At 37.1% G+C, this 288,358-nt stretch overlaps 4 protein-coding genes and 1 pseudogene across 5 annotated transcripts; all 5 read right to left on the reverse strand.

Annotated features, from left to right (window-relative positions):
- Positions 1 to 32,758: 32,758 nt before the first annotated feature.
- TMPRSS11A (transmembrane serine protease 11A) lies at positions 32,759 to 86,670 on the reverse strand. Of its 2 annotated transcripts, XM_060188606.1 has the most exons (10): positions 86,536 to 86,670; positions 69,891 to 70,012; positions 67,943 to 68,061; positions 51,293 to 51,360; positions 48,318 to 48,478; positions 44,878 to 44,916; positions 41,956 to 42,127; positions 38,930 to 39,189; positions 36,476 to 36,618; positions 32,759 to 33,266 (listed from the first exon to the last, which is right to left on the reverse strand). In XM_060188606.1, exons 1-10 carry the CDS (start codon positions 86,544 to 86,546, stop codon positions 33,105 to 33,107), a joined length of 1,257 nt encoding a protein of 418 aa, XP_060044589.1. In that variant the 5' UTR covers positions 86,547 to 86,670; the 3' UTR covers positions 32,759 to 33,104. The 2 variants fall into 2 exon arrangements, with proteins under 2 accessions (XP_060044589.1, XP_060044590.1); XM_060188607.1 differs by lacking the exon at positions 44,878 to 44,916.
- A 2,227-nt stretch (positions 86,671 to 88,897) lies between these two features.
- On the reverse strand, positions 88,898 to 92,996 carry LOC103119996 (ubiquitin-like-conjugating enzyme ATG3; annotated as a pseudogene).
- Positions 92,997 to 94,551: 1,555 nt separating this feature from the next.
- On the reverse strand, positions 94,552 to 129,823 carry LOC103119995 (transmembrane protease serine 11G-like). Its single transcript, XM_060188608.1, has 10 exons — positions 129,649 to 129,823; positions 114,653 to 114,771; positions 113,883 to 114,001; positions 112,373 to 112,440; positions 111,314 to 111,474; positions 106,031 to 106,069; positions 104,326 to 104,497; positions 102,849 to 103,108; positions 98,768 to 98,910; positions 94,552 to 96,042 (listed from the first exon to the last, which is right to left on the reverse strand). Exons 1-10 carry the CDS (start codon positions 129,654 to 129,656, stop codon positions 95,881 to 95,883), a joined length of 1,251 nt encoding a protein of 416 aa, XP_060044591.1. The 5' UTR covers positions 129,657 to 129,823; the 3' UTR covers positions 94,552 to 95,880.
- A 12,499-nt stretch (positions 129,824 to 142,322) lies between these two features.
- LOC103119994 (transmembrane serine protease 11F) lies at positions 142,323 to 230,732 on the reverse strand. The gene is made up of 11 exons (XM_060188609.1): positions 230,570 to 230,732; positions 207,225 to 207,305; positions 167,030 to 167,181; positions 162,466 to 162,584; positions 158,637 to 158,707; positions 157,681 to 157,850; positions 156,712 to 156,750; positions 150,339 to 150,540; positions 145,687 to 145,946; positions 144,378 to 144,520; positions 142,323 to 143,185 (listed from the first exon to the last, which is right to left on the reverse strand). The coding sequence occupies exons 2-11, from the start codon at positions 207,233 to 207,235 to the stop codon at positions 143,027 to 143,029; spliced, it is 1,326 nt and encodes a 441-aa protein (XP_060044592.1). The 5' UTR covers positions 207,236 to 207,305; positions 230,570 to 230,732; the 3' UTR covers positions 142,323 to 143,026.
- Positions 230,733 to 257,880: 27,148 nt separating this feature from the next.
- On the reverse strand, positions 257,881 to 278,458 carry LOC103119993 (transmembrane protease serine 11B-like protein). The gene is made up of 10 exons (XM_060188610.1): positions 278,393 to 278,458; positions 271,474 to 271,589; positions 270,595 to 270,713; positions 270,431 to 270,498; positions 266,888 to 267,048; positions 265,429 to 265,467; positions 263,816 to 263,990; positions 261,391 to 261,650; positions 260,475 to 260,617; positions 257,881 to 259,567 (listed from the first exon to the last, which is right to left on the reverse strand). The coding sequence occupies exons 1-10, from the start codon at positions 278,398 to 278,400 to the stop codon at positions 259,406 to 259,408; spliced, it is 1,251 nt and encodes a 416-aa protein (XP_060044593.1). The 5' UTR covers positions 278,401 to 278,458; the 3' UTR covers positions 257,881 to 259,405.
- Positions 278,459 to 288,358: the final 9,900 nt, after the last annotated feature.

Below are 288,358 nucleotides of genomic sequence, written 5' to 3' on the forward strand. Positions count from 1 at the left end.
TCCACCCAAGAAACTGCTGAAGAAATACTGTTCTGTTGTTAATAATGCAACTCGTCGTGCTGTAAGCAGTTGGTTATAGAACTATGCCAATACAAACTAAACTGTGAGCAACATTTCCCCTGTAAACTATTAGAGAAAATATGTTTGTAAATAATGTTTACATTTTGATTCATAATTCAGTGGAAATCTATGCAAGAAAATATACACAATGGGATGCCAATCATTGAGGTTTTAGTGATTACACTTAAAGAGCAAATCCAGTATTCATTTGTGACATGTTTAATCAGTTTCTCCTCCTTTTCATTGACAGGTAAAAATTACATAGCTGTTGGAAAAAAAATTCTGTACTTTGATTCTGAAAGTCCTAGCGTCAGGTATTCTGTGTGTATATTATTTATTTTTACACTATTATTGTAAAGTATGGCATCTGTTCTGAAGATAGGGAAACTGAAGTTCAGAGAAGACTGCTCATAGAGACTAGGCACAGATTGGGCTGAACCAAAGAGGGAAGGAAAACTTTAGGACTCTTGTCTCTCCTGATCCCACGTGAGAGAAGTGAAGGTGACATTTGATGAGTGCTTATCTGATCTATATAAAACTTTGTTTTACCCATGGTAAGCATGCAATAAAATAATAGTTAATTTAACTTTAATTTGAAATCACACATTACAAATATAGATTTATTTTGGAATACTAATTCTTAATCTCTACCATTGACACATAATTACATCTCTGGGTTAATAGAGCTATTTGGCAATCTTTCCACTTTCCACAATAATGGGGGAAAACGGACAGAGTAATGCCAATCCACATACACATGATTCTAAACAGGACTTGCAGGTACTCTTGTGTCCATTTAGATAACATTTCAGGTATAATAGTAACAGATTCAGGGGAGAATACAGGTCCAAAAAGGATGACAGAGGACCTAGTAGGATTTGTATTGTTATATAGGAAACTGGGAAATGTTGTGCATGTACAAACTATTGTATTTACTGTAGAATGTAAAACATTAATTCTCCAATAAATAAATTTAAACAAAAATAGTAACAGATTTATTCAATATTAGTCCCCTTTCAATGTGCATTCTTCCTTAATGATACTACTCTATGGTATGATTGTTAGCAAGGCAATCTTACTTCCCAGATGACCTCCACATTAGCCTTTCTAGCCCCTCTATACACAGCAATTCAGTTAATTTAAAAAAAAATTTAATATTTATTTTATTTATTCCCTTTTGTTGCCCTTGTTGTTTTATTGTTGTAGTTATTATTGTTGTTGTCGTTGTTGTATAGGACAGAGAGAAATGGAGAGAGGAGGGGAAGACAGAGAGGAGGAGAGAAAGATAGACACCTGCAGACCTGCTTCACCGCCTGTGAAGCGACTCCCCTGCAGGTGGGGAGCCGGGTTCGAACCGGGATCCTTATGCCGGTCCTTGTGCTTTGCGCCACCTGCGCTTAACCCGCTGCGCTACAGCCCGACTCCCTCAGTTAATATTTTTAATTGATTTATTTTTCTTTGCCATCATGCCCACTATTTCAAATATTGGTAACTGTCATTACATCTTGATGCCTTAGAAGTTAAATGCAGAAATCAGTTGTACCTTGCTCTCTTGTGGTCATTTCTTACACTTTAGAGGTAACTAAACTGCTTACATTAACATTCAAATGCTTCTCTGTGTTCCCTTTATGATTTAGGTTCTTTATTATCTTTATTTATTTATTGGATAGAAAGCAGCCAGAAATTGAGGGGGAAGGGGTGATAGAGACAAAAAGAGACAGACATCTGCAACACTGCTTCACCACTAGCAAAGCTGCCCCCACGCAGGTGGGAACAAGGAGCTCAAACCCAGGTCCTTGTGCATTGTGACATGTGTGCTCAACCAGGAGCACTACCAACTGGCCGCCCCATTATTTACTTTTGCCTTCCTTCCTTCCTTTCTTTTCCTTCCTTCCTTCCTTCCTTCCTTCCTTCCTTCCTTCCTTCCTTCCTTCCTTCCTTTCTTTCTTTCTTTCTTTTTTCTCTTTCTTTCTTCCTTTCTTTCTTTTTTTCTTTCTTTCTTTCTTTCTTTCTTTCTTTCTTTTCTTTCTTCCTTTCTTTCTATCTTTCTCATCAGAGTACTGTTCAGCTCTAGTTTATGGTGGTGCAGGGGAATGAACCTGGGACTTTAGAGCTTTAGGCATGAAAGCCTCTTTGCATAACCATTATGCTCTCTATCCCTGCCCTATTATTTCATCTTAATGATGACTGTTATCAATTTACTTGCATTATTTAAAATTCTATTTAACTTTCTTCCTTCTTCCCATTAACTAACTAGTAATCTTGGGCAATAATCTAGATGCTAGGTATGAACAAAATAATCTAGATGCTAGGTACAATGAACAAAACCAGACTAGTCATTATCAGTCATAATGGTAGGAGAGACAGAAATGAGGAAGGTGAGTAAAGGAAACTTCTTAGATATGGAGTGCTGAAGGTTCAGGCCAGGAAAGACCTTGTTGAGAGGGTGGCATTTAAATACGAATATGAAGCAGGTGAGTGGGTAAGGCATAAAGATATCAGGAGGAAAATGATCTAGGCAGAGGGGCTAGCAGATTGAAGGCCTCCAAACTAAGGACTCATGTGGCAAATTTGAGGCATAGCAACAGGGAAACTGGAGTGGGATGAGAAAGTTGGGTATGATATAGTAAGAGTCAGTGGATGGTGGCAGATATCTTAAAGTTTTGCATATAAGAGATTTAGTCTTTATTCTGAGTGATATAGACATCTTTCAGTGTTTGGAGCAATTAAATCAATTTCTTTTATAGGGTCCTTCTGGACACTGCCAGGGTATTAATTGGAATATTAGTGGCCTTGGCATAGAGCAAAAGACCACTTACAATGCTATTCAGTCACCAAGGTGAGAGATGATGATATCTTGCATAGGAGTGATAGCAATAAAAATGGTGAGAAGCCAGATTCTATACAAATTCTGAAGTAGAGCCTAGAAACTTGCATAAGATTCATTTATGAGATATGAGAAAATAGCTCAAATAAAAGATTTTTTGCTTCTTTCCTGTCAACCATTTAACATCCTTCCAATTTTTAATTCTATTTATTCTTAAAATATTTTATTTTTTATTTATTATTGGATACAGACACAGAAAAATTGGGAGAAGAAGGAGAGGGAGAGGGGGAGAGAGTCAGAGAGACACCTGCAGCCCTGCTTCACCACTTGTGAAGCTTTCCCCCTGCAGGTGAGGATCAGGGGCTCAAAGTTGAGTTCTTGCATACTCTAATATGAGTGTTTAACCAGGTGAGCCAGCCCCGGCCCTCCTTCTAATTTTAAAAAAAATATGAATTGTAGGTTTTAAGACACTCCTTTCCCCTCCCCCACCTCAACTGAAATTTGCTTATAGGTCTGAGATCCGAAGATGGTGTTTTAACCCTACATATGCTATATAGACCCATCACAATCACCTCTGCAGCTTAGTTTTGTACTGTATTTTCACCTTCTTCTACCAAATCTCAGCCAGATCAAATGCCATAACCACCTCTGGGTAAGATGTCCTTTTGCTTTCAAAACTTCATATCTCAGCTGCCTGACTCCCATTTTATCCTTAAGACAATTCAAAGATTGTTCTTATCTCTTCAAATAATTACCTTATTCTATTCGATCCCAACTGCCCCTCATCTGATCTCATAATGCCCAGTGAATTTCTTGTTACAGTCCTCATCCTTTCATGAGGTATATAAAACAATGATTCGTTCTTTATTCCTGTAGGATGCAACTCAAAAAAGGTAGACAGACATCTTGTGGGTCAGGTTATATACATCTTTAGCCCACTACCGAGTCTATATCAGTCATGTTTATGTAAACATTCATGAACGGTTCTACAAGTATTTTAAAATAATCTTACCATAACTTGAAGGACTTTTATATAGGACTGCAGGCTGTACCTTTTTGCATTCTCTGTTTCCACTGAGAAATAAATATGTAGAGTGAAGAATAGACTCTACTTCCACAGAGTGCTTACTGTATACTCAGCACTGTGCTGTTTTTCCACATTTCTTAATCCTTTTAAAAACCCTAGTTTACAGATGATGAAATAGAGGCTTAGTTACTCAAGCTAGTAAATGACAGAGCTGGAATGTAAATCTAGGTCTGTCAAGCTCAAACTTAAGATGTCCTCATCAAATGGGAGGAGATTTTCTATTAATTATCACATTGCTTTTATTAATTTCTTTCACACTTGTTACCTTAGTGTTATTATTAGGAAGTCGAAAGTTCTGAACTATTTCTATTGTTCTTACATCATGGGATATGTAAGCATGCACATATTTGAATATATATGTATGTGTTTACATATTGAAGTTATGAAGAATATGAGAAATGGTTCCGAAGTAAAGGAACTACTCTAATAGTTTCATTAACTCTACGTGGCTACTACCAGAAAGCAGTAGAAACAATCTAATTATTTAATTTTCACTTTAGGAATACTATTCAAATAAGGTTTTATCTGGAACTGAATTATGCAAAACAGATGGAAGTGGAATAGCTATTCTTGTGTGAGTTTGAGATCAAAGAAAAAAGATCACCTCTTGTTTCTAGAGAGTCATTGGTCTTTATGCTCCATCGTTGGGGAGCCAGAGACGACCTGAACTGCCCCTGCAGCTACAGACAGACTATGACCCACATAGTCAACCACTGCCACCTCTCCAGATTCAAAGGAGGTCTCGAAACTTTACATCAGGCTCAACCTGACGCTGTTGACTGGCTACGGAAGAAGGGCAAATGCCAGAAGAAGAAGTCATTGGTCTAGTTCCAACCATTTAATTTATTTTTAAGTTTTTGCATGTTTAATAAACTTGGGGGCACTGGAGATAAAAGAAAGAGCCCCTCCACAATAAATTTTTTTAAAAAGAATACATACAGAGATGATTGCAGAGTCAGCCTTATGGTTTTAACATTACTTACCATATTTGTTTTTGAACTGTGCTGCACTCTGAAAGCTCTGGGTTTATAGAGGATACGCCTTATCCTTGAATCAGAAAGTCACATATTGCATGTGTATCTATGGAGTGTAATGCATGACTTTATTTTAATTCAATAATTCATATTTAAACTTACTAGTATCCTGGATAATATTTAAATATGCTTAATTACTTTATAACTCTGAAGGGTACATTGGCTGTGCAAATGTTGAGGGATCTGAGTCAATGTATACAATGTTTTTGTGAAAGTTAAGGAAAAGCAACTTCCTGGGATAAAGAAAACAGTGAAGGGGCAGATATTTTGGCAAGAATCAGTTTTCTCCTGAACCACACAGTTTTGTGCATTACACAAACTGTATAAGTGTATACAGAACACCTGAAATGATGTTTCAAAGTTCTAGAATCTGATACATAGAGGGAAAGCCAATCTAGGATTCAAATTCTTCTCAGAAAGTTTCAAATTGATATGGACAAATGACTAATACATATGCATTCATGCATATATGTATATATGCATGTATGTATTTGTTAATGGATGAGCATGAGATGGTGTGCCACTGCCTGGCCCCTTGAAAGTTCTTTTGCATAATAATTATGCTGTCTCTCCTTCCCAGGGACTTAATTTTCTTTCTTTCTGGTGGGGAGGGAACTTAATTTTCTAATGCTAGATTTTCTCTTTTCTTTTCCTTTCCTTTCCTTTGTTTTTCTTTATTTTTTCACTAAGCATGATATCTAACCTTTTTTAAAAATCTCTTTCTTAATTATTGGATAGAGACAGAGAGAAATTGAGAGGGGAGGAGGAGACAGAAAGAAACAGAGAGGCACCTGCAATCGTGTTCACCACTTGTGGGGTGGGGACCAGGAGCTTAAGCCTGGGTCCTTACGCACTCCAATGTGTGCATTTAAGCAGGTGCACCACCACCTAGCTACAATATCTAATCTTTATTGGCACCAACATTATTTTTCCAGATTTCTGCATATCAACAACAAATGTTTAGAACAGTATTAATACGTGATATTTTATCATCAAAATGTTCTTTGTGAGTCCTTGATATTTAATTTCTTTTAAAGCAAATGTAGTTTAATCAGTGGATTTCCTCTGCTCTGTCCATTCTGCTCCCATATCATTTGCTCACCATGTTATCTACCTTACCCAGCAAATTAATTGAATGTAATTTTGGGGATAATGAAATTGTTATAAAGTTGGATTTTGGAGATGATTGCGTAACTTTATATATACTAGAAACCACTGAGCTATATGTACTTACATATATAAGCCTTACAATACAGAATTACACACCAATAAAACCTGTTACAGTTAGATTTTATTAATTGTTAACTTGCGGTAATAAAAAATTGTCAAATTTTCATGAAGAATTAACATTGGAGTAGGCTCAAGCTCAGAGAAATAATCAATGAACTCAGTTCAAATTTCAGTGTGTTTTCTTAGAAAGAAACATAAGTACTTGAATATAATGGCATGTTACTGCTGATGGCAATCCATTTATCACAAAAGATAGTTGCAGCATTAGAGTTTTTGAAATGATTGATTTCTTACATAATTTAGAGCACATGATTCTAACATAACATTCATCCATTTGCCTTTTCTAAAGTTTTTGGGAGAATTTACAGAATTTACAGTTAGGAAATTAGGATTTGTATGCTAAGACTGGTTACTTATATGCACCACATATATCACTGTTACATGTTATGTGCTGGGGTGGAAAAAATACTGAGAAAGTCTCCAGAAAAAGTCACATTTAAATGCAAGTTGTCAAATGGAAAAAATCCACTCTTAGTACTTTCCCCATTTCTGTTTCTTCCTTCCACTATGCAACCTAATTAGATATTAGTGTTTTCTAATCTTATTTAAGCACAGAAACATTTATTTCTGAAGCATCTAACATTTTGAGGGATATGTTTCCCAAACTCAGTTACGAAAGTGCAGCTGCTCAAGTGAACTTGTGGGTGCATATACTGGGCAGACGAGTAATGTACTAAGTGTGCAGTTTATGGCCTGTAATCTCCTTCTAGTGACAGGAATTACTCAAGAAAATCAGGAACATTAATTTTTTTATCTTTATTTTAATGAGGTGGTAAAGGCCTCCAGATTGAAAATCTGACAACCTGAGATAGAATCACTGTCAGACTGAAAAACTCCCCACTTCTCCTGTGCAAACACCCTGAGCACATCATCCCTTCACTGTCTCTCAAATGCCAAAGGACTCGGGAGTAGGAAAGGTGGTGATATATGGACATGAGATCAAGAATTAAGATATACCGGGGGTCGGGCGGTGGCGCAGTGGGTTAAGCGCATGTGGCGCAAAGCGCAGGGACGGGCGTAAGGATCCCGGTTCGAGCCCCCGGCTCCCCACCCGCAGGGGAGTCGTTTCACAGGCGGTGAAGCAGGTCTGCAGGTGTCTATCTTTCTCTCCCCTTCTTCCCCTCCTCTCTCCATTTCTCTCTGTCCTATCCAACAACGAATTGCGTCAACAAGGGCAATAATAATAACCACAACGAAGCTACAACAAGGGCAACACAAGGGGGAAAAAATGGCCTCCAGGAGCGGTGGATTCATGGTGCAAGCACCGAGCCCAGCAATAACCCTGGAGGAGGAAAAAAAAAAAAATTAAAAAAAAAAAAAAAAGAATTAAGATGTACCGAAGGTCAGATTGCAAGTTCTTACAAAGATCACACTCTGTCCTCATGGGAGCATCTTTATGCTTCTGACTCATTTTGCCATTTGTAAAACCAAGATGCTACTTACCTTGCCTGGCACTGCTTTTGGTTTGAGGATGACTGCAGAGCATTCTCTCACAAGAAGCAGTGCTACGGGGTCATGTGTTATCAATTGCTTAAGTGGAAGGGAAACTTTGGTGTAGGTATCTGAGGATGGGAACTAGGAGAGGGGGTGGGGATAGTCCTGGAAAAATCTTTCCTTTCCTGTAATTAAAAATCCAGGATTTTGTTGTTATTATAATTATTAATATTGTTATTGAGAAGAGGAGACCTAGCACTGGCAGAGGTCTATGCCTTCTCTGCTCTCATCTTTCAGGTTTGACTCCTGGCACTGGCTATGATACTTGGAATTTTGAGGTTCAGGGAATTAAGAGAATCTGGTAGCACAGTGTATTGGGAGAAAGGAAAAATTTCTGGATGTCAAATTGATTGCTAAGGCTGACATTGTGTTTCTATATGTGGATGGGTGGATTTGATTAAGAAAGTATTGGGCTCTTGCAGCGATGGTGGGAATGAAAGATTCTTTACATGGCTACATTTCTGTTAACAGTTTTCTCTCCTGAGCAGCAAATAGTGAAGAAAATTTAAATGACAGAAGTAATATGTCACAAGATAGAATTAGAAAATACTGAATTTCCAAATGATAATTTATTCAGAGGTGTGGCTTTTTCAATATATTTTTCTTCGGATATCACCCACTCTCACCTCCTGCATCACAATAGCAGTTTAATGAACACTTTGTGAAATAAATGTTAAGAACATATAAAAAAAGCGTATACAACTATGCTTTGAGGATAAAGCAAGTTCTAATTTGTGCAAAAGGATTAAATATTTCTGTTTTCTGAAAAGAGTTATTTTGTATTTTGTTTTCTATTAAAATGTATTTAGTTTCCAAAAAAGCGAAAAAAAAAATGTTGGCATCTCATTTAAACTGTGAGGAAAGGCAGGTCAGGTGTATTGTATGGTCTACCTGGGTGACAAGCAGCTCACTCATCTTCAGAATAATACCTACTTAGAAAGACCAGACTTGCCCCAGCAGAGGAGTATTTTTTATCTATTCTTCTATTCAGTTTGCTTTCGAATCATGATTCTTCTCAGTACTCATGTGAATGGTTGATAGCACTTAATACAGTTTATACAGCTGAGATCACCAACTGCCAACTCAAGACAATATATACTTTGCCATCTAGAGTTATTTGATAGCATCTTACTTCCAGTTTCTTTCAAGATCCCACCAAAGGGACATAGGAACTGTGTCATTAATCAATTCAAACTATTTATTGAACAATTCCATTAAGGACTCAGAGTAAGTGATGCCAAGTTTTTAAGACTGTACTTTGAAATGTAATTTCTCTGGCACACACAACAAGATCAGGAAATAAAATAGAAAGATTCTGTGATTCAGTGCCAAAAATAATTTTTCTACTTGAACCTAGGATATTAATAGGAAATGTTTCCTATTAATAAAATTCCATAAAATTGAGACATTAAGAAAGCTCCTTTGATGACATAGCCAGACAGCTAAGTCATCCATGTCACCTCCAAGTAAAGCTATTATTCAAATGCATTTTTATCTGTAATACAGTAACTGTCGAGTTAGATGGTATGGTAATATTGCTAGAGAGAGTGAAATTCCTCAGTTGGGCTGAATAACTCTCAGACATGAAAATGTCACTAATTTAGGATAATTTGGAAATATTTTGTGGTTTTTTTTGTTTGTTTTTTAAGAAGAGTGTCTCTGACTAAACATAAAAATGTTTTAGGTGATCATTATTCACGTTACCAATTATGTATATACTTTTGTTTCTAGTTCAAGCTCCTAATGATCAGCATAGCTATCTTTTTCTTTTGTAAACTAATTTTAATGGGTAGTTTAACTTTATAAATTGCTTCACAGAATTTCCCCAGAATATTAGGAATATTAAAAGCATGTGTTTGTATGTTTAAGAGTGCATGAAGACATTTTTTATATCCTTAAAAAAAAAGAAAGTGCAGTTGTGTGAGTTCTAACTTGCTCAAGGCATAAAATATTTCTACTGGAGAAATTTGAGAAATGTATTACACATGCAGCCAAGGGGGCATATTTATTTACATTCAAATACGTGGTGTATTTCTAGTGGTGATCCCTCTCCATTTAAGAGAATTGATTAATTATCTTTAACTGTTTAGTTTGGTGATTGTTTAGTAGATATTTCTTAGAAGTTAACATACACAAATTGCCTATTAACATGCAAATTTAAATTTGGGGTTAGTTCTAGAATCTTCATTTGCAACAAATTTCCTGGGCCTGTGGATACTATTTGTTTAAGAATTGCATTTTGCATAACTAGGGCTTTAGATTCCATTAGATCATAATAGCTCTTAGACAAAACAGGTTGACTTTATTCAAGACATACTAGTTCCTTCTGTGTTTCCTAGCTGTCCTTTTCCACTATATGATCATTATAAAATGCACAAAATATTCAGTATTGCTTTGTCAATACATGCTGACTCTCATATAGAATTAGATGCATGTTGGATATATATATATATACATATATATATATATATATATATATATTACTGGATAGAGACAGAGAGAAATTGAGAGTGAATGGGGAGATAGAGGAGGATAGAAAGAGAGACACCTGCAGAACTGCTTCACCTTTAGTTAAGTTTCCCCCTTTCAGATGGGGATGCATGCTGGCTTTCTATAGTAAATAAGCAGATGAAGGATTTAGGGACTCTTACTCCCAGGTCAATGTGAACCAACTGGTAAAAGCATATAAAGTTGAAAGTACAGAATACTTGCTACCCTTTGTTCTCTCTCTCTCTCTCTCTCTCTCAATGTATTAGTGGTTTAATATCGATTTATAAAATTAAAATATCACAGGGTTATAATTCCACACCATACCCACAACCAAAGTTCTGTATCCCCAGTCCCTCCATTAGAAGCTACAACAATTCTCCCAAGGTTGCAGATATGAATCAACTATTATGTCTACATCTATCTGTTTTTATTTGTATATATTTGCCCTTTTTTTGCCACCCTTTTATTCTCTCTATAGCATCTGCCCAAATGACGTAGGGAGTTTAGCATATCATACATCTGAGAAGTACAAGGTAGCATTTTTTCTTTCTTTTTTTTCTCTATGTACTTACCTTTCAGTGTTTGGTTTTATTATTAAATATAGACCCCAAATATAAAATGGTTTTAACACTTTCAGAGTAGACCTATTTAGTTTGTATGGCAGGATTTACAGCAAATTTTTGAAACATTATTCATTTAGGAAAGTAGGGAGATAAGAAAGCAGGCACTATGAATTATGAGACAGAACACAAAAAGAAGCATCACTGGATGCCAAGTTAGTGCTGGAATAGTGCTGCTGGTACTGCAGCAGATTTTCATGCTTGAGAGGTCACCAGTGTCCCAAGTTGACTCCTTGGCACCACCATGACCCAAAAACTGAGCAGTGCTCTGATTCAAACAAACAAACAAACAAAAAAAACCCCACACAAACAACAAAATAAATAAATATAAGTAAATATAAATAAATACATTTAAGTTTTAAGGAATGCTGGGCTCCTGGAGGCAGAAAAATGCAGGGTGCTTTGTGAGGCAGGGAGTCTGATAAGACAAGGCAAACCTTGGGGGTTGTGTCCCTCCTGGTCCAACCTCTCAGTAGAGAGAGAGAGACTGCCTTGAGTTGAGGGTGGATGTCCCCTCAAGTTAAGCCCTGCCAAGCTCAACCACATCCTCACAATTTCCCTACATTAACCACAAAGTAGCAGCAACTGTCACACTATGCTAAGGCCTTCTGGGAATCAAGGCGGGGGGGGGGTGGGGTGGGGTGGGGTGGGGGGGTGTCCTGTGTACTTAGCAGCTTAAGGGTTGAATATGTGGGGAAGAGTTGGGAAAAAAAATGTCTAGCAACCTCAGCTTCTGTAATCTTACTTCTGCTTTGCTGAAGGGGTGTATAATCCAGACTTGAACTCAAAAAAGTTTCCAGAATGATTTGGGCTTTCTGGCCTGAGCAATAAATTCCTTTCTCCTTCATGTAATTCTGGCTCCAGTCTCCTCGATTTTCTAGTGGGATTCCTAGGTTGGATTCCATAACACCATCTATACACTAAGGGATAGATGATAGATAGGTAGGTAGGCAGATAGATAGATAGGTAGATAGATAGATAGACAGACAGACAGACAGACAGACAGACAGACAGACAGATAGATAGATGATAGAACTAATTTCATTCTGGCACATTGTTATGCCAGGGATCAAACTTGGGACCTCATGCTTGTAAGTCAAATGCTGTTTCAGCTGTGCTACTCTCCAGGGCACATAAAAGCAGTTGTCTGAATATGGGCCCCAGACCAAATCAAATCTATGGGGTTTACAGTCAACAATATTTATACCCCTTTCCCATAATAGGGAGCTACTCTCTTCCCTGATCCAGGTTTCTGGTCCTTTTCCAGCCATGACATCACCTCCCCAGACAATAACTTGGATCCACCTGCATATCAGATTTCAGGCTCAGAGGAAAAAAAAAAAAAAACTAGTATAGCTACAGGCCCTTTGAAATATAACTAAAATATGTCTACTAGGTATCTACAAAATGGAGGACTCCCCAACTCTTCATCTGCACTATTCCAGCCTTTAGGTCCATGATTGTTCAACAATTTGTTTGGCTTTGTATGTTAACTCTCTTTTCAACCACCAGGTTCCAGATGCTAGCATGAAGCTGACCAGACTTCCTTGGACAGACGACACCACCAATGTGTCCTAGAGCTCTGCTTCCCTAGAGCTCTGCTTCCCCAGAGCCCTGCCTCACTAGGGAAAGAGAGAGGCAGGCTGGGAGTATGGATCGACCTGTCAAAGCCCATGTTCAGCGGGGAAGCAATTACAGAAGCCAGACCTTCCACCTTCTGCATCCCACAATGACCCTGGGTCCATACCTCCAGAGGGTTAAGAATAGGAAAGCTATCAGAGGAGGGGATGGGATATGGAGATCTGGTGGTGGGAATTGTGTGGAGTTGTACTCCTCTTATCCTATGGTTTTGTTAATGTCTCATTTTTGAAACAAATAAAAAAATTTAAAAAGCAGTTGTGTTCTGCTTTTATTAATAAAAGAAATTTAATATCAGAATGCAATGAGTTGAAATGTAGTTTTCTTCTCTGCTGGCATATTCCCATCAACAGTAACAGAGAATTTGTTAGAACACATATGATCCTGCATAACAGACTGTAGCTAATCCTTTTATGTAGTTCTACGCTGTTGCCAATTCCTTAGCCCATATTATCATGAGAAAAACATTCTGGCATAAAGAACATCTTTTTAGCTTGTAGCCCAGGGTTTTTGGTGAAGAACTCTTTTAGAAAGGCACTACTTTCAGCTCCTTGAGACTTCAAAGATAAGTTGGCACCCACCTGGTTAAGTGCTATTAAGTTATCTTTGCCACTGTAAGTTACTATTTAAAACTCATCGTTGAAAATTGAAGCATCAGCTCATAAACCAGAATTAAAACAACATGCAGAATTTAGAGTACATTTTGACAGTTATGATCTTCTTCCCCCTCTGTCTCATGTTTTGGTCTGTTGAGAGGTTTCAACATGTCTCTGACGATCCTTCCTAGCAGACTGAATCCACATCGATCCTAGTCACTTTCAAAGCCAGCAACAAGCAGCTCCTGACAGCTTTCAAGCTGTTGGTCCTGCTACGCTGTTAACTGGCTACGGAAGAAGGGCAAACGCTAGAAGAAGAAGATGTCTCTCTAGTCAGTTAATCATGTCAGGACCACATACAAGAGGGAAGGAAATGGAAATAAAATTTGTTATGGGGGAGGACTTTTTGCAAATACTTGTCTGTTACTGAGCTGAGATACCATAAATCTCAGAGATACTATTAAATTCCATTCTGAATTCCAGCTTTGTTTTTTTTTTTTTTTTCCAAACCTCATCTCATACTTTATAATGCAATTTGGTGAACACATGCACTCTCTTAGTAGACCTGGAAACCTCTGACATAACCAAGAATTTGAGTGGAATGATTGTATGCTAGTGATTGTATCCTGCCCAGTCCCCTGGGTCTGGTAGAAGAGTTCCTTCTTTATAGAGGGGAAGAATAAGGTAGATTAAAAAAAGGATATAAGTCTTTGGTCTTTGCAGTTTTCAGGAGAAGGTAATCCTGAAGAGATCTGAATGTTTACATATAAAAGTAATCAAACTGTTCCAGAGATGCTACTCCCAACAAAAGTAAGAAAAAATTCCTGGGCATGTACCTAGAAAAAAAATCCCTAAAAGTACATTATACCCCTCTATTTTCCTTCTCCTACCCAATCTGGGTACCCTAGTTCATTAGTACATGGAATAAGAACAGAAAAATAGTGAATTAAAAAAAAATTAACCAGAAATATTTGAATATACTTCTCCTTTTGGTACTGAAAACCCACAGGAGTAGATAGCATAAGTTATGCAATGAGATTCTCATGCCTGAGTCTCTGAAGACCCAGGATCAATCCTCCACACCATTCTAAGTACTCTGGTTTAAAAAAAAAAAAAGCAAAACAAACAAAGAAACAACAACAACAAAAATATCTGAAACTTCTGTGTTTTTTTTTTTTCAGGGTGACAGAAGGTATTTCAACGATGTGATGGGTGTGCAACATTGATCAATGCCATTTTTAAATTTTTTTATCAGTATACATCTTATGCTAGAACTGAGTAGCATTCTATTCTCCCTCTCCTCTTCCTCTCTCTCATGGTACATAAATTTAAAATGGGCCAGATTAGCCAGTTAGAGCATGGTGTAAGTGTGTCTGTAGCTCCTGAGGTTACAGGTTCAATCCCAGTACCAGCTTACTCCAGAGCTGGCCCTCTCTCTCTCTCTTCTAATAATTTTAAAAAGGTAGTAATTAGTAAAACAAGCAAATAAATGTCCACATTTTATCTGTTAAAGGCAAATGGTAACTCTGATGATTTCACTGGAGTAAAGTCCAGCCCATCCACCCACCCACCTATCCATCAACCAATGAACACAATTAATCAAAAGTTACATATGCTTTGGATTAATGAAAAAAAAAAACAAGTCATCATTACTAGATTACTCAATTTTAAAAATAAATATTCCAAAAGTATTCTGTAGAAAACAAATTTCCAAAGAAGAATTTTGTTTTAATTCAAAAGTTTTGTACTGTGGTCTGGGAGGTGGCCTAGTGGTAAAGCTTTGGACTCTCAAACATGAGGTCGAGAGTTCAATCCCCAGCAGCACATGTACCAGAGTGATGCCTGGTTCTTTCTCTCTCCTCCTATCTTTCTCATAAATAAAAAATCTTTAAGAAAAAAAAGAGTTTTGTTCTAACTGTGTGTCCTATAAGGGTAAGTGAACTTAGAAATTAGACTGATTCAAGGGAGTCTAAAATCGCACATCGCTCTCATTGTTTACATGCATTCCTTTATTTTCTCTAGAGTAACATTTTGTCTGTATTGAGCAGTTTAAAAGAGCCAAAATTTTTAAATCAGCAAAATTACTCTGCAAAATTGAACATATCTCAACAAAAATATTATCAAGCACTAAGCCTCTGGTTGAATGCTGAGACCACTAAGACCACATGGGAGCGCCATAATACTAAGGGAAACTGTAGATGGTGAAGCAGTGCTGTGATGCCACTCCTTTCCTCTCTGTCTCTTTGACTCTCTTTATCTAAAAATAAAGAAGAAAAAAAATCGGTCTAGAATCTGTAGAATCACACATGTGCAAGACTCTAGTGCAGCACAGTAAGTAAATAAATGGGGGCTGGGTGGTGGCGCACCCTAAGCGCACATTGTACAAAGTGCAAGGACTATGCAAGAATCCCGGTTAGAGCTCCTGTGCCCCACCTGCAGGGGGGTCACTTCACAGGTGAAGCAGGTCAGCAGATGTCTATCTTTCTCTCCCCGTCTCTATCTTCCCTTCTCCTGTCAATTTCTCCCTGTCCTATCCAGTGGGGGAAGGAATGGCCACCAGGAACAGTGGATATGCAATGCTGACACTGAGCTCAGCAATAACCCTGGAGGCAAACACACACACACACAGACACACACAGACACACAGACACACACAGACACACAGACACACACATGCACACGCACACACACACACACACACACACACTTACTTATAAGGACCAAGTGATTCAGTGGTAAATGAAAGCCTTGCATGTGTGAGGTCCTAGTGTAATTCCCAACACCTTGTTAAAACAAACAAAAACAAAGAGAATGCCGCCATAAATGGACGAGTGGTGCTTTGGTCTCTCACACATATACAGTTAAAAAATAATTTCTCAGTATTATATACATATTTTCTCATGGAAAAACAAAAAGAACAATATGTCTATACCCACAGATGCACACACAAAAACACTAAATTATATATTGATTATAAGTTTGTACTATGAAACTCTATGCTATGCCATAATTTCTTGCTTTTTATGTGAAATAAGTACATATTAACTAGACAAAACACTAAACAAAGATAATAAGAATTTCCTTGAAGATAATGGTACCAAAACTTAATAAAAGATAAACAAAAACTTTTAATTCAATTTTTTTCAGGATTCACTATATATTTAATAGCTGATAATGGTACTGTGATATGAATGGAAGTACAACATTCTTAAAAATTTCTTAAAAGAGCACAGCTGTTTTATTTATCACATTTTAAGTTGACATTTCAAAAAAGTTAAGTATGAAGAACAAAAATACTTCCTTGTTTAGGAATATTTGTCATAATGAGACTTTAGATTTATTAATTTCATAATAGGTTTAAAGTGATGGCTCACATTCTGTCCTTAGTCAGCTAAAGACAGCATTTAAACAAGGTCACCGTTTTATTCAAATGATACTTAAATGTTTCAGTGATGTTTTCCCCAAATTAACTATGAAGTTATTAGAAATAGGCAAACTTTTGTAGACATATGAATATATATCTATGCTCTAAGACAATATAAAACAGCTCCATGGAAGCAAAGCAAGACTTACCTATACATTTTAATCCCAAACAGTGAAGAAGTCTTTTTTTACTTCTGCCTATACAACTGCTCTGAGATTTCTGCTCAAATGAATGATACTCATACACTACGTATGACCCATGAAGTAGCTGAAGACAAAGGAGGAAATCCCATGTAATTAAGATATAACTTGTTAAACAAGTCTGAGGAATCAACTTTAACCAATAGTATGACTTGTAGAGTGGAATTAAAAAAACAGATAGAGACTTTCACATATTGTTATGAATTTCTTTATTCTAGTGTACTGTGATTAAATATAATAACAGGCAACAGATACCATATGAGAAATTGTACCAACCTCACATGCTATAGAGTCATTATTTTTTAATTTAAAAAGGTCATGGCATTCTCACCCATGCTTTCATATTACTGTGCACTTTATCTTCACCCCCCCTCAAGTCAGTGAGTATTAAAATATACTATCCATACATTATGAATAGGTCTACCTTTGAATTTTCCCTTTTCTATAATAAAATACTATTCTCATCGTCTAGTGAAAAGAGATTCAGGGAAGTCATTATGTGAATGTACAGAATTGTTGGTAAATAAACACTTTCAACTAGTTGGGACTAAAATCTACTTTTTCTTTTACCAATTATATCTTTTTTTTTATTGTTGTTGTAGTTATTATCGATGTCGTCATTGTTGGACAGGACAGAGAGAAATGGAGAGAAGAGGGGAAGACAGAGAGGGGGAGAGAAAGACAGACACCTGCAGACCTGCTTCACAGCCTGTGAAGCGACTCTCCTGCAGGTGGGGAGCCGGGGGCTCGAACCGGGATCCTTGTGCGGGTCCTTGCGCTTTGCGCCACCCGACCAATTATATCTTTTAACAGTCTTCTCACTACTACTAGAAACTGTAATATGTAAGTGTGTGTATGTGTATGTGGTGGGGGAGGGTTAGAGGAAGGACAGAGAATGTTAGGCAAGAACAACATGCTCATGTTTGAAAGCAGCCCCACTACACTAGGAGAAGCTATGGTGCTGTCTTGTCTTCTCCCCCCTCTTTCATATGAGTTACCTCAGTATGGGGAAACCCTGAGCAACAACAAAAGCAAAACAAAACAAAAAACCATGGAAGTGAGACAGGACACTTCTGTCTAATGTGTTGCAAAAGAGTGTGTGAGAAATTATGTAATGTAAGAGATTTTGTAAGAAATTATGAATGCTAGAGATCTGGAGTGTGAAATAGAATTTAAGTGGGCGTTAAGATTTGAATTCTAGTCTTAGTATTTTTGCCAACTAATTGTGCTGCCATGGGAAAAAAAGCAAAAACAAAAACTTTTCTTTTCAAGTCTCATTTACCGATGGAAAAAAACTGAACAAGGATTTGTAGCTCTCAAATCCTATTACTTTTTCTTATAAAGCACTGATAGTGGCAAATTAATTCTCTCCAGGACTGTCACTGTAGTGTGCTCCCTTTCTTATACTTTTTTGTTTATTTTTACATAACATGCAAACTATAGATAACAGGGACAAAAATGAATAGTTTTCTTACTGTCTTTTCTATATGCAGTTTCTCCAGATCTCATCTCTTATGATTACTATTTTGCAATTTTTATTGAAAAATAGCGTTTAAAAACTATGAAAAGCTAACCAATACTTAATTTTTTATTTGTTATCAATAGTTTGTTATATGATTGTATAATTACATATTGTTTCACACCATACCCACCACCAAAGTTTTGTATTCCCACCCTCACACCTCCCAAAGATAACCACCATAGCTCTCCCAAGTCTTACAGTTTACTTCGTTCTGTTTTGTTTATATATTTTTGACAAGTTCATATAAATCAGATCTCTAGATTCTAAATATGAGTGAAACAATTGGTAGTTGTTGTTCATCTCTTCTTTTGCGTCCAGTTTCATCCATTTTGTCCCAAAGGACACAATATCATCTATTTTGATTTCAGGGTAAAATTCCATTATATATATATATGTGTATATTCCATAACCTCTTTAGCCGGTCATCTGTTGATGGGCATTTAGGCTGCTCCCACTCTTTTGCTATCGTGAATAATGCAGATATAAACATAGGGTGCACATATCTCTTCTAATTAGTGCTTGAGTGTCCACTGGATAAATGCCCAAGAGCGGTATTGCTGGATCATAAGGTAATTTCATTTTTCCCAATAAACTTTTATTTTACATGTTGATCATTAAGTACTTTTCACACATATAGGTCTTTATAAAGTCACATCATAGTTTATAATCTTGTTTTTTTTACATAGTTTATAACTTTGTAATATGCTCTTTATAGTTAGTGTTATCTGATAAGCATATTCTAATTTTTATTTTTAACAGCTCTCTATACTATTTTAAATAACTGTGTATAAATCTGAGAAATGTATAGTTGTGTATTATAATTTATGGAAGGTTTGTAAATGTAAAACCTAGATTCATCAGTCACTATGTTAATGGTTGTATCTGAAAAGATGACTCACATTATGCTGAATGGATTCACCACAGAACAGTGAAACCATTTCATAATGTGAAGTGCTGAGACATTCTGCATTTTCTTAATGTAGATGACTTAACTATTACCATTATAAGCATCATTTTGTTTTTATTCCTTACTGTATTTTTTTTTCTCATGGGATAAGTGATACAATCTTATTGGATCAATTATTTAAATATTTTATTGATTTAAAAAATTAACTTCTATTTAATAAACTTCTCAAGACTTGAAAAATTGTTTTCGGTGGCTGGGTAGTGGCGCACCTGGTTAAATGAACATAGTACTAAGTGCAAGGACCTGCTCAAGGATCCAGCTTTGAGTCAATCATTACAATACTCAAAGACCTGGATTTGAGCCCCCTGTCCCCACCTGCAGGGGGAAAGCTTAGTGAGTGGTGAAGCTGTATTGTAGGTGTCTTCCATTGTCTCTTCTCTCTATCACCCCCACCCCTCTCAATTTCTGGCTGTCTCTATTCAATAAATAAATTAATCATTTAAAAAAAGAGAGAAAAAGAAAAAAAAAAAAAGACAGGTTTGAGTCAATTGCTCCCTGCAGGGGGCTTGCTTCACAAGCAGTGAAGCAGGTTTGCAGGTATCTTATTTTCCTCTCTCCTTCTCTATTTCCATCTCCTCTCCTCCTCTCTCAGTTTCTCTCTGTCCTATCCAAAATAAATAAATAAATAAATAAAATCTTTTTTTTAACAGCACTTTCTTGAAACTATTTATGTGCTTTCTCCTCCATCTTTGTATTTCTTGAAATACTAAACAAAGGACATTTGAATGAGTAGGTTCTTACTCAACATGTTTTACAAATGACCAATAACAGAAAGTATTAAGGCAGATCATGGTGTTCCATCACTATTTACCACAGAACTTGGGAATGAATCAAGGGACTGGCATGGAGAAAACTGCATTTAGTTTGAAAGACACTTCCTGTTTCTCTGTGATGACTTCAGCACAGAGGGAGAGGTGGGGCATGAAATTATGGTTTGCAAAGCAAAGGAATTGTGCTAAGGAAGGCCATTTTCAAAAGATGGTGACTTTTCATCTTCAGATCCTCAAGGAGTGGCAGAATAGGCTTTGACCTTTTTCTATTCTTGAAGGGTTTCCATTTCAAGAATAAGGAATACAGAATCACGTTATGCAAAAATATCAGGATCCTCTTCCTCTCTGTCAGTCTTGATTTTATTACTTCAGCTGTGTATTTACAAAACAAAACAAAACAAAACAAAACAAAACAAAACAAACCTTATCCAGGACTGATAGGAAACAGGCTTCAGGGAAACAGGAAAATTTTGATGGAGGATAAAGCCTTCATTATAGGAGATACTGGTATTTTTATTATTTATTTATTTATTTTTACTGGTATTTTACCAGCCTAGACTGAGAAGGATCATATTAAAGAAACTACCTCCAAATATATAAATGTATGTAAATACAAGTAGCTTTGAAAGAAGTGTGAATCTTTCAGTGGAGTCAAGTCACAATAAGCAGAAACAAACAAACAAACAAAAAATAGATGATCTAAGAAGGTGTTGGCCAGTAGTGTTTTCTTTGGAACTTGTTTAGTCATCGAGTCCAGGTCACATGTCTATGGTAATGGATTTGTCATAATCTACCTCACAGATTTATTATAAGGAAAGAACACAAAGATAATCAATATGCCCATCACTTGAAAGTTAAGCAGTGTTATTTAAATACAACTTTTGCACTTACTATCAATGTTAATTTAAAAATTGGATAATAATGGACTTATAGTGCTGTGGCCCAGTTTAGTTTAGTGGGTTATGACTTGTAAGTAGTTAAAGGATTTAAAAAGTACACTCCACTATGTTTCAAATGTTTTTGTCTATTTGGAAGGCATATTGTGGTGGAAACAGCATGCTCTTTGGAGCTAGAATACCTCTAGAATAGATCTTGTTTCTTGTGTTTATGGCTTAGCAGGGTTCAGAAACATTATCTCTATAAGTTTTAATTTTCTAATATGTGTAAATAGAAATTAAGAAGACAGGATAATAAGGGAAAACGTAAAGTGAAACTTGGACTGGGTGTGATGTATTGCACCAAAATAAAGAATTCACCTGTCCCAAACTGCCTTTTATTTAAATATCAATATATGGGGAGAGGAAGAGACACCACAGTATCAGAACTATACAAAAGTATTTATGCCTTACCTTTTCTTTTCCTTAGTTTTATGACTTTCTTTTTATAATGATGACCTCTTAGAGGATTATTATTATTAAACGATCACACACACACAATCTATTAACTAGACTACTAAAATAGCCAGAATTCCAGCCACTCAATTTGATTAAGTAGAGTGAATAACTTAATCAAAGTAATGGATACATCCCAAGTAGCAATCTTGATAAATTATTTTATTACATATTTCTAATATCTTTGGTAATGACTCATTTTATCCATTCTATCATGTTCTGTTATTCTGGTAGGCAATGAAGTAACAATATCTATTTGGGGAACAGGAGCCTCCAGATTCCAAAACATATCTGTAGAAATTCTACACCAAAGCTTTATGTCAATAAATGACAATTTTTCAGTGCCTGAGGATGTCTAATTTATGTATAAAGGTCAGTTGTCAAGATACTAGCTAGGGTGACTTTAGTTTCCATATTCATTTTGAATTTTCTGCCAAACTCATCTACTTACCTGTCAGGGGAATATCACGGGAATGAAAATAATCATTTGCTCTTCTTTCTTTCTTTCTTTCTTTCTTTCTTTCTTTCTTTCTTCCTTCCTTCCTTCCTTCCTTCCTTTCTCCCTTTCTTCCTTTCTTTCTTCCTTTCTTTCTTTCTTTCTTCCTTCCTTCCTTCCTTCCTTCCTTTCTTTCTTTCTTTCTTTCTTTCTTTCTTTCTTTCTTTCTTTCTTTCTTTCTTTCTTTCTTTCTTTCCCCCAGTCGTGGCTCTGGAAAGCTCAGTACTTCACAATATAGCTCACAAGGGCAGTGCAGAGCAAGGCAGAGCAGGGCAGGGAGAGACAGTCATACCTTAACACTTGCCAGCTTGCATTGAGCTTTTTATTTGACGAATTTCAGATGTTCCAGCACTCAGTGCATTCTCAGCACTTGACCCAGGATACCTCCATCCAGGGCTCCTGGTTACTGCACCATGTGGGCTGGTACCAAGGGGTCATCTACAGGTCACTGGAACACTGGCGGCCACTTGTGGGTGCTGGGGAGGCAGCACTGATAGGAGAGCCTGGCAGAGCTGAGCAGGACACAGATATTCTGAGCTGACAGTATCCTGCTCCCTGGTCCACATCCACTGTTTGCAGGGCCACATGAGGGTATCAGACTCCCCAGGGTGGAGCTGTCACCGCCCAGGCCGAGACACAGTCTGAGGGAATTGGGAGCCTCCTACCAAACCCCCAGGCTACCAGCATGAGGAGCAGGAGGGGCAGCAGGCCATGAACTGCTCGACATGAGTCCAGACTTGGAACACCACTATCCACGTGTGCTCAGTTCACCCACCACCCATGTGGGCTGTGCCTTCTGTCAGGGTAGGGTCCCTGACCAAACAGGGACTCTGACCTGATGTAACAGCCTTGCAGTCAGTGGACTCTTGATTCTCTGATTCTCAAGAGCTCGTTCTGTAATCAGGAAAAGAAAAGAAAAAAAATAATAATTCGCCAGATCTCGCGAGAAAGTGCCCAAGGCGGAGTTTAGTTTCCAGACTTCCCGCCTTACATTTCCTTCAGAGTGTGTGAAACAGGGGGAAAGGCCAGGCCATGTCTTCTGTCACCGCATGGGGTGGTGGGCAGCAGTGAGCGCCCCCAGCAGGGTGGCTATGCACGGGGTTCCAGCAGCGACGCCCCCCACCCCAGCAACCCCTTCAGCAGAACAGCCTGGAGGACCAGGACCAGCTTCTGCATTCCCCACCCCCACCCCCAGGACATGACAAACTGTGTGCTAATAGGCAGGCGAGCAGGTGATGGGGTGGCTGTGCTGTTCCCCCAGGCACATGGCCCCAGGGCGGCTGCTCAGGACCCTTATGCTGGCCACCAAGTCTCAGGAGCTGACCTTCTCCTGGGAGCCAGTCCTCCTCTTCCTCCTCCACCTTCTCACCATCCCATTAGACCAGCAACTCCCATCAGCACAGGTAAAATTAAACTTTATCTTTTAAGGTTTTGAAGCAGAAAATGATCACATCAGTGTACAGATTGCCATACAAAATATGAGAATTCTGGGGTTCAGAAATAGATTGCTTTGATTTTCATTACTCCTTAGGTGGAGAAATAAAATCTATCCCAGTGGACACATAAAATTTAACCATTACGGCTTAATCATTAAATTAAAACACATTTCGAAATTTGTAATGCTTTCTTATGGAACTTGAATTCCTCATCAATTGATAAACTCGCTAAAATTTTGTGTAGCTATAATTTTGATGCTAAAGCTCTGTGTTGGTACTAATGTTCTCCCCACCAGTAAAAGAAACATTCTGAATGGGTACTTGTTGTTTTCACTACTCCTCGTTTTCACCACTCAGTCGTGTCTTAGGGAACCAGTTACTGATGAGAACCAGGATACCATCATGTATAGAGAGTAAGCATTGGCTCACATCCAGCCAGAGTCTGGCATGAGTGTGGGTCAGTGGTCTCAGACTGAGTCCATGGGGTCCAGAGGACATCCGGGTAGTGAAAATGAAATGATTGACAGCCCCATTCAGAGAGAATATTGTAAACAGATGACCCAATGGTTTCATAGAGGACAAGCAGGCTACCCACTAGACTTGGTCCTGGTGGCATCATTGAAATGATGTGATATTTCTTGAAGTGGTAAGTCTTTGATTTTCTCTCTTGCTGTACACATGTTGTCATTTTGCCATGAAGAAATGAATGATGTGTAGATATTTTTTTTTTGTTCTCACATAGAAAATGCATGGATAGCAACACATAAATATCTGTAGTTATTTCTGCAGGTCTAGCATTCTTCTTTCTTTCTTTCTTCCTTTCTTTTCTCTTTCTTTCTTAATTGCCACCAGGGCTATCACTGGGGATTGGTGGTTTCAAGATAAATTCACCATTCCCAGCAACCATTTCTTTTCTTTTCTCTTATTTACTTTTCTTCTCCCCCACTCCTGAATAGGTAGTGAGATAAATTGAAAGGGAAAGGGGAATAGAGAGAGGGTGAGAAGAAGAGAGATACTTGCAACATTGCTTCCTCATTCATGAAACTCCCCCAACACAACCCCAAAGATGCAAAGATGGGGACCCAGGACTTGAGTACAGGTTCTAGCACATGGTGATGTGTGTGCTCTACCAGGTGCACCACTGCCCAACCCCAGATGTAGTTCAGTCCTAAGTACTGAAGCAATGGCATCTCCTGGGAGTTATTATTACTAACTGCTTAGATATAGATTCTTCCTAGATAAACTATAGAATCTGAGTTAATACATGTCTTATGTTATATTTGGCAGCATTTTGGAGGAGGTGGAAAATTTTTAAAAAATATTTTGCTTTGAATATTGGACAACCCCACCGATATGTCCTGGAGGTCAGCTTCCCCAGAGCCCCACACAACTAGGGAAAGAAAGGTAGGCTGGGAGTATGGACCTACTGACCTGTCAACGCCCATGTTCAGCAGGGAAGCAATTACAGAAGCCAGACCTTCCACCTTCTGCATCCCACAATGACCTTGGGTCCATACTCCCAGAGGGAATAAAGAATAGAAAAGCTATCAGGGGAGGGGATGGGATATGGAGATCTGGTGGTGGGAATTGTGTGGAGTTGTACCCCTCTTATCCTGTGGTTTTGTTAATGTCTCCTTTTTAAAATTAAAAACAAACAAACAAACAAAAAAAAAAAACCCTTCCAGTTTACCCCAAGGCAGACTCACAAGCTCCCTCTGGCTGGGCTTTCCTGCTCTCCTGGCTGAGCTCACACTCCTGGCTGCTCCTCTTAATCTGCCTGACTAATGCTTTCCTTTGTCTGCTCACCTGACTCATCTATATCTCATTTTGTTTCTCACATTTCTAATAGTTTTCCCTTGCTGACCTGTCTAGTGCTGCATGGGTTGCTTGTCCACCCCAGGAAACTCCAGAGGGTTGGGGAATTTCCCTGACTCTCTGGCACTTGTTTTGAAATAACTTCATTATTCTGTTTCCCATTTCTAAACACGTCTCAATTTGTTCAGCTGCTTAAATTTTATCTGGAAGAAAATAGAAATTTAAGAACATAATAATGACTCAAGCGTAGCTCTCAAAATCAATACAAAAGTACAGAGAGATTTTGAACAGGGTGTGTTTAACTTGACTACTCACATGCCTTATTCCAGCACCTACATTTTCGTTGGTAAATGACTAATGTTCCTGATTCAATAAATATTTCAAAAAGGGTTTAAGAAATTATTTTTCTTAATGCTTAAGTTAAAACCTTGGACAGGGGCTGAGTGGTGGCGTACCTAATTGAGCACACATGTTACAATGCATTTGGCCCAGGTTTGAGCCCCTGGTCCCCACTTGCAGGGGAAAATCTTTGCAGTGGTGAAGCAGTGTTACAGGCATCTCTTTGTCTCTCTCCCTCCCTATCACCCCCTTCCCTCTTTACTTCTGGCTGTCTCTATCCAATAAAATTAAATAAAAGATTAAAAAAATTAAAAAAAAAAACAAAAAACACCAAACCTTGGACATATCAGGACTAGTTAAATCAGTGTCCTGGCTTATGGTGGTACTGGGAGTTAAACCTGGGACCTTTGTCACCTCAGGCATAAAAGTCTTTTTGCATAACCATTATGCTATCTCCCCAGCCCTGGGGCCATATTCTCGGTGGTTGTGATTGAGTTCTAAGAAAAAGTGAGCATCTGCTCTGCTCTGAGTTATATAAAGGAACGTGCAGCCCAGGAGGTGGTATAGTGGCAAGAACATTGTATTCATAATTGTAAGGTCATGAGTTTGATCCCTGGCATTGTCTGTGCCAATGTTGTGATCTGGTTCTTAGAAAAAAACTTTTTTAAAAAAGAAAAACTCAAGTCAGCTTTTTTCCACTGTTTTTTTTTGGGGGGTGGGGGTTGGGGTGAGGGTAATGGGAGTTCTGAGGGTGGGGTTTAGATTGGAATGGTCCTATGAGCCATTCTTTCAGTTTTGATTCCACAAGGTCCATCATCCTCTTCACCAGGAAACAGCATTTATGATATATCCACAATAATGATTAAAGTGACTTCATGGAACACAACCATTATGTAGTTCTTTCCTAAGGTGACATGAAGTAATTAAAGCGAGGAGGCAATTTTTTCCAGGGTCTCTTGGTTTCTGCAGATGTTTTGAGTTAAGTACAGACTGCCTGTAGACAATGTGTTCCAGGATGCTCATATTAATGAATGAACAGGTTTGGAAGACAGAGTCTTGGTCTCTAGACATCAAATACTCTTTAAAAATTTGGAAAATAGAGATAATGTCTCCCTCTAGAGCAAAGACTGTGCTCAATGTCCAGTATAAAATATTAGAATTTCCTGATCTTAGAGTGTAATACCTCTACCCTATATGCATGTATCATCTAGACTTCCTTATCTTGCTTTGAGGGAACTGGAGGTCAGAGAACTCCTAAAAATTGCTAATACCCCAGCACTGCTAATGCTGTGGTTAACATGAACCCTTTGTGCCTAATCTGGGAAAGTTGTGCCTATAGCATTCACAGAAATGTAGAAGGCTAGCTTGGTGACTTACAGAGTAAATTTTATATATCTAATTAATTCCACTTTATACATCTAATTTGCTTTTTTTCTTTAGAAGACATTTTTTAAATCCTCTTTTTTAACTGGGAGGCTAATCATTTGCAGTACAGTTGTTGTCTTCAAGAAACGATGTCAGCAGATAAAAAGAACTTAGCAGATTGCCTGGGATATGGACCATAATTATCAAGGAGGAGCTGAGTTGCTGCTGTGTGGTGGACAGAGGGGACTGTTTGGAACCCCAGAGAAATCAAAGTGGGGGTAAATGTATCTGATAACTGACCTATTATCACCTTAAAAAAATAGTAGATACTAACTGAAATTTCTTTCTTTTTTTTTTTTTTTTTTGCCATTTTTTGCCATTATCAGCCCTATGAATACACCACTCCTCTTGGTGGCCAGCTTTTTTTTCCTTTTTATTGTATTTTTTATTTGATAGGACAGAGTGAAAATGAGAGGGGAAGGGGTGATAGACAGAAAAAGAGAGACACCTGCAATCCTACTTCACAGCTCATGAAGCTTCCCCCTGCATGTAGGGGCTCAAACTCCAGTGACATGTACTCTCAGTCAGGTGCACCATCACCCAACCCCCCACTAACTAGAATTTTTTAGACAATGATTTTTTAAATCTGTTCTGGCTCCACTACACATACATACATACTTATATAGCCTTATGTTTGCTTTGCTTTTTGCTATCTGTCTGTCTGTCTGCATCATTCCAATAATAGATACAAATCAATTTAAGCTTTATATATATATTTTTTCCCTCCAGGGTTATTGCTGGGCTCGGTGCCTGCACCATGAATCCACCGCTCCTGGAGGCCATTTTTCCCCCCTTTTGTTGCCCCTGTTGCTGTAGCCTTGCTGTGGTCATCATTATTACCATTGTTGATGCTGTTTGTTGCTGGATAGGACCGAGAGAAATGGAGAGAGAAGGGGAAGACAGAGGGGGAGAGAAAGATAGACAGACACCTGCAGACCTGCTTTACCACCTGTGAAGCGACTACCCTGCAAGTGGGGAGCTGGGGGCTCGAACTGGGATCCTTATGCCGTCCTTGAGCTTTGCGCCACGTGCACTTGACCCACTGCGCCACCGCCCAACTCCCAAGCTTTATCTTAAATAATAACTTGGAGTTACAATGTTTTCCGAGCAGATTAAATTTACAGATTTACCAACAAAACCTGAGTCATTTTAAATAGGTGATTTTACATCTTCCAGCTCTTGTCTATTTTGACTCTGTTTCTTGAAATTTATAGATAAGAAATATCTTGTGTATGTGTGCTATAAAGCTGACTTTTGTGAACAGTAATGACCAAATACACTAGAGGAATATTCATGTTGGGTTTTGGAACTTGCAAAAACTCTGTAGTCTGTTTTCTTGAGAATCAATTTGAAGGACTTTTTTTTTTTTACAACAAAATGTAAATTCCTGAAGATCCATGGTGCTGGACTGGTTCTCTGGCTTCTGTTTTTCTGACCTCTGTGCAACTGTACGACTATCTTCTTGGTAACAAATTCCCCAGCTGTTCTATTATTATTAATAATATTTATTCCCTTTTGTTGCCCTTGTTTTATTGTTGTAGTTATTATTGTTGTTGTTATTGATGTCATCATTGTTGGACAGAACAAAGAGAAATGGGGAGAGGAGGGGAAGACAGAGAGGGGGAGAGAAAGATAGACACCTGCAGACCTGCCTCACTGCTTGTGAAGTGACTCCCCTGTAGGTGGGGAGACGGGAGCTGGAACCAGGATCCTCACACAGATCCTTGCGCTTTGCGCCACGTGCTTGTAACCTGCTGAGCTACTGTCAGCTACTGTAACCTGCTGAGCTACTGTCAGCTACTGTAACCTGCTGAGCTACTGTCAGCTACTCCCAGCTGTTCTATTATTTTTAAATGAAGTGATATTCTATGAATATCTAAAGACTACATTTGGAGTTTACTGTGTGTCCACAAGGTGGCAGAAGAACACCACATGTCTAGGTTGTTCCTAAGCATTTTGTGGAATCTGGAAGCTTCATAGTGGATTTTAATGCGAGTTCTATAGCAAATTACAAGGAGGGAGAAAAAGGGAGCAAGACACACAATTCAAAGGGAAAAAAAAAGCATATTTATTTGAAAATCCTGAGAGGTCACCACATGAGTGACTCAGAACAGTGCTTCTGCTTACAAGCTGAGGGCTCTTAGGAGCCAAGAACAGTGGGAGACACAGTTCTACATATGGGAAAGCTATAGGAAGATGAAGTTTGTGGAAAGACCTGGGAAGAAGTTGTGTCAGGAGAGGCATTAGGGGAAACAGATTGTGGGAAGGACATAAAGCTGATGGAAATTTGTCTTGAAAAGCAGATACATCCGGGTTGATACAGAAATGAATCTCTCAAGTCCCATAAGTTATTCAGACAACAGTCAGTTTTCTTAGTATGCAATGAATTTACTGGTTTTGAAAAGCTTTTGCTTATTTACTTCTTCTTCTTCTAGCGTTTGCCCTTCTTCCGTAGCCAGTCAACAGCGTCAGGTTGAGCCTGATGTAAAGTTTCGAGACCTCCTTTGAATCTGGAGAAGTGGCAGTCGTTGACTATGTGGGTCATTGTCTGTAGCCGCAGGGGCAGTTCGGGTCGTCTCTGGCTCCCCAGCACTGGAACATAGCGGCGCACCAGCCATGGCCTGTTCCATAGCGATTGAGGAGGGCCCAATCATAACGTGCTAGGTCAAAGCCGGGTTGACGCTTGCAGGGGTCTGTGATGAGGTGTTTGTTCTTTACCTCAGCTGACTGCCAACTCTGTTTCCAAGAGTCTGGAACAGAGAAGTTCAGTGTAGGCGTAGGGGACCAGATTGGGTGACGAGATGTCTAGCGTTGGACAGGGTGGGTGAAGATATCCACGTATATTGGCAGGTCCGGTCGACCGTAGACATGGGAAATGAACTTAGATGATGCCGCATCCCGACGAATATCTGGCGGGGCGATGTTGCTAAGAACTGGCAGCCATGGGACTGGGGTGGAATGAATGGTTCCAGAAATGATCCTCATGGAGGAATATAATTTGGAATCGACCAAGTGAACATGGGGGCTACGGAACCATACTGGGGCACAGTATTCTGCAGTGGAATAGCATAATGCCAGAGATGATGATCGTAGTGTGGAAGTGCTCGCTTATTTACTTATTACTGTTATTATTATTTAGTATTTATTTTGCTACTAGTCTCTGGGGTTATGTTCCTGCAGGATTTCACAGGTCCTAGTACACTTATTTTGCCTTTTAACTTGCAGATTTTGACCAAAGAGGGAGAGAGGGGATAGTGACAGAGGCATGTAGCAGGAGACAGAAGGACATCCAGAAAAGGAGAGATTCTACAGCATGACTCCACCTCTAGTGAATCTTCCTTTGTGCAGTTGCTCTTAAGTGGTGATAGGGTGCTTGACCTTGGAACCTCACACAGTCAACACCTGCTCTCCATCACTGTGTGCCACTGTGTTTACTCTGTTGCTTTAAATGGAGTTACCTGTGTATGAATATTTAAAGTTGACACCGGAGTGTATGATTTGCTCTCTATTCAGGTGCTCTCTATTCAGTGTGTCCACAAGGAGGCAGCCAAACACCAGAATCTAGGTTTCTTGACTTTTTTTTTTTTTTGGTTGTTGTTCATTTCTGAGAGCACAGATTTTGGGCACCGCACTTTAACATGTAGATTTCACAAAAGATCTAATAAATAGTTCTTTTCCCTAGGATGCACTGAATGAATAAACTCTACAGATCTGTTACTGACAGCCTGGGCAGTGGCACACTGATATAGCATGAAGTCCTGAGTTTGATCCTCAGTGCTGAATATTCCAGAGTGCTGCTGTGGCCTTTCTCTCTTCCTCTGTCAATCTCCCTATTATTACTGGAATAGAGTAAAATAAATATGTTTTTAAATAACTATATGTGAAATGCACCAAGTTGAGAAACTCTACTTTAAATAGACTAAGTTAAATATTTAAAAGAAATTAATAGCATTTGAAAGAAAAATTTATGCTCCTGAGCTAACAGAGAATAGATGAAATTATTTATAGAATGCTCTGATCACTAACTTTATTACAGATTAAAGTGATACATCAACATTTGTTAACTTGTGACTCATTATGAAATATTGCAAAAAATCAGTCTAGAAACACAAAGATTTTAACACTTCTGAAATCTTAATACAGGATATCTAGTCAGAATTATATCTTATCACTATAATATAGGATAGCATTTGCCTTTGTTGCTTTTTATATGAAGAAAAACTGTATCTTGCAGTGAGAGAACTGGCAGCCAGCTGCTTACGTAAATCACATCTTTAAGAATTCTATCTTAAGAGATTCCTCATATAAAACAGATTCAATAGCAATTTGGTAACATTTTTATAGATTTAATGATTTGATAAATATAGGTGATCATAAAGATACTTTGTCTGGAAAATAACATGTGAAACTGATACTTGGGTTCTGGAATCACTGAGGATTTAGTCTTCAAGTCACTGACATTTCTTGGCTTCAGTTCTCTTCACCACGAGGTATGTTGATTTTCATGCCTTGCATATAAGATTCTAGAAGTCTAAACTATGGGTTCATTTTTTTTCTTGGTGAAAATACTATAAATATCACTTATAGTAGAGTTATTTCATGCCTTCTCACTAGCATAGGGGAAAATTATAATTTTCCAGTTATTTTTCACCAGAACACTGCTGAACTCTGGTTCATAGTCACACTGGGCATTGAATCTAGGAACTTCAGGGCTTCAGGCAAGAAAATGCTTTTTTTGTATAAACATTATGTTATCACTCAGGCTCTGTTTTCTAATGTTTTGACTTGATTTGGACAGCTTAAGTAAATGACTCCTCTGACAGAAAGCCTGGTAGCTAACTGGCTCTGCCCTGCAGGCTAACAGCTTCAACAGAATCTTCACTCACTTGTGTAAAGACTGGCTCTCCTCATGCTTCCATAAGACTTGTATATATGTTCACTTGTTCTGATTTCCTTAATCACATCTATGGTTAGCATTTGAATTTGTATTTCCTTCAAATTCATATTTTTTTAAAAAAATTAAGTTTCACATGAAGTTTACCACTGCCAAGAGCCTTAAAGTAATACAAAACAGACCTTTTTCTTTTTATGTAATATCTGTTGACTCATCCATACATTAATATTTTTCTCTTGGATTTAAATTTTACAGTAATAATATACAAAGTCACATCCTCCTGGTGGTCCAAACGGCTCAACACATCTATAAAATGTCAAAATTTTGTGTCATTGATTTGTTACTGTTCATGAAGTTTTCATCACTTTCCCTCCAAGTTTGTGTAGCAAAAATATGTCTTTGCTTAGCTAATGAGTATACATACCCATTCATTGATCAGACTTTCTCTGGGTGTATGGAGTGATTTGTGTGTGTGTGTGTGTGTGTGTGTGTGTGTGTTATGAAAGGAAAAATCAGATACCAAATTTTCAAAAAAGAAAAATACTGGGATATCTGTGGTCTGATTTGTCAGCACATTGCTTCTTGAATATACCCTTCTTTTATAAGACCCCTGTAATGGCTTTATAAGTAGATCATTTATTTTATATGTTGGAAAATCTGGACAAATAAAAAATGTATTTGTAAGTTTTGGAAAATGATAAAGCTATATAGCTGATGCTTCTGAATTCTTGAGAATTTAATAAGATTCTCATTTAAGGAGATATTGCTGACAAAGACAGTCTCAAAATCTCATTACTATCTTCAAAAATTGCATTACTCCCCATTTATGCTCTAGCTAGCATAATTTAAAGAGATGATTATTTCACCTTTATTTTTCCATTTTAAAGCATGTATTTATTCATTAACACGAGAGAGAGAGAGAATGAGAGAGAGAGAAAGAGAGAGAGAGAGAGAGAAAGAGAGAGAGAGAGAGATGGGGGTGGGAGGGTGGGAAAGGGAACTAGATCATTCTGGCATATACAACCCTGGGGATCAAATTCAGGACCTCATGCTTGACAGTTCAGGTTAGCTGTTTTTTAATCCAGGCTAAACTGACCTATTATTTTATAAATTTAAATTTCTTAGAAATTAGCTCTAGGCTCTTGATAAATTAAAGTATTTCTAAAATAAAACATGCTGTAGTATTGTGTTGCGAGATTCAGTAATTTCATTGTAATGCATCCACTGACTATTCAGATTCTTATACATGTACGCCTGCATACAGCCCAGTGTTGAACTCATATAGGGAATTAAAGGCCTGTCTTTGAAGCAATCCATTTTCGGTAGTAAGTCACTTTTGTATAGACTCCAGGTTTGTTCTTCTGACCACAGTTGTCTCCCCAGCTCACAATGCCAATGAGATACCAGGTATTTTTAAGATCCTTTACAACCAAAGGTCCCCCAGAATCACCCTGAAAATAGAAAAGGGAAATAATACTAAATGTAAAGCTTATTACTTAAGATATTCAAATAAACTGCACATGCATTATTAGATATCTGTATAGTAATGACTGAACAGTTGAAACTGGTTCCCAAAGCAATATAGTCCTTAGATATTCACATTTTAATTTTTTTTTACTTTAAAAGCTCTAATTGGCAGACAAAATTGTAACTATTTAATGTATGCATATGTATACTTTTTGAAGTGACTACTAAGGCTAATTAAGATATTGATATATCTTACTTTTTCTTCTGTGAGAGATGCTTAAAGACCACTTTTTAGCAAATTTCAAGTACACAATACAGTATAACTTACTGTAGTTACTGTTCCATACATTAGATTCCCAGAACTTGTTCATATCATAAATGAATACTTGTACCTTTTTTTTTTTTTTACCAGCTTTTTAACTTTTAATTATATTTTTGTTAAGGTAAATAATATATAACTAAAAAGAAAAATATGAAGTGATTATAAAATAATTTCATGTCCCACATTCTCTCTTCTAGTCTTTTCTTGCTTGTTTAATGGAACAATATAATATTTAGCTCCATATTCAGAAACTACAAGTTGCTAATTCTGGGTCTCTGCAGGTAGTCTATAATAACTATTTACTACATAGGGAGGAATTTAGATATTTGACAGTCTGTTCTGAAGTTATCGCCTTGTGACATTATAATCTCCATTTTTTTCCCATTAAATTTACAGTGTTTCTATAATGTCACATATCCCACTACAGTTTATTCCACTACTTTTCTTTGGCAAACTTTGATTTCTTAAAATTAGTAGTTTTGAAGTTTTGTCTGGTTTTCTTTCTACTGTCATTCAAAACATCACTGAAGAATAAGTTTTGCTAGTTCTCAGGTTTATCAGATTACATGTAAGTTGTTTTCATCCACATGAATGTGTCTGTCCACTCCAGTACACACATTCATACATGTTCACATGCCTTCCCTTTGTTTACTCTGATTTGTACTGTTTGTATTTAGTACAGAACTGTAATTCTAATACTATACTTTCTTCATTCTTTTGTGTTTGCTTTATAATAGTTTGGGTCCTCTAGCTTCTACTTCCTTCTTACTTTCATTTTATTGATGATTTCTTAAGAAAAAGAGTGTGGGATGTACACGTCTCATGTCACTATATGTCTAAAACCTTTTATTTTGCCCTCCCCTTACAAATTAACTTGAAAGTCAGAAATCTACATTGGAGTAATCTTCCCTTTGAAATACAAAAAATTTCTCAAGAGTTTTCTACCTTTTCTTGTTGCTATTGAGAAATTTTATGAGTCTGATGTTTCCTCCTTTGAAACTTTAAGTTTACTCTCCTAGTCTCTAGAGTTTTAACGTTTTTATGATGGTGTGCCTTGGGAAAAAAAATCATCTCATATATGGTGCCCAGCACTAATTAGATTTTCTTCTTCAAAGGGAAGCACATGTGCTTTAACACTATTTCTATTTTCTGTATACAGAGCTCTATTTGATGTTTGTTATCTTGAACATAACATCTAATTATCTTCAGTTTTGTTACTTTCCTTCTCACAGCTTAGATTCTTATATTCTGCTGCTTCCTAACCCCTTCCTATCACCAACTTCCAAATGTTTGTCATTTTATGTACCCCTCTTCTGAGTCCCTGAATTCCAAGTAAATACCTCCCTACTCTTGGCAATTGAGGTTATAATGTATCAGATTCTACTCCTGTTCTGCCTATCTGCTTTAAAAACTCCCTGATCCTTTTCAGAGAGAAGTTACCCAAACTATATATTGGTAATTTGTAGGGTTCTGGTAGGGCTTCTTGCCAACTGATATCAGTGCTGTTCTTATAATCTCACCATGTAAAATCAATCAATTTTTGGATTTTTTTTTTCCCTTCAGGGTTATTGCTGGGACTTGGTGCCAGCACTATGAATCCACTGCTCCTGGCGGCCATTTATTTTCCATTTTTTGTTGTTGTTGGTTAGGACAAAGAGAAATTGAGAGAGGAGGGGAAGATAGAGAGAGGGAAAGAAGGATAGACACCTGCAGATCTGCTTCACCACTTGCAGGTGGGGAGCTGGGGGCTCAAACTGGGATCCTTGTGCTTTGCACTGTGTGTACTTAACCTGGTGCACTACCACCTGACGCCTGCCCCTTTGGGAAGTGTTAAGACTCTCATGTCATGAAGCATGCGCCTCTAAGCAGGAATATACTTCATACCTCTATCAGGGAAAAAATACAGAATAAATATTGGATGATAGAAGAGGACACTGGTAAGTTCACCAGTCATTTACAGCATGACACAGTCCACTCACTATTAAGTACTTTTCACCTCATTGTCTTTATATTGAGACTCAACAGATGACTTGAGGCCCCCCTCAAAATAACAACTGTATTTTTACACCTTTATATTTTAGTTATTATTTTTTCTTTCCTATAATTTTCTTTTAAATTCTGTAATTGCATAAGTACTATTTATCTTTCAGGTCTTATTTGCATATCATCTCTCTGACACATATTGCAAAAATATTTCTCCAAGTTGAGAACATGTGTTCTTCCTAATATAATAATGATTTTATTTCCTAATATAAGCTACAGCATATAGTTTGTTGCTCATGATAGTTTCCACTATAAATGTGAACCCTTTGGGAAAAGGCCCTCTCATTTACTAACCTTTTATTTCTGGTTAGTTCCAAGTCATCCAAGATGCTCATTGCTTATTTTATTTTACTTAATAAAATATTTAAAAACGCATTTGCATTTGAAGTTTACATTTAGAAATATTTGAATCAACAAGACATATATGCTTTCTACCATTGTATTAAGAACATAGAATATATTTTTATACATTTTATATTTATTTATTTTCTCTTTTGTTGCCCTTGTTGTTTTTGTTGTTGTAGTTATAATTGTTGTTGCTATAGATGTTGTCATTGTTAGATAGGGTAGAGAGAAATGTAGAGAAGAGGGGAAGACAGAGAGGGGGAGAGAAAGATAGACACCTGCAGACCTGCTTCACCACCTGTGAAGTGACCCCCCTGCATGTGGGGAGCCAGGGGCTCGAACCGGGATCCTTACGCAGGTCCTTGAGCTTCACGCCACCTGTGCTTAGCCCGCTGTGCTACTGCCCGACTCCTCAGAACATAGAATATTTTTTGAAACAAAGAAAAAGTTTGAGTTAATGATATAAAAATGATCTTTACCCACCCTGCAGGCATCATAAATTCCTTCTAGATATCCAGCACAAAACATTCCAAATTTTATATCATTACCATACACATATGGTTGCTTGCAGACATCATCACTTATGAGTTTCACTTTGGCTTCTCGAAGATCATTTTGTGATTCCCCTTAAGGAAAATAAAAGGCTTTTAGTGTTTACAGTCTGCATCATTAGCTAAATTAAGTGTATGAGCTTTATCTAACCTTTTTCACACTGAAATGAAGTTAATGACAATAATCCCTAGAGATAAAACTTCTGTTTTAAATTTGGCACACAGAAATGATAATTATTATCCATAACACATTTTACAAGTACTTCTAACCTCCAGAAAAAAATAGTATTTCTTTTCTTTAAACTTTAACTTAAAATTTAATAGATTCATGTCTTTAGGAAGTCAAGAGTATTACTAGAGATTTTTCAGATATAAATGTCTTGCTCCTTTGACTGATAAAACTACAGTAATGTGTACATTTATTTTTCCCTCTATACTTTTACAAGCATGGAACTTAAAAGTAATGATTTCATTTCCTATGTATTCCAAATTTGGGGCTCCAGATGATAAATCTGAGCATCAGTTGTAGAAACTATGTTATGTCAGGAAGATATCTGCATGTCATTCATCGAAAGGTTATCATAAGCCTTCTGGGATTCTTTCTATCAAACCACATAGATGGTACGGAAACTGACTCTGTAGTAAATAGAACTTTAGGACAATTTCCAAGCTTCCTGTGTGATCGCCTTTCCCTTGAGTGTGGGTGGTATCTGTGAACATGACAGATGTCATTCTCAAGATTAGAGATACGCTACAAGGCACAAATGAAGGAATTCTGCAGATGTACTAAGATACCTTAATCAGTGAGACACTGAATTCATTGAAAGGGAAATTATTCAAAATGAACCTGCCTTGAGGCCAACTAAACTATGTGTGAACCTTAGATCCTCAAAAACTGTGAGCTAATGGGGGCTGTTTGGAAATTTGAGGAAATTTGTTACGTGGATATAGAAACGTAACAGAGAAAACAGCATCTTCAGAATACCAGTTGAGGATTTATTTCAGGAGGCATGCTTGCTAAAATTAAAATGTTTGTTATTCTGTTCTATGAATAATATTATTGTAATTTTTGTCTACTACAATATCAATTAAAAAATTGTATTTTAGGGGGCCAGGCGGTAGAGCACGGGGTTAATCTCACATAGTGCAAAGCTCAAGAGCCTGTGCAACAATCCCGGCTGGAGCCCCCAGCTCCCCACATGCAGGGGGGTCGCTTCGCAAGTGGTGAAGCAGGTCTGCAGGTGTCTTTCTCTCCCCCTCTCTGTCTTCCCCTCCTCCCTCAATTTCCTTCTGTCCTATTCAACAACAGCAGCAGCAACAACAATAATAACAGCAACAACAACAATGGGAAAAAAGAAAGAAGAGTGATAGAAGAAAGCTAAGTGAAAGAGGAATAGAAAGGACAGAGAGATTGAACTCACAGAGATGAGACTCATGGTGAGACCTTGGAGCATAGGTGGGCAAGAGGGTTACAACATACCTGTTGGATGTATAGGTCAGTTGTTGCAGAAGCTAATACTCTGAAATAGATCTTAGTGTTGTTTTATGTCTTCCGTGTCAGTTTTTTTTTAAATATTTATTTATTCCCTTTTGTTGCCCTTGTTGTTTTATTCTTGTAGTTATTATTGTTGTTGCTACTGATGTCTTTGTTGTTGGATAGGACAGAGAGAAATGGAAAAGAGGAGAGGAAGACAGAGAGGAGAAAGACGGACACCTGCAGACCTGCTTCACCGCCTGTGAAGCGACATGCCTGCAGGTGGGGAGCCGGGGGCTCGAACCGGGATTCTTAACGCTGGTCCTTGCGCTTTGCGCCACGTTCACTTAACCCACTGTGCTAACCACCTGACTCCCTGGAATTGTCAGTTTTTCATGTATTGTGATTCTGAAAAAACTACCAATAATACACCTGCATCTTGGTATAGGCATAGGACTATTTCACTTAGTCTGAGTGCTCCTGTTCACGACTGGTCTGAGAGATCTTTTCAGGCATTAACGTGGATTCTGTCACAGAGAAACGGGTTTTACTGAGTGTAGATGATGTAAAACCTGAGCTGCTATTGGTCACCTTGGCCACTATGTGGTGCTAGAATCTCTCCATATGAAGATGCTGTAGGGCAAAAACTGGGAAGCAGGAAATGAAAGTGATTCAGTCTGATTATTATCAAAGGAGATCCTAGATTTAGCTGTATTTGAAGTCAGTTTCTGACTTTACGCACATTACAAAACCCAACTTTGTTACTTGATTTTTGAATGTGTTAGTTAAGTTGCTAAACAGGAGCCCCAACTAAGGCAATCACGTGGGAAGCCTGGCAGGATAATATTGAGGAAGATTAAACCTACCCTAAACAGACCTTTATGTTTTATGATTCTTTTTTGAGAGACCCACCGCCATAGAAGAGTGCTCCAAATCCTGTGATATATGCAGTTACATTGGGCTGGAAGGACGCAGAGGCTTCTGGCAAACAAACTCGTCGGATGTCCTCAGTAAAGGTGACTTGGGGAGAGAATTGTACCACAGCAATATCGTACTCTCTCGCCGGGGAGCGGTACCTCTCATGGACAATAATTCTTTTAATATTTCTTTTCATTAATGGAGGCTTGATTGTTATCCCAAAGCTAACAGTCCATTGTTGTGGATATGCACTACTGAAATGGTTAAAAACAAGTGAGTAGCATGCAGATTAACACAAAGCATCATCCCAAAAATACTTGGCTGTTTTCTTTGATCATTTAAATCTATTCTTTTGCTTGATGAAAATTGGTACTTATGAAAGGAAATAGGGAAGCGGGCAGAAGGTGTAGGTAAAGGTGTCTTTTTGGTGGGAGGACACCAGAACTTTGGTAGTGAGTCCAATGAGTCTTATACACAACAAAGTGTGAAACTATAACCCTTAAAATATTTTTTTCTGTAGTACTGCATACCAAGTTTAAATCAATAAAAACAATGTCTAGTCTCTATATTTTGAGAGATAAATATATGCAAATAGTATCTTAGAATTGAAGTTCAGTAAAATATTTATTGAACTTTATAGCTTTAAAACACACAAAGTATTTTTCAGCAAATATTCATTAGACATCTCTGTGTTGAGTTTTATTTAAAATGTGGAGGATAAAGTAGTGAGCAAGACAATAACAATCCTTAACACATGGGAGTATTAGATCCCAGAGAGTGAGAAAGTATAAAACCAGTTAATAAGTGAAAGACTAAATAATTATAGGGTTATACGTAGAATAAAATAGGGCAGTGGAAAAACAAAATGCAAAGAGGTTTGTAGGGAAAACTTTCAACAAAACATCATTTGAGCTGAGACATAATTGACAAGGAGTCACTAAGGGCAAGATGGCTGTTTCTAGTTAAACGTCTTAGAACTTCAGACCAAATTGGCTTCAGTCTGGGGCACAAGGAAAAGATACTGGTCATATAGTTTAAACTCATATAGTTTAAACTATCGCCTGTTAGCATTTCTATCTGCCACTCTTTCTCTCTTTTTTTTTTTCTTTATAGCACATGATGTACCACCAAAGACACTTTACTAATAAAAGATCAGTACTTCTCAACTAATTAACTGAATTAGCACCATTCATAAGGGATAAGCAAGATGATAGATACTGCCTGGATATATACTTTTTCTCAACTTAATTATTTCTTAGTAGGTAATATCAGTCCTAACAAGAAGTATATAAATATCAGTGGAGTTTAACTCCATTGATTAGAGTGGTGAAGTTCTGGTGATGACAAAACTAAATAGAATACAGGTCTCTAGAAATCTAGATCACTATCGTATCTTTTGATACTAGCTAATTTAGGTTCACATGGAACCAATATAGTTTAACTCCATGACTTGTACCAGTGGTGTTTGGTGACAACAAAAGTAAAATAAATACATAAATGCCTCTATAGAAATTTAGATCACTCTGGCGTCAAAAGTCAGAATTTTAGAGCTCCAAAGAAACTTGAGAAGATGTAGTTCATCTATTTCCTAATGTCCTGTGGTTTAATAACTTGCCCAAGGTCAGAGTTCGAATTCCATGATAAGTCCTGTTTTTATGAGCATTAAAGAGATGTACAGGAAGTTCTTGCTCTTTCTACGACAATTGAAATAGTTAAATACCATAAAGTGAATCTACTAACAAAGAAGTGTAACATTTTATTGTATTAGTAATAAGATCCAACAGGCTATTGAAAAACAACACTGAAATAATGGAAAATGATTTTTTTATCTTATATGTATTTATTTATTAAATATATAAATTTTTATGAGAGAGAGGGAGGGGGTAGAGAGAGTGAGAGCACTTTGTCAAATGCAGTGCCAGGTATTGAACTGGGGTTTTCGCACCATGTGCACTTAACCCGCTGCACTACCTCCTGGTCCCCTGAACTGGGGTTTTCAAGGCATGTACTCTACTTACTGAGCAATATCCGTGATACATCCTATGTTTAATAAAATTTAAGTTGTGTTTTTTCTCAGAATGAAGAGTTAAAGAAGTATTAACTGTTCATTTGAACTAGTATGATCATTATCTTCACTTGCAATTTACATTTTTGTAGCACCACTGTCAAGAGGAGTTATATGAAGGTCTCTTTGGGGAGGTCTAAGTGCTTCTTTTGATCTTTTGCCACTCAGAGCTTTTTTTTTTTTTTTTTTTTCTCCAGGGTTATCACTGGGGCTCAGTGCCTGCACCATAAATCCACTGCTCCTGGAGGCTATTTTTTCCCTTTTGTTGTCCTTGTTGTTTTCATCATAGTTGTTGTTGTTGTTATTGTTGTCGCTGTTAGATAGGACAGAGAGAAATGGAGAGAGGAGGGGAAGACAGAGAGCGGGAGAGAAAGACACCTGCAGACCTGCTTCACCGCTTGTGAAGTGACTCCCCTGAAGGTGGGGAGCCAGGGCTCCAACTGGATGCTTACTCGCGCTTTGCACCACGTGCACTTAACCCGCTGGGCTACCGCCTGGCCCTCCTCCACTCAGCTTTTGAAGTGCTTGTCCTCATCATCCTGCTATGCTCTACTTTGGATTATGAACTGCTATAATTCTGTCAGATCTTTACACGCTAGTACTTAACTTTGCCTACCAGTTTCCCATTGTCCTAGTTATCAACTTGCTAGTCCATTGAAAGATAACGATTACACTTCACAGCTAGTATGTATATCTATGTTCAGGACGTGCTTGGCAGAGATTTAAGATGATTGAAAAAGGGTTGATTTTTATGTTATTAGTAAATATTTTATAGTAGAACATATACCTTTCCAATAAGTATATAGATTTAGCATCCTTTTATAAAAGAGCCTGAAGAAGTTGTTCTTGTTTTACCTCCATAATATTTGGTGAACTATTTTGTAGAGCACATTAAAACTCAGAGTGTGTGTATGTGTGTGTGGTAATGATGTCTCAGTTAAGGTAAATAACTTACTTCTTAAAACAGTGGGCTGCGGTGACCAGCCATGTGTTACTTATCAAGGTGGCCCCACACTGATGTACATTGTTTCGCTGAAGGGATGCTTGCCATGGCCAGGCAGCCTTGGCTGCAATGTCTCCGGACATTATTCTGTTGACTATTAATGGGGCAACTCGTTTACCGCAACCTAAAAGAGAAGAGTTCATTAATCTCTAAGACATGTCTCTATAGTCTTTGAATGGGAGAAATCAAGAGTACTGCAGTGTGATGTTTGCATGTGTTACATAATTGTTCACAATATCTGTATAGATATCCATCCTCTGTGTTTTTTTGAGGTGTCACTTTTCTTTCTTTTCTTTTTCTGCCTCTAGGATTATCTCTGGGGCTCAGTGCTCAGCACTAAATATCTGCTGCTCCTCACAGACATTTTTTCCATTTTTTTTTTTTTTTACTGGATAGGACAGAGAGAAACAGAGAGGAGAAGGGGATAAAGAGGGAACAAGATAGACACCTGCAGACATGCTTTGCAGCTCATGAACTGTCCCCACTGCAGGTGGGGAACAGGGGCTTGAACCTGGATCCTTGCATGGGTCCTTGCACTTCATATTTTGTTTGCTTAACCAGCTGCACCACTGCCCAGCCTAGTTTTTCTAAGTCCTTAACATTGGTAGATGTGAATATATATTGCCTACTGAAAGCTATGTTATGTCACAAAGCATTGAAATTCTCCAAAGTTTCAAATAAATCTTTAAGACTTGCAGTGTCAATTATCTAGATATACTAGAAATTCCTACTAAGATGGTTATTCCCCAGGTTTTTTTTTAACATAAAGTAGTCACTAGAAAAAAAAAAAGATAACCCTCTAGCCAGATAGGTAATGGTCCATTTGCTGGAACTCCTCTTATGTTTTTCTTTTCTTTCATTAATCAGGATCAACTGATTCTTTAATTAAAAATTTTTTTTTACTTATTTATTTTGTGGCTTATGGTGGTGTAGGGGACTGAACCTAGGATCTCAGAGTCTCAAGCATGAGAGTCTGTTTGGATAAATATTATACTATCCCCCCTGCCCCAGGAGCAATTAATTCCTAAAATTCACATAGATAAATACATCTTGACCAATCTCCCGCCCCCCCTTCCCAGGATTAAGCATTTCACGTTCTCAAGTTCAGGGCCCAGAAAGACATCATAGCTATTTATGTGAAAGGGTTTCATGTCTGAGTCTATGAGGGTGTCCCAGTCTCTGTCTCTCATTCTCTCCCTAAATAAAAATAAATGAAATATTAAATTAAAAGAAAAGAAATCACATTAAATATTGTTGGGAGTAAGTATGTGCTTTGTCACCTTCACTAGGTAAGAGATTATTTTACTACTTGGGGTCCTTACTAAGAAGCTAATTTACAGCATATCGACGGTAAAGGAAATATGATAAGTTTAACTGTGGCTAATTAGGCATCAAAAAGGAATATTAATTTTACTAGTATTGTTCATACCCCAACTATGACCAGTCCTTTTAGAATTCTCCACCACTCTATTACCCTAGTTTAGATTACCACATTTATTTTTCTCATCTATAAGACTGTAATAGCCAAGTGTATCATCTTATATCCAATCTTGTACCTCTAAACCATTCTCCACACTGCAGCCTGAGTGAGCATTCTGAAATGTGGAAAACACTCCAGTGATTCTTCATTACTGTCCAAGTAAAGTTAAAAAAAATCATCATGGTTCTGGTTCTTCATCAGAGCACAATCCCCTATCCCCTATCTTCAACCTCGATTCTATGTTCTACACACTGACATTTTAAATTACAAGAAGTAGCCGTATCCTTGATATTCTAAGAGGGTTTTTTTTTTTTGTTACATATTACCCTGCCCAGAATATTCACTTCACCTGCTATTTGATTCATGGCCTCTCTTTTCTCAGGGATCATTTTCTGATTCCCCAAGACCAGAGTAGCTGATGCTGATTGCCTCTCATAGCATCAAGAGTGTTATCTATCATAACATTATTATGCTACTTTAGTGCTTCCTAATTTACATATGCCTTTTATTTATCTATCTATTTATTTATTTATTATTGGCTAGAGACAGAGAAACTGAGAAAGGAAAAGGAGATAGAGAGGGAAAGAGACACAGACTGTAGACTTTCTTCACCAGTCATGAACCTTTCCCCCTGTAGGTGCGGACCAGGGGTTTGACACTGGGCCCTTGCGCTCTATAATGTATGCGCTTAACCAAGTACATCACACTGGCCCCTATTTATTGCCTTTCTCTGTCTTCACATTTTTAATTCTAGAAGAGGCATCAGATCTTATTCATAATGGTGTTGCTAATTCTTGGTATACTTTGTGGCTTCGGAAAGTGTTAACAAATACTTGTTAAATAAATAGATAACAATATTTAGTGTACTTTAAAGGCACAGAGGCAAATTCATGAAGATTTTTTGCTCAAATTCATTACCACTTTAATAAAGTCTTCAAATTTCAGACCACAGTGATATAAATAAACAGTTGTACTCACTGACAACCATGAAGAGGAGGAGTATATTAAGCATGTTAGAGGTCAATGACAGACAATGGGTTATCTCCCCAACTTACTCAGCACTTTCTCATTATTTTATTTCTCATCAGAAAGCACATTTTATAGTTTTTATTTAAAAATCTAGAAAAGCAAGCCCATTTATTCCAAGCCAGAAATACATAATTTCTACATACCACTTCAAAATTTTAACTGTGTAATCTGGTTTTTGACCATGAAGGAAAGATCAGGTTCAGAGTTAGATAAAAAGCATAGTTAAAAAGTATTTTTTATCTAACTGCACAACTGTTACTTCCTGCCAAAGAAAATCTGAGATATGAATGGGAAATTATGAGCTAATATTTGAAGATCTTTCTGATGTGGAAAATGAACTTGTTTTATAAGCTAACTAGACTTACATGCTTGAACAGTTAGTTCTCCTGTTGATGAACTCATTGCTGAAAAACAAAACAGAACAAAGAGTGGTGATTTGGTATTCTTTTATATGGTCTCAGTGACCAGAGACTATTAGAGGATGTTGACTATATATGTATTCTAGACATAATAGTTGAGCATGTGGGATAGTCAGGAGAATGCTGAAAGTGAATGCATGGATAATGTCTGTAGATATTTGTAGATTATCTCTAATTTGGTAGAAACATTTAAAAAAAAAAACCTTTTCAGCCTATTCTGAGTAGGATGCATGTCACCTTTATTCAGAAATAAGACCTAAGTGTAGTGGCTATGAGTTGACTGGATTTTTAAGGATTGCATGTTATGGAAAAATGATTATACCTGGAGATAATTTATCCATATTCAGTAACTTGATACTGAAATTTCTAATTTTGGCCAAATATTTTTGCTTTCCATGTCTAAGAATTAAATCTTAAAAGTGATGAGATCATCTTTACAATATTTTGGTCAGAACTTGAAGCTATCAAGCTTAGCTATGTTGAGTGAGCTAAGCCAGAAAGAGAAGAACCATTACCAAATGATCTTACTCATAAGTGGAACTCAGGACACAAGGAAAGTTATGAAAAAAATAACATGAAACTTGGACTGGGCGTGGCGTATTAAACCAAGCAAAGGACTCTGGGGAAGGAGGAGAAGGGCTGGAATAAAGGGACATTGAGAACAGTCGTATGATGGGGGAGGGTGCCCTAGTTTGGAAGTGTATGTGTCTCACAGACACCTAGATATCTGTTAAGGGGAAATGAGTGATAGTGCCTTGTGTTAAATTTTGTACTGTAAACCATTACCCCCATGCTCCTACCCCATAAAAATAAAATAAAAAGCAAACCTCTAAGTTGATTAAGCTTAGCTAAATAAGAGGGGCAAGACTACTGGATGGTTTCACTCATATATGAAATCTACAGAATTGAAACACATGAACTTGTAAAAAAAAAAAAAAGAAAGAAAGAAAGAAAAGAAAAAGAGAAAAAGCCAAAAGTACAGAAACTGTCTCTGGGGTTTAGTAGAAAGTATAGTGGTTATTATTGGGAATGGGGGTGGGGGCACAAAACTTTGGAGACGTGTACAACATGGAACTATCTATACCCTGTAATCTTACAATCTTGTACACCATCATTAACCACAGTTTTTTTAAAAAGGCTTGTAAAAGAGAAAAAGTGAATCTCTAAGAAATTTTTGAGTTGCAAGTAATTTAGTTAGTATTCAAGGCTTTCTACATGCAACATGGTTGGGGAATGGAGCACATGCCAACTGACAATCAGGAATGAGCCTCCTTCCCATAACTATGTTGCTCACAGTGCAAAAGTGTCCACTGACTTTGCTTCGATACTGCATCACATGAATACTATACTGTTATTTGTCAAAAAAAAAAAGACTCAGATTCTGGACAAATTATGGATAGAGATCTTGGGCTGCCATGTTATTTCTAGACTTGGTCTAAAGTTTTGGCAGTTTTTCATTCATTGCAAATCCTCAAAATAAATTGTTCCTGAAGAATAGTGTTCTAGCCTGCAAAAAAATGACTTGAGGACTCTCCTAAAACCAAGTAGGTCTTGCCTAAGTGATAAAATATAGTAGTCTTTACATTAATGCTTTCAGGCTTCCAATGCATGTGGATGACTTGTTAGCTTTTAAATAGAGGTCGCTTATAGACACACATTACCTTGTGTATCCTCATGGTATTTCTATAATTTCAAGGAGAACAAACATTATCATTGTAATTTTACAGATGAGGAAATGGAAACCAAGGCATAGCTCAGTTACTTGGGTGGTCTTGTGACTCAGTGGAGTTAGTATAGTTAACTCTCAGGCTAGGTTCTCCATCAGCACATCCTGCTCTTTAATCTCGATTAATCATTAGAATAAACTGCAGTCCACAAACTGAGCTTGTAAAACACACAGGCACACACACACGCACACGCACATGCACACACATAAAGCCAATAGCAGATGACCACTTCATGCTTCATTTCTGGTTAGATAACTCAGGCTTTCAAATTCTTGGCAAGTTAATTGGTTATTGGAAATGACATCACATCATTTATCACAATTGCTACTATTTCACAAGCTTGATTAATTTGCTTCCCTGTCTAACAAAGGAGGTGGATTAAGCTCTTGACAGGTTGGGAGAGGTTCCATCTTGATTCCTGGAGTGGCTCTTTGTCACATCAGTAAACTCCTGCCCATCCCATTCCCTCAGTTTTTCACTTCCTGGTTAGATTTCCTCTTTAAGAGTCACTGACCCTAGTAAAGGCAAGACGTCCTGTTTCACACCTAATATTAATCATTTATTCCCCCCCCCCCCGCCCTCAAACACACACCTTTCCCCCCTGTGGTTCTCAAGTCTAATGGCCATTAGAGATTTAGGAAAAATCTGTGTCTGTCAGAAAGATGTGCTATTGGAAACAGATAATGTACAAAGAACAGGTTTCTGCCTAACTAAACTCCTTAGAGCCTTCAATATACTAATAGAAGTGGATTTCTAAGTCATAAAATCTTATAGGCAGGATTTCTAAAATGTGATCACACACTTTTTAAATAAAGCCTCTCGATAAATATGCCATCTAAATATAAACCATAGTTTCTTTGAACAATTAATCCTTAACTTTTTTGCTCCTTTTTCATATTTACAAAGCTGCATTTGTCTACTTCACAGGAGTGTAAAAATTCAGTTGAGCAAAAGAAGGGAAAAATGGAACAAAATATAAATGGTTTTAATAAGTTGTTTCTAGTCTAATGATATTTAAAGCTTTAGTTATAAAATGACATCAGTTACTCTAAAGTTAGCCATTTTTTCCCAAGTGCCCAAGGGAAAAAAATTCAACAAAAGTCTACAATTTTATAATACACAGTAAGTTTGTAATTTTATAATACACAGAAACCACTAATATTTTTAAAAGGTGAAAAATGAGTTTATGTTTTTGGGAATATGCTTGTTGCCAAACACATGGCATTTTCACATGGTTAGTTTTGGAGGCCATGACTGGGTCATATTAACTTTCTGTTATTAGTAAAGGTTTGCCTTTATTTTGGGATGAGTGCCTGTCACTACAGGAAAAATCTTTTGACAACTAACTTCATACCATATATACTATGTAGAATATAGTATATTGAAATATATAAGGAATTATACCTGTATTTACTATCAACTATAAAACATTAATCCCACATAAAGAAATTAAAATAAATTATACATTATCATAACTTATAATTGATGACTTATATATAGTATATATTAGAGAATAATAAAACCTTTAGGTGCCACTTTTTTAACTTGAAAATTTCCACATTAATTCTATTACTTATAGTAGAAAAATAGTAAGTGTAAAAGTAGATACAAAATTGACCTATCAGAGAAGTACACATCACATGAAAAGTACCTACTTACCATTAACTTGAAGCGAAGAGGGATTTATTGGCAAGGCTCGTGTGTTCCTTATCTTCTGATTTAAAATGCTCTGGATTTTCTTCTTTCTTAATGCCCTTTGCTCACCAGAGGGGAACTGGAACACCATAACAATATCTGCTTTCACACCACCTTCCTCTGGACTATGACACACAGGAAAAAAATGCATTAGATATTTTAGCCTTTTTCTTCTCCAGAATTTTGTCACAGGTGTTGCAAGTGTCAAGTACTAGTCCTCTTATAGTGGTACTCTTTCACATGTCACTCTCAAGGTTATTTCATATGTTCCATATAAAGTTTTCATTGTTTTGAGCTTATTTTCTTTAAAGTTTGAAGAGTTTTTTTTTAAAAAAAACTGTATTGAAGTAGCATTGGTTTGTGATATTATATAGTTTTCATTAATACAGTGTAAATCAATATATGTACATATTACATTAAGAATAAAACTTAAAGTCTGCTTTAGTGCAGTTGTGTTCTATAATCTGATTTTCCCACCCCTTCCCCTATTCCTTTTCAATAATTACTAATTTGGCCCTTATTATCTTCAAGTTTTTCTTTTAGTTAGTTATGCATGCGGAAGTCTTATGTTGCCTATGAGTTAAATCATATGGTGTCTTTCTTCCATCTGGTTTATTTCATAAAGTATAATATCTACTATGCCAATATGCATTATTACAAATGTTAGGGCTTAATGTTACTTACAGTTAAGAATTACAACTATAGGGGCCGGGCAGTAGGGCAGCGGGTTAAGTGCAAGGGCCCAGCACAAGGATCCCGGTTAGAGCCCCCGGCCCCCACCTGCATGGGGGTCGCTTCGAAAGTGGTGAAGCACGTCTACAGGTGTCTGTCTTTCTCTCCCCCTCTCTGTCTTCCCCTCCTCTCTTGATTTCTCTCTGTCCTATCCAACAACAACGACAGCAATAACAACAATAATAATAACAACAATGATAAGGGCAGCAAGATGGAGAAAATGTCCTCCAGGAGCAGTATATTTGTAGTGCTGGCACTGAGCCCCAGCAATAACCCTTGAGGCACAAAAAGAAAAAGGAAGAAAGAAAAAGAAAAAAAGAAAGACAACTATATCTCTTTCTCTACCTCTATATATCATCTGTTTGGTAGTGGCTCCATGAATTTTTAATGGTGGAGGGGTAAGATTTAGTTGTTAAAAACTGCTATCTAAATAATAAATAGTGAGTATAGGAATACCTTGGTGGTCTCTTTGGCTAATCATTTTGGTATCACTCATGTATCTGGTATGTGAATCACCTTTACAACATCTATAATAAGTGAAAATTAAATGATAGGAAATTTACTGTCCTAAAGAGATTTGTTTCTCTTTGGCTTGCAGATTCTAATAGCATTTGTCATTTTAAGTCTAAATATGTCTCCCGATATCCAACGTTCCATTAGGCTTAAGTCTACCGTTTGGGACATATACAAAATATTAGTTCTCTCTTCCATACAAAATATTTGATGGCAGTGATATCATGGTCTCTGAAAAATCCTCTGTATTAACTATGTCCAGTTCTTTGATTTTTTTTTTCCATTCAAGCAGGTTCAAGTGCCTTCACTTGTGGGACTGAATTTTTCCATACACATGAACTAGAAAAACCAACAATTAAAAAACCTGACACCTATGTATTAATCTGCCATATTTCTTATTTTTTACATTTCAAAAGATTCAAGTTGTAAAGTGCTTTAGAGGCCTGTTTTCCTGAAACCTAGAAAAACAAAAAGGAAATAAAGTAAATTTAAAGGCTTCTTATATATTTGTAGCTTATTTAGGCTCTGCGATGGAAATTACAAATTATAAATTTGCAAACATATGGTCAAATACTTTGTTCTTTTATACCATAGGGAAGCCATTATCAGGTAGAATTTCTTTGGGCCCACACAGAAACTTACACAGCAGTAACCCAAAATGACCTTGGGTCCATACTCCCAAAGAGTTAAAGAATAGGAAAGCTATCAGGGGAGAATACAGGGGAGGATACAGAATTCTGGTGGTGGGAATTGTGTGGAGTTGTACCCCTCTTATCCTATGGTTTTGTCAATGTTTCCTTTTATAAATAAATAAAATAATAAAAAATGATAGTATTCTTAGAGTATTATGGCAAATTAAAATTTGAAAGTACTGGTGTAAAATCTAGAAAGATTCAACAAATGCATGCCTTTTTACCTCACAAAAATAATAGAATTATCCAATCAGTATTACATAATCTGTCTGGGGTCCACTAGCTACTCAGTAAAGGTATAAAGAAGATCCAGAAAGTCTTCCAATCATGTAGTGGTGACAAGAATAATTAACTTTTTTCAAGTAAATGTAAATATGAATATTTCATTCAGAAGACAAGTCATACAGGCTTGTAAGCTTGTGCTTCTTACATATATGTACTGCTCTGTGTCTTCCAATTAACAAACTTCTGAGCAGTTTATGGAACTGATAACCAGCCTTCCCGCTCCATCAGAACAAAAAGAAAATCTATTAAAACAGGAACGTCTTTTAGTTTAGGCATGCTTACTGTCATGAGGACTTCAGTACAAATAAGACTTGTTGCTGCATGATGTGTGACCTTTGCCTTTTTACAATTTTTTGAGATGACTTAATCTGTCAGAAGAGCACAAGTTAGGGCGTGCAATGACTTGCTGAGATCATGTTTCTGGTAGTCTCAGGCCTGATAATTGGTTGATAAAGTTTAATCTTGCTCCGTCTTCCAGAGAAAACTCTCACTTGGGAAATGGTGAAAATATGACTGAACTTGCCCAAGTGTTAAGTTTTTTCATTTACCAAAAAAAAAAAAAAAAAGTGGTAAGTTCTGTCTCTTTCTGTCTTTTCTGGAGATAGTATTCATGAGAATCTTAGCCAAGAGCCCAGCTCACAGCTCATGAGGGGTCTTGTCTCCTTTGCTCACAGTCCCTCCAGACTCGTGACTCCACTTTTGCCTCAGCATACGTACGTCAGTCTTACTACCCGGTTCTCGATGTAATATTTGTTCAAGGCAGAGTCTATAAATATCTCATCCACCTATTGTTGCAACAAGAGAGAAAAGATATGTTAATAAGACGTTTTTAATGAGTGTACCCCTGATTAAATGTTAAAATAATGGAAAGTTTTTAAATGGGTAATATCATTATTTAAACAGGTGGTTCACAACTTCTCACAATGCAGCAGAATCATCTATAGGGTTGAAAAAATAATTACAGATGCTAGGACTCCTCTTTGAAAAATTCAGTTAAAATTGGCATGGAGGGTACATAGGCATTCATACTTGTAAAAATCTCCAGAGATGAGTCTAACAGGTTTCTGTTCTGGGAAATATCTTCCTAAAATTATAGAAGATGAAGCAGAAAGACATAGCATTGGTGGACTTAGAAGTAAGCCTTGACAGGTGGTAGAAGAACTTTGCCTTTGACCTGTGTTTAAGCCTGTCATGCTGATCATAAACTGGATAGTCTTGGAAAAGTCACTGATCCAATTTGAGTCTCATTTCCCTAGCCTGTAATGCAGAAGTATTAATTAAAAAAACCTTAATAAAGACTAAGCACACTGAAATGTTAAGTCTATTTTGTGAATTGCTAGTGATCCCTGGCCCTTATCTTACATCTTAGTGCTCAGATTTCCCTGCTGGGTTTTGACTACAAGTACAGGGGATATGTATTAGGAAGTTGGGATATTCTCCACTGGCAAAGAAGCAGTTACAGAAGCCAGAACTCCCACCTTCTGCACCCCAAAAACAATTCTGATCCATACTCCCAGTGGGGGAGAAATGGTAAGGAGAAGATGATCCCAGGGCTCTGAACTCCATCCAACTCCATTAGGACCTGGAGAGAGAGGAGGTAAAAAGGAGGGACATTTGGATGTTATAATAGGTATATGTGTGACTTGGAAAGGAAGAGAAGAAGGGACCTTAACAAACGGGAGGGTTATATACAAATATAGACAGATAGTTGTAGAAATGATAGTTAACCTGTATCTGCAACTTTGGGAGAACTGCTGTAGCTCACAATGGAGGGATTGAGGATCTAGAACTCTGGTGGTGGGAAGGATGCAGAGTTGTACCAGTTACCTTGTAATTTTTTAAATCAATATTAAATCACTAAAATTTATAAAAGGAATTTGGGAGAGAACTAAGAATCTTTTAATTACTGTTGAATGTGGTGAATTCACTCTAGGCTGAGTCAGAGTGAAGGACAGAGGAAACAAATATTGGAGGCTTAGGGCAAAGATGTAATACTTAGCTTCTATCAGTAAAGAAAGAGGAAAAAAAAGCTATTGTTTTGGATTCACAGTTTTTATCATCCATTGCAGGTTCATGATACTGTGATCTATCCTATTTACATTTGAGCTTTCAGTAGTGACCACTTGGTGGCAAACAGTGGACTCTCTTCACTTTTGATAAATGAGCAAAATATGCAGAAGGCATGATCTAAATCCTTTAGGAAGAAAAAAAAGCAACTATTTTGACAAATACAAATATGGGAACAAACTCTATTTCAGAAATTGATTTAAGACTTCTATAACATTATCAGGTTCTGAGTGTTTTCTTTTCTCCTCCTCTTCCTCCTCCTTTTTCTTCTTCTTTTTTCCTTCCCTACCAGAGTACAGTTGAGCTCTAGCTTATTGTCATTCTGGGGACTGAACCTGGATCTCAAAGCTTAAGACAGGAATTTCCTTTACATAACTATTATGCTATCTCTCCAGATTCCTTTGAGAATGCTTTAATTAGGAACCAAAATAGTCATGATTTCTTTTAAGCATTATATTTATTCTATGAAAAAGGAATTATTCTTTATCCCTCTGGGAGTATGGACCCAAGGTCATTATGGGATGCAGAGGTGGAGGGTCTGGCTTCTGTAATTGCTTCCCTGCTGAACATGGGCATTGACAGGTTGATCCATACTCCCAGCCTGCCTCTCTCTTCCTCTAGTAGTGAGGGGCTCTGGGGCAGCAGAGCTCCAGGACACATAGGTGGGTTTGTCTGTGCAGGGAAGTCTGGTTGCAATCATGGAACCTGGAATCGTCTGGAACCTGGTGGCTGAAAAGAGAGTTAACATACAAAGCCAAACAAATTGTTGAACAATCATGGACCTAAAGGCTGGAATAGTGCAGATGAAGAGTTGGGGGATCCTCCATTTTGTAGCTAGCTAGAAGGTATATTTTAATTATATTTCAAAGGGCCTGTAGCTATACTAGTGTTTTTTTTTTTTTTCCCCTCTGAGCCTGAAATCTGATATGCAGGTGGATCCAAGTTATTGTCTGGGGAGGTGATGTCATGACTGGAAAAGGGATAGAAAGCTGGATCAGGGAAGAGAGTAGCTCTTTAATATGGGGAAAGGATACAAATATTGTTGACTGTAAACCCCACTGATTTGATTTTGTCTGGGGCCCATATTCAGCTTAGGAGCCTATGTGACCTCTGCATCCCTGGAGATCTGAGCTCACATTCTGTGGTCATGAGTAGGAACGTTCCAAGCTGCCCCAATTTCAGGACCCATTTTCCTCAGGTTTAGCATAGAGTATGTTGTCCAGCCTCCCTTCGGAGGATGGAACATTCTCTACCATTGTTGATCCAAGTTGAAGGCAAGGTCCTATGGGGGTAGGGGGATAAAGAATAGGAAAGCTATCAGGGATGGGATGGGATACGGAGATCTGGTGGTGGGAATTGTGTGGAGTTGTACCCCTCTTATCCTATGGTTTTGAATGTCTCCTTTTTTAAATAAATAAAAAAGTTAAAAAAAAAACAAAAAAAGAAAGAAAAAGGAATTATTTTGATTTTTTTTTTTTTATTGCCACCAGGGTCATCACTGGGGCTTGGTGCTGGCACTACAAATCTACCACTACTGGCTGCCATTTTTCTTTTTTCTTTCTAATTTTTTTTTATTAGGTACGAAAGAGAAATAGAGAAAGATAAAGGGAGAGAGAGAAAAACAGACACCTGCTTCACTGCTTCACTGCTCTCACTGCTTGTAAAGTGGACCCTCTGCAGGTGGGGAGTAGGAGCTCAAACCCAGGTCCTTGATCTTGGTAATATGTGTGCTTAACCAGGTGCACCACTGTCCAGGCCCTATTTTGACTCTTTATTTGAAGAGAATACTGAGATCTGGAGATATGTGATGCTACCTGTTATCATATGTATGCTAAATTTGTACTTAAACTTTGGTCTTCAAGACCTAGTGCTATCCTGTCTCTTCTCAATAAACATACAGCTTCCCTAATATGATACACTTTTTTTTTACTTTAATATCTTTAAAAGAGAATATAAGTTCTTAAATGGCTGACTTAAAAAGCTAAGATATAAAACTTACTATATATGTGTACTTACATATATTTGGGAATGGCTATAAATTTTGAGTCAAAGAGTGTGCTTAAAAACTAGATTATGGGATCAGGTGGTAGTTCACCTGGTTGGGTGAACTTGTTACAATGCACAAGGACCCAGGTTCGAGCCCCTGGTCCCCACCTGCTGAGGGAAAGCTTTGTGGTGAAGCAGTGCTGCAGGTGTCTCTCTGTCTCTCTCTCTCTCCTTCTCTATCATCCCCTTCCCTCTCAATTTCTGGCTGTCTCTATCCATAAGTAAATAAAGATAATTAAAAAAAACTAGATTGTGGGAGTTGGGTGGTACTGCAGCGGGTTAAGTGCACATGATGCAAAGCACAAGGACCTGCATAAGGACCCCGGTTCAAGCCCCCAGCTCCCCACCTGCAGGGGAGTTGCTTCACAGGCGGTGAAGCAGGTGTGCAGGTGTCTATCTTTCTCTCCCCCTCTCTGTCTTCCCCTCCACTCTCCATTTCTCTCTGCTCTATCCAACAATGATGACATCAGTAACAACAACAACAATAATAACTACAACAATTAAAAAAAAAAACTAGATTGTGAGGGGGAGGTGTGACTTATGGAATAGCCTCAATCAGATCAGTGCTCTCCCCAAAACAACAATAAATACAAGAGACTGAATTGAACACAAAATCTACAGCTGAAAGATTTGCAGCCTCAGGTGGATGCTTCTGCATGGTTGGGGCTCTATAGGACACAGGTTGAAAGACCAATATAGTCAAGCCAGAGCTCCCAGTGGCACGCCACCCAGCTGCGCCATTTTGAACAGTGAATGCAGTTCTCAGACCCAGAAGAAAAGAAAAGGGAGCTTAAAACCTCTCAATATTTGACTTGATTTTTTTTCTCTTCTTCTGAATTTAAGGCAAAAACACAACAAAAAATAGATAGCTTTCTCCACCACAAGACAGTCCAAAACACACATCCCCACCACCATCGCCAGGGATTATACTAATCACAACACCACCATCTGGTGGCCAACAATGACCAGCACCATAAGCATAAACAAAGAAATTAACTGCCAAATATGCTACAACAAGCAGGTAAAAGAGAAACAGAGGAAATCCAAGAAATTCCAGATGCAGAGAGACTATCAGAGATAGACTATAGAAAGCTTATTATGAGAACTCTGTTGGAGAGTTCTCTAAGCAAGAATTGAAAGTGCATTTTACTTTGGGAATTGAGACACACAAAAGAGGGACTCAGAACAGAATTTGATAAATTGGCATTCTGTGAAACTGCAGACTCCATCAAAAGGTTGAATGTAAGAGTGATAGGAATATCTGCAGATGAAGACCAGGTCAAAGGACCAGAGGTAATTTTCAGAGAAATTTTAGCTGAGAATTTTCCTCACCTAGGCAATCCTCAGATCATACTTATTCAAGAAGAAGACCAGTCACCCAGGTTTGGAAATCTAAATCAACCAACAGCAAGTAACATTATTATAAAATTATAAAAACTCAATGACAAGGAAAAACATTTGCAGACTGCTAGGGAAAGGAGAGAAGTTACATACAAAGGCAGAGCTATCCGAATTCATCAGATTTTTCTTCAAAAACCATAGAGGCAAGGAGAAAGTGGAATGACATATTCAAGGTACTAAAGGAGAGGGAATTCCAGCCACAAATTTTGTAATCCTGCAAAATTATCCTTCAAATCTGAGGAAGAAATAAAGGTTTTCTCAAATATTCAAAACCTAAAGGAATTTGTCAGTCAATCCCACCTTATAAGAAATACCGAATGGAGTCCTACAAGAAGAAGAAGAAGAAAAGGAATAAACACATGTTCTAAGTGGGATACCAAGTTGCAGGTGCTACCATGATTCCATCCTGACTTCTCTGGACAGGTGACCTCACCAGTGTGTCCTGGAACCTCACCTCTCCAGAGCTCTGGTCCATTAGGGAAAGATAGAAACAGGCTGGGAGTATGGATCTGGATTGATCTGTCAGTGCCCACATCCAGCAGAGAAGCAATTAAAGAAGCCAGAACTCCTACTTTCTGCACCCAAAAGCATCCCTGATCCGTACTCCAGGTGGGGGGAAGTGCTAGAAGGAAGAAGATAAGAGGGCTCTGAACTCCAGCTCCATCAGCACAGAGAGAGGAGGGAAAAGAGAGAGACAAATGGAGGTAGTCATTTTGTCATGAGTGGCTTGGAGGGTAAGAAAGGATTGGATCAGGGAAAAAAAGGGGGCATTTATGTATAAATGTGGACAGATAGTTGTAGAGATGGTGACTGGCCCATGTGTACAATTTAGGGAAACTGTGGTGGATTGCAGTGGGGTGACTAAAAGATTCAGAACTCTGGTGGTGAGAATGGAGTGGATTCATACCGCTGTTGACAAGTAATTTTGTAAATAAATTTTAAACCACTGATAAAAAAAAAAGAATTCTAACAGACCAGATGTGAAGCCCTATGCAGCTGGCTCTGGCCTGCCTCCCCATCTCCCTTCCTCTGGTTCCTCATCATCTTTGGTCACTTGTCAAACTGCTGGCCACCAAGAGCTGGAAGTGTGGTTTGGTGAGAGGTGAGGGATCAGGAAGGAGAGGAGACCCTGTGCATCACGCTGTGAGTACCACCAGCTCCAGGACTCACTCTCCAGACTGCTTAGTCCAGTTAGTGGGTGTGGGAGGGAGGCAGATAGACACACTGGGTTGTCCTTCTCAAGGTATCAGCTGTGTTTGAATGAATTCTCCATCCTGACTCTCATCCAAGTGCTGTTTGCCATATGTCAGGAGTTTCTGAGGTTTGACACTAAGATAATGAATGGCGTGTGCATGTCTCTCTCTCTCTCTCTTTTTTTAACCAGAGCACTAATCAGCTCTGGCTTTTTGGTGGTGCGGGGGATTGAACCTGGGACTTCAGAGCCTCAGGCAGGAGAGACTCTTTGCATAACCATTATGCTATTTACCCCTGCCTGTGTGTGCATTTCTCTATGCTTAAAAAACAAACAAACAAACAAACACCCCTTCATTTCATTTTCATGAGGTGTTCAATTTGTCTGTAAAATTGGAGAATGGTTATAAAGATTGTAATGTTACTGATTCAGGCTATTTGAAAGCATTTATTATTGTATTATTCCTGACAATGCTATTTGAGTGTTTTTAATAAAATTTATATATATTTAATGCAAAACACTAGATTGCTAGTATCTAAAAATTACCTTTATCTGCATTTAAATGAGGAAAACTTAAACATACTGAAGAGGTATGGTGTATATATGTTAGAAATGAAACTTTTTGAGAGAGATCTGTTTTCATAATAGTGGTATTGTTATTGTCACTTATCACTCACAGTCTTATTAGTATCTGGAAGAACTCCAAAAGAAAAGACAAAAAGTAAGACTTATACAAGTGACATGTATTGAAAGGAAGAAAATCAAGCAGTTGTTGAAAACTTAAAGCAGTTTGGGCTGTAATTATCCTCTAAAATTCTACCCATAATTGATCCCTTTACCACATGGAGCTTGTTGGTGAAGGTATTAGATTGAGTTTTTGACTCTATGACATCATTCACTTGGCAACATGCATACTGAGAAAAATATCTAAACACAGCATCAAGTCTAGTTTTGAGTAGTTGAGTTGTCTGGAAAGATAGGAGCTAAATTTACCTTTGTAATACCTTATTGATTAGGACTCTTGTGAGACATATGCATTCTCAAGTTGTGCAGGTGTCTGGGGACAACCATTTAAGAAGTGCTGGCGCACAAGGACCAACTTACTAAAAGAGTTCCAGTAATGAAATGTACTACAAGGGAAATATCAGAGAAAAAATGAACGTAACTTTGTCACTGAATGGAGTTTATATCTGAATTTACCCTAGAGACCCTGGAATCAAGTTTCCTGGCAGGTTAAGGTTTATCTTACTAGAAATATTCTGCCAATATTTGGAAAGTATAGCATTCCAGAAGTTTTGGAGAACACTTTTTTTGTTAAGTTTTATAATGGCTTATTATAAATTTGTTAGTATTATCTAAAATCTAATAGAAGTAATAATTTGTAAATATCTTTTTCTTTCCTTTGGAGTAATTTATAGAGTTTTGCAATTGAAGTTGGTCTTTAAACTTTGAACAAAAGACCCCCTTTTTAGTAGTACATTTTTTCGTGTTTGATGATTATGAAATGCTAGAAATCGCACTGAGGTTAAGTTAGTTATAAGAGGGCAACTGAAGGTTAGTTGGGTGTTTAATGAAAGAGTTAGTTAGGGAGAGGTTGTCAACTTAAACAAATAGACGCACCCAGACATTCGGCTCACATTCCCAAACTGTCTACACATGCTCCCTGCCTTTCACTGTCAAATACTTTCCAACTGATTCCTCTCTTGCATTCTGCGTTCACATAGGGGGTGTTTGGGGTCTGAAACTACACATCTGAGAAAAAGAAGCCACTGAGGATTGTTTTCTAACATTACACCAAATGAACCCATTTCTTTTTCTTATTTTGCATAGAGACATAAATTGAGAAAGAAGGGAAAATAGAATAGAGAGGGGAGGAGTAGGAGAGGGCAAGAGATAGAAGGGAAGAGAGGTACTTGCAACACTGCTTCATTGCCTGTGAGGTTTCCCCTTACAGGTAGGGGTCCAGGGCTTGAACCCAGGCCTTTGCACATGTTAATAAATGCACTCATCTGGGTGTGACACCACTTAGCCCATTAAATAAAGCTTATTTGAAGTTGTCTTTTGCTATAAGGACTGACCTTAAGATAGAAACAGAACATAGATTACAACTCACTTAACCTGAGTCACAAAGTCAAAGTTGCCCCAACCCCATGTCCTGTTACCTCTCCTCTCCCAATACTGTTCAAGAATGGTCCTTATTTTCCAGTGTATTTGATTTTCTCAGGTTATATTTTAATATGTACATGCTTCCCATTCTGATGGTTCTGGTTTTTCAGAATTATGATTTTTCCTTCAAGTTCTTCTCCTTCTCCTTCTTCTCCTTCTTTTACTAAAGCACTGCTCAACTGGGTCCATTGGTGCCTCAGGCCTGAAATTCTTTTTTTATTATTACTTTTTATTATATTTACTTATTTAAAGGATAGAAACCGCCAGAAATTGATAGGGAAGGGAGTGATAAAGAGGAAGAGAGACACAGAGATACCTGCAGCACTGCTCTACTGCTTGTGAAGCTTCTTCCTGGCATATACGGACCATGGGCTTGAACCCAGGTCCTTGTGCACTGTAGTGTGTGTGCTTAACCAGGTGCACCACCACCAGAGTTCTATTTTAGATAATAATAATAGTACTTTTTATTTTGCCTCCAAAGTTATCTGTGCCTCAGTTCCTGCACTACGAATCCACTGCTTCTGGAGACCATTTTCCCCATTTCTGTTACGCTTGTTATTGTTATTATTGCTGTCCCCAAGTTCTATTTTGGATAATACACAATACTTTTTTTTTGCCTCCAGGGTTATCACTGGGACTCAGTGCCTGCACTATGAATCCACTGCTCCTGGAGGCTCTTCTTTCCCTTCTGTTGCCCTTATTGTTTATCATTGTTGTTATTGTTATTATTGCTGTTATTGTTGTTGTTTTTGTTGGATAGGACAGAGAGGAATCGAGAGACGAGGGGAAGACAGAGAGAGGGAGAGAACAATGATACCGGCAGACCTGATTCATTGTTTGTGAAATGATCCCCCTGCAGGTGGGGAGCCAAGGGCTGGAACCGGGATCCTTACACTGGTCTTTGTGCTTTGCACCATGTGCACTTAACCTGCTGCACTACTGCCCGGCTCCCATATTTACAAGTATTTTTATTGAGCACTACACTCAATTACTGTTGCTGGATTAAAATAAAACTGCCTCTACGTTGTCTTTAGGGAATTATTTCCTGCAAACAGTTTCAGAAAATTTGATTTCATGTGTAAGTTCCTTTATGGAAATGTTGCAAAAATTATAATAGTAGGAAAATCTATCACTGTTGTCTACCACTTGTACACCAAGTAAATTTCACTATATTTGTGAGTTCATTACTTTGTAAAATAGCGTTGTTAGGTAAATACTATTATCTACACCAGATAGATAAGAAAATGACTTACCCCTGGTGATACAGAACCAGGTTTCAAAGCAGGATGGTCCATCTGTCATCATAGTGCTGACTTCCAGGTGAATCATTTTTTTTATCTTTATTTATTTATTGGCTAGAGACAGTGAGAAATCGAGAGAAAGGGGGAGACAGAGAAGGAAAGAGGCAGAAAGACACCTGCAATTCTGCTTCACCACTTGCAAGGCTTTCCCCCTGAATATGGGGACCGGGGCTCAAACCTGGGTCCTTGCGCATTGCAACATGTGTGTTCAACCAGATGTGAAACCACCCAGCCCCCACACATGTGAATTCTAACTAAGAGCTGCTTCTCACTGCAGTCCAATGAGAGACATATAAAGGAAACAGGAATTGCTGTATCCCTTTCCAATGAAAACCTCTCTCCCCATTCCCTCTTGATTTCTGGCTGTCTCTATCCAATAAATAAAGAAAGAAAATTAAAAAATTAAAATAAATAAGTCACATATGAACCCCAAGTCTTTATTAAGTATAGCCTACCTGAGCACTGATGATACTCAGAGATTTTGAAGGCTGATTGACCTTCAGGGAATCAGGTCACTTTATTTTCACAAAGCCATCTCATCTCTATAACTCCCATGACTTTGAGCCTAGAATGATGTCTGTTGAGGAGGGCTGTTGGATCTAAAGTCATATGGGTCTGTAGGTCTGGGTATGTCTATGGAGTGTCACTGAAGCATAACTTATTTATCATCTCTTTATTTACTATTGATACTAGGGTTATCACTGGGACTTGGTGCCTTCACTATGAATCTATGGACAGAAAATTTTTGAGAAGGAAGGGATAAGAGGGAAAGAGTAAAAGAGATACCTGCAGAATTGCTCCACAATTTGTGAGGTTTCTTCTCTGCAGGTGGAACTAGAATCCAGGTCCTTGTACATGGCAGTATGTGTGTGCTTAGCAAGGTGTGCCACTGCCTAGCCCCCGAAATATAACTTTATGATTATCCTAAAGAAGCAGGGTAAGGATGTTCCCAAGTGACTTGTGACATTATGTAATGTTATCAGAGTTGTTTCTTTAATTGCTAGTCATTCCTCATTGTTTCTTTGGGTAAAATTAGAATGACAAAGACATCTGCAGGTAACTAGTCACAAATAGCAAGTAGGAATATAATGATCTTATCCCAACTTAATGGAATGGCAATTTATTTAAAAGAATTGGAATATTTGCAGTTATAATTACAAACAATACATATTTTTTCACTTGAGTACTGTTAAATTATGAGTTCTGGTGGTGCTGTGGATTGTATCTGGAACCTTTGTTGCTTCAGTCATGAAAGTCTTTTTGCATAATCATTATGTTATCTCTCCAGTGTGCTAAATAATCAATTATTAACTTCCATTAAAATACAAAAACCTAGATTATATTTTAAAGAGGAAATGCATAATTTTTATTCATCTAAAGTTATGCTGAAGATATTGAAACCACAGTGATTAAAGCTAAGGATGTTCATTATTTGGAAGGTCTTGTCCTTTCCAAGTATACAATCATTGGAATGTCTAAACTTGACTATTTTGAGAAATAGGACCATTTCTCTTAGGCTTGTTTCTATTTCCTGAAAGGCATGATAGGGTTAGAGATAGTTAATATTCATTCCTTTCCCAATCAGTCAATTAATCAATCAATCAATTCTCTTAGAATGTGGTCATTTACATTTTTCTTTCAATCACAGATCATTTATATTAGATATACACATGCAACTATATCCTCAACCACATCCCTCTGTTTCTTCTATTAATTTTTTCTTCATCTAAAAGATATAGCAAAAGAGACTATAAACAAAAACGGTTAGCAAGACATCAAAAAAGATGAGTGAATAATACATTGTTTACCTTGCTTAATAAACAATTTAGCAAAAATATAGCAATTATAAACATATCTTGGTATGTTGTTTCATTTTAATTTATTTCAAGATGTATTTTGATTTTCCTTTTGCTTTTTCCTTTAATTCATTGCTTGTTAAGGAGTGTGCTCCTTAATTCACATATACATGTTAATTTTCTATCTTTCTTCCATTTATATTTCTTGGTTCATAGTTGTTAGGAAAGAATTGATATGATTTCAATCTTCTTAAATATTTAAGACTTGATTTGTGATCTGTGACATGATCTATTCTGAAAAATAGTTCATTGTGCTCAAATAGAATGAGTATTATATTACTCTTGGATAGAAAGTTCTATATGTCTGTTAGTTCCATTTGAACTAAGTATGTTTTAAGTCCAACATTTACTAAGGTCAGGTGATGTCAAATTCTAAAGTCATTCACTAATGATAAGGTCTTGAGTAAATTTCCTTTCCTGTACTGTGATTTTTTTCATCTTTAAAGTTATGATAGTAGTACCTATCTCACAAACTTAATTTTTCAGAATTAACTAAATTATATATAGTCCTTAGTGTGGTATTTTGCTTTCATGTTAGCTTTTTTACTCTTATAGTTTTACAAGTTGTAACTTTTTATAACTTTTACATTTGTAATGATTCTGTACTTGAAAATACTTTTTTATGTTTGTAACATGTTTCTTCAATGAAATGACCATACTTAAATTTATAATAATAATAAAAATAATAACAACTATAATAATAATGACCTGCCTAGTTGGTAGCATTACTAGTTACTGGAATCTTCTCAGAAAGATTGTATGGAATATGAACTATGTCTGTACTATTGTCTCAGGGAAATGAGCTGTGTTTTAGCAGCATCTAAACATGAACTCATTTTACTTTTGCATCCCCATTTGCATTCAAATCAGTAAATCCCAAATTATGAGGAAGAACAGGACCTGCAACCTGTCTTTCCCGGCTGTCTAATTAGTGCCCATGCAGGGCAGAGAGAAGAATCTGGCTTTATTCATTGGGATTTATCAACAATAAAAAGGAGTGTCTCAGGATGAGACATGAGCCTTTCCTGTAATTCATCTAAAGTGATCTTGGTAGGGAGTAGAGAGAAAGAGATACTTGTCTCTTTTAAACAAAGAAAAAAGAAATCCTTTCCTGACCATGGGAACTCTACTTGACCTTTCTTTTTCTTGAAGTTCTTCTGTTCTTATTGTCTTCAACATACAATTCAATTCTTAACTATATTATGCCTTATTGTTCAATTTCACGTGTTCTGTTTTCATTCTTTCAAAGAGGTTGGGGACAGTGTAAGAACACAGATGGAGATTCTTTCTGCAAGACTAAGGTGCCAAAAATTCAAAGAGCTGAATAAAAACCACATATTATAAAAACAGATTGCTTAGTGACATTGAAGATACTGAAGGATATGTATGGAAAAAAAAAAAACACATGCATGGATCGCTGTGTAGCATCATACCCCAGATATGAATTCCAGATACATTCAATGCAATATATAAACTATGAAGTTAGCAGAACGAATACAGTTAAATATTATATGACAAAGAAGATGTGAGTTTTAAAATATTTTATATATTTATTTAAATGAGAGAGATACAGAGAGAAAGATACAAAACAGAGAGAAGAAAGACACAGAAATGGACCAGAGAGAGCACTGCTCAGTTCTGCTTACGGTGATGAATATAGAACCTGAGACCTCAGAGCCTCAGGCATGAAACTCTTGCATAAGCATTATGTTATCTCCCCAACCCTGTGACCTCTTAATAAAATAGTTGTGCTACTCATATATATACAGTTTGGGGGTGGGGGCAGGCTGTCTCCTGCAGAGCTTCTGTTTCTTAGGGCAGATTCAATTTTAGTAGATATTGCCAACATATTTTTCAAAGTGGTTGAACTCTTTCCATCAACATCATAAGAAAAGTCCAAATGATCCACTTTCTCAACATTATTTTTCTGTGCTAATCATTTAATTTAGTTATTTTTGGCTGTGTATACTGCTTCCTCATATTTGTATTTGCATTTCCCTGGTGACCAAAAAATTGGGAAACTTTTTATTTACAATATAATAATCTATTTTGAGTTATAACATCCATACTAGAATTATTAGCAATATTTAAAGACATAGAACCCCTAAGTGTCCATCAATAATAGGCATATCGTTAAATATTGATGTGTTTATAAAATTGAATGCTATTGAGTTTTGGAAAGAAATAAACTGTTGCTAGACTAAACAACAAATATTATCAAGCGAATACTGAATTAAAAATTTTAAAGTGGCCCAGGACTTGATCCAGTAAGAAGAGGACTGAACCCACAAGCATGCAGTCCCAAGTTCCGTTCCTGGCATTGCATTTGTCAGAGTGATGCTCTGGTTTTCTTACCCTCTTTCTCTTATATATAAATAAGTACATCTGTATAAAACATAGATACAATAACATATACAACATATATCATTTTCTGGTAAAGATAGCACTAGTCACTGGTAAAAGTAAAATAGTAGATACCTTTGGCAGAAGATTTGGAATAAAAAGTAGTTTCTGAAATATGAACATTTTCTATTTTTACCTAGTTAGTGTACACGTGTCTCCATGATGAAATTAAAGTCTTAGCAATACTACATAAGTCTTATTTTTGGCATTTCAATATTTTATCATATTTAATATTTTAAACTATTTAATGCTATTACATAATTTATATTTTATTTTATTCTTCAAAAAATTTTATTTGAGAATGAAGAAGACAACTGTGAGACAAACATTTTAATTAACAATACTGCTTTAAAATGATGAATTTCTGTTTCATGAAGGACAGTGTAGTTCAACTTATCAGAACACCAAGTAAATAATATATTGTTTACAACCAACAAACTATATTATAGAAGATAAGGAACTCCTGAAAAGCAATACTGATGAAACAAAACAATAATAGAAAGATGGGTGAAGACAATGTGATTTGCAAAAGGAAAATCCAGGAAAACTAACCATCTGTTTATGAACAGACTAATTAGAAAAATGGAAAATAAATCATGAGGAAGGCACACATTAGTGCCTATGTGTGTGAAATCAGAAAGCCAATGGTATCGACTGTGGCAAAGATACAGGGAATTAGGAAGTCTCATATACAGCAGATAGGAGCGCGTACTGATTCAACCCTTCTGAAGAGCAATTCAACACAAATTAGTTGAACTAAAAGTACGAACACTCAATGATCCAATAATTTTGCTTCCATGAGTAGTTGCACAGGCTCACAAGGAGTTAGTAGGTTTAGTGTAGTATTTCTTGAGATAATGGACAGGAGGTAAAATGAGATCCTCACAGTCAGCACTAATCACGATAGCCCTACATATGTTTATGTAAATCTTCTAGGTATCTATCCAAAGAACAGAAACATCCATATTCAAAAAATATATGTGCATGGCTGTGTTCATCGCAGTTCTCAAATGGATAAAAAATGGTGGAATATATACACAATGGGGGTGCCAGGTGGTGGCACACCTGCTAAAGTACACATATTACAGTGTGCAAGGATCCAGGTTCAAGTCCCTAGTTCCCACCTGCAGGGGGAAAAGCTTCATAAGTGGTAAAGCAGGGTTGCAGGTGTCTCTCTATCTCTCCCTCTCCTCTTAATTTCTCTATGTCTCTATCCAATAATAAAAATATAATTATATATATGCATACACAATGGTATTACTCAGCTGTAAAAAAAAAAACCTTGGATGGAACTGGAAGGGATCATGTTATATGAAATAACCCAGAAGAATAAAAGACATTCAATCATCTCATTCATGAGTAGAATTTAAGAAACAAAATTAGGGAAAAGTCAGGGTAAAACATTAATAAACTGTTAATCTAAACCTGCAGACTTAGGGTTGTTAAGGGCAGATGGGCTGGGGGAAGGGATCAAATGGGAGGAGGGTGCATAATGGCTCACAGTGGAGTTAAGGTGACACTTGGGTGGAAGGCAAGATGTATTAACACCTACTTTGGGGAGACATAAAATGTACCCCTGAAGCAATACAATCTTATAAAACAGAATTTCTTTAGTTAAAGCAAAACAAAAAATAAAAGGAGGCTCTCTGATGAAAACAAACTAACATGGCACTGGTGATGGCATATCTGGCTGAGCACACACGTTACCATGCACAGGGACCTGGGTTCAAGCCCCTGGTCCCCCATTGTAGAGGGAAAGCTTCACAAGTTATAAAGCAGTGCTCTCTTTCTCTCTCCCTCTCTATCTACCCCTTTCATCCCAGGTTTTCCCTTCCATCTCAGTTTTTTTCCCTGACTCTGTCCAATAAATAAATACAATATTTAAAAAATATATAAATAAATAGATTTAAAAAAAATAAAACAAACCAATATAGCTGTCTTTTTCACCCTTTCAAAAGAACCCTGCACATCTGGACTTCCATGTTGGGAAAATTAACTTGATGACAGTTTTATGTGAGTGTTCATCTTGAATAGAACCAAATATACAATTGAATTTGCTTTCATCCTTTGGGGAGATAGTCCTGTATTTTAATGTTAATAAAATTATTAGCATTTCATTTGAATATTCCATATTATTCAATAGTATGTTTTTTGAGATAAATGAAGATTTTGTTGTCTTTCTCCCATATATTTAAATAATACTTCAATTGTTGTCTTACAAAATTAATATGCGGTCTTGCAAATAATTTCTGATGTGCTTAAGGTTTTATTTGTTTAATGTTGCTGTGAAATTAAAGAAGCAATGGACAAGGTAGGATGCCTCAGTTCCCTCACTCTGGATGAGAAGTTTGAGTTAGAGAGTGGTTTATCACCAGTCATTTGTTAGATTTTCTAACTTCCTATTTTCTATCTCTCTCTGTCTCTCTGTCTTGCTATCTCTCTCTCCCTCCCCCCCCCCTTTTTTTTCCTCTAGGGTTACCACTGTGGCTCTGCCTATACTACGAATCCACTGCTCCTGATGGCCTTTTTTTTTTTTCTCCCTTGGATAGGACAGAGAGAAATTGAGAGAGGAAAAGAAGATAGAGAGGGAAAGTGAAGGGCAGACACCTGCAGTCCTGCTTCACCCTCTTGTGAAGCAGCCCCCCTGCAGGCTCACCCCCCTGCAGGTGCTCTAACCGGGATCCTTGCGTGGGTCCTTGCGCTTTGTATTATGTGCGCTTAACTCGACATGCCACCACCCGGCCCCCCTCCCTATTCTGTCTCCACCAACCTATCCTATCAGATACTGAGGTTGACACTGGGTCCAGGAATCTGCAAGATGATTCTAACCAGGTGGTTTGAAAAATCATGTTTTGAGAAATATTACACTAAGGGAAATGATACACCAAATTGCTTGCACCTATTTATTCAGTGATAGGAATTTCATCTGACTTACCAAGTTTTCACTTTTTTCTCGTAAATCCTTAAGTTGGTATGTGCTGTTTTGTCTAGAATTACTACTAGTTTGGAGATTTGAAATTTCAAAGGTGCCATGATAGTACTCCATTTTTGGGCCTGTGATTAAAACAAAGAGAAGAAAATTCAGTGGCTTGAGAATAGGTTTCAAGATCTGAAGACCAATTATAATGGGGCAAATATGAAGTTCTGAAGATATCATTGAGATTATTTCTAATTTAGTTTCATAGTAAGCACAATAAAATAATTATTAATAATGTATTAATAATAGTAAAATAATAATACATTAATGATGATAACTAACTTATTGACTATGAGATGACTATGAGACAAACACTGTTCTGGACATTTTATTGTATATTAATTCATCTGATCCTCATGCCAGCTCTCTAAAATTAACATTATTTACTTTTCACTGATGTGGTAAGGAACTAGTGACAGAAATGTAGCTGTACAACTAGACAAAGGCCCAAGCTTTATACTCTGTCTGGTGGTAAGGCAGTGATATTTAACTTCTACATTGACTTTTGTTGAGAGGAAATGTATTCCACCTTTTACTTTATTGGAAGTAAAAGTAAGTGAAAATTCTTAGAAATTTTGTTTTGTTACTAAGAAAGGCAAGTACTCCAAGAAGTGTGTGGAAAAAAAAAGTGAGAGGAAATTCCATGTGAGGAGAGAATGGTGTGTAGTAGAGATGAATCAATTCTGACTCTCAAGAAAGAAATAAACATAAATTAGTACAATTCTTTGAAGAATTTGACAATTTTCTTCTTCTTTCTTTCTTTCTTTCTTTCTTTCTCGCTCTTTCTTTCTTTCTTTCTTTTTTTCTTTCTTTTTTGGTTGCTTCAGCAACTTCCTTGCTCAGAACTGAATTGACTTTTTCAAACAGAGCAAGACAAAAAATATTCAATGCAGTGGAGGTTGGACTTAAACCTGGGTGGTACACATAGCAAAGTAGTGTACTATACAAGTGAGCCATTTTGCTGGCTTGAGAGGAAAGAGTTATAAAAATGCATTATTTATATATATATATATATATATATATATATATAATCATAAACACATCTGACTGTTAAAAACAAATTTCTGAATATTACTTTGAAGAGAGCATTTTCTCTAAAAATAAGTAATGATAATCAGATCTATAGTTTACCAATTACTTCAATATTTTATATTGTTAGACATTTGATTTTTCCCTTGCTCTAGAGTGCTATTGATGGTCATCAGTAAAAGAGTCCATTTTAATGACTGATTTGTCATAGTTCTCTTGAATGTATAATAAATGATTGGCTGTATATTTATTTATGAATTTTGATGAAATTACTGTTTTTTATCTTTTGTGCAGAATCTCAAAAGAACACTAGATTGTGAATTTCAGTATTATAAGACATTTTCTTCTTTGTTTAATGCTGCACAGAAGGGTAATTGTATACAATTGATATTCTGTCATTATTTTTGATTAAATGACTGATTTAATTTAAAAATTCTGGTAGTGGGTATTTATTTATTTATTTATTTATTTATTTGTTTGTTTTACCTCCAGAGGCTGTAAATCTGGGGCTTGGTGCCTGCTCTACAAACTCACTGCTCCTGGAGGCCATTTCCCCCCATTTTGTTGCCCTGGTTGTGATTATTATTGGATAGGACAGAGAGAAATTGAGAGAGGAGGGGAAAACAGAGAGGAGGAGAGAAAGACACCTGCAGAACTGCTTGTGAAGCAACCTCTCTGCAGGTGGGGAGCTCGAACTGGGATCCTTACGCTAGTTCTTGGGCTTACTGCCATGTGCGCTTAACCCACTGCCCGGGCTCTGGTAATGGGAATTTACATGTAAAAGTTTAGATATGTTTAGATGAAATTACATTTGTGTTTATATAAATGAAACTTTTCAGAAAGGTGAGATCAAACTGAATTCCATATTTTTACCTACCAGAGACTAAGAAGAGAGTCACAAGAGCAATGGCTATGACCATGACTGTCATTAATGACGCAATGAGAAGAGCAAGCATCCATGGTTTCAAATCTCTGCCTCTGCTGCCAATTCCTACTGCTCTGCAGAAAGGGAAATGCACAAGTTACCTCCACATCACAGTATCTACAGACTTTCTAGTTGGATAAGTTTATTTTGCTTTAACATAACTCTTCCCAACACAAAAGATATTTGTCTTCAATTTGGGTTAAGGTTATCTGAACATGAGGGGAGGTCTTATAAAGACCAGGATCTAGGAATTAATCAAATTGTTCTTTTCTACTTCTAGCAGCATTTGCTTGTGTTTCCATGATGGCTAATCTTGACTTCTCTTAGCAGTGTGATAAAATCCTTTTATCTGTCTATTCTGCTAGAATGTACTAAGGTTTCAAACCTGTCATCTCATTTACTTTCATTTTTTCTTTATTTATTATGATGAATTTCAGACATATAGAAATTTAGAAAGCATAGGGAAATTTGTCAGGAGTCACACAGCACATGAGCTTGTTGTATGTTTCAAGTCTCTTTTAATTTAAGAAAGAACTTTGCATGCCTAACATCCTAGAGGCCTCAAATTCAATTCTTGGCAATACCATATCTTTCACTTTCTTGTCTAAATTCTTTCTTTTGGTGTCATTTAATTTATTCTCCCATCACCCTAATTATCTGTAAGTTCAAATTTAAATTGTTTTTTGGTAAAATTCATTTGTCAAGAAGACATAAAAGTATAAATTTAATGTTGTGTGTTTTATTTTGTATTTCATTAGGAATATGGAAAATTTCTGCAATTTTGGATGAAAAATATCTGTGCTTCAGTTATACAAGTCACATCTTATCAACATATTTTTACACATGTTAACCTATACTTAACTGTCAACACCTCGGGATGACCTAGGTGTGTTAATCTTTTTTGCCATTATATCCCAACATGGTTACAAAGTAGAAATGCTATATATTCATCACAGCCAGTCAGATGTGCTATTTTGATGGCTCAACTTCCAACTATCTTGTAATAAGTTTAATATAACATCATTACTATGTTTTGTTATGCTCCACTTAAAAAAAAAATGTTTCTCCTTTAAAAAACACTTCTAGGGAGTATAACAAGTACAAAAAAAATCTTTAAGAACCATATGTTTAAACTCCTTAATCCTATATAAATACCCTTTTAGCTTACTGTCAACTTTTATGAATATGAACAGTGCATAGGAAACAATGTGCATCTGTTTCCCATTCTGGAGGGATTGTGCTAGTGATTTGCATAATACCCCATCGCATTTGAAAAAAAAAAGTATCTCTAGTAAGGTCTTTTGAAATCTAGCCTGTTTCTAAGTGCAGAAACACCATTTTACTCATGCATTTTCCCTCATTTTATTTACACCCACAAAACAAACACTATGCTAATTTTCTACTGCTATATAACAAACTATTATAAATTTAGAAGCTTAAAACATCCAATTATTAGCACACAGTTCTGTCTGTATATGGTGTGACTGAGTTCTCCTCCTAGAATCTCACATACTTGTAATCAAGGAGTTGGTTGTAGCTCCTTCATCTAGTCTTTGAGGTTGTGTTTTGTGACCCAGGAGGTGGTGCAGTGGATAGACATGAGCTCTCTTTTTTATTTTTTAACATTATATCTATTTATTACTGGATAGAGACAGAGAGAAATTGGGAGGGGTTACTGAGATGGAGAGGGAAAGAGACAGAGAGACACCTGGAGCCCTACTTCACTTGTAGAGCTTTCCTCCTGCAGGTGAGGACCAGGGGCTTGAACCTGGGTCATTGTGTGCTGTCATGTGAGCACTTAACCAGGTGCACCACCACCTGGACCCCCAGAGTTGAACTCTCAAGCATGAGGTTCTGAATTTAATTCCCACTGGTATCACATGTGATCAAATGACGCTCTGGTTCTCTCCCTCTCTTTTTTCATTAATAAATAAAAAATAAATTTTCTTTAAAGATCTCCTTTTTTACATTTACTTAGATTTTAGGCAGAAGTTAGTTTCTCGATGTTGAACTGAACTGTTTTCTTTTTTAAAATTTATTTATTTATTTATTCATGAGAAAGATAGGAGGAGAGAAAGAACCAGCCATCACTCTGGTACATGTGCTGCCGGGGATCAAACTCGGGACCTCATGCTTGAGAGTCTAGTGCCTTAGTCACTGCACCACCTCCCGGACCACTGAACTGTTTTCTTGTTGGTGATCAGCTATCAGAGTCATCTCTGAACTAAATGTCACCCATTCTTAGTCACGTGGCCTTCTCCATAGTCAAAGCCAGCAATGGAAGTTCTCCTTTCCATCAGATTTTTCTACTTTTTCATTCTCTCTCTTCAGGTGGATGCTAGTCCTTCTAAGTTATATTCACTGAAGATAATCTCCCCATTTGAAAGTCAACTCATTTGAGACCTGAATTATATCTGCAAAATTTCCTCACAGCAAGTAGATAGTGTTTAAGGGACTGTGGAATATATGTATGCTGGGAGGTGAGATCTTGGGACTATCAAATATTATGTCATAATTGGAAATATTCTTTTCATAAAAATGGACAGATATTTGTGGCATTCAAACAAAGCATATGAGACTTTAAAAATCTCAAAATGTTTGTGGGAATGGTAATGAACTATTTCATGAAAAGGAAATTCTATGTTGAGTATAAAATTGCCAGATTGGGGAATCGGGTGGTAGCCCAGCAGGTTAAATGCACGTGGCGTGAAGTGCAAGGACCTTTGTAAGGATCCCAGTCAAACCCCTGGATCCCCACCTGCAGGGAAGTCACTTCACAGACAGTGAAGGAGGTGTGCAGGTGTCTGTCTTTCCCCCTCTTTGTCTCCCCTCTCCTCTCTCCATTTCTCTCTGTCCTATCTAACAACGATGACATCAATAACAACAACAGTAATAACTACAATAACAATAAAAAACAAGGGCAATAAAAGGGAAAATAAATTAAAAAATAAAATAAAATTGCAAGACTAAAAGATATTTTATTCAAGTAATAATCTGAGGAACTGTATAGTCACTTTTTAAAAAACTACAATAGGAAGAAAGCTAAGAGTACTCCTTGATTATGGCCTAATTGTCACTCTGCATTCTTTTAGGGAAAGGGTAAGTACATCTGATACTTATTCAGAGTAATGCAACCTGTAATCTGTGTGAAATCCAATTAATCATATCCATTACACCTTCATTAAGTTTGATTATTCACTGCTTAGAAGGGTGTATTTGTAGTATGACTTTTCCAAAGATGTTGGTAATGAAAACACGGTGATAATTTGAACAACTTTGCTTTCTGCAAGCTTGCATACTGAAAGATACACACCTTAAATAATAGAGAGAGTCATATGAATTACTAATGGTCAGATTTCCTTAGTAACAAAGTTCTAAGCAGATGGCTTCTTTTTGTTTACTTATTAGTCACCAGGGCTTTACCACTGTGGGTGGACATTCAGAGAAAGAGACACAGAGAAAAAGACACCAATTCACTGAAGATTTCTTCAGTGCAATGGGAGCGGGGCTTGAACCTGAATTGTGCACATGGCAAAGCAACTGCACTATCCAGGTTGAGCTCTCTCATTGGCCTGACAAAGCAACTGCACTATCCAGGTTGAGCTCTCTCATTGGCCTGGCAAAGCAACTGCACTATCCAGGTTGAGCTCTCTCATTGGCCTGGCAAAGCAACTGCACTATCCAGGTTGAGCTCTCTCATTGGCCTGGCAAAGCAACTGCACTATCCAGGTTGAGCTCTCTCATTGGCCTCGCAAAGCAACTGCACTATCCAGGTTGAGCTCTCTCATTGGCCTGGCAAAGCAACTGCACTATCCAGGTTGAGCTCTCTCATTGGCCCTAAGCAGATGCTTCTATATATGCAAGTTTAGAAAAGACCAAGTTGGGGCCAGGTGGTGGCAGACCTGGTTGAGTGCACACATTAGAAAGACCAAGTGAAAAGGAGAAGAAAGAGCAACAGGAGGGGGGGAGGGGGAGGGGAGGAGAAGGGGAAGAGGAGGAAGAGGGGGGAGGGGAGGGAGAGGAGGAGGAGGAAGAAAAGAAGAAGGGGCAGCAGGAGGAGGCAAATTGTAAGACTGTGAGAACTATGGGGGTTCTAATTGGAAGAGTGGGGCACACAACTTTGGTGGAGTCTGGAACTTGTAATCTTACAATCTTATTTCATTATTAAGTCACTAATAAAAATAGAAAAAAAAAAAAGACCAAGTTAAGCAGAAAATATTATGACCACTCTACTCTATTTACGTGTTTCTGTTTCTACCACCTTGCCAAGTGGTAATGACTTTGTCTTTCTCCAGAGTCAATTACATTATCTACAAGCACCAAAACTTTCTTTTTTCAGGATTATTTTTCTACTTCCTTATAGACTGATGTTATCATTATACACATGTAGATACATGTGGCTATTGTAAAAGGACTGGTTTACAGAAGGTTATATTCCTATCAGTTTTCATAAAGACAGTTCTTGAATTATAGAGGTTACTATCTGATTTAAAAAGAATTATTGCTAGTTATATAGATTAAATGACAACACTTCCCAATAAATAATGTAATATTACAAAGGAAGTAAAAGTGTTAAATTCCTGGGCACAATTCAGTGTAAAAATTTTGCTCCTCTTTCCCTAGAGCAGCAAACATAAATCAAAGTGCCAAACTCTCCTTCCATCTATGAAAATTATCATTCCTTCTGAACAGCTAAATTTAGTCATTTGGTACAAACACAGTATTCTGTGGTGACACAAATGACAATACATCTAGGTATCTGGGTACCCTATGACCATCTTAGGAAGACCATTTTAATTTGACCCCTCACATTTATGGGCAACTAATTTTTGACAAGGAGGCCCAGACCATTAAATGAACAAAGAGTCTCTACAAATGGTGTTGGGAAAGTTGTGTTCTCACATGCCAACTACAGATTGATCAAGGATATCAACATTAGACCAGAAACCATAAAATACACACACACACACACACACACACACACACACACACACACACACACACACACACACACACACAATTGTCAGAACACTTTAAAACCCTATTTGGGAATGTCTTAGAAAACTTGGGTGCAATAGCAAAGAAAACAAAAACAAAATAAACCAATGATACATCAAACTAAAATTCTTTTGCATAGCAAAGGGAACCATCAACCAAAACAGAGAGACTCCCTATCAGATAGATCTTTTTATACCATATATCAAAGAAAGGCTAATAATCAAAATATATAAAGAGTTCACTAAAATCAGCAACAAAAATTAATCCTGTTAAAAAATGGGAAGAGGGCATGGACAGAATATTCACCAGAGGAAAGATCTAGAGGATCAACAAACTTGAAAAAAAAATGTTCAAAGTCACAGATTATCAGAGAAATGAAAATAAATACAATGAGATACAACTTTACACCCGTGAGAATATCATACTTTAGAAAGGACTGAAATGATAAGTGTTGGAGAGGATGTGGGAGAAAAGGAACCCATCTACACTGCTGGAAGAAATGTAAATTGCTAGTACCCTTGTGGAAAACAGTTTGGAGGTTCCTCAGAACACTAGAAAAGATATACCCTATGACCCAGAGATTTCTGGCCTGGGAATCTCTCCAAAGAAAGCAAACACACCTATCTGAAGAGATCTAGGTACACCTTTGTCCATAGCAGCCTAAACTTGGAAGCAGCCCAGATGCCTAAAGAAGGATAAATAGCTAAAAAAAAATTGTGGTGTGCATGCAAAATGGAGGACTAGTCAGCTTGTTACAAATGATGAAGTCATCTCTTTTACTTAACCTTAGATGGAATTTGAGTCAATCATGTTAAGTGATAAGCTAAAAACAAAAGGACAAATACCAGATTTCAGTTATAGGTGAAACTTGAGAAACAAGTACAGAAAGGAAAAACATAAAGTGAAACTGTGACCGGATGTGGTGGACTGCAGCAAAGCAAATGATTCTGGGGAAAGGGGAGGAGGGGAGAGGTGGAGAAGGTATTGCAGTCCAGGTGCATAATGGTGGAAATGGATCTAATTTGGAGGTGAGAGTGTTTTGCATACAACTTTTTGGGGAGATGAGAAATTGTATTTGTGTGTCAACAGCTGTACATAAAACTGTTAAATACCCAATAAAATTATTTTTTAAAAGGAAACACCATTTAACACCAGAAGTGATGAGAATTATTTTTTAATAATTACTACTTCAATTTTTTTCATTTTTTTTACTTAAGATTAATAGCAGGTTACAAGGTTGTAAGATTACATACCACACTCACTATAGTAGTATTTATTGATATATTGTCACATTTCATCCTAAAAATATTCTCCTCAGTACAGTTATTTTTTTCACTCACAGATGCAAAACTTGTTTGATTCACAAGCCAATATGTGAAAGTAAGTAGAACCCAGTTGAGTACTATAATATTGAAATTTTTATTTATTTATTTTGTGTGTGTGTGTGATGTCAAACTTTTTTAAAAAATATTTTTATTTTATTTTAATGAGAGAGAGAAAGATACACAGAGAAAAACTAGAGCACTTCTCAGCTGTGGCTTATGGCAATGCTGGGGATTGAATTTGTGACCTCAGAGACTCAGGCATGAAAGCCTTTTTTTGCATAACTATTATGCTGTGTTCCCAGCCCTCAAACTTTCTTTTTAGAGTATTATCCCCCTTTGTTCAGAATACTTCTATTAAATTCAATAGACATTGTAGAGTTTCAGACAGCAATAAAGGCAAGTGAAGAGTTTTATGAAGTGAGGGTAGAGTGTTCACTAATCAGGGAAGTCAGCAAACTTCACTGTGGCTAAGTTTGATTTCATTCTGGTTTTAATTCTCAAGAGTTCTCAAAATGTGAGGACTATTTTCTCCCCTCCCCATAGAGGTTTCCATAATAGTGGCAAGCTTTCCTGCATGGAGGGAGGGAGAGGAGGAAGGGAGACTGTGGAGCAGGTTTTCAAGGGACTCTGTAAATTTTGGAGGTTTTTTTTTTTAGTTTATTTTTTTGAGGTTTTTATTTGATAGTTTTAACTACATTGTGACATGTTTACTATATGTTTTCATTTTTGATATGTGTATACATAATCTCTGATTCAAGTGCAAGCTTTTGAAGAGAGTCACTCATAGCTTTCTAAAGGCAGTTCTCAGGAAATGCGATCCTATTGGGGGTGAGGTGGCAGGGTTTAGGAAAAATATGTCTTAAAACTAAATAGGATCCTTGTTTCCAGAAATCCTAGAGTTTCTAATGATTTAAAATGAGATAAAGAAGAGCAGTATCTACAATTTTCTTTTTAAGATTTTATTTATTTATTGAATGAGGAAAACGACCAGAACACCATGCTCTACCCACTAACTCACCTCCCTGGCTATTTTAATTTTTGTATATATTCTCTTCACTGTTGCAAGCCTGGTGCTATATATGCTGACTTTTTGTAGCCACTTGAATACTATTTGTTTCATTGGATTAAAACAAAATTTGTCATCTATATATTGATATTTTTAGATATAGACAGGGAGGGAGGGAAAGAGAGAGAGAGAGAGTGAGAGAGAGAGAGAGAGAGAGAAAGAGGTCGTAGCACCAAAATTTCCAAATTTCCTTGAATACAGTTGGGGACTGGGCTCAAATCTGGGTCACACACATGGGAAAGAAGCAGTCACCAGGAACTATTTCAAAGCTCCTCCCCTAAGTTTATATTTAATAACCACTGATATTTTATGAAATTCTGCTGATCCATAAGATACAGTTTTGGGGAGCAGGGTAGTGGTGCACCTGGTTGAGTGTGCACGCCACAGTACACAAGAAAATGTGCCGCAACCCTTGATCAAACCTTCAATGTCCATCTGCAGGGAGAAAGCTTTGCAAACAGTTCTCTTCCTCTCTTTCTTTCTCCCTATCTCTCCCTTCCTTTCCCCTTTTTTCTGTCTCCATTCAATAAATAAATAAATACATAAAGAAATCATATTTTTTAAAGAAGGGTAAAAAAGCGAGTTTTGGAAACTTGGCTCTAGAAACATCGTCAGTGCTATGATGTTTCATAAAACATTTCATTATCAGGAGCTCAAAAAAGTGAGTCTAACAAGAAAAAAATAAGTAAATATCTGATATTCTTTATTTAACTCCTAGATATTCATGAAGGTGGAAGTGGAGCAAAGATGACTATATAAGTCAAAATCACATACCAATGTGAGAGTATAATATAAAGCACTGGACTGAACTTATGGGACTCAGAAGGAAAATCAGGGACCAGAAAGGACAAAAATCTACTTCTTGACCTGTGAAAATACCTTTACCATCAGTTCTAATGATGGAGATATGATAAACTGATAAGAAGTGAGCCCAACTGAGAATGTTGAGGCTGGAATAAGGATCCCCCAATGAAGGGATCTCCTGTCACTTCCTCACAGGGACTCACTTCTTGTCATGTTTGGCCTGCCAGACTGGATCTGCTTCACATTCTCCCAGCCTTGTCTCTTCTAGCATCTACCCACCCTTGATGAATGCAATTAGCTTCATACTCTCATTCATTCTAGATCTCCCTGTCACTTTAGCTGTAGTCAGAAATGATCATCTTTGCTTCTCTCTGTCTCTCTCTCTTTCTCTCTCTTTCCCTCCTTCACATTCATATCAGCAAAACATGGAGTTTCATCATGCTAGCTTGCAACTTTGAAGCCCTTCTCAGATAGTATTGAACTTACACTTTGAATTAGGATTTGAACACAGTTAGCTACTACACACATTAGCTCCAGTTTTTGACCACAAATAAATAACAGCCAGCTATTTCACCAGCCAAAAAAAAAAAAAAAAAAGAAAGAAAAAAAGATGAGTTTATTTGGAAGGGACATCAAAAAGCAGTTGAGGAGGACAGGTATTCATTCTCATGATAAATTACAAGCACACTTCCCCAAAACATAAGAAACTTTTATTTTCTAAAGATTAGAGGGGTTGCTATAAACATGGAGTCCAGAGTCTGGAGGAACTGTGCTGTTAGGAGTAGTGATAGGGACATCTCTGTTGGGTGAAGACAACATGTCTCATTGGCTGAGCAGTTACTGTGCAAACAGGAGCCTCTACCCTCCTCCAGGTGGGACAGCAATGGAGCATCACTTCTAGTTAGAGATGGTTAATTGTCTCTTCTGGGTAGATTCTATAGTGGGTGCTGAGTGTACACATGTAAGGATTCTTTCCTAACTTCCACTCTTCATTTAAACAAAGTGTCTGTATATTATTTTCACAAATAGGTGAAATTTAGTGAAAGTGACTTCCAATAGGAAGTGATATAGCACTTATGCTAACAGCCTGATTTCCTGAGCCAGTTACCAGAGATCATTTCCTAGTCCTGTCACTTTCAAGCTCTATAGTGTGTGGCAAGATGTTTGCTGCTTTTGTGGTTTAGTATCCTCATTTATAAAATGGAAATAAAGTTAGTATCTGAATTATAATCTATTCAAGTATGAAGTACACTAATTCATGCAAAGTTACCACTATACAGTAAATTCTCTATAAAGGTGAGTTATTGCTATTTTTGTCTAACCGTTATTGTTAACACGTTGTTATTGTTATCATACATTGCCTGAAACCAGTTATACTAATAAAATTGTTGTTTATTACGTGATTATTTAAGCTAAGCAATTTTGGTGCAACCAGTAAGTACTCTGGATTTTAGGATAATCTTAGAATTGCCCCATCAGAGGGAGGCTAACTAGACAAGTATTAGGAAATACCCAAAATATTTTAATGCAACACTGATCAACAAAATGATGTGTTTCATAGTGACCCAGAATGACACAATAAAATGGAGATGCTGTTTTACAGGTATAATATTCATGGAATAGAGGATTGAGCAATAAAGCATAAACTCATTCCAGAATGTTCTACTTTATTAGAAAAGCTAAGTGACATGAAGTAACGTGATGTGATGTGTGTGCCCACACATGATTTAGCCTTGGTTTGTTTTTGGCACAAAGTACAGTGTTTCCTACTAAAGATTGTAAAATATCAGATTGTAGGTAAAAGCTAGGATGGCATGTACTTATGCAGAATTATTTGTTTGTATTCAAGTCTTTTCCACTGTAAATGTGAGTTAGACTGTAAAACATTAAATTATATATTTTGATCTGTATCTCTGTTTATGACACAGAATTCCCAAAATTCCTGCCCTTCCCTAAGTGATGAGAGTGTTTTGGAACATCTTTTGTTCTGTTTGTCTTTTAGTCCTGATTTCTGATAGAATATCAATATCTCTTGTAATCTTATTAAGGTGACTTTTGCTTCAATATTTTGTAGTAGGTGTCAGAAGGACTGTGAGTGTTGTAGGAGAGTGAGGTGACTTCTTGGGTGCACTCCTGAACAGTTTCAGGATAGGACACAATCACCAGAAATACTAAGTTAGAAGTCTGAAGTTTTCAATATCACCAGTCCTCCTCTCTCCATCTTCTGGAAAGTGAAGGACTGCCAGCGATTGAGTAAATAATCAACTATTCCTGTTAAACAGAGCATCCATAAAGATTCCTAATAGCATGAAATTTAGGGATAATACCTTAATAGAATAGACCTTGCTTGGGTACACATCTTTATACAAGGAGGGTGTTACCCCCAACAACTTAAGAACAGAATCTCTTGCCTTTGGGGGATCCTTCTGGACTTTGTCATATATGTATCTTTAACGGTTGATTCACATCTTCTAATAGCCTTTGTAGTAAACTGTTTGCCTTTCTTGCTTAGTTCCTTCAGCTACTCTGTCAAAGTAATAAAGCCCCAGCAGGGGAATGTGGAAACCTCTGATTTGTAGCCAGATGTGCAAGTGACAACTTGGATTTGCAATTGATGTTCGATCTAGAGGCAGGGATGCACTTATGGTACTAAGTGTTGGGTCTGTAGTAACTCTGGTTATTGATATTGAATTGAGTTGTCAGATACCCAGGTAGTGTTGGAGAATTATTTGGGGGTGAACCCCCTACATACATGATAAGAAGTATTTTGAGTTTGGCAGAAGAGCTAGAGTGAAAGAAAACATAAAAAGTTTATTCTATATAAAAATTCTCGAAACTTTACATCAGGCTCAACCTGACGCTGTTAACTGGCTACGGAAGAAGGGCAAACGCTAGAAGAAGAAGAATACTTTACATGCCGAGATATGTCTAAAGGTAACCTGGTATTGCAGATACCAGTTTACTTCCTGAAGGCAAGAGGATTTTCATTTCTCACTCTTTGAAACCTCTCTAATTTTACTTTTCTCACCTGTGAATGGTGATAATAACACTACTCAGAGATATAAGGTAGTGAAGTCAATAAATGAAGGACTCTACCAAATATCCAATTCATGTGGATTATTTCATGCATCTCACAGCTCATTGCTGTAATTATTATTACCATTTCACTAATAAGGAAGCTGGGAATTAGAAAGGAAATGCCACAAAAAATCTAGACCTAATAGAAAGGGGTCTTTTTTCTTTTTTCTTTTTCTTTTTGACTTCTAAACTATCTGTCCCTTTTGTAGCCAGATAACTCCTGTCATGAATGGGAATTATTTTAGCACTATTCTACTCAAATGTTGCTTATATTATTTTGTGTTCCCAGTGAGTTAATTTCTTTTGGTTGCCCAAGATATTTCAGAGGCACAAATGTAAATGTGTTGGAGATGGGATGATGTATTTAATTTGAGTTTAAATCTCAATAACTGTATGACGTGGGGAAACTTTCTTTTTCTATAAAATGGGGTACTGGAAAACTCTCCTGTGAACTGTAAAAAAGAGATATAATTGGTGGAAAGTGATCTATACTTTACTATGCACACTTAACCTGGTGCACCACCACCTGGCACCCCAAAAATGATGTATACTTTAAAGAGATAATAAATGTTAGGTGCTATTATAATGATTACAAATAAATTACCACCTACTTATCTGACCATAAATGCCTATCACTTGTTTTCCATGTGTGTATGTGTGTCGGTCTCTTTATGTAAATCTGTATAATATACAGCCATTCAAATATAGATACAACATATGCAACACACCATGTAAATGTATTAATTTTAAATAAGAAGTGATAGCATAGCACTGAAACTTCTCCAGTGCCATAACACTTACATCTGGCATATAGGGACATGTACCTGTCTTGTGTTCATGGCAATACAAGTGCCCTCCTAGGTGGACTGTGTACATTTATGTAATACTTCCTATTATATTTTAACAAGTAAATTACTCTGTGTAAGGAGAGAAAAACAAAAAAGAGTCTCTAGTAAATGTCTTTTTTTTTTAACCTCGATGATATTAATACATTTACTGGCTATAGCTAAAGCCCAGGTACAATCTGAGTGTCTAACTACTAATTAAGCCCAATTTCTGAGTGACTTGCATTCTGAATATTTTACTTAAATTTTAAATTAAAAAGTTAATTTTAATCTTGATAACTAAAAGAGAGGCAAAACAGAATACTTGAGTAGTTAGACTGAATTCAACCATCCCAACTCCTAATTTGCCTACAAAGTAAATTTTTCATCCACAAAGTGTACTAATTCTAGTTTCTAATCATAGGATTGTTGTGAGAATTAAATGAACTAATAATGTATTTATATTACATCATAAACACCAGGAAATTTTTAAAAACAAAATTAATGTTTAATTGATAATTTCTACAAAGTTTAGGCATCAGTACCTAACATGAAGGTTTTACTTTACTATTTTGTTTTGAATCTTGGAGATGCAATTTTTAAAGTTTGTGATATAATTTTCTTTTTTTTTCTTTTTAAATTTATTTTATTTATTTTGGATAGAGACAGAAATTGAGAGCAAATAGGGACACTGACAGGAAAAGGGGAATAGAAATACCTGCAATACTGCTTCACCACTCATGAATCTTCCCCAGTGAGAGTATGGATTTAAACAAGGGTCCATGGCCACTGTAATATGGGCCATCACCCAGCCCCAATATATTTTTCTTTCTTTATGTAGCTCTAGAGGATATAATTTTCAAATAACATTCTATTAGTTAAGGCATGTAACATAATGATTCATTATTTATATACTGCAGAACTGCTAACCACTGTAACTCTATTAATAGTCATCCTCAGACATAATTATCATGTTTTATTCTCATGATGAGGACTTTTAATTTCTTTTATATATACTTATTTACTCCCTTTTGTTCCCCATGTTGTTTTGTTGTTGTAGTTATTATTATTGTTGTTTCTGAAGTCGTTGTCGGATAGGACAGAGAGAAATGGAGAGAGGAGGGGAAGACAGAGAGGAGGAGAGAAAGATAGACACCTGCAGACCTACTTCAATGCTTGTTAAGCGGCTCCCCTGTAGCTGGGGAGCTGGGGGCTCAAACCAGTATCCTTATGCGGGTCCTTGCGCTTCCAGCCACGTTTGCTTAACCCGCTGCGCTACTGTCCGACTCCCAAGTTTTAATTTCTATTCTTGAAAATAAATATTTTTATTAAGGACTATATGGCAAATTAAAATTTATTGAAGCAAATATTTAAAAGAAAACTAAAATGCAAAATATTAATCTGCACAAAGAAATTTCCCAGATCTATCTTTTTTCTCTACAGGATAATAATAAAGAGGGGATCTTTATTTATATTTTTCCTCATGTATTGAACAATGTCAAAACTAAATTAGCTATAAAATTTCAGATGATGAACCAATTTCTGTAAGTTGACATGTGTCTCCTTGCCACAAATGGACACTCTTATAGGTAATCCATAAGGAGGGAGACTTTATACCCTAAATTTAAGAGTTTAATAGAGGCAGCAAATGATGCTTTTTTGAGATATTGCTATACCTTCTGGATGAACTGAAGCTGGATGACCTCAGCAATATATCTGAGAAGAGCCATTTTGGAGTAAGGACAGGCTTACTTACTGCTTATGATTGCAGCTTTTGAATACAAGATTATTTTCTTCTCTCTCAGGATATATATACTTTGAGAATATTTGTCATCCTGGTTAGTGCATGGTTAGTTTAATCCCCCAGCATTACATGTGCCAAAGAAATGCTCTGGCTTTCTCTTTGTCCTTCTCTTTTAATTTTTTTAATTAGTTAATTAATTAATTAATTTTCCCTTTTGTTGCCCTTGCCTTTTTATTGTTGTAATTATTATCATTGTTGTTCTTGATGTCGTTGTTGGATAGGACAGAGAGAAATGGAGAGAGGAGGGGAAGACAGAGAGGGGGAGAGAAAGATAGACACCTGCAGACCTGCTTCAGCTCTTGTGAAGCGACCCTCCCCCACTGCAGGTGGGGAGCCAGGGGCTCAAAACAGGATCCTTATGCTGGTCCTTGCGCTTTATGCCACGTGCGCTTAACCCACTGAACTACCGCCTGACTCCCTTCTTTTAACTTTTAAAAGAAAAAAAAATCAAATAAAGAAACCATTTAGTATTTTTTATCAGAGAGGTAATTGAAATTTTTAAGTATATCCTCCAACTAATGGATATTGCTCAAGGTAAACATAAACTGATATTGACAGCAACATCAGAGTCCTAATTTCAACTTCAATGCTTTAACCAGCACATTTTCTTGGAATGTCAAGAAAAGGGTCACGAAATCCATGAAGAAGTGTTCTAAGGTCCTTATAGCAGAAGTGGCAAAAACATAATCAAGTGTATTGTGATGAGTCTTCCAAGGTTTGTTTCTTCTTAAGAGAGAAATAAGAGTGGTGTAGAACTAGTGAAGGTAAGACAGAGAGTATCTTAGTAATTACTAGTCTTTTTTACTCTGAATCAGTCTTTAAGTATGCCTCTTACTGTGATCTGACGTCTCCTTCAAATCCTCTAAATCCTGGATTGATGTTCATGAATTTAACTTAAAACATTATATATATATATATATATATATTTGATATTTCTCACTGCCCCTTTTCCTTACATGTGTCATGAATGTTCTGATCAATAGTTTTGAAGGCTTATACCATCTTTTCAATTTACTTCCCTTACACTAAAAGCATTCCTGTAAATAAATATTCATTATAAGAGAGGAATTTTGGCATCTATCATCATGAGACTTAATATATTTAAAAGAATAATCTTGAGAATGTGAAATGTAGCTTTTGAAACTACTGTTATACTTATTCCTGAGTTTTTATAAATAAACTAGACAGTAACAAAAGATTTTTACATATGTTTTCTCATTCATTTGTCCAGCAAATATTATGGATTCTACACACTAATTGTTTGTAGACTCTTTCTCAAGATCTCAGAGATTCTTCTACAATTGCTCTGCTCTCCCCAAATAACACACAAGTTACTAACACATAATTGGATTTTATTAATGTGGAAAATACCCTGTGGGATTCACTGATTTTGGTTCACCTAGTATCAGATTATCAACTCTGAAATTCTGCTGCTAGGATCCTTGTCATACAAAGAGACTGTGACAGTTAATAAAGATGAAATATAAGAAATGTGGATTGTGATTTTGATTCTGGCATGATAGCTCTGTGAATTTGGAGAAGTACCTTAATTTCTGTTGTCTTTATATTTTTCACTATGAAATGGAGGTTAGTGAAATCTGTTCAACTGATTTCATAAAGGTATCTTGGATTATCAAATGAATTAAGTACATAAAAATGTTTTTGAAAATGGCATAAAGTATAAGTTATAGTTAATTATATTGATGTTTAAAAATCACTATTTTGATTGTGTATGAAATGATGCAAAAAAAACCCTTATTATTCCTTCTCTTTGCATGTAGAAAACCTAATTTTTTGGGGAAAAAAAGACACCTTGATATGACTTAGTGTCCCTTTAAATATTTAAAAGGTAAATATGCTTTCTTTGATCTACATTTTTTTCTTTTTAAAATTTCTTTATCAGGGAATTAATGTTTTACATTCGACAGTAAATATAATAGTTTGTACATGCATAACATTTCCCAGTTTTCCGTATAACAATACAACTCCCACTAGGTCCTCTGTCATCCTTTTTGGACCTGAATTCTCCCCACCACCCACCCCAGAGTCTTTTACTTTGGTGCGATACGGCAATTCCAGTTCAGGTTCTACTTGTGTTTTCTCTTCTGATCTTGTTTTTCAACTTCTGCCTGAGAGTGAGATTATCCCACTGATCTACATTTTATACAGTTCTATCCCCAAGAAGTCCTGGGGACTTCTGCAGTGGCAGCAGGTGTTTCAACTTCTGCAGCGGCAGCAGGTGTTTCAACTTCTCTGACCTCCCAATCTGTACTAAAATAATTAAATAACTAAAAGCAAAGTGCTAGTGAACCTAGATTTAGTCAGATTGCTGAAAGAATGTCATTTTTCTGTTTGAAGAAAAACAGAAAAATGAACAACCTCGCCTCCCCCCCCAGCAGAATTAATCAGAACACAATATAATATTCATTTTCATTAAATTTCCCCAAAATTTCAATTACTAAAGTTGGCAGCATGAAGTAAAGTTGAGTTGATTTTTTTTAAAGACAAGAACATTGACTTCAAGCATGGAGATTAATTAATCGAGTTCTTATAATATTTCCAGAAATCCCACAAGATCCAATGTAGATAGACATCCACTGAGGCCACCTCACAGGCAGTCAGTCCTCTGGAATGCCAGCAGTCTGGTCACTGACAGGCAGTAGAGCAACAATCATTTACAAAACAAAACTGAACTTACCTATAATGCATCGTCTACGGGAGGAAAAGGAGGGATATGATCTTGTAGGGATGCACCCACTGGACTCGACTTTCTAACCAACTATATGGCATCTCTAGATATGTTGGAGGTCTATGACTGGAAGAAAGAAGGAAACAAATTACAAGTAGTTGAAATGAAACTAGTTTGACAAGTCTGAACAGAGAAGCCTCAACCTATTAGAACAGCTTTAACAAAACAGCCAGAGACAATATAGTACCAATAAGAAAGTACTTTTTTTTTTTGGTTATTGACTAATTTTGCTAAAGGAAATGAAACTGGTTGCAAAGATTTGAGTGATAAATGCCTTAGGAATGCACTTGGATTAAGAATTTAAAGAAGCTTATAGGTAGGTAGGTATACAAATACTTTAAAGAACCCTTCACCTCAGAAAGTTCGTGGGAAAAACAATCTAAAACCTGGATATATAGCCTAGCTCAAGAAGCACACATTAAATTCTTGTTGAACATCAAATTATCTCCATGTCTCATATGAGTATAATAAAATTACTATGTAGTTATTTTTTTCTTTTAAAAAATAGCTACTTCCTATGGCATATGCAAATAAATTCATGTCAAATCAAAATAACCTCACAGGCGAAATGTAAGATTTAATTTATATTTATGTAATATGTGTATATAGAGAGATTTGTCAGAATAAAGAAAACAAAAGAGGTGGGAAACATACACTTTCTTTTATTGATTTATATCATAAATTTTAAATTGTTATTTATTTATTATGAAAGTGAATTGGCAGTGTGGGTGTGAAGAAAGAGAAGGAGAGAGAGGGGATGAGAGCTCAGCTCAGACATATGGTAGTGCAAGGGGTTGAATTTGGGGCCTGTGGAGGCTCAAACATGTACATCAGTGCTCCCCTGGCCTGGGAAATTGTTTCAGTTAAATAAGTATATAAATATTGTTTTCTGTTGTTGTTATTATGGCTTCACCATGTCAGGCTGACTGCTTTTGTCATTGTTGTTGTTGTTGTTGTTTTTGTTCATAATTCTACTAGGGAAATAATAATTTTTAACTTATTATCTTGAGTTATTTATTGGATAGAGATAGTCAGAAATTGAGAGGAAGGGGGAGACAGGGGGAAAGAAACAGAGAGACACCTGCAGGGCTACTACTTCACCACTCACAAATCTTCCCCCCTGCAGGTGGGGACCTGGGGACTAGAACCTATGTCCTTGAGCACTGTAACCTGTGCGCTTAACCAGGTGCACCACCACCTGTCCCCAGGGAAGTAATAATTTGCAAATGGACTTTTTCAGCTATGGAGAAAGAGAAAAACAACATAGCATCAAATCTTTCCCCCAGTGCTGTAATACCCTTATGCACTATAATGGAGGCTTCAACCTTTGTCAAGCTCATGTCAGGGGAGACATTTTATTTTTTTAAAACATTTTATTACCTATTTTCCAGAGGGGAGAAGGCAAAGCATTACTCAGGTCTGACATATGTGCCAGAAAATGAAGCTGTTTCTGACTTTTCTGAGGGAACTCTGGGACCTAGGACATGAAAGTCTGCTGTACTACCATTATGTTATCTCCCTGGTCCTATGGAAAACTTGTCTTTTGAATAATGAAACACTGAAACTCAAACTATTTGTTTGTTCACATCCTAGTTTTAGAACTTTTCCTTTTTAAAATGAACTGTTCATTTGGGTGATCTGAGAGATAACTCATAGGGTAGGACATACCTTACAGCACAGATTTGAGTCCTGGCACCATATGAGAAGTACAGTGGAGTTATAGAAAGCTCCAATGTTGTGAACTCTTTCTTCTTCTCTGTGTCCCTTTCTTTCTGTCTCTCACTTTGACGGAAAAAAACAGCCAAGAGTTGTAAAATTGCCTATGAGTGAAATTCTGATCCATACATGTGTAATAGTAACAATAATATCGTTGGGCTTCATCTCTTTTTTCTTTTTATACTTATTTATTTTTAATTTTTTATATTTATTTTCCCTTTTGTTGCCCTTTTTTTTAATTGTTGTTGTTATTGATGTCATCGTCATTAGGTAGGACAGAGAGAAATGGAGAGAGGAGGGGAAGACAGAGGGGGAGAGAAAGACACCCGCAGACCTGCTTCACTGCCTGTTATCCTTACACTGGTCCTTGAGCTTAGTGCTACATGCACTTAACCCGCTGCTATACCACCCGACTCCCTCTTTATACTTATTTTTATTAAACGAATAAGGCTGATAATGGAACTTTTTGTTTAATGCATAATAAGTCCCTTTATTAGAGAAATTATGCAATATTGGTGAACATGATGAATAGTCTCATCTAGAGGTTAATTCTTTAAAAATCAGAAACAATAATTAAGATGTTTTTTCTGCTTGCTTCATTACATTGTGAAATGTCTTGTGTAGTCATATTCTATTGCTGGAATGACAGCTTCTATAAATTTCAAGAAAATTAGAAGACACATATGAACGAACACCAATTTCTCCCCCACCTTCTACAACAGTCTCGATAATTTTTTTCATCACCTCAGCATGCCTGCATGGGTGAATTGAACACATAGGAGATGGTGGGAGATGAGGGTGATTTTCAGTGGTCTCTGTTTTCTTCACATGATCTTGACTGATAATATCTTCATACAACAGTTGTGCTCAACTGTTAAGGCTGCCATTGCTCATCATAGCCAAACAACCATAGTCGTGGTGTCTGGTCATATTTATCAGAAGTGACATAAAGGTCATAAATTCTGGTTTGTAAAATAGCATCTTCACCTCCAGTATCAGCTTTGGCTTTACAAGATTCTACTATTTTCCTTGTGTCAAGGGTAGCCTCATCTGTTTCCAACAGTCCGCTTTCTTAATATTCTTCCATATTTGCAGCTTCTCCTACCTTCATCTTGCTCTTCCTCCTCCTCACATGATGCTGAATGATTTTGGAGTTTTTTGTTTAAAAATATTTATTTATTCCCTTTTGTTGCCCTAGTTGTTTTATTATTGTAGTTATTGTTGTCGTCGTTGTTTGATAGGGCAGAGAGAAATGGAGAGAGGAGAGGAAGACAGAGAGGAGGAGAGAAAGGAACCTGAGACCTGCTTTACCACATGTGAAAGACTCCCCTGTAGGTGGAGAACCGGGGGCTCAAACCGAGATCCTTATCCTTTCCCTTCACTTTCCGCCAAGTGTGCTACCGCCCGACTCCGGATCTTGGAGTTTTATACTGTCCTTGCTTTCCAGTGTAATCTCCTTTACTGCTTCAGTTACTCCTGCAATATCTATGATATAACAAGTATCTACCTATCCCTCCATCACCATCATCTTCTTCAATGATAGCTTCCAATTAATCTGAATATTCCATCTGTTTGCATCGCTTGTAACATGGCACATTTTTTCGTGACCAGAAATTGTTTGCCAGGTGGTAAATATGGCTTCACCTTTAATTCTTCCCCTGCAGTCCACTGAACAGTGGTGGACTAAGTGATCTCCAGCTTCCACAAACTCTTCTGGAGTGATAACACCTGTTTCCTTAAACTTCAATTCCTTGAGGACAGGGGTCAGGTTCTCAGCCACTTCCCTTCACCATGTTAATCACATTCTGCGTCCTGGGGCCAGACTAACCACCTGCCCAGGTCTGGTGGGATGGGAAGGGCGCTTTCCGACTTCCCCTTCGTTTCCTCACTCTCTCCCCATAGACCAGGCCAGGATTCATACTTTTATAGAACATACTAAGAATTTACTCAAACCCGGTGCGCCACTGCCCAACTCCCTAATGTTATTTCCTTTTGGTGTATTATGTGCTTTGATTTGCTTGTTTGTTTGTCTGACAATAGATGCATTGTCTCTACCATTTGACTGTTGAAACCAGTGCTGTTAGTCTCTAGTCAGACCACCCTGAATACCCAATCTCATCTGATCTCAGAGCTAAGCAGGGTTGGGCCTGGGTATTACTTGAATTAAAGATTAATGCTGCTATGAATAAAGGTGAAAAAAATATCAGTCTAAGGCTGGGAGTATGGAGAGACCTGCCAACATGCATGTCCACTGGAGAAGCAATTATAGAAGCCAGACCTTCCACCTTCTGCACCCCCATTAAGAATTTTAGTCCATATCCCAGAGAGGAATAGAGAGTAGGGAAGTTTCCAGTGGAGTGGATGGACATGAAACTCTGGTGGTCGGAACGATATGGAATTGTAGTCCTGTTACCTTACAATCTTTTAATCATTATTAAATCACTAATAAAAGTTAAATATATATGACCATATTTTCAATTCTTTTCAACATATACCCAGAATTAGAATTTCCATTTTATTTCATAATGATATTTATTCTTTAGGAAATCAACTATTATGATCTAAAAACTTATATGCCTTCAAAATTCCTATGTTGGTACCCTATCTCCCAGTTGATGGGATGTGGTCCCCACCTACAGGGGGAAAGCTTTGCGAGTGGTGAAGCAGTGTTGTCTCTCTCCCTATTTCTCCTTCCCTTCTCGATTTCTAACTATCTCTATCCAACACATAAATAAAGTTTTAAACTACCCAGTCCATGGTAATTTTATTAGAACAAATAGAGTAAAGCAATACTGTATATTTTCACAGAAGTTGTACCATTTTAGATTCCCACAAGAAATGCACAAGGGTTCCAGTTTCCTCACGTCTTTTTCAACACTTTTCTACTTTGTTTTTTTTCCACTTTGTTTCTTGTTCTCCTTCTTTCTCTTCCTTCCTCTTCCTCCTCTCCCCCTCCTCTTTTTGTTATTGTTATTATTATTATTATTATTTATCCACCAAGCTTATTGCTGGGGCTCAGTGTAGGCTTTATGAATCCACTGCTTCTGGTGGTCATTTTTTCCTTCCTTTCTCTTTTCTTTCCTTTTATTTAGATAGGACAGGTAGAAATTGAGAGGGGGAGGGGAGGCTTGGAGGAGGGGACAAAGAGACACCTGCAGACCTGCTTCACTGCTCATGTAGTGCCTCCCTGAAGGTGGGGAGCAGAGGTTCTAATCCAGTCCCTTGTGCATAGTAACATGTGTGCTTAACTATGTGTGCCACCACCTTGCCCCTTCCCCACGTCTTTGTTCTAACTACTCTCATGCAGAAGCTAAATATATGGACTGAACTACAATGAAGGCATTCTGGTTGAAGTGAGCAGAGAGTACCTGAAGTCTCACTTACTTAGCATCTCCTGAAAGATGATCCCAGTAAAAGGTATTGCCCTAGAGAGTTCAGGAAAAAACTATCTATTTGACTGTTCCTTCTCTTTATGCAAAAAAAAGGATATTACTTAATGACCCTGGGTAATATACACATAGCTCTCACACCACCCATACAGCAAATCAAGATACAGGATATATATATGCATTTATATAAAATGACCTGATTTATAATAAAGAGTAGACACAGATTTTTTTTTCTTTATTGGGGTGATTAATGGTTTACAGCCAACAGTAAAATACAGTTGTTGGTACATGTGTAACATTTCTCAGTTTTCGGTATAATATTCTAACCCCCACCTAGAACCTCATCCACCATCATGTTCCAGGCTCTGAACACTTTCCCCTGGCCCAGAGTTCTTTACTTTGATGCAGTATACCAACTCCAGTCTAACTTCTGCTTTGGACACACATTTTTAAGTGAGTATATGTTTTTTTTTTGTTTTGTTTTGTTTAGACAGAGCAATGTTAAATTATACGCAACACTTAAGTTTTGATTATCATAAGAGAAAATTGAGAATGTTGCTTTTTTTTTTTTTTTTTTCTTTTACTGCTTGTTAGGAAATAGCTGAAAAGAAATTAGTGATTTATCCTGAATATAAGATGGACCAATAGATGGCAGCACAGTAGCACATTCGGTCTTGTTTCTAAGTTCAGTTTCTTGCAGTGCTCAGTAAAGTTAAGTGTGGGTTCAGTAAGTGGCTGTTTTTTTGCTTTCTGGACTCTTCTGTAGTAAAAAGGAGTCACCATATTGTACAGTGCTATCCTTGTTTTATTTGGGTTGGTTTCTTAGAGTATTTTATTTAAAAAAAGAAAATCTTTGTAACTAAGTCACAATAATGTGCCTCTATTACTTTTTTCCTCTTTTCTTTCTGGATAGTAATAAATGACCTATTGATTTTAAAAGCAACACTTTAATATAGTACCGATTAGAGCAGTTCTTTGAATCAGGGAGTTTTAAGAACCCACTTCTGAGCAGTTCAGTCTTCCTGTGAGTCTCTGGTGGTTCTACGATCGCCCACACACTTTTCTCTCTGCTGGTGAGTCAGTGTCTAGAGGAAGGATTCTAGTATGAATATGTTAGGTTTGCCATTCCCAGAGGGTCTGCTACTTTCAGGAGAAGTTTTAAGAAGTAATTTTACCATTTCATGTGGTCTTGTATAGATAATTTTCTGCAATACTTGAGCAATGGTAGATGAATAATTAGGTAAGTTGCTTAGAATGTTACCGTTTAGTAATAAAACTTTGTGATGATGACAATTCGGTAACCATTTAACCACATGTGACAAGTTTGTGTTTAAAGTGTGATTAATATGACTGAAGAAATAAAATTTTAATTATATTTCATATAAATCTAAATGGCCCTGTATGATTAGTGGGCATCATATTGAATAATGCATCTTTCAGTGTTTAATGCTGTGTAGTTTTCTGTTCTCCATTCTGCAGTGTTAATGTTGATAGGATGAGCCTTTCTGCCTTAAATGAATGTATAATGCTCCTTTAAGTAGTACATATTTATGCTTTCTGGGAATACCAGAGTATCTGTAGTACAGAATGCAATTATGCAGGATTTGGGTTACTGAACAAGTCTCTCTGGACTGGAAAAATAGCTCACTTGGGTAGTGTGCTGCTTTGGCATGTGTGTGAATCAAGTTCAATCTCTGCCCCAACTGCATTAGAGGAATTTTCAGTACTGTGGAGTTTTTCTCTCCCCTTTTGCCTCTCCCCCCTCCAACCTATTTCTATCTGGAAAATAAAAATAAATAATTAAAAAAATCTCTCTAGATAGACCTATAGATCACAATAGATTAACTCATACTTATCTAAGCTATTATTTATCATTTTTTTAAAATTTATAGGATTGAAACAAAAATCCAGAGGAAAGGAGAGATAGACAGGGACAGAGACAGAGAGACATCAGTAACACTGTTTTCCTGCTTGTGAAACTGTCCCCTTGTAGTGGGGGTAAGGGGCTTGAACCCAGGTCCTTGAGCCCTTGAAATGTGTGCACTCAACCGGGTGCAACACCACCTGGCCCCCATCTACCATCTTTCTAGAGAGATTAACTGATTACTTTCAGGCTTCAAAGCAGACTCCGTTTAGAATTGATCTTCTCCACCTGCAAGGGGAAGGCTGCATGAGTGGTAAAGCAGGGCTGTAGGTGTCTTGTTTCTTTCCTTCCCTGTCTTCCCCTCCCCTCTCAATTTTTCTCTGGCTCTATCCAATAATGAATAAAATAGATTAGAAATAATCCTCATTTGGATAGGATTGTCTGGATATGATTTGGTTATGATATTCTTCTTGTATCATTCTCAATGCATCAGCACTACAAAGACAAGGAGAAGAAATGTATTTTTAAAATTCATTTAAAGACATTGTGAGTGTAAGGTTTTGAACAGTGGGTTATTCTTTCTTTCCTTAGTTGGTTCCACAGCTGTGATTTGCAACTGGGCTGACTTGAACCCTAGGGGACATTTGGCATTGTCTAGGTACATCTCTGGTTGTTAGCTCCATGGGATTACTCTTGGCACCTACTACATAGATGGAAGAAAACTGGTAGCTGTTGCCCCTCCACTTTCCCCCCAAAAGATCACTCTCTTAATAAATGTCAAGAGTGTCTAAGTTGAGAGATTCTTCCATATAATGATGATTCAAAGAGCAAGTGTTTGAATTTATTATAAATATAATTTAATATATATAATATAATATGTGGGGCAGGAGAGACTCATTTCATATAAAACTCATAAGAAATCTTAACACAATAGTTATTTCACTGACTGTAAAAGGAAGGAAAAGTAAAGGTTTCAGTAACATAAAAAGTCTGAGATTTGTTAAATACTAATCATGGTAATGTACAAAGTCATAAAATACATATTTGGATACATATGATAACAGCTATTTTTACCATAGCAATTGAATCTTTTCTAAGATTCTTTTTTGCTTACTTGGATATTCTTTGTAAATGCCATTCTTCAAAGAAAGATGATATTTTAACAATAAATTTAACAATTACTAAAGAATTTGTATCTTAACAATAAATTTTAGTGTTAAAAAAGAACATGTGTCACAAAATTTTGTAGCAGATTGTTGATAAACATCTAATTTTTCTATTTGATTATGTGTTAGTTATGAATGTCTAATTTATAGTGTCTTAATTTATATGTCTATAGTACATAATAACTGAAATCTCATTCTTCAGGTCCCTTAATTGTTCTGAAGTCTTGACTCTTCTCATTTCTACTTGGCAAAAAGGTCAAAAAGTTGTACTTTTGCATTTTAAATATAAATAGTCTTTTACATAATTAGAACAGAATTCTGTGTAATGTTTCTACTTTTCCAACAGTCTGATTCAAGGATTTATTTAAAGTAAACATTATCATAGCTAAAGAGGTCAAAATCTTCACTATTGGGTACAAACATATGTGTTCACTTCAAAAAAATTTCAGAGAGGTTAAATGCATATCTAAGGGAAAGGAAGAAAAGACAGTAGCACCGCTTCTTAAGTTCAAGTTTCATGTGCCCTGTCACTCCATCAGTTGTGCTAGTAATGTTTTGACCCAAACACACAGATTTAATTTGTCTAATATTGTACCCTTACGGGTTCACAACAGGGATTATTTGAGGAGGAAGATAAAAACTGTGGAGTCTTTCAGGTCCTGGAACATGATGATAGCAAAGGACCTAAGGTGGGGGTGAGATGGGAAACTGTACTCATGCCAATAACTGTACTGTAAACCATTGAGCTCCCAATTAAAAAAAAAAAAAACTCTACTAAATAACATCAAAACCATGGAGTCAGGAAAGGGCAGAATACTTTGTCAGGGATAAAAATAGACAATGCTGAGCTAGTTAGTATCTGCTTAGTTGTTCTAAAATGAAACCTGTTCAGTAGGAACAGGGAAATGTTCAAGGAGGTAATGATAGACACTTAGCTGCAATGGCAGATCTTTGTGGAACTGACAGTATCTTGTATGTATGTGGTTAGCAAAACCATTCATATGAGGTGAGTGTTTTCCTTGTGTTTTCCAGTAGAGTTTTCAGATTGTGCTTATTGACATCTTTAACTTAATGGCAATGTACATGACAATACACACTAGACACTCTTCATGAGAAGTCACACAGGAACTTTTTGGATGTGTAGATTTGGATTGTTGAATCAGATATTAGTCTTAGATTTAATCCAGTCCCTATAACGTGTCACTTTGGTATAAATTCCAGGCTTGTTTTCTTTTCCACAGTCTATTCCCCAGCTTACTATTCCTATAACATACCAGATATGTCCATCACGTGGTATAACCAGAGGCCCCCCAGAGTCACCCTGCAGAATAAGAAAAAAATCACTAATAAATAACAAAAAGGGTCATAAATGTGAGTTAATCAGTATCTGATTGTCTAATAAATTTTTCAATGAAATATGTAAAACTAAACAATGTGTAGACTCAAGTTTTACTATTAGTACTAATATATTAAAACATGTTATTATTATTGCTATTATCTTATCACTGTAAATGTCTTTATCTAAAAGGTAGTGCAAATAAAGTTAAGATTTCGGTTTTGTCCAAGTAAATTTTTTGGTTCTTTGTTTGGATAGCAAAAGTGAACCTATGGAACAATGAGATGCCACTTCACTCCTGTGAGAATGTCATACATCAGAAAATGTAGCAGCAACAAATGCTGGAGAGGTTGTGGGGTCAAAGGAACCCTCCTGCACTGCTGATAGAAATGTAAATTGGTCCAACTCCTGTGGAGAGCATTCTGGAGAACTCTCAGAAGGCTAGAAATGGACCTACACTTTGACCCTGCAATTCCTCTCCTGGGGATATATCCTGAGGAACCAAAAATACTCATCTAAAAAGATTTGTGTATACAAATGTTCATAGTAGCACATTTGCAATTGCCAAAACCTACAAGCAACACAAGTGTTCCAACAACAGATAAGTGGCTGAGCAAGTTGTGGTATATATACACAATGGAATACTATTCAGCTATTAAAAAATGGTGATTTCACTGTTTTCAGCCCATCTTGGATGGAGATTGAAGATATTATGTTAAGTGAGATAAGTCAGAAAGAGAAGGATGAATATGGATGATCTCACTCACAAGCAGAAGCTGACAAACAAGATCAGAAGAGAAAACACAATTAGAACCTGAATTGGAGTTGGCATATTGCACCAAAATAGAAGACTCTGGGGTGGGGGGGAGAGTACAGGTCCTGGAAAAGAATGACAGAGGACCTAGTGGAGGTTGTACTGTATGTAGGAAACTGGGAAATGTTATGTATGTACAAACTATTGTATTTACTGCCAACTGTAAAACAGTAATCCCCCAATAAAGGAATTTAAAAAATTGTGAACCTATGTCCAGCATCTAATTCTTACATTAAAAAAATGATGTTAAGGCTTAACTAAATATTGCCTCCTTCATGAATCCTCACCTACCTATCATGTAGAAATAATCTCTTGATTTCAGTTTCACTTGAACTTTGTTCTACCCACTTCAGTTGATAGAAAGGTGTCTGGCATTATACTGCAGTGCAACATGGTTTGGGAGGAGGATGATATGCAAAAGCATATGAAAGAAATTTATATTCCACTTTTTCCATGAATGAGTTTTCTTTAAAACTGATGTAAAATCCCTAGTCATGATTAATGGTTTTGGGGTGTGTGAATCATGAAGCCTTCCCATTATCTTTAACTTAGGACTTAGACTAGGAATTCTTAATATTGTATGTTAGCAATGAATCTGTTCATTCAAAAGTCATGCTATGTAGAAGTGCACTGTAGATATATATACATATGTGTAATATGAGGAGTGATAGAGTTGGAGCAGACATGGAGTCTCAGAGTTCTTTACCTTCCATACTCAGTAGACAGAATATGTAGACTTGGACTTACAAATAGCTATTAGCCTTACCCTCCCATGCTTTCATACCCCAATTTAAATCTAAATGTGCTATATGATGATGGAAACAAGGAAGACTGGATTTAAAGAAAGAGAATTTATTTGAACACAACTACCTATCTGTGTTTGTGGCTTTAAGTCAATTTCTATATTTTTCCTTTTGTTACCCTTTTTATTGTTGTTGTAGTTATTAATGTTGTTATTGATGTCATCGTTGTTAGATAAGACAGAGAGAAATGGAGAGAGGAGGAAAAGACAGAGGGGGGAGATAAAGATAGACACCTGCAGACCTGCTTCACCGCCTGAAGGGACTCCCCTGCAGGTGGGGAGCCAGGGGCTCGAACTGGGATCCTTAGGACTGTCCTTACACTTTGTGCCACATGCACTTAACCCACTGCGCTACCGCCCGACTCCTGATTTAAGTCTATTTAAAAAACATATGTAGACTATTTAAGTATAAACTAGAAAAACACAAAAATGCCCTGGAAATTCAACAAAATACGATTTACGATTTCTTCAGAAACTCACTAAGCCATAGCCACCAAGTTGTGGATGCTACTACGATTTCATCCTGAACTCCCTGGACAGAGGACATGATCAGTATGTCCCAGAACTTCACCTCTCCAGAGCCCTACCCCACTAGGGAAAGATAGAAATAGGCTGGGAGTGTGGATCCTGCCAATGTCCATCTACATAAGTATATGGACATTAATAAGCTCCTTATCAAAGACTATTTCCTTTCTTAAATATTTATTTATATATCCCGTTTTGTTGCCCTTATTTTATTGTTGTAGTTATTATTGTTGTAGTTATTGTTGTTGTCGTTGTTAGATAGGACAGAGAGAAATGGAGAAAGGAGGAGAAGATAGAGATGGGGAGAGAAAGATACCTGCAGACCTGCTTCACCACTTGTGAAGCGACTCCCCTACAGGTGGGGAGCCAGGGCTCTAACGGATTCCCATTCTTGAGCTTTGCACCACGTGCGCTTAACCCGCTGCGCTACCGCCCGACTCCCTCAAAGACTATTTCTTACAGCTCTTACTTTCTACTCTCCACAAGCTTTGTGAAGTGACACTAGTTTATGGTCAGTAAGGTAATGTCTATTCAACATGTATGGTTTTATGATATGAGTCTCTTCTTACCTCACAGGCGTCTAGTTTTCCCGTCAAGAATCCAGCACATAGCATTCCTGATGACACAGCACCACCATATGCATTAACTTTATTACATATGTCATTACTTATGACCTTTATTTCAACTTCTCTCAGATTATTGGGGAAGGGACCTAAAGAAGGAAAATAAAAAAATGAAGTGGTCTACATTGTTGTGTAAGATAGCATGTTCTGTCTTGCAAAGGGAAGTTCAGTGGTAATACATGTCTTAAAGTTGTAGGAATCTGTACTTGATGACAGGTATAAAAGTTGTATTTCTTGGGTGCCTTCCAGGTTCTATGAGTCATGTTTGCACATTTCCTCACTTGTTGTTATTGACAGTACTGCCACTCTTCATCCTCTCAATTATCAATGAACTTGTTAGAAACAGAGCATCTGTCCTTACATTAAAGATTCTTAGTCTCTACGAATAAGAGGCTGTTAAGGCAGAATGAGGAGAATACAATGACTATTGAATCCTCACAATAATCATTAAAGATAGATCCAAATATTCTTTTGTTTCAGCTGAGGAACCCAAAACCCCTGGTTATGCTTCTTGCCATCATCATATAGGTAAATGTGGTATGGGAGGCGGTGCAGTGGATAAAGTGCTGGGCTTAGAGTTTGATCCCAAGTATCATGTATACCACAGTCACGCCCTGATTCTCTTTCTCTCCCACTCTCCCTCAATAAATAAAACAATTCTCTAAAAATTATCATTAAAATTACACACATGGGTGGATGGAAGATAATTACACCCAAACTATGCCTCACTATCAAGTTAACCTGTAATATTTACCCTCCTTTATCTGAAAAAACAAACAAACAAACAAACAAAAAACGGTACATCACTTCACAAAGTGAAAAATTCTGTTAAGAATGGAAATGGAGAATAAGGTAAATAGTTCTGTTAATAATGGAGAATTATTTGGTATGAATTGAGAGAAGCATGCAGGAAAGTGAGGCCCACCCTAGAGGTTCCAGGACTGGGGGAAATATAGGCTCTATAGAGGACGTGGGAGGTTTCCACTGTCTTAGAGTTTAAGAAGGCAATAGATAGTTATTGCTACAATTACATTATTTGGCAATTGGGTTAATTTTGAACTATCCCTTTGTTAGGATTTGCTGTATCATACATCACCATAATTTATGTCCTTTGACATTATTTGTATATATAACTGTACCACCGGTTGTTTCTGTTCTCCCTTCTAAGCTTTTAAGAAAGTCAACATATCAAAGACTCAGCCTATGTATTAAGAAGATTCAGTCTGTGCTTTAAAAAGTTTGAGACAGGGAGTCAGGCTGTAGTGCAGCGGGTTAAGCACACATGGTGCAAAGCGCAAGGACTGGCATAAGGATCCGGGTTCAGGCCTCTGGCTCCCTCCTCCTGTCTGTTTTCCCCTCCTCTCTCCATTTTGATGTCCTACCCAACAACGATGACATCAATAACAAACAACAACAATAAAACAACAAGAGCAACAAAAGGAAATAAATATTTTTTAAAAGTTTGAGACATTCAATTTTCCCTCTCATATTAATTAGTGATTTATATGACTACAAATTAATAGGAGTGTACATAAACACCATTCCCACCACCAATAGACACTCCCCTCCCCAGTGAAGCCAGACATCCACCCTCACCCTCAACCTAGGGTTTTTACTTAGAGGAGACCAGTATAGAGCAAAGCTGGAATACTAAGAATTAACTTTCTCCTCCTCCTCCTCCTCCTCCTCCTCCTCCTCCTCCTCCTCCTCCTCCTCCTCCTTCTCCTCCTCCTCCTCCTCCCCCTTCTTTTAATCAGAGCACTTCTCGGCTCTAGCTTATAATTGTTTTGGCAATTCTAGGTCTTTTCTGGTTCCAGATAAACATTTGTTCTATTCTCCTAAAAATGTGTTTTGGGGTCTTGATGAGGATAGCATTAAATCTGTACATGGCTCTGGGTAGTATATTCATTTTGATGATGTTAATTCTTCCAACCCATGAACATGGAATATCTTGCCACTTCTTGTGTCTTCTTCAATTTCCTTGAGTAGTGACTCATAATTTTCAGCATACAAGTCTTTTACTTCTTTTCTTAGGTTTATTCCTAGATATTTTATTGTTTTTTGCTGCTATAGTAAAAGGAATTGATTTCTGGGCTTCATCTTCTTCTAACAGTGTTTGCATAGAGGAATGCCACTGACTTTTGAATGTTAATTTTGTGGTCTGACACCTTACTGTATTGCCATCATTTTATCATGTCAATCATAGGGAGAGTTTAACTTCTCTTCTAATCAGTATCCCTTTAATTCCTGGCTGCTGCCTGATTGCTATGGCAAGAACTTCCAACTCTATGTTGAATAATAATGGTGATAGTGGGCAACCCTGTCTAGTACCTGACCTGAGGGGAAGTGATTCCAGTTTTTCACCATTGAGTATGATGTTGGCTGTAGGTTTGCTATATATAGACACCACTGTCTTGAGGAATTTTCCATCTATTCCCATTTTTTGTATTGTTTTTGATCATAAGGGGGCATTGGATTTTGTCAATGGCTTTCTCTGCATCTATTGATATGACCATGTGGTTTTTGGTCTTCCTTTTATTGATGTGGTGGATCTCATTGATTGATTTACATATATTAAACCAACCTTGCATTCCTGGGATAAAGCCCACTTGGTCATGATGAACAATCTTTTGAATAGACTGCAGTATCTGGTTGGCTAGAATTTTGTTCAATGTTTCAGCATCTATGTTCATCAGAGATATTGGTCTGTAGTTTTCTTTTTTAGTTGTGTCCCTGTCTGCTTTTGGTATCAAAGTGATGTTGGCTTCATAGAAGCTGGAAGGGAGTATTCCGGTGTCTTCAATCTTCTGGAAGAGTTTTAAAAGTAGAGGTATTAACTCATCCTTGAAGGTTTTATAGAATTCATTTATAAAACCATCAGGACTTTTATTCTTGGGAAGGTTTTTGATAACTGTTTCAATTTCATTGGTTGTGATGGGCCTGTTCATGTTATCTAGTTCCTCTTTACTTAATTTTGGAAGTTTGTAGGTATCTAGGAAATCGTCCATTTCTTCCAGGTTCTCTAGGTTGATGGCATATAGTTGTTCATTGAAGTCTCCCATGATATGCTGAATTTCTGCGGTGTCTGTTGTGACATCTTCTCTTTCATTTATGATCCAATTTATTTGGGTCTTCTGCCTTTTTTGCTTTGTTACTGTGGCTAAAGGCTTGTTGATTTTGTTCACTCTTTTGAAGAACCAACATTTACTTTTTTTGATCTTTTGTATGGTTTTCTTATTTTCTTCCACATTTTGGGACTATTACGAATCTTTTGTTGATTGTTAAGTGTTAATTCCACTATGGTCTGAGAAGATGCTTGGGATGATTCATATTTTTCCTTATTAAGTACAAAAACCAATTTTGACTCTTTTTTTGTGACCTACTAATATTTAAGTAAATATGATTTTTCTTTTTGGGGGAAGTTTAAGGGTTTACAGTGCAGGTAGTGGCACAAGACTGTATCTAGGTTTGTATATTAGGAAGAAAGAAAACTGATAATGTTAAATTATGTGTTTACATAATTTATAACTTGTTTACATAATTTACAACTTGTTTAGGTTACTTCTAAATTTTTAAGGCTGTTAGACAAAACTCTGATGAAGCTACTACCTATATCCTCTTTGTAGAAGTATGTAAAATATGTTTTTTTCCTCTCCAGAACTCAGCTCTGGCTTATGTTGGTGCTGGGGGGATAGAAATTAAATTTGGGATTTCATAGCCTTAGGCATGAAAGGCTTTTTGCATAATCACTATGCTATCTCCCCTGCCCACAGCTTTTTAATTTAAGGGTACATTCAGTCAATGAAATAGCAGATGTCATAAACAAGATCATAAAAAAGAAAAAGAATCTGAAAATGTTTGAGTAAGAAAGCAAATGCCAGGGATGAGACAGAGCACACAGGTATAATACACTCCTTACCATGTAGGAGAACTGGGAGCTGAGCCCTAGCATCAGATGGGAGCACAAGGCTGGGGAGACTTGCTTATTTTGGGGGAGTGGAAGAGATATTTTATCTGAAAGACTCACCATTTGCTTTTAATGCTCCCCATCCAGTGACAAACACATGACTGTTAGGCAAGGCTTCAAAAGATGCATCTGGGAGACAGACTCTGCTCACATCTTTGGAAAACACAACCGGGGTGGACAGTCTCACTACAGCAATGTCATCATCGTGCTTGTGGGCCGAATAACCTTCGTGGGTGATAATTGACTGCACCGGTCGTCTCATCAGTGCAGGGCTTAGAGTAATTCCAAAACTAGCCGTCCATAGTTTGGGGTTTTTATAACTGGAAGAGATTTAAAAGATTAAAAGTCGGCTCATTTCTGATCTAAAGTTGTCCAGTACTTAGAATGGACATAGAGCCTAGAATGGGAAAGGGACATGATCATTGATTGTGATCCTCTCACAGTTTTATTTGAGGACTGATTTGTATCCATTTAGCAGATAACAATCCCTCTTACCCTTTATAACTTTATTTTCTATAAGGTGAAGCTTGTATATATGTATTTTTTGGATAACATAATATATCATTGCCATTTTTGATTGTGAAGGTAATACATATTAGTTGAAGCCGTAAATAAAAAGTATACATATGTACCCACACATACTCATTGTTATGTACACATATGCACTCATATCCATAGCTAAAGGCATTGATGGATATGGAGAGGAGAAAGATATAAAATTGAAGCCACACTTTACATATTGTTTTCTTGTCCTTTTTAAATTATATTTAATTTTTATATTTAATTTAATTTTAATTATATTTAACTTAATTATATTTAATTTTTAAAATATTTTTTCACTTATTTTATTTTTAATGAGAGAGTGAGAGCAAGCAAGAGAGAGATACAGAAAGAAAGGCACAGAGAGAAAGACCAAAGCACTTCTCAGCTCTGGCTTATGGTGGTGCTGAGGATTGAACCTGGAACATTGTGCAACCTTGGACCCTCAGGCATGAATCTTTTGCAGAACCATTATGCTGTCTCCCCAGCCCTCTCATCCTTTCTTTTCAGTTAACATGTTATTCAGAAGGTTTTCCCATTTTATATGAAACTCTTAAGAGATACTGTATATTTTTTATTATATCAAATAGAACTAGATCTTCAAAAACATATGAATAATAAAAGCATACTACCAAATATATTCATGTGAATTAGCTGATGTAAATTTTCAGGGTCAGATTTTATTGTCCTAGTTAAGAAAAATTCCACAAAGTATCTCAGGAAGATTGGTGAATGTTTAGCTTTTCATTGTGTTGGCTTCTTTAGTCTTAGTTAAAATTGAGAGAACTGGAAAATATTTTCATTTGGAGTTAAGATATTTTATTTATTTATTGTTCTAATTCTCAGAAATCATTATTTCTTCTATGCCTGATGGGCAATCATGAGTATCTTTGGGGTTCCTAAGATGGTCAATGAAAAAAGGTTAAGAAATATAGTAAGTAAAGGTGATAAAAAGAGATAAAACAGGTAACTCTGTTGGTGTAGACTGAGGACTTACGTGTCAAAGCAATGAGCGGCAGTCAGGAGCCATTCCTCACTGATCAAAGATGCTCCACAGAAATGGGTGCCATCTATTTGGAGGCTGGCTTGCCATGGCCAAGCACTTTTCCTTGAAATTCTACCATCTGCAATTCTATCCAAAGATGGAGGCTCCCTTCCTAAGCCACAACCTGTTAGAAGAAATAAACGTCTTACTTTCAAAATTAAAAATGTGTTTTGGGATATTCAACATGTAGTTAATTATATATATTTATTTATATACATAATTAATATATAGTTACATACACATCTATATACATAGTTAATTACATATAATTATAGTTTTTCCTTGCTTTAAAAATTAATTGAAATTATGTAAGATAATTAATTTCTACATTTTAAAGAATTAACTAAAAATGATAAACCACTTAACCCTTTTTTTTTCTTTTTTTCTTTTATTTATTTTTTATTCTTGAGAGAGATGCAGAGAGAGAGAGAGAGAGAGAGAGACTAGAGCACTGCTCAGCTCTGACTTATGGTGGTGTGGGGGATTGAACCTAGGACTTTGGAGCCTCAGGCATGAGAGTCTGTTTGCTTAACCATTATGCTATCTCCCTTGCCTTACTTAACCCTTTCTTGATGGGTTTAAAACATTTTAACTTTATATATGTGGGATTTTACAATATTTTACTGGAATATATTCTTTTTTTAAAGCATGTCACTATTTTTTTTAATATTTATTTATTTTCCCTTTTATTGCTATTGTTTTTTTATTGTTGTTGTAGTTACTGCTGTTGTTGTTGATGTCGTCGTTAGATAGGGCAGAGAGAAATGGAGAGAGGAAGGGGAAGACAGAGAGGGGGAGAGAAAGATAGACACCTGCAGACCTGCTTCACCGCCTGTGAAGCGACCCCCCTGCAGGTGGGGAGACAGGGGCTCGAACCGGGATCCTTATGCTGGTCCTTGTGCTTTGCGCCACCTGCGCTTAACCCGCTGTGCTACCGCCCGACTCCCTGGAATATATTCTTATGAGAAGGTTTTTCTCAGTGATATCTGATAATTAAAAATATGGAATTTTACACTAATCACAGAGAAAACATTTGTGTAGTAAAACTGTCAAAGTTCTTGTATTAAACCTAATGGATATCATTTAATTCTAAGCAAATTTTTCTTTTTTTAATAATATAAGTCAAATAAGAAAAGAGAGATTAAAGATTTGCTAACATAATGAAATTCTGAAGAACAAGTACGTCCATACAAATATTCCCAGTTACTATCAGTATTTTCTTCCCTTGAAAAAAGTTAAATCGGGGCTGGGTGGTGGCACACCTGGTTGAGTACACATGTTACAATGTATAAGGGCCCAGGTTTGAGCCCACAGTCCCCACCTGCAAAGGGAAAACTTTGTGAGTGGTGAAGCAGGACTACAGGTATCTTTGTATCTCTCCTCTCTACCTCTCCCCTCCCCTCAATTTCTGGCTGTCTCTATTCTATAAATAAAGATAATTTTTAAAAAATTTAATGGAGAACTAAGAGTATTTAAAAAAAAAAAAAAAGAAAGAAAGAAAAGGGAAAAAAAAGAAAAGAGATAAATCATGTCATGTATCCATTGGAGAAAGCATATGTGTTGAGAAAGTACCAACAGTAAGCATAGGCATAGAAGAACTCCAGAGTTTAAGTTTTGTTACTTGATTTTTATATCTTGAGGGTATTCTTGAACTTACGGCTATTCAGAATGTGCTCTGCTTGTAATTCTTTCATATCTGAAAAAAAAAAAAAGATAAATGCTTAGCAGTGAATGAGTATTGTTTAAAATACTCTGTTTACATGACATGAATCATTCTGGTTGGGAGAAACTCAGTCAGCAAATTCTTACTCAAAGGAGATAGGATAAAATCTTACAAGAGTCTTAGATGTAGGTTGAACTCTTCTGACTGTAGGTGGAGTCTAGAAAAATTCTGATTCATAAGTATACAATAATTAGCATAAATAAGGATATGATTTGCCATGAAAAAGGGCCACACTTAGTTAGTTATGCCAGACCCACTTATTAAAATATAAGTTTAGTGTGGACCAGGTATTGGTGTAAGGTGCCCAAGGACCTGGGTCCAGTCCCCTGCTCCCTACCTGTAGGGAGAAAGCTTCATGAGTAATGAAGCAGTGCTGTGGAGTGTTGTTAGTATTTGCCTTACCAAGTATTTGCCTTATCTCTCTTTCCCTCCTTATCTCCCTATTCACTCTCAATCTCTTTCTGTCTCTAATCTATAAATAATAATAATAGTAATAATAATAATGACAATATTAATAATAATAATAATAATGACAAATCTTTAAAAATATAAGTTCAACAGATGATGATGTAGGATTACAGTTCATTCTTATTATCATGTGTCTGGATACCATTTCCACCTATCCTTGTTGGCATAGTAGTGTTATGGTGACACCAGACAATTTCAAGGCATCTAGATTTCTAATATCTCTGTAGACACAACCTATGGAACGAAAGTTCACCCATAAAAAAATCCTCAAAACTATTAGTCATTTTTTAATATAGTAAACGGGAAGAAAGAATTACTAGTGAGTGATCTTAAAAGTTATATAAATTATGGTCTAGGAGGTGGCACAATGGATAAAGCATTGGATTCTCAAGCATGAGGTCCTGAGTTCAATCCCCAGCAGCACTTGTACCAGAGTGGTATCTGGTTCTATCTCTCTCTCTCTCTCCTCCTATCTTTCTCATTAATAAATAAATAAATAAATACATTTTTATATTTATTTTATTTATTTTCCCCTTTGTTGCCCTTGTTGTTTAACATTGTTGTGGTTATTGATGTTGTTGTTGGATAGGACAAAGAGAAATGGAGAGAGGAGAAGAAGACAGAGAGGGGGAGAGAAAGACAGACACCTCAGACCTGCTTCACTGCTTGTGAAGCGACTCCCCTGAGGTGGGGAGCCGGGGGCTCGAACCAGAATCCTTAAGCCAGTCCTTGTGCTTTACACCATGTGTGCTTAACCGCTGCACCACCGCCCGACTCCCAATAAATACATTTTTAAAGAAGTTATATGAATTATTTCTTGTGCCAGCCAGTATAATGAATAATTAATATCCATGTTTTGGTAAGGCAAATACTAACAAACATGTCATACCAGCATTCACAGAAGGCATGGAATTTTGGTGAGCCTGCAAATTAATGAATCTGTAATTAAGGTTACACTCTAAACAGAAACACTGAATTTATAATTAAGTGCAATGCTTAGAGAGTTTATGAAAATTATATTTTGCCAGTGATAACAATCCTCTAAAGACTTTTCTGGCCTCTAAAAGTACAAACTTCCATCTTAATGGTTCCTAATAATATCTCTGGTGTAGTGGTGAATTGTTCTTGCTCTTAGTCACTTCTCAATGATAATGATCACCTTGGTCTTCCTGATTCTTTATGACAAGGTGTTTCTGCTTACAGTCTTTGTTCTATTTGCTATTTCTGCCAGGAACAATCTCCCCTAGATGCTTTTGTGGTTGTTTCCTCATTGTGAGTCACATCTCAACTTAAAAATCCTCTCCTCAGAGAGAACTTTTGTAGCAAACAAATCTGAAGTAGTCTCTCACTGTCTAGTCTCTGTTAAGAATCCCGTGTTATTTGATGTTACATTGCTCACTTGGGTTTGCCAGGATATTATCTTTTTTATTTCATTAAAAATTTTATTTATTTACTATTGCAAGACAGAAGAGGATAGAGAAAGAACCAGAGCATTGTTCTAGCACATGGTTTTCTGGGGATCAAACTCAAGACTTCATGCTTCCATGTAGGAAGCTCACAGGGGCTGCTTCCCCCCCACCCCCACCCACCTCTTTGGGGTCTAGAGTGACTCCTCCATGGAGTCACTCTAGACAGAGACAGTATCAGATTCAGCTTCAGCATCCTACTCACTAGGTATCTTGGTTAAAATCCTAGTTCTGTGAAGAAAATGTAATTCCTGTGGCCACTGGAATGCAGTAGATAAAGTGTTCAACTCTAAAGCATGGGGTTCTACTTTTAATCCCAGCATCACGTGTGCTAGAATGATGCTCTGGTGTTCTTCCTTCCACTCTACCTCTTATAAATGAATGAACGAATGAAAATGAAAGAAATAATGAATGAATTAAATTACTTCTGACACAAATATGTAGTCAATACAACTTGTTGAATAAAACAAACTTGCTGAATTAATAGTAACTAATTTACTGAATCCTATGTGTCAGGGCCTGTGACATTTTACATTACATTACTCTTCGCCCACCCTGTCCAACGCTTGACGTCTCGTCACCCAATCTGGTCCCCTACGCCTACACTGAACTTCTCTGTTCCAGACTCTTGGAAACAGAGTTGGCAGTCAGCTGAGGTAAAGGACAAACACCTCATCACAGACCCCTGTAAGCGTCAACCCGGCTTTGACCTAGCACATTATGATTGGGCCCTCCTCAATCGCTATCGAACAGGCCATGGCCGGTGTACTGCTATGTTCCATCGCTGGGGAGCCAGAGACGACCCGAACTGCCCCTGCGGCTACAGACAGACTATGACCCACATAGTCAATGACTGCCACCTCTCCAGATTCAAAGGAGGTCTCGAAACTTTCCTAAAAATATTTAAATTAACATTGCACTGTGCCATATGTTTCATGTGTGCATCATTCTAAATTAATGTAGGTATATTTGAAAACTATTCATGAATATCTATAATGATGTTAAATTTCACATGTGAATACTGTCCAGTTGAATCATTTCATATGCAGGATAACTAGTTGAATGACTTCAAATTCAGGACAATATTGTGTATACTAATTTCTATCTAATCTTCTATAAATACAGCTAAACACTCTGAAATCCATCATCTTACCCATCCTATCCATCATCTAATAGTAAAAGAACTCTGAAAGCTGGAATAATTAAGGAAAAATAGCTACAGACTTCAGAATTTGAGGAATGGTCTTGTGGTGAATTTCTTGAGTTTTCTCTTTATTTCATGTATATCCCTTACTAAGAGCCAACAAAGTCCTAAAATATGAAATCATTAATAAGCATAGACAGAAAATCACGAGTAGAGTCTGTTTGTTCCATTCAATCCTGGGAAAGTGGAAGCACAAGAGACTGCTTAATAGGTAGGTGGCTCAAACCCTCTTCTTACCCCAGATATGGTAATCCATTTTGGCAGCAGCAGTGATAGCAGTGACCCTACAATCCCCTTGACCATCATAAATTCACTTCTTAACTAGGGTTAAGAAACATCCCCAGTGATAACATCAATCTGTGTCCAAGTGACATAATAGTACCAGATTATCTGCACCCCTCCACAAAGGGTGTTCCAGAAATATCCAGAAATATAAGCAGCCCAGGAAGTTTATTGGAAACACGTATTAATCTCATTTCACAGTTTCAAATTCATAGAAGCCGAAGAACAGTCTTTTTTATGTGTTTATTTATTTATTCTCTTCTGTTGCCCTTGTTGTTTTATTGTTGTAGTTAGTATTGTTGTTATTATTGTCGTTGTTGTTGGATAGGACAGAGAGAAGTGGAGAGAGGAGGGGAAGACAGAGAAAGGGAGAGAAAGGTAGACACCTGCAGACCTGCTTCACTGCCTGTGAAGCAATGCCCAGGCAGGTGGGGAGCTGGAGGCTCCAACTGGGATTCTTCCGCTGGTTCTTGCTCTTTGCGCCACATGCACTTAACTCTCTGTGCTACCGCCCAACTCCCTGAAGAGTCTTAGAATTATACTGAACTTTGTTTCTTTAAACAAAGCACTACTCACCTCTGGCTTTTTGGTAGTGTTGGGGATAGAACCTGAGACCTTCAAACTGCAGGCAGGGGAGTCTTTAGTATAACCACTGTGTTATCTTCCTGATCAGAACTTTGTTTGATCTTATACTCAAAATATTTATCAACCAACCCTTTATAACTGTGTGACAAATGGCATACCTGAAGCTAATGTTATAGTCTGGCATCTTCCTTCCCCTTCTGTCTCCTCTATGTCCTAGGTCAATTCTTTCATGACACTGAAGAAAGGTAGTTTGGTAGAATAATTTAAAATACCAAATCTCCTTCCACTGGAATATAAATCATCCATGTGTTTCACATATTGTGGTCCCTCTGTCCACACTCTAACCTTCTAGGTTCAGAAAGGACAGAGTATTGCAACAGTGAGTCAGACATTATGGATCACTGTTCCTGTAGCAGAGAGTCACATGCATGCTTTCTTAATTAAAAAATTCCAAATGAACTGAAACTGAGATCTGTGTATTTCTATGCACAATTTGTAATAGCCCAAACTTGGAAGCAACCTAGGTGTCCAACAACAGATGAGTGACTAAGAAAGTTGATATATATATATATATATATATATATATATATATATATATATGTATGTTACATATTACATTACTCTGCTATTAAAAATGATGAAGTCACCTTCTTCACTTAGTCTTGGATGAAATTCAAAAGAATAATGTTAAGTGAAATAAGCCAGAAAGAGAAAAATGAATATGGGATGACCTCACTCCTGAAAAGAAGTTGGGAAATAGGAACAGAAGAAAAACCCAAAGCAGAACTTGGACTGGATTTGATGTTTTGCACCAAAGTAAAGGACGTGGGAGTGGGGGCTTTCCAGGTCTTGGGGGTCAGAGTGTTATACAGAAAATTGAGAAATTTTACCCATATATCAACAACTGTATTTACTGTAAACCATTAATCTCCCTATAGAAAGGTAAATTAAAAAAAATCCACAAGTTATAATTAAACAAAGGAATAAGTATAATTTGGATTATCACACAATTACTTTTCACATAATTGTCCCATGGCTATTTTCCCCAAAATCGAAAGAAGATAATTTTTGATATGGGTTGTGTGGAGATGTAATATTATCAAATAAATGAGATATTAAAATGAAAAGTGTTTTCATTTTATAGTGAAGTAATGATTTCTCTGTAAATGAAGAGATGGTTAAAATGATATAAAAGGGAAAAATATTTCTTGCCTTTAAGATAAGGCATTGAAGCATCTATCTTCAAGAAGCTTTCATTTGATTTCAGTCTCTGTTGCAAAATGTTATCAGCTTGCCTTTTCATTGTATTTGCATTGCTAGTGACAAACTGAAATTTAAGCAACACATCTGTTTTCAAACCATCATTACTTGACCTAAAAAATACAGCAGAATAAAAAAGTTAGGTCACAGTCATACTAATCATTGTCTTGTATCTTATTACTTAAATACTAAGTATATTTAATATCAGCTATCTCTTCAGAGAAATACTAAACAGATACTTTATACATTTTACTGTCATGATATTTCCCCTTTATGTAGTGTATCACAGTTAATACCTAAATTACTTCTTGATCATAAAGGAAGACTATTTGTTAGTTCTAGAATTTATTTTTTTCTGGAGCAAGTAAAAAAAAAAAAAGAAAGAAAAAAGCACCTGCTAATTCTACCAGATTTGTATATACATAAGTATATATACATATTTGTTTGTAAATATATATGTAGATCTATATTCATATGTAGAATATAGATATATAAATCCTAGATTTAAAATTTTTATATCTGATAACTGCTTCACTCTGCATCAACTTCTCCAGATAGAAATAGAGACAGAGACAGAGTGAGAGAGAGAGACAGTACAGCATTTAAGCTTCATTCCCCCACTGCTATAGTCCTCCACTGTGGTGTGCCAGAGTCTGGAAAGTGGATCATACACATGACAAAGCAGGCCCCCTCCCAGGTGAGTTATCTCCTCAGTCCCTAGTCGCTATTTTAAAAGGCATGCACGATTTAAAGTAGACACTGATTGTAAGAATCTTTAAATAAGACATAGTAGTAGTCTTTTGAGAGAATAGCCAGTGGAGGCTATGCCATCACTACACAACTTGGTAGTGAAGAAACCCCCTATTCGCACACTGCAGAGGAGGAATAATAATTAAGCATAATACTATTGTTACTGTTCTGCTTTTGACAAGATCCTGTCCACAAAGCAAACAACTAAATAATACTATGTTGCCTTTTCACTGTATAAATTAATTAGTTGGTTGGAATTACCTAAAGTTGACAGCATGAGAGTTGATATACTGATGATTTAAACTGGAGCTTTGAAATATGTTATCTATCTGGAAAAAAAGGGGAAGAAGTCCCTTTAAAAATATGAATTTCAAACATTTCAATATCACAAACACTCACACACAAACACAAACTTTTTAGTGTTTCAAATAGTACATACTTTAAGCTTGTTTTTAGCTATCCCTCACAACCTAGAACAGTAGGATTATATCAAAGTGAGTTTGTGGGGGATAGCTAAAAACAAACTTATAAGGGTTTTTTTTTTTTTGTAAAATATAATCTTCAGATTTTTTAATTGTTGAAAAAATAAAAAGAATACTTCTTTATGATATCTACTATTTCAAATGACTAGTGAATGACTATACTATAGAGTACAAATGCTAGTGAATTGACAGTCCATTTACTGATGATCTCCTTGAAATGAATTATATGGACCTACCATGTGACAGAAACCAAAAGAAGCATCAGAAATACAAGAATAAATCCCAAACTAATTGAATAAGTCCCATAATAAGTGAATTCACAAGTCCAGGGGAATAGAGTTGGGTAAAATCATGTAGTGGCAAGTGCTCTAGTAGAGGTATGTGAAAATTTCTGTGAAAGCACGGGAAACTGATGCTAACTCTCATTCAGACATTACTTTTTACACATTCAATTAACTATATAAATTAATGTTCAGAATGATTCAGACAGGTGGGTGGCATTATTTCTACATTATAATTTTTCAAAATTGTTAAGCTCACAAATGCTTAGGTTAAGATATGAATCTCAATGTCCTGAGTTCAAAGACTAGCCTAATTCAACATCCTATCACAAAATATTCTGTACCTTACCCTGGTCACAGTAAAAATTGTTTTAGGCTGTATATTTTTTAAAAGATATGTCAATCCCATTCAGTTGCATTCTTCAGTTCTTTTATTTTACATTTGATTTGGCTGAAGAAATAGCTAAAGAAATATTTCTGAACCTGACAAGAGTGATCTGACATCTTTGATCAAGGCTATACTCTGTAAAGCCGTGCTTACAATCAAAGTCTTTTATTTAATAGGACAGTGAAACTGAGAGGGAGAGGGGGGAGTTAGAGAGGGAGAAAGAGAGACACCTGCGGGAATGCTTCATCACTTTGAGAAGCTTACCCTCTACAGATGGGGACCAGAGCTCAAACCTGGGTCTTTGCACACAGTAACATATGTGCTCAACCAACTACACTACCACCTGACCTCTAGAGTAAAACTTTAATTTCAGTAAAGCCATGAATGACTTTATAGTACTGGAATATAAAAATATTGCTTCAAGTATATGTTCAGAAGAATATAGTACAGGGGCTATAGTACTTGAGTTTAACTAGACATCCTATATTACATTTTACAGCCCTAAACAGATATATTTGAGGTGTCTTTGGTGTGTTTTCAGTCCATCACTTAATTTAGTTTAATCCATTTTTACAATTGTATGGTTAGGGAGGGATGATTGCAGTATAATTCAGACTCACCTCACTAGTGATTTTTTTCTCTAAATCATTTCTCATTTTTGAATGTTCTGTTGAAAATTCTGGATTATAGACAATGCTAGGTACCCGGAAAGAAGTTTGGTAATAGTAAGATGTTTGGTCTGGAAGGGAGAACAAAATGATGAGTTTCTGTTTAGTTCATCTAAACAGTTTAGTTCATCTAAGTTTAGTTCATCTAAGTATGTAAGTATTAGTACTAGAGAGATATTCATATAATTAAATTCTTGGAAATTAAATATCCAATGGCTGTAGTTAATTCCTCTCTACAATTTTTTTTAAAGCCACATGTTCTTATGGTTACATTGCTACCAGTTGTATCCTTACACAGTTATTGTCTTGTTAGTGATAGTTCATAAATTTAAAGTGTTAAGTAGACGATCATTGAATGTAAGTTGTTGTTATAAATTTACCTCATAGAATAGTCATTTTACTCTCAGGATGCTAAGTATTATTAAATCATAAAGTTATTTAGAAAATGAATCTCTTGTGCTGTCCAAGAGGTAGAAATCTCTCAAAAATTTAACTCAAGTCAAATTTTAAATAGTTAATATGCATAAATGCATAATATTTATGCATAATAGTTAATATGCATAAATGGCTATTATTTTTCAGACAGATAAATTTATGCACATTATCACTGTCTAATACAAATTACATATGAAATTACATTTGCAGTGGAAATTACATTCTAAAATGTTACAAACCATTAACATTTTGAAATCGAATGGATTTTTGGAAAAATAGTTACTTACCAAATGATAAAAAGTATACAAGGAGAACAATAATTATTGCCAGAACCACCACAACAGCTGTAACAATAAGACCAATCATCCATGGTTTCAACAAACTTGTTCTACCCTGTCTTGCCGGCCTTTTGAGAAAGAGTCACATATTACAAAAACAAACAGAAATTAGACCCCAGGATCTTCATTTCATATAAATTTAGTATAGAATGTTCTTTTTATGAAATTCACTGTTAGGACATACTGTAGTCAGCAATTTTGTAAAAATTACTTAAAGTTCAAAGGGCCTGTAGCTATACTAATGTTTTGTTGTTGTTGTTGTTGTTTGCCTGAGCCTGAAATCTGATATGCAGGTGGATCCAAGTTATTGTCTGAGGAGATGATGTCATGGCTGGGAAAAGGATCAGAAAACTGGATCAGGGAAGAGAGTAGCTCCCTCATATGGGAAAGGGGTATAAATATTGTTGACTGTAAACCCCATCAATTTGATGTGATCTGGGGCCCATAATTAGCTTGGAAGCCTGGGAGCCTGTGTGACCTCTGCATCCCTCTAGGGAAAGAGAGAGACAGGCTGGGAGTATGGATTGACCTATCAATGCCCATGTTCAGCGGGGAAGCAATTACAGAAGCCAGATCTTCAACCTTCTGCATCCCACAATGATCTTGGGTCCATGCTCCAAGAGGGTTAAATAATAGGAAAGCTATCAGGGGAGGGGATGGGATACAGAGTTCTGGTGGTGGGAATTGTGCGAAGTTGTACCCCTATTATCCTGTGGTTTTGTCAATGTTTCCTTTTTATAAATAAAAAAATTTTAATTACATAAAGTTCTATCAATAACATCTAACACCCCCTAAATCATGCCTAAAGATGGAAAATTACATCTTACCATTTATGAATCTTCTTGGCACACAGAAAATGACTCAGAAACATTAACTGAATATATTGATGTTTGCCCTTGATTAATAATCCCAGCTCTTCTAGAAGTACCTCAGATGACAGTCGTTTTACTTTACCACCAGCCAAAGTATGGAAGATGATAGTACCATAGTGACATGTACCATAGGCAGATAGAATAGCATAAACAAAGACAAGGGGACATGAGAAAAGGACAAAGACTTCTTAAGAATATACTAGAGAAAATAGAGTTTATGAGTGATAGTAGAGCTAAACTTAATGAGTGTATTCATAACCTTAATTTGCATGATTTTTACTGAGCATTATTCTGTATGAAACGAGAGTATAAAGAATCGCTGGCAGGTCTTCCTCACAAGGAGCTTGTAGTCTGGAAGAAGTGGAGCACATGGAACACATATCGCTACCTAAATTTCTGAGAATTTCTAAGTGCATTTTGGAGAAGGACTAATGATTTCTTCTTGGAGAGAATGTAGGCTGAGAAGTAACCCTTTCCTTTCCTTTCCTTTCCTTTCCTTTCCTCCTTTCCTTTCCTTTCCTTTCCTTTCCTTTCCTTTCCTTTCCTTTCCTTTCCTTTCCTTTCCTTTCCTTTCCTTTCCACTTCTTTTCCCTTCCCTTCCCTCCCCTCCCCTCCCCTCCCCTTCCCCTCCCCTCCCCTCCCCTCCCCTTCCCCTCCCCTCCTCTCCCCTCCCCTCCCCTCCCCTTCCTTCTTTCTTTTTTGCCTCCAGGGTTATCGCAGGGGCTGTCAATGAGGCTCCATGCCTACACTACAAATCCACAACTCTAAACAGATATATTATCCTGTGGTCATTTTTTTATTATTTATTTGGAGAGGACAGAGAGAAATTGGGAGAGGAGGGGAAGATAGAGGGAAAAAAAGGGGAGGTCTTCTTACGCAAAAAAATTCTTATCAAAAGTATGTAGTTTCCCATTGAACTCCTCTAACTCTACAGAAATATCAGAAATATCTACTGTATAGGTCACAGGTGAAAAATGGAGTTCATTTTCTCAGCCAAGCAGATAATATGTATTCCTAAATTAAAAATAAAATACTACCTGATTTATTGTACCATTAACATAAATTTAACTTATATATTAATTAGTTTCAACAGCTAAGTTCAGGGGCTGTTGAAAATTGGTGAAGTTTGCACTTCATAGTTACTTTATATGTAAATGTTGTGTCATAACATAGTAGGAAGTCTTAAACTATTTGCAGTACAAACACTATCTTTACCAGAAAGTTTTTCTACAGATGAATTGATTCAAATATAGCAGGAGGATATGAGATTAAACATTTACCTGGAATAAAGGTACAATTAAAAATTATGTACAAATTTCTAAAAGGTAAGTCTCCTCTCCTTCTTTGGTGGCTTTCATTCTTTCTAGTTGAAAGAATATAGTTTTGGTCAAGCTATCCTAACATGATGTCTAAAGATCTTCTCTGTACTACAAGAGAATCCAGTCTTCTACCTTTAGCATTCAATCAAAATAGAAACATAAATAACCTCATTTCTGATTTATTCATGCCAAAGTTATGAGAAGTGATTAGAAATTTCCACTTAAAATTTTAGCCCATCTTGGATGGAGCTTGAAGAAATCATGTTAAGTGAAATAAGTCAGAAACAGAAGGATGAGTATAGGATGATTTCATTTACAGGCAGAAGTTGAAAAAAACAATACCAGAAGAGAAAATACTAAGCAGAACCTCCACTGGACTTGGTGTATTGAACCAAGTAAAAGACTCTGGGTTGGAAGTGAGGGGTGGGGGGAAGAGTACAGGTCCTAGAAAAGGATGACAGAGGACCTAGTGGGGGTTCTGCTGTTACGTGGAAAACTGAGAAATGTTATTCATGCACAAACTATTCTATTTACTGTCAAGTGTAAAACATTAATCCCCCAGTAATGGAAAAAATAAATTAAAAAAAGTTTCCACTTATCAGAGCAGTATAGAAAATCTTCCAAAATGAGCCAAAATATTTCTGAAAATTATTTTCCTTTCTTCCCTCTCTCTGCCATCATTTAAATTCCAAATAATTAATTATCTAGACTGGACCATAGGAAGGTATAGAACAAAACCCAACAGAATGGAAAGAGCTTGTCTTGCTTTTTTCAGTCAATCACTTTCTGTCACCAAGATACATCTTAAAACTCCTTCCCCCCAGCTTTACTAGCATTTGTTGCTTTTCCTAGAAGTTTTTCAAAAGCTTTATTTAAAATATCACTCAGTGATTCAAGAATGAGACATTTCTTTCCTCCATAGTAATAACCACTAGATTTGAGGGGCTCATGATCTAAATGAAGTTGGTTAAAACAGTGGTAGAGAGTGTTGGTTTGGCATCTCAGTCATTTCTAAGTTTGGGCTATTACAAACTGTGCTGCTATGAACATAGGAGTACATAGACCTATTCAGATGTGTGTATTTACTTCCTGTGGAGATTATGGAAGATGAGTGGTTGAGAAAGTTGAGGTAGATATACACAACAGGATACTTGCAGCTGTTGGAAAAGATGAACTTATCTCCTTTGTCTCATTTTGAATGAAGATTAAAGGAATCATGTTAAGTGAGATAAGCCAATATGAGAAGGATGAGTACCAAATAATTTCACGTACAGGTGGAACTTAAGAAACAAGGATAGAACGAGAAAACACAAAATAAAACTTGTACTGAGTTGGGAGTTCTCGGGAAGGAGAGGGAGGGAAGGGATGAAGAGGTAGGGGGGGATGGGGCCCTCGTACATGATGGTGGACCCAAATTAGAGGTGAAATTGTTTTGCTGACATCTATCACAGGGAGATGAGAAATTATATCCACATGTCAATATCTAAATTGTAATCCATTAACCCTCCAATAAAGTGAAAAAAGCATAGGCTTGGCAACTAGCATACTTATTGGCAGCTACTCAACCTCTTTGTGCCTCAGCTTCCTTATAGGTTAAGTAGAAGTAATTTTCTCACCTTGTTGCATTATTGCAAAAGTTAAATCGATTTATATATATGAGAACGCTTAGAACAGCTACTGAGACAGTGAGAATTCAGGAATTTGGTTGATCTTCTTACTTTAATTACCCAAAGCAGCTGAGAATACATACCAAGGAACTTGTTGTGAAAGAAAATGAAGTGAGTTGGGGGGTCGGGCGGTGGCGCAGTGGGTTAAGAGCATGTCGCACAAAGCGCAAGGACCAGCGTAAGGGTTAGAGCCCCCCCCCCCCACTCGCCTCCCCAGCTGCAGGGGAGTCGCTTCACAGGCAGTGAAGCAGGTCTGCAGGTGTCTAGTTTTCTCTCCCGCTCTCTGTCTTCCCCTCCTCTCTCCATTTCTCTCTGTCCTATCCAACAACGAACAACATTAACAATGGTAATAATAATAACCACAACGAGGCTACAACAACAAGGGCAACAAAAGGTGGGGAAAATGGCCTCCAGGAGCGGTGGATTCATGGTGCAGGCACCCAGCCCCGCAATAACCCTGGAGGGGGAAAAAAATGAAGTGAATTGATGGAAGCAGCTAATGGATGGTGAATGTGCTATTAATAATAGATAGAGGCAAAACTGGTATCCAGGACCTTGGAGTCTAAGTCTGAACCCTGAGTACAAAGTACACACAGATTGGAAAGCATCTTGGGAACCTAGCAAAGTTTCCTTTGTTCCCATGGAAATTTCCAACAGATAAATGATATTGCAGGTAAGTACTAGAGCTTTTAAATATAATCACAGGGTTCAGGAGTAGGCATTATGCGACGAGCACATTTCAGAGCATCTATGAGGAAAGCATTGCTGAACAAAAATAATGAGTATGGGAAAATTTAAGGTAGACAAGATGGTGAATCATCTAGCTGGGGCTTTAACCCACTGCCTCAGGAAAATAGATTAGCTGGAAGAAAGTTGTTACAAAAATATCTGAGGTAGTAGTGTAATTATTTATAATAACAGTGGTTTAGTAGTGATGATGGTCATCATTTTAACTGTACCTTCAGATATGAGGCTCTCATGAATTTCTGTTATGTGAGTAGAATTAAAAGTTGTATAGAAGATCAAATGAAGATTTGTTATTCTGCTTTTGTTTCATGCTCCAACAGTCTGCACAGATTTTTGTTCATAACATCACATTACGCAGATAAAAAGATGTTTCATAAATGGATGTTTCATTAATGACATGATTAAAACAATTAAAATAATGGGTGTTTTGTTAATGAGTGTTCAAAAAGATATAGTAAAGGTCACAAAAGGCTACTCTTCAAAGCTCTGCTCTTTAATGCAAATTTAATGGTAAAGTTACGTGAGAACCTGTTTACTAAAGAATAGTATTGAGATAATTAAAACTTGATAAAGACAAATATATATGTGTGTGTGTGTGTGTGTGTATACCATTGACCTGGGTTGTTGAAGATTAAGGTGATTGGTTAGAACAATACATCCCACCTATTTCTACCAATACTACTTCAGTTCTGTTGGTGCATATTCATATTCCTGCTCTTTCTCACTAACCTTTCTCATTTCTTCCCTCCTTCTCTCTTCTCCTCTCTCTCCCTCTCCTCTCCTCTCCTCTCTTTTCTTTTTCTCTTCTCCCCTCCCTTTGCTTTGCTTTTCTATTCTTTTATTTTATTTTCTCTCCAGAGTGCTGCTTATGATGGAAGTGGGGATTGAACGTGGAACCTTGAAGCCTTGGGCATGAAAATCTTTTTGCATAATTATTGCACTATTTCCCCAATCCCTAACTGATCTTTTCATTTAAGCATTATACAGCTATAGTAATCTCTTCTTTTATTTAGTAATAGATAAGTTTGATCTTCATAAGAAAGGACAACCTGTTTTGAACATTGAAACATACACCAATGCACTCACTATGAAGCTTTCTTCTAGTAAACAAATCCTGATACCACTGTGTCTGACCATTGAAAATAGTTCTTACTTTAAAAAATATGTATATATAGTGAGGTCGAGTACGATAGCTCACTGGGGAAGGTGGCTTGTTTGCCATGCCTCTCTCCTCTGTCTCTATCTTGTTCCACCAGAAAACATTGATCTGGAGAAGTAAAACTTTAGAAACAGCAAAAAAAAAAAAAAAAAAAGGAAAAATTTAAATTTAAATGAAAAAAATTTTTTAATAAGTACTAATTGATATTGCTGGAGAAGTCACATTCCAAAAGGGAAGGTTCATAACAGGTAGTGGATTTCGGCATCTTTCGCAGCAGTAACATCAGGAGCATTTACATTTAATGCAGGCATACTTTTGAGTAGCCAAAGTCTTTTGGAAGGAAGGATTTTCCCTTCCTTCCCAACCCCTTCCTTTTTTTTTTTTCCTTCATTCCTTCCTGCCTTAGTTGCTTTAGTTACTTTATAAGACAAAGTTCTCATATCATGCAATTCACTCATTTAAGTGTAAAATTCAGTGTTTTTCAGTACATTCACAAAGTTGTGCAGCCTTTATCACGATCCTCCCAAACAGAAATCAGTATTTATTATTATTATTATTATTACTATTATTGTTATTATTGTTATTATTACCTCCAGGGTTATTGCTGGGGCTTGGTGCCTGCACTATGAATCCACTGCTCCTGGAGGCCATTTTCCCCCCATTTTGTTGCCCCTTGCTATTATTGTTGCTGTTGTTGGATAGGACAGAAAGAAATCGAAAGGAGGGGAAGACAGAGAGGGGAAGAGAAAGATAGAAACCTTCAGATCTGCTTCACCACTTGTGAAGTGACGCCCCTGCAGGTGGGGAGCCAGGGGTTCCAACGGGGATTCTTAGGCTGGTCTTTGTGCTTCATGCCATGTGCGCTTACCCTGCTGCATTACTGCCCTGATCCCTCTATTATTTTTCATTTTCCCCTAATCTTAGACAACCACAACTAACCTACTCCAGCAAACAGCAACTTGAGGCTTTTTATTTCTTTACTATTTATTTATTTGTTATTTATTTATTTTATTTCCAGAATACTGTTCAGTATATGGTGGTACCAGGGGTTGAATCTGGGATGTCAGAGGCTCACGCATGAAAATAATTTTTATAACTATTATGCCGTCTCCCCTGCTCTATCTTGAGGTTTTGAAAATCTTCTGTTTCTGCCTTTTGTTCTCTTGGCCATGAGCTACCTTCTATTTTGATTATTTGCACTAGTCCTCCAAGCTCTAATTTTCCCTAATTTAAATTCTCACCATTCATCTCTCCAAAGAACATAATTCATCTTTCCTGCTCATTCTTAGTAGCTGGACTTCAATATAATTAGTGCCATTAATCCACTGATCAGACCACCCTTCACTGTCTTCCACCATCCTCGTGCTACCATTGCTGTGTTACCTGGCATCAACCCCAAAGTCCCTCATTATACTCGTCCCCTAGCAATCCCCTCTCAGTTCTGAAATCCTTATTGGCCATAATCATCTAACACGCCTCCAGCTCAGGTCAAACACAACTTTTACCTATTGTATGCTTATTATACAAGTGTGGCTGATGGCCTGGGTAGACAGCACAGTGGTTCTGCAAAAAGACTCCTGCAGGAGGCACCAAAGGTCCCAGGTTTAAGCCCAGCACCACTATAAGCCAGAGGTGAGTAGTGCTCTGGTAAAAATAAACAAACAAATAAATAATATATATGTGATAAAGGCTGATAAACCTCATTTTATTATTTATTTATTTATTTATTTAATATATCTTACAAGACTTTATATTTTAGGAGTACACTTCCACAATTCTCTAATATATGTATTGCCACACCACACCTTACCCCAAGAAGCCAACATTCCTCCCTGGATCTAATGTGCTCCTTTTCCCTTTTGTAGCCTCAGTTCTACAGCAGAGGTGAAGGGGTTACTTTTGTTGGCTCACATATGTTTCCTTTATAGCCCACATATGAGTGAGAAAATCTTTTATTTGTCATTCTTCTGACTTACTTAGTATCAAATGAAAGCTCTATCCATGTTGTAATAAAAGGTAAAATTTCACTTTTTCTTCTTCACCTCACCATCTCGTCTCTAACCTCTAATACCTTCTGCTTCATCTTCATTAACAGATGAGGATCTTGATTTCATTTTGCCAAAAAAACAGAAACAATCAAAAGAGTATCCGCAACTTCCCACTAATCTGTCACCCTCATTGTGTCTTTTTAATGTTTCATTTATTTTTAATTTTTATTTCTTAATAAAATTTTATTTCTTAATACCATGTTACAAGATTGTAAGATTACAGTGTATAGGTCCATACCACACCCACCACCTGTGTTCTGTATCCCCATACTCCCACCTCCCACTATGTAACCACCATAGTTCCCACAAGTCTTAGAAACAGTTTGCCTGCTTCTGGTATTATTACTATTATCACTACTGCCATTATTGTTAATTGGGAAGTTCATGTGAATCAGACCCGTAAATTTCACATATGAGTGAAACCATCTGGTATTTTTCATCTCTTTGCTTATTTTGCTAGACATAATCACCTCCAAGTTCATCTATTTTGTCCCGAAGAACAAGTCATTGAATTGAATTGCTCTGTTTTCTGCAGAGATTGATATATGAGATGAAATGTTTGGTTCTAGTATTATTTTACTGCAACTGGTCAGAATCAAGTTGAAAAGGGGAAGTCAAGTATTAAGATAATAGATGAGTGGCTGAGTGTATGGATTGGACACTCAGGCTGTTTGAAGACAATATACTGTATTTTATGAATTTTACATGTCATGACATCTCTTCTAGCCAACCTGCATATTTTAAATAGTCTTGACCAGAAAATGAATAATATTTCTTTTAGAATGCATTTTTCTCAAGAAGTCATTCTGGTCACTGAAACCTCATCAGCTCTTTGAAGATTGACTCTATGTATGGTAGAGTACTGTCTAAACGATCTGGCTTTTTCATTAAGTTGAGTTTATTTCTTTATTTTTATGGAAGTGGGTTTCTTGGAATTGCAAAATTTATTTATGTATTTATTTTTTACTTGTTTGCTTTTTACAAGAGACAGAATGAGAACATGACCTGCTCAGCTCTGGCATAAGATAATGACAAGGATTGGATCTTTGGCCTCTGGGGCTTCAGGCATATAGCTTCTGTGCCCTGCAAGTTAAGCTATCTCCCCAACCCTGGAGTTTGAGTTTATTAATCTGTGCATTTCTGTTGATCCCCAAAGAGGCATTTTGAGAATAATAATAATAATAAAAGATGGAAAGTTCCACTCATTGTTAGCTACTATTATTGGACTTGACTAAGAAAATGACTAGTACTGACTGATGAATACAATTAGATGATTTGAAAGTGTTAACAGTTGATAATTTTCTCTGTAGCAGTTATACTCACTTTGGAATTTACTGTCTACAACATAAACAAAAAATCTCTGCTTTCTTTGTTCCATTCACACCTCAGTCAGTAACAACATACGCATCAGAAAGTGACTGTATTCTATCAGTTAAAGACGAATGCCATTTTTATCTCTTGGATTAGCTATCTTTATTGCTGGGAGTGCTTCCTGTCTCTGTTGAATAATTTTGTCCATTAGTATCTGTGCCTCAGGAGTTGGTTCTGTAAAGTCTCAGGGCACTTGAAAAGGCAGGGAGTGGTCCTTTACTCAAGGTTGCCCCACCTTCTTCATAACAGGTTTGTGAGGGCAAGACATGAGGTGGAAGGGTGTGAAGGTGAAACACAGGTCAACCTAACAATAGTGCAATAACAGCTTTCATTTCTACAGCTCTTCATGGTTTTTAAAGAGCTGTAGCATATTCCCTAACACCCAATACAAACAGCATCCATGTAAGACTCATATAATCAATACTGTGTTCATTTTTCAATTAAAGATGAGAGGCTTTGCTTACCAACACAAAAGAATATTAATTAGTTGTCCCCAGCTAGTTCCTTGTCTTCTATAAGAACATTTTCCTTCTACAAAATCACTACAGCAATTACTAATAGGAACTATTAGTAAAATCAGAAGCTTGGAAACAGAAAGATAAAGTTTTCTGAGCATAATTGTACCAAGAAATAATTTGAAGGTGGCAAAATAAGCTCACTTGTATAGTGTGCTGCTTTGCCATGTGCATGACTAAGGTTTGAACCACATTGAAGTCTCTTATATTTTTTCTCTACAAATAAATAGATAGATAAATAATTTTTTTAAAGGAACAAACAACAAACAGAAATGACTTCATTATTTTAAGACAGAATCTGAGAGTCTGGACGAGAACATTTAAGAGTCATGCCTAGCAGTAAGTACAAGGTGCTGATTCCTTGTGGACTAGTTGTCATGTTTAAAGCCTTCTAGGGGGCTGACCATATACCAAGTGGGAGAAATGTGTCTGGGTCTCCAAGTTTGAGTTTCAAGTTGGTAAGGCCAGAGGCTGTCTGAATTGTGACCTTCGGGGCACCCTAAAAAGAGGAGAGAAGTGGAGGACAGGAAATGGTTATTTGTGTTCAAAACACCTAAATCATTGGTGAGCAGGAGAGTTAGCTTGAAAATGGCACATAGTAGGGGCAAGGATAGATAGCATAATGGTGGGAGTCGGGCTATAGTGCAGCGGGTTAAGTGCAGGTGGCGCTAAGCACAAGGACCCGCATAAGGATCCTGGTTCAAGCCCTGGCTCCCCACCTGCAGGGGTGTCGCTTCACAAGCGGTGAAACAGGTCTGCAGGTGTCTATCTTTCTCTCCCTCTCTCTGTCTTCCCCCTCCCCTCTCCATTTCTCTCTGTCCTATCCAACAACAATGACAACAATAATAACTACAACAATAAAACAACAAGGGCAACAAAAGGGAATAAATAAATAAAAATAAATATATTAAAAAAAAGATAGCATAATGGTTATGCAAAGAGACTTTCATGCCTGAGTCCCAGGTTCAATCCCCTACACCACTATAAGCCAGAGCTGTGCAGTACTCTGGTATTTCTATGTCTTTCTTTCTCTGCATCTCTCTCAAAAATAAAATACTTTTTTAAAAAGTGATAAAATAAAATAAAAATGGCACATAGTAAACCAATTTTTGTGGCTTTCTAGTATTGCAGAAATCTAGGTAGTAACTATAACATTAAGGAGAAAAATAAGCTCCTCAAAAGTCACCTGCCATTTGTTATACAGGTGCCTCTGGCAAAAGAGAATATATGATCAACAGTTATTTTAGTGTAATAAACTCTCAGTGGTTGATGGTTCTTCTATTCAGTCCTTTGGCAATGACAGGGTTTTTTGTAGTCTTCTTAGAAGTTATTTACTTGTTTATTATTAATGTTTTTTTAGAGAGAGGCAAAAGGGCAGGAAGAGAGGGAGAGAAAGAAATTACAGCACTTACGTTCCTTCAATGTGGTGGAGGCCAGGTTTGAACCTGGCTCTTATACATGATAAAGTAGCACACTATTTAAGTAAGATATTTTGCTGGCCCTGTAGTCATTTTTTTTTTAATTGCCACCAGGGTTATCACTGGGTCTTGTTCCCTGTATAATGAGTACATTGCTACTGGAAGCATATTTTTTAATTGAAAAAGAGAAATTGAGAGGGAAAGGAGAGAGAGAAAAAGAGAGAGAAAGAGAGAGAGGGAGAGAGAGATATTTTCAGACTCCCAAAGCACTGCTGCACCTGTTGTAAATCTCCCTCCTGGAGGCCAGGTAGTGGCACACCTGGTTGGGTACACATGTTACAATGTACAAGGACCTGGGTTTGAGCCCCTAGTCCCTACCTGCAGGGGGAAAGCTTTATGAGTGGTGAAACAGTGCTGCAGGTGCCTCTCTGTTTCAGTGTCTCTGTCTCTCTCTCTCTCTCTCTCTCTCTCTCCCCTTCCCTCTCAGTTTCTGGCTTCTTCTATCCAATAAATAAATAAAGATAACAAAAATAATTAAAGAATATGCCCCCCCCTGCTGGTGGGTACCAAGAGCTGAATCTGGATCCCTATAAATAGTATCATATTCCCTCTACCAGAACAGGAACACCACTGCCCTGCTCCTTTGTAGTTCTGTTTTAATACAATTATTTTTGTTATTAGTGAATTAACAGTGGTTTACAAATTATAGGATTTCAGTGGGTTATAGATTCATACCCATATAGGTTTATTTATAATTCACCACAGAATCACTTCCAGTGCTATCTACTTTATCCTGAATAATATGATCTCTTTTTTTTTTTTTTACCAGAGCATTGCTCAGCTCTGGCTTATGGTGGTATAAAGGATTGACCTGGAATTTGTAAATTTAGGCATGAGGGTCTCTTTGCATAACTATTATGCTATCTATCCCCTTTTAAGTGCAGAGTAGTATTCCACTGAATACATATCCCATAACCCATTTACCCATTCACTTGTCATAGAGTATTTAGGTTGCTTTCATATTTCGATTCTATAGTACAGCTGTGAATATAGGGGTGCATATGCCATTTGAATTACTGTTTCCATACATTTTTTTTATATAACATAGGTGTTACTGGACAATAAGTTATTCCCATTTCTATGTTTTTTGACTTCCCATATTTTTTTCATAGGGATGGCACCCATCTGTGTTCCCACCAACAGTGTAGTAGCATTCCTTTACCTCTATATCTTGCCAACACTTATGACTTTTTTTTTACATAATTGCAGCCCTTTGTTTCCATAATGTCTTTGTCAAATGACACAACAGAGACAGGAATAGTCCTTGGGTCTGGTCTAATTACGGATGACTTGTTCTGAACTCATAACCCAGTCTTCTGTGCTGTTTGCTCTAAATTGATGCTTATTTTATTATAGGTATTTCAGTAATTTGGATTCTAATTCATTTATTTTTATTGGATGGAGATGTAACTAAGTGGTAACATGCTTGCTTTGTATGTATGAGACCCTGAGTTCTATGCTGGCATTTGTGCGTACCTACACACACACACACACACACACACACACACACCAAAGAATGCTCCATTGACATGACTGGATAAAGAAAATGTTATATGTAGCATATACAATAATGGGATGCTATCAATATGCAGCTGCAAAGAATGATACAGTTCTGCCATGTACAAGAATATGAGTGGATCTAGAGAGTATTATTCTAAGTGAAAATGAATCAGAAAATAAGAAAACCACATACTAAAGGAGAAACTAACAGATGAAATAAATAGAATAATAACATTTTTGTAAAAGTATCACACCTAGTAGATCATGCATGTCACCAGACATGAGGGCCCAAATCCAAACCCTGTTCTTCACCTGTGTGGTAGAAACTTCACAAGTGGTAGAGCCTTTTTCCCTTCCATTTCCACCCATATCCACCTACCTGAAGGTGGGTATTGTATGGAATTGTACCTCTCTTATCCCACAGTCTTGTAGATAATTATTAAACCAATAATAATAATAATAATAATAATAATAGTAAAGTTCAGTGTACCCTAACCATGGAACCAACTTTGTCTCTTGCCTCTAGCCCTCTTGTCCCTTTGAAAAGTATATATGTTCTTTCTATACATCATTTGCCTCCATGTATATCTTGATTGCAAGCCCTACCTATCAGTACCCTACTAGATGGTGCAAAACCCTATCAGCCAGCTTCTCCTTTAGAGAAAATAAATTACTTGAACAGACATGAGTACATGCACTACAACACTAAGGAAGGCAAGATTTACCAAATCAAAAAGTTTGCATCTTTCTTTCTTTTCTTTTCCTTTTTTTTAAATAGGAAAATTCAATGTCAGAGAAAAAATTAAAAGGGAGATGAGGGAATGAATGTCAACTACACAATGAAGAACTCTGGTCTATCTCTCACATAAAATAAACACACATTTTTAAAAGCAAAAAAAAATTAATTAGATTGTATTTATTTGTATGGTATTTTTTCTGAAAGAATGGAGTTAGTTTAAAGCAAAAGATCACATTACTATCATCTATTTTCTGTAACATTTTGTTTAAAAAGTAGATTGTAGTATGTGGTAATTTTAGAGAATCAATTAAATCATTTTGCTGACTTTATTCTGACTTTTTTCACCTAAACTTTATAGCTCTAAGGTAAGCAAGTAGAAAGAACACTTTGAGTGAGTGTAAAGAATTTTTTTTTTTTCCTGTAGTGATAGGTGTGATGTGGTAACATACCACTCCTTTGAGGAAGTATGAAACTTATCTTCTAAAACATATACGATGCTATGAAACCTGAGAGAGACAGAGAGAGAGAGAGAGAGAGAGAGAGGTATGAAAACTCTCCTTAGGAATCAGATGATTCTGAGACACAGTGTGTGTGTGTGTGTGTGTGTGTGTGTGTGTGTGTGTGTGTGTGTGTGTGTGTGTAAAGTGTAACCAGAAATTTTGAAAAACTAATTAAATCTGTTTGGGGTTGTAGCCCAGAAATCTGAGTTTTATACAGAGTATCCCATTATTACCAGTGAAGGAAACATGCAATTCTGGTTAAGCATCACCAGAAAAGTCATTTGTAATCTTTCCATTAGCCTGAGTGATTTGTATTAGTTGACATATTTGTACATAAAAATTAACATTCCAAATGTACAAAAATAAAAACAGATCAGATAATGGGGCTCAAAACTTTTAAAGATTTTATTTCTTAAATAATTTCAAATCTATTAAAATGCAAAAACTTTAAGATTCATTTGTTCCTGATCTTTTTTTATTAGTTTTTACAAATTGTTTTTATTATTTAAATTTTAATTTAAAAGTAAATAACTTCTCAAAGAGCATGAACAATTTCATTCATTTTTAGAGTTTAACTTTAGTGATAAATTTCAGATTGAAGATTAAAATACAACACTTCCTACACCATTTCTTCTATTTATGTCTATTAAATGTCCCATTTAGAAAGATCATGATTAGTTTCATGAGTTCTTAAGTATAGATTGAAGGGGGATGAAAATAATTTCTTACTTGGTACTGCATGTGTTCTTACAGATTTACACAATTCTACCTGTTTTTTAGTCTGTTTTCCTCTCTCTGCCTTTGATAATCTCATTTTGAATTCCCCAGTTACAATCCAACATGCTAAACTTTTCAATTACTCAGTATCAAAGTGTTAGTATGATTTCCTAAGATAAAAAAGGTATTAGTATTCTTGTGTCATTATTTTCTACATAAAACAGTAGAGAAAAAAACTATTAAATTACCAATTTAGAGCTGGAAAACAGGCATCTGAAACAAATATTTCAACATTAAATAAAATTAAACTTACTGATACATGTTATACTTGACAATGCAGGCTTCTCCACCTCCACACTGCTTTGTGATTTCTTGTCAAATGAGTAGCATCCTGGGCATTCTTTCAGGCTTGTAACCTGACTTAAGGAGGAATGCACAAGGATTTAAAATAAACTAGTTTAACAAGTTAGGATGGGTAAACTTTAGCCAATAGTATAGTTTGATTGAAGAATCACTCTTTAGATCTGTTGCAGGAAGTAAAAATTTCCTGGTTCTGGCTAATTAAAATTAAATGAGAACAATATTGTGTTCGGATCCTATGCAACATCCTTGAATCCCTTGAGTTTTGTATTTGTCTTTTCAAGAGGTGGCACCCTTACATCTGAATCAGTACAAGTCTGCTATTCCACTTTGGCAGTATTTCTCAGAAACAAGTGCAAGACCAAAGGTTTTCATCATTGTTTGTGTATTTTCCATTTATTTGTTTGAGTGGAAGAACTCTATTTTGATTCTACACTTTTACAAAGACACAGTGAAAAGAATCACTAAATGTCTTTCTGTATGTTTTTGAAATTACCACAAATACCCTTTACCTGTCTATCCTCATTTTCTAGAATTGTGAGGTAACATAGAGATAATTTATTCTAGTACATCAATAATCTAAATTCTTTTTTTATTAGTGGTTTAATAATGATTAACAAGAGTATAGGATAAGAGGTGTACAGTTCCACGTAGTTCCCATCACCAGAGTTCTGTATCCCATCTCCTCCATTGGAAGCTTCCTATTCTTTTTCCCTCTGAGAGTATGGACCAAAATTCTTTATAGGGTGCAGAAGGTAGAAGGTCTGGCTTCTGTAATTGCTAATCTGCTGAGCATGGGCATAGGCCAGTCGATCTATATACTCAACCTCTTTTTTAAAAAATTTTTTTCTATGAAAAAAATTGCCTCATTTTTTTCTATAAAAGCCCAAAGAAACCCACATTTAAACAAAATACAAAGGAGGGATAAATGAAAGATAGTATTATTATAATACATACATAATACAGTATTATTAGGTTGATAACTATATGTTTCATTGCAATTTGAACTTTTTTTTGCTACAGAAGAGCCAATAGTTCAAAAGAATGTAAAATTTTATAGGGGAATAAGTATAAGAACTAAACATTATGAATAGGACTTTACATATGTATGCTGAAAATATACAATGAAATAATGTCAGAAGTAAACCCCTCTGAAACTTTTATTTTTTAATAACCGGAGCATTGCTCAGCTCTGGGGTATGATGATGTGGGGATTGAACAAGGGACTTTGGAGCCACAAGCAAGAGAGTCTTTTTTCGTAACCATTATGCTATCTACCTCCTCCTACTCCCATCCAAGTCTAATTCCTTATGAGCTTAGTGAGGGACTTGACCTTTTTGTATACTCCATGGAAATCAGAAACAACTGAAAAATTAAGTACCTGAGAGCTGGTAGAATTCCGAGTGGGTAGGTCAAGTCCACTCTCCATAGCCATTAGACTTATATTCATAATACTTTATCAATGTACAAAAATCAGTGGCATTTTTCATACAAACACTAAGTCTAAAGAAGAGGATATCCAGAAATCACTTCCATTCACTGTTGAAGCAAAATCAATAAAATATCTAGGAATAAGCCTAACAAAGAAGTGGAAGACTTGTATACTGAAAACTATGCATCATTATTCATAGAAATAGAAAATGATACAAAGAAATGGAAAGATGTCCCATGTTCATGGGTAGGAAGAATTAATATGATCAAAATGAATATTCTGCCCAGAGCCATATACAAATTTAATGCGATGTCTATCAAAGCCCCACCAAGTTTCTTTAATAGAATAGAACAAAAATTATAATCACTTATCTGGAACCAGAAAACACCTAGAATCACAAAACAATCTTGAGGAAAAGAAACAGAAATGGAGGCATCACACTTCCAGATCTCAAACTATATTATAAGGCCATCATCATCAAAACAGCCTGGTACTGGAAAAAATAGGCACACAAACCAGTGGAACAGAATTGAAAGCCCAGAACTAAATCCCCACACCTATGGACATCTAATTTTTGATAAAGAGGCCCAAAATGTTAAATGAAGGAAGGATGCTCTCTTCAATAAGAAGTGCTGGGGAAACTGGGTTGAGTCATGCAGAGGGATAAAACCAAACCACTTTATCTCACCAGAAACAAAAGTCAACTTCAAATGGATCAAAGACATGGATGTTAGACCAGAAACTATCAAATACTTAGAGGAAAACATTGGTGGAATATTTTCCCATTTAAACATCAAGGACATCTTTAATAATACAAATTCAATTGCAAGGAAAACTAAAACAGAAACAAATCAATGGGACTACATCAAATTCAAAAGCTTCTGCGCAATCAAAGAAACTATAATACAAAGAGACCCCTCACAGAATGGGAGAAGATCTTCACATGTCATACATCAAACAAGAGGCTAATAACCAAATATACAAAGAGCTCACCAAACTCAGCAACAGAAAAGCAAATGACCCGAGCCAAAAATGGGCAGAGGATATGAACAGAACATTCACTACAGAGGATATGAACAGAACATTCACTACAGAGGAGATCCAAAAGGCCAACAAACACATGAAAAATTGCTCCAAGTCGCTGACTGTCAGAGAAATGCAAATAAAGACAACATTGAGATACCACCTCACCCCTGTGAGAATGACATTCATCAAAAATGACAGCAGCACCAAATGCTGGAGAGGTTGTGGGGACAAAACCCTCCTGCATTGCTGGTGGGAACATAAATTGGTCCAGCCTCTGTGGAGAGCAGTCTGGAGAACACTCACAAGGCTAGAATTAGACCTCCCAAATGACCCAATAATTCCTCTCCTAGGGATATAAGGACTCTATAACACCCAACCAAAAAGATATGTGTACTCGTATATTCATAGCAGCACAATTTGTAATAGCTAAAACTTGGAAACAACCCAGGTGTACAACAACAGATAAATGGCTGAGAATGGTATAGTTATATAATGTAATACTACATAGCTATTAACATAGCTATTAACCCAGCCTCTTTCTTTTTTTTAAATTTTTTTTTTAATTAAAGAAAGGATTAATTAACAAAACCATAGGGTAGGAGGGGTACAACTCCACACAATTCCCACCGCCCAATCTCCATATCCCACCCCCTCCCCCGATAGCTTTCCCATTCTCTATCCCTCTGGGAGCATGGACCCAGAGTCATTGAGGGTTGCAGAAGGTAGAAGGTCTGGCTTCTGTAATTGCTTCCTCGCTGAACATGGGCGTTGACTGGTCGGTCCATACTCCCAGTCTGCCTCTCTCTTTCCCTAGTAGGATGGGTCTCTGGGGAAGCTGAGCTCCAGGACACATTGGTGGGGTCTTCAATCCAGGGAAGTCTGGCCGGCATCCTGATGACACCTGGAACCTGGTGACTGAAAAGAGAGTTAACATACAAAGCCAAACAAATTGTTGAGCAATCATGGACCCAAAGCTTGGAAAAGTGGAGAGGAAGTATTACGGAGGTACTCACTGCAAACTCTAGTATACTACTGCTTTCTTACTTTGGTGCCATACTCCAAACTCAGTCAATTTCTGCTTTGCGTTTCTATTTCTTTTTTTTTTTTTTTACATGCATAACCCATGCATAACTCTTTCTATCTTTTTCTAGTGGAATAGGGGTCTGGGGAGGTGAGTGTTGTTTTCGCCGGGCTATGTTGTTTTCGCTCCATCGCTTGTGAAACTTAACCTCTGCAAGGGATAGATGATTGAACTTAGGTCCTTGAGCTTGGAAACTGACTTGCTACCTACTCCTAGTTAGATTTTTCTTATATTGAATTAGTTTTTGTAGGGTATTTTTCATGTGTCTAATGCAGAAGGCAACTTCTGTTCTCCACTGCTTTTGGTCTCAGCCTTTTATTTAGTGTTTCAAAGAGTGTGCAATTCTACAAAAATTAATAATCACATTTATTGCATATTGGATTAAATATATAATTTTAATGACTTGAGTCATTACTGATCAAAATAAATCATGTATATTTTTTTCTGTGAAATTGGAAAATATTTTTTATGATTTTTTGTTAGTGATCTAATAATGATTAACAAGATTGATTATAAGATAGCAGGGGTACAATTCCATACAGTTCCCACCACCAAAGTCCCCATCCCCTCCATTAGAAGCTTCCCTATTTTATGTTCCAAAATTTTTACCCAAAATTCTTTATGGGGTGTATAAGGTGGAAAATCTGGCTTCTGTAATTGTTTCTCTGTCTGCTGAACATGGACATTGGCAGGTTGATTCATACCCCTAGACTATTTCTACTTTTCCCTAGTGGAGTAGGCTTTGGAAAAAGTAAAGTTCTGAGGCACATTGGTGAGGGTGTTTGCCCAAGGAAGTCAGGATGGTATCTTTGCATCATCTGAAATTTAGTGGTTGAAAGGCCGTAAGATATAAAGAAGGAAAAATTGTTTAATAATCAGAAACACAAAGGCAGAAATAGAGAAGATGAAATTAGGGGTCTTCATGTGGGGAGAAGCTAGGAAGTCTATTTTCTGGTCTGACATCTAGGTCTTTGATCCATTTGGAGTTGATTTTTGTTTCTGGTGAGATAAATTGGTTCAGTTTCATTCTTCTGCATGTTACAACCCAGTTTTCCCAGCACCATTTATTGAAGAGAGCCTCCTTTTTCCATTTAATCCTTTGGGCCCCCTTATCAAAGATTAGATGCCCATAGGTGTTGGGATTTATTTCTGGGCTTTCAATTCTGTTCCACTGGTCTGTGTGCCTATTTTTGTTCCAGTACCATGCTGTTTTGATGATGATGGATTTATAATATAGTTTAAGGTCTGGGAGTGTGATGCCTCCATTTCTGTTTCTTTTCCTTAAGATGGTTTTGGCAATTCTAGGTGTTTTCAGGTTCCAGATAAATGATTGTAGTGTTTGTTCTATTCTCTTAAAGAAGCTTGGTGGAACTTTGATGGGTATTGCATTAAATTTGTATATGACTCTGGGGAGAATATTCATTTTGATGATATTTATTCTTCCAATCCATGAGCATGAGATATCTTTCCATTTCTTGGTATCAGTTTCTATTTCCTTGAGTAGCAACTCATAGTTTTCAGCATACAAGTCTTTCACTTCTTTGGTCAACTTTATTCCTAGGTATTTGATTGATTTTGCTGAAACAGTAAATGGGAGTGATTTCTGGATGTCTTCTTCTTAAGATTTAGTGTTTGCATAAAGAAATGCCACTGATTTTTGTACATTGATTTTGTAGCCTGATACCTTGCTATATTGCCTAATAACTTCCAGTAATTTTCTGCTGGATTCTTTAGGTCTTTCTATTTATACTATCATATCATCTGCAAATAGTGAGAGCTTGACTTCTTCCCTTCCAATCTGTATTCCTTTGATTTCTTTCTCTTTCCTAATTGCTATGGCAAGAACTTCCAATACTATGTTGAAGAGTAATGGTGACAGTAGACAGCCGGAATGCTTTCAGCTTCTGTCCATTGAATATGATGTTGGCTGTAGGTTTGCTATATATAGACTCCACTATCTTGAGGAATTTCCCATCTATTCCCATCTTTTGTAGAGTTTTGAGCATGAACAGGTGTTGGATTTTGTCAAAGGCTTTCTCTGCATCTATTGAGATAATCATGTGGTTTTTGGCTTTGCTTTTATTGATGTGGTGAATGACATTGATTGACTTACGGATGTTGAACCAGCCTTGCATTCCTGGGATGAATCCCACTTGCTCGTGATGAACAATCTTTTTGATATGTTGCTGTATCCGGTTGGCCAAGATCTTGTTTAATATTTTGGCATCAATGTTCATCAGAGATATTGGTCTGTAGTTTTCCTTTTTTGTTCTGTCCCTATCAGCTTTTGGTATCAGGGTGATGTTGGCTTCATAGAAGGTGGAAGGGAGTATTCCTGTTTCTTCTTTCTTATGGAATAGCTTAAGAAGTATGGGTATTAACTGTTTCCTGAAAGTTTTGTAGAATTCATTTGTGAAGCCATCTGGTCCAGGACTTTTGTTGTTGGGGAGATTCTTATTAACGGTTTCAATTTCTTTGTCTGTGATTGGTGCATTTAGATTTTGTATTTCTTCTTGGTTCAGTTTTGGAAGGGCATATGTTTCTAGGAATTGTTCCATTTCTTCCAGATTCTCTAGCTTGGTGGCATATAGTTCTTTATAGAAGTTTCGCAGGATTCTCTGGATTTCTGTGGTGTTAGTTGTGATATCTCCTCCATCGTTTACAATTCTATTAATTTGAGTCTTCTCTCTTTTTTGTTTGGTGAGTCTGGCTAGGGGTTTGTCAATTTTGTTTAATCTTTCAAAGAACCAACATTTGGCTTCATTGATCTTTTGTATGGTTCTTTTATTTTTGATGTTGTTTATTTCTGCTCTAACTTTAGTAATTTCTGTCCTTCTGGTTGCTTTAGGGTTCCTTTGTTCCTCTTCCTTGAGGTGTACAGTAAGGTCGTTCATTTGAGCTTCTTCTTGGTGTTTAATATGTGATTGTATGGCTATAAGTTTCCCTCTCAGTACTGCTTTAGCTGTGTCCCAAATATTTTGATAGGTTGTGTCTTCATTTTCATTTGTTTCCAGGAACATTTGAATTTCCTGCTTGAGTGAGTCTCTGACCAAGTGGTTCTTAAGGAGCATGTTGTTTAGTTTCCAAATTCTGTGTCTTTTAATAATTTTCTGTTTGTTGTTAAATGTTAGTTTTACTCCACTGTGGTCTGAGAAGATACTTGGGATGATTTCAATGCTCTTGAATTTATTGATGCTGTCTTTGTGTCTTAGAATGTGTTCTATCCTTGAGTATGTGTTATGTGTATTGAAAAGAAGGTGTATTCCAGTTTTTTGGGGTGGAGGAGTCTGAAAATGTCCAAGAGGTCTAGTGTGTTGATCTCTTCATTCAGTTCTCTTGTATCTTTATTGGTTCTCTGCTTTGTTGTTCTGTCTAAGTGTGAGAGTGGGGTATTGAAGTCTCCCACTATTATCGTATTACTATTGATGTATTTTTGAAATTCTTTCAGTAGGTGCTTAATGTATTTAGATGGTCCCTCATTGGGTGCATAGATGTTAATAATTGTTAAGTCTTCTTGGCTGATTGATCCTCTCATCATTATGTAATGTCCTTGCCTATCTTTTATTACTTTATTTAATTTAAAATCTATTGTGTCTGAGATGAGAATGGTTCTTCCTGCCCTTTTTTGTGGTCCGTTATCCTTTATGATAGTTTTCCATCCTTTCACTTTAAGTCTGTGTTTATCTTGTTGTGACAGATGGGATTCTTGCAAGCAGCATATGGTTGGGTTATGTTTTCTGATCCATCCCTCCACCCTGTGCCTTTTGATGGTTGAGTTTAAGCCATTGCCAGTCTTTCTTGAGTGGCAGAGTATATTGACCCAGCCTCCCTTGGAGAGGGGGCAATCCCTTACCATTGCTGCTCTATAGTGAAGGCAAGGTCTTATAGAGGTCCACAAGAGGGCTTATGATTACATTCCTGATGGAAGTGGCCGGCAGATTATTGAGCACTTTAACTTTGAGGTGTATATTTTTTCCAAACTTATGGATAATAAAGCCAGGAATGTTCCTAGCCGTGACCACAGTGTTGGGAACATGTGTAAGCCTGATAGAGCTTAGGGAGAACCACCCCCATCTTTGGATGGAGGTCTGAGAAGATAACCTCTTGGTAAGTCTCTCTCAATCGAGGTGAGCATGAGGGGGGAAACTCAGACTTGGTTCTTTCCTTCTTGACTCTCAGGCCCACAGATACCACAGTACTTCCCTCCATTAACTGCAGGCCACATGGCCGCAGATTCACTCATTCAAAGTCACCTTCTGATCACAGAAGAACACACCTTATCACACACTTCATCACACACCTCAGACCCCAGACAAGAGAAATTCCAAACTATATGACCTTTTGATATTCATCTTCTTTCTGTCTCACCCTACGGGTTTAACCCCTATGCTTCTCTCAAATACCTTTGGATAATTAAGTTGCTTGTGTCATGGAAAATAACTGTTTTGTATCTCATCAATTCCTGTCATACCAGCCCCCTACCTTGGGGGCATGCTGACTGTTAAGAAACCTGTAATTTCTGTCATATTTCAACAATAATTACCTCCATTGCTTTTCTATTTAACTCATGTCAATTTTGCTAATAAACAGACTCTAGGATTCTGGGACTCAAGGACTCAGATTCTAGATTCATGCTAAGAGTCCCCTGGTGTCTTTTACTTCATGTCACCCCTGTCGCGAGTGAGAAAGAACCAGCCCGTTACCTTTTCCCTGGAGGCAACCCTGCCGGAGAAGGAGAGAGACACCCCAAAACCACAGAATACCAGATCAGACCTACAGGGATGCAGAGGTTGCATAGGCTCCTGTGCTGACTATGGGCCTCAGATCAAATCTCTGGGGTTTACAGTCAACAATATTTATATTAATTTTTTTCAATTATGACACCATCTCCCCAGACAATAACTTAGGTCACCTGCATGTTAGATGAATTATTTTTTGTTTATGAGGCCTTATAGGTTTTAGGTATACAACAATTTATCTTCCAATTCATTGTCACACCAATACCCACAAGATCAAAGACTTTCCATAACTGATTTTGTAACCCTTGTCTTCCTTAGTGCTGTAGTACATGTACTCATATTTATTCAAGTAATTATTTGTTTTCTTTAAAGGAGAAGTCAGCTGACAGGGTATTACATCATCTAGTAGGGTACTGATAGGTAGGGCTATGCAATCAAGATAGATAAGGAGGCAATGATACATAGAAAGAAAATTTATACTTTTCAAAGGGACAAGAGGGCCAGAGGCAAGAGACAAAGTTGGTTCCATTGTTAGGATACAATGAACATTTATGGGTGGCTATGCATTGAAGTAAGAGGGAGAAAGGCAGGCAGTGGATACTGGTGTCTTGATTCTTTCTCTCAGGACATCCTTGGATGGTTATCACATTCATTATGTCTGGTGCCTGCAGTACATAGGAAAGAAAGAGTTTGTAGGGGCCACCTTGAAATGTTTGCTGAACATGACCATTGGTTATTTGTCATTTCCCTTGAAGAATGAGGTTTGGTTACTTGACAGGACTGTGAGTGACAGACTATGCACGAGTTAGTGTAACAGACTCTATCTTGGCTCATCAACTTTGTTATCAGTTAAGACAGAAACATGAAAACTCATTTGACACAACTGTTACTGTCTGCTTTTCACATGCTCTTTCCCCCCCCCATGGTGAAGCTTACCCTCTGATGTACTTTTTTTATTCCCTTTTGTTGCCCTTGTTTTTTATTGTTGTTGTTACTTATGTTGTGATTGATGTCGTCGTTGTTGGATAGGACAGAGAGAAATGGAGAGAGGAGGGGAAGACAGAGAGGGGGAGAGAAAGATAGACACCTGCAGACCTGCTTCACCACCTGTGAAGCGACTCCCCTGCAGGTAGGGATCCGGGAGCTCAAACTGGGATCCTTACGCCAGTCCTTGCACTTTGCACCACCTGCACTTAACTCACTGCACTACCGCCCGACTCCCACCCTCTGATGTATTTTGAATTTAATAAGCTGGAGAATTTATGATCGTGTGTATAATATTTCATTTTTCACTGTGCAATTAAACTCTTGAGTTTTATTTTATACCTCTACATCCTTTTCCTCATATGCCTATTAACACTCTTTCCCTCCAGCTCTTCTGTTTTTTTCTTATTCCACTGGGGCACTGCACAGCTCTATTTTATGGTAGTGTCAGAGATCTCTATGGCTTCACATGTTAGAATTCTGTTGCCTTCTGGTGGTGGAAATTGTGTGGAGTTGTACCCCTCTTATCCTATGGTTTTTGTCAGTGTTTCCTTTTTATAAATAAAAAAAATTTTTTAAATTCTGTTGCCTTACCACTATTGCTGTCTCCCCAGTCCCATTTAGTTATTGTTGAATTATGAAATTCACTGAGAGATAGTGAGATATTGCAAATGTTTTGGTACATTTTTTCCCCTAGTATTTAACATTTACACTTTTGTTCTCATGTCACTTCAAATTCCATCAAGAGTGCACAGGGATGATGTGCCTATGTGGTTTAGAATTAATCTATTCGTAATACATTTGATCTGTCTTTTATTCAGTGGAATGCTACTGTACAATAAAAAAAAGTTGAGCTGTATCAGTTGTGACAAAATGAATAGAACTGGAGGTGATTGTGTTCAGTGAAATAAGTGGTGCAGGACAGAGACCCCACGGATACTGAATATAGATTACTAAAGCAAATTAAATTACAAAAAAAACTGTCTTTTAGAGTTTGTAGAAAAATGGTAGTTATGGTCAGGGGATTTTGGTGAAGGGTGTGGTGACCTTCATGGGTGAGTATGAGATTACATCCCTGAGACCTTATATAGTTCAACATACTGTTAAATCACTAAACAACATTTTAAAAATTAAACAGTGTAGAATAAAGTTTGAGTTTTTCTATGAAAAGATATAAATTCATTTTAACATTCACAACACAGGAACCAAAGTCCAATTTTTTAACCACAATATATTTGTGAAATTCACAAAGCAAGGCCATTGATAAAAATAGCAACATCATAAAAAAAACCTTAATAATCTAAATGCATTCACAGAAGCACACTTTGCATTTTAGGCCAGTTTTAAATATTGTCTGACTTTCAACTTTCTTTTTCAACAGGAAAATCTCACATTAATGACAGGACGTAGGCAGCTCAATGTTTCAGTTGCTACATAGGGACCAAGAAGTAAGAGGTATTGCATAAATCCTGTAACATTTTTCAATAGTCAGATATCTACATGGACTAATATATTCCATTTTAAAAATTTTACTCTTTTATCCCTCAGATTTACTTATTGTCTTTTAGATGCATTGTTCTCATTTGCAGTAAAATACCATTCAACTGAATTGAATTCTATATTGATCTAAGTCAGTATACATAAGTTTCACTTAGATGTAAAATTTATGTCTTTTATTTATTTATTTATCATATTTATTTATTTTTCCTTTTGTTGCCTTTGTTTATTGTTGTTGTAGTTATTAATGTTGTTGTTATTGATGTCATCATTGTTAGATAGGACAGAGAGAAATCAAGAGAGGAGGGGAAAACACAGAGGTGGAGAGAAAGATAGACACCTGCAGACCTGCTTCACTGCCTGTAAAGTGACTCCCCTGCAGGTGGGGAGCCGGAAGCTTGAACCAGGATCCTTATGCTGGTCTTTGTGCTTACCTGCTGCGCTACTGCCCAACTCCCTATGTTTTTTGAAAGATATAATTACACAAAATCACATATTCATTATAGAAGTTATAGACATTACATAGCACAAAACTACTTTTGATATATATGTAAGTGTGTGTGCATTTTTTTTTTACCAAAAGCTGTAATTAAGTTTATAATTAAAAAAATGTTTATTTTTCAGCCAAGTCTGTCTTTTCTTGAATTTCTGAATTTTTTGTAAAATGGTATGGCTTTTTCTCTGCCTGTAGCAACTCCACTTTATCTGTTGATGCATTGTCATCAGTACTCATCAGCTTGGAAATTTAGCAACATTTTCTTTTTTCAATGAAAGTCAACATGAATGACTGGCTTAGGTTCATGATATCTTGATACTAGATCTAAAAAATAACAAGTAGGAGTTTTCTGTTGTACTTGTGCCTAAATTTATTACTGATAACACACATAAATGTCATTTAAAAAGCAGTCTACTTTTTCTGGTAAACTAACAGTAGAGCTAGCGTTTGAGGTCTCACATTTGAGAGCAGAAAGGACTAGAGCTGCAGCTCTGGAGTTACAGCCTGGTTACCTGTGATCACGCAGCCTCATGACTCCCTGGGTATAAGCAGACGTCATCCAAAATATACTGGCATTTAAAAAGTTATTTTGAAAAAAGTTGTTCATCTAGTTTTTTTTGTAAATAATATAGTTTAAAGCATTTTGAAATCAGTAATATATTTTAATGGAGTCATATATTTTAATAAAAAGTATGCAGTTTTATTGAGTTTCAAGTACATTATTTACCAATAGTCAGCCCATATCTAGAGCTTACTGTATATAGAGTGATCCAAGTGCTTTATTTGTATTAGTGAATTTAATTATAATAATACCACATGAGGTAGGAACATCTTAGAAATGAAAAGGCTAGTGTACAGAGTTGAGAAAAAAGAAAAGGAAGGAAAGAGGAAAGAAAGAAAGAGAAAAAGAAACTGCAAGGACATACAGTCCTTACATGGCAGAGCCAAAAATTTAAGTTTGGGAAGTTGGACTCCAAAACCTGTGTTCTCCAGGGCTAGACTTGGGGAAAGCTATAATTACACAGTAGAATAATTTGCTTACTTAACAAGTTAAATTAATTTATCTCAAAACTCATGAATGCATTCCTCTCCCTGGTAGCAAACATTTATATAATGCTTAATATATACCAGGTACTGTGGTAAGTACTTTACATAAATTTGCTTTTCCAGCCTGACATTATGATGGACAAAATTAACAACTTGTCATATATTGATGTGGATATTTCTAAATAAATAACTGGATTGCTGGTTAGACCAAACATCTAAGGAATATTTGCCCTCTTAATAATTTGAAACCAACTACAATAGACTGTTCACGTCAGTTCTTTATTTCCATCTTGTGCTTGTAGAAAAATATTCCCAACAGTTTTTCTTCTGTCTGAACTCCAGTTGTTGTGTAGATAACTAAATGCCATTGAAGAATAAATTAGAAATTCTTCTTAATAATACATCATAAATCTTGAAGCTGTTGTTTATGTATATAACAATGTTAATAGCAACTTCAAGTACACTTAAATATCTTTTAAGTGTCAACACTTGTTAATGATAATTCTCTTGTGATATTATTTATAAACCCAGGTTAGAATTGGGGTTCTGTTGTAAATCCTATGCGTCTCTATTCCAGCAATTGCATTTCTGGTCATGAGCCTTAGAAATGTGAAGTTCTGAATCTTCAGGGAAGATTGCTGTCTTCTTGCTAGAACAGGTGTTCCAGGTACCATCTGAGGTAAGTTTTGGCAGCCATGACAATTCTTCATTGTCTGTTGAAAATGATGTTCTGTCCATTTCCAAAGGGGAAAGCCACTTATAAATTCCATCTTATTCATAAGTATCACAGTTTACTTTGTGAGTAAGGGGCTTGTGTTAGTATTGTCTGTTGTGTCTTCATCCCTCAGTGTAGAGAGTTCACTCCCACATACACAAAAGCCAACAACTCATGAGAACTTCATCTGAATCTGAAGGATTTCTAGACATTCAACAAAAATCACAGACTCAAATCATATAAATATAAATAATATCTAAAATTCAAGCATTATAAGTCAACATTCCATGGACATAATTCATGGATTATTTACTCTAGATACCAGTCTTTGATGCAATCCAAGCTCTATACTGAGTCACTCTTGTGTAGACACCAGGCTTTTTTGGAAGAGCACATGATTGTCCCCAGCTGACTATACCAACAAGGTACCAGATGTCACGATTATCATAAACCAGAGGTCCCCCAGAGTCACCCTAGAGGAGAAAAAAAAGCATATTTAATATTGCTCGCTCTGTAGCTGAGGTGGTGACTCAGTGGGTAGAGTGCAGGACTTGCATGCATGAGGTCCTGTCTTTAATCCTTTGCTCTTATATGCAAAAGTGGTACTCTACTCTTTCACTCTCTGTCATTAAATAAATTATTTTTTAGTCACTACCGAGGTTTCACTTGCCTAGGTCTACTTTTTTCTCAGATAGAGAGAAATACCCAAAGAAGAAAAGACACCACCATATCAAAACTTCCCAGAGTGCAGTGGGGGTCAGGTTTAAACTTGGGTTGTATGCATTATGAAACAGGCATCCTCTCAGGAGAACTCCCTAGCCAACCTAAGTAAATATTTTTAAAAACATCATTTAAGGCTGGGAGGTAGCATAATGGTTATGCAAAAGACTTTCATGCCTGAGGCTTGACGGTCCCAGATTCAGTTTCTAGTGCCATCATAAACCAGAGCTGAGCAGTGCTCTGGTGAAAGAAGGAAGGAAGGAAGAAAAGGAAAGGAAAGGAAAGGGAAAAGAAAAGGAGAGAGAAGGAAAGGGAGGGGAAGGAAGCTGGGGAAAATGTCAGTACATCCTTTACAAGTATTGGGAAACTGTCTGAAATATTATGGTGGGGGAGGGGAGATGAAGGGAAGGGAGAGATGAAAGAGTGAGAAAGAGACCTCTTTGTGATGCCAGGGAATGAACCATGTGATCTCAAGAAAGATGGGGAAATTTCTCTCTTAGGACTTCTATTTTTTTTTTTAATTGGGAAGTAAAATTGTCAGTTGAGAATAAAGAGGTTTTGGAAAAATCCCAGAAGCTAAGCAAACTGAAAAATTTGGGAGAAATTCAGAGTGTTAAAATTTTGTGGTAATTTGAAAGAAAAATAAAAAGAAGCTTCAGGTTTTTATTGGAAACTTTAGGTGGAGACAGTATTTTCTGATGTGTATGTCTATGTGTGTTCAGAAGCATTTGGCATCCGAGGTGCTCAGGAGCTGGGGACTGGATGGTTGAATTCATGCTGCTTTGAGACATTTGATCAACAGAGACACTGAAAACAGAAATAAATACTAGCAAAATTATTTTAAAATCATGGTGACATCTAAACTGGATAAATAAACAGAAGAAAGAAAGCCTTGGACAAAATAGCCTTACTTTTTTGATGCTTTGACCCTGATATTGAGCTTACCTTACAGGCATCCACTTTTCCTTCCATGAACCCAGCGCATAACATGCCTGAAGTTATCAGACCATCATACACATCCTTCCTGTTACAGACATCAGTGCTTATGGTTTCCACTCTGGCTTGCCGAAGTTTATTTTGTGTAGGTCCTATTTCACAAATAGACAAACACAAAAGCAAAAAAAACAAAAAAGTTTTAATATATGACCATTATCTACCTATACAATATAAATATTACATTCTTAGATTATTAACATTAAATTTGGGCTAATTTCATATTCTAATTACTGAACACTTACATTAAGGAATCCATACACATACATGTGCTGAAATTATACCATGTGTGTGGGTCTTTAAGCTATTGGAATTCTTGAAACTACATGTATCACACACAAAAGCCCTTTTATCTCCTTCCTTCCTTCCTTCCTCTCTCTTTTTTCTTCTTCTCTTCATTACCAGAAAAAAAAAAGGGGGGCTTCACATGACTCCACCTCCACCACTCTCAGTGGTCATTGTTTTCTTTTTTTTTTATTATGAGAGAGACAAAGAAAATTGGCGGGGGGGGGGGAGATACTTGCAGCACTGTTTCACTGCTAGTGAAGTTTCCCCTGTGCAGTTGGATACCATGGGCCTGAACCCTGGTCCTTGTGCATGGCAATATGTATACTGTCATGTGTGGACTAGCCTCTTGCCCCAGTATTTATTTTTTTCAAGAGCAGAGAATTCATTACACTTATCTGTCCAACTAGAACACATTTCCATATAAAGAAATAAAGACTTAAAAAAGTAGACTGATTTTTCAAAAGATGCTTAAGTAAAGACCAGGAGTGTTCTTGCAGCATGATATAGCAGGGTGAGAGGTCAGGAGGAGAGGATCCTGTAGAAAGGAAAGTAGCATAGTGCGCCTGATTGAAATGAGTGTGCTTGAGCTAATACTAAGAGAAGACAAAAGAGATTCATAAAAACATGTCATAAAGTCAGACAAGAGATGCATGAGGAATTTGAGAAATTCTACATATAATAGAGCTTTGTCAGGGGAAAAAATAGTTTAAATATATTGGTATTATTCAGCTACTTTCTTCAGGATACCATTGGTAGAACTTTAAACATTTATTATTTTTCACTTGAAAAATTTTAGTGAATCTGTAGAACAAAATCAACTAGCTTCTAGAAATCTAAGTTTGGATTTTAATTCATAATATTTAAAATTTTACGTCTTTTAACTTTCTGGAAGGAAGGACAAAGGAAAAGAAACACTTATCCTATTAAATAATTAAAATAACAGAAAACAAGTAAATTAGGTTGAGTCACTTACCATCGTCTACAACAGACCCAAATCCAGTGACGAATACACTTGTTTTGGGTGGTAGTTTTATAGATGAGTCTGGAAGGCAGACTCTCTGGACTATGTTTGAAAACTCAACTCGTGTAGACATCTGGGCCAGAGCAATATCATTCTCATTTGTTTCTTTATGGTAATTTTCATGAAGGATAATTTTCCCCACACGACGTTGTACTGAAGGTGGTGTTATAGTTACACCAAAAGTAACAATCCATTGACTTGGGTCTTTGTTTCTGAAAAGAAAAAAACATAGGGTAAGCTTTCTGTTGTTTAATAGTATTCTTTTAAAAGAAAAGACCTTTTTCCCTCCAACTATGCTCTTGAAAAATCCCAATGATGGAAGAACTTATAGACAATGAACTTATAGAAAAGAGAGGTTAAAAAAATATATTGCTGAGACAAATAAGAGAATGAAAGTCCTTAAAATATTTTATGTACTCTAAAATTAAAATGAGACAGCAACTAAATTAAATGTTCGTTTTCTCTGTATCAATAATAACATTGAGGAGTTATGATTAGTCTCTAATCTTTTAATTTCTTGCTTGTTAGAAACTTCATGTTCCCTTTCCTCTAATTTTAATAAATTTGTAGTGATGGATTTTTATTTGTGTTGGATACTATATGTAAGAAGAGGTATTTCCCCTCTGTATTTTAACTTTTTGTTGGCTCTTGTTTACTGAGTCTTACTGTGATCTTTAAGAGTTTGTAATTTATCTGTTTCAAAACCCTCATGTGTACACAGGATATTTTTCCCACCCTACTCCTATACTTTTCCTCCACATTAAGGGCTGATCAGTATAACTGCATGTCATGGTCATAACTCCATGTCACGGTCTTAGTGTTCTTACCATCCTTTTATCTGGCCAGATTAGCCCTTTATGCTATTTTTTCTTTCTTTTCTTTGTCCTTTCTCTCGTTCTCTCTCTCTCGTTCTCTCTCTCTCTCTCCCTCTCTCCCTCTCCCCTTCTCCCTCTCCCTCTCCCTCTCTCTCTCTCTCAGTACTGTAAGTGTCTTGTTCATGCATGATTCTATTGCTCTTTCTCCAACTTTTTCATTCTTTTTATTTCAGATAGAGAGAGGAGAGATTGAGAGGGGTGCACCCGGTTAAGCGCACACATACCCAGGTTCAAGCCCTCAGGCCCCACCTGCAGGGGGAAATTTTCACAAGCAGCGAAGCAGGTCTGTGGGTGTCTCTGTCTCTCTCCCTCTCTATCTCCCCTTCCCTCTCAACTTCTGACTGCCTCTAATCAATATACAAAAGTGATAAAAAATTAAAAGAAAGATGAAAACCTTTTAACAGAGAAAGAGACTATAGTCTACCAACTGTGGGGGTCCACAAGATTATATAACAAGTATATTCTAGCTGGTTTTATCACCTTTTTACCTCATCTTTTCCCAGTTCTCTTTTTTCTATTTATTCCCATTAAGAATGACTAGAGTCTACGGCCATACCACCCTGAACACGCCCGATCTCGTCTGATCTCGGAAGAATGACTAGAAATACAGAAACTGAAAATTCTCTGTGTAAAAGAATTGTGTAGAAGGAAATAACACAGAGAATTCATAAAGGGGATTTCCTCTTCATGCATGCAGCATTACTGTGCTGATGAATCATAAACATTCAGATGTCCCAAAAAACCTGCAAGATCAGTGGTTTTCACAGTACTGTACTGCCCCAGGGATGAGCAGGCAGAGTCTAGGGTGGGAGTTGGGATTAGAGGGGGGCAGGGACCAGGAGGTTGGGGGAAGGCTCCTCTCTTGACTATTTTACTTACACTTTAAAGTAAGATGTTAGTCATAGCAGAAATAATAGGGCTTAGGCATTCAGTTGGAAACTAGATTTTTGGTTGAAGACATATGATTTCATTTATTGGGGAGCTTGTAAATTAACTGAGCACACAAAATAGAAATAGCCTACCCTTTTTTAAAAATAATTTTATTAGTGATTTAATATTGATTTACAAAATTATAAGATAATGGATACAACTTTGCACAGTTCCTACCACCAGAGTTCTGGATCCTCCACTCCCTTCTATAAGCTACAGCAGTCATCCCAAGGTTGCAGATATGGGTTAACTACCATTCCTACAGCTATCTGTCTATCTCTGTATGTATCTGCCCTTTTTTCCCCATGGTCTCATTTTCTCTTCCTTTCCAAATCACACCTACACCTACTACTCTTCTGAATTTTCCTCCTTTTTTGCTCTTCTCTCTCTGGGTTCTGATGGAGTTGGAGTTCAAAGCCCTCTGGTCATCCCCTATTATTTCTTCTCCACTGGGAGTATGGATCAAAATTATTTTGTGGGGGGTACAAAAGGTGGGAGTTCTAGCTTCTGTAATTTCTTCTCCGTTGGACCTGGGCATTGACAGGTTGATCCATACCCCTGGTCTGCTTCCGTCTTGTCCTGTTGGGGTAGGGCTCTGGAGAGGTGGGGTTCCAGGACATATTGGTGAGGTCATCTGTCCTTGAAAGTCAGGAGGGAATCATGATAGCAATATCTGCATCTTAGTTAGCTTATCCTTTTTTTACATTGTCAAACAGAAAGTATATGTTGTAGAACCAGATCAAGATGATGATTTGTGAATGAGGACATGGAAACTCAGGAGTTCCATGACTCATCCACCAGAGTTATTGCTGGGGCTCACTGCCTGCATGATAAATTGATACACTACACCTGGCTGTCATTCCTGCCCTACCCCTTCCTTCCTCTCACCCTCCCTCCTTCCCTTCCTTCCTTCCTACCTTCCCCCTTCCTCTCTTCCTTTATCTATCTCTCTCTTTATTTCCTTCCTCTTTTACTTGGCAGGACTGAGAGAAAATGAGAATTAATAGGGATATATAAGTGGAAAGAAAAAGAGACACCTGTAGCACTGCTTCATCTCTATTGAAGCTCCCCCCCACCCCTTAACAGATGGGGACTGAGTGGCTTTAACTTGGGTCCTTGTATTTGATAATGTGTACACTCTACCTGGAGTGCCACTGCCTGGCCCTCATCGTTACTTTCCTCATCAACATATCTTCAAAATGCATCTTGTGACAGTCATTATGTATTATTATTACTCTCAGTGGTTAATTCCTGTACAGTCTGTCAACATATAGAAACATACTGAAACTACACTTCAGACACTATATCTTATATTCTCCACTACATATTAATAAATAAACATTCAGGTCTTATTCCTAATTCATATAAATAGGGTCCAATTATAAGGTGAAATATATGACACTTCCAAAAAAAAAAAAGTGTGAAACTGACCTAGGCAAACTGAAAAGGTCAGAAAACTTAGCATATTATAAGTCCACCAAAGGAAAAGATACAAGTTTTCTTTTTTTTCTCTCCCCACTTCTCCCTCTCTCCAATCACAGTAAATTTGTTAAATCACCCTCATTATACTTTTACACATAAAGAAAGGGTGTGGGCATCTTGGAGTTGTATGGGTGTTGCCCTTAGAAAGCTCATAATGAAGAGTCATATGGAATTACCAAGGCTAGTTTCCTCTAACAAGGGTGTGTGAATAGTGCCACTGGCCAGGACTTTATTCAGAAGTTTTATCTCTTGATATTTTAAATGAAAAAGTTTGTGTGCCCTGATGGTAAAGTCTCAGGGAGGACAGAAAGTGTGTCCTTAATCTCCAGGGGCAGTAGCATGCCTGTGTACATCTATGCACATGAACTGACACATCTGACTTTTAAAAGCAGCATCAGTGAAAGGCAAAGTAGAGCTCCTATAAAGTTGTATATGACCAGCTTTTATGCTGTGAGGGCAATGAAACCAGAGGTAGGTGTGGAGGCTTTGGCAATGGGGTAGGCCTCTCCCACACACTTTTGGACCACACATGTCTATAAGGGCTCTTGGATGATGCAGTTGCAAGGGAGACCTTCATAAGAGTTAGCTTTTCCCCCTTATTTATAATGTGTTGGTGAATGTTGATAGTTATGAAGTAGAGATATTAATCATTTTAAAAAATGAGTTGAAATGGCTGGTTTTGCTCTGGGAATGTAAACTTGATATATTTATAACAGATTTTTTTGGACAATAAAATGTGTGAAACTAGATAGTCTATAATCTTACAACCTTATAAACACTATTAATCACAAATAAAATAGCTTGAAAAACAAATAATTCATGATATGACAGGAGATAAAACTATTGACACAATTATTTAGGGAATATGTAGCAAGAGCTTTAAGAGTGATGCAAAACAAACATCACAGATATAGGGGCTGGGTGGTGGTGCACCTGGTTGAGTGCGCATGTTACAATGTGCAAGAACCCGGGTTGGAGCCCCCAGTCCCTGCCTGTAGGAGGAAAGCTTTGCGAGAGGTGAAGCAGTGTTGCAGGTGTCTCTCTGTCTCTATCCCTGTCTCTGCACCCCCTCTCGATTTCTGGTTGTCTCTATCCAATAATAAATAAAGATAATAGAAAAAAAATTAAAAACATCACAGATATTGAGAGGAGAGGGGAAGAAAATATTGGGTCATGGAGTAAACATTAGGAGACAGAACAGGATCCACTGTGAATGGAGCAGAGAATAAACTGAGGAGCCTGGATGCCTGCCAATTACTGAGTCAAAGGCAACCAACCACCAGGAAAAGAAGATTCACAACAGCTCCATCAACTTACTTGCGGAAGCAGTGAGCTGCTGTGAGCAGCCAAGTGTTGCTGATGAGACTGGCTCCACACTGATGGCCCGACCCTATGAGCTGGAGGCTGGCCTGCCAAGGCCACTCTCCTTCCATGGCTGTTTGCCTTCCTTGCACAATCCTTTCAGTAGAAGATGATGCCGGTAATGGCATGTTGGAAGAAGTCATCCTTATTCCACAGCCTATTACAAAATTATACATTAGCTTGCTTTCATGGGAAAGGAGGGGGAGAGAAACATACATATTCTAACTGTCACTGGATACAGATATTTATACTGTACCTGCTACTCCTAAATCCATTCCTAAGCACTCAGCCTCTGAGGTTATTTATTTATTTATTTATTTACCTCCAGGGTTATTACTGGGGCTCAGTGCCTGCACCACAAATCCATTGCTCTTGGCAGCCATCTTTTTTTCTGTTGTTGTTACTGGATAGAACAGAAAGAAATTGAGAGAGGAGAGGAAGACAGAGAGGGGGAGAGAAATATGGACACCTGCAGACTTGCTTCACTGCTTGCAAACCTATCAAAATATATGGGACACAGCTAAGGCAGTACTAAGAGGGAAGTTCATAGCCATACAAGCACACATTAGGAAACAAGAAAAACCTCAAATAAACAACCTGATTGCACAAACTAAAGACCTAGAAGAAGAACAATGGAACCTTAAAGCAACCAGAAGGACAGAAATAACTGAATTTAGGGCAGAAATAAATAGCATTGAAAATAAGAAAACCATATAAAAGATCAGTAAAAGTAAATGTTGGCTATTTGAAAGAGTGAACAAAATCGACAAACCTTTAGCCAGACTCACAAAACAAAAAAGGGAGAAGACCCAAATAAATCAGATTGTAGATGAAACAAGAGATATCACAACAGACACCACAGAAATTCAACATATCATGTGAGGCTTCTATGAACAACTATATGCCACCAAATTAGAGAACCTGGAAGAAACAGATGATTTCCTAGATACCTACAAACTTCCAAAATTAAATAAAGAACTAGATAATATGAACAGGCCAATGATAGACAGAAGAATTGAAACAGTTATCAAAAACCTTTCCAAGAATAAAAGTGCTAGACCAGAAGGTTTTACAAATAAATTCTACAAAACATTCAAGGAAGAGTTAATCCCTCTACTTTTAAAACTCTTCCAGAAGATTGAAGACACTGGAATACTCCCTTCCAGCTTCTATGAAACCAATATCACTCTGATACCAAAATCAGGCAGGGACACAACTAAAAAAGAAAACTATAGACCAATACCTCTGATGAACATAGATGCTAAAATATTGAACATAATTCTAGCTAACCAGATACAGCAGTATATTAAAAAGATTGTTCATTATGACCAAGTGGGAATCCCAGGGATTCAAGGTTGGTTTAATATACATAAATCAATCAGTGTGATCCTCCAAATCAATAAAAGCAAGACCAAAAACCACATGGTCATATCAATAGATGCAGAGAAAGCCTTTGACAAAATACAACATCCCTTTATGAACAAAATACTACAAAAAGATGGGAATAGATGGAAAATTCCTCAAGATAGTGGAGTCCATATATAGCAAACCTACAGCCAACATCATACTCAATGGTGAAAAACTGGAATCATTTCCCCTAAGATCAGGTACTAGACAGGGCTGCTCACTATCACCATTGCTATTCAACATAGGGTTGGAAGTTCTTGCCATAGCAATCAGGTAGGAGCAAGGAATTAAAGGGATACAGATTGGAAGAGAAGAAGTCAAACTCTCCCTACTTGCAGATGGCATGATACTATACATAGAAAAACCTAAGGAATCCAGCAAGAAGCTTTTGGAAATCATTAGGCAATACAGTAAGGTGTCAGGCTACAAAATTAACATACAAAAGTCAGTGGCATTTCTTTATGCAAACACTAAGTTAGAAGAAGAAGAAATCCAGAAATCAGTTTCTTTTACAATAGCAACAAAAACAATAAAATATCTAGGAATAAACCTAAGAAAAGAAGTGAAAGACTTGTATGCTGAAAGTTATGAGTTACTACTCAAGGAAATAGAAAAAGACACGAAGACATGGAAAAATATTCCATTTTCATGGGTTAGAAGAAATAACATCATCAAAATGAATATACTGCTGAGAGCCATACACAAATTTAGTGCTATCCCCATCAAAATCCCAACTACATTCTCCTACCCCCCATCATTTTATTTAAATTTTTTATTTATAAAAGGAAACACTAGAGAGTTGGGCAGTAGTGCAGGGGGTTAAGCGCACATGGTGTGAAGCACAGGGACCGGTATAAGGATCCCGGTTCGAGCCCCCGGCTCCCCACCTGCAGAGGAGTCGCTTCACAGGCAGTGAGGCAGGTCTGCAGGTGTCTATCTTTCTCTCCCTCTCTCTGTAGTCCCCTCCTCTCTCCACTTCTCTCTGTCCTATCCAACAACGAACAACATCAATAATGGCAATAATAATAACCACAATGAGTCTACAACAACAAGGGCAAGAAAAGGGGGAAAAATGGCCTTCAGGAGTGGTGGATTCATGGTGCAGGCACCGAGCCCAGCAATAACCCTGCAGGGAAAAAATACATAAATAAACAAACAAACAAATAAATAAATAAATAAATAAATGGGGGGAGGACATGGACAGAATATTCACCACAGAAGAGATCCAAAAGGCTGAGAAACACATGAAAAAATGCTCTTAAGTCTTTGATTGTCAGTGAAATGCAAATAAAGACAACAATGAGATACCACTCACTCCTGTGAGAGTGTCATATATCAGAAAATGTAGCAGCAACAAATGCTGGAGAGGTTGTGGGGTCAAAGGAACCCTCCTGCACTGCTGGTGGGGATGTAATCTGGTCCAACCTCCATGCTGAGTAGTCTGGAGAGCCCTCGAAGGGCTATGACCCTGCAATTCCTCTCCTGGGGATATATCCTAAGGAACCCAACACACCACTCCAAGAAGATTTGTATACCCATGTTCATAGCAGCACAATTTGTAATAGCCAAAACCTGGAAGCAACCCAGGTATCCAACAACACATGAGTGGCTGAGCAAGTTGTGGTATATATACACAATGGAATACTACTCAGCTATTAAAAATGGTAATTTCACTGTTTTCAGCCCATCTTGGATGGAGCATGAAGATATCATGTTAAGTGAGATAAGTCAGAAACGGATGAATATGGGATGATCTCACTTATAAGAAAATGTTGAAAAACAAGATCAGAAGAGAAATCTGAACTGGAATTGGCATATTGCACCAAAGTAAAAGACTCTAGGGTGGGCAGGGGGAGAATACAGGTCCTGGAAAAGGATGACAGAGGACCTAGTGGGTGTTGTATTGTTATGTGGAAAACTGGAAAATGTTATGTATTTACAAACTATTGTATTCACTGTCAAATGTAAAACATTAATTCCCTCAATAAAGGGGAAAAATCTTCAATTGATTAGACTTCAATCAACTTTAAATGTTGTTTGAAAATATATTGTTATGTTCTAACAATGCATTGTGTATAGTTTTATTAAAAATCAAGAATTTTTCCCAAAAAGAGTTTCATTCAAAAACATAAAAACAGCTGTCAAAGTAATGTTGACATGATCATCATAATTTCCTTAGGATATTAACTTTAGCTTAAGGTAATAGTGTTTAATAATACTTTCTTTGTTTCTTATACTCAGCATATTTTTTAAGGATGGCTAACTTTTTTATTTCTTTATTGGGGGATTAATGTTTTACAGTCAACAATAAATACAGTAGTTTGTACATGCATAACATTTCTCATTTTTCCACACAACACTACAACCCCCACTAGGTACTTTCTCATCCTGTTCCAGGCCCTGAACTCCCCACCCACTCAAAGTCTTTTACTTTGGTGCAATACACCAATTCTAGTCAAAGTTCTGCTTAGTGTTTTCTCTTCTGATCTTGTTTTTCAACTTCTGCCTATGAATGAGATCATCCCATATTCATTCTTATGTTTCTGACTTATTTCACTTAACATGATTTCTTCAGGCTGCAGATGGCTAATTTCTATTATTACATTAAGGTCATAATGATGTTGTTGGCTTTTTTGGTACATCTTTACTGACAATATGCATGTGTCCTAAAATTTTATATAGAAAAGATATTTTTAGAGATATGTCTGTTTTCTGAATTTATGTAGAATCTCATTTAGGGGACTTTAGCCATTTTAGATAAAGGCTTATTTATGTTCTGGGGCCGGGTTGTGGCACACCTGTTTGAACACAGATGTTATAATTCTTAACGACCCAGGTATGAGTCCCCGGTCTCCACCTGTAGGGGGAAAGCTTTGTGAGTAGTGAAAAGGTGCTGTAGGTCTCTGTCTCTTCCCAATCTCTTCTTTCCCTCTCAGTTTCCAACTATCTCTGTCAAATAAAGATTAGAAAAATGTTTTTAAAACATAAAAAAATATTCTGATCTTAGCAGTAGAGTGTATGAAAATGCTATCAACTGCCCCTATTGTAGCACTAGTCCTATTAGTTAGTGACAACATTATTCTCTCTTTTCAGCTCTTTTCGTGGGATGTCTTAGTCTATTCCTTATAATAAACCAAAATAGTATAGGCTAGGTGCCTTATGTACAAACTAGATGGAGACGGCAGTGGCGCACCCGGTAGAAAGCACACAGTACCTTGCACAAGAATCATGGTTCAACCTCCCATTCCCACCTGTAACTGGGAAACTTCACAAGTGGTGAAGCATTCTCTCAAAACTCTCTCTCCTTTCTTCTCAATTTTTTTCTGTCTCTATCAAAAATAAATAAATAAATAAATAAATAAAGATAAATAAAAGCAGTGGTCACCAGGAGCAGTGAATTCTTTATGTAGGCACTCAGTTCCAGTGATAACCCTGGGACCCAGGTGGCAATGTAAATAAATAAATAAATAAATAAATATTTTTTCACAGTATAGTGGTTGGAAATTCAAGATTAAGGTGCCACCATTATTGAGCAAGGGTTCTTTCTCAACTTGCAAATTTCTTGCTATATTGTCACATGGCAGAGAGGACCAAGAAGGCCTCTGGAGATTCTTTTGAAGGTTCTAACACATCATGAAAATTTCCCCACCCTCATAACAGGTATTTCCCAAAGTTCTCATCTACCAATACTACCACCTTTAAGAGTTAAGATGCCAACTTATAAAATTAAGGTGCCAACCTATAAAATATGGGCGCTCACATTCAGACCATCACATAAGGTAACTGTTTTCATAGAACTTTTTACTTTTCCTGTATCCCTAAATAGGAATGTGTAGTAGGAATTACGACTACTGAACACACACATAAAGAAATGAATTGATGTGTCACAGTGAAATTGTTCAAACTGCAGTTTCTGCTTGGTGACCTGATTTCAAACTTCTAAACTCCAGACTCTGCCTGGAAAATGAGCACAGTGATCTAGAAAATAAGTGGGGGTCGGGTGGTAGCGCAGCAGGTTAAGTGCACATAGTGGGAAGCTCAAGGACCAGTTTAAGGATCCCAGTTCAAGCCCCCAGCTCCCCACCTCACAAGAGGTGAAACAGGTCTGCAGTTGTCTATCTTTATCTCCCCTGCTCTGTCTCCCCTCCTCTCTCGAGTTCTCTCTGTCCTATCCAATAACAACATCAATGGCAACAATAACAATAATGATAACAAGGGCAACAAAATGGGAAAAAAAATGGCCTCTAGGAGCAGTGGATTCATAGTGCAGGCACCGAGCCCCAGCAATAACCCGAGAGGAAATAAAAAGGAAAGAAAAGAAACGAAGTGCAAAATGTGGTGAAGGCTAGGTCTCTTGGTAAAGTTACAGGCTAGAGAGTTCCATAAAGAAAGTAACCTACATAGGAATAAAGATTGCACTAGTCTTTGACCTTTACAGTAGAAATTCTGGAAGAAAATGGTGTAATGTGTTGTAATTATGTTGGAAAGTTTAAGAGCCAATAATTCTAAAAGAAATTGAGATAACAGAAATAGGAGAATAGAAAATGTATATGCTAGATAGTTCAACAAAAATGCAAGAAAGCTGTAACCCGAAAGGGCCTAACTGGTTAATACAGTAAGATCTTCTCATAAATTTTCAGAAAATATTTTAAAAGATTATGAACATGTTCAAGATGTGGTTCTTACAATACCAACAAAATGTTTTTTACTGTGGTCCATAAGTCAAAAACAAAATTGTATTTTGTGTAAACTTATCAATTTGAATTTATTTTAAATATTAAAATAAATAAATAATAAAATACTAAATGACTTACAAAACAATAAAATGAGAAGATAAAGCACAATAGTTTCTACTAACTTTTTGAAGCTTTTATTATTTTTACTATGAAGAGCATATTTAATTGTGAGACTTTGAACTTACGACTATTAAGAAGATTCCTCATCTTCTTGCTGTCAATTGCTAGAATTAAACAGAACATGAATTATTTGGTTGAAGAACATACTTCTATTTTTATATGATTTTGTTCAAATGGTTATTATGAGAAATTCTTACTGTTAAAAATACCTGTATTTCAAGGAAGCAAGCATGTGATTTTTCATAGTCAAGGTCTCCCTGCCATATATATATATATATATCTCCATGGAAATACTGAACAAGGACAAAAAACTGAACTGGAACACCCATTGGATATAAAACACATGCTGAGGACATCTGGTAGTAGAGCACATAGTTCAAAGCATGAGGACCCATTCAAGGATCCCGGTTCAAGTCTCATGCTCCCCACCTGCAGGGGGTCATGTCACAAGTAGTGAAGCCAGTGTCTCTCTCTTTATCTCCCCTTCCCCTCTCAATTTATCTTTGTCCTATTAAAAAAAAAAAAAAAGGAAAGGAAAGAAAAAAATGGCCTATAGCAGCAGTAGTGCTAGTACTGAGCCCCAGACAGATGTTGAAGCTTGAGGGACAAATAAGATATATTTCCTGACCGTATGTAATATTTATAATCTTATTTGAAACACATGATTTTACTGCCTCTTCTTTTGCATTGATACAGAAAAGTAAAAATGCCTTTCAACTTGGATTTCAGTTAGCTGTGAAATAGTTAAGTATCTTAGTATTTTCAAACCTCATTTTTTTCGTGTATTTTGGTGGAAAAAGACTTTTTCTAATTTTTTTTCTCAGTAATAGATGAGAAAATGAATGAACTGCTTTTGGGTGGAAGTAATTCACAGATCATCCAATTATTATTTTAGCAGTACTCCATACTGTTTTGTATGTATCAGTGGCAAATTTGTAAAATAGGAGAACAGATTAACTTACATCGTTATGAATCAACAAATAAAACTGAAAGAACTAAAAGAAGACGGTAAAAAACAAACAAAAAAAACTTACGTGTGACTGTAAATGATGGTCTACTTATAGTCAATGGCAGATGCTTTGTCTTTAGACTTTGATATAAAGTCCTTTCAATTTTTTTCTTGATTCGCTCAGCACTGTTAGTAGCTGAGTATCGAAACATGAGCACCACAAGGACATTTACACCCACACCGTGTTCATCTGGACTGAAGAACAGTAAAGCAGATAAATAGGAATAGGAATAGCTCTCAAGTCAGTAACTACTTTCACTGATTACATTACATTCAAATAAAATAATGATGTTATATATGCATAACAATTTAAAATTGTGGGGCTGGGTGGTGGCATACCTGGTTGAGTGCATGTTACTGTACGCAAGGACCCAGATTAGAGCCCCTGGTCTCCACTTGCCGGGGGAAAGCTTCATGGGTGGTGAAGCAGTGTTGCAGGTGTCTCTCTCTCTCCCTCTCTATCTCTTCTTCCCTTTCAATTTCTGACTGTCTCTATACAACAAATAAAGATAAAAATATTTTTAAAAAACAATTTTAAATTGTGTCTGAAAACACTAAGATTCATAATACATGGGAGGTTAATAAAACAAGATGTTCATGGAATCATGCTTCACATGATTTGTTTTTTTAAGGCATTCCAAGACAAAATTTTAAGCAGCATCATTCTACTTTAGTAAGTCTATAGTAGAGATAGTGCTTTGTGTTCACAAAATCCAGTTGCCTTTGCCTTTGCAGCAGAGAGATACTTTCCTAGCCTCCCTTGCAGTTTAATGATATTCTCCTGTGAATTCTGGAAGTGGGATATGAGTAAAAAGGAAGTATCTCACATCCAAACCTGGATATGGGAAACCGGTCTAAACTTCCCTGCTGAGATATTATGAAGTCTTTGTACTGGCAAAGATTGGGTAGGGATAACAAAGCAATTATGTTAATCAAAAACTTAAGGAAACTGGTTTGATGTTGTAAAGCAAATTTACATACCTTATTCTAATAACATGAGATTTGATAAACCGACCCCCTCCAGAAGAACCATGTCGAAATATCCGAGACATCTGATTAGAAAACAAGCAAACAAACAAAAAGAAATATTTTTCTTATGAAAAAGATTACACCTTAACTTAAAGAACTTCAGCAAAGACAAGAACTTGAGCTTTTATCCAGATGGACAGTTTATTGTCAATGATTAAGACTTAGACATATCCTCATCCTCATAGGTACTGATGTGTTGATTTTCTAAATTCTCTTAAAATTTTTTTTATTTATTAAAAGGAAACATTGACTAAACATTGGATAAGAGGGGTACAACTCCACACAATTCCCACCACCAGAACTCTGTATCCCATCCCTTTCCCCGATAGCTTTTCTATTCTTTAACCCTCTGGGAGTATGGACCCAAGGTCACTGTGGGATGCAGAAGGTGGAAGATCTGGCTTCTGTAATTGCTTCCCCACTGAACATGGGGGTTGACAGGTCAATCCATACTCCCAGCCTGCCTCTCTCTTTCCCTAGTGTGGAAGGGCTCTGGGGAAGCAGAGCTCCAGGACATATTGGTGGAGTTGTCTGTCGGAAGTCTGGTCAGCTAGAGCATTTGGCATGATATGCAACAACCTTTGTCATATGACTCTGACACCCTCACTTGCTAGTCATCTTTCTGAAGCAGACAGGCTTTCACAACTGGTACTAGGCTTGGGATTAAGTTTAATTTACCACACTCTATACTGTCAATATTTTATGACTCAGCATGCCCTGCCTGTACCACTGAAAGATTTGAGATGTTCAGTGAAGTCACTTCCTATATAGGCTTTATATCTAAAAGGAGGAGGAGGAGGAGGAGGAGGAGAAAAAGAAGAAGACTAGAGAAGAAATTACTTGGGGATAAGGAGATTGCACATGCACAGTCCTTGCACTGCATGATAGCATAAAGGATAAAATCCATATGTGGCATTGTGATACTTTGTTCTCTCTCTCTCTCTCTCTCTCTGTCTGTCTGTCTCTTTATCTTTATTACTTTCCTCTTACCCCTTTCAACTTTCTCTTGCTTTTACAATAAAATAAAATAAAAATAAGCTGGGAAAGTGGCTTAGCATTAGAGCACGTATGCATTTTGGCACTACCTCAAAGAAAAAGAAAAGGGAAGGGAAGGAAATGAAGAAATAAAGGAAAGAAGAGAAGAAAAGAAAGAAATGAAGAGGAAGAAAAAAGGATTAAAAAAAGGGAGAAAAAGAGAGATAGAAAAGAATAAAGAAAAATATTAATTACAGATTTACAGGTCCATGTAAGTTTACATAACACCCACTTCCGTGGGAAATCTACCCACAGTTAGTACAATTATTACAACTGAAGTATAATTATGAGAATTATTTCCCTCTGGGAAGAAGAGATGTTGCCTCCCACAAGATGCTTTCCTCTCCTTGACTCTTCTAAACAAGCAGTATTTTTGTATTTGATTTTTTCCTCCTTTCCTTAAATACCATTGTTAAGGTCTAAAATCAGCTCCATTGAAACTTGTTCCTGCCCTTTACAACTAAGTCCTCTCATTGACATGTCTATGTGGCTCTCCTCCAACATTCCTCCTTCCAGTTGTTCCCCCATAATGTGAACAACAAAGAGTAAATTCTAAAGAACAAATTCAATTAAATTATACACTGGCTTCAAGTACTCAATCTCTCTCAGTAGCAATTCTACAATCTTATGCCTTCATTCAGCTCTGCCCCACTCCACCTTAAAAAAAAAAAAACTATTCTTATCTACTGGATCACTGGCTTCCTCCTAATTCCACTAAACTGGTTCACACTTTCCTGTTGAGCCAGGAATCTTGGTAAAGAAAAAAAGCTCATCGGGAAGCCTACTAGTAGCAGCTCTCCAGTCCCTGGGGTCTGGTTATGGGGTGTGGGAAGGGGTGCACTTCCGAAATAATCAGATTTCCTTTCTTTTTCCTTAGTTTTCTAACCCAAGATTGAGGTATAGTCACCTCCTTGGTGTCACACTTAGGACCCCTTATCCACCATCCTGCTGACAATCCAATATCCTACCCTATCCGGCCGCTTTTTTTCAGAGTTCACACCAGCAGCTGCCTCCAAGTTGTCATCTTGGCTCCGCCCCAGACATCTTATCATTATACTATGTAATTTCAGAAAAGTGTAACTTATGTTTACATTTTTATACTGAGAACCCAGTAACAATGCATTTAGTCCAAATGATCAAGAATTAAATGTATTATTCCATCCTTGTGGTTGAAAGCTAATAATAAATCCTTTCATTAGTGACTATTTCATTTCAGACAAGATAATGTCTAAACTGATGGCAAAACAGGCAGAAATATTCACCTTCAAAGCAGATACTAATCATAGTTCTTGATTTGAACTGCAACATTAAAAAAAAAATGAGAAGCATTACAAGTCACTGTAATTCAATCACTAACTTTGGCGAGCGTGAGCTAGAGCCTTCCATCTGTCAGGGAATGAAGATTAAGTCCTTATGGAAAATGAGTAGTAGTTCCTGGATGCCAGCCAGGGAATCCTTTTCCAGGTCCACCCAGAAAAATATGCCAGACAAGTTATGTAGATTTCCTGTTACTGTCTGGGAAATGAGTACCAAGCAGAGGGCATGTACACCAACAAAACAATCCCTTTTCTCTCTAAGAAAGCTTCCTGTAACTACAGAAGGAGTTGTCCTTCCTCTGAACTCCTAAAATACCAGTCAAGTCATATACTTAACTTGTGTGCTCAACCAGATGTGCCACCACCCAGCCCCTCAAGTCTTATATTTAAGTCATAGACTGTATACTGGAGCTCTCATGTCCTCACAACATCTTAGCAAGTTTCAGTTCTTATTTATTTACATGCACAATCTTTCATGCATAAATCATGGCTTAACTCCCAGGAAGAAGCATAATGCCATGCAGACCTGGGCATTTGTCAGACTTGCACATAGAAGATGCACAATGCCATTAAAACAATCAGGCAAAAACCAAACTATTTGGACCTTGAGAGTTTGTTTGGAGGTTCTAGCAGGGGAGCACAGCTACTCATATACCCTCGACGGAAGACGGTCTCTCTATTCAGGGAAGGCCATCCTCTTCAACCTAGCGTGCAGCTTCGGGAGGGACGCACATGGAGCGGTGAGGGAGGAAGGGGACACCCGGCTAGCCAGCCAGATCAGCCGAATCAACCCTGGCGATCAATGGGGTGACATGTCGCAGCCAGATCAAACTATTTGGAAATCATAACTAAATCACTTTTTATATGACCTTTTAAAAGCTTTTAGAACAACAACAACAACAAAAAAGCAAACTTTTCTTGTTTTTTTTTTTTTTTCCAAAATTTAAGGAAAATAAATCAAGGGTTAAAAATAAGGTGAACATCTATTTCAATGAATAATTTTCAGGCATATTAATTAGCTGCCAACTCTGATTTGTATACATTTAACTGCAAATGACACTATTCTAGATATTTTACACATCATTTAATCCTCACAACTAGATAACCCAGACACTACATTATCCTCATTTTCTATACAGAATTTGAGGTGTGACAAGGCTAAGATTTTTATGACAATCACATTTAAAGTTATGCAGAAAAGATATTCATTTTTTAAATTTGATAAGACAGAAATTGAGAGGGGATAGAGAGATAGAGAAGGGAAAAGGAGATACACTTGCAATACTGGTATCCCGTTAGTGAAGCTTCCCCCCTCCACGTGAAGCTTTCCCCACCTCCTGAACCTTGGTCCTTGTAGATGGCAACATGTATGCTCCGCTCTACTGCTTGACCCCTTTATTCAGAAATTTTCACACTTCTATTAGACTTACCATTCTTTCAATCTGATGACTTCTTTCTGTAAACTCTCTTGATGTCCTCATTCCATAGTTGTCATTGTACTTTATATTGGTAACTTTATAAGATGCAAGGTAGTAGAATGACCTTTCATCTGAAAGATAAAAACAAATGACCCATACTTAATCAGCTCCTTGTTCCTCATGACCAGAAAGTAAACTTACTGTGATTCGGTATATTTCTTCTTAATACAAAAAAAAAAAATTATTGTGGGCATTTGTCAGCTATTTTGTTATTTCATGACTGTACCCAGCTAAAATACAATAATCAGGCTTCAAAGTATACTTTCAGAATACCTCTATTTACAGTATGTATGCACAGCACATTTTCATATGTTTGGATATGGAATATACAATGTAAAGTTAATATTAAAAGCAATTTCTGAAGTGATTTAAAGTTACTATTTCCTTTAAGAATTTTAATATAGATATCTCATAGACTAAGCTTTATTATGAAGATACATCAATAGCCTCTCCATGCTCCACATAAACCTGCCTTTAAATAGAAGTGTGTATTTTTTAGGTTCCTTTTTATTATTTACTTATTGATTCTCTTTAATATGTCCCTAGCATACTACTGAACTTGCCATGTCACGGCTAACACTGCTAATTAAATATATATGTATTTTTGGTCTTTATTTTCAATCTCAGTACCTTTTCAGCCCATAATCACATTCCTTGAAACACTGTTCCTGACTTTCTGAAGTCATTTGCTTCCTTACTTCTTGACCATTCGTTCTCAGTTACCTTATAGAAATCTATTATTTCTATCTTTGGCTACTCAGAGCCCTAGCCTCAACCTCAACCATCATGTTAAGCGAGATAAGCCAAAAGAACAAATAAGTGGGACCTAATAATTAGGAACAGAGAGGAAGAAAACAAAGTGAAACATGAACGGGGCATAATGTATTGCATCAAAGCAAAGAACTCTAGGAGAAGGGGGTGATGTGGGAAGGGTGGAAGAGAACTGGGGGGATGCATAATGAAATTACATGTGACAATGCCTACACTGTAATTCATTAATCCTATCAGTGAAAAGTTAAATGAAAATAATAATAATAACTCCTCAGGGTAATCCTAACTGTGATGACCACAAACTATTTATTTCTTGATACTAAAAACAAACTGAGATACATTTAACTTTTTAAGAGTTTATTTGAGCAAATGTTGATTAGAATTATATCATCAAACCAAAAGTGAGTAGGGATCATCCCACAGATGCTAGTGGTTGTTTAACAGAGAAGACAGAAAAGAAAGTTATTTGACTAGTTATAGTTTAACCTTTTCTTTATATGGACAAGCCTAGTTGGCTATTTATAACAGGTTGCTCTTAAGTTGCATACTTCTGTCTGCATTTACTATGACATTTTCTTTCTCTAAGATTTTATGTTCCCCTTTTGACTGAAAAATGCCCTTTCCCAGAAACGTCATTTCCAAAAATGTCTTTGTGTCTAAATTCTACTCTTGGTGTTGCCTTCTACTGGAGAAAAATCTCTGGAATAGTCAGCCTCAAGTAGCAGCTTCACAACTGACCCTCACTACTACTCTGTAAAGAACCTGGGATTTGGAAGAAGGGGGCAATTTATGGCCCTGGTACACGATGATAGATATTTGGTTATGCAGACACCTCTCTTGGTGAGATGAGAAATTATAGCCATATGCCCACAACTGTCCCTCCCAATTAAAAAAAAAGTGTACTGAAATGCCAACTCTGAGAAAAATGTTATATCATTTCTTCATTCAAAGAGAAGACACCATTTCAAGTAATATTAGCAAAAAAGAATAGTACTTTAAGATTTTGTTGAGGCAAGGAATTAATAATTAGATCTGTAGTCAACATTTATTAAGTGCATAACATGTCACACTCTGTGCTAAACATTTAATTTTAACTAAATTTTCACTTTTTCTTTTGTTTCATATATTTTGTTGAGAGGTTAATGATTTACAGTACAGTTGTTGAGATATGTAGAGTCTAATTTCTTTTTTTAATACTTTTTTATTAATTTATTACTGGATAGAGACAGACAGAAATTGAGAGAGGAAGGGGAAATAGAGAGGGAGAGAGACAAGACAGAGAAACATCTGCAGCCCCACTTCACCACTCATGAAGCTTTCCCCCTGCAGGTGGGGACCAGGGGCTTGAACCTAGATCCTTGTGCATTGTAGTGTGTGGCTTAACCAGGTGCGCCACCGCCTGGCCCCAAAGTCTAAGTACTTATCTCTCCTTGATAGCTGTCTGAACATTGCTCTTTATAAATTATTATTTCCATAATAAAATGATTTTTCAAATGGATTTTAAATAATTAAAAAATCAAATGAAAAAACATCCTTTGGAAGACTGTATGGATAGTCTTTAGACAGATAGAAAAAATTCTTTACAATCCCACAATATCACTCTTAGACATTTATCCAAAGAACATGCAAACACTAATTTGAATGGAACATATGTACGTCTATGTTCATAGCTGCATTATTCACAATAGTTGAAAAGTGGAAGTAGCCTCAAGGCCCAGGTGCCTGGCTAAAGAACTTATAGGATATATACTTCCTAGAATAATACTCTGCACTCAAAAAGACAGTATTGTGCCCTTTGGGAAACAATGAATGGAACTGGAGGTGATTGTATTTACTGAAATAAAAGGTGAAAGACAATAACAAGATGGTTTCACTAATATGTGGAATCCAGAGAACTGTTGCCCATGAATTTGCAAAATAAATAAATAAATAAATAGTTTGATCACTCCATATTTACTGAGATGACAAAACAAGATCATAAAATACGTATATCTGAACTCAGACGAAAAATTCAAGCAAGCAAAGAACATGTCTTTATTTTGGACACCATAAGTGACTACTGGCTCTCTAACAATTAGCATTTCAGCCTTCATCCTGCAGATAAGATTTGCTAATGTACCAAATCATATTCATTCAGTTTCATGACAACAGCAAATCCAGAGAAAAGTTCTACTTCCTTGACCTTCATTCCAGGATTAGCTAACATGAACCAGCATTTTTTAAACCATCCTTTTTAATAACTTTTAACTAAATTCCCCATGACCTGTGTGCTGCATCCTTACAACAAGTAATAGACCCATTTGTCCAGCTACACATATGTTCTTGGTGGCTTTTTGTTGGAAGACATTAACAAAGCACTCATATTATAAAAATCACGTAGTTGTTTTATAAATCTTATTGGAAAATGTTCTAGATATTATCGGGGGTGGGGAATCTAAATAATTGGTCAGAATTATTAAACAGTGAAAGTCGGTGACTCACAATTATTAGTGCCTTAGGATAAAAATAATTACATCAATCTTCTATTCTAGTGATATGAATTTTATTATCAGGCTTTAAAAATCTGTTTTGATTATTTTATATTTCATTATTTTTACTCTACAACCTTTTAATATGGTTTTTATTATAGAGTTAAAATTTTTTTTAAATTTTTTCTTCTTGGTGTTATTCTTGCACATTATGTGATTTGGATCACTGACTTGGTTTTTAATTTATTATGCTATAATATATATATATATATATATATTAATTTTGAGATGTTCTATTATATTAAAAAATTCTTTTCTTATTCCCTTCCACATGTACTTCTTTTGTTATAGATCTCCTCTTTATTTTACTAAATGACCATCAATAATCAGGGCATTCTCATAACAACAAGGAAAGACAATATGCTAGTTTATTCCCACTCTTAAATGTTAACTTCGGAATTAGATTACTCTGCTGCAACAAATAATAATGAATTTAGTGACTTATAACAACAGCCATGCTCCTCTAAATTTCTGGGGATCAAAGATCTGCAATTAATTGCACAGGTCTAAAATCAAGATGTTGACAGAACTGATTTCTTCTAGAAGGAAAGTCTAAGGGAACAATCTTTTCCCTTTTTTGTTTTGTCTTGTTTTTGTTTTTTAATTCTAGAGAATATCCTCAATCCTTGGTTTGTGACACAATATTGCATTGCTTTGTTCTTTTCAGGCTTTTGTCACCCTATATCCTTCCTTCTCCTTTGAATTTCTCGCTTCTCTTATTCTAAGATCTTGGGGGTTACATTTAAGACCCATTAGAAAATTATCTCCTGAAAATCACTTTGTCAAGTCTAGAAATTTTCTTTTGAGTAATAAGGTAACACAAGTTCCAATGCCTAAGACATAGGTGACAAGCATGGGGATAGGTGACATTGAATCTACCATAAGCTCTATGATATTTTTTGCCACTGTTTATTATCCCTTCACATTTACTTTTTTTTTAACATCTGTACTACAAGCATTCTTTCAAAACATATATTTATGTTTTTAAACTTGTTTTATATGAGACAGAGAGAAGCCAGAGCTTTTTACTATTTATTGTACTTCTTACTACTTACTGTAGCAGAGAACTCAGCATTGCAGCAAACTATAAATTAACCTCAGGAAAAGATTAGTAATTAAAATGATAATATCATGCAAATGACATGTTTTATACAACAGAATTTCAAGATATTTAGTCATGGAGCATTTAGGCAATAGAATGTGACCTGGATACTTACCCTCAACAACAAAGTGAGTGACAATACCAATCGTAATTCCTATGATTGCTATAATTGCCAATGTGAAAAGAATTAGCCGAATGGGGTCCCAAAACTGCTGTCTTCTTTGATATTCAACTCGTGGATAATCAGGTTCTGAAAATTCAAGTGGTCTGTGATAATAGAAATGTCAAGACAATAAAAATGTGCTATTCGTCTACTTCATGTCCACTTGTTATTCTTCACTAAGATTATAGTTTATACTGCTGAATAATAAAAGAACATTGATTGTGAGAAAACACAGGTTTTTACACCCCCTCAAATCACAAATGCAGTTAAAGTTTTGATATTGATATTTAAATTAAGATATGTTTCTATTATATTTTGTTTGACATTTTCATCACTTGAAAATGTCTGGTGAAACAAAGATCCACTTAACAGACAGGTAATTTATTTTCATACAGCATTTTAATATATTATTATGAATGTTTCAGCAAAAATTATATAAAAATATTATTTGTTTTATTAAAAATAAAAAATAATTTGAATACTATTTAAAAGCCTTTAAATTTGTCTTAATGGCCTATTTTTTAAATAGCACTATTACTTTTTAGGACCCGGTCAAGATATTTTGCATTATACTAGTACTTCACAATGAAATCACAAATTGTGGATTATATTTGATATTGACTCTAGACTCCATGAATCATTTTTTATTTCCATTTGACTCTTATCTGACACCATTTATACATTGGCTCCCCACCCAAAATATCTGAAGCCATTTAAATAATTTTTCTTCAACTTGAAATTTTACATATATTGAGGCTAAGGAGATGGTTCAACATTATAGTGTTTGCATTGAATATGTGAGTCTCTGATTTCATCCCTGGCAAACTGATGCTTTAATCTCTCTTTTCTTTATTAAATGAGATACTATGAAGCCCTTGGACTAGTGCCTGCCATTTAATAGTAATATTTCAGAAACTACTCAAGACTTCTAGAGATACAAAAAATTTTAAGATACATGTTTAAAGGAATATAGATGTAGTAGTCAATATATAGAGTCAATATAGGAACTATATAATGAATATAGTGTGTGAATTATGCTAAAAGTAAAACTTATTGATAGTACAGAAAGAGAAAGCAATAAACTTTTTGAAAGTTTATGCTAGGAAATTTTATGAAGGAATTGATATGATCAGACCTTGAGTATAAAGTGGCCCAGGAGGTATTGCAGTGATAGAGGTTTAGACTTGCAAGTATGAGGTCTCAAGTTTGGTCCCTGGTGCTGTTGATGCCAGAGTGCTGCACTTTTCTCCCCCTCCCATCCTCTCTATCTAATGAAATACCTTTTTAAAAAAGAAGTTTTGAATATAAAATTCTCCAGTATAAGAAAAGAATAAGGGAAAAAAAGTACACACACACACACACACACACAAAAAAAAAAAAAAAAAAAAAAAGCCCCACTGCTCACCTCCCAAAAAAGCCACATACAGATGACTTTTGCCTTCAAGTATTTCTGGTCTCCAAAGTGTGCTCATAATTGGGCACCTTTCTCAGCACTACTGTTCTAGAAATAGGAGATGGTGACACTGGTATTTTGGGCTAGCTCACTAATTTTAACACTCAAAGAGAAAAGGGTGACATTCACTCTGGAGATGAGACAACAAAAGTTTTAAGTAGATAGAATTCAGAGTAAACACAGAGGTCTGAATAAAGATGGGAGCAAGAATGAAAACAGCAAGAAATTCTGTTGAAGGTTAAGGAGAACAAGAATGAGAGCTTCAGCAAAGGCTCAAAGAGGGGTGTGGAAACAGAGATAAATTTAGCTCCAATTCTTGAAATTTTACTCTTTTATTTTTTTAATTGGGAAGTTGAATAGTTTACATTATATACAGTTGTTACTACATGTGTAAAATTTCTGTTTTTTCTACAAAACAATCTCTCCCCCTCCAGCCTAGGTCCTCCTTCACCATCTTGCACTAGGACCTAAAAGTACCCTCCACCCGATCCTGCCCCCCAAGATTCCTTTACGTTAGTGCAATACATCAAGTTCTTCTTTGTTTTTTACCTTCTGTTTTTATTTCTCGACTTCTATGAGTGAGATCATCCCATATTCATCCTTCTCTTTCTGGCTTATCTCACTTAACTTGATTCCTTTGAGCTGTATCCAAGATGAAGTGAAGAAGGTGACTTCATCATTTTTAATAGCTAAGTAGTAATGTTTCATTGTGTATCACAATTTAGCCACTCATCTGTTGTTAGACACCTAGGTTGCTTCCAAGTTTTGGCTATTACAAATTGTGCTGCTATGGACATGGGTATACACAGATCTTTTTGCATGGATGGTATGTTGCTTAGGTCCATGTTCTGTACCTTAGTCCTCACCCCTAATTGAAGTCTCCGTTTTCAAAGTTATGGCATAGTATCCTTTTAAACTGAAGTAGAATTGCACTGTTATAGATTTTATGTGTCATCATAAATCAACATGTTTATATACTAATGAAATTCACCAATAAAATTCTAGTTTTGTCTGTCACCATACTATTTTAGTTCTAGTAACTTGTGTCTCACTTCATCCCCCCCCTAATTTTCATCATTTTTGATGCTGTACCTTGAGCCCTATAAAATGCAAAAAATGATAAGAATCAACTTCTGTCAGACTTAGGGGGCTGACATCCACATATCATGTCAAATTAAAACTGCACCACAATAAAAGAACTATTTGGGATTTTTTTTTTTTGTTAGATGGTCAGGTTTCCTAAGTCTGATGTTACTGGAATGTTGACTTCTTTCATAAATAGAAATAAGTTTACCAAATACTGATTTTCATGGTTTGCAGTAGAGCTGACAGATGCATCATGCTAAACACCAGCTAATTTCAAAGAAAATGCTCCTTACCCTACTTTGTAAAAATAAGGTAATAATAATAATAATAATAATAATAATAATAATAATAATAATAAAACTCAACAAAACATTCAGAAACTGATACCAGTTTTGCTCTGGGAAAAAATTCACAGAATGCCTTCAAATCCAAGGGGTCATTATCAAGGTCTGAGAAGACCTGATACTTAAAGGCTTCAACCTTCTATCCTGCTTGCCCAGCAAACTCAAGTTCTGGTTTTCCAGTCTATCTCTCCCATCTGTATAAAGACTTTCTGAAAGTAAGGAAGGTAGAGATAGATTTAAGATTTATTCCTGCCACGGAGGAGATAGCATAATGGCCATGAAGAGAAACTCATATGTCTAATGGTCCAAAGTCCCAAGTTCAGTACTCTTACACTATTATGAACAAAGTAGTGCCCTGTTAAAAAAAAAAAGTAAAAAAAAAAAAAAAAGAGAGAGAACGAAGAAGAAGAAAGAGCAAAAAAGATTTATTCCTGCCTCTACTCCATTCAAGGACAACAAAATGTCCTCTTCTTACAAAAGCTGGTATGGCTGTGTTCAGCTAGTGTCACTGGCCTATAAGGACAAATTCAGCTTCAATAGCTTTTTATTTTGTTCTTGAGAAAGAGAGACCTCTTTGGGTCAGGTGGTGGTATACACATTACAGTGTGCAAGGACCCAGGTTCAAGTCCCTGGTCCCCACCTGTAGGGGGAAAGCTTCATGAGTGGTGAAGCAGGGCTGCAGGTATCTCTTTGTCTCTTTCCCTCTCTACCTCTTCCTTCTCTCTAAATTTCTCTTTGTCTCTATCCAATAATAAATAAAAATATAATTAAAAGAGAAAGAGGTCTTTTGATTGGGCTAGGAACTTTGGTCTGATGACTTGGATTCAGGTTTGGCACATAAGTAGGTGCCTATGAACGTCCTCTCAGGGAAGAGAAGCTTTGGAAGTTCAGTCTTTGCAGAAGTTGAGTCTTTGAGCCCTTTTTCTGCCATTCCGTAACTCACTGATATTTCCCAAAGTTGTCCATCACATTGAATTTTTTTTTACTGCTATACAGAGAACTCTAGATTGCCTGGTACTTGAAGCCAATGTGACCTGTACTCCTCAGCCCACAAGATTATGCATTTGCATAATTTAAAGTTTGCTGCCCCAGGGTCTGATTTTCAAATCAGTCTGAACCTGCTTGCTAAATCTAGGTACACAGATCCTCCCCTTTGAGATACCAACTGGTCTTGGCATAATCTCAACTCCTGGGAACTACTGAAAATAAGATGAGCTCATTGACAATCACTAAAGTTTATAAGACTATGTTGAGCTATAATGTATGAATAATACTGGTACGTTAGATGATAAGTAGTAAGAATTCATCTCTTACATGAGGCCACTCCTTCAAGTATGGGAAGGGTGGTTGTTTTATCTAGTGCACAGAAAATAACATATGGTCAAGTAAAATAAATATACAAATGGTATGTTCCAAATGGAAAAACAAGATGATAACCTTAGGGGGCTATACTAATGAAATAAGGATATATAATTTGCCTAACAAAGAATTCAGATAGTCATCGAGATGTTTATCATACTCAGGAAAGACTAGATGAGCACAGTGAGAACTTCGATAAAAAGACAGAACACTTAAAAATAAGAGGTCACGGGGGTAGGGTGGTGGCGCTGCGGGTTAAGCACACATGGCGTGAAGCACAAGGACCTGCATAAGGATCCCGGTTCCAGCCCCTGGCTCCCCACCTGCAGGGACGTCACTTCACAAGTGGTGAAGCACGTCTGCAGGTGTCTGTCTTTCCCCCTCTCTGTCTTCCCCTCTCTCTTCATTTCTTTCTGTCCTATCCAACAATGACAACATCAATAACTACAACAACAAGGGCAACAAAAGGAAATAAATAAATTTTTTTAAAAAGAGGTCACAGAGCGAAACTGTGTCGTAATCAACACTCAACAATTATTCCATTAAAAAAAAGTTGCTTTAGATGCCAATGGTTATTGGAGAGAAAGTAAACAAAATCCACTTTGCCATCATAGTGTTTATGGTCTAGAAGGGGAGCTGAGGTTAGTAAACAGATAAAGCCAGGTGGTAGTATATCTAGTACAGCATACATATTACAGTGCTTAATGACGTCAGTTCAAGCCCCTGATCCCTGTCTCTCTCCTTTATCTTCCCCTCCCCTCCAAATTTATCTCTGTTTCTATCCAATAACAAATAAATACAAATAAAAAATAAAATAGCTTGGTCAGTTGGAATTGGTCACTGGGAAATGTACTATGGAAAAGCAGATATAATCCAATGTGCATTTCCTAACTCAGAATTTTGCTGGTAAAATAAGCACTTCGAGATCTTTAGCAGAAAATACATCCTTTATATTTTATAGAGGTAGTGTCTGTTCATATTTTAATAGTATAAAAATATGCTAATATTTTATTCTTATGACAACTCAGTTGGGCATAGCAGATATATATATCAGTTTTGTACATTTCTCTCTAGAGTGCCTCACAAATGTTTTGACTAAGAGAGCAATCATACTGACAACTAATACCTCCTACAAAATGCCACCAGTACAGATTAAAAAATCAGGATACTTATGTCTTCTTTAACAGGAATAATCAGATGATAAGTGTTGTAATCATACTTAAATAGACATAAAACTTTTTGCTCTCTCAATAGTTAGTCATAATGAGCTTAGCATATTAAAGATGGTTAACCATTATGTTAGGGGGCTTTTTAGGGAGTAAGAGGCATAGAGTCCCAACTAGCTGGGACTGAGTCTTTGGTTGTTTTTGTTACTTGTTTCCCCTATGAGTGAGGAATAACTTTAAAGTAGCAAAAAGTAAATAGTAGGAAAGATTCCCAAGAACACAATGGGAAGCACTTTACACTCTGGGAAGAACTTTAGAAAGGTAACCACACTTAGAAGACAGAAGCACAATGGAAAAGACAGATAATCTCAGCAGACCAATGGGAAATTGCACAGAATTAGGCGGGGCTAGAATTAGGAGTATAAGAGAGGGTAGGGTATGTAGTGGAGTCATTTTTCTTAATGGCCTATGTTGTCCGACAGCCCCCCTGCTCCATCCTCCATTGCTGACACTATGGCCTATTTACATAACCATTGTTTTGCATGATCTATCTTCTTTCTACCTCAAGACCCACCCTGCCTGCAGGATACATTAATCCCACCAGTTAAAACCCTAGCAACCGTTGCTATGGAAGCTGTCTACCTTCCCACTCTTTCCTTTTCTCTAACCCCTTTTATAGCCATTTCCTTTTATGAATTGCCACTTCTGGTTCTAAATATATAAAAGCATTGTCTCTGATCAATAAAGACACATTGTGTTCCCACTCTGCCACGAGTTCCTGGTCTCTCTGCAGCGTCGCTGAGTAAGCAGCAGCCCAGGTTGGCTCCAGTCAAGTTCTCTCCAACTCATAGAGCACGAGCCCGGGAAGAAACACCCTCATGCTAGCCCAGTCCTATGTAACTATCACAGGAGTTGTCTTGCACCTTAATTCTATTTCTGCACATCTTCTATCTCACATCTATGAAATAAAAGTTTAAACTTTGCATACTTGATCCTGGAATTATTTGTAATTTTCCAAAGTGACATCTGTGAACAAACCCAACTTCTCAGACCCAGGGCTAGACCTCCCACAACAGGACATATGGCACTCATTATTAGAGGTAACATCTAGTTAAGCTTTGAAATTTTAAGAACTTCCTTTCAACACTTTAAATGAATTTTCTCTTCCCTGATTTTTTATGGCTTTATTTTTTATTTGCCAGAGACAAAGAAAATGAAAGAGGGAAGTAGAAAGGGACAGTGAAAGAGAGACACTTGCAGCCTTGCTTCACTACTCATAAAATTTTACTCCTGCAGGTGGGTACTATGTATGGCCTAAAACCCAGGTCTTTGAACATTGCAACATGCGCACTCAACTGTGATTGCCGTCTCCTAGTCCCCCTATACACAGAGATTTTCTTAAAATAGATACTTTCATAACAAATTAATTTGGAATTAAAAAAAGATTTTTTATGGAGGAAGGGGAAATAACAATGTTATTCAGCTATTTTAGTGCTAGGAACTGGACCTGGAACTTGCAGGGACTCAAACATGCAAATCTTGTGCTCTAACATGCTGGGTTATCAGCCTGACCCTTGAATGAGAATTAGCGTAGTTTAGGTAGACACATGCAGGAGTGGCAACATAGTTTACCTAAATAGTGAGCCTGCTTTGTCATGCACATGACCCAAATTTGAACCCAGCACCGACTGCATTGGCTGGAACTTCTGTACTATAGTGTCATTGGTTCTCTCTGTCTTCCTCTTAATATTTTTATCTTTATCTGAAAACAAAAGGCCAGGTGACCAAAAAAAAAACCAAAAAACAAGTAGACATATGTAGAAGTTAGCCATATTTATTATACACTTGTAAACTTATTGGCCAGTGTGCCCTTTATGCTAGGCAGAATGGGAAGATAGTGCAAAATTAATGCAAATCCTGGACTTCCAGAGGTGTGGCTATGCAATAGCATCAACCCTGTTTTGCTCTCCCCAATAAGCTAGAAATAGTAACAGAAATCACCTGAAAACTCAACAACATACAACCAGGATCTTTTCAAAAACTCACCAAGCCATAAGTGAGTACTAACACATGTGGCTTGTGGGCAAAAAAGGGGGTGAGGGAGCACTTCCCATGAATAAAAGGTTATACTCAGGGACAGCTGGAGCCAGACTGGGAGTTTGGCAACTAAGATGTACCACTTCTGGACCAAAGAAATGATGGTGGTGTGCCTAGTTGAGCACACATGTTACAATGCAGAAGGACCAGGGTTCAAGCCCCCACACTGCACCTACAGTGGGAAGGAAAGCTTTGCAAGTGATGAAGCAGTATTGCCTGTGTCTCTCTGTCTCTCTCCCTCTCTATAACCCATTTCCTCTCTATTTCTATTTCTCTATTTCTGGCTGTCTCTATTCAATAAATAAATAAATAAAGATAATAAAAAATTTTTTAAAAAGAAAAAGAGAATCATCTAAGCCCCAGATAAGTACAAATTCATGTGGCTTGAGGACAGAAAGGGGGTGCATGAGTGATTCCCAGGGCTAAAAACTGGTGCTCAAGAATATGGCAGACACCAAATTAGATTGGTGGCTGAAACAAATTACTTCCAGTTACAAGTTTTAGCAACAAGACTGTTAAAAAGAAAAAAACCTGAAAACTCACCAATTTATAAATATGACTTCTCAAATCTCCATTGCTATTGTCACACAGAGGCTGGAACAGAAGTAGGAAGACACTATATTGCTATCACAGTCACAGAACTGGCCAGATGATTCAAGATAAAATTTCCCCTCCCCCACCAAGATATATAAATGAGGAAATCGAACACCTTAGCCACAGCGACTCCTGCTGGCAGAATGACAAAATCCACACTAAATGAGGAAATAAAGAAATATACACACAGCAGTAACAGAAAACACAAGGAACCAGACAGGCACAGATATAGTAAAAAATGAGGAAGATAGCATTCAGAAAACTCATTATGAAATCAATTCCAGAACTAAGAAATAGTGTTACCAAAGAATTACAAAGTACAGGAAAAAAGCAAAACAAACAAACAAAAAAACACAAACAGAATTGCAGGGCCTAAAGGACACTTTGAATGCAATTAAGGTTGACTTTGAATTTAAAACTCTTGGAGAGAAAAGTTTAGGAAAAATTAAACACTTCTCAATGAAATATAACACTCCATCAGAAAGATGGACCACAGAGTTGAGATCCTTGAGGAAGAAGAAAGAAAGAGGAGAACAGAACACACTAAAAAGAAATTTTAATTGAGAATTTTCTGTACCTGAGCAATGTTCAAAATATAAAAATCCAAGAATGTGACCCAGACATAAATTTTTGAACCCATAACAACATACATCAAGACACATGATTGTAAAACTATCCAAAACTATTGACAATAAAAAAAATGTTTCAAACTGCCAGCGAAAAAGGAAGAAGTCACATACAAAGACAGAACCATTAGGCTTTCATCATATTTCTCATCACAAGCCCTTTAAGGAAGGAGGGAGTATAATGGCATATTCAAAGTATTGAAAGATAGGATTTCCCAGCTACAAAATCTGTATCCTGTTAAAATTATTCTTCAAAAGTAAGGATAAAGAAAGTATCCTAAAAGCTGCAAGAGAGAAACAAAAAGTCACATATAGGGGGAAACCCATAAGATTATCTGCTGACTTCTCCACTCAAACTCTAAAAGCCAGAAGAGAATGGCAAGACATCTATTGAGCCCTGAATGAAAAAAGGTTTCAACCAAGGATAATATATCCTGATAGACTTTCATTCAAACTAGATGGAGGGATCAAAACCTTCTTAGACAAACAACAGTTAAAGGAGGCAACCATCACCAAACTGGCCTTGAAAGAGGTTCTAAAAGACCTCTTATAAACAAGATAATCACTATAATACTTGCAATATACCAGAGAAAACAAACAAAAAAAATTTTTTTGAACAATGGCACTACAATACATTAAATCCATAATATCAATAAATGTAAATGGCTTAAACTCACCCATCAAAAGGCACAAGTGGGGGGATGGATCAGAAAACATAACACAAACATATGCTGCTTGCAAGAATCCCATCTGTCACAACAAGATAAACACAGACGTAAAGTGAAAGGATGGAAAACTATCATACAGGATAACAGACCACAAAAAAGGGCAGGAACAACCATTCTCATCAGACACAATAGATTTTGAATTAAATAAAGTAATAAAAGATAGACAAGGACATTACATAATGATTAGAGGATCAATCAGCCAAGAAGACTTAACAATTATTAACATCTATGCACCCAATGAGGGACCATCTAAATACATCAAGCACCTACTGAAAGAATTTCAAAAATACATCAATAGTAATACAATAATAGTGGGAGACTTCAATACCCCACTCTCACATTTAGATCAACAAAGCTGAGAATCAACAAAGATACAAGAGAATTAAATGAAGAGATTGACAGACGAGACCTCTTGGACATTTTCAGAGTCCTTCACCCCAAAAAACTGGAATACACCTTCTTTTCAAATCCACATAACACATACTCAAGGATAGACCACATGTTAGGCCACAAAGACAACATCAATAAATTCAAGAGCATCGAAATCATCCCAAGTATCTTCTCAGACCACAGTGGAGTAAAACTAACATTTAACAACAAACAGAAAATTATTAAAAGTCACAGAATTTGGAAACTAAACAACATACTCCTTAAGAACCACTTGGTCAGAGATTCACTCAAGCAGGAAATTCAAATGTTCCTGGAAACAAATGAAAATGAAGACACAACCTATCAAAATATTTGGGACATAGCTAACGCAGTACTGAGAGGGAAACTTATAGCCATACAATCACATATTAAGCACCAAGAAGAAGCTCAAATTAATGACCTTACTGCACACCTCAAGGACTTAGAGGAAGAGGAACAAAGGAACCCTAAAGCATCCAGAAGGACAGAAATCACTAAAGTTAGAGCAGAAATAAACAACATTGAAAATAAGAGAACCATACAAAAGATCAATGAAGCCAAATGTTGGTTCTTTGAAAGATTAAACAAAATTAACAAACCCCTAGCCAGTCTCACCAAACAAAAAAGAGAGAAGACTCAAATTTATAGATTTGTAAACGATGGAAGAGATATCACAACTGACACCACAGAAATCCAGAGAATCATGCAAAACTTCTATAAAGAACTAGACACCACCAAGCTAGAAAATCTGGAAGAAATGGAACAATTCCTAGAAACATATGCCCTTCCAAAACTGAACCAAGAAGAAGTACAAAATCTAAATGCACCAATCACAGACAAAGAAATTGAAACCGTTATTAAGAATCTCCCCAACAACAAAAGCCCTGAACCAGACGGCTTCACAAACAAATTCTACAAAACTTTCAGGAAACAGTTAATACCCATACTTCTGAAGCTTTTCCATAAGATTGAAGAAACAGGAATACTCCCTTCTACCTTCTATGAAGCCAACATCAAGCTGATACCAAAAACAGACAGGGACACAACAAAAAAGGAAAACTACAGACCAATATCTCTGATGAACATAGATGCTAAAATATTAAACAAGATCTTAGCCAACCGGATACAGCAGCATATCAAAAAGATTGTTCATCATGACCAAGTGGGATTCATCCCAGGAATGCAAGGCTGGTTCAACATCCATAAGTCAATCAATGTCATTCACCATATCAATAAAAGCAAAGCCAAAAAACACATGATTATCTCAATAGATGCAGAGAAAGCCTTTGACAAAATCCAACATCCATTCATGCTCAAAACTCTACAAAAGATGGGAATAGATGGGAAATTCCTCAAGATAGTGGAGTCTATATATAGCAAACCTACAGCCAACATCATATTCAATGGACAGAAGCTGAAAGCATTCCGGCTGTCTACTGTCACCATTACTCTTCAACATAGTATTGGAAGTTCTTGCCATAGCAATTAGGAAAGAGAAAGAAATCAAAGGAATACAGATTGGAAGGGAAGAAGTCAAGCTCTCACTATTTGCAGATGATATGATAGTATACATAGAAAAACCTGAATAATCCAGCAGAAAACTACTGGAAGTTATTAGGCAATATAGCAAGGTATCAGGATACAAAATCAATGTACAAAAATCAGTGGCATTTCTTTATATAAACACTAAATCTGAAGAAGAAGACATCCAGAAATCACTCTCATTTACTGTTTCAGCAAAATCAGTCAAATACCTAGGAATAAAGTTGACCAAAGAAGTGAAAGACTTATATACTGAAATTCAAGGAAATAGAAACTGATACCAAGAAATGGAAAGATATCCCATGCTCATGGATTGGAAGAATAAAAATCATCAAAATGAATATTCTCCCCAGAGCCATACACAAATTTAATGCAATTCCCATCAAAGTTCCACCAAGCTTCTTTAAGAGAATAGAACAAACACTACAATCATTTATCTGGAAGCTGAAAATGACTAGTATTGCCAAAACCATCTTGAGGAAAAGAAACAGAAATGGAGGCATCACACTCCCAGACCTTAAACTATATTATAAATCCATCATCATCAAAACAGCATGGTACTGGAATAAAAATAGGCACACAGACCAGTGGAACATAATTGAAAGCCCAGAAATAAATCCCCACACTTATGGACATCTAATCTTTGATAAGGGGGCCCAAAGCATTAAATGGAAGAAGGAGGCTCTCTTCAATAAATGGTGCTGGGAAAACTGGGTTGTTACATGCAGAAGAATGAAATTGAACCACTTTATCTCACCAGAAACAAAAATCAACTCCAAATGGATCAAAACCTGGATGTTAAACCAGAAACAATCAAATACTTAGAGGAAAACATTGGTAAAACAGTTTCCCACCTACACCTCAAGGACATCTTTGATGAATCAAACCCAATTGCAAGGAAGACTAAAGCAGAAACAAACCAATGGGATTACATCAAATTGAAAAGCTTTTACACATACAAAGAAACTATTAAACAAACAGAGAGACCCCTCACAGAATGGGAGAAGATCTTCACATGCCATACATCAGACAAGAAACTAATCACCAAAATATATAAAGAGCTCAGCAAACTCGGCACCAAAAGAAACAAATGACCCCATCCAAAAATGGTCAGAGGATATGAGCAAAACATTCACCTCAGAGGAGATCCAAAAGGCTAACTAACATATGAAAAACTGCTCTAGGTCACTGATTGTCAGAGAAATGCAAATTAAGACAACATTGAGATAGGGTGAGAATGGCATACATCAAAAAGGACAGCAGCAACTGTCGGGCTGAGCTTCACTGATGGGAGACAGACGACCTGGGACTCATGGATGAGCTGTACACAGTATCTCTTTATTCATGCGGAATGCAGTGCAATCTAAGCCAAGCTAAACTAAACTAAAATTAACAATCTTGTCCGTATATATACTTTCCAAGTAGGGTGCGTGCAGGTTGTGACATAGAGAGGGTGGAGAGAAAAGTGACTGGTGAAAATCAGGGTGTGACAAGGAAAGGGGGCAGAGCAGGCGAGAATTCTACCACTGAACCACCAATGCCCTGGAGGGAGGGTGGTACATAGTTAGTGATTTATGTAAATAGACCGCAGCTTTGAGTGGGATCAAACCAATCCCATACAGGCATACTGGTGCTTAGTTAAGCAGGATTAGAGACAGAAGCCAGGGGGAGTATGTTGGCATACTACCCAACATCTCCCCCTTTCTTTTTAACTATTTGACATAGTTTCAGGAGTGCAGGGTGAACAGAGCCTATATCATACAGACGTTTTCAAAAGAACTGGCATACGACATGGAGGAGCAAAATAGGAGAGCAGCAATAACCAGTGTGATGCCAAGGGGAGGCCTGAGGGGGGTGTTTCCTGCCTCAAAGGGCAAGGCCTAGCAGGCAAAAGGACATTTTTTTGCCTCTGCGGGCATCTATTGCCTCTGGGAGCGCTTCATGCCTCTGTGGGCATCTCTTGCCTTAAAAGGGCCTTCATGCCTCTGTGGGCATGACCTAGTAAGGAGCGGGGGTTTCCTGGCTCTGTGGACAGAGCCTGCAGGCGAGGGGACAAGGCCTATAAATTCCCAAGGCAGCTGGCTGCAGTCAGTCTTTGAGAAACCCAGCAGCGTAAAGGGAAGCTGCTATAAAGTTGTATAAAGTGTCCAGGAGCTGTACCAGTAAGTCCGATGGAGGAGTCAGTCCAAAGTAGATGACCACGGAAGAAAATGCCAGGGGATGAAATGCTGCATGTCTGTCTCGATGGGGAATGTCAGCCACCAGAATTCCGCTTTTCTGTAGAGAGTGAGCTTCGGAGTCTGTGAATCTGTTTCTTCAGGTCATGCCAGGTCATATCATTGGTTTCTGGGGGTGTGTTGTAGTCATTCCATCTTGTGGGTGATGTCAGAGAACATGGGTCCAAATGGATTTCCAGGAATTCCATTTGAGTAGATGCTTTTTCATGTGAAGACTTGACAGCTGAAATTCACTTACTTGTCAAACAATACTTGTAGCAGATTAGAAGTTTACTATAATTGATAACTCCATTATAATTGGAAGTCCTTTCTAGTATGATTTTAAGGTTGTTTAAACAGTTTAAAGTCAATAAAATGTGGAAAGGTAAACAGAAGAACCATGGTTAGAAGCCTCAGGCATGAGAATCATTAACATAATCATTGCACTATCTGCCCCGCCCATAACTCATACCGTTTTCAGGATTAAACGTTTCAGATTTATGCCAAGACATAAAAAAAGAAAACAAAGGAGGAAAAAAAAATTTTGGATTGTTTCTGGATGTCTCTAGAAATCATGGCTGCGTCTAGCTTTTTTTTTTTAAGTCACTGTCATACAAAAATTCAGTCATTTAAATTACTCTCTTACGAAACAGATCTCACTATGTAGCATGATGAGTCTCCAGAGGACATCCTAGTCCAAAAAGGTCCTCGAAATTCCATTTAGGGTGCTTCTGACTGTTCCTGCTGGATTGCTTCAGGCACCCATTTTTAAAAGCGTCTTCCCATCGAAGAAAGAATCGAATCAGGAGAGTAGAACTAACCACATGTCTCCATTCTTGGGGACTGCCAGGGTACTCAAGAATGCTCCTCAAATTAGAGTAGTTATTCTCCATGGGAAACATGTGAGAAGAAGTCCAGAAAGTCCCAGGGGAAATCTCCATGCATATCCCAAGGTCTACGATCACGGTCATAAAGAACCAAATTGTGGCCCAGAGCAAAATGTAATCCTTCTCCTTGGGAAACATGGGTGAGGGAATCCAGAAAGTCCAAGGAGAAATCTCAATGCATCTTCCAAGCTCTACGATCATGGCCATAAGAAACCAAAGTTCTCGGTCAGGGAACCGAAGTGTGGCCCAGAGCAAAATGTTCCAGAGACAGAGAAACTGTCTCATGATGAAACAGTAGAGGCTTTGGCAAACCTCTTCATAAGTAGAAAGGCAACCCATGGCATATGGATAGCCAAGTTTACTTATCTGGGGGATGGGCAGGTTAGGTCCCACGTTGGTGCTGGTCCCTGTTTCAGGCGCCATTATGTCGGGCTGAGCTTCACTGATGGGAGACAGACGACCCTGGACTCATGGGTGAGCTGTACACAGTATCTCTTTATTCATGCAGAACGCAGCGCAATCTAAGCCAAGCTAAACTAAACTAAAACTAAAACGAACAATCCTGTCCTTATATATACTTCCAAGTAGGGTGTGAACAGGATGTGATGTAGAGAGGATGGAGAGAAAAGTGACTGGTGAAAATCAGGGTGTGACAAGGAAAGGGGGCGGAGCAGGCGAGAATTCTACCACTGGACCACCAATGCCCTGGATGGAGGGTGGTGCATAGTTAGTGATTTATGTAAATAGACCGCAGCTTTGAGTGGGATTAAACCAATCCCATACAGGCATACCAGTGCTTAGTTATGCAGGATTAGAGACAGAAGCCAGGGGGAGCTGGCATACTACCCAACAAGCAACAAATGCTGGAGAGGCTGTGGGGACAGAGGAACCCTTTTGCAATGCTGGTGGGAATGTAAATTGGTACAGCCTCTGTGGAGAGCAGTCTGGAAAACTCTCAGTAGGCTAGACATGGACCTTCCATATGACCCAGTAATTCCTCTCCTGGGCTTATACCCCAAGGACTCCATAACACCCAACCAAAAAGAGATGTGTACTCCTATGTTCACAGCAGCACAATTCATAATAGCTAAAACCTGGAAGCAACCCAGGTGCCCAACAACAGATGAGTGGCTGAGAAAGCTGTGGTATATATATACAATGGAAAACTATGCAGCAATCAAGAACAATGAACCCACCTTCTCTGACCCATCTTGGACAGAGCTAGAAGGAATTATGTTAAGTGAGCTAAGTCAGAAAGACAAACATGAGTATGGGATGATCCCACTCATCAACAGAAGTTGAGGAAGAAGATCTGAAAGGGAAACTAAAAGTAGGATCTGACTAAATTGTAAGTAGGGCACCAAAGTAAAAACCCTGTGGTGAGGGGTAGACATGCAGCTTCCTGGGACAGTGAGGGGGTGGGAGTGGGTGGGAGGGATGGGTCATAGTCTTTTGGTGGTGGGAATAGTGTTTATGTACACTCCTAGTAAAGTGTAGTCATATAAATCACTAGATAATTAATATGAGAGGGGGAAAATTAATTGTATGTCTCAAAGTTTTTAAAACACAGACTGAGTCTTTTTAATATATAGGATGTATTTGATGTGTGGACTCTCTCTCTCAAAAGCCTAGACCAAGTAGATCAGAAGCAACCAATAGCACAGCTATATACAAGATACTGGGTACTGTACAGCAAACCCTAACAAAAGGACTTTTCAAAGTTAACCCAATTACCAAATAATGCGATGATAACATTAACTTCCCATTGTCTTTTTGAACCCTTAGACAGCAGGAATCTCACATCTCCACTATAGAGCCTCTACTTCCCCCAGTCCTTGAACCTTTGGATAGGGCCCACTTTCCCGTATGCCTCTCCCAATCCATATCAAATAATATTGCATCTGCCGATCGCAACCTAATCAACACTACGATTGCCACCTCAACATGCTTCAGCTCAGACTGTGTCCAGAGACTTCACGTGTGGAATGACAACCCTTCAGCTTCATTACTCGGGTGAGACCTTTCCTTTCATAGTATACTCTAATTCCATCTCAGGTGGTTCACTTTCTAACAGAGACCCAAAACCTAGATATACACCAGTTTCTGTGAGAGAGAGCATATGTTCACATGTATCCATAAACTACTGCAAAATATATACCTGAAAGCAGAAGTACACTAGAGTTTGCAGCGAGTACCCCCCTAACACTTCCTCTCCACTATTCCAAGCTTTGGGTCCATGATTGCTCAACAATTTGTTTGGCTTTGTATGTTAACTCTCTTTTCAGTCACCAGGTTCCAGATGCCATCAGGATGCCAGCCAGGCTTCCCTGGACTGAAGACCCACCAATGTGCCCTGGAGCTCTGCTTCCCCAGAGACCCACCCTACTAGGGAAAAAGAGAGGCAGACTGGGAGTATGGACTGACCAGTCAATGTCCATGTTCAGCAGGGAAGCCATTACAGAAGCCAGACCTTCCACCTTCTGCAACCCACAAAGACCCTGGGTCCATGCTCCCAGAGGGATAGAGAATGGGAAAGCTATCAGGGGAGGGGGTGGGATATGGAGATTGGGTGGTGGAAATTGTGTGGAGTTGTACCCCTCCTACCCTATGGATTTATTAATTTATCCTTTCTTACATAAAAAATAAATTTAAAAAATTATCCTTCAAATATGAACAATAAATAAAGATCTTTTCAAACATTCAGAAACTGAAGGAATTTTCCACTACCAACCCTTCCTTGTAAGAATTTCTGAGAGGAGTCCAACATGAAAAGAAGAGGCAAAGTAATCCCAAATATTAATATGATGAGTCATACTACAATAGTACCAGGAGGGAGTCAGGCTATAGCACAGTAGTTTAAGCGCAGGTGGCGCAAAGCGCAAGGATCAGCGTAAGGATTCCAATTCGAGGCTCCAGCTCCCCACCTGCAGGGGAGTCACTTCACAGGCAGTGAAGCAGGTCTGCAGGTGTCTATCTTTCTCTCCCCCTCTCTATCTTCCCCTCCTCTCTCCATTTCTCTCTGTCCTATCCAACAACAATGACAACAATAATAACTACAAAAATAATAATAATAAAAAAGAATAGAACCAGGAACACAACAACAAGGAAAAACAGACACAGGAAAGGGGAGAGCAAAGTAAAATAACACAATGCAATGCTGGTGAACCAAGGTCAACTTGAAAAAGTCTCTTGTAGATAGGTCTACAATAGAAGCAAAAATTACCCAATAAAAAAGTGGGACAAAGAACTAAACAAAATTTTCTAAAGAAGAGATACACATGACCCACAGACACATGAAGAAATGCCCCCACTTTACTCATCAGAGAAAAGCAAATTAAAACTACACTGAGATACCATCTCACACCTGAGAGAATGGCTTACATCAACAATCCAGGGAAGGACAGGTGTTGGAGAGGTTATGGAGAAAAGGTAACTCCGCTTCACTGCTGGTGGGATTGCAAACGGTACAGCTATGGAAGACTGTATGGAGAGTCCTTAAACAAATAAAAATGGGATAACCTTATGATCCAGCAATAAAACTATTGAGGATTTATCCAGTGGACACTCAAGTACTAATTAGAAGGAATATATTCACCCCTATGTTCGTAGCTGCATTATTCACAATAGCCAGAGTGGAAGCAGACTGAATGCCCATCAATAGATGACTGGCTAAAGAAGTTATGGTATGGGAGTTGGGCAGTAGCACAGTTAGTTAAGCGCACGTGGAGCGAAGCACAAGGACTGGCGTAAGGATCCCAGTTCAGCCCCTGGCTCCGCACCTATAGGGGAGTTACTTCACAAGCAGTGAAGCAGGTCTGCAGGTGTCTATCTTTCTTTTCCCTCTCTGTCTTCCCCTCCTCTCTCCATTTCTCTCTGTCCTATCCAACAACAAGGACATCAACAACAATGGCATCAATAACAACTACAATAGTAACTATAACAAGAACAACAAAAGGGAATAAATAAATATTTTTTAAATCTTTTTTAAAAAAGAAGTATATGGTATATAAGTATATTCCATGGAATACTACTCTGCAGTCAAAAGGATGATACTGTGTCCTTTGGGACAAAATGGATGGAACTGGAGGTGATTATGCTTAGCAATGTAAAGATATGAAAGACAGCTACCATGGTTTCACTCATATATGGAATCTAGAGATGTTATTTACTTGAACTTGCCAAAAAAAAAATCCGAGAAACAGAAGCAGGGAAATTGTTTGTAATACTTTTGAGAATTATTGTGATTGTCTTTTTGAGCTAGGAGTTTGGGGATACAGAACTTTGGTGGTGGGTGTGGTATAGAACTATATATTGTAATCTTACAATCTTGTAACAAACTATTAATAACAAATTAAAAAATAAAGCTTAAGAAAAAATACATATCCTGTTACTTAGGACTCAACCTAGGTATCCAGGCTTACACTGGAGTTACAAGCATAATAAACACATACCTTCCCAGGTGAGCTATGCGCTGGCCTTTAAGTCCTACCTTAAAAAATGATGGGCTGAAAATAAATGTTAAATGTGAATTTTAAGCTTAACCCTTTTGCCATTTGCCATTATAATTATTCTGTCAGAGAATGCCTGGCATTGATATTTGGTGATTAAGAACCTTTTGCTCTAACTTGGAGATAATAATTCTCCTGTCGTGTAAGCATCCTCTTGCAACTCCTACAGTCCACCTCAACCATTTATGCTTATAGAGATTTCAAGTTTGCTGCTTAGAAGAGTACAAATAGCTTACCTTTGAAAAATCTGTAATAAATTAGACACTAGTAGGCTATTTTCATTGTCATGACTTATTTGTAACTCATTATTTTAATTTGATAAAAAAATTAATAATATGCTTTTCAATGCACATTTCACCTAATTTTGAACAATGGACTAACTGTTACATCAACTCTTGTATTAGTGTCAATACTATAATACACAAACCTCAGTATGCATGCAACTCAGGTGTAAGCATAGATTTTGTAGCATTGATTGTGCTCACTTTGGCAGCACGTACACTAAGATTTTGTAGCACTGAAGAAAGCCTAGGTGATGTAGTATCTTTCCCCGTCTTCCTATATCTTTCTTTCTCTGTCTCTATGTGAGAATTGGCCTGCATTTATGAAGCTGCAGTATTAAAAAAAAAAAAGATATGACTGACATGACTTAAGGCAGTAATTTGAGGTATTTTGTAGTGTGTGTGTGTGTGTGTGTGTGTGTGTGTGTGTTTAATTGTATATTGCTGTTTTTTACACTTTAGTACACTTTGATTAAAATTTGACTTTGAACCAATTGATTATCAAACTATAGTGAGATCACTTTCCCCATTTCTAGACTTCATATTATGGTTAGTTTCTCTGTATATGATTTCCTAAAGTTGTATTCCAGAAAGCATATATGCTGTTATTGAAACCAGCATTTACTGGTTTAACATTGACTGACTAATATTCAGTTTCTCTGAGCTAATCGTAATCTATAGCTTTTCAAGTCACATTAAATATATGCATATGCATGTTATCTATGTAACACATTCATATAGCAAAATCAATTAACAAGATACATTTAAATTTGTAACAAATTAAAATTGTATTTTCAGTAATATACTGCTACATGAATTAATTTACAGTATTTGATTTGATGATATAGAGGCAAAGCTTTGTCTAAGCCTTGTAAACTCAGGTACTCCTTTTTATGAAGTCCAAATATACTTTCTAGTGCATTTTATCTTTTATATTCTTTCTATTTGACTATTAAGTTCAAGGCAAAAGGTTCCAGCTATTAAAAATGGTGAATTCACTTTCTTCACCTCATCTTGGATGGACCTTGAAGGAATCATGTTAAGTGAGAAAGAGAAGGCTAAACATGGCATGATCTCACTTATAGACAAAAGTTGAAAAATAAGAGCAGAAGGGAAAACAGAAAGCAGAACTTGGACTGGAGTTGGTGTATAGCAACAAAGTAAAAGACTGGAGGGAGGGGAGAGTTCAGGTCCTGGAACATGATGGCAGAGGAGGCCCTGGGCTGAGATTAGATTGTTATGTGGAAAGCTGAGAAATGCTACACGTGTACAAACAACTATATTTTACTGTCAACTGTAAACATTAATCTTCCCAATAAAGAAAAAAAATGTCATATAACACACTAATAATATGACAATGTTTCAGTGGTGTAAAATATGTCATATGTCATTTCTAGACAAAGTGCTATTAATTTTAAATGTGTAACGTACGCAGTGTCACTTGATGATTAACCTGGTTATTAGCATGATGGTTTATATGTTTATTTTTATAATCAATTAAATCTATTTTTATTTTATTATCCTTATTTGTTTGTTGGATAGAGACAGCCAGAAATTGAGAGGGAAGGGGGTGATAGAGAGGGAGAGAAACAAAGAGACACCTGCAGCCCTGCTTCACCACTTGTGAAGCTTTCTCCCTGCAGATGGGGACCAGGGGCTCAAACCTATGTCCTTGCACACTGTAACCTGTGCGCTCAAAACAGGTGTGCCACCACCCAGCTCCCAATTAAATCTATTTAAGAATAGAATTTTTATATGATCAGGGCCATAACCTGGAAAACTCTCTATTCCTATTGCTCTTCATTTGCAAATGAGACAACTCATTATCATGAAAGCACTGTTTCAAACAGGAATATGACCATAGAATTGATTTTGAAAGGAGACACTCTGGTTTACAGTACTTTTTACTATCACTCAAAAGAAAAATTGACAAGAGAAAACAACCCACATATTTTGGATAGATGATGATAAGTAAAGAAGGTTAACGAGAAATTGGAAAACCATATTAATGATTTTAAGCAGTGTAATTTAGTTCAGCTAATAGTAGCATACTTTTGGGGGGGATTTTTCTTCTATTGGGTCTGCTTGCATTACTGAAAAATGTGAATTTGAAACATGGGCAAAGTAGTGGGTGGTAAAAGAATGAAGGGGCCATGTGGCTGCACACCTGGCTGAGCACACACACCATTATGCACAAGAATTGGAGTTCAAAGGACCCCATGTGCAAAGGGAGCTTCAGGGGCAGAAAAGCAAGTCTACAGATTTCCCTCTTTCCCCTTCTCAATTTCTCTCTGTCCTATCAAAAAAAAAAAAAAAAAAAAAAAAGGAAAGATGAAAGAAAGAAAGTCAGGAAGGAAGGTAGAAACTCATAGTGTTATCCCAACATTTTAAGTGAAAACAGTCATCTATGTCATGATGACCCTGGTATCTTCACTGACAAGGAAAAACTTGCTTAGGATACAGTAAGAATTTCAAAGACTAGGAGTGTAAATCTAAATACCTTGAAAATAAATGTCCTTGTTTTTATTTCAAAAGCACATAAGGGAAAATTCTTATGGAATTTAGTATGAAACTGTCAGGATAATAAATGAATATAATAATTACAGCATTAGCCAAGTGGTAGACATCTGGGAGGATTTTTCAGTATGAGTCAGTCATCAAAATTAACTTCCTTATCAGCTAGACCTGACTAGTTTGGCAGGCAGTGGATAAGGACCAAGTTACAGAGGGCATGGGGGCAGATACTGGAATGTGTAATGACTCTATATGGGGGGGATAGGAGATATTAGTCCTTATTTATATTAGGACTAAATAAATAACTCTTATTTACGTATTTCGACATAATGTAAAAGCATAGAGGTCATTTCAGAATATTAGAATTTCATGTTTCCCAAAAATTCACTCAAAAAAAAATCCATGTCCTTTATTCGTTGATCTTTGAAATCATGCTTGTTATCTTGTATGTACTCAGAAACAACTTCTTTCTCCCATGTTATAGTATCAATAAGTGGGACCAGCAGATGGCTGTCCTGTTAGAACACATATTTCTATGCATGAGGATTCAAGCCCCAGGTCAGGGGAGCGAACATCTGTCTGGGAGAAGTTTCACACGTGGTGGATGCAGTGTTACGGGGTCTACCCTTCTCTCTGTCTCTCTTTCCCTCCCTATCTCTTTCTGTTTCTCAGACTTTACTAGAGAAAAGAAAAAAGGGCCTCTGTCCTATCAAAACAAAAAGAAAAAAAAAAGATGAAAGGAAGGAAGGGAGAAAAGAAAATACGGTCTCCAGGAGAGGTAGAGTCACACAGGCAGCAAGCCCTAGCAATAATCCTGGTGAAAAGTAACAACTATGATAGTTAATGTAATTCCAGATTTGGCTTTGCTTAAGAAGGAAAATAGGTGAGCAGCAATATTTAGTACTTTAATTTCCTCAAATACTAATACCATCTATAATTTTCAAGCACCTTTAAAATATATACCTGATTCTTCAAAATCTTTTGTTTTTGAGCGTAGGGCCATATTGTAAACACAGTGCCTATGACTTGTGTGTAAGAAATCCAGTGCTAGTGCAGCAGGTTAAGTGCAGATGGTGCAAAGCTCAAGGACCTAAGCAAGGATCCAGCTTGGAGCCCCAGTTCCCCATCTGCAGGGGAGTTGCTTCACAAGCGGTGAAGCAGGTCTGCAGGTGTCTGTCTTTCTCTCCCCCTCTCTGTCTTCCCCTCCTCTCTCCATTTCTCTCTGTCCTAGCAACAACAACAACAGCAATGACAACAATAACAACAAAAACAAGGGCAACAACATGGGCAACAAAATAGGAAAAATGGCCTCCAGGAGCATTGGATTCGTGGTGCAGGCACCAAGTCCCAGTGATAACCCAATAGCCAAAATTGAGCAGCGCTCTGGTCAATAATAAGTAACAGTAATAATTTATTTTCATATGACTACAAAAATTGAAATAAAGTTATTCAAGTTCACATCATTTTTTAAAAGACTGGACATTTCTTTTGTTTTTAAAGGATTCATTATGAGAGAGGAAGGTGAGAGGACCACAGCACTGCTCAGCTCTGGTATAAGGTGGTGTCAGAGACTGAATGTGTCGTTTTTAAATTATCATACATGCAGATTGGATTGGTGCTCTGCTAGGCTGAACTATCTCCTTTGCCATGCCTCGAGATTGTATGGCTACAGTTATTACCAAGAAAATTATTAATCAGACATGTTTTATTTCATTCGTTCAATCACTAGAATTTCACAGAGCATCTTTTTAAGGAATGTTTTAAATAGGAATGATATAATAGATTTGAGGATATATTCTTGGACTTCACATCTACTGGTGGGAAAGACAGTAAGCCAAAAACAAAATCTATATTAAGTATATCCAGGGGATGGGGAAATTGCACAATGGTCATGCAAAAGATTATCATCCCTGAGGCTCTAAAGTCCCAAATTCAATCCCCAGCTAACAACCATAAACCAGAGCGTAGCAGTGCTCTTCTCTCTCTCTCTCTCTCTCTCTCTTTTTCTCTCTCTCTCTCGTTTCCTTTTCTCTCTGTATCTCTCTCATTAAAATAAAATAAAAATAAATAAACATTGGGGGTACACAGTGGAACACCTGGTTGAGCACATACGTTACAATGCACTAGGACCTGGGTTTGAGCTCCCAGTTCCCACCTGCAGGGGGAAAGCTTTGCAAGTGGTAAAGCACTGTTACAGGTATCTCTCTCCCTCTCTATATAGCGCCTGGTAATTAGATAACAGGGTGGGGATAAAACTAAGGTGATCAGAGTAGACCAATCTCCAAAGGTGACATCTAAGCACTAACATAAAAACATATATATACATGAACAAGGATGGAGTCAAGCAGGGAGCTGAGGGGAAAGTACAGTAAGAAAATTGAGCAGTGAGTATAAGTGCTCTGAAGTAGCAGACTGCTGTGTTTGCAGAAGAGCAAGGTCAGTGTGGCCAGTGTGTAGTGTGCAAGAAAAAGAAAGACATGGATGAGATTAGAGCTCATTCAGGTACCAGGTGAAAATTTAGCAGACCACAATAAGGATTTCTTTTATCCAAAGGAATAAGGGACATTATTATAGAGTATTGATCAGTAGGCCAGATTGGTCCTTTTTTTAAAGGGTCAAAAATAACATAAAATAAAATAAAATGGTCACTGTGGGAGATACATTGTAATGGAGAGGGGGTAACAAGATGAGTGGAAGCAAGGAAACTGGTTAGTAGTTCAGATTAGAGACCACAGTGCCATGGATTAGGATATAAACAACAGATATATCAGTGAACAAGACACGGAAACTGAATTCAGATGCATTTATTGGGAGACCACTGATGAACTGGTTGCAGAGTGTGAGAGAGAATGAAATGTTAAGGAGGAAGCTAAAGTGTTTAGCTTGGCTATGGGGAAGAAGTATTTTGAAAGGAATGAAACCGTTTTCTTTTATATGAAGTTTTAATGGCAATACCTTGTAAAAAGACAGCTATTGTGTTACAGAGGAGGTATAGCACCTTATCTCTCTCACTGAGTCACATTTAATTTGGATTATCAATCTGCAATCTTCCCACTAAGACACATTTGCAAGAACTAACTTCTGAATTTCACAAGGTACTGACACATTTATATGTGTCATCCCTCACATTCAGTTTGCGAGTCTTTCTTGATCTGCCACACATTCAGGATGCTTTTTAAAATGCTTCCTCTACAAAATCTTTTCATCATAGAAAAGATAGGTAAAGGTTGGGGTTTAGACAAAAAGACTTTCATGGCTGAGGCAATGAGGGTGTCAGGTTCAATTCTCAGCACATCTAAGCCAGAATTGAGTAGAGTTCTGGTCTCTCCCCACCCCCACCCCACTCATGTTTGTGTGTGTGTGTGTGTGTGTGTGTGTGTTTATACCTCATTAAAATAAATAAAAATATTTTAAAATAAAATAAAGTGGATCTTGTTTTTTAAAAAAGGATGTAGGCTTTGACTCATGAGTAATGGGCAGCCCAAGTTACAGAGACATATTTACTCACTGAGCAAAGGTTAAATACAAGAAGGAAATTGTATTCTGAAGACTTTATAAGCATCCTTTACTAAAGTGTCATCACTTTTACTCAAATCTTTATGATAATTCTCACATAACTTCCTCACTAGGCATACTTCTCTGTTTTTTTCTTAGGGTCTGCTATCACTAAAGTACTATATGGAGGGGTTAGATAGCATAATGGTTATGCAAAGAGACAGTCGTGCCTGACACTCCGATGTCCCAGGTTCAGTCCCCAACACCATAAGCCAGAGCTGAGCTGTGCTCTGGTAAAAAAAAAAAAAAAAAATGCTATAAGGAAATTCCATACAATTAATTTTGAGTAGATCAAGTGGTGAGTTCATCTGATAATTGACAGCAAGATGAAACTATAAATATCTGACTATCTTTGGTACTGAAAAAGTTAAATAACCAAACTAAAAAACTGAAGGAACCATCTGAATAAGCTGCACTCCTCCAGCCGTAGCATAAATATTTACGTGATGATCAGATGCTCCGCTGTAGCACCCCAAGGGGAAATTCTCTCAAAGTCAGACACGTGTCCTAACACATTTATATTCAACCTGAAACAGATACACATCAGATATTCAGGATCGGCACATTTCTCTCTACTTCTTGCCAAAAAACCTTCATTCCTGGTAATCATCATGGTTAGGAATACATCTCTAATGCCAAGGGTTAACTGAGGTTAATGATCTTCCTTAAAACACACACCCATGCACATACCATGATACATTAATAAGGAGAAGGTGGATCAGGAAACAAATGTGATACTCAATTTCAACACAATTTTGAATACATAAAGAATTCTTTAGACACTCAGCAATATCCACAGGCCCAGACCCTTCCTTCCTAGTGTTTAGCCATGGATATAGTCAACAGTAGAATCGCTGTTAGTAAATCACTAACAATTATGATTTATGCTATGGTTAGCTATACGCATCACGTTTGTTTGAGTGACTTGAGTTAAATGTACTATAGACTTCAAAAGTATCCTCTGAATTGAAACTGCTTCCTTTTAAAATCACACTTTAATGGTTATTGACTGTGTGACTTTAAGCAAGATACTTCTCTGTACTTCAGTTTCTTATTAGCAAAATGCATATAATGGCATCTACTTCAAATGTTCCCTGTAAAAAAAATCAAATAATGTTTCCTGAGATAGTCCATGTAAAGTACCATGACTGCTATATATTTTTAATTTTATTTATAAAAAGGAAACACTAGGGAGTCGGGTGATAGCACAGCGGGTTAAGCGCACGTGGCACAAAGTGCAAGGACCAGCGTAAGGATCACTGTTCGAGCCCCTGGCTCCCCACCTGTAGGGGAGGTGCTTCACAAGTGGTGAAGCGGTCCGCAGGTGTCTGTCTGTCTTTCTCTCTCTCTGTCTGTCTTCCCCTCCTCTCTACATTTCTCTCTGTCCTGTGCAATAATAACTACAACAACAATGAAAAACAAAGGCAACAAAAGGGAAAATAAATAAATATAAAAAAAATTTTAAAAAAGGAAACACTGACAGAACCATAGGATAAGAAGGGTACAACTACTATATTTTAGTAACAATGGTTTTTACTGTTAATAAAAAGATGACTTTAAAAAATTATAAAACTGGTGTAACTGAATCCAAATCTATTTATTTATTTTTATTTTTTTATATTTATTTTCCCTTTTTGCCCTTGTTGTTTTTTCATTGTTGTTGGGTTATTATTGTTGTTATTGATGTCATTGTTGTTAGATAGGACAGAGAGAAATGGAGAGAGGAGGGGAAGACAGAGAGGGGGAAAGAAAGACAGACACCTGCAGACCTGCTTCACTACTTGTGAAGCGACTCCCCTGCAGGTGGGGAGCCGGGGGCTCAGACTGGGATCCTTATGCAGGTTCTTGTGCTTTATGCCACATGAGTTTAACCCACTGAGCTACCGCCCAACTCCCCCAGATCTATTTCTTATCTTCAGTATAGCAATCATATTTTAGTTCTCATACCAGTGGGGAAGAACGTGTTTTTTTGCTTTTTTTTAAATATTTATTTTATTTATTTATTCCCTTTTGTTGCCCTAGTTGTTTTATTGTTGTAGTTATTATTGTTGTTGTCATTGTTGGATAGGACAGAGAGAAATAGAGAGAGGAGGGGAAGACAGAGAGGAGGAGAGAAAGATAGACACCTGCAGACCTGCTTCACCACCTGTGAAGCGACTCCCCTGCAGGTGGGGAGCCGGGGTTCGAACCGGGATCCTTAAGCCGGTCCTTGTGCTTTGCGCCACCTGTGCTTAACCTGCTGCGCTACAGCCCGACTCCCTGTTTTTTTGCATTTTTATCTGACTTTTCTTGCCTTGAAAAACAAAATGTCTTTAGTAGAATTTCAAGGAAGAGAATGGATAGTAGCAGTTCTTCAGCTGCTTCTCCAAGACATAGTATAAAATCCCCTCAAAATAACTAATATCATGAATTTTTTCTTTTATGCCTTATTTAGGCTGAAACTTGCAACTAGAGACAGTCTCTACACGAACTGTACACTATTAATTGTGGTTCTCTATATAACATAACAAAACTTCAGCACTAGAGCACAGTTGTCTCCCTTCTCCTGACATTGTTTAGCTAGTCCCACTTTTATAATTAAAGCTTGTATATCAAATATAACAAGTTTCAGTCATCTGTTTAGTACCTCTAAGTTTTTTTCTTACATTGAATCTCATAATGAGCCAATTTCTTTATGATTATTCTTAAGATATTTCCAACTTTCTTGCCCACTCTGTGAAGAGAACATGAAGACAGATTGCCCAGTACTTTCCGATAACTTCTTCCCCACCCCTCGTCATTCTAGAGCTTCTTGCATACACAGTTTTCTACTCCTTAGCCAACTTTTGTTTAGTTTTTCTTGCAGATAGAAACAACAGAAACTGAGAAAGAGTTATTCCCATGTGGCACAGGACTCAAACGTAGGCCTCATGAGTGGCAAGACGAGTGCTCTACCTAGTAATCAATCTTCCGGTCCTTATTTCACACCAGTAATTTTTCCTTTGAGTTTCTATTCATAAAAATAATATAAGTTAGGACTCTTTTCAATTCAGTAGAATTATTTTATTATAATGGAGAGTAGGTTGTGTATCTGGTAAAGCACCATTTACAATGTGCAAGGATATGGGTTCAAGCCCCTGGGCCCTACCTGCAGAGAGGAAGCTTCATGAGTTCACAAGTGGTGAAGCTGTGCTGCAGCTGTCTCATTTTTCTCTCTCCCTTTTAATCTCCCCTTTCCTTTCAATTTCTCTCTTTCTCTATCCAAAATAAATAAATATAATACACAAAATTTAGGCCAGAGAGTAGATAACATAATGGTTATGCAAACAGACTCTCATGCCTGAGACCCCATCGTCCCAGGTTCAATCCCACGCACCACCATACACCAGAACTGAACAGTTTTCTGGTAAAAAAAATAAAATAAAATAAAAATAAAAAATAAATTTAAAAAGAAGAATATAGGAGCAAAGTAAGACAAAAAATAACCTGTCTATGCTTGACATCCAAAATGATCTGAGATTTGAGTGTATTTAAATATTGACAAAACATTCATCTTAAAGGCACTACTTGAGTTTACAATCTAGGGCAAGATGCAGACCTTTAAAGAAAGATATTGTGTGGTCCAGGAGGTGGTGCAGTGGATAAAGCACCAGACTCTCAAGCATGAGGTCCTGAGTTCAATCCCCGGCAGCACATGTGCCAGAGTGATATCTGGCAATTTCTCTCTCCTCCTATGTTTCTCATTAATAAGTAATAAATAAAAAAAGAAATGTATTGCATGAATAAGAATATAATTGCCATGATGAAATTTCTAAATGAAAGAAGTGTGATCTATAAAAGGGAAATAAAAAAGGGCTTTCTGAAGACAGTTAAACCAGTTCTTTCTCCCTCTTTCTCTCTTACCAGAGCATTGCTCAGCTTCGCTTTATGGTAGTTCAGGGGATTGAACCTGGGACTCTGGAACCTCAGACAAGAGAGTCTCTTTGCATAAGCATTATGCTATCTACCTCCCCACCTTCAACTCTGGAGGATTATCTCACTGGATGAATTTTACAGGGAAGAGCAAGCAGCACGGCAGACGAAAAAGCATGTGTTAGGTGAATAGAAGTTCGGCAAGTTCAAATACTGAAATCAGTCCAGTGTGGATGAAAGACAGTGAGTCAGGAAAAGAGAACAAACAAACAAACAAAACCTAACATCATTGCAAAGAGATATGCTAAAGCAACTCCACAGAATTATTTGTGGGGGCAGGGTGGTGCCAGGGTGGTGGAGCAACTGTCTTACACGTGTGAAACCTTGAGTTTGGTCACCAGCATCAGAAGGAAGCGACAAAGTATCTCCATAGAGCCCATGTTCTCTCTTTCATTTCCATCATGGCAATTATGCACTTATTCATGCATTTTCTTTCTTTAAATGTCTGTATCTTGCCCTAGATTGTGAACTCAAGTCATGCCTTTCAGATGAATGTTTTGTCAATATTTAATAAAGGAGTATAGTGTAAAAAAATTGTATCAGAATGTATAAATTAGCTTTAGTTATTTTCTTTTCTTTCTTTTTTGATTAAAAAAAAAATGTTTATACCAGAGCACTGCTCAGCGCTGGCTAATAGTAATGCTGGAGATTGAACAGAAGAGCTTCCATGCCTGAGGCATCAAAGTCTTTTTCATAACCATTATGCCATCTCTCCAGCCCTAAAATTAACTTTATAAATCATTGTACAGAGTTCATGAAGGAATAGTATAAATATACAAAGCTCATCACCTTACTCTGAATATTTTTTTAAATTGCCATTATAAAAATGTTAGAAAATGTTCTTCATTTAGCTTCCTATATGATTGACTGATAGAAAGGTTTCTTCTTCAGTGATATTTTGCAATCCAGTTCAGAGGGAGGAGTTATGATTAAGATATAAATGTCCTAGATAAAGGAAATCAACACTGCTCTCATTCATAGCTTGTACAATCTGCATACTAAATAAACAAGATTAACATGTCCCAGAATCTTTCTGTCACATTTCTGAAGGGCCATATCTTAAATAGGTAATGAGTAGGTTAGTACTACATAGAAAGATGTTTAAAAGTTTCGCAATCTTGGAATACTCTATCAGATTCTGAGTTAGTTTATGATTTAGCTAAAAACATGAAAAAACCAAATGCCACTTTATTAGACTTATAGAATATATTATACATACGAATATAAAGACTACTTGAAAATATGTTATAGATTATATAGACCCTAAATGTTTCTATGAAAAATGTATTTTCAGATAATTTTTATTTTTAAAAGTCTGAGTACACATTAAGTGACTTATTGATAATTAATGAGCATAATAAAACTATGTAATCCCCAGAAGCTTAAGAAGACATATTATATAGTTATAAAATAATATAGAATAATTTATTTTAAACTATCCATGCATATTTTAAACAATGAAAATGTTAATTTAGTCTACACAAGAATATCGAAAAGGGCAGGGGTAGATAGCATAATGGTTAGATTCTCATGCCTGAGGCTCCATAGTCCTAGGTTCAGTCCCCTGCACTGCCATAAGCCAGAGCTGAGCAGTGCTCTGGTAAAAATAAACAAACAAACAAATAAATAAATGGTTAACTTTTAAATTAAATAATTATTTTGTTATAGAAAATACAGTTTGTTTCATTCACATAGCAATACACACATATGTAAAAAAAAATTGGTTAATTAAATAAATGAATAATATTAATTTGGTTTTGCCACTTAAAAATAATTTATAGATTAATATTCTTTGTATCTATTTAAAATAACTGTAGGGGACAGGGGTAGATAGCATAATGGCTATGCAAAGAGACTCTCGTGCCTGAGGTTCCGAAGTCCCAGGTTCAATCCCCTGCACCACCCTAAGCCAGAGCTGAGCAGTAGGATTCCATTGTTAAGTTTCATATTGTGATAAATCCTATTTTTATTTCTAAAAATAGATCAGAAGGAACTTACTGCTATATTTCTGTAAAAATTCATTAATCAACTTCTGATAGTATTACATTTGATTAAGAGAAAACCCTGAGTGTCAGCAAAATAATTCACCTGGATAATGAACTTGCTTTACCATGCATGCAATCCCGGTTTAACCCCGGCCCCCACTGCACTGGAGGAACTTTCCAAGCTGCATATATATATATATATATATATATATATATATATATATATATATTGACATGGAGCAATAAAGCCCTGGTGTGTCAAAATAAAAAAAGAAAAAAGAAAGAAATCAAACCTGAAAGAGAATGGGCATTCTTAAGCTTCCTTAATATATTTAATAATGGTCCATTTCATTTACTATATTGTGCGATTTGGAACCTAATTTCTGTTTTCTGCTATAATTTGTGTTTCCTAATTTGTGTTTTCTGCTATAGAGTTAAGTGTAAAAAAAATTCAGCACTAGGATAAGAATAGAAATGCTCTTCTGGGAGTCGGGCGGTAACATAGTGGGTTAAGGGCACGTGGCACAAAGCGCAAGGACCAGCTTAAGGATCTTGGTTCGAGCCCCCAGCTCCCCACCTGCAGGAGAGTCCCTTCACAGGCAGTGAAGCACGTCTGCAGGTGTCTATCTTTCTCGCTCCTTCTCTGTCTTCTCCTCCTCTCTCCATTTCTCTCTGTCCTATCCAACAATGACGACATCAATAACAACAGCAATAACAATAACTACAACAACAATAAAAAGCAACAAGGGCAACAAAAGGAAAAATAAATAATAAATAAATATTTAAAAAAATTAATGCACTTCTGATAGGTAGATTCCATCAGAAATGTTTATTTCATTTATAACAGATTTTTTTTAAAAAATCTAGGATTAAAGTACATAATGTATTTTTAGGTCCTAGGTACCTAAAACCTAAAAAATGCATCGTATTTAAGATTTATTGATTTACTTATATAAAATATCATAAAACTTTAAATTCTTTGGTTTAGATAGGTGCACATTGAGTGCTCTGTAAAGTTCATGATTCTTAAAAAACAAAATTGTTTTGAAGGAGTGTAGGTTGGTCCTTAAATCTAATCTCTAGTTTATAAATGCCAGAAATAGTAGCTAGTTTAGCTTACCTGGGAAAATAATAATGTAGGGATATCTCAATAGTTGGCTTTACTACCATATGTTCCCTGGTGATAGACTGGACTCTACTTCAGCCATCTAGCTTTCCTACTAATGAAGGGGTCCTAGGAGAGGACAATAGAAAGCCACTTGCATAACATTATAAAAAGAAACATTCACACTGTCGCATTGACAAGTTCTCTACTGATAAGTCTTAAGTTTCATGTTGCTACAGTTAGTTATAAATGATTTTTGATTTTTTTTAAAAGCTACTGTCAGCTAGAGAAAAATGGTAGTTGACTAGTTCAGTAAAATGGAACCAGGAAAAATTTATGGTGGTGTCAAGTTTAAAGAGGTTATAAATACTGGCTGAGGGAGTCAAGTGGTGGCACAGCAGGGTAAGTGCACGTGGCACAAAGCGCAAGGACCAACATAAGGATCCCAGTTTGAGCCTCCCGCCTGGCTCCCCACCTGCAGGGGAGTCACTTCACAAGTGGTGAAGCAGGTCTACAGGTGTCTTTCTCCCCTCTCTCTGTCTTCCCCTCCTCTCTCCATTTCTCTGTCCTATCCAACAACGACATCAATAACAACAATAATAACTACAACAATAAAACAACAAGGGCAACAAAAGGGAATAATAAATAAAAGTATATTTAAAAAATAAAAAATAAATACTGGCTGAATTCTTGGTAATTCTGTTATGCTGAAAGATAAGCAGAAGCAGTCCTAAACAAGATGATGAACCATGAAAGACAAGGACTGAAGTGTGTGCTTTCCTCTAAAAAAGGACATATTGTTAGAGTTTACTGTAAATGCAAAAAAAAAAATGAAGGTTACTCATTCTAACCGCATTATGTGGTAAAATTCCAAGTACCTAATCACAATGACTTAGTATACCTTTTTTTTTTTAATGACATGATATATAAACAATGGGAATAAAAAAGAGAATTGATCTTTCCTCTATGTTTTCAGTCTCTTAAATGGAAGCCCATCCCACTTAAATCATCTTTAAGCTTGTGATTAGAAATGAAGGTACAATCAGGAAGTAATAATAACCAAGGAGAAAGGTGATTAATAGGAGAGCAAATGATAAGAGGGAGGGCAAGGTAACTAATGGAGTCATAATGAGACTGGAAATGCTTTGCTGACTTAGAGGGAGTTCAGGTGATAACACTGAAGTAGTAGTTTCAAGGTGTTGACTATGCTATAGTATGTCAGACTCAGTCTCTACTATTTGTTCAAATTTACAGGTCTGAGCAAAATTAGCTCAGTATAAAAGATGAGAGTAATATAAATGACTTTATTTCAAACACTTCTCTCAAGATGACGCTATAGAGTCTTACCTTGTATAGTATTTCATAAGTTACACTGTTATATTGAACTAAAACCTCATAGGTTTTGAGTCCTCTGGTCTGTTCATGGCTATTTACTGGTTATGGGATGAAGTAATATACGAATCATATACGAATATATGAAGCATATACGAATCGCCCGATGGGAGTTGGGAAGAAAAGAGATACAAAAACTAAGCTAGTTGACATCTCATTGAATAAATGGCCAACTGAATTCACCCCTGCTTTTTATTGATAATGTTTATTTATACATATATACACTCTTTTAACTTTAACTATTTTATTACATATAAGTATATGTTTATTATTAATGCCTATATTTGTATCTGTGTATAAATACAAAATGTTGTTCCACAGCACTGTTGTCTCAGGGGTACAAGTTATTACCTTCTTAACTATGTGTGAGCACATCTCACCTATATACACTCATTTTAACTTATTTTTGATTTTCATGAGTCCATTGTTGCCAGTTTGCTTTTTTTATCTCATCTACTAGAATATTTATTTGGCAATCTGTCATCTAAATCAGTATTTGTTTAGATAATATGAAGAAATTTTCAAATGTTGCCTTGACAGTTTTCAAAATCCTATAATTTAAATTCATAATTATCATTCCACATACTATATTCTAGGACAAAACAAGACCTGGAGAACTTGTTAACGTTGAACCATATACAATTTTTTGGTGCTTAGTCATTTTTTGCCTACAAAAGGGACATAGATTCCCATAGTAGGTCATACTTATATATTTTTTCTGTTGTTATATTTTTAATTTATATTTATAAATTGTATTAGTGTTCATTTTATAGGACAGAGCAAAATTGATAGATAAGGGAAGGCAGGTGAGGAGAGAAAGAGACCTGCAGCACTGTTTCACCAGTCATAAAGCTTCTTCCCTGCAAGTAAGGACTGGGGGCTTGAACCTAAGTCCCTGAGCATTGTGTGCTCATGTGTGCTAAATGAGCTGTTCCACCACCTGGCCTCTTTATTTTTATTTTGTATATATTACTTAAGGTGTGGGTTACTCTCCTCGCCTAATGATAATTCCAACAATGAATTTCTGAATGTTTCAAAGAAGCTCATTTTCAAATACTGAGTTAGTAATATATAATGGGCTATAAAAACCTTCAAAACTTTGCAAACTAAAGAAAGGTCTATGCATTTTCAGTATTGACAACCACAGGGAATCAGTTTTAAAATGTATAGTCATTCCATATAAACTATTAGAAGAAAATGTAATGTACAGAACCCATATAAAAAATATAAATATCTCTGATGTGTCTTTGAATTGCATTGTGGACCTAAATTTTGAATTTGAATTTTCCTAAAACGTTAAGGGTTCAAATGGCTCATAATGAACAGTGAGGTAAGTGGTCAGGGAGTTGGTGCAGTAGATAAAGCACTGGACTCTCCAGCCTGAGGTCCTAAATTGAATCCCTAGTAGCACATGTACCAGAGTGATGTCTGGCTATTTCTGTCTCTCTCTCTCCCCCCCCCTCTCCCCTTCCCTCTCTCCCTCCCTCTCTTTCTCTCTCTGCGTATCATTCTTCATGAATACATAAATAATCTTTAAAAATAAATAAATATTGAGACAATATAGCAATTATATGATTTACAAATATGAACTTTCTTGCTATTTGTCCCTAAATATTTATCCACTAGTTCAACACACCCAATCTATAATACTCCAAAGACACACTTTACTTTTATTTATTTTTTGTACAGTTTCCTTAATAAAGACTAATGCAAATAACTGCTTAACTGACACAGACTAATCTTGCTTAAACTACTGACTCCCTTGATGTCTTCTTTCATGTGTTGAGTAGCATTAAGAATTCCCCGGGATGCATTGGATTGACCTTCTCGTGGTGCATCCCGTGAGTACCCATTCATTGGGGAAACTGATGATCCTTTCTAGCCTACTGAATCCACATGGATCCCAGTCACTTTCAAAGCTAGCAACAAGCAGCTCCTGACAGCTTTCAACCTGACCTGTTGACTGGCTACGGAAGAAGGGCAAACGCTAGAAGAAGAAGAAGTCCCCCTTAACATTTCCCTCAGGTATTTAATGTTCTTTTAGATGCACTTTTCAGTTATCTTCAGATAAAAATAAGTAGGCTGTGGAGTGTTATGATATAAACCGAAAATACATATATTTTTTTAAAAGCCAGCAGTTATCACTATCAAACATTATCATCAGTATAGAATATATAAAGAAGTTTAGTGAGAGCTGGGGAGAAAGCATAAAGAGAAAGCCTGAGGCTCTGAGGTCCCAGGTTCGATCCCCAGCACCACCATAAGCCAGAATTGAGCAGTGTTCTGATGAAAAAAAAAAAAAAAACAGTGAATATTTTAAAAATTCAAAAAAATTCAAGATGTTCCCTTCATACATATAGTAGATTCATTTGTTTGTTTTATTGTCATGTCTCTGGCTCTAGATTGTAAACAACATAAAAACAGAGGCTATGTTTGCTTAATTCATTTGAGTCTTCGTTGTTATGTGCACCTGATATGTGTATGTGTATATATGTGGTGCACACACATAATGCAAAGCAAACATTTGTTTTATTAATAAATGAATAGAAAAACTTAAGAATCTAGTCTATAAGCATTTATCTGATGATTTTATCTCACCTGCAGTAAATCCCTACAAGCAATACAAGTTTACTTAAAATATATTTTCTTTACTACTCAGCTAATTATTTACCTCTTAATTACTGAATCTCAAATAACTCAGTATCCTTCTTACATGATGAAGAAATACACTTCAAATTTTCATTCACTCCTGGTGTTTCCTTGTTTCTCAGTATCTAGCCTTTGATTTTAAGTTTATGTTACCTTTAGTCAACTGCCTAAAGGTTAGCGTCTACCATGAGCCAGTCAATGTATTTGACACAGGTTAATATAGAGAGCTCTCTGTTTAACTGTGAAGACAAAATTTTAAGGAAAAAAAATAGCTCAACCCAGGTTGAAGCCCAGCCTCCTGCCCCCCAGCACTGAAGAAAACTTCAGTGTGTGGTTTCTTCACACACACACACATTCTCCCTCTCCCTCTCCCTCTCCCTCTCCCTCTCCCTCTCCCTCTCCCTCTCCCTCTCCCTCTCCCTCTCCCTCTCCCTCTCCCTCACCCTCTCCCTCTCCCTCTCCCTCTCCCCTTCTATCTTTCTCTGTCTGTCTTCTGTCTCCATATTAAGAAAAAAAAAAAAAAAAGATCCCGGTTCAAGCCCCAGGCTCCCCACCTGCAGGGGGTTCACTTCACAGGTGGTGAAACAGGTCTGTAGGTGTCTATCTTTCTCTCCCCCTCTCTGTCATCCCCTCCTCTCTCCATTTCTCTCTGTCCTTTCCAACAATGATGACACTAATAACAACAACAATAAAACAACAAGGGCAACAAAAGGGAACAAATAAATAAATATTAAAAAAAGAAAATATTTGAGAGTTGAAGGAAAAATTCACAGTAACTTTTGTTAAGTTGTTTAAAGATAAGGTCTCACCAAATATGAGACTATCAATTACTGGTAGAGAATATGAATTGTAAATGGCGATCTCCCTAATATTCTTCATTTAGTTTGGCAAATGTACACCACTTTTAATAGAACTACCAAACTTCAGAAATTTTTAAACTGGTGAAAAAAAAAAAAAACTTTCACAGTTCAACTGATCACATACCTACATCTGATAATGTCCAGCATCTGTTTTAGAGTATCTCAAGTCTTATGAGCTTTATAGGGTCATGCGTTCTCAACCCAGAATAGTTTATGTATACCTCCAAGTATTAATCACTACTTTTAAAAGCCCAAACTTAAGTATTATATATCCAGAGAAGACTTATTGAGCTTGGGTAGACACACCATATCATCTTGATTAAATTATTATTTTTTTTTACATTTATCAGACTATGTAATCAAGGTGTGATTTCTGACAAGGTTTTTTTCTTGCTGGCAACCATTTCTTTTACCTTTGCCTCTTTTGTGGAGGTCACAGATATCTAAAGAAAAAAAAAATCTGCACTCTGGTGCAATCTATGTGATTCTCTAGTATCTTAAGAAAGTAAATATTTTTGTATAAATTGACTACTAATTATTTTGAAAGCATAGACTCCTTTTAAAACTTTAATTTATTTTATTATCTTTATTTTTTACTGGATACAGACAGCTAGAAATTGAGAAGAAAGGGAAGGTAGAGAAGGAGAGAGACAGAGAGACACCTACAGTACTGTTTCACCACTGATGGAGCTTTTTTCCTGCAGGTGGGTACCAAGGACTTGAACCAGGGTCCTTGGGTATTGTAATATGTGCACTAAACCAGGTGCACCACCACCCAGCCCCAACATAGAATCTTAATATTCAAAAGAACTTTAAAGTTATTTGATGCAGTATTTTTTTAAATATCATGACCATGGCCTCATCATAAGAAATGCTCTACATCATAGCATAGTATATATAATCATATATCTAAAGCTGCATTTCCACAACTTAGTACTTATACTTACTCTTGTATGCTGATAAAAAAATAACAATTAATGTTAGATGTCAATACTATTGCTAGATATCACTACTATTTTTAAAAAGATCAATACTAATATAAATAATAACATATAAATCAAATATAAAATAAAATAGTTTTCTGGTTATCCACAAAAAATAATTTCAAGTTCCATTAATGATGATGACTCTTATCCATGTATTCTAGTGTAAATCATCTCTACATTTTGTAGGGGGGAGTAAAGTTTTGAGAGGTTAGTGACAAGTTAGTACAAAGCTGTATCTATAATGCATTTACAGTGAAAACCAGTACTGTTTCCACCATACCATGGTGAGAAAGAAAGAACTTCTGCTATGACACTCTCTTGTTACATTCAATTCATCTCCATTTGGAAATAGATCCCGTGGGCAAAATACCTTTATTGAGTAAGTCAACCCACAGCATAACATTAGGTTATCACTACAACACAATATTTTTGACAAAATATCTGCATTAGTAAGTGGCCAGGAATCCAGGTATGAAGGATGCTTACAGTCCTAAGAACTGTAAAGTATGGGTGAAGTTGATGAGGCTTCAATACAGAAATTTCATGTCTCTACTGCTACTTTTAATGTGGAAAAGTGAGTGCATAGAGATAATGCTTTGAGTTGGTAAGTAAAGAATCATATAGATAAGTGTACTGTAGAATTCTGAATTAAACAAGAACAAGAGAATCTCAAAGTCTGTGTAAATTAAAAAAAAAAACAAACCCTGAAATTGTTAGCAAATAAAATTGACTTGAATTTTAAAATGTTAAAGTAATGTTTTTTTTTTTCCTACTGCACATTTTGTCTTATTTCATACTTGTTCTGGTAAATACAAAATAACAGTACATTTCTATATTTACTAAGAATACAAAAAATATGCTATATCATGACATCCTGTAAAGGCCTGTGTGAGTAACTTTTGCGCATGAAATAGATGGTCTTCCTATGGCTTATTTGATGACTAGAGAGTAAATTAGTGAAGGCAAAAAAACTCATCATTTAAGTGTCAAAGCCTACAGGCTTAAAGTATTAGAACCTTAACTGAAGACAAAATCAAATGACTGTGCCATTATGATTATCACAAAATCACGACTCAGTTTCAAACATCAATCAGTGCAGCACATGTGGGAAGTTATTGTCTGTTAAAAGGCGAAGAACCTCTATAAAAAGCATGATTAGATACATCACCTAAATATAAATGCACATATAAACTTCTTCCTCTTAACTTCATTATTTGGTCAATTATTTGTGGGCTCATTTATGATAAATGTCACAGAGTCTATACATTGTTAATTCAGTTATTCATATATGAATATTAATTTTTTCTTTTCTTTTTTTTTTAGACACCTGCAGACCTGCTTCACCAGCTGTGAAGCGACTCCCCTGCAGGTGGGGAGGCGGGGGCTCTAATTTTTTCTTTTTCTTTCATTCACAAGACATATACAATAATCTAGTTGCTACCATAGCTTCTTTTAGAATTTTACAAAATTTCTAGTCCTTCTCTTTTTTAAGTCATTCTCTCCATGTTTTCTCAGAGTACATTTCAATAAGAAGCTCAACTCAAAATTTATACAGAACAAATAATAAATTAATTCTTTACTCTTTGATGTATAGCTTTTTCTAAATGTTTAAATATAGTATAGTTAATATAATATTCCACATCATTTCTATTATTTAGGAAGTACCACATTGATCCCTCTAGTTTTAAAGTTTTTCTTACAATAAAAACAATAAAATAAGACTTTAAAAGTAAATGCCATAACACACAAGAAAAAATGATTCTTAAAGAACTTTCCACCAATATTGTAGAGATCTCAAAAGCTGTCATTTTGTGTCCCCGCTGATCACCCTGAGTGAGAAAAGCTAGGTACTTACGCATACATCATGGACCCAGGACTGGGGAGGCTACTAGGCAGTCACCATCTGATCTACATCAGCCAGGTCGGTTCTGGGAGGCTGGAAAATAATGAGAGTCACTGGCAACAATAAAGGAAACAAGTCTGACGTGTTTAGTGACTGAGATCCAGAGACCTGATATAATCTGATAAGAGGATCAATTTAGAGCCAGCTGGTTTTACATATGAGGTAATTGTCAATAACTGCACAGAGGAGCTCCAAGAAGTGAAGGGCATACAAGGTGCAACTGGTAATGATTCAGAAAGCCACACTTTTCCAGTTGGGGAGGTATGATCAGTATTGAGGTGTGATAAAAAAGAAAAAAAGAAGAAGACACTAGAGTGCATTGATAGCACTTACTTCTGACTTCATTAGAATCTTTGTCTCTTTCCATTCAAATCATGAGGTTTAGTGGTATGGAAAAGATCTGGGCTGTGGGCCAGGATACTTCTCTGCCTTGTAGAGTGACTGTGGGCAAGATGCTTAGCATGTTGGGACTTGCTTCTTCACAAGGAAAATGACAAGACTATACTGGGATTTTTTTTTTCTTATCATTTGAAATAACTTAGACCACCTTAATGTGTGCAAACTCCTCAATATTTTCAGGCACTTAATACCATTTTAATTCATCTATGATTTTAGACAGTATACACGAACGAACATCAATGAAGCTTTACACAGGGGATTTGCAGGGCAGATAATTCTAAGAGCTGCTTTTAAAAGTTCAAAGCCAAGAGACATTAACATGTAATTTTAAATATGCATAATTTGTTATTCACGTAGAATATCTTTATCAAAGTATTACAAATACAATATTAATCAGAACTTAGACACTTATGAATAATCCTTTTTTTATACTTATTTTCCCTTTTGTTGCCCTTGTTTTTTTCATTGTTGTTGTAGTGATTGTTGTTGTTGTTGATGTCACCATTGTTAGATAAGACAGAGAGAAATGGAGAGGGGAGGGGAAGACAGAGAGGGGGAGAGAAAGATAGGGACCTGCAGACTTGCTTCACCGCCTGTGAAGCAAATCCCCTGCAGGTGGGAAGCCGGAGCCTCGAACCAGGATCCTTACCTCAGTTCTTGCGCTTTGTGCCACGTGCGCTTAGCCCGCGGCGCTACCGCCTGACTCCCTACTTATGAATAATCTAAAGATCTTTACCATGAAGGGGCCAGGCAGTAGCACATCTGGTTGAGTGCACACATTACAATGCACAAACACCAAGGTTGAAGCCCCTGGTTCTCACCCGCAAGGGGAAAATTTTTTGAATGGTGAAGCAAGGCTGCAGGTGTCTCTGTCTCTCTCCCTCTCCCCCTGCCCTCTCGATTTCTGGCTGTCTCTGTCCAATAAATAAAGATAATTCAAAAACACGTTAAAAAAAGATTTTATCATGCTACTTCACTAAGACATTAGTATATAACATATCAGTACATTTCCCAAAACACTTACACATGAAAAGGCTGAGACAAAATGTCAGTTCAATAATATGACAAAGGCATGTGATAATTCTGTGTAATATTTCTAAATACATAGTTCACAAATTTTACCAAATCACCTAATGATATTAAACAATTAAAACTTAATTTAGTATAAGTAACTGATCTTTGGAAATTTAACTTATTTTAAAATTAAAAATCTAGTAAACAGTGCTTAAAATATATTGATTTTATGGCATGATGATTGGCCATTACTATTTTGTTTTTGTTTATAGTAGAACCTGTGCTGAGTTCAAACTAAATTCATGCACATAGGCTTTAAATATGGTTTTAATGTTTAGAGCCAGCAAGATAGCTCATCTGCGAGGATGTCAGCTTAGTTATGCACTAGGCCTAGGTTTGAGCCCAGTTCCCATTACACTGAAGGGATCTTCCGTGCTGTGGTGCCATTCCCCCACCCCATATTGAAAAAATTGACCCAGAGCAGAGAAGTCACAGTGACAAAAACAAAAATACTGCTTAAATATTTAGTTGAATTATTTCTCATTAACAAATTAATATTTTTATAGTCATTTGTTAAAAAAAATTCACAACAATGTCTTCAACTCATTATGATAGTAAATAATAATATGGTAGAAAATAAAATCTATGTCATCTGGGAGGTGGCACTGGATTCTCAACCATGAGGTCCCAAGTTCAATCCCTGGCAGCACAAGTACCAGAGTGATTCTGGTTCTTCCTCTTTCTCCTTTCTCAAGAATAAATAAATAAAGTCTTTGGGAATAAAAGTAAAGAAAATCTATAACTTAAATGGGAAGAGAAATGGTATACTATAAGTATGACCAAGTTTAAGAGCCAGTTTTGAGAGTCCTGTAATGATGAGACATGATATTTAAACATTTCTTCTCTTGGTTAGGAAAATCAGCATTTTCAAACTGAATCATAGTACTGGGGAGACCAAAGATAAAAGATCTCAGAAGGCATCTTCTTTTTAAGAGTTCAAAACAGAGATTCAACTGTCTACTTCAGGAATCTTTCCTACTAAAACACTCTTTCAAATATTATTAAATTATAATAATTATAAATTATAATTATAAATAAATAATTATTAAAATATTTAATTTCACTTTAAAGATTTTATTTTACGTGTGTTTTCTCCTGCTTTCAGTGAATGCATAAAAGTACTTTTCTTAGTTTTTCCTTTCTCTAGTGTAATGTCTTTACTATAGCAGGTGGTAACCATCAGGTTGCTGGGTAAGATGCACCCGTTCATCTCCTGGTGCTGTCAATGACAAAGCTGGGAACTTTCCAAACTAGAATACGTCTTGGTTTCTCCCTCTGTAGAATGGATATAGCATCCATACCTAGTTTAAATGGGATAATGGATGTGAAGGTTAAAAAAAAAAAAGTCCTCATAAACATTAGATATTTTATCTTTTCTCAATGGCCCAGAGAACTATACTAAAATTGAAAGTAATACTTAACTCTGTCCTCAGTTGCATTCTCTATATTCAGCTAAAGAGTCTGATAATTATTCCTTCAGTTTTTTCAGTTCATGTATTCCTTACTCGTATTCACTTAGACTAAAACAATAGTGCTCTATGGATGGAACTGGAGGGAATCGTATTGAGAGAAGTAAGCCAGAAGGAGAATGAAGGACTGGAAATCTTACTCATACATGGTATTTAAGAAGCATAGCAAAGGGTAATACAGACAAAACCTCAGTGGACAGACTTAGAATCTCAGAGGGGAACTAAGGAATACTAAGGGGAGACTGGGAATCTGACTCATGGTTTGATAGATTAGCTGTGCAGACACCTTACATTAGGGAGACGTGGATATGTACTCTCAGGACAACAATCCTGCAAATCAACATTTACTCAGTAAAATGATACAGAATTTAGAAAAAGATAACTTTATTGGGAGAAATAATGATTTGCAAGGCAGCTGTCATCACAGAAGTGCAGTTCTTTATCTTCCTGTGATGTGGTTGCACAGCACTTCCACCACCAATTAGTCTTCCTCCACCATGTTCAGTAGGTTCCCTCTTCTTTCTTCCTTCTTTAATTCATTCATATATTTTGTACTTTATTGGGTGGTTAATGGATTGCAATATAGTTGTTGACACATGGCTATGCCTCATCTCACCATGGCAGATATCTGCTAAACATCCAACCCCAAACTTAAGTTATTTCCCTTTATCATGTACTAGGACCCCAAAGCGCACACACCCTACACACATACTCTCCTAAAATAAAAGACAGCCCTCCCTTCTTTCCCCAGAGTTCCATGCTCTGCGGAAAACACACCATTTTAATGTATGAAATTCTCTTTAAATTTATTTATTGAGGGTTCCCGGAAGATGGCGGACTGAGAAGCTACTAGTGGCTTGAGCTCTGACCACATCACCTGGAAACGAAATGAAAACAACACTGGAGGAAAGGAATGGCAGTATTAGGGAAACAACAGTGGAAAACCCCAAGGAAAATACTGATTATCCTGAGGCAATTAGAGAACTGAAAGCTGAAATAGCTGTAATGAAGAAAGAAGCTGAGGCAAGGGAAAGCAGCCTAACAGAAGGAGAAAACAGAATTAGTCAGACAGAGGATGAGTTAGAGAAAACAAAGAAAGAGGTGAAAGAGCTTTAAAAGAGATTGAGAGACACTGAAAACAACAACAGAGATATTTGGGATGATCTCAAAAGAAGTAAAATTCATATAATTGGCCTGCCAGAGGAAGAAAGAGAGGAAGGGGAAGCAAACATTCTAGAGGAAATAATAGAAGAAAACTTCCCAGACCTGAATAACAGAAAGGACATCAAGATTCAAGAGGCCCAGAGAGTACCAAACAGAATCAACCCAGACCTGATGACACCAAGACACATCATAGTCACAATGAGAAGAAATAAGGATAAAGGATCCTAAAGGCTGCAAGAGAGAAACAAAAAGTCACATACAAGGGAAAACCCATAAGATAATCTGCAGACTTCTCCACTCAAACTCTAAAAGCCAGAAGGGAATGGCAAGATATCTATCGAGCCCTGAATGAAAAAGGGTTTCAACCAAGGATAATATATCTGCTAGACTTTCATTCAAACTAGATGGAGGGATCAAAACCTTCTTAGACAAACAACAGTTTAAGGAGGCAACCATCACCAAGCCGGCCCTGAAAGAGGTTCTAAAGACCACTTATAAACAAGAACATCACTATAATACTTGCAATATACCAGAGAAAACAACAAAAAAAATTTTTTTTTGAACAATGGCACTACAATACATTAAATCTATAATATCAATAAACTTCAATGGCTTAAACTCACCCAACAAAAGGCACAGGGTGGGGGGATGGATCATAAAATATAACCCAAACAAATTCTGCTTGCAAGAATCCCAACTGTCACAACAAGATAAGCACAGACTTAAAGTAAAAGGATGGAAAACTATCATAAAGGCTAACAGACCACAAAAAAGGGCAGGAACAACCATTCTCATCTCAGACACAATAGATTTTAAATTAAATAAAGTAATAAAAGATAGGCAAGGACATTACATAATGATTAGAGGATCAATCAGCCAAGAAGACTTAACAATTATTAACATCTATGCACCCAATGAGGGACCATCTAAATACATCAAGCACCTACTGAAAGAATTTCAAAAATACATCAATAGTAATACAATAATAGTGGGAGACTTCAATACCCCACTCTCACACTTAGACAGATCAACAAAGCAGAGAACCAATAAAGATACAAGAGAATTGAATGAAGAGATCGACACACTAGACCTCTTGGACATTTTCAGACTCCTCCACCCCAAAAAACTGGAATACACCTTCTTTTCAAATCCACATAACACATACTCAAGGATACAACACATGCTAAGACACAAAGACAGCATCAATAAATTCAAGAGCATTTAAATCATCCCAAGTATCTTCTCAGACCACAGTGGAGTAAAACTAACATTTAACAACAAACAGAAAACTATTTAAAGTCAGAATTTGAAAACTAAACAACATACTTCTTAAGAACCACTGGGTCAGAGACTCACTCAAGCAGGAAATTCAAATGTTCCTGGAAACAAATGAAAATGAAGACACAACCTATAAAAATATTTGGGACACAGCTAAAGCAGTACTGAGAGGTAAAGTTATAGCCATACAAACACATATTAAACACCAAGAAGAAGCTCAAAAGAACGACCTTACTGCACACCTCAAGGACTTAGAGGAAGAGGAACAAAGGAACCCTAAAGCAACCAGAAGGACAGAAATTACTAAAGTTAGAGCAGAAATAAACAACATCGAAAATAAAAGAACCATACAAAAGATCAATGAAGCCAAATGTTGGTTCTTTGATAGATTAAACAAAATTGACAAACCTCTAGCCAGACTCACCAAACAAAAAAGAGAGAAGACTCAAATTAATAGAATTGTAAACAATGCAGGAGATATCACAACTGACACCACAGAAATCCAGAGAATCATACAAAACTTCTATAAAGAACTATACACCACCAAGCTAGAGAATATGGAAGAAAAGGAACAATTCCTAGAAGCATATGCACTTCCAAAACTGAACCAAGAAGAAGTACAAAATCTAAATGCACCAATCACAGACAAAGAAATTGAAACCGTTATTAAGAATCTCCCCAACAACAAAAGTCCTGGACCAGATGGATTCACAAATGAATTCTACAAAACTTTCAGGAAACAGTTAGTACCCATACTTCTGAAGTTTTTCCATAAGATTGAAGAAACAGGAATACTCCCTTCCACCTTCTATGAAGCCAACATCAAGCTGATACCAAAAGCAGATAGGGACAGAACAAAAAAGGAAAACTACAGACCAATATCTCTGATGGACATAGATGCCAAAATATTAAACAAGATCTTGGCCAACCGGATACAGCAACACATCAAAAAGATTGTTCATCATGACCAAGTGGGATTCATCCCAGGAATGCAAGGCTGGTTCAACATCAATGTCATTCACCACATCAATAAAAGCAAAGCCAAAAACCACATGATTATCTCAATAGATGCAGAGAAAGCCTTTGACAAAATCCAATACCCGTTCATGCTCAAAACTCTACAAAAAATGGGAATAGATGGGAAATTCCTCAAGATAGTGGAGTCTATATATAGCAAACCTACAGCCTACATCATACTCAATGGACAGATGCTGAAAGCATTCCCCCTCAGATCGGGGACTAGACAGGGCTGTCCACTGTCACCGTTACTCTTCAACATAGTATTGGAAGTTCTTGCCATAGCAATCAGGCAAGAGAAAGAAATCAAAGGAATACAGATTGGAAGGGAAGAAGTCAAGCTCTCACTATTTGCAGATGATATGATAGTATACATAGAAAAACCTAAAGAGTCCAGCAGAAAACTACTGGAAGTTATTAGGCAATATAGCAAGGTATCAGGCTAAAAAATCAATGTACAAAAATCAGTGGCGTTTTTTTATGCAAACACTAAATCTGAATAAGAAGACATCCAGAAATCACTCCCATTTACTGTTTCAGCAAAATCAACCAAATACCTAGGAATAAAGTTGACCAAAGAAGTGAAAGACTTGTATGCTGAAAACTATGAGTCACTACTCAAGGAAATAGAAACCGATAACAAGAAATGGAAAGATATCCCATGCTCATGGATTGGAAGAATAAAAATCATCAAAATGAATATTCTCCCCAGAGCCATATACAAATTTAATGCAATACCCATCAAAATTCCACCAAGCTTCTTTAAGAGAATAGAACAAACACTACAATCATTTATCTGGAACCTGAAAACACCTAGAAATGCCACAACCATATTGAGGAAAAGAAACAGAAATGGAGGCATCACACTCCCAGACCTTAAACTATATTATAAAGCCACCATCATCAAAACAGCATGGTACTGGAACAAAAATAGACACACAGACAAGTGCAACAGAATTGAAAGCCCAGAAATAAATCCCCACACCTATGGACATCTAATGTTTGATAAGTGGGATCAAAAGATTAAATGGAAAAAGGAGGCTCTCTTCAATAAATGGTGATGGGAAAACTGGGTTGTAACATGCAGAAGAATGAAACCGAACCACTTTATCTCACCAGAAACAAAAATCAACTCCAAATGGATCAAAGACCTAGATGTCAGACCAGAAACAGTCAAATACTTAGAGGAATACATCGGTAAAACACTTTCCCACATACACCTCAAGGATGTCTTTGATGAATCAAACCCAATTGCAAGGAAGACTAAAGCAGAAACAAACCAATGGGACTACATCAAATTGAAAAGCTTCTGCACAGCCAAAGAAACTATTAAACAAACAGAAATACCACTCACAGAATGGGAGAAGATCTTCACATGCCATACATCAGACAAGAAACTAATCACCAAAATATATAAATAGCTCAGCAAACTTAGCACCAAAAAAGCAAATGACCCCATCCAAAAATGGGCAGAGGATATGAACAAAACATTCACCTCACAGGAGATCCAAAAGGCTAACAAACATATGAAAAACTGCTCTAGGTCACTGATTGTCAGAGAAATGCAAATTAAGACAACACTAAGATACCACCTCACTCCTGTAAGAATGGCATACATCAAAAAGGACAGCAGCAACAAATGCTGGAGAGGTTGTGGGGACAGAGGAACCCTTTTACATTTCTGGTGGGAATGTAAATTGGTCCAGCCTCTGTGGAGAGCAGTCTGGAAAACTCTCACAAGGCTAGACATGGAACTTCCATATGATCCAGTAATTCCTCTCCTGGGGTTATACCCCAAGGACTCCATAACACCCAACCAAAAAGAGGTGTGTACTCCTATGCTCATAGCAGCACAATTCATAATAGCTAAAACCTGGAAGGAACCCAGGTGCCCAACAACAGATGAGTGGCTGAGAAAGCTGTGGTATATATACACAATGGAATACTATGCAGCTATCAAGAACAATGAACCCACCTTCTCTGAACCAACTTGGACAGAGCTAGAAGGAATTATGTTAAGTGAGCTAAGTCAGAAAGATAAAGATGAGTATGGGATGATCCCACTCAGCAACAGAAGTTGAGGAAGAAGATCTGAAAGGGAAACTAAAAGCAGGACCTGACCAAATTGTAAGTAGGGCACCAAAGTAAAAACCCTGTGGTGAGGGGTAGACATGAAGCTTCCTGGGCCAGTCGGGGGTGGAGGTGGGTGGGAGGGATAGGTCATAGTCTTTTGGTGGTGGGAATGGTTTTATGTATACTCCTAGAAAAATGTAGACATATAAATCACTAGTTAATTAATTTGAGAGGAGGAAAATCAATTGTATGTCTCAAAGTTTTTGAAAACACAAACTGAATCTTTTTAATATATAGGCTGTGTATTTGATAATGCAAACTTTCTCAAAAGCCTAGACCAAGTAGATTAGAAGCATCCAATAGCACAGCTATATACAAGATACTGGGTACTGTACAGCAAACCCTAACAAAAGGACTTTTCAAAGTTAACCCAATTACCAAATAATGTGATGAAAACATTAACTATCGATTGTCTTTTGGAACCCTAAGACAGCAGGAACCTCACATCTCCACTATAGAGCCCCTACTTCCCCCAGTCCTGGAACCCTTGGATAGGGCCCACTTTCCCGTATGCGTCTCCCAATCCATATCAAATAATATTGCATCTGCCGATCACAACCTAACCAATGCAACGATTGCCACCTCAACATGCTTCACTTCAACTGTGTCCAGAGACTTCACGTGTGGAATGACAACCCTTCAGCTTCATTACTCGGGTGAGACCTTTCCTTTCATAGTATACTCTAATTCCATCTCAGGTGGTTCACTTTCTAACAAAGTCCCAAAACCTAGATATATACCAGTTTCTGTGAGAGAGAGCATATCTTCACACGTATCCATAAACTACTGCAAAATATATACCTGAAAGCAGAAGTACACTAGAGTTTGCAGTGAGTAGCCCCCTAACACTTCCTCTCCACTATTCCAAGCTTTGGGTCCATGATTGCTCAACAATTTGTTTGGCTTTGTATGTTAACTCTCTTTTCAGTCACCAGGTTCCAGATGCCATCAGGATGCTGGCCAGGCTTCCCTGGATTGAAGACCCCACCAATGTGTCCTGGAGGTCAGCTTCCCCAGAGACCCACACTATTAGGGAAAGAGAGAGGCACACTGGGAGTATGGACCAACCAGTCAACGCCCATGTTCAGCGGGGAAGCAATTACAGAAGCTAGACCTTCTGCAACCCACAATGACCCTGGGTCCATGCTCCCAGAGGGATGGAGAATGGGTAAGTTCTCAGGGGAGAGGGTGGGATATGGAGATTGGGTGGTGTGAATTGTGTGGAGTTGTACCCCTCCTACCCTATGGTTTTGTTAATTAATCCTTTCTTAAATAAAAAAAGTAAAAAAAAAATAAATATAAATATATTTTTTAAATTATTTATTTATTTTTTTATTTATAAAAAGGAAACATTGACAAAACCACAGGATAAAAGGGGTACAACTCACGATTCCCACCACCAGACCTCCGTATACCATCTCCTCTCCTGATAGCTTCCTATTCTTTACCCTCTGGGAATATGGACCCAAAATCATTGTGGGATGCAGAAGGTCGAAGGTCTGGCTTCTGTAATTGCTTCTCCGCTGAACTTGGGTGTTGACAGGTCAATCCATACTTCCAGTGTATCTCTTTCTTTCCCTAGTGGGGAAGGGCTCTGGGGAAGCGGAGCTCCAAGGCACATTGGTGGAGTTGTCTGTCCAGGGAAGTCTGGTCACATCCTGCTATCATCTAGAACCTGGTGGCTGAGAAAAAAATTAACATACAAAGCCAAACAAATTACTGAACAATCATGGACATGAAGGCTGGAATAGTGCAGATGAAGTGTTGGGGAGTCCTCCATTTTGTAGGTAGCTCTTAGGCATATTTTAGTTATATTTCAAAGGGCCTGTAGCTGTACTAGTGGTTGTTTTTTGTTTGTCTGTTTGCCTAAGCCTAAAATCTGATATGCATATGGATCCTAATTATAGTCTGGGGACATGATCTCATGGCTAGGAAAGGGACCAGAAAGCTGGATCAGGGAAGAGAATAGCTCCCTGAGATGGGAAAGAGCAATAAATATTGTTGACTGTAAACCCCATTGATTTGATGTGATCCGGGGCCCATAATTAGCTTAGGAGCCTGTATGACCTCTGCATCCCTCTAGATCTGAGCTCACATTCTGTGATCATGAATAGGAACATTCCATGTTGCCCCAATATTGACCCATCTTCCTCAAGTGTAGCACAGAGTATGTTGTCCATCCTCTGAATGGAGGATGGAACATTCTCTACCATTGTTGATGCAAGTTGAGGGCAAGGTCTTATGGTGGTCCCCAAAGGGGTCTACTTTTGTTGTTCCTGATAGAAATGGCTTCATCACTCAGGTGAGACCTTTCCTTTCATGGTATTCTCTAATTCCATTCCAGGAGGCTCACTTCCTAACAAAGTCCCAAAACCTAGATATAGGCCAGGACCCGTTAGATAGAGCATATGTTCACATGTATCCATAAACTAGGGTAAAATATATACCTAAAAGCAAAAATACACAATAGTCTGTAATGAGTCAGTATCAAGTTCATAATGAAATAGCTTCCACGTAGACTTAGATACCCTCCTCACCTACTTCCTATTACAGTTTTCTCACTCACTCCAAAGCTAATCTTGTCAAAGAAGGACTGCAAAAGCTGAATAAGGGCAAGAGACTGGCATACTTTAAGGATGACTCTTTAGTCACTATCAGGCCATTCCATCATCTGGGGCCCTAATCGGGGAGTCCTGAGATTACCAAACAGACTTGATGGGCCTAGAACTCAAATAAATCCCTCTTTCCATTGTTACCAGTCATTTCTATCAGGAACAACACAATAGACCCCTTTGGGGGCCCCATTAGGACCTTGCCCTCAACTTGGATCAACCACAGTAGAGAATGTTCCATCCTCCATTCAGAGGATGGACAACATACTCTATGCTACACCTGAGGAAGATGGGTCGATACTGGGGCAGCATGGAATGTTCCTACTCATGACCAGAGAATGTGAGCTCATATCTAGAGGGATGCAAAGGTCACACAGGTTCCTAAGCTAATTATGGGCCCCAGAGGACATCAAATCGATGGGGTTTACAGTCAACAATTTTATACCCCTTTCCCATATTAGGGAGCTACTCTCTTCCCTGATCCAGCTTGCTGGTCCTTTTCCCAGCCATGACATCATCTCCCCTGGCAATAATTAGGATTGACCTGCATATCAGATTTCAGGCTTAGGAAAAGAAAAAACACTAGTACAGCCACAGGCCCTTTGAAATATAACTAAAATATGCCTACTAGCTACCTACAAAATGGAGGACTCCCCACACTTCATCTGCACTATTCCAGCCTTTATGTCCATGATCAACAATTTGTTTGGCTTTGTATGTTAACTCTCTTTTCAGCCACCAGGTTCTAGATGCTAGCAGGATGTGACCAGACTTCCCTGCACAGACAACTCCACCAATGTGCCTTGGAGCTCCGCTTCCTCAGAGTCCTTCCCCACTAGGGAAAGAGAGAGACACCCTGAGAGTATGGATTGACCTGTCAATGCCCATGTTCAGTGGAGAAGCAATTACAGAAGCCAGACCTTCAACTTTCTGCATCCCACAATGATCTTGGTTCCATACTCTCAGAGGGTTAAAAAATAGGAAGCTATCAGGGGAAGGGATGGGATACCTCCATATTCCATCTGGTGGTAGGAATTGTGCGAAGTTGTACCCCTCTTATCCTGTGGTTTTGTCAATGTTTCCTTTTTTAAGTACAAAATTTTAAAAATAAATAAATTTGTATGTTGCTTTGGGTAAAAAAAAAAAAAAAAAAAAGACTGGTAACAATGGAGAGAGGTCTTTATTTGAGTTCTAGGCCTATCAAGTCTGTTTGGTAATCTCAGGACTTCCCGATTAGGGCCCCAGATGATGGAATGGCCTGATAGTGACTAAAGAGTCATCCTTAAAGTATGCCAGTCTCTTGCCCTTATTCAGCTTTTGCAGTCCTTCTTTGATAAGATTAGCTTTGGAGTGAGTGAGAGAACTGTAATAGGAAGTAGGTGAGGAAGGTATCTAAGTGGAAGCTATTTCATTATGAACTTGATACTGACTCATTACAGACTATTGTGTATTTTTGCTTTCAGGTATATATTTTGCCCTAATTTACGGATACATCTATATGCTCTATCTAACGGGACCTGGCGTATATCTAGGTTTTGGAACTTTGTTAGGAGGTGAACCTCCTGGAATGGAATTAGAGAATACCATGAAAGGAAAGGTCTCACCTGAGTGATGAGGGTGAAGGGTTGGCATTCTATGCCTGATGTCTCTGTACACAGTGTGAAGTGAAGCATGCTGAGATGGAACTCGTTGCATTGCTTAGGTTGGAATTGGCAGATGCAATATCATTTGGTATGACTTCAGAGAAGCATGCAGAGAATTGAGCCCCACCCTAGAGGTTCCAGGATTGGGAGAGTTATAGGCTCTATAGAGGAAGTGGGAGATTCCTGTTGTCTTAAGAAAACAATAGATACTTATTGCAATAATCACATTGTTTGGCAATTGGGTTAACTTTGAAAAATTTCTTTGTTAGGATTTGCTATATCATACACACCATCACCATATTTTATGTCCTTTGACATTATTTGTATATAGCTATGCCATAGGTTGCTCCTGATCTCCCTGGACTAAGCTTTTAAAAGAGTCAACATATCAAAGACTCAGCCTGTGTATTAAAAGACTCAGTCTGTGCTTTAAAAAGTTTGAGACATTCAATCAGTTTTTCCCCTCATATTACTTAAATAATGATTTATATGAATACAAATTAATAGGAGTGCACATAAACACCATTACCACCACCAAAAGATTGTGTCCCATCCCACCCCCCTTTCCCCCCTCCCCATGAAGCTGAACATCGACCCTCACCCTCAACCCAGTGTTTTTACTTTGGTGCCCTACTACAAATTTAGTCAGATCCTGCTTTGAATTTCCCTTTCTGTTATTTTTTTGCAGCTTCTGTTTATGTGGGGGATCATCCCTTACTCATCTTTATCTTTCTGACTTAGCTCACTTAACATAATTCCTTCTAGCTTCATCTAAGATGGGTCAGAGAAGGTGGGTTCATTGTTCTTAATAGCTTCATAGTATTCTATTGTGTATATATACCACAGCTTTCTCAGCCACTCATCTGTTGTTGGGCACCTGAGTTGCTTATAGGTTTTAGCTATTACGGGGACTAGACAGGGATGTCCACTATCACCATTACTCTTCAACATAGTATTGGAAGTTCTGGCCATAACAATGAGGCAAGAGAAAGAAATCAAACAATACAGATTAGAAGGGAAGAAGTCAAGCTCTAACTATTTGCAGATGATATGATAGTATACATAGAAAATACCTGAAGAATCCAGCAGAAAACTACTGGAAGTTATTAGGCAACACAGTAAGGTGTCTGGCTACAAAATCAATGTACAAAAATCAGCGGCATTTCTTTATGCAAACACTAAATCTGAAGAAGAAGACATCCAGAAATCACTCCCATTCACTGTTTCAGCAAAATCAATAAAAGGAATTAAGCTGACCAAAGAAGTAAAAGACTTGTATACTGAAAACTAAGAGTCACTATTCAAGGAAATAGAAACTGATACCAAGAAATGGAAAGACATCCCATGCTCATGGATTAGAAGAATAAATATCATCAAAATGAATATTCTCCCAAGAGCCATATACAAATTTAACATGATACCCATCAAAGTTCCACCAACCTTCTTTAAGAGAATAGAACAAAAACTACAGTCATTTATCTGGAACCAGAAAACACCTAGAATTGTCAAAACCATCTTGAGGAAAAGAAGCAGAAATGGAGGCATCACACTCCCAGATCTCAAACTATATAATAAGGCCATCATCATCAAAACATCCTGGTACTGGAACAAAAATAGGCACACAGACCAGTAGAACAGAATTGAAAGCCCAGAACTAAGCCCATACACATATGGACATCTAATCTTTGATAAGGGGGCCCAAAGGATTAAATGGAAGAAGGAGGCTCTTGTCAATAAATGGTGCTGGGAAAACTGAGTTGAAACATGCAGAAGAATGAAACTGAACAACCTTATCTCACCAGAAACAAAAATCAACTCCAAATGGACTGAGGACCTGGATGTTAGACCAGAAACTATCAAATACTTAGAGGAAAACATTGATTGAACACTTTCCCACCTAAACCTCAAGGACATCTTTGATGAAACAAACCCAACTGCAAGGAAGTCTTTAAATTTTTTAATTTATTTATTTTGGATAGAGACAGAAATTGGAAGGGAAAGGGAAATAGAAAGAGGATGGGTGGTTATGCACCTGGTTGAGTGCACATGTTACAATGCTTAAAGACCCAGGTTCGAGTCCCCAGTCCCCATCTGCAGGGGGAAAGCTTTGCAAGTGATGAAGCTGTGCTGCAGGTGTCTCTCTGTCTCTCTATCACCATCTCCCTCTTGATTTCTGGCTGTCTATATCCAATAAATAAATCTAATAAAAATTTTTAAAGAGAGAGACCTGCAGCACTGCTTCACTGCCTGTGAAACTTCCCCTCTGCAGATGGGGACAGGGGTTTGAACCTGGGTCCTTGTGACTGTAATGGGTGTACTCAACCAGGTGAGATGCCACCTGACCCCATTCTTAAAGTCTTGATTTGCATTTCTCGGGGACTTTGAGCATTTGTTATATGTCTCTTGGCTATCTAAATATCTTCTTTTTAAAAACTTCTTTATTGAGGGAATAATGGTTTACAGTCAACAGTAAAATACAATAGTCTGTAAGTGTGTAATGTTTCTCAGTTTTCCACATAACAATTCAACCCCCACTAGGTCCTCTATGTTCCAGGATCTGAACCCTCCCCCCCCAGATACTTTTACTTTGCTGCAGTACACCAAACCCAGTCTAAGTTCTGCTTTGTGCTTTCCCTTCTGATCTTGTTTTTCAACTTCTATGAGTGAGTTCATCCCATTTTATTGCATATCTTCTTTGCTGAACAGTTTGTTCAGATCTTCTAATTTAAAAAATATTTTATTTATTGGATATGAGAGAGAAAAACTGAAATGGGATTGGGAAATGGGGAGGGAGGGAGGGAGAGAGAGAGAGACCTAAAGAACTGATTCACTACTTGTGAAGTTCCATCCTGCAGCAGAGGACCAGAGGCTTGAACGTGGATTCTTGTGCATAATAACATGTGCTCTCAACCAAGTATAGCACCGTGACCTCATTCTCCCCATTTTTTAAATGAGTTTGTTTATTTTTTTATTGCTGCATTTTGTGAGGTATGTATATGTTTTGATTATTTGCCAAGTTTTTGGTAGTAAAAGAAAACTCATAATTACAAAAGCAATTCTGAGTAGAAAGTAGAAGCTTCCAGACTTCGAACCATATTATAGGTTTGTACTAGTAAAAACTGTGTGGTGTTAGGGAAAAAAAAGAAAGAAAGAAAGAAAGAAAGAATGAAAGAAAGAAATAAAAGCAGATGCACATATCAATGGAAATGAGGGCCCAGAAATTGGTCCACACACATATGGATAGTTAACATATGACAAAGGAACCCATAATATTAAACAGAGAAATGAAAGACTTTTAAATAAACAGGGTTGAATTAATTGGGTGGAGATATACAGAAGTATAAAAGGGACTACATCTCAACCAGGACAGATCAAATCAAAAGACTTGGATCAAAGACTTGGATACTTGACTGAAAACCATAAAATACATAATAGGTTTTTCAGTTAAATAACTCATCTGGATAGTAGACCAGGCCTGCCGTACTCATAACCCAGGATCAAGCCTGTCCCTTCCACAGGAGGAAGCTTTGGTGTTGTGGTGTCTTTTCTCTCTGTCTCTCTCTCTCTCTTGCTACATAACAAAACCAATATAGAGCAATGGCAGCCCAATGAAAACAGTATAAAATACATGTATAGAATAAAACATTGAAAAAACACTTCACATTATTAGCTTTTAAAATATTTTCAGAAATTCAATTAGATAGCAAGGAAAACAAAAGCAAAAATAAACCAACAGAACTACATCAAATTGAAAAGCTTTTGCACAGAAAAAGGAACTCATCACCAAAACAAAAAGGCTTCATACATAACGAGAAAAGATTTTTACAGTCTACACATCAAAAGTTACGTTTTACAAATAAGCTTATGTTCAGCTTCAAAAATCACTTTACTAGAATTATTTAATATAAAATTATTAATCACTTTATTGAGGGGGAATGATGACTTAAAAGACTTGTTATATTTGTGTATTTTCTTATCTCCCTGTGATAGTTTTCAAGACACCACAGCCTACAGTAACTTGTTTTCCTCTATCTGAACTCTTAAGTCAAAATCGGAGGCTGGGGGAAGTGGTTCCATAGTATAGTATATGCCTTGCATGTGTGAGGCATTAGGTTCAGTTTAACACTGCAGGTGACAGAGTGGTAATCTGTTCTGTCTGTCTCTCTTACACACACACACACACACGCACACACACACACACACACGTAAAAACACTAAATTAGGTTAACCATACTTATAAACAATTACCTGAGTTAATAGTGACCATTTTAGGTTTTGTAGTGGCTTATATCTTATTCATAACTGAATTATAATCTTTATTAATGGCATAATTAAAAATAAAGGAGACTCATTTTGTCATGCATAAACTTTGAACTCGAATTGCTGCTCTAAAGCAATAGCACACCATGAGTGACTCAGGCATTGGAGAAGCAGCCTACGCTGCCTGTAGAAAGTAATAGGTATGCAATAGACAGGAAAAAATGCTCCAACAAATTGCTTGTCAGAGAAATGAAAATAAAGACAATAGTGAAATACCTCTTCACTCCTGTGAGAATGTCATACATCAGAAAAGACAATTACAAATGCTGGAGAGGTTGTGGGGACAAAGGAACCCTCCTATACCGCTGGTGGGAATGTCAATTGATCCAACCCCTGTGGAGAGCAGTCTGGACAACTCTCAGAAGGCTAGAAATGGACCCCCCCCCCCTCTCCTGGGGATATATCCTAAGAACTAAAGGCACCATCCAAAAAGATCTGTGTACACCTATGTTCATATCATCACAATTTGTAATAGCCAAAATTTGCAAGCAACCTAGGTGTCCAACAACACATGAGTGGCAAAGGAAACTGTGGTATATATACATAATGAAATACTATTCAGCTATTAAGAATGATGAATTCACCTCATCTTGGATGGAGTTTGAAGGAATCATATTAAGTGAGATAAACAGAAGTTGAGAAAGAATAACAAAAATGTAAACTCAAAGCAGGATTTGACTGAATTTGGAGCAGGGTATCTGCTATTTTTCAGATTGTGAGCAGTTACCTATTATAGGATTATGAAACTGATTTAGTGAGTAAATACTTTGATTTTTTAAAAATTACTTTTAATGATTAATAGTGGTTTATAATATTACCAGATTACAGATATATACCTCCACACAGCACTCACTACCAAAGTTCTGTCCCCATACCCTCACTCCAAGGATAACTACCATAGTTCTTACATTTTTATTTTTAATGAAAATGAATTGGAATAGAACTTTCAAAGTGGAGTACAGAGGGCAAGGGTAATAGGATGAATGCGGTTTATTTTAGTTTAAAAATATATAAAAACTAAGGAGGATGATTAAAGATGGCATGACTACTATCACCATAAAAAGAAGAATTCTAAATAACACTATTCCTATAATATTCCACCCAGCAGGGAGTAGACTACTCCTGTTGATGTCCGGCTCCACCCTACCTCCCACATCATGCTCTATGTTTATCTTTGTGGGCATTCAATTTTTACTAGTCAATACTAAGGACTCTGAGACATTCCAGTACAACTTTCCTGATACCAATTTATTTTCTGTTACATAGTAAAAATAATTTTTCATATAAAATAACAATGCACACCTACGTACACATAAAGCAGTCACCATTCTGACTATGAATGACTCAGATTTTGAAAATATATCTATCTTTCTGGGTCAATCCTTAGGCATCTAAATCATAACTATGAAGAATGTTCTAGTATAAATTACTGAGTTCCTCTGAAATTGCATTCACTAGATGTAATTCAAAATGGAAACTAAGCTATGTGTCTGATCCTGAGAGGCAAAAACAGAAACCGATAGTTGATTAACTCTCTTTAGTCTCAACAGTCATAGGTATACACAGCAGAGATAAGGGTACACCAGATCCAGTATGCAGGCTGAGGAGTGAGTTTCACTCAAAGATCCTCGGCTTTGCTCTGAAGGTTCTTTTTCCCTGTCCAACCCTAACCTGAGTGAAACCATACGTCTCATTCAAAATCGCACATATTATTTTTATTGAATTACAGATAATTTCTTGCTCTATTGAAATTCACTCAACACTGAATTTTATTATCCCCTTCTCTTTTTAGAGTGTGCATTTCATGAATCTCCAATGAGTGAGATGATTCCTTAATTATCTCTATTACTAGCTATGCATAATTCAAATACTTCTCACTGGAGTAGTTACTTTATGACCATAATTTGTGAATGAAACCTGTTATGATGCAATGTTGGACGGTAAGAATTTCTTCATGAAATCTATAATTAGAAGCCTAACAGCAGGATATTTTATGCTTAGTGACACATCTTAGATATAAAGTATTCCCTTATGTATTATTTGGTTATAAGAGTCTAGTTATAAACAAGGATTTAATAATTACTATGCATTTCTAAATTTTGATTACCAGCAAAAATATTTATAAGATATATATATATATATATGTAGAAATAATAGAAGATAACTTGTCTTTAGCTCTACATGGATACTGATTCAAGTTTTAAGTTAAGTGCGAGGATAACCTAGACATCTTTCAGTAGTAATTGTAAAATTTACAGGAAAGCTTCCAACGAGGGGATAGGATACAGAACTCTAGGGTGGGAATTGTGTGGAATGGTGCCCCTTGTATCCTATGGTCTTGTCTATAATTATTAAATCAATATGACTCTTAAATGTATAACTTTTATCTATTAATTTTTCAGAAGTACAAACTACAATGGCTTTGAGATATTGGTTTCCACTTATAAGTTTGCCATTGTCTCAACTTCCTGACCATAAAACTCTTCTGTTTTGTAATTTCCATGTTGTTTTTCATAAAGGCTTCATAATTTACATTCACACAAAAAACACCTTATAAGTGAATATACCTATTTTTACTAGCTAGTATTAATAGAGATTATTTTCCCTCCGAACCATGATTTTTTTCATTGTTAAAATTAGAAGTTTAGGGAATTGGGCGGTAGCTGCAGTGGGTTAAGCACACGTAGCACAAAGCACAAGGACCAGAGTAAGGATCCCCGTTTGAGCCCTCGGCTCCCCACCTGCAGGGGAGTCGCTTCAGAGGTGATGAAGCAGGTCTGCAGGTGTCTATCTTTCGCTCCCCCTCTCTGTCTTCCCCTCCTCTCTCCATTTCTCTCTGCCCTATCCAACAATGATGACATCAGCAACAACAACAACAACAATAATAACTACAACAACAATAAAAAACAAGGGCAACAAAAGGGAAAATAAATAAATTAATTAATTAGTAAATACCAAAAAAATTAAATAGAAAAATGAGAAGTTTATATATTACTTAGAGAGAAGAGCTAGTGCAGTGATAGTGTACCACCTTAGTAGTCTCAAGTTCAATCTTCAGCGCCATCATAAACAATAACTGAGTAGTGCTATGACCTCCTCCTCCCTGTGCAAAAACACTCTTTGCAGAAATACGATTTTCTACATAAAAAGTCCAAGACACTTAAGCACCAATTACCTAAATTATAAAGAATTTCAAAACAAGTTTATTAAATAGTATATATAGAGAACAAAATTTTAGTTTAATATAACACTTTTACTTTAACACTTATATTAGTGATATAAGCATATTAGTGATAGAAGTATCAGTTCCTTCACAAAAGTAAAAGTGATACAAAATTGCTAGTAACATCTATAGGAAATATGCAGGACTCACAGAAAAAAGACTACATGCATTTTAAAGGAAAAATACTGAAATAAATCACACAAAGATATTACAAAAGAAAGAGAAACATTCATATAAGTCTAAATGGATGGTCTTTATGTGAAAACTGACAAGTACAATGATTGAATAAATAGAATTTTTTTTAAATGTGAAAGACAATATTAAGTTTGAAGATAGAATAAAGAGTTAGAGAAGAGAAACAAATGGACATAAAACACTATAAAAGATGAGAGAAGGAACATAGGAAATAATGAATATCACATTGTTTACATTACTGTTCTGTTATTATTTATAATCTCTCAGAGGCTCCAGGTTAGCAATGCTAACCAAATAATCACAGCATAAGTCAGTCTCTGGGCAGGTAGGTAGGTAGGTAGGTAGGTAGGTACATAGATAGGTAGGTAGATAGACAGAAGATAGATAGATAGATAGATAGATAGATAGATAGATAGATAGATAGATACATACATACATACATACATACATAGATACATAGATAGATCCGGCATTATTATTGTAGCAGCAGCAGCAGCAGCAACTAAGACAGTAATGTAATATCTAGAAAATTAAGCTAAAGTTCAAAATTTGATTTTCAGCACTCAATCTTCCTACCTCAATTCTTCTGGACTCTGATGGTAAAAACGGTCTCTCCTACTGGAGTTAAAGAGTGAGGGAAGGTCTCAAAGATCACCACTTTAGGTCAATTCACTTGAGATTTAGTGTTTTCACACTTAACTTGGTTATCTCAACAAAGCTTGTTTTCAAGTTCAGGTTGAAACTGTTATCCATTTTCTTCCATTTTTGGATTACCTTCACATATAGCTGAATGTGTGTTATTTTTAATATGCATTGGTTTTAAAGTGTTGATTTATATGTATATCATATAGCTTTGCAAATGTTAACACATTTAATTATATAATATCCCAAAACTTTCATTTGCATTACATCAAGTTCTTTACAGTCATTAAATATTGGTAAGTTGTCAAATATACAAAAGCGGGGGCCAGATGGTGACACACTGGGTTAAGCACACATAGTAAGAAATCCAAGGATCTGGTTCGAGCCCCCCTCCCACCTGTTAGGGGGTTGCTTCACAAATAGTGGAGCAGGTCTACAGGTGTCTATCTTTCTCTCTCCCTATCTTCCGCTCCTCTTTCAATATCTCTTTGTCCTATAAAAAAAAAAGAAAAGAAAAAATGGCCACAGGAGCAGTGGACTTATAGTATGAGCCCCAGCAAGAACCCTGGAGGCAAAGAAAAAAAAAAGTATATATATATGTATGTATGTATGTATGTGTGTGTGATTACACATTTTTCAAAGTTCTAATTTTTGCTTGAGAGTTTGAATTTTAACACAAGTGACAGGAAATCATTAGTAATTTTCCTTAAAGAGACTGACATTTCATTAACTACTGATAAGCTGCCACAAAACTAAATCTAAATATCCATAATTTGCCTTTCAGTGTTCTTTCAAGTACAAATCATATAACATATTAAATAATAAATATTTCAGCTTTTTTCTCAAATCTGAAAGAACTTTCACAAATCACCCAGTGTATTTCAAAGTAAAGGTGGTTATGCTTCATTTTTTTCTTATTTTTCTTCATTTTTTAACTTATTTTAAATATTTACATGCAGTAATCAGCTTTAATAAAATTAATGTCTTTATTACTTCATCAAGAAACTGGAACTCCTATTTTAAAAGATGTATTGATTCATCGCTGCTGGAATCCAATAGTACAAGATTTTAGGAGTACAGTTTAACATCTCTGTGTGTGAACAACTGACCACACCCAAAACAAAGTTTCTTTGACATTAGATGAAACAGAATACCCCCACTGATACTCCAGCTTCCCTTTACCTATTCCCAATAGCTACCATAGTTTTCACAAAGGCTAAGAGTTGAAACTAGGACTTGACTCATTTATACGACACGTGTTATAGTTTGGTAACTTAATGAACAACAACTGTTTTAATCATTCTTTTGCATCATCATTACAAATGTCAACACAGAAAACACAAATTATATTTCATTTTTTTATTGTTAACAGAGCACTGCTCAGTCCTGGTTTATCATGGTGCTGGGAATTGAATCTGGGACTTGGGAGCCTTAGACAGGAAAGCATTTTGCCTAATCATGAAACTGTCTCTCCAACTCCACAAATGATACTTTAACCAATTGATCATTGATATCAGTAAGTTGTGTGAGTCTCAGGGATTCCCAGGAATCCATAATACACTTGCCAGTAATAACCTCCCCCAAATATTTTTCAATTGATTGAAATTTTGTTTCTGAGTAGCAAATGAAAGGTGTAACCACTCATGTAAAATTCATTTAAGGTTCTGGTCTCTCATGTAGAAAGAAACTGAATAGGACAGATTTAAAAGGCAAGCATAACAGGAAAGGTTATTTTTAATAATGCCATATATAATTACATATTACAACAAAGAAGGAAAATAAGTGAACTTTAAATATGTTTTTATCCTTTTATTTATTTTTATAAGTTTTTTTACATTTATTTTCCCTTTTGTTGCCCTTGTTTAATATTGTTGTTGTTACTGATATCGTTGTTGTTGGATAGGACAGAGAGAAATGGAGAGAGGAGAGGAAGACAGAGAGGGGGAGAGAAAGACAGACACCTCAGACCTGCTTCACCGCTTGTGAAGCGACTTCCCTGCAGGTGGGGAGCCGGGGTCTCGAACCAAGATCCTTATGCAGGTCCTTGCGCTTTGCGCCACCTGCGCTTAACCCACTGTGCCACCGCCCGACTCCCATTTTTATCCTTTTAATATATTCTTTTCCATACCTTGTATTTTGTAATGTTGAATGGTTTCGTCATCAAATAGCATTTACTTGGTTGGCTCGCAGCAGTTTTAAGTAATCCTGATTCTAGAACTTGTCTTCTGAGATTCGAAATATATAAAAGACAATACATTTAGCCTTCTTCTTCCAGTACTTAACCTTTTACATCTGAGTTAGGCATGGGCCAGTTTCAAAAGAGTTATTTGTAAATTAAAGCTAGTCACATGTTCTCTTTCTTTAGCCAATCATTAGGCTATGAAGTAAACAAGTGCTTAATTGAGGTATTTTTTTTACATACCTATAATTACTGTCATTAAGCCTGGATCTCTTCCAGAAAGTTCTGTAACTATTCACTCTCTTCTCACCCAATTCCTTTGTTTCAGAATTTCTCTATAAATTCTGATTGCCAAACTTAAGTTCACAGACTTGATCTGGTAGATCTTTTGCAGATTTTCTTATCAAAACCTTTACTCAAAATATTCCTTTTCATTTCTAGGTATTTTACATTAATATATGCCAAGATTAACAGTTCTCCCTAATACTTACTCATAACTGCTTCTTCCCATTCATATCAATCTCAACAACTTACACCATTCTTTACCACAATGGTCATGACAAAAAATCTTGTAACTGTTCATTAGCAACACTACATATTGTTTTAAATTATTTTTATTTATTTTTGTCATGGGAATTTCAACACTGTGGGTTGATTTTATTCATATAAAAGAACAGAGACAGGACTTGGTTCAGTATTGTGGGAACTGGGCTCAAACCTGGGTTGTGATTATGACAAAGCTTATGCACTATCCGCATGAGCTATCTTGCTGGACCTTAAATTTTTTTCTTTTTTGAACAGATTACTGTCAAAGTTATTAATTAAATATAATAATTTTATTGGGGCCAGGCAGTGGTGCATCTGGTAAAATACACACACTACAGTACACAAGGACCTGAGTTCAAGCCCCTGGTCCCCACATGCAAGGGGAAGCTTCATGAGTGATGAAGTAGAGTTGTAAGTGTCTCTCTGTCTCTTTCCCTCTCTATCTCCCACCCACTCAATTGCTCTGTCTTTATCCAATAATAAATAAAATTTTTAAAATGAAGGATTTTACTAACATTTTACTGAATATAAATATGAGTAAAACTAAGTCTGTGTTAATTAATAGCTTTTGTTTTGTACGTTAATGTGAGAAAGGTATGTATATTGCATGTGATAGAATGCTTTGTGATATATAAACCAGTCGCCAGGACCAGACAGCAGTAGTAGGTGCCATCATGTAATCTTCAAGGATAGAAAAGACAAGTAATACCTTGGTGTTGACCAGCTCAAGGATCAGTCTGGAGTACATCAAGGAGCAAGAAGATCCCTCATGACACTAATGCCACTATTGCTCAGATAACTTAAGTCACAGGCTATATTTATCTTATCTTTCCTGGAGAGTAGATGAGAAGATAAGATTACAAGACAAAGAATGTAATAACAGATAGAACAACAAAGAAGAAAACTGCAGACCAATATCTCTGATGAACATAGATTCTAAAATATTGATAAAAATTCTAGCCAACTGGATACAGAAGTATATTAAAAAAGATTGTTCATCATGACCAAGTGGGGGTTAGTTATCCCAGGGATGCAAGGTTGGCTTAATATGTGTAAATCAATCAACGTGATCCACCACATCAATAAATGAAAGACCAAAAACCACATGGTCATATCAATAGATGCAGAGAAAGCCTTTGACAAAATCCAACACCCCTTTATGATCAAAACACTACAAAAAATGGGAATAGATGGAAAATTCCTCAAGATAGTGGAGTCCATATATAGCAAACCTATAGCCAACATCATACTCAATGGTGAAAAACTGGAATCATTTCCCCTAAGATCAGGTACTAGACAGGGCTGCCCACTATCACCATTATTATTTAACATAGAGTTGGAAGCGCTTGCCAAAGCAATCAGGTAGGAGCAAGGAATTAAAGGTATACAGATTGGAAGAGAAGAAGTCAAACTCTCCCTACTTGCAGATGACATGATAGTATACATAGAAAAACCTAAGGAATCCAGCAAGAAGCTTTTGGAAATCATTAGGCAATACAGTAAAGTGTCAGGCTACAAAATTAACATACAAAAGTCAGTGGCATTCCTTTATGCAAACACTAAGTTAGAAGATGAAATCCAGAAATCAGTTTCTTTTACAATAGCAACAAAAACAATAAAATATCTAGGAATAAACCTAAGAAAAGAAGTGAAAGATTTGTATACCAAAAATTATGAGGCACTAATTAAGGAAATAGAAAAAGACACAAAGACATGGAAAAATATTCCATGTTCATGGGTTAGAAGAATTAACATCATTAAAATAAATATACTATCCAGAGCCATCTACAAATTTAATGCTATCCCCATCAACATACCAACTACATTTTTTATGAGAATAGAACAGAAGCTACAAATATTTATCTGGAGCCAGAAAAGACCTAGAATTGCCTGAACAATCTTGAGGAAAAAAAGAACATAACTGGAGGCATTACACTCCCAGATCTCAAATTGTATTATACGGCCATTGTAATCAAAACTGCTTGGTACTGGGACATAAACAGACACACTGAAAATAGAATTAGACCAGTGAAATAGAATTGATCTCCCAGAAGTAAGACCCCACACATATGGACATCTAATCTTTGACAAAGGTGCCCAGACTATTAAATGGGGGAAAGAGAGTCTCTTCAACAAATGGTGTTGGAAAAACTGGGTTGAAAAATGCAGAAGAAGAAACTGAAAGGAGGCTGGGCAATAGTGTAGTGGGTTAAGCACACGTGGTGCAAAGTGCAAGGACCAACATAAGGATCCGGTTCAAGCCCCCAGCTCCCCACCTGCAGGGGGCTTACGACATAAGTGGTCAAACAGGTATTTTTTTTACTATTATTATTCTTTATTTATAAAAATGAAGCATTGACAAAACCATAGGATAAGAGGGGTACCACTCCACACAATTTCCACCACTCAATCTCCATAACCCACCCCCTCCCATGATAGCTTTCCCATTCTCTATCCCTCTGGGAGCATGGACCCAGGGTCGTTGAGGGTTGCAGAAGGTAGAAGGTCTGGCTTCTGTAATTGCTTCCCCGCTGAACATGGGCGTTGACTGGTCGGTCCATACCCCCAGTCTGCCTCTCTCTTTCCCTAGTAGGGTGTGACTCTGGGGAAGCTGAGCTCCAGGACACATTGGTGGGGTCTTCAATCCAGGGAAGCCTAGCCAGCATCCTGGTGGCATCTGGAACCTGGTGATTGAAAAGAGAGTTAACATACGAAGCCAAACAATTTGTTGAGCAATCATGGATCCCAAGCTTGGAATAGTGGAGAGGAAGTGTTAGGGAGGTACTCACTGCAAACTCTAGTGTACTTCTGCTTTCAGGTATATATTTTGCAGTAGTTTATGGATACGTGTGAACATAAGCTCTCTCTCACAGAAACTGGTGTTTATCTAGGTTATGGGACTTTGTTAGAAAGTGAACCACCTGAGATGAAATTAGAGTGTACTATAAAAGGAAAGGTCTCACCCGAGTAATGAAGCTGAAGGGTTGTCATTCCACATGTGAAGTCTCTGGACACAGTCTGAGGTGAAGCATGTTGAGGTGGCAATCGTTGCATTGGTTAGGTTGTGATCGGCAGATGCAATATTATTTGGTATGGATTAGGAGACACATACGGGAAAGTGGGCCCTATCCAAGGGTTCCAGGACTGGGGGAAGTAGGGGCTCTATAGTGGAGATGTGAGGTTCTTGCTGTTTTAGGGTTCCAAAAGACAATCGATAGTTAATGTTATCATCACATTATTTGGTAATTGGGTTAACTTTGAAAAGTCCTTTTGTTAGGGTTTGCTGTACAGTATCCAGTATCTTGTATATAGCTGTGCTATTGGATGCTTCTAATCTACTTGGTCTAGGCTTTTGAGAGAGTCCGCATATCAAATACACCGCCTATATATTAAAAAGATTCAGTTTGTGTTTTGAGAAACTTTGAGACATACAACTGATTTTCCCCCTCTCATATTAATTAACTAGTGATTTATATGTCTACATTTTGCTAGGAGTGTACATAAACACCATTCCCACCACCAAAAGACTGTGACCCAACCCTCCCACCCACTCCCACCCCCCACTGTCCCAGGAAGCTGCATGTCTACCCCTCACCACAGGGTTTTTACTTTGGTGCCCTACTTACAATTTGATCAGGTCCTGATTTTAGTTTCCCTTTCAGATCTTCTTAGTCAACTTCTGTTGATGAGTGGGATCATCCCATACTCATCTTTATCTTTCTGACTTAGCTCACTTAACATAATTCCTTCTAGCTCTGTCCAAGATGGGTCAGAGAAGGTGGGTTCATTGTTCTTGATAGCTGCATAGTATTCCATTGTGTATATATACCACAGCTTTCTCAGCCACTCATCTGCTGTTGGGCACCTGGGTTGCTTCCAGGTTTTAGCTATTATGAATTGTGCTGCTATGAGCATAGGAGTACACACCTCTTTTTGGTTGGGTGTTATAGAGTCCTTGGGGTATAACCCCAGGAGAGGAATTACTGGGTCATATGGAAGGTCCATGTCTAGCCTTGTGAGAGTTTTCCAGACTGCTCTCCTCAGAGGCTGTACCAATTTACATTCCCACCAGCAATGTAAAAGTGTTCCTCTGTCCCCACATCCGCTCTAGCATTTGTTGCTGCTGTCCTTTTTGATGTATGCCATTCTTACAGGAGTGAGGTGGTATCTTAGTGATGTCTTAATTTGCATTTCTCTGACAATCAGTGACCTAGAGCAGTTTTTCATATGTTTGTTAGCCTTTTGGATCTCCTCTGAGGTGAATGTTTTGTTCATATCCTCTGCCCATTTTTGGATGGGGTCATTTGCTTTTTTGGTGCTAAGTTTGCTGAGTTCTCTGTATATTTTGGTGATTAGTCTCTTGTCTGATGTCTGGCATGTGAAGATCCTCTCCCATTCTTTGAGGGGTCTCTCTGTTTAATAGTTTCTTTGGCTGTGCAGAAGCTTTTCAATTTGATGTAGTCCCATTGGTTTGTTTCTGCTTTAGTCTTCCTTGCAATTGGGTTTGATTCATCAAAGACATCCTTGAGGTGTATGTGGGAAAGTGTTTTACCGATGTATTCCTCTAAGTATTTGATTGTTTCTGGTCTGACATCTAGGTCTTTGATCCATTTGGAGTTGATTTTTGTTTCTGGTGAGATAAAGTGGTTCGATTTCATTCTTCTGCATGTTACAACCCAGTTTTCCCAGCACCATTTATTGAAGAGAGCCTCCTTTTTCCATTTAATCCTTTGGGCCCCCTTATCAAAGATTAGATGCCCATAGGTGTTGGGATTTACTTCTGGGCTTTCAATTCTGTTCCACTGGTCTGTGTGCCTATTTTTGTTCCAGTACCATGCTGTTTTGATGATGATGGATTTATAATATAGTTTAAGGTCTGGGAGTGTGATGCCTCCATTTCTGTTTCTTTTCCTCAAGATGGTTTTGGCAATTCTAGGTGTTTTCAGGTTCCAGATAAATGATTGTAGTGTTTGTTCTATTCTCTTAAAGAAGCTTGGTGGAACTTTGATGGGTATTGCATTAAATTTGTATATGGCTCTGGGGAGAATATTCATTTTGATATTTATTCTTCCAATCCATGAGCATGGGATATCTTTCCATTTCTTGGTATCAGTTTCTATTTCCTTGAGTAGCGACTCATAGTTTTCAGCATACAAGTCTTTCACTTCTTTGGTCAGCTTTATTCCTAGGTATTTGATTGATTTTGCTGAAACAGTAAATGGGAGTGATTTCTGGATGTCTTCTTATTCAGATTTAGTGTTTGCATAAAGAAATGCCACTGATTTTTGTACATTGATTTTTTAGCCTGATACCTTTCTATATTGCCTAATAACTTCCAGTAATTTTCTGCTGGATTCTTTAGGTTTTTCTATGTATACTGTCATATCATCTGCAAATAGTGAGAGCTTGACTTCTTCCCTTCCAATCTGTATTCCTTTGATTTCTTTCTCTTTCCTAATTGCTATGGCAAGAACTTCCAATACTATGTTGAAGTGTAATGGTGACAGTGGACAGCCCTGTCTAGTCCCTGATCTGAGGGGGAATGCTTTTAGCTTCTGTCCATTGAGTATGATGTTGGCTGTAGGTTTGCTATATATAGACTCCACTATCTTGAGGAATTTTCCATCTATTCCCATTTTTTGTAAAGTTTTGAGCATGAACGGGTGTTGGATTTTGTCAAAGGCTTTCTCTGCATCTATTGAGATAATCATGTGGTTTCTGGCTTTGCTTTTATTGATGTGGTGAATGACATTGATTGACTTCTGGATGTTGAACCAGCCTTGCATTCCTGGGATGAATCCCACTTGGTCGTGATGAACAATCTTTTTGATATGTTGCTGTATCCGGTTGGCCAAGATCTTGTTTAATATTTTGGCATCTATGTCCATCAGAGATATTGGTCTGTAGTTTTCCTTTTTTGTTCTGTCCTTATCAGCTTTTGGTATCAGGGTGATGTTGGCTTCATAGAAGGTGGAAGGGAGTATTCCTGTTTCTTCTTTCTTATGGAATAGCTTAAGAAGTATGGGTATTAACTGTTTCCTGAAAGTTTTGTAGAATTCATTTGTGAAGCCATCTGGTCCAGGACTTTTGTTGTTGGGGAGATTCTTAATAACGATTTCAATTTCTTTGTCTGTGATTGGTGCATTTAGATTTTGTACTTCTACTTGGTTCAGTTTTGGAAGGGCATGGAATTGTTCCATTTCTTCCAGATTCTCTAGCTTGGTGGCATATAGTTCTTTATAGAAGTTTCACGGGATTCTCTGGATTTCTGTGGTGTCAGTTGTGATATCTCCTGCATTGTTTACAATTCTATTAATTTGAGTCTTCTCTCTTTTTTGTTTGGTGAGTCTGGCTAGGGGTTTGTCAATTTTGTTTAATCTTTCAAAGAACCAACATTTGGCTTCATTGATCTTTCGTATGGTTCTTTTATTTTCGATGTTGTTTATTTCTGCTCGAACTTTAGTGATTTCTGTCCTTCTGGTTGCTTTAGGGTTCCTTTGTTCCTCTTCCTCTAAGTCCTTGAGGTGTGCAGTAAGGTTGTTCATTTGAGCTTCTTCTTGGTGTTTAATATGTGATTGTATGGCTATAAGTTTACCTCTCAGTACTGCTTTAGCTGTGTCCCGAATGTTTTGATAGGTTGTGTCTTCATTTTCATTAGTTTCCAGGAACATTTGAATTTCCTGCTTGATTGAGTCTCTGACCCAGTGGTTCTTAAGGAGTGTGTTGTTTAGTTTCCAAATTCTGTTTCTTTTAATAATTTTCTGTTTGTTGTTAAATGTTAGTTTTACTCCACTGTGGTCTGAGAAGATACTTGGGATGATTTCAATGCTCTTGAATTTATTGATGCTGTCTTTGTGGCCTAACATGTGGTCTATCCTTGAGTATGTGTTATGTGGATTTGAAAAGAAGGTGTATTCCAGTTTTTTGGGGTGGAGGAGTCTGAAAATGTCCAAGAGGTCTAGTGTGTCGATCTCTTCATTCAATTCTCTTGTATCTTTATTGGTTCTCTGCTTTGTTGATCTGTCTAAGTGTGAGAGTGGGGTATTGAAGTCTCCCACTATTATTGTATTACTATTGATGTATTTTTGAAATTCTTTCAGTAGATGCGGTCAAACAGGTCTTACGGAGTCTTTCTCTCCCCCCGTCCCCTCCTCTCTTTATTTATCTGGGTTCTATCCAACAGCAATAGCTATAACTACAATAACAAGGGCAAACAAAATGGGAAAAATGGCCTCCAGGAGCAATGTATTTGTGGTGCAGGCACCTAGCCCCAGTGATAACCCTGCAGACAAAAAAAAGGAAAAGAAATGAAAGAAAGGAGAAAAGAAAGAAAGAAAGAAAGAAAGAAAGAAACCAAGACACTATATTTCACCAAACACAAAAATAAATTCCAAGTGGATCAAGGACTTAGATATTAGATCAGAAACTATCAGGTCCTTAGAGAAAAATAATGGCAGAACTCTTTTTTGCCTAATTTTTAAAGGAATTTATTTATTTATTCATGAGAAAGATAGGAGGAAAGAAAGAACCAGACATCTCTCTAGTACATGTGCTATGGGGGATTGAACTCAGGACCTCATGGTTGAGAGCAGTTCTCCATCCACTGCGCCACCTCCTGGACCACTTTTGCCTAATTTTAAAGACATCTTCAATGAAACGAATCCAATTATAAAGAAGAGTAAGGCAGGAATAAACCAATGGCACTACATCAAATTAAAAAGCTTCTGCACAGTAAAATAAATCAATACCCAAACCAAGAGACCCCTTACAGAATGGGAGAATATCTTTACATGCCATACATCAGACAAGAAGCTAATAACAAGAATAATAAAAAACTTGCAAATCTCAACAACAAGACAACAAATAACCTCATCCAAAAATGGGGGGAGGAAATGGACAGAATATTCACCACAGAAGAGATCTGAAAGGCTGCCATATGAAAAAATGCTTCGTCTTTGATTGTCAGAGAAATGCAAATAAAGACTACAATGTGATACCACTTTGCTCCTATGAGAATGTCATAAATCAGAAAAGATAGCAGCAACAAATGCTGGAGAAGTAGTAGAAATCCTCCTGAACTGCTGGTGGGAATATGAATTGGTCCAACCCATGTGGAGAGTAGTCTGAAGAACTCTCAGAAGGCTAGAAATGGACCTACCCTATGATCCTGCAATTCCTCTCCTGGGGATATATCCTAAGGAACCAAACACACCCAGCCAAAAAGATTTCTGTATACCCCTATTCATAGCAGCACAATTTGCAACAGCCAAAACCTGGAAGCAACCCAAGTGTCTAACAACATATGAGTGGCTGAGCAAGTTGTGGTATATATACACAATGAAATACTACTCACCTATTAAAAATGGTGATTTCACTGTTTTAAGCCCATCTTGATGGAGCTTGAAGAAACCATGTTAAACTAAATAAGTCAGAAACAGAAGGATGAATATAGGATGATCTCATTCACAGGCAAAAGTTGAAAACAAGATCAGAAAAGGAAACACTAAGCAGAAGTTGGACTGGACTTGTATTGCACTAAAATAAAAAGACTCTGTGGTGGTTGGTGGGGGAGGGTTCAGATCCTGGAACATGATGGCAGAGGGTTGTATTGTTATGTGGAAAACCGAGAAATGTTATGCATGTACAAGCTAACTGTAAAACATTAACACCCCCAATGAAGAAATTAAAAAAAAAAAAAAACAAGATATCACTTTTGGATAGGAGACTTTTCCCCCTAGGTATGTGATCTGCACTTCAGCCTCAGATTTGCCCTTCAAAACACTAAATATTCTGTAAACTCTTCTTCCAGATTGTTTCCCCTATTCCCTTTATCGTAAATTTACCTCTCTTGACTCCTGTCTATAGTAAATACTGTGTCCTCTGCCCTGCCAACTACATATCCTCTTCCCCTCCTCTTCCTTCCCCTTTTATCCCCCCTTTCTTACTCCCTCTCTCTCTTTCTCACTCTCCCTCCCTCCCTCCCTTCCTTCCATTCTTTTTTTTCTCTCTTGGCACCAGGGTGTCAAGTATCTGTGGAGTTTCATCATTCTCTGTGACCCTTCTTTCTTTTTCCTTTTCTTTTCAATATTTAAAAAGTATTTTGGGAGTCGGGCGGTGGCGCAGTAGGTTAAGCGCACGTGGCACAAAGTGCAGGGACCGGCGTAGGGATCCTGGTTCGAGCCCCCGGCTCCCCACCTGCAGGGGAGTCGCTTCACGGGCGGTGAAGCATGTCTGCAGGTGTCTATCTTTCTCTCCCCTCTCTCTCTGTATTTCCCTCCTCTCTCCATTTCTCTCTGTCCTATCCAACAACAAAGCAACGTCAACAATGGCAATAATAACTGCAATGAGGCTGCAACAACTAGGGCAACAAAAAGGGGGGAAAATGGCCTCCAGGAGCGGTGGATTCATGGTGCAGGCACCAAGCACAGCAATAACCCTGGAGGAAAAGAAAAAAAAAGTATTTTATTTTATTTCTAATGAGATACCAGTAAAAAAAGAATGTAATAACAATGGATATTCATCTGAAGTGATACCTTCAAACATGCCGATTAATAGAAATTGAACTTTTAATTTTGTATTTGTTTTTTATTATTTTAATTTATTTATTTATAAAATGGAAGCACTGATAACACCATAGGATAAGAAAGGTCCAGTTCCCACCACCAGAGCTTCATATCCCATCCCACCCCCTGATAGCTTTCCTATTCTTTATCCTTCTGGGAGTATGGATCCAGTGTCATTATGGGGTACAGAAGGTGGAAGGTCTGGCTTCTATAATTGCTTCCCCGCTGAACATGGATGTTGACAGGTCAATCCATACTCCCAGCCTGTCTCTCTCTTTCCCTAGTGGGGCAGGGCTCTTAGCCAACCGGACTTCTTGGACAGATGATCCCACCAATGTGAATTTTGTATTTCTTTTACTGGAGCACTGCTCTTCTCAGCTCTGGCTTATTGTGGTGCTAAAGATTAAGTCTGAAACTTCAGAGCCTCAGACATTAAGTTATTTTTGTAGAACTATTATGCTATCTCTTCAGCCTTGAACTTTGAATGTAAAATAATGAATCCATTTCGTTAGAGAATCAGAGTTGAAAGAATTGGGCTAGGGAGATAGCATAATGTTTACACAAAAGACTCATGTCTGAAGTTCTGAGGTCCCAGACGCAATCTGCACTACTACCATAATAGACCAGAGCTGAGCAGTATTCTGAATAAGTACTGAAAGGATTTAAATGAAGAAGAGTTGAGCAGTACTGGTGAAAATAAATGAATAAATATAAAAGATAAACACTTTATAATAAAACATTTCTCTCTTAGATGGGATTTTTCATATATTTAGAAAAGATACAATATTTGTAGACAAGCTAACAAAACTTTTAGAGTCTGTTCTGTAGGTTGTAGAATCTAACTTAATCAGGAAGACCATTAATATAGTAGACAATATAGGAAAAAAATTCTAACTTGCTAATACAAGTTCCAGAAATCTAATGTAGTTATATAACTCATTATGGCAGAGATACATATCTATAGCTGCAAGCATAACCATAATTACCAGTAATATTTATTGAGACTTCTAATAGACACAAAAGTGAGTCACCTGTTCTTTAGTGTTAATGTGGAAAGATAAAATTTCTGCAACCTCTCTAATAGAGTCCTTTCCTGAACTTTAGATGATTATCTTCTTTTCTGCTATAGAAAATAATGTGTGGAATCCCATTTCCCTTTGTTGTCATCTTCATGGGGTTTTGTGTTTTTTTCTTATTTTACTTTTGCTACTGTAGCTTCAATCCTACTTTCATGATTCCACCACTCCTGTCAGACTCTCTTTTCTTTTCAGGTTGTGAGTGAAAGACAGAGAAAGAGACACAGAGAGGAAGAGAAGAGGCACTACAGTACTACTTTGGAGCTTCCCTTTGGTGTTGCTCCTGTGTGGTGGCCTGAGGCTTAGGTCTTTGTGAATGGCGCAGTATGGGCTCTACAAAATGAGCTATCTAGTGGGTCCCCTCTGATTTCTTTTAAAAAAATGAAGCTCTATAGTAGACACTATAGCTCACTTGTTTTTGCAAGGTGCATGACCCATTTTCCAGTCTAGCTCCCACCCTAGTAGAGGAAGTTTGGGTATTATATTATATCTCCATCTCTCTTTCTCTATGTGTGAGTCTCTTTTTATTTAAAAAAAAGTCATCCCAAGTCTTCATAACCCTGGTAATAAAAAAAATCACAGTCATTTCAAATTTAGAGAAATGCCACAAGAATGTTATAAGATCTTTTTTTTCTTCTCACCATTTTAAATTTTTTATTTATAAAAAGGAAACATTGACAAAACCATAGGATAAAAGGGGTGCAACTCAACACCCATTCATGCTCAAAACTCTACTGTTGGGCTGAGCTTCACTGACGGGAGACAGATGACCCGGGAATCATGGTTGAGCTGTAGGCAGTATCTCTTTATTCATGCAGAATGCAGCACAATCTAAGCCGAGCTAAGCTAAACTAAAAACTAAACTAAAACGAACAAAGTAGGGTGTGAACAGGATGTGACATAGAGAGGGTGGAGAGAAAAGTGACTGGTGGAAGATCAGGGTGTGACAAGGAGAGGGGGTGGAGCAGGTGAGAATTCTACCACTGAACCACCAATGCCCTGGAGGGAGGGTGGTGCTTTATGTAAATGTAAAAGTGATTTATGTAAATAGACCGCAGCTTTGAGTGGGATCAAACCAATCCCTATACAGGCATACCGGTGCTTGGTTAAGCAGAAGCCAGGGGGAGCTGGCATGCTACCCAACACTCTACAAAAAATGGGAATAGATGGGAAATTCCTAAAGATAGTGGAATCCATATATAGCAAACCAACGGCCAACATCATACTCAATGGACAGAAGTTGAAAGCATTTCCCCTCAGATCAGGGACTAGACAGGGCTGCCCACTATCTCCATTACTCTTCAACATAGTATTGGAAGTTCTTGCCATAGCAATCAGGCAAGAGAAAGAAATCAAAGGAATACAGATTGGAAGGGAAGAAGTCAAGCTCTCACTATTTGCAGATGACATGATAGTATACATAGAAAAACCTAAAGAATCCAGTAGAAAACTACTGGAAGTTATTAGGCAATATAGCAAGGTATCAGGCTACAAAATCAATGTACAAAAATCAGTGGCATTTCCCTATGCAAACACTAAAACTGAAGAAGAAGACATCCAGAAATTACTCCCATTCACTGTTACAACAAAATCAATAAAATACCTAGGAATAAAGCTGACCAAAGAAGTGAAAGACTTGTATACTGAAAACTATGAGTCACTACTCAAGGAAATAGAAACTGATACCAAGAAATGGAAAGACATCCCATGCTAATGGATTGGAAGAATAAATATCATCAAAATGAATATTCTCCCAGAGCCATATACAAATTTAACATGATACCTATCAAAGTTCCACCAAGCTTCTTTAAGAAAATAGAACAAAAACTACATTCATTTATCTGGAACCAGAAAACACCTAGAATTGCCAAAACCATCTTGAGGAAAAGAAACAGAAATGGAGGCATCACACTCCCAGATCTCAAACTATATTATAAAGCCATCATCATCAAACAGCCTGGTACTGGAACAAAAATAGGTACACAGACAAGTGCAACAGAATTGAAAGCCCAGAAATAAACCCCCACACCTGTGGACATCTGATCTTTGATAAGGGGGCCCAAAGGTTTAAATGGAAGAAGGAGGCTCTCTTCAATAAATGGTGCTGGGAAAACTGGGTTGTTACATGCAGAAGAATGAAATTGAACCACCTTATCTCACCAGAAACAAAAATCAACTCCAAATGGATCAAAGACCTGGGTGTCAGACCAGAAACAATCAAATACTTAGAGGAAAACATTGGTGAAACACTTTCCCACCTAAACCTCAAGGACATCTTTGATGAAATAAACCCAATTGCAAGGAAGACTAAAGCAGAAACAAACCAATGGGACTACATCAAATTGAAAAGCTTCTGCACATCCAAAGAAACTATCACACAAACAAAGAGACCCCTCACAGAATGGGAGAAGATCTTCACATGCCATACATCAGACAAGAGACTAATCACCAAAATATACAGAGAACTCAGCAAACTTAGCACCAAAAAAGCAAATGACCCCATCCAAAAATGGGCAGAGGATATGAACAAGACAGTCACTTCAGAGGAGATCCAAAAGGCTAACAAACATATGAAAAACTGTTCCAGGTCGCTGATTGTCAGAGAGATGCAAATAAAGACAACATTGCGATACCACCTCACTCCTGTGAGAATGGCATACATCAAAAAGGATAGCAGCAACAAATGCTGGAGAGGATGTGGGAAAAGAGGAACCCTTCTACATTTCTGGTGGGAATGTAAATTGGTCCAGCCTCTCTGGACAGCGGTCTGGAGAACTCTTACAAGGCTAGACATAGACCTTCCATATGACCCAGTAATTCCTCTCCTGGGGATATACCCCAAGGATTCCATAATGCCCAACAAAAGAGAGATGTGTACATCTATGTTCATAGCAGCACAATTCATAATAGCTAAAACTTGGAAGGAACCCAGGTGCCCAACAGCAGATGAGTGGCTGAGAAAGCTGTGGTATATATACACAATGGAATACTATGCAGCTATTAAGAACAATGAGCCCACCTTATCTGACCCATCTTGGACAGAGCTACAAGGAATTATGTTAAGTGAGCTAAGTCAGAAAGATAAAGATGAGTATGGGATGATCCCACTCATCAACAGAAGTTGAGAAAGAAGAACAGAGAGGGAAACTAAAAGCAGGATCTGATCAAATCAAGAGCAGGGCACCAATATAAAACACTGTGGTGAAGGGGAGGGTGGCCATTGGGCTTCCCAGCACGGCGGAAGGTGGGGGGCGTGGGGGGGATGGGACACAGTCTTTTGGTGGTGGGAGTGGTGTTTATGTACAATCCTATTAAAGTGTAAACATTATATAAACCACTATTTAATTAATATGAGAGGTGAAAAACTGATGATATGTCTAGAACTTCTTAAAACACAGATTGAGTCTTTTTAATACATAGGCTGTCTTTGATATGTTCTCTCCCAAAAGCCTAGACCAGGGAGAACAGAAGCAACCGACAGCACAGCTATATACAAGATGCGGGGTACTATACCCCAAACCCTATCAAAGGGACTTTCCAAAGTTAACCCTATCACCAAATAATATGATGATAACAATAACTATCCATTGTCTTCTTGAACCCTAAGATAACAGGAACCTCACATTTCCACTATAGAGCCTATATTTCCCCCAGTCCTGGAACCTTAGGGTGGGACCCACTTTTCTGCATGCTGCTCTCAGTTCAAATCAAATAATATTGCATCCGTAGATAGCAACCTAATCAACACAATGAGTGCCACCCCAGCATGCTTCACTTCAGACTGTGACCAGAGACTTCAGGTGTGGAATGACAACCCTTCAGCTTCATCACTCGAGTGAAACCTTTCCTTAGTATTCTCTAATTCCATTCCAGGTGTTCCACTCCCTAATAAAGTCCCCAAACCTAGATATAGTCCAGGTCCCCTGAGATAAAGCGTAGGTTCACCCATGCCCATAAACTAGGAGAAAAATATATACCTGAAAGCAGAAGTACACAAGAGCATGCAGGGAATACCCCCAACACTTCATCTGCACTATTACAGTCTTTAGGTCCATGATTGTTTAACAATTTGTTTGGCTTTGTATGTTAACTCTCTTTTCAGCCACCAGGTTCTGGATGCTGACCAGACTTCCTTGGACAGAGGATCCCATCAATGTGTACTGGAGCGCCACTTCCTCAGAGCCCCACCCTACTAGGGAAAGAGAGAGACAGACTGGGAGTACGGATCGACCAGTCAACGCCCATGTTCAGCGGGGAAGCAATTACAGAAGCCAGACCTTCCACCCTCTGCAACCCACAACGACCCTGGATCCATACTCCCAGAGAAATAGAGAATGGGAAGGCTATCAGGGGAGGGGGTGGGATGTGGAGATCGGGTTATCGGAATTGTGTGGAATTGTACCCCTCTTATTCTATGGTTTTGTTAATGTCTCCTTTCTTAAATAAAAAAGGGGTGCAACTCCACACAATTCCCACCACCAGAACTCTGTATCCCATCCCCTCCCCTAATAGCTTTACTATTCTTTATCCTTTTCAGAGTATGGACCCAGGGTCATTATGGGGTGCAGAAGGTTGCTTCCTTGCTGAACATGGGCATTGGCAGGTTGATCCATACTCCCAGCCTGTCACATTCCCTAGTGGGGCGGGATTCTGGGGAAGCTGGGTTCCAGGACAAATTGGTGGGTCATCTGTCCAGGGAAGTCCAGTTGACATCATGCTAGCATCTGAAACCTGGTGGCTGAAAAAAGAGTTAACATATAGATCAAAAAAAAAAGTTGACTAATCATGAACCTAAAGGCTGGAAAAGTTCATATGAAGAGTTGGGGGGTTCCATTTTGTAGATAGTTAGTAGTCTGATATGCAGGTGGATCCAAGTTATTGTCTGGGGAGATGATGTCATGGCTGGAAAAAGGATCAGAAAGCTGGATCAGGGAAGAGAGTAGATCCCAAATATGAGGAAGGTATATAAATATTGTTGACTGTAAACCCTATGAATTTGATCTGACCCGGGGCCCATATTCAGCTTAGTAGCCTATGAGGCCTCTGCATCCCTGTAGATCTGAGCTAGTATGTTCTTGTTGTAGCCTTTCACACAGAGCTCAATATCAGTTTGGCCCATGGCTGTCTTACTAATTTTGATCATATAATTAAGATATTTGCGGGAGTCGGGCCTGTAGCGCAGCGGGTTAAGCGCAGGTGGCGCAAAGCACAAGGACCAGCATAAGGATCCCAGTTCGAACCCCGGCTCCCCACCTGCAGGGGAGTCGCTTCACAGGCGGTGAAGCAGGTCTGCAGGTGTCTATCTTTCTCTCCTCCTCTCTGTCTTCCCCTCCTCTCTCCATTTCTCTCTGTCCTATCCAACAACAACAACAACAATAATAACTACAACAATAAAACAACAAGGGCAATAAAAGGGAATAAATAAATAAAATTTTAAAAAAAGATATTTGCCAGCTCCCCACCTGCAGGGGGAAAGCTTCAGATCTGGTGAAGCAGGTCTTCAGGTGTCTCTTTTCCTCTCTATTTTTCACTCCCCTCTCGATTTGCTGTATTTTGCAGAAAAATACTGAGTTTCCCAGTTATAGAAACTAGACCTCCCACCTTCTGCACCCCCATAAAGATCTTTAGTCCATACTCCCAGAGGAATAAAGATTAGAGAACCATCCAGTGGAGGAGAGGGGATATGAAACTCTGGTGGTGGTAATTAAATGGAATTGTAACCCTCTAATCCCACAATCTTGTCAATCATTTTTAAATCACTAATAAGAACAATATAAAAAATAAAATATTGAGCTTCCAGTCTGATCAAAGACTTGAACAACAGTAATCTTACTGATTATATTTGTATTAGATAAGGATGGGATCAGCATTAAGCTATCAACAATTCCTAAAAAGTAGAGAAGCCAGATAAAATACTTGATGCGCAAGTCTGAGTTTCTGACAAGTAAAAATATCTTCTGTGCAAGACTATCCTGACAATGTTACTTATTAGTAATTTAATGTTGACTTATAAGATTACAAAATTATGGGAGTCGGGCAGTAGCTCAGCGGGCTAAGAGCACCTGGCACGAAGCACTAGAATCTGCATAATGATCAGGGCTCAAGCCCCTGGCTCCCCACCTGCAGGGGAGTCGCTTCAGAGGCAGTGAAGCAGGTCTGCAGGTGTCTATCTTTCTCTCCTCATCTCCGTCTTCCCCTCCTCTCTCCATTTCTTTCTGTCCTATCCAACAATGACGATATCAATAACAACAATAACTATAACAAGAAAACAACAAGGGCAACAGAAGGGAATAAGTAAATATTTTTTAAAAGATTACAAAATTATAAGATAACGGGGGTATAATTCCATACCTTTCTCACCACCAGAGTTCTATGCCCTCAATGGAAACTGCAATATTTCTCCCAAGGTCACAGATATGGTCTGAGTTTATATCTATCACTATCTATATCTATGTAGATATGTATGGCCCATTTTTCTACTGTCCTGTCTTAATTTCATTTCTTTATTTTAAAATTTTTTATTTATAAAAAGGAAACACCAGGGGTTGGGTGGTGGTGCACCTGGTTGAGCACACATGTTACAGTGCTCAACGACCGAGGTTCAAGCCCTTGGTCCCCACCTATAGAGGGAAAGCTTTGCAAGTGGTGAAGCAGGGCTGTAGGTGTCTTTCTGTCTCTCTCCTCTCTATCACCCACTCCTCTCTATATTTCTGGCTGTCTCTGTCCAATAAATAAATAAAAACAATTTAAAAAATTTTAAAAAGGAAACACTGACAAAGCCATAGGATAAAAAGGGTACAACTCTGCACAATTCCCACCACCTGAACTCCATATCCCATCCCCTTCCCTGGTAGCTTCCCTATTCTTTATCCCTCTGGGGGTATGGACTCGGTCATTATGGGGTGCAGAAGGTGGAAGGTCTGGCTTCTGTAATTGCTTCCCTGCTGAATATGGGCGTTGGTAGGTCCATCCATACTCCCACCCTGTCTCTTTGTTTCCCTAGTTGGGCAGGGCTCTGGGTAAGTGGGACTTCAGGACACTTTGGTGGGGTTGTCTGCCTAGGGAATTCTGGTGGGCATCATGGTAGCATGTGGAACCTGGTGGCTGAAAAAAAGAGTTAACATATAAAGCCAAACAAATTGTTGACTAACCATGAACCTAAAGGCTGGAATATTACAGATGAAGATTTGGGGTCTCCATTTTGAAGATAGCTAGTAGGCCTATTTTAATTATATTCCAAAGGGGCTGTGACTATAACAGTTTTATCCTGAGCCTGACATCTGATAGGCAGGTGGACACAAGTTTTCTGGGGAGATGATGTCATGGCTGGAAAAAGGGCTAGAAAGCTGGATCAGGGAAGATAGTAGCTCCCACATATGAGAAAGCTATATAAATATTGTTGACTGTAAACCTCACCAATTTGATCTGGGGCCCATATTCAGCTTAGGAACCTATCTGAATCTCTGAGCTCACATTCTGTGGTCTTGAGTAGGAACATTCCAAGCTGCCCCAATTTCAGGACCTTCATTTCCTTTCTAAGTCACACCTTAGAATACTTCCTAGTATTCTTCCTTTCTCTCTCTCTCTCTGTCTCTCTCTCTCTGTGTCTCTCTTTCTCTCTCCTCTCTTAGAGAAACAGTGCTTGGTTTCCTCTGTTTTTCAGATTTCCCTCCCTTTCAGTGATGGTGTGAAAACACAATTTCAGGTGACAAATGCTTCATGTCATGATGGAGTTGAGGTTCAGAACCCTCTGGTCATCTTTCCCTGTCATTTGCCCCTCTGGAAGTATAAACCAAAATTCTTTTTGGGATTCAGATGGTGAGAGTTCTGGCTTCTGTAACTATGTCTCCACTGTACGTGGACATTGCCTGTCAATGTTTTATATATTCTTATCTTCCAGGGTTCAACCCCTTAATGGGTCTACATAGTTGCTTGGATAATAAATGGTTGGTACATAACTATCCTACTTTTGCTCTCTGAAATTCAAATTTAACTCAATATCTTGTTTTATTAATCTGGCATATCTGCTATAAAATGAATTATTAGTCTAATTAATACATTTCTCTGAGTAAATATTATGAGTCTGTATATTTATTTATGTGTATGTAGAACAAGAGAGATAAAAAGAAAGATGATAATTAGATGACTAAAAGAGGTCCAACAGGTGGTTCAGCTGGTAGAGCAAGCATATTACCATTCATAAGTACCTGGGTTTGAACCCCAGGTTACCACATGGGAATACCTGCTGGAGGGGTTTCATGTGTGGTGGAGAGGTGCTTTAATGTCTGTCCTTCTCTTTCCCCTTCTCTAGCTTTCTGTCTCTTACCGTCTAGCTAGAGAAAAGAAGAAAAAAATGACCCTGGGAGCAGTGAAGTCCTACAGGCACTGAGCCTAGTAACTGATAACTGATAGTTACACTATGCACTGATAACTCTAGTAACAAAATTTTTTAAAGGGAGTATAATTTATTGCCTTATGTGTATTAAATAGAAAATTTTATTTAATATTAGTTTATGGAAAGTATACAGAATTTAATAAATACAAAAATTATAAAGAAAAATTGTTTTAAATTCACAATCCTGGTGCCTAAACATATTAACTGCTAAAATGTGGATTATGCTGGAATTTTTCTTCTTCTTTACTCCTAATATCCATAAATGAAAAAATTGTTATGAAATCTTGTAACTATACAAATGCTAAAACAAATAAAGGCTAGAACTGGACTTTAGTGGTGAAACTAATGCAACAGTGTATATATGTTAATTTTAATGATATACATTTTAAACCTATATAATGTTACAGGCAAAGTTAATTCAGCTTTTAAAAGGCAAAAAAAAAAAAGGGAGCCGGGCGGTGGCACAGTGGGTTAAGCGCACATGACGGAAAGCGCAAGGACCTGCATCAGGATCTGGTTGGAGCTCCTGGCTCCCCACCTGCTGGAGGTTCGCTTCACAGGCGGTGAAGCAGGTCTGCAGGTATCTATCTTTCTCTCTCCTCCTCTCTCGATTTCTCTCTGTCCTATCCAACAATGACAGCAATAACAACAACAATAATAACACTGATGATAAACAAGGGCAACAAAAGGGGGAAAAGTTAAATTAATTAATTTAAAAAAGAAATAAAGTCTTTAAAATAAACACCAAAAAAGTGCATGAATGATGAGACAAGGTTGCAGGTCTCTCTCTCAATTTCTTCCCCATCCTTCTCAATTTCTGTCTCCATCTGATAAATAATAAATATTTTTAAAGTTATAGTTAAGAATGCCCTGTGCCCTGTTTTTTTTAATTGGGGAGATTAATGGTTTACAGTTGACAGTAAAATACAGTAGTTGATACATGCATAACATTTCTCAGTTTTCCATATAACAGTTCAACCCCCTCTAGTTCTCCTCTGCCATCATGTTCCAGGACCAGAACCCACCCCCACCCCACCCACCCCCGAGTCTTTCACTTTTCAAATGTGCCCCTGTTTCTTTCATAAGCATACCTTCTAGCTCTGTCAGGTGATCCTGGAACTCTAGACTGTAATCTCTTATAAGATGCTTCTGCTAACTCTGCAGATTTCCTGATACTTAAATACCTTAGCATAGTTTATAAAAGAGGAATTTCAGATTCTGATGGAGGAGAGATTATTGGTATCTTTATGGTGGTGGTCACATTTTGATAGCATTCCACCTGTTTGGTTAGTCATTCTCTTTAAGGTGGCTGACCCCAGTCCCTCATTATCAAGCAACATTTCACAACCTGTTGTTACACTCCTTAGTTTTCCTTCTTGCTGAGCTTCTTCCTTTCATCCCTCTGAGGTTCTTTCCTGGCCTCTGAGATAAACTTAAGGTTCTCAGTTGAATCTGTGAGCCTGAAGAATGTGTGAGGCCAAATAGAAATTAGCCATGTTTTCTGCTGTTGTTTTCTGCTCAGCTGCTCTCCAGTGTGACTTCTGCTGTATGCTTTCATTGCTGTACTGGGGCCAAGTTTTTCTGATGCTGCTGGAAATATTCAGTATATCCTTTGAGGATCTTTCTTTATAAGAATAGATCTTGTTTCTATTACATCTTTAACCATCTCATGACACATATTCATATGGTTATGTGACTATATATAGTTACAGGAGTTCAAAATGTATTGGCAATGAATGACTAGGCATCCAAATGACAACATATGTTACATAATTGCAAATAATATCTTAGAAGTTTAACCTGTCTGGGGTTAAGGGAAACGCTGATTTATGTCTTTGTCATTTGAGTACTGAAGGGAATAGCTATATCATGGTTTTATCTTAAAGGTAATATTCTTTCACATGTATATGCTGTAGCCCTCTAGGGCAGACTGACTTTCCTCTTACGTATTTCATCATTGGGTAAATTCTTCTGTGACATTTCATATTGCAATAAGAAAGTCTCATTTCTGGCAAAGAGCCAATGGTATGAGGGAGTATTGAAGAAATTTGGTTGCTACTTTTATTTGAATTATTCACTTAGAAGATGAAAATGACTGCTTAAGCATAATCAATTCATTTATCTTGCAGTAGGCATTTGAAAGTATTACTTTTCACTGGTTATTCAGCAAATATTTACTGAAGGCCCACTATGAAGAGTTTCTAGATGCTGGATATTAAAAAAAACTTTTAAAAATATTTTTAAATGTGAATAAATTCTGAATCAGATGGTATTAAGAATATGCTGTTATTAGAAAAAGATTCTTACTGTGATTAATGCACTGTCCTAAGAAACATTTATGTGTCTTTGTACATTATATATAGCATAACATATGTTATATTCCACTGGCTCTGACAACTGTTCTAAAAGAAATTAAAATGATATGCTATATGACAGGAAAGACTCATTTTTCCCACAGAAACTTTTCTAGGTGGAATTTGAGTTGTCATTAAAATAAATTAGATTGTTTACTGACTTAGGAGTTTCCAAGGGAAGAATTTTCAGTTATCATTAAGAATTAAGGTGAAAGATAAATTTAAATTCACATCCATAATCATGTTGTTTATGAGCCATTAACATACATTAGTTTTTATTAGAGATTTAGTAATGGTTTACAGGATTGTAGGATTACAGTGGTATAAATCCACATCACTCCCACCATCAAAGTTCTGTATACACACACACACACACACACACACACACAAAGTCAATGATAACTACCATAGTTATCACAAATTCTTAAGAGACAGTTTGGCCATTGTGAAATAAACAGAACTGAATTTCATGAATTTGCAAAAAGAAAGAAAGAAAGAAAGAAAGAAAGAAAGAAAGAAAGAAAGAAAGAAAGAAAGAAAGATAACAGTCCTTAGGAGTATGGACCGACCAGTCAACGCCCATGTTCAGCGGGGAAGCAATTACAGAAGCCAGACTTTCTACCTTCTGCAACCCACAAAGACCCTGGGTCCATGCTTCCAGAGGGATAGAGAGTGGGAAAGCTATCAGGGGTGGGGGTGGGATATGGAGGTTGGGTGGTGGGAATTGCTTGGAATTGTACCCCTCCTACCCTATGGTTTTGTTAATTAATCCTTTCTTAAATAAAAATAAAAAAAGAAAGATAACAGTCTTACATTAAATTATTTTTTAGGAGAATGTAAATAAATAAGCCCTATGATTTGAATGCTCAAAGAAAAATTAAAGTATTATTGGCTTACAAAAAATAATTGAGGTAAGCACAAGGACTGGCGTAAGGATCCTGGTTAAAGCCCCCGGCTCTCCACCTGCAGGGGAGTCACTTCACAATTGGTGAAGCAGGTCTGCAGGTATCTATCTTTCTCTCCCCTCTCTGTTTTCCCCTCCTCTCTCCATTTCTCTCTGTCCTATCCAATAACGACAACAACAATAATAACTACAATAATAAAACAACAAGGGCAACAAAAAGGAATAAATAAATAAATATTGTTAAAAATAATAATTGAGGTGACACAGTGGATAAAGCACTGTAATCTCAAGCAGCAGGTCCTGGGTTCAATTCCTGGCAGCAGATGTACCAGAGTGTTGTCTGGTTCTTGCTCTCTCCTCCTATCTTTCTCATTAATGAATAAATAAAATCTTTGAAAAAAAGAATTAAGGTGAATTCCACTTATCAATGTTCTAAAAGTTAATTTTTTAAAACTTGTATTTAAATCACTAATAATTTACCAAAAGGTTTCGAAACAAGTTAGGATGCTGCCAAGACTTGGGATTTGGGACAAGATGATAAAGAAAGTAAAGTTGAAGGTACTAATGAATTTTCAAGAACAGTCATTCCCATTAAATGAATGAATGGGTAGTGGAAGAGGAATATATATATGAGTCAGGTGGTGATTTATGAAACCTTGACTTATTTGAAGTCATCATATACATAACTGGAGATATGGCGGTTATGATAGCTATCTTGAATTCGAGTTTGCCTCTATCCTTTTCCTCCATGAGATGACATGGTGTTTAAAGCAGAATCCCCCTCTCAATAGTTACATAATTAGCAAAAAGCAAAAGATTTATATGATCTAAGGAGAAACCAAACCGGAGTATATGTTTATTGTAGAACTTCATATTGTGCTTTGCAAAAATGGATTATAAAACTGAAACCTGGGGGTCAGGTGGTGGCACACCTGGTTAACTGCACACATTACATTGTACAAGGATGCAGGTTCAAGCCCCTGGTCCCCACCTGTAGGGGGTAAGCTTCATGAGTGGTGAAGTAGGGCTGTAGATGACTCTCTCTTTCCCTTTATATCTCCCCTTCCCTTCTCAATTTCTCTTTGTCTCTATCCAATAATGAATACATAAATAAATAAATAAATAAATAAATAAATAAATAAATAAATAAATAAACCTGGAACCCCTTGTGCCTTTCCTCCCTCAGCCATTTGACCCCACCTCCAAATGTGATGACATCCATATAAAACTTGTTTTCCCTCTTGGCTGTTAGCTGACTCTATTAAATTGTTGCCTATACACATTGGTAAGAATGTACAAATTATCTTGACTTTTCTTATTTGTTTAAGGATGAATGAGTGGTTTTTTACTTTGTCTGTGGCCCTACCTGCTGATCAGATTAAACTCTGAACATACAGGAGCGTTGTCAGATTGCTATCCAAATATGGGAAAATTTGTGTAAGGAACCATTTGTGTTGTAGTGCCCTCTACTGGGAGGAATGATAAATATAGATGCTTTCTTTTAGCAAAAAGAATTAAAAAAATAATAAAGCCAAGGTTTATACTTTAAATATATATATTTGAGAAAAGCGGTTCAATAATAGTGCATCTATTAATAAACTTTAATTTTCCCATTGTCTTTAACCTATTATGAAAATTATAACAGATTTGAGAAGATTAAAAAATTGCTTAAAGCCACCAGAATCAACTAATGAAATCATCCTGTTCCTTCTTTCAGATTTTTTTAAATTTCTACACAGTAGAGATAAACTATATAGTAGTTTTGAATTGTTATGTTTTCTTTCAGCATTATGCCATAAGTTTATATAGTTCTAAAAACTCTTCTTAGGTGCTTATCTCCTTTTTTCTCTTCTTCCTACTTAAGGAAAAAAAAATACATATATATATATATATATATATATATATATATATATATATATATATATATTCTTTCTTATATAGGGCTGAGTTTATTATCATCATACCACAAATAATTTCTTGTGTATTTACCAAAACCCTCCACCTTTCTGTTTTTTCTCCTTGATCTAAAACAACTATGTCTATCCTCCTACTAGAAGTTAACGTAATATTTTGATTTTTCACTCTGTAAAAAGTATCTGTTCTTTGCAGTATCAGAAATTAGTGCCAGCTCTGTTTAACGAAATTAGGCTAGACCAGTGAAAGTTGTGTGTCTCCAAATATCCAAGTGTTATTTTGTAATCCTCAGCTTTTTTAAGCTGAAAGGAGCCATCTGAGGAATTTCAAGTAGTGGTCTAGGAGTGTTGGTATGAATATTTCCAGATTTTTTTTAGTAGGTCTAATATAATTTTTCTCTTTCTCTACCCTGATGATTACTGAGGTTATATGTTCACAATAGCCTAAAATAAAGGGAATCTGTGCAGCTGACTCAGCAGGCCTGAAGAGTCCTCTCAATTGTGGGACTTTGTGAAAGCTTGGTAGAGCTTAGAGGAGCTCTCCCATCCTTGGATGGAAGTCTGGAAAGACACCCCACTTGTTAGCCTCTCTCCTTATAGAGATGAGCCAAGAGGAAAAGTCTCCCAGACTCAGTTTCTCCTTGTTGTTGTTAGTCTCTCAAGCTCACAGAATGCCTACTGCCTCTCACACTTAGTTCATTCTCTTGCTAGCTGACTAAGTGGCTGCTTGCTTCAAAGTTCATTCAAAGTTCACACATCCACTATAACTTCATCTTTTGATCATCCAAGAGAACACACTCTATCATACACCCCTGCCAGTACCCGGCAATGAGACCCCATATTCTATTTCCTTGTGTTCTTTGATATCTGTGATTTACATCAAGTTTTGTTTTTCTCTTTCTCTACCTCACCTTACTGGTTTAACCCCTATGCTTCTCTCAAATGCCTTTGGATAATTAACTTGCCTGCATCATGGAAACTAATGGTCTTGACCTTTATGTATCTCATCAATTCTTGTCATACCAACCCCCTACCATGGGGGCAAGCTGACGTTTAAGAAACCTGTAATTTCTGACATATGTGAAAAATGTTCTTTGTTTAACTCAGTATAAAATCCTGTACCCATCTTCAGATAAACAGATGTTCGTACCAGAATGTCTCCCGATGCCACTAGAACTGGTGAGGGAGGGTCGGAGGCTTACCCCCCTGCCCCCGGTTGGAGCCACTCCACATGAGCCCCAGCACTCAATAGTAATATTTTCTGAGTGAGAAATAAATCTGCCTTGCTAATCTATGGAAATTTAGGTGTCTTTTAACACAGTATAACTTAGCCTACCATGACTAATACACTGTTCTATACCCTGTCATGGTGTTTGACAATGTATTTTCTCTGCTTTGAATACCATTCACTCAGCATCTCCACTCGTTCACCAGATAGGCTTCCTGGCTCCCTCTTAGCTCATCTTTATTCCTTATCCCTCTTTTTGAGTTAGCTGCTGCTTCCACATCCTTCTCTCACCTACTAATATATAAACAAATGATTCTTACTTTATTTATAGATTGCTGAGATTGTTCTGTTCATATTGGTTATGTTCCTATTGTTTTTTCATATGGTTATTCCTTTTAGAATAGTTTGCATAGTTCATATAATGTGAGCCACTTGACTGAGTTTTCAAGAAGTCTGTGAAATCAAACCAATACTGCAAAAGAAATCAAGGTAGTTACATTAAAATATACCAGGAATATTATTATGTACCTTTTTAATATTCTAAATGACAAAATATGAAATACTATGTATATAATGCAATGTATAAGCTCTCTTGCTACATACTGAATTTAAAAATGACGATTTTGTGTAAAAATACATGTGTAGTTGTTTGATTTGCAAGCTGAACTAACCACTTTTGTCATGGAGTATTTCACCATAAAATAAGCACTTAGGGGTCATGCAGTGGTTCACTTGGTTGAACACATCTTACCAAGTGCTAAGAGCTGGATTCAAGCCCCTAGTCCCCAACTACAGGGGGAAGTTCCTCAAGTGATGAAGCAGTACTGTAAATGTCTCTTTCTCTATTCCTCTATTTCCCCCTTCTCTCAATTTATCTATTAATCCAATAAATGATCATAATAAATTCAGTATGACTGATAGATTGAGGTTACCAAGAATCAGCATTTGACAATATTATGAAAATAAAAAAGTAAATCATCATAGGGGAAATGACTGATGGAATTGTTGTTAGTGATAAACTTTGAGACCTATTGTGAAAATTAGAATTTAAGTAAGTTTACATGTGTTATGTGAACTTGACAGTCCCTTAATATTTAAAGATTTTATGAAAGAATCCATTCTAATATTGATATGTATGACTTAAAATATTTTATAATTAAAGGTATAGGCATTTGAAATATCTGAATAATTCAAAGTGGCCATTAAATGTTAGAAAATCATGCATGGATAAAACATTTATTCAAAATAAGAAATATTTTAGCAGACTTTATAATAACAGATTTAAAATGTTCATTGATATAATTAAGTTTCACACTAAGAATAAGTATCATTAAAGTTTTATTTTATTTATTTATTTATTTTCACCAAAGTACTGCTCAGCTCTAGCTTATAGTGGTGGAAGGAAGTGAGCCTGGGACTTCTGGTGCCTGGAAGCCATTTTTGCATAACCATTGTGCTATCTTCCTCACACTTAAGTCATATTTTCAAAATAATGTTTCTGAGAATGCTGTTAATATACTCTTCCCTATTTCAGTAATGTATGATGATGATGACAGAATAGGTTCCCCAGTGTGCCAATTGTTATCAGCCAACTGGTCAGCCTACAGTACAGTCAGTGTTTTTCATATTTAGTCTCTATAGTGACAGCACACCCAATGGCATTCATCACTTCCACAAATTGGCCAAAGTATAAGGGTTGCCACTATTCCTCTAAGGCACAAAACCAGTACACCAACCCAGTACTCTTCTGGTAGCTGCACAAGCTACCCCCAAATAAGTGGAGTTGCAAGCTGAGGCCCTCCTGAATCTATATTCCCTAGATTCTGCCTGTAGACACCCTACCTCCATGACTTGCAGAGAATCGCTTTCTTAGATCAGGAACTGGACCTCTTCAGGAAGATGACTGACACCCTAACAAAGCACTGCAGTTTGATGCCTCCCACTCAGACTGGTCTGTTCTTATCCTCTAGCCTGTATAATAGGAGCCTCTATTACCCATAGATCTTTGAGGGACCCAATGCTGTATATTATTGACATGGGCTTCTTCTAGGAACTCTTTCTCCAGTCTCAGATTAGATCTTCTGCCACCCTAAATTCTTCTTCTAAACCATGAACCAGTGGAAAGAATAGAAAAAAATCAACAATAAATTAGTGAATGCTACCTTTAAGGACTTAAAAAAAAAGACAATAAAAGAAAGAAATATTTCACATAGAACAATGTCTGCCTTTAAATTAAATCTGTTTTAAGGTGTATTAAACATGTTCATAAGTAAAGTTTCCTATAAACCTGTATCAACAGTGAAGAAGTATAACTTGTTTCTCTAGGTCTAAAATGTGTTGCTTTGCCTAGTTTTGCTGCTGCTGAAATTATTTCACAACACTTGTAAAGTTAACCAAGATCTTAATACAAATAAAAGACTCGAGTCTGACTCTAAAGCCTGAGTAAGTTTAGTTCACAACCACCCCTTTTCATGAAAACTAAGACATGAAGGCAGATACAGCATGTTCTAATGGAACCTTGACATGTTGCTTCCAGTCTCTCACAATGCCACCTAATTTACCAAGGACATATGTTCCTGATTCCAGGAAGTCTGAACACCAAGTCCCAAGTCTTTGTACTGAGATGAGATAACTGTGATGTTGTTCATTATATAGAAAACAAATAATAGAGTCCCTAAATATTAACTCCATGTAACAACTCTTTCGACATAATTGTTGTATATACTAATTAAAAAGGCATGTTAAGTGAGGCTTAGGAGTAACAGGTCAAAGTGGCCCAAGGTAGGCATTATTAAATGTTTTTCTTTTAGATACCAGTCTTGGAGGCGATCCAGTTTCGGTAAGAAGTCACTCGCATGTAGACACCTGGCTTATTGACTCTCCCACAGTCTACACCCCAGCTCACTACTCCAACAAGGTACCAAATATTTCGAGAATTGGGGTGAACAAGTGGTCCTCCAGAATCACCCTGCATAAAACAAAGAATGTTTATCATTTTGAAATTTTACTTTTAAAAACTTAGTAGTAGACACAGGTGAAGTCTCACCACAAGGACGAATATATATGGTGCACTACCCTTAACCTCAACTGTACATGTCAACAATATATTTCTTGTGCATCTTGGGGTTTGCTTGAACTTTGAAACCATGAGCTGATAAATTACAATATCTTGTCCTATGGCAAAGCTTCTAGGAGACAAATATGAATATACTTGGAGTTCAGGGATTTAAATATGGGAAAAGAACTTGAACTCTAGACAAGAGGAACTAGGAAGGTTAAGAGGAATGAGTTGGAAATAATGGAAAAAATCTGAATAATACTTTATTGAAATATGATTCAGAATACAAGTTTCCATGCTAGATTTCAGTGTATATTGGATTTTATACCAGCTCTCCCACTTCCTATGTGATCTTGTGCAAATTACCTTCAGACTCAGTTTTCTCATCTATATGATGATAATAATGAAAGGGTTTTTATTTTTAAAATATTTTATCTGATTTAATGAGAAGGATACAGAGAGAGGAAGAGAGATAGAGAGACCAAAGCACTATACAGTTCTGGGCCTCAAAACCTCAGGCATGAAAGTCTTCTGCAGAACATTATGCTGTTTCCGCAGCCCTCACCCCACAAGGTTTTAATGAAGATTAAGAAGGTTAAGATTGGTAATGCACTTGTATTAGTCCTTGGCTCAAAGTAAATCTAGCATAAGTATTTATGAAACACATGTAGCACATAAAGAATTGTTTTAGTGGCAAAGATGAGGGTTTTACAGGACTACCAAATTAATTGAACCACTGACTTATCTCTCCATATTGATTATCTCCATAAAATAGAACAGTAATTGATATACTTTGTGGTTAATGTAAATAACTTACCTGGCAGGCATCAATATTTCCTTCCATGTACCCGGCACATAGCATTGTGTCCAACACCATACCATTATATCCTTCTTGAGAATTACAAGTGGCTGTATCAATAATCTTCACAGGTGCTTTCTGAAGTGACTCTGGATAGTTACCTAGGAGAAGTAAATATTATCAGCTAAAGAGATGCTTTGAGGCAAGGCAAAATGAGAAGCTTGGTTTATTCTCTGAGAATGCCTATATTTAACACTTGCCTATTCCTAAAATTAAAAAAAAAAAGCCTATTCAAGGAGCTGGGGAGATGGAAAAATAGTATAATGGTTATGTAGAAAGACTTTCATGCCTGAGACACCAAAGGTCTCAGGTTCAAGTCCCAGTATCACCATAAACCAGAATTAAGTAATGCTCTGGTAGAAATAGAAATAGAGAGAGAAAGAGAGAGCGAGAGTGGGGGGGGAAGAAGGAAGAAAGGAAGGAAGAAAGAGAGAAAGAAAGAGAGAGGAAGGAAAGAAGGAAAAAAGGAAGGGGGAAGAAAGAAAAGAAGAAAGGAAGGAAGAAGTAGTAATGAATATAAATTAAAAAAGAAAACCCACTAAGTTCATTTACTCAAAAGAACAGAAAGGCAATGTCCAAATTATTGAATATATCTTTTCACATCTTTGGACCAGACTTTTCTCAGTTATAGCTGGAGGGTTTGGAGTAGAAAAACCTACAACCTTACAATAAAATTGGTCTCTTTGGCTTTATAAGCCAAGACAAGTTGTGAAGTCCTAACTTCATCATCAGTCCTGAGGTACTGGCATCAGTCCCTGAAAAAACATCTGGGAGTAGTGGACATGGAGAGGTAAATGGTACCGTTGACTCTAGAACTAATTCTCTAATTTTCTTGTTGTTTTTGTACCTTATAAATTATATCCACTGAACTTACCATCATAAAAAAGTGCTCCCCATCCTGTAACAACAACTCCTTCACCGGGGGGGAAAATCTGTGTGGCTTCAGGAAGACAAACTCTGTGTACATCGTTTTTAAATGAAACTCTTTCAGAGAGCAGTATGATTGCAATGTCATCATGGTGTTCACCCCGAATGTAGTCTTCATGAATAATGATTTGTTCAACATTATGTTTCATATAAGGGGGTCTTACTATAGTGCCAAAGCTGACAGTATAGTTTTTGGGATTGGTTGTCCTAAGGAAGCAAAAATCATATATTTATCTCAAAATAATAGAAATACATTTTTTATCCACTATTTTTTGTTACATGACATGACAATATCCTTGATTGAATACAAGTATAAATACAATTTTTACTCCTACCCCCACCCCTAGAACAGTGGCTTATGGTGATGCCAGAAGTTGAACCTGGGAAGTTTGAGTCTCAGGCTTGAAAGCCTTTTTGCATAAGCATTACGCTATCTTCCCAGCCCTACTGCCTGAATTTTAATTCTATTTTTTAAATCTTGTTTTTATTCCTACACAATGTGCTATGTAAGGCAATTTTCGTATAGAAATAAAAATAAGTAATCTATGCCAAAAAGAGGTTAAGTCTAATAAAAAGGTTAGCATAAATACAAAATATAGAATTGACTAAACTGTTGTGTATAAAGTTAGTAAGGTCATAAAAATAAGTGGACTTGAATATACATGCTCTAGAGGATGGGGAAAAAATATTTTAAATTGACACCAGGGTAATCACTGGGGCTTGGTGCCTGCACAACAGATCCACCATTCCTAGTGTCCATATTGTCCCTTTTTTCTTCCTTTCTTCCTTCCTTCCTTCCTCCTTTCCTTCCTTCCTTCCTTCCTTTCTTCCTTTCTCTCTCTCGCTTTCTTTCTTTCCTCCTTACTGCTGTCCTTTTTTTTCTTTTCACTTTATAAGACCATGAGAAATTGAAAGAGGAGAGTGAGACAGACAAAAAGAAGATGATGAGAGACATTTGCAGCCCTCCTTCATTGCTCATAAAACCTCCCCCTGCAGGTAGGAACTGAAAGTTTGAACCCACATCCTTGAACATTGTAATGGATGTGCTCCACTGCCTGGCCCCGAGTATTGAAATTTTCTTAGAGAAAGAAGCATTTCAGATAAGCCTCTATAGCTAAGTTGTATTTGCCTAAAAGATGAGGAGAGGAGAGCAGGTATGTGGAGATGGGAGGGAGGTAGGAAATAATAGGATGTTTTACTATTAGTGGTTTGAGATGTCTGGAGTATAAAGAATGAGATATGATAATTACATGTGGACAAAAGAAAAAAATATGTTAGCATTAAAGCACAGGACTTGCAGAAACAGAAGGATGAATATGGGATGATCTCACTCTCAGGCAGAAGTTGAAAAACAAGACCAGAAGAGAAAACACAAGTAGAACCTGAACTGGAATTGGCATATTGCACCAAAGTAAAAGACTCTGGGGTGGGTGTGTGTGTGTGTGTGGGGGGGGGGAAATACAGGTCCAAGAAGGATGACAGAGGGCCTAATGTGGGTTGTATTGTTATATGGAAAACTGAGAAATGTTATGCATGTACAAACTATTGTATTTACTGTAGAATGTAAAACATTAATTCCCCAATAAAGAAATTAAAAAAAAAAAAAGCACAGGACTTGCATGCCTAAAAATCCAGAGGCCAAGTTCAGTCCCTGACATTGCCCTAAGCCACAAGTGAGCAGTCCTTTGTAGTGGAGAGGGAGGTGAGAAAGGTCCCGGTACATGATGGTGGAGAAGAACCTAGGCTGGGGTGAGTTTTTCAGAAAACTGAGAAATATTACACATGCCCTAACAACTGTATTTACTGTAAACCATTAATCCCCCCAATAAAAACGTTTTTAAAAGAATGTGTGAGAGAAAAAGGTATTATCAAGAGTGATTGGCATTCCATTTCTATTGGTAAGATATTGAAAGTCTTAGATCACCTTACCATATTATTTATTTTCCAAACCAAGATACTCTTAAGAAATAGAGTGAGTGAGTTGGGCAGTAGCACAGCGGGTTAAGCGCAAGTGGCCCAAAGTGCAAGGACCTGCGTAAGGATCCTACTTCGAGCCCCCGGCTCCCCACCTGCAGGGGAGTTGCTTCACATCCAGTGAAGCAGGTCTGTAGGTGTCTCTCTTTCTCTCCCCCTCTCTGTCTTCCCCTCCTCTCTCCATTTCTCTCTGTCCTATCCAACAATGAAGACATCAATAACAACAACAATAATAACTACAACAATAAACAACAAGGGCAACAAAAGGGAAAAAATATTTTTAAAAATGATAATAATAAAGGGAGCACTACTGGCAATTCAGTTCAGATGGCAAGCATATATTAGAAGTATGCCAGGGCCTTTGGTGCCCATAGCCTTGGATAATATGATGGACTTACTTTTGAAAGCAATGAGCTGCAGTCACCAGGTATCTTTCACTGATCAGAGATGCCCCACAGTAGTGTCGACCATTCTTCTGGATACTTGCTTGCCACGGCCATTCTCCCTCCTGAGCACTGGAACCACCCCTGATTCTATCATAGGTAGCTGACATCCTTGCTCGTCTCCCACAGCCTGTCAAAAAGGATCAGTTTTGTTCCATTGAGAATAGGAACATAATGTTCATTGAACTACAAAGCCAAGAGTAAACTGAGTTGCTCATAAATGGTTCTATCTGACATTATCTTGTGTAGATAGGAGCAAATTGAAATCTGCACAGGAGCCTCTCAACTGCATACATAGCCCTTACCTCAACTGCATTCCTAGCATAGTATCTCCAAGAAACTACGAAACTGGACACCATGAAAGCTTTATGTGAGGCACCTGTGAGGATGGCCTCTATCAACAAAACAGGAAGTCACAGCTATTGGTAAGAAAATGGGACTCCATTACATTGTTTGTGGGAATGCAAACTGGTGCAACCCCTTTGGAAAACTGTCTAGAGAGTTCTCAAAAAATAAAAGTGTAAACAAACTCATGATTCAACAATACCACTTCTAGGTATTCATCCAAAGGACATGAAAACACTAACTCAAAAGGTCATGTACACCCCTATGTTTATAGCTGCATTATTCACAATAACCTGAGTGAAAGCAGCCTAAATGACCATTGACAGATGACTGGATAAAGAAGTTATGGGCTGTATACTCAATGGGATACTACTCTGCAATCAGAAAAGATGATATTGTGTTTTTTGAAACAAAATAGATGGAATTGGAGGTGATTATGCTTAGCTTAGTGAAATATCAATAAGAAAAGACAACTACAAGATGCTTTCGCTCATATGTGGAATATAGAGAACTGAAGCAGACGGACTTGCAAAAAATATTAAACAGAAGTAAACAAGCCCTTTCTAAGACTTTGTGAGAATATTGTGGTTATCATTGGGAGAGTAGAGGCACAGAACTTTAGCTACGGGCATGATGTGGAACTGTATTTTGTAACCTCACAATCTTAAAACCACTATTAATCACAAAATTTAAAATATATATATAAAAGAAAAAGATGGGGTCTGGGTGGTGGTACATATGTCCCCCTGCACAGAGACCCAGGTTGAAGCCTCCAGTGCCCACCTATGGGGGGGGAAACTTCAAGAGTGAAGTGGGTCTGCAGGTGCCTTTCTTTCTCTGTCCCTCTATTGCCCCTTCCTTCTCAATTTCTCTGTCTCTAAACAGTAAATAAAGTATGAAAAATAAACGAACAAACAAATAGCAACTATGTGAGGCAGAGGAAGGCACAGCTAAGTCCATGGATTCTACAGCCAAACTCCCTGTTCTGAATTCTGGCTTCACCATTTACAAACCAGATGAGGTAGGGCAAATTATTTCATTTCTTTATCCTTCCAGTTTCTCCATCTCAAAAACAGAACAACAACAACAACAATAATAATACCATTTCTAATATTATTGTGATAATTAAGAGTTGTTTGGAAAGCTATTATAGTTATGTCTGGCCAGAAGTAACAACTCTTGACTTATAGAGCATCTCTAAACTTAAATGTATATGAACTTACGGTTATTGATCATTTTTTCAGCATCAGCCTTTCTGATTTCTGAAAAAGAAAAAAAATCCATAATAAATTTAATGTAGAGAATTAATACCCTTATCCTGGGTCCCATGACATAAACTAATAGATATAGCAAAAAAGGCCCAAAAGTATTTGGATCCAGGACATTTGGAATCTTGTGTCAACAAAAAGGAGAGAAAATGTTTTATTTGTATTCTCCTTTTACTATTTGTAGATGTCTATGTGGAAATACAGTCTACAGTGTTGCAATGAAGGTTTTTAAAATTTTTTAATTATTTTAATTTTTAACATTTTATTTTATTTTTGAGAGAGATGCAGAGAGAGACACACACAGAGAGAAACACCAGAGTACTTGCTCAACTCTGGCTTAGGGTGGTGCCGGGGAGTAAACATGGGACTTTGAAGCCTCAGGCATGAGAGTCTGTTTACATAACCATTATTCTATCTCCCCCACCTGAAGATTTAAAATTTTTAATTTGGATTATACTCTACATAATCTAATATAGATAATTTTCAGCATCTTTTCTTACAAGAACAAGAAGTCCCCACAAGTAAACTTAAAATGGATCCCTGCCATACATGAAAATGAATTTCAACTTTTTTTTCTTTTTTTTTTTTATTTCTTTATGCGGGGATTAATGGTTTACAGTCAATAGTATAATACAGTAGTTTGTACATTCATAACATTACATAACAATACAGCCCCCACTTGGTCTTCCTCTGCCATCATGTTCCAGGACCTGAACCCCCACCCCCAACCCCAGAGTCATTTACTTCGGTGCAATACACCAACTCCAGTCCAAGTTCTATTCCCTTCTGATCTTGTTTTTCAGCTTCTGTCTATGAGTGAGATCATCCCATATTCATCCTTTTGTTTCTGACTTATCTCACTTAACATGATATCACTGAGCTCCATCCAAGATGGGGTAAAGAAGGTGAATTCACCATGAACCTGAGACTTTGGAGCCTCTAGAATAAGAGCCATTATGCTATCTATCCATGTCCATGATTTGAATTTAAGTATACACATTATCATACTTTTTCTGTATTTATTTATTTATTCCTTTTTGTTGTCCTTGTTGTTTTATTGTTGTAGTTATTATTGATGTCGTCATTGTTAGATTGGACAGAGAGAAATGGAGAGAGGAGGGGAAGACAGAGAGGGGGAGAGAAAGAGAGACACCTGCAGACCTGCTTCACCGCCTGTGAAGCGACTCCCCTGCAGGTGGGGAGCTGGGGGCTCAAACCAGGATTCTTACCCCAGTCCTTGCACTTTGCGCCACGTGCACTTAACCTGCTGCGCTACCGCCTGACTCCCTACACATTATTATTCTATATAAAACAGTGATTCATTCATTTAAAGGATCAGTGTTGTATCTATTAGCTGTGAAATTTTAGAGATAAAACATGAAAGTAACACTGCTCCCATCTAACATAAATTTACCTGTGATCTGCAGAGAATTGGGATCTGTGTTCAATGGTCCTGCATTGTTCTTCAACATTTGGCGTAAGATACTTTGAATTCTTCCTCTTGTCTTTTCTTTCATTGATTTGGGAGACCTGAACACCAGCCATATATTTGCTGTTACACTATTGCTGTCAGGTCTAAAAATGATAAAATAAATAAAAATTTCATATGTTGGCAAGCAAAATTTGTATTTCCTTCCTCATCTCTTGATCTTTATTTTTTCTCTTTTATAGGTTTGTGTAGAATATTCAGATTAGATTAATCATTCATTCATCTGCATTTACTTGGAGATAATTTTCATGAAGCTATATTATTCAGTTTAGAGGACAAGTACTTGGATTCTGCAAATCCAAAAATTAGGAAAGACCTGGGTACCAGGTCAAATTATCCCGTAAGATCTGGCATCACTTACTCATATAACCGCCCTTTCTTCTTTGACTACTATAGGTGCTGCTGAGTGATGCTAGAATGACTGAGGCATGGTTTCTACTAAGGATTTCTAGTAAGATAAGATACCATATGCACATAACTTTAACAAATAAGATAAATATGTAGTCCAGGAGGTGGTACAGTGGGTAAAGCACTGGATTCTCAACCATGAGGTCCTGAGTTCAATTCCCGGCAGCACATGTACCAGAGTGATGTCTGGTTCTTTCTCTCTCTGCCTGTCTTTCTCATAAATAAATAAATTCTTTTAAAAAATACAAATGTGATACTTATTTGCAAATAGAAGAGGAATTTTATTTCATGTAAAAAAATCAGGGAGGAGCCACAGATTCCAAATTTTCATGGAAGAGGTAACTTACATACATATTATACTGGACCTGAAAGTATTTTCATTGCTACTTCATAAAGCAGAAAATTTTAGTACTCTGGAGAAACTTGATAGGATTGAAATTAATTAGCATTTATTGGGTATCTATGATTCCCCAGGCACTTTTTAAATAACATTTGTTATCAAAGCCTTAAAAATAATTCTCCAATATAGGTTTCATTATCTTTTTTTAATCATTTTTGTTGGAGAGTTAATGATTCAGAGAGCAGTTGACACCTGGGTATGATGTCTCTACTCCCTATGAAAGTTCTCTGCAGAACACTTTGACCCACAACTTAGGATCTTTTGTATCTTTATTTTCTTAGACAAGCAAAAATTATATTTATTTCTGATGTGCTCAAGAGTATACATTTGCAAGCAAGGACGTAGAGTCAATATAGTTACCTGCATAGCTCAGGCTCTTTGCTAACACACCCCAGTCAGCCAGTGATACTACTGTCTAAGAGACTGAACTCAGATGGAAGAAGGCCTTTAACAATGGCAAGGGACAGCAGTAAAGAGAAGCTGTGAAGTAAGATCATGCCTGAGGAAGATTAATTTAACTTGATATGTAGGGCAGAGATCCCCCCTCTCGAAAAATAGGCAACCCGTGAACTTGAATGATAAACATGTAAGGAATTGTCAGAAAGCAACAAGGTTAGTGTTTGAAATGAGGTTATGTTGCTTTGGGTCTTCCAAACAGATGAGCTACTGTTGGCATAAAAATCAGTAGTTATTCCTGTGATAGCAGTTGAACAAGCTTACTGCTATCATAGCCAGATGTACCCAAATTAAAAACACTTCTTTTCATCCCTTCTTATGAGTCGATGCTTCCTATGGATAACTGGAATTGCATGCATGGCAAAGCAAATCGGGCACTTTCTGTTGGTTGCAGATTTCTCTTGAGGAGTAACTGGACTTTTATATTTTAATCTCCTATTTCTTTTAGAAACTAAAAGAAACTTCCGTTTTCAATGCTCAATGAGCTCTCTGTTGGTTCTGAGATTTCGGAGGTCCTCTTAGTCCAGGAGTAGAAGAGAGTAGGGTTATGAAGGTAGAAATAATCATCACCTTCATTTGAAAATGTGTTCATTTATAAATATTTTTATACATGTGATCCTTTGATCCTAAGTACAGTTTTATGATGAATACACTATAAGTGTTATCAGTATTTCACAGAGGATGGAGCAGATTTATAATGGCATGTTGATTTGCCCATAGCCTTTAAGCCACTAAGTGGTAAACACTGAATTCAGCCCTCTTAAGTATTATTCTGTGCCTTCTAATACTAGTCTATGCTACCAAAGTAATCTACATGCAAAACAAAACTAAAAAGCACAGAGAAGCTGCTACTCTTAGTTTTATGGTACTGGAGATATTTCCTTGCCATCAAATCCTGGTGTTGATAAGCTTCTTCTACCCCAGAAAAACACTAGGATAGCTCTACAAGGTATTTAGCAGATGGCGTGCAAGAAGAAAGAATAAGAAACTAGGATCTGTGTTTGTGTTAATACTAAAGAAAAAAAAAAAAAAAAAAACTAGAGGATAAAATATTGGTCTGTGTTCCAGCCTTTCGGTCCATGACTGGTCAACAATTTGTTTGGTTTTGTATGTTAACTCTCTTGTCAACCACCAGGTTCCAGATGCTAACAGGATGCCAACCAGACTTCCCTAGACAGACAACCCTACCAATGTGTCTTGGAGCTCCACTTCTCCAAAGCCCTACCCCAATAGGGAAAGAGAAAGACAGGCTGGGAGTATGGATCAACCTGTCAACGCACATGTTCAGCAGGGAAGCAATTACAGAAGCCAGACCTTCCACCTTCTGCATGCACAATGACCTTAGGTCCATACTCCCAGAGGGTTAAAGAATAGGAAAGCTATTGGGAGGGGAGGGGATACAGAGTTTTGGTGGTGGGAATTGTGTAATGTACCCCTCTTATCCTACCATTTAGTCAATGTTTCCTTTTTATAAATAAAAAATAAAAAAAAATTAAAGGGGGAAAAGTTATTGGTCTAATGGACCATTTAATGTTTTCTGACATAAACACTTAAGAAACTTCAGCTAGGGGAGCTGGGAAGGCAGCAAAAATGGTTATGCAGAAGGCTTTCATGTCTGACCCACTGAGGTCATAGGTTTAATCCCCAGTACTACCATAAGCCAGATATGATCAGTGCTTTAGCCTGTCTCTCTCTCTCTCTCTCTCTCTCTCTCTCTCTCTCTCTCTCTCTCTCTCTCTCACACACACACACACACACACACACCAATAAATAAAAACAATATTTTAAAAAACTTCAGCTACAGAGATATCATAGTGATATAACATTAGGCTTACATGCCTAAAGCCCCAAAGATCTCAGGTTCAATACCTAACACTACCATATGTCAGAGCTGAGCATCACTATTTTCTCTGTAAATAAATAAATCAACCCAAGAAACTAGAATGAGTCAACTATAGTTTAAGGATATATTCTCAATGAATCTAATAAAAACAACTAAATAGCCCACAAACTTTGCTTTGGTTTTATACTGAAAAATAGTTCTGACACATAGCCTAGGATAATACTGTTTGTTGGTAATAATGGTAATTATAGTTATTGGTAATAATGCGATATATCAATAGTGTATTTGAATAGCAGGACTTTAAATGCAATTTATATATAATGGATTGATTTCTTTTCTAGCTATTGTTGTAGGTACTTACACCAGTGTGATGACTTGAGAATTAATATATTTTTTATAAATATCAGAGCTTTCAAATGCATCAGACATCTGTTAAACAGAATATAGAGACAAACATCAAATTTGAATCATACATTTATATTTCAGAAAATTAGCAATAAGGATGAATATAAAATACTGATTTACCTTTGTTTCAAGAATTTTGCTAAGATAGTGAGTTTCTGGTGATGTCTCCTTTTCATAATTTCTATTATATGTAATATTCAACACTTTGAAGCTACCTCTGTAATAATAGGTCCTGTTTTCTAGGAAATAAAATAATAAAATGGATTTCAGATGCAGGTATAAATTACATAGTAACCAGCTGGTAAGTGTTTAGTTCATATTAGACACTGGTAAACCTTGTGACCCTTTCTAGTACAGTTGATTATATAACATGAACACTAAAAAATGTTTATAAATCCAAAAATAAATATATACATATCAGATAAAGGTCATAAAGAAAAGTAACATCTTGATTAAGAGTGATAGGTCTAGGGACTGGGCAGTGGTGCACCCAATAAAGTGAACATAAAATAAATCATAGTCTTATTTATAAACTAGCATATACAGTGATAAGATTACTTTTCTGACAATTATCTATCTCTGCATTCATGTCTATACTATGCTTTTTTTAAAGCCTACATTTTAAAAGATATCTACAGCAAAGCATTTGGCAAATGTTAACAATATTTATATCTAGCATCTAGAGTTACTGGCAGTCATTTTAAAAGAAGTTGGGGAAACAGCAGAGTGGTAGTGTATTAGATATCCATGCTTGAGGTTTACTTCTTGGATTTATCTTATGTCAGAACTGAGTAGTGCTCTAGACTGCTCTCTCTCTCTCTCTCTCTCTCTCCCTCTGTGTGTGTTTGTGTGTGTGTGTGTGTGTGTGTGTTTTCATGAGTAAATCTTTTAAAGGGGAAGTATTTGCTGTTTGCAAGTGTGTCTTTGTCTTGTGTGGAAATGTAAATAAAGTTTATAGAAAGCCGAAATAGACAAAAAAAAAAATCATTATTTACCAACCTACTGTCAAAAAATGAACCAGGAGACCAATAATTGTTCCTAGGATCGCCAACACTCCAAACACAAGGAGGGCAATCATCCATAATGGCAAAGAGGTGCGAGCAGCTGTGGCTGGTCTGCAAGTAAAGAATATGAATAAGAAGGATTTTTCTGAAAAATCACCATTATAACTTTTTTCCTCTGACCCCTTAAAGTTTTACAATTCAAGCACAGAAGGAGCACAGGTCAGAAATACAGGAAAGGGTGGAGGGTAGATAGCATAATGGTTATGCAAAGAGACTCTCATACCTGAGGCTCCATAGTTCAGTCCCTTGCACCACCATAAGCCAGAGCTGAACAGGGCTCTGGTTAAAAAAAAGAGAAAAGAAAAGAAAAGAAAAGAAAAGAAAAGAAAAGAAAAGAAAAGAAAAGAAAAGAAAAGAAAAGAAAAGAAATACAGGAAAGAAGAGAGGAAGAAAGGCAAGGAGATAGGGAACAAGTAAGAAGTAGAGGAAGGAAGAGCAAGGCAAAAGGAAGCCTATGAACTTACTTTAAAATTTATGATTGCAAAGACCAGGCGGTGGTACATGTGGCTAAGTGCATCTGTTACCATGCACAAGGACCCAGGTTTGATTCCCAGCTCCCCACCTGCAGGAAGGACGCTTCATAAGCAGTGAAGCAAATGCTTCAGGTATCTCTCTGTCTTTCTTCCTCTATCTCAATCCCCTTTCAATTTCTCTCTGTCCTATCAAATAAAGAAGAAAACAAAAATGGCTTCCAGGAACATTGGATTTGTAGTGTAAACACTTGAGCCCCAATGATAAACCTGATGGCTATATATATATATATGATACTTCCTGGGGTATGTGCTATAAATTATTTTTTGTTTATGGTCAGTTGTTATTATACCAGGTTATTTTGTTGCAGCAAAGTGTGGCTCGTGAATTAATAAAATATAAAGTAAGATAATGTATTGGTTAATGTTATGTGTCAAACTTTGACAAGGTTATGATGCCAAGTTGTTTGGCAAAACACTGATCTACATATTGATATGTAAGTACATACTGTGAGGGCTGGGGGAGACAGCATAATGATTATGCAACATATTTTCTTTTTGTTTTTATTAGGACAGACAGAAATTGAGAGGGATGGAGGATAGAGAGGAAAAGATAAAGAGACAAGGAGAGACACCAGCAGACTTGCTTCACCACTTGAAAAATCCACTCATCCCCCTGGCCACCTCCCCCTGGCCACAGGTGGGGTGCAAGGGCTTAAATCCAGGTCCTAGTGCATGACAGTATGTGCACCCAGCCTATGTACTACCATGCAGTCCCTGCAAAAGATTTTCGTGCCTGAGACTCTGAGGTCCCAGATTCAATCGCCAGCACCACTATCAGACAGAGCTGATCAATGCTCTATTGTCTTTCTATCTGTGTATCTTTCTTTCTCTGCATCTCTTATTTAAAAAATAATAATAAATTTTTTAATGTGTAAATTTATACGGATTATATATAGGCAGAGAGAATAAAAGAGACAACACTTCTTTTAGGGGCATCAGACTTAAACCTAGTTCTGACACATAGCAAAGCAGCACACTATCCAAGTGAGCTATTTCTCCAGTCTACTAGCAAGAAATATTAATATCATATAAAAGTATTACAATTTTGTATTATGTATTAGATATTTTATAGTGTGATTGGAAGGTAATATCCATCAGAACCACTTAGGATTATTTACTGAATGTGTTGTTTATGAGGTCCTATGGCTGATCTAGTGAATCTGAATTCTTAATAAGTGTCAAGAATGTGTACTGTAACATTTCTGGTGATGCATATTCTCACTAAACTGTTTGCTACTGGAGTGGCAAAATGGTAAACTTCTAGCCATTATTTTTCAAACTATAATAATGGGTAGTGTCTACAATGCTTTGAATCACATATAAAAGTAAATTAAGTGGAAGTTTTTAGGGGAATAAAAATTTTAATCCTTTTAACTTTTTTTTTACTCTTTGAAACATTGCATATTTATAATTTTTTATTTAAACCTACAGCATCATCTAGTTAATCCCCAGTGTTGGCAGATAACTGTACTTCACACTCTACAGAAAGATATAAGACATCAGAAGAGAATAGTCACAACTTTACCATCACATTTCTGAACTCTTCATCTGTACCTGCACTGTGCTCTTTTCCTTGTGTTCATGTAACTACCTGTGCCTCTGTCTTGGGCCACTCCCCTTCCGCCTCACCTAATTCTTTTTTTTTTAATTTTTTAATTCTTTATTTATTGTGCAGAGACAGCCTGAAATTGATAGGAAGGGGAAGATAAGGAGAGAGACAGAGAGACACCTGCATCACTGCTTCACCACTTGTAAAGTTTCCCCCTGCAGGTGGGGACTGTGGGGCTTGAACCTGAGTCCTTGCACATTGTAACATGTGTGCTCAACCAGGTGCGCCACCACCTTGCCCCACCTCACCTAATTCTTTATCTCATGCTTCTACTTAATCTGCTCCCATACTTCATTACTCTTAGTTGCCTGGATGTCCAGACTCTCTTTCTTCCATATTCATGTGCAATCTCATCTTTCCGCCTAAAATGTTCACCTCAAATGAGCTTCCACTTAAACTTGATCTTTCCTTTTGAAATTTATGATTTTATTAAGTAAATAACGATTTATAAGAAGCTGTTGTTACATGAGGACAATTTCTTATCTCCCACTGATAGGTGTCTGCACACCACTCCCTCCCACCACCAGCTTAATCCCTCCTCCATCATTGTGCACTGGATCCTCAATACCCTCTCAGATCCCTCCTTACCCTTGTCCCTCATCTCACCCCCACACCCAGCCAGAGTCCTTGGCTTTGCTGCAGCATGTCACAACTATTCTGCTCTGTGTTTTCCCTTTCTTTCCCTATTACTTAAATTTCATCAATAAGTGAGATCATCTGATATTTGCCCCTTTTCTCCTGGTTGATCTCATTTAACATGATTCCTTCAAGTTCCATCCAAGATCTGGCAAGGGAGATTTCATCATTTCTTACTTTTTTAAATTTATTTTTTTATTGCCACCAGGGGTATCACTTGGGCTCCATGACTGCACAATAAATTCACCACTCGGGAAGCCATTTCCTTAAAGCAATTTTTCTCCTCTCTCTCTCTCTCTCTCTCTCTCTCTCTTTCTCCCTATCTATCTCTATATCTCTCTCTTGCCCTCCTCTCTCTTCTAAGACAGAAAAAAGTTGACAGAGATGTCAGAGATAGAGATGGCAAGAAAAAGACAAACATCTGCAACACAAGTTCACTGCTTGCAGTTTCCCCCCCTGTAGGTGGGGAAAGAGTGGGCCTTAAACCTGGGGCCTTGCACATGTGTACTCAACTGGGTGTACGAACACTAACTGGATTTCAACATTTCTTATAGATGATTAGTATTCCATTGTGTATATATAGCACAACTTTCTTAATCACTCATCTCTTGTTGGGCAACTGAACTATTTCCAGAACTTCATCTTCCAAGTCTATCATTTTGATTTCAAATCATCTTCATTAAATATTTCATGGTGTATCCTATTATGGATATACACTGATGTTCTTTTTAAGTGACTTTTTTAAACTTTTAGTCATGGCAATTTTGTGGCCCAAAGCTATATTATTATTTGTTGGTGTTTTTATTATTTGTTATACTCAGGGTATTATCACAGTGTCTAAGACATTTTAGATAATATTTTGGGGGGTAAATGAGTGATGCCAAGGAATATCAAGGACAAGTAGATCTTAAAGGATGGCTAGATAAGAGGGATGCAGAATATAGAACATCTTCAGTGCTTGTTACTTTATCCTGTGTCAATGACTGACATGCAGTTCTTAGGAAGGCAAATCTGCTAGGAATGTGTGTGATGATATTTTAATAAAGCAAGAAAATGAAAGGGGGAATCAATGAAGAAGGAGGCTTCTATCACCCATGAGAATGAATAATAGGATTCTAATGCTAATAATAACTAAAGGAAAGTGATAAATTTGGGAAAGTTAACAATAAGATATTCCTTGGAACTTAGTATTTAATTAACAATATTGGTAAAGGATGGAAAGATATGAAAGATGATTCAACATTTTACTTTGAGAATAAAGAAAAATGTAAACTCTAAAACAAATTTGTAGTAGACAATTGGGGATAACTAACTGGTAATTAATTAGTGGAGGAATTGTAATTGAGGATGTACATTTAAATTATCAAAACTGGGAATATGAGAGGCTGTGAAACTATATTAGCAAAGTATAACACTTATTATGTAAAATATTATTTTAAAAAATTGGTGCTTTTTCCCAAAGCAAAGATTCATTTTCATTCTGACCATAACTATTTTTTCTTAAATTCTTCCTGAATCTAAAGTCTTCTTTGACATCTCTCAAAATACTTGAAATTATAAGCATATAAATTTTAACTAAGAAATCAGAATGTTCTTCAAGTCATGGTACAGCACTTACCTCATTTCAAAAGCACTCAACTCCACCAATCCTACAACTCATCACTGATTGATTCTCTGATCTCTCTTCCACACCCTTTCATTCATGTCTGCCATGAACTCTTACTAATTACTTTTTCCCTAGTACTCTCTTAAGTGGAATTATATTGACCATTTACTGTCTTAACTTGTTTTATTTTTAAAACTTGACTTGAGCACTGAACAATGTATGTATTTGACAAATTTTCTTTTACCTCTATAATTTTTTAATAAATTATATTCTTATAAGAACAAAAACAGATCTAAGTCTATTAAATTTTTATAAAATTGGTGTTTTATAATTCACCTAGACACTAAGTTTTTAAAGTATAAGATGAAAATAACTCTAATTTTCAATTGTTGGTTACTGGAAGTGCTATGTAATTTTATATTTATTTTCTCTTTTTCCATTTGGTTATTGCTTGATACCAACTCATATGGCTCTCTGGATTATAGCTATATTTAATTTATTGCCTAAAGATTTTACAAACCATGACACAGAGTAAGTGATTTTACAAACTGATAAACTTTCCAGGGGAAAAGAAATCACTCAGTTATTTTGTCAACATTGCTAGTAGTATATTATACAGATTCTTTTTAAAAGCCATATTTACTGGATTAAGGTAGAGAATAACAAGGCTCTACCACACAGCTTTTTTATTATTATTATTATTATTTTAATGATTAACAAGATAGTATAATAAGAGGGGTACAAATCCATACAGTTCCCACCACAAGAGTTCCATATCCCATCCCCTTTATTGGAAGTTTCCCTATTCTTTATCCCTCTAGCTGTATGGACCAAAAATATTTACGGGTTGCAGAAGGTTTCCACCTTCTGGCTTCTATAATTGCTTCTTTGCTGGACATGGATGTTGGCAGGTCGATTCATACCCCCAGTCTGTTTCTGTCTTTCCATATTCACACAGCTCCTCCCCTCCCCTGAGATATTTTCCTCTATCTTATCCTATAGGACTAATTCTAAGAAAAAGGATTGAAGTTGATAAAGTGTGACTTTAATGTCTATTACCACTTCTAATATTCCTTTCCTTCCTCCTGGCATTTTATCACTTAGTCACTCATATTCAACCACAAAATTGACTAAGTTCTCAAATCAACCTATAGAGTCTGTCACGTTTCAAAATGTCTCCATACTCTCCCTGGCAATAGGATTAGTGTCCCACTCTGGGGAGCTAGCCCCAGCTTGAACCTTCTGGAAGTATACAGAAGCAATGACTTAATCCTTTGGAGTCTTCCTGTTCATCTTAGGCTTTTACACAAATGTCAAAATGATAAAGGTAAAGGTGGAGGAGCACTCTAAGTTAAAAAAAAACAAAAACACATCATACACCCAGTATCCAGGTGGTGACCATCTTATAGGCAAAACAAAACAACCATGCTGTTTCCACATTAAAATGTGATCTCTCCTTTGCTGATATGTCGGAGATGTGACTAATCATAAAACATCGATAAAGAATGGTATGTCTTTAACAAATCACATAATTTACTTAAGTTCATGAAACATTTTTCAAAAAAGCCGTATAGTTCAAGGAAAACATGTTCTTACTTTTTATATCATCATGAATATTCTTTTTTGAATTACATATTCACATGGATACTGATATAATGATAACAAATTCATTATAACTATATGTATATATATATATCTTAAAGGACTTAACTATTGATTGAAGCCACATATTTTAGATAATTTAGGTGGCATAAATTTATATTTCACAGTTATCTGAAAATTACATAATTTGTAATTCAGTTCATTTAATTTTGTTACATTGCATATGCTTTGATGAAAATGTCCTGTGGAGTGAATATATTTTTAAATGTTGATATTACCTTTTAACATAGTAATTATCAAGTTAGATACTTTAAAAATAGACACCACCTGTCCATACATAATTACACAGCTCTAGTTTATGAATATCTTATAGATAAAAGTGCATGACTTTATGTGTGTTTCTACAAAATGCACTAGGAAACAATGGTACTGTGACAGCCAAGACAATATTCAGGAAAGCAGTTAAGAAAGTATAAGATGGTAAAAGATACAAGGAGACAGAATCATCATCACATTAATAACAATTTACACTAAGTTTATAAGAATTTTTTCCCTCATAATTTCCTCCTCTTCACTTTAGAATAGTAATACATTTGCATTATTTTTCATTCACAGGGTGTTAAGTTTCATTTCTCCTTTCTAGAGCTCTTCCCAAATTACTGACTACTGACTACTACTTTGTCGATTCCAGACAAAGGTAGATGTGTTTGATAGAACTGCTCCCATGCAAGAAATCCCAAATGTAATAAGAAAATTACAAATTCTCCCCTAAACTCTATTAGTTTGCAGTAACTCTTGAGTGGGTGTCATATTGGGGAAACATATTTCTACTTATTTCAGAATTTTAGGTAAGTAGACCTCCACTTACCTATACATTATGTGCTGGTATAATAGCTGCTGGTGTTAATAAAGATAAAGGACACTTCTCTGCTTCTTTTGCCCTGATGAGTAGTTCTCAGGTAAATGTGCTAACCACAGTGATGGTGGGGATTTTAAGGGCTGGGTGCAGCAGCAGAAAGCAGTTAGAGGGAAACTTGTTTTACAGGTGTGTATGACAGCCATGGATGTGTGGTTTAAAGGAAGAAATGAAAATTCTATTTGTCTTGGATACTTAGAAAAATACAATAGACAGAACTTGGATTGGTCATTTGAGAGGTCCACCCAAGCAATAGAGCCAAATACTGGTGAATCAGTGTCTGACTCAGGCTCCATCCATCCTGTCCATGATCTAGAGCTCCTCCCCAGTGATACCAACTGTTTCCACCAGAGATGTTTCTGACACATGACTTAAATAGAAGTTATGGTTGTGTTTTTTTTTGACACAATAATTATGCTATAGCACTATTCATTTAAAATATTCTTGGTCTGAAAGTCTTTCCTCGAAGTCCTCATATACTTTGGCAGAAATAGATGTACAGATGGAAGTAGCTTTTGGTCAATGAAAAGCTACTTTTCTTTTAGTCATTTGTTTTTGAAAATACAACTAGTTCTTCTAACCAAAAGTTATTTAAGTGAATAAGTGGTAAGATTTGAAGTAACATACTAAATGCTTACAAAGCAAAAATGGGGGGTGATATATTTATCTGGCATACAAATACCTAGATTTTGGTACTATTTTTCATATCTTTAACTCTCTACTTTCCCTTTTCACTCATTTAATAAATATTTGTCATATAATTCCAGAGACTATTTCACGGAAATAGAACAGATGTATGGAGTTCATATTCTAATAAAAAGAAGGCACTTAGGAAAATTACACACACATTGTTTAATGTAAGATATTTATGCATGATATAGAGAAAATAAAACAGGATTGTTGGGTAGAAAGTGATTTGAGTATAGGTAAGGGGCTTCCTTTCAGATACTCATCTTTCAGATGAAGAGTAGACTCTAGTCAGAAATCTAAATATACTAATTCACCTTCCTACACACATTTCTGGGGAAAATTCTATTTAAAAATCTTCAAAATGTTTAACTTCTTTCAAGATAAAATACAAACCTCTTTGGTTGATATTCAAAGCCCTCTAGAATGTAATCTCCTTGCATTTGTTGCTCTGCAGTAGTATAACAGAAAGGTCATGGCCTCTATTTCAGTGCTAGATCCACTAGAATGTAGTTGCTTATTATAAATCTCTAGAATATTCAGATTTATTACTGGTTATAATTGAGTCTTAGAAATCATATATAAAGTCAGCCCATTAAGATCATGTACACCTAGTATTTGGAGCACCCAGGAGATTACATTATTATAACTGACTTTACAGAGAGGTTGTTGGGGCAAAGGAACTCTCCTCTTCTCCTGGTGGAATGTAAATTGGTCCAACTTCTGTAGAGAACAATCTGGAGAACTCTTAGAAGGCTAGAAATGGACCTACCCTATGACCCAGGAATTCTTCTCCTGGGGATATATTCTAAGGAACCAAACACATCCAATCCTAAAGGATTTATGTGTTGATAGCAGCACAATTTGTAACAGCAAAAACCTGGAAGCAACCCAGGTGTTCAACAATAACAGATGAGTGGCTGAGAAGTTGTGATATAGATACACAATAGAATACTACTCAGCTATAAGAATGATGAATTAACCTTCTCCACCTCATCTTGGATGGAGCTTGAAGAAATCATGTTAAGTGAGATAAGCCATAAAGAGAAATTTTAATATGGGATTATCTCACTCATAGATGGAAGCTGATAAATAAGAATAGAAGGGATAGCATAAAGTAGAACTTGAAGTGGGTTTGGTATACTTCACCACAGTAAAGGACTCTGGTTGTGGGGGAGTCTTCAGACCCTGCTGCATGATAGTAGGGGAGGTTCTAGGTTGGGGTTAGAATGTCCTGCAGAAAACTGAGAAATTTTACACATCCACCAACAACCATATTTACTGTAAACCATTAATCTCCCCATGAAAAAAGGAAATATTTAAAAAAATGATCATAAAAACCATGTAAAAACAAAATTGTCCCATTTTGTGAGAAGCTTTTCATTTACCTCCCCTTGTAATATGCATTTCCAAAGCTGCCTTGAGAAAACGTGAGACATGTTGAGACTGCATATCTGAGTCACATGTAACACAGTTAAAGTCTCTGTAAAAATCTGACACTTGATAGGGGTGTGAACAACTCCCTTGTCTCATGATCAGCCAAGATAAAGTAAAAACTACTTAAATAAACCCCTTCATTCTTTGCAACTTCTGTCCACCATTTTGGATTGTGCCTGGTGGTGACCCAACGCCTGAGCTGTTTCTCACTTTACCATCTCTTGAATGATTTTTTTACCTCTTTATTTAAATTATTTATTTACATTTGTCATTGCTTAGAATTAATTGTTCTGGACTATTTATTTTTATTTAAGAAAGGATTAATTAACAAAACCATAGGGTAAGAGGGGTACAACTCCACACAATTCCCACTCCATATCCTACCCCCTCCCCCGATAGCTTTCCCATTCTCCATCTGTCTGGGACCATGGGCCCAGGGTCATTGTGGGTTGCAGAAGGTAGAAGGTCTAGCTTCTGTAATTGCTTCCCCGCTGAACATGGGCGTTGACTGGTCAGTCCATACTCCCAGTCTGCCTCTGTCTTTCCCTAGTAGGGTGTGTCTCTGGGGAAGCAGAGCTCCAAGACACATTGGTGGGGTCTTCAATCCAGGGAAACCTGGCCAGCATCCTGATGGCATCTGGAACCTGGTGACTGAAAAGAGAGTTAACATATGAAGCCAAACAAATTGTTGAGCAATCATGGACCCAAAGCTTGGAATAGTGGAGAGGAAGTGTTAGGGAGGTACTCACTGCAAACTCTAGTGTACTTCTGCTTTCAGGTATATATTTTGCAATAGTTTATAGATACGTGTGAACATATGCTCTCTCTCACAGAAAATGGTGTATATCTAGATTTTGGGACTTTGTTAGAAAGTGAACCACCTTAGATGAAATTAGAGTATACTATGAAAGGAAAGGTCTCACCCGAGTAATGAAGCTGAAGGGTTGTCATTCCACACGTGAAGTCTCTGGACACAGTCTGAAGTGAAGCATGTTGAGGTGGCAATTGTTGCGTTGGTTAGGTTGTGATTGGTGGATGCAATATTATTTGATATGGATTGGGAGAGGCATATGGGAAAGTGGGTCCTATCCAAGGGTTCCAGGACTGGGGGAAGTAGGGGCTCTACAGTGGAGATGTGAGGTTCCTGCTGTCTTAGGGTTCCAAAAGACAATCAATAGTTAATGTTTTCATCACATTATTTGGTAATTGGGTTAACTTTGAAAAGTCCTTTTGTTAGGGTTGGCTGTACAGTATCCAGTATCTTGTATATAGCTGTGCTATTGGATGCTTCTGATCTACTTGGTCTAGGCTTTTGAGAGAGTCCGCATATCAAATACACAGCCTATATATTAAAAAGATTCAGTTTGTGTTTTGAAAAACTTTGAGACATACAATTGATTTTCACCCTCTCATATTGATTAACTACTGATTTATATGTCTACATTTTGCTAGGAGTGTACATAAACACCATTCCCACCACAAAAAGACCGTGACCCATCCCTCCCACCCACTCCCACCCACCACTGGCCCAGGAAGCTACATGTCTACCCCTCACCACAAGGTTTTTACTTTGGTGCCCTACTTACAATTTGGTCAGTTCCTGCTTTTAGTTTCCCTTTCAGATCATCTTCCTCAACTTCTGTTGATGAGTGGGATCATCCCATACTCATCTTTATCTTTCTGACTTAGCTCACTTAACATAACTCCTTCTAGCTCTATCTAAGATGGGTCAGAGAAGGTGGGTTCATTGTTCTTGATTGCTGCATAGTATTCCATTGTGTATATATACCACAGCTTTCTCAGCCACTCATCTGTTGTTGGGCACCTGGGTTCCTTCCAGGTTTTAGCTATTATGAATTGTGCTGCTATGAACATAGGAGTACACACCTCTTTTTGGTTGGGTGTTATGGAGTCCTTGGGGTATAACCCCAGGAGAGAAATTACTGGATCATATGAAAGGTCCATGTCTAGCCTTGTGAGAGTTTTCCAGACTGCTCTCCACAGAGGCTGGACCAATTTACATTCCCACCAGCAATGTAAAAGGGTTCCTCTATCCCCACAACCTCTCCAGCATTTGTTGCTGCTGTCCTTTTTGATGTATGCCATTCTTACAGGAGTGAGGTGGTATCTTAGTGTAGTCTTAATTTGCATTTCTCTGACAATCAGTGACCTAGAGCAGTTTTTCATGTTTGTTAGCCTTTTGGATGTCCTCTGAGGTGAATGTTTTGTTTGTATCATCTGTCCATTTTTCGATGGGGTCATTTGCTTTTTTGGTGCTAAGTTTGCTGAGCTCTTTATGTATTTTGGTGATTAGTTTCTTGTCTGATGTATGGCATGTGAAGATCTTCTCCCATTCTGTGAGGGGTCTCTTTGTTTGTGTGATAGTTTCTTTGGATGTGCAGAAGCTTTTCAATTTGATGTAGTCCCATTGGTTTGTTTCTGCTTTAGTCTTCCTTGCAATTGGGTTTGATTCATCAAAGATGTCCTTGAGGTGTAGGTGGGAAACTATTTTACCAATGTTTTCCTCTAAATATTTGATTGTTTCTGGTCTGACATCTAGGTCTTTGATCCATTTGGAGTTGATTTTTGTTTCTGGTGAGATAAAGTGGTTCGATTTCATTCTTCTGCATGTTACAACCCAGTTTTCCCAGCACCATTTATTGAAGAGAGCCTCCTCTTTCCATTTAAGCCTTTGGGCCCCCTTATCAAAGATTAGATGTCCATAGGTGTGGGGATTTATTTCTGGGCTTTCAATTCTGTTCCACTGGTCTGTGTACCTATTTTTGTTCCAGTACCAGGCTGTTTGATGATGATGGCTTTATAATATAGTTTAAGGTCTGAGATTGTGATACCTCCATTTCTATTTCATTTCCTCAAGATGGTTTTGGCAATTCTAGGTGTTTTCAGGTTCCAGAAAGATGATTGTAGTGTTTGTTCTAGTCTCTTAAAGAAGCTTGGTGGAACTTTGATGGGTATTGCAATAAATTTGTATATGGCTCTGGGGAGAATATTCATTTTGATGATATTTATTCTTCCAATCCATGAGTATGGGATATCTTTCCATTTCTTGGTATCAGTTTCTATTTCCTTGAGTAGCAACTCATAGTTTTCAGCATACAAGTCTTTCACTTCTTTGGTCAACTTTATTCCTAGGTATTTGATTGATTTTGCTGAAACAGTAAATGGGAGTGATTTCTGGATGTCTTCTTATTCTTTATGCATAAAGAAACGCCACTGATTTTTGTACATTGATTTTGTAGCCTGATACCTTGCTATATTGCCTAATAACTTCCAGTAGTTTTCTGCTGGATTCTTTAGGTTTTTCTATGTATACTATCATATCATCTGCAAATAGTGAGAGCTTGACTTCTTTTTTTTTAATATTTATTTTATTTATTCCCTTTAGTTGCCCTTGTTGTTTTATTGTTGTTGTTATTATTGTTGTTGTCGTTGTTGGATAGGACAGAGAGAAATAGAGAGGAGGGGAAGACGGAGAGGAGGAGAGAAAGATAGACACCTGCAGACCTGCTTCAACACCTGTGAAGTGACTCCCCTGTAGGTGGGGAGCCGGGGTTCGAACCAGGATCCTTATGCCTGTCCTTGTGCTTTGTGCCACCTGCGCTTAACCCGCTGCGCTACAGCCCGACTCCCGAGAGCTTGACTTCTTCCCTACCAATCTGTATTCCTTTGATTTCTTTCTCTTGCCTGATTGCTATGTCAAGAACTTCCAATACTATATTGAAGAGTAACGGTGATAGTGGACAGCCCTGTCTAGTCCTTGATCAGAGGGGGAATGATTTCAGCTTCTGTCCATTGAGTATGATGTTGGCTGTAGGTTTGCTATATATAGACTCCATTATCTTGAGGAATTTCCCATCTATTCCCATTTTTTTAGAGTTCTGAGCATGAATGGGTGTTGGATTTTGTCAAAGGCTTTCTCTGCATCTATTGAGATAATCATGTGGTTTTTGGCTTTGCTTTTATTGATGTGGTGAATGACATTGATTGACTTATGGATGTTGAACCAGCCTTGCATTCCTGGGATGAATCCCACTTGGTCGTGATGAACAATATTTTTGATATGTTGCTGTATCCGGTTGGCCAAGATCTTGTTTAATATTTTGGCATCTATGTTCAACAGAGATATTAGTCTGTAGTTTTCCTTTTTTGTTCTGTCCCTATCAGCTTTTGTATCAGGGTGATTTTGGCTTCATAGAAGGTAGAAGGGAGTATTCCTGTTTCTTCAATCTTATGAAATAGCTTAAGAAGTATGGGTACTAACTGCTTCCTGAAAGTTTTGTAGAATTCATTTGTGAAGCCATCTGGTCCAGGACTATTGTTGTTGGGGAGGTTCTTAATAACGGTTTCAATTTCCTTGTCTGTGATTGGTGCATTTAGATTTTGTACTTCTTCTTGGTTCAGTTTTGGAAGGGCATATGCTTCTAGGAATTGTTCCATTTCTTCCAGATTCTCTAGCATGGTGGCGTCTAGTTCTTTATAGAAGTTTCACAGGATTCTCTGGATTTCTGTGGTGTCAGTTGTGATATCTCCTCCATCATTTACAATTCTATTAATTTGAGTCTTCTCTCCTTTTTGTTTGGTGAGTCTGGCTAGGGGTTTGTCAATTTTGTTTAATCTTTCAAAGAACCAACATTTGGCTTCATTGATCTTTCGTATGGTTCTTTTATTTTCGATGTTGTTTATTTCTGCTCTAACTTTAGTGATTTCTGTCTTTCTGGTTTCTTTAGGGTTCCTTTGTTCCTCTTCCTCTAAGTACTTGAGGTGTGCAGTAAGGTCGTTCATTTGAGCTTCTTCTTGGTGTTTAATATGTGATTGTATGGCTATAAGTTTCCCTCTCAGTACTGCTTTAGCTGTGTCCCGAATGTTTTGATAGGTTGTGTCTTCATTTTCATTTGTTTCCAGGAACATTTGAATTTCCTGATTGAGTGACTCTCTGACCCAGTGGTTCTTAAGGAGTATGTTGTTTAGTTTCCAAATTCTCACTTTAAATAGTTTTCTGTTTGTTGTTAAGTGTTAGTTTTACTCCACTGTGGTCTGAGAAGATACTTGGGATGATTTAGATGCTCTTGAATTTACTGATGCTGTCTTTGTGGCCTAACATGTGGTCTGTCCTTGAGTATGTGTTATGTGGATTTGAAAAGAAGGTGTATTCCAGTTTTTTTTAGTTAAAGACTCTGAAAATGTCCAAGAGGTCTAGTCTATCAATCTCTTCATTCAATACTCTTGCATCTTTATTGGTTCTCTGCTTTGTTTCTGTCTAAGTGTGAGGGTGGGGTATTGAAGTCTCCCACTACTATTGTATTATTATTGATGTATTTTTGAAATTCTTTCAGTAGGTGCTTGATGTATTTAGATGGTCCCTCATTGGGTGCATAGATGTTAATAATTGTTAAGTCTTCTTGGCTGATTGATCCTCTAATCATTATGTAATGTTCTTGCCTATCTTTTAGTACTTTATTTAATTTAAAATCTATTGTGTCTGAGATGAGAATGGCTGTTCCTGCCCTTTTTTGTGGTCCATTAGCCTGTATGATTGTTTTCCATCCTTTCACTTTAAGTCTGTGTTTATCTTGTTGTGACAGATGGGATTCTTGCAAGCAGCATATGGTTGGGTTATGTTTTCTGATCCATCCCGCACCCTGTGCCTTTTGATGGGTGAGTTTAGGCCATTGACGTTTATTGATATTATGGATTTAATGTATTGTAGTGCCATTGTTCAAAAAAAAATTTGTTTGCTCTGATATATTGCCAGTATTATAGTGATGTTCTTGTTTATAAGAGGTCTTTTAGAACCTCTTTCAGGGCTGGCTTGGTGATGGTTGCCTCCTTAAACTGTTGTTTGTCTAAGAAGGTTTTGATCCCTCCATCTAGTTTGAATGAAAGTCTACCAGGATATATTATCCTTGGTTGAAACCCTTTTTCATTCAGGGCTTGATAGATATCTTGCCATTCCCTTCTGGCTTTTAGAGTTTGAGTGGAGAATTCTGCAGATAATCTTATGGGTTTTCCCTTGTATGTGACTTTTGTTTCTCTCTTGCAGCCTTTAGGATCCTTTCTTTATCCTTACTTCTTCTTATTGTGACTTTGATGTGTCTTGGTGTCTTCAGGTCTGGGTTGATTCTGTTTGGTACTCTCTGGGCCTCTTGAATCTTGATGTCCTTTCTGTTATTCAGGTCTGGGAAGTTTTCTTCTATTATTTCCTCTAGAATGTTTGCTTCCCCTTCCTCTCTTTCTTCCTCTGGCAGGCCAATTATACGAATGTTACTTTTTTTGAGATCATCCCATATGTCTCTTTTGTTGTTTTCAGTGTCTTTCAATCTCTTTTTAAGCTCTTTCACCTCTTTCTTAGTTTTCTCTAACTCATCCTCTGTCTGACTAATTCTGTTTTCTGCTTCTGTTAGTCTGCTTTCCCTTGCCTCAGCTTCTTTCTTCATTACAGCTATTTCAGCTTTCAGTTCTCTAATTACCTCAAGATAATCAGTATTTTCCTTGGGGTTTTCCACTGTTGTTTCCCTAATACTGCCATTCCTTTCCTCCCATATTGTTTTCATTTCTGTGATTAATAAGTTTATTATTGCTTGCATACTTTTCTTATCTATGGTTACTTCTGGCTGATTTGTAGTTTCTTCTGGGCTTTTGTCTTCATTCATTGGAGTAGCAGTTTTATTTGTTTTTGATATACCCATTTTTTTGATTTATGTGTTTCTTTTTTTTATGCTCTGTTGTTCCTCAGTTGTTGTGTCTTGAGTACAAGCAGCACTGTACTAAATACCCTTATGACAATTGCACTCACCAACCTCAGGAATTACAGTAGCAACTGAAGCAAGTATTGAAGCAGTTTAATTGTTACCAGTTAACCAATTTCTCCAGCCCATGAAAAAATAGTAACCAAAACCCAGTGAATAAGAAAGAGAAAAGAAAGAATGACAAGAATAGACCGTTATGCAAATCTACTATCCACTGTATATTCTAGGGCTAACAAGAGGGGAAAGGGAACTAGAGCAGAGATACACACATAGAGAGTCCACTCTGAATCAGATTTCTTCCCCAAAATAATTCACAAATTCAGAAAGGCAAAGAAGAAGGAAGGAAGAAGTGTATGACAAGATAAAAAAAAAAAAAAAAGAAAAAGAAAGAAGGGACAAGAGAGAGAAAAGGGAAAAGACAAGAAAAAGAGCTGTAATTAAAGAGCAGTGAAAGGAAAGGGTTTCCTTATTACTTTATTTTTAATTTAATTTAATTTAACTTAATTTTTTTGATTAGCTAGGACGGGGAGGGAGGGGAGAGTCTGTAGAGGAGGTAGGATTAAGGAGACCAGTTCCTGCCACAATAGATAAGATGCCCACTACCCTAGCACTGAAATATATGCTAAGAGTTAATTCTGATCAACCTAAAGGGGGGGAAGATATATTCCTTTATATAATATTAATAGTAAAATAGAGCAGGGTAAAAACAAACAAACACAAAAAAAACCCTGTCCCAGATTACCTCAAACCTTGTGATCAGAGGCAGCTGATTGTTAAGAATGAAAAAAAAAAAAACCTCAGGACTAGACAAGGATAGCTGAAATAGACAGTTATGCAAATCTACTATCCACTGTATATTCTAGGGGTGGCTAAAGGAGGAATGGAAGTTGAGCAGAGACACAGTGAAAGTCCACACTGAGTCAGAATTCTTCCCCAAAATAATTCCCAAATGTGTATCAGTGAATTCAAAAAAGCACACTGTTTGCTGGTGTGGGGGCTGGGGCCTGTGGCTTTGGAAGCTGTAGGA

Source organism: Erinaceus europaeus, chromosome 3 (assembly GCF_950295315.1).
Source record: "Erinaceus europaeus chromosome 3, mEriEur2.1, whole genome shotgun sequence".
NCBI lineage: Eukaryota > Metazoa > Chordata > Mammalia > Eulipotyphla > Erinaceidae > Erinaceus > Erinaceus europaeus.

Coding starts and splice junctions, on each gene's coding strand:
- TMPRSS11A (XM_060188606.1), bottom strand. Junction 48,479..51,292: donor AACCGGGTAGTAAGACTGAC/GTACGTATGCTG, acceptor TGTGTGTCATAG/TCCAGAGGAAGGTGGTGTGA. Junction 39,190..41,955: donor GCAGCCCACTGTTTTAAGAA/GTAAGTTATTTA, acceptor TAACCATTTCAG/TAGTGCATATCCACAACAAT.
- LOC103119995 (XM_060188608.1), bottom strand. Junction 104,498..106,030: donor AGAGCACATTCTGAATAGCC/GTAAGTTCAAGA, acceptor TTCTTCTAACAG/GTTGTGGCTTAGGAAGGGAG. Junction 96,043..98,767: donor GAAAACTAGACGCCTGTGAG/GTAAGAAGAGAC, acceptor CTTATTCTGCAG/GGTGACTCTGGGGGGCCTCT.
- LOC103119994 (XM_060188609.1), bottom strand. Junction 156,751..157,680: donor ACCATCATTTACAGTCACAC/GTAAGTTTTTTT, acceptor GTTTAATTCTAG/CAATTGACAGCAAGAAGATG. Junction 145,947..150,338: donor GCAGCTCACTGCTTCCGCAA/GTAAGTTGATGG, acceptor TTTTCTTTTCAG/AAACAAAGACCCAAGTCAAT.
- LOC103119993 (XM_060188610.1), bottom strand. Junction 270,499..270,594: donor GCAAAATTCTTGAAACAAAG/GTAAATCAGTAT, acceptor TCTGTTTAACAG/ATGTCTGATGCATTTGAAAG. Junction 259,568..260,474: donor GAAATATTGATGCCTGCCAG/GTAAGTTATTTA, acceptor TGTTTTATGCAG/GGTGATTCTGGAGGACCACT.